This window comes from Callorhinus ursinus, unplaced genomic scaffold (assembly GCF_003265705.2).
Source record: "Callorhinus ursinus isolate GAN/ISIS: 27379988/994484 unplaced genomic scaffold, GSC_fseal_2.0 scaffold15, whole genome shotgun sequence".
In the NCBI taxonomy this organism is placed as follows: Eukaryota; Metazoa; Chordata; class Mammalia; order Carnivora; family Otariidae; genus Callorhinus; species Callorhinus ursinus.
This window is the reverse complement of record NW_027397077.1, coordinates 25,249,880-25,535,733: the sequence shown is the minus strand read 5'-3', so window position 1 is coordinate 25,535,733 and position 285,854 is coordinate 25,249,880. Positions and strand designations below refer to the sequence as shown.

The window sequence follows — 285,854 nt, the reverse complement described above, 5'->3', positions numbered from 1 at the left end:
GAGAATTACAGACCAATATCCTTGATGAACATGGATGCAAAAATTCTCACCAAAATACTAGCCAATAGGATCCAACAGTACATTAAAAGGATTATTCACCACGACCAAGTGGGATTTATCCCTGGGCTGCAAGGCTGGTTCAACATCCGCAAATCAATCAACGTGATACAATACATGAACAAAAGAAAGAACAAGAATCATATGATCCTCTCAATAGATGCAGAAAAAGCATTTGACACAGTACAGCATCCTTTCTTGAGGAAAACTCTTCAGAGTATAGGGATAGAGGGTACATACCTCAATATCATAAAAGCCATCTATAAAAACCTCCAGCGAATATCATTCTCAATGGGGAAAAGCTGAGAGCTTTCCCCCTAAGGTCAGGAACGCGGCAGGGATGTCCACGCTCACCACTGCTATTCAACATAGTATTAGAAGTCCTAGCCACAGCAATCAGACAACAAAAAGAAATCAAAGGCATCCAAATCGGCAAAGAGGAAGTCAAACTCTCACTCTTTGCAGATGATATGATATTGTATGTGGAAAACCCAAAAGACTCCACCCCAAAACTGCTAGAACTCATACAGGAATTCAGTCAAGTAGCAGGCTATAAAATCAATGCACAGAAATCAGTGGCATTCCTATACACCAACAACAAGACAGAAGAGAGACAAATCAAGGAGACGATCCCATTTACAATTGCACCCAAAACCATAAGATACCTAGGAATAAATTTAACCAAAGAGGCAAAGGATCTGTACTCAGAAAACTATAAAATACTCAGGAAAGAAATTGAAGAAGACACAAAGAAATGGAAAAACGTTCCATGCTCATGGATTGGAAGAACCAACATTGTGAAGATGTCAATGCTACCTAGAGCAATCTACACATTCAGTGCAATCCCCATCCAAATACCATCCACCTTTTTCAAAGAAATGGAACAAATAATCCTAAAATCTGTATGGAACCAGAAGAGACCCCGAATAGCCAGAGGAATATTGAAAAAGAAAAGCAAAGCTGGCGGCATCACAATTCTGGACTTCCAGCTCTATTACAAAGCTGTCATCATCAAGACAGTATGGTACTGGCACAAAAACAGACACACAGATCAATGGAACAGAATAGAGAGCCCAGAAATGGACCCTCAACTCTATGGTCAACTCATCTTTGACAAAGCAGGAAAGAATGTCCAGTGGACAAAAGACAGTCCTTTCAACAAATGGTGTTGGGAAAATTGGACAGCCACATGCAGAAGAATGAAACTGGACCATTTCCTTACACCACACACAAAAATAGTCTCCAAATGTTTGAAAGACCTAAACGTGAGACAGGAGTCCATCAAAATCCTAAAGGAGAACACAGGCAGCAACCTCTTCCACCTCAGCCACAGCAACTTCTTCCTAGAAACATTGCCAAAGGCAAGGGAAGCCAGGGCAAAAATGAACTATTGGGATTTCATCAAGATAAAAAGCTTTTGCACAGCAAAAGAAACAGTCAACAAAACCAAAAGACCACCGACAGATGGGAGAAAATATTTGCAAATGACATCAGATAAAGGGCTAGTATCCAAAATCTATAAAGAACTTATCCAACTCAACACCCAAAGAACAAATAATCCAATCAAGAAGACATGAACAGACATTTTTCCAAAGAAGACATCCAAATGGCCAACAGACACATGAAAAAGTGCTCAACATCGCTCGGCATCAGGGAAATCCAAATCAAAACTTCAATGAGATATCACCTCACACCCGTCAGAATGGCTAAAATTAACAAGTCAGGAAACGACAGATGTTGGTAGGGATGTGGAGAAAGGGGAACCCTCCTACACTGTTGGTGGGAATGCAAGCTGGTGCAACCCCTCTGGAAAACAATATGGAGGTTCCTCAAACAGTTGAAAATAGAGCTACCATACCATCCAGCAATTGCACTACTGGGTATTTACCACAAAGATACAAATGTAGGGATCCGAAGGCATATGTGCACCCCAATGTTTATAGCAGCAATGTCCACAATAGCCAAACTGTGGAAAGAGCCAAGATTTCCATCGACAGATGAATGGATAAAGAAGATGTGGTATATATATACAATGGAATATTATGCAGCTATCAAAAGGAATGAGATCTTGCCATTTGCAATGATGTGGATGGAACTGGAGGGTGTTAATCTGAGTGAAATAAGTCAATCAGAGAAAGACATGTATCATATGACCTCACTGATATGAGCAATTCTTAATCTCAGGAAACAAACTGAGGGTTGCTGGAGTGGTGGTGGGTGGGAGGGATCGGGTGGCTGGGTGATAGACATTGGGGAGGGTATGTGCTATGGTGAGCACTGTGAATTGTACAAGACTGATGAATCACAGATCTGTACTTCTGAAACAAATAATGCAATATATGTTAAGAAAAAAAAGAAGATAGCAGGAGGGGAAGAATGAAGGGGAGTAAGTCGGAGGGGGAGATGAACCATTAGAGACGATGGACTCTGAAAAACAAACTGTGGGTTCTAGAGGGGAGGGGGGTGGGGGGATGAGTTAGCCTGGTGATGGGTATTAAAGAGGGCACATTCTGCGTGGAGCACTGGGTGTTATGCACAAACAATGAATCATGGAACACTACATCAAAAACTAATGATGTAATGTATGGTGATTAACATAACAATAAAAAATTATTAAAAAAATTTAAAAAAAGAAAGGAAAAGAAAAGAAATGAAAAGCAGGAAGAAAGAAAGAGAGAGAGAGAAAGGAAGAAAGAAAGAAAAAAGAAACGAAAAATGCAATTACCATAAGGTGCAGCAATTGCACTACTGGGCATTTCTCCTGGAAAAGTGGATACAAAATGCTTTTAGTAGCTTTTTTTCTTTAGTTTTTTTTTTTTACTCTCAGTATAGTTGACACACAATGTTATGTTAGTTTCAGGTGTACAACACAGTGATTTAATTTCTCTATATGTTATGCTATGCTCACCACAAGTGTAGCCACCATCTGTCATCATACAACCCTATTACAATACCACTGACTATATTCCCTATGCTGTATCCTTTATTCCCATGATTTATTCATTCCCTAATTGGAAGCCTATACCTCCCACTCTCCTTCACCCATTTTGCCCATTCCTCTACTCCCCCTTTCCTCTGGCAACCATCAGTTTGTTCTCTGTATTTATAGGTTTGATTCTGCTTTTTGTTTGTTTATTCATTTGTTTTGTTTTTAGATTCCACATGTGAGTGAAATCATATGGTATTTATCTTTCTCTGTCTGACTTATTTCACTTAGTATAATGCCTTCTAGTTTCATCCATGTTGTCGTAAATAGCAAGATCTCATCCTTTTTGTGCCTGTGCGATATTCCATTGCATATGTACACCACATCTTCCTTATCCCTTTATCTATCAATGGACACTTGGGTGCCTCCACATCTCAGTTATTGTAAGTAATGCTTAGTGCCTTTATTTTTAATAGCCAAAAACTGGAAACACCTCAGATGTCCTTTAGCAGGCTGATGATTAAGTAAACTACAGTAAGTCTGTATCCTTGCATCTGGTTCAGCAATAAAGAGGAAGAAACTACTGATACATGCAACATTTTACAGGGATCTCCAGAGAATAAAGCTGAGTCAAAAAATCCAATCTTGAGGTGCGTGGGTGGTTCAGTCGGTTGAGCATCTGACTCTTGATTTCAGCTCAGGTCATGATCTCAGGGTCATGAGATGGAGCCCTGCATTGTGCTCTGCACACAGTGTGGAGCCTACTTAATGCTCTGCACTCAGTGTGGAGCCTGGTTAAGATTCTCTCCCTCCCTCTCCCTCTGGCCCTCCCCCTGTTCATATGCACGCACACACTCTCTCTTTCTCGCTCTGAGAAAAACCAATCATAATAGTTTACATACGGTATAATTTCATTTCTGTAATATTCTTGAAGTGACAAAATTATAGAGAACAATAGGAGATTAGTGATTGCCAGGGTTAAGGTTGGTAGGGGGATTAGAGGTCAAGAATGAAGTGAGTATGGCTATAAAAGTTCAATGTGAAGGATTTTTTGTGGTGATGGAAACTTCCCATATCTTTTTTTTAAGTTTATTCCTAGGTACTTTATTCTTTTAAAATATTTTTTATTATTAACCTATAATGTAGTCTTTGTTTCAGGGGTACAGGTCTGTGATTCATCGGTCTTACACAATACACAGTGCTCACCACAACACATACCCTCCCCAGTGTCCATCACCCAGCCACCCTATGCCCCTCCCCCCTCCACTCCAGCAACCCTCAGTTTGTTTCCTGAGATTAAGAGTCTCTTATAGTTTGTCTCTCTCTCTGGTTTCATCTTGTTTCTTTTTTTCCTCTTGAAACTTCCTATATCTTAATTGTATTCAAGTTAATATTCTAGGTGTGGTATTGTGTGGTATTATAGTATGGTATTGTATTGTATTATAGTCTGTATATGAATCTACAACTATTTCAAAATGAAAAGTTTAATACAAAATGAGTTTTAACACAAACATCCAAATTACAAGAGCAATGAGCAAAAAATTGCAAAGAACACAGGAGTACTCACCGTGGAAAACATGGCAGAAGATAGAGACACTAGAGAGGAAAACACAAACAAAATAAGAAAAAAGGAAGTTTACATTAGAAAAATAATAGCTACAGAATGTAGGAAAAAGAGATGTGACATCTGTATTATTAGAGTCCTCAAGAGAAGATCAGAGCAATGGAAAATTAATATATTTAAAGATTTGATACAAGAAAAAATGTCCCAGACAGAATAAGACTTGAGTCTCCTTAAAAGAAGATATACCATGAACCATAGATAAATGGCCAGAAACAGTCAACATCAAGACCCATCTTTGTAAATTTTTTGAATCTTAAAGATAGACTTTTGAAAAAGGAGTTTTGGTGGGGAGTAAGACAAAAAGGTCAAGCCACTTGTTAAAAGGGAAAGAAATGAAGTTGGCCTCCAAATGTCTTCACAATGATATTTTTAACATCAGAAGAGAGTCGAGCAACATCTACAAGATAAGAAAGTAAAGGATGATCCAAAGATTTTATACGCTTCCGTGCTATCTTTCAAGAATAATACTATTAAAATACACACGCAGGCACACACAGTTTTGAACACTGAAGAATTCGTATGATTTTTCCCATAAGCCCTTCTTGATAAAACTACCCGAGGACAAACTTCTTCTAACAAAGGGATAGTTGGGGAAACTATGATGAGAAGACACTAGTGGGCATTGAATAGGTTTAACTGTAAAAATAAAATGGAAATGAAGGGGCATCTGGGTGGCTCAGTCAGTTAAGCAGCTGACTCTTGGTTTCAGCTCAGGTCACGATCTCAGGGTTGTGAGATCGAGCCCCGCATTGGGCTCCGTGCTCAGCATGAATCTGCTTGAGATTCTCTTCCTCTCCCTCTGACCCCTCCCTGCCCCACTCTCTCCCTCTTGATAAATATAAATAAATAAATCTTTAAAAAATGGAAAAGAATACTGAAATGAATCATAAATGTTATATGCTCTGCAAGGTAGGAACGGTGTATGAGGGAGGGAACAAAAGGGAGGGTTGAGATACCAACAGACAGGATCTCAAGAAAATGAAAAGTATTTATACATTTTTTAAAAAACTCATAGCAAACAATAGAAAAAAATCCTAGAAATATATATGCAGCTCCTAGTATATTACATGGTCCATGTAAAACAATAAGAAAATATTAAAATTTCAAAAAATATATGGGAACAGGTCACAAATTCCTCTCTCTCTCGCTCTCTCTCTCTCTCTCTCTCACACACACACACACACACACACAAAATGCAATAATGCTATTTAAAAATATCAGCTTTTAAAAATGATAAAATTACACATGCTAATCAGGGTCAATGAAATGGACACTCACAAACAGTGCTGGCGGCACTGCAAATTAAACTGAATTTGAAAAGCAATGTATCAAATACACACACACACATCTTGTTCTAAGACCTTCAAATGTTTTTACAAAAAGAATGTTCATACACACTGACCCAGTAACTCCTCTTCTGGGCATCTATAAAAAGGTAATTCTGAGCTTAGAAAAGGGCATACGACAATGCTATAATTTAATGAATACTAACTGTGTGCCATTCATTCTATTGAGTTTTACATGCACTAAATATTTTAATCCTTGTACCTCTTTGGTACTATAGTAGGTACTATAAGAAGATACATCACAATAGGAATGCTTATGAAATAATGTAAGACACAAAGCAGGTATATATCAAACGTATACAGATATATACTATGATTGCTACAACATAAAAACATCTAACACAGGACCATGTGGTATTAAAACTCCAAAATGTGTTTACCGAAAATTTTGCAGGATTTTCCTTATAAAACTTGGTAATGTCTTTCAAAAGGTAGTTAAAGAAATAAGTAGGGGGTGGGGTGCCTGGGCGGCTTCAGTCAGTTAAACATTCAGACTCTTGGTTTTGGCTCAGGTCTTGATCTCACGGGTCATGAGATGGAGCCCCGAGTAGCGCTCCATGCTCAGTGGGGAGTCTGCTTGAGATTCTTTCCCTCTGCCCCTCCCCCACCCTCTCTTTCAAATAAATAAATCTTAAAAAAAAAGAAATAATTTGGTGGAGGAAATGAAGGAACAGAGAGGGAGGTTGAGGCAGGGAGAGGTGCATAGAGCCTGAGTAAATGCTACTAATTTGGAAAAACATACCTAAGGACATCTATAGGTTTCTTCTAATTATTGTTCTAAAGCAGAGGTAGCAAACCAGCATCAATATCACCACGTGGCCTGCTAGGTAATTTTTGTTGGCATTTTGCAACTAACATAGGCTCTCCTTTTCTTTCTTTTCTACTCTTCTTTTCCTTTCAATGTATTATTTCATTCTGTTGTGCCTTTGTCCCCACTGCAGTCTATACTTAAGCCCATACATCTGGTAGATCCCTGTGTCAGAATTACCTGGAGTGCAGTGACATCCACAGAGAGACCTAGACATCTACCCCAGACCTAGAGGTATCGGTATCATTGGAGATGGTCCAGGAATCTGCAGCTATCCTGTTTCCTGGGTGATTACTGCTCACACTACATTCTGAGAACCACGGTTGAAGTCAACACAGAGCACTTGCTACTTAAATACCCATTGGAAGAAAGACATTAAGGATAGAACAGATCTTTCCTGGGTCTCTGAAATTCCACAGAACAGGATTGCATATTGTGTTAGAGTCAGTTCTTTAGATGCAATCTGAGGGTAAGAAAGCAATTAAAGTGATTTAGGGACTTAAAGAAATCTCTCTCTCTCTCTCTCTCTCTCTCTCTCTCTCTCACACACACACACACACACACACACACACACACACACACACAGTTTTTACCAAGTTCAGGGGATTTTCAAATGGTAGCTTGTAGGTGGTCTTTTTCTCCCTGTCCCTCACTTCAACCAGACAAGCTCTCTGCTTTTAACTGCTTTACACTCTGTATTGCATGAAATATTTTGTTTAATGAAATGTTCTGCTTCTCAAGGAAAAGGCTTGAAAAATCATTGGTACGGTTCTATCAGAAACCTCCTACACTGATTTGCCATATCCACAGTGCACAGGAATAGAAGGTCAAAGAGAGACAGGTTAGGACTTCAGTAAAAGAAGGAAAGGTAAATCATCTGCCCGCTTCTTGTTTCCTGAAATTTAAGATCTATCCCTGCTAAGAAATCCAAGCATCTTAAACTTTATCTGTCTGATCAATTAATTTCTTATATTTGATCTTAGACTTGATCTTGTGGTCAACTGATCTCTAGCTCTTCTAATGTTTCATACAAAAGAAAATCCAAACCGTTCCTCCTTCTCCAAGAATCAGTTCAAATATTAGATCCCAAATGAAGATTCCCTGACTTCTTCAGTCATCTCTAGAGAGTGTTTCCCTTTTTGCTCCTATACCTTACAGGTATTTAGTACAAAATTGCAGATGATGGTTTACATAACTATACCCCCTCTAGACAATGGCCAAAGTGGAAACATTCATCTCCGGAAATCCTGGCATAATAAGGTACATTAAAATGACTGTATGAATTTAAGTATACGGTAAAAAATTCAGTCCTCTGCTCTAGATAATTCTACAGTATCTTCAGAACATATTAGGAAAGTGTTACCCATTTAAAATTTGTCTCCTATTTTGGGATTTGTTTTCTTGCTTTCTGACCTTCATTTGTGATGAAAATGTTCGAAGAATGATGTTGTCTGCTGCCGAGTTCATGTTGAAAGAGGCACTATATTGAGGTGCAGTTTGAAACATGACAGCATATGTAAATGTGTTGGTGACGCTAAAAATACACAGATAAATGATGCATGACATCCATAGAGTATGCACAACTTTGTATTTATATAGTACCTACATGTAGACATTAGGATTCTATTTATGCATTTGCCAAGAAAGGGAAAAGTGTCTACATATGTCTCGTAAATATGGATCCGGGCTCAAGCCCAATGCAGATGCTGCAGAGAGACGAGAGTGGAGAAAGGGCCGTGCTGCTCTGGGAGCAGGCTGTCTGTCAGATCACTTCCCCAGAATAGGTTTCTGGAACCACGAACAAAGATGATGGCCCGTAGACAACAGAAATTTATCCAAAGAGGATGAAAATTCTCTTCCATAGTGCTTTAGTATTGTGTAGAATTTCTTAAAATTCTTTGAGAATTGGTAATCTAGAAATGTCGTAGGTGGTTGCTTTTAGTTTTTAAAAGAACCGGAGCACCTTCAGTTCCCAAGTATGTTATTCCTTGTCTAGAACCAGGATAGTGACCCAGAAGGGCACTGCAGGCCTTTTCAAGAAGGAATGATCCTATCACTGATGCACTAGATGTTTAAGAACTTTGCCCTCAGAGTCAGAAATACCAGGATGAGAGTTCTGGGTTTAGTACATAGTGTCTCTGTGCCCTTGGGCCTCTGAGCCTGAGTTTTCTATCTGTAATATGGGTGTGATTAAGCACCTACTTCATAGTGGTGTTTTTAAAAAGTCAATGATACAATGTTAGTAAAATGATTAGCCCGGTGATGACAGAACATTTAAAACGGCAATATATTGTAGCTATTGATTATATTTATGCTCTACTAATACTTCTCCTTTGAATAAAATAAGGTTCACTTCTTCATTTAGAATAACATCAGATTATACAATATTTTAATATTTTAACCTCAGATATGACTGTATAATTCCAAAAAAAGCTGAGCACACACAAACTTTCCCAAAAAATCTGGATTTTTCCCCTATTTATGTTATGATTTTTTATTTTATTTAATTATGTTATGTTAATCACCGTATATTATGATGTTTTATATGATCTTTCTCTGACAAACGCCAGATTGTTTGGTCCCATTCAAAATCCGATGATTGAGTTCATCTTATGACACTCAGAAAGTTAAATCAAATTCACGTCTATCACCCCACCCTGCCTTCAGTTTTTCCCTGCAAATCAATATTGGAAACCTACTCTGTGTGTGATCAGTGGTAGGGGGGCGGTGGAACAGAGTGCATTCAGTCTGCTGAAGTGAACAAGTCCCCATAATCTCCTTCTTTCCCTCTGCTGACTAGTTTAAAGTACATAACTGTCATTTTCACAACAGGAAAAATGACTTACTTGTATCGTTGTCAGTTTTTATTGCAAAAGAATTAACATCCATAACCACTTGATTAGCATTGTTTCCAAGAAGGTCCTGGCCTTATTGTACATTAAACCATAATGTGCAGTGATGCAGAGTCCATGTTTTGAATTTGGAAAACTTGGCTTTTTACAAGCTTAACTTCACCGAGTCAAACCCATAGGAGGGACAAGAATCAAACAAAATGGTGTGCAGAGAGAAGGGCTCTTTTGTCTTCTTCCTGTTCGTTCCCGGACTTTTCTCATCCTCTCTTCTCCTCCCACTGCTCTCCAATCACCTTGTTCATTTCCTATATTGACAACATAAAAGGAAGAGGGTGAAGGAAATAAAGGCTCTCACTTTGAACAGCAAATGCCCTGATAGAAGTCTCTTCTGTTTGTGAGCTCAAATTCCTTAGGTGAAGGATTTGATCTTTATAGTAAAACTATTCCACGTTGATACTGTTCAAAGGTGAATTTCACAGCGTCAATTCTACCACCAACTTAACCTATTTGACAATCGGTCTGTATTCCTCTAACTTTGGAAAGCCCCAGAAATGCACAGATAAGTATATGCTAAACTAATACCTGATAAGGTCTGAGAGACCACAATCACTATTCTCTCTAAATTAAATTTTCTCTAAATATCACAAAAACATAGTCCTGTTAAGTACACAAAAGCAGTATCATATCGGAATTAATATTAAACGAGTAAACTAAATATTTTAAACAAGTAAACATATTCTTAAATGTCAGGGCTTAGCTTACAGAACAGAGAAAAGGCTCACTATAGGTTTAAATAATAGCAATACAATTTTAATAAGGTCGTATTTTTTTATTAGGTATATTTAAACACTCCTTCTGATCTCTCACATTATACTCAGCAGTTAAGCAGCTTTATTTGTGAAGCTTTTGTAGCCACCTCATTTAACATTAGGTATATCTTTTAGTTTAATTAAAGCATTCCTCTTTTTCAGTAATAGTCAATTGTTTTCAGCTCACCCATTATATATAATTGTTTTCTTTGATCCATTCAAAACCTGGCTATTTTTCATGGCTAATTAAATCAACACTTGACCACTGCATTTAATGCTGAACTCAGTTTTATTTCTAATCTTGCATACCTGGGCTTCTGCACATAATACGCCTTGAAGAGATTGCTCACGTTATTAAGTTTCATACCACTTACAACTTGTCCCTGTAAGTAGAGGCAAAGTGTATATTTCAAGAATTCCAGCAGAGGGCAGTCAAGCAAGAATAATCACTTTTGCAAGAGGAGAAATTGATGATGATGTTTCCTGATATTTTTTCAAATCAAATTAACATCAGAGTATGTGTGTGTGAGTATATATGTGTGTTGGGGGCTGACGGTGGGTGGGACAAATGTATCCTTGGCGAGCCAACTCATTTCTCACTTAACCTCTTCCTCAGCTGAATAAGAGCTACTGTGTGCACAAGATAAGAGACAAGATATTTTCAAAACACTCCTCGTATTAAAACCAAAGCCATAAATCCTGTTACTACAACTGACATTTTTATCACTCTACTTTGGCTTCTTTTACATTTTATGGATTTTTAAGAATAAGTTCACATCACTGAGGAAAGTAACCAAATTTTGAAGAATACTACTTACCAAGAAATTATTGAAACACATTTTAACTAAAATAATATAAACAAAAGTAGGACGGATTTAGTTTTCACAAGAAAAAATTTAGGAGATATATTCTCTATGCCTCTTTAGAAGACAGGAGGCAGAATTTCTCATTCACAAAATTTTCAGTTGAAACCTGACTAACAACTCCCTACCATCCCTGGCCAAGGTGTTCTCTATTACTTACGATCTATTCCTTTTCAAGGAAGGTTTCCTCTACCTATTAAAAGCATTGCACCAGGAATCATTGGCCAGGGAAACAGAAATTCATTTCCATTTACTCTTATATCCAGTGGTGTGCTGGTAAATGGTAAACAACCACCTCTCCAGTAGGAACTTTCTAATTTATAGCTTTTGCCAATTTCTGTACTATAAATACTCCCACCATGGTCCATTTTGAACTACCATCCTGAATTCACTGAACATGGACCTGGGAAAAAGTGCACCGTATGATACCATAGGATTATATTTCCAACCTACAGACACAGTAGCCATAAATAACTTAAAGTAAAGAAAGTAGTAAAATGTGGCAAGATAGGAAGTGATGAGTTTTGAGGATTTATTACCATTGTAAGTTTGTATAATTTAATGGTTATGCTTAACAATTAGCTCACAAAATTACTGAAAATTTAACCCTTGGGAACTGATATGAACCAGATTATCCTTTTGATGATATTTTTTTCTCCCACTAGACACATATTTTTGTATTTAATAATTTATATGACACACTCATAGTTTTTTTTCCTGTCATATCTGTGGACATCTGTTAGTATTTAACAGGGAAAAAATCAACTCAACTTTTAAAATTTAAATAATTTTATTTAAAAAGAAAAATCTCACATCCACAAAGGAGAAATCATTATCGTATTTTTATAAATTGGCATTAGCCCTATAAGTAACTGATGAAAGCAAATTGGTCATAAATTATAATTAGATACTACTATTTATCAAAAGCTTTATATCCAAGACCTGTTCCCTCTTCATCAAAAAATACTCTAGCAAGTTTTAATAAGGTGTTAAAAACATATTAGCACTCATTGAAACTTTCTCCTTGACATAATCAGAATAATTGGAGCTAAATTAAGCTCACTATGTAATTCAGGACTGTTAATTTTCTTGTCCACATCCTTATGCATAAAATCCTTTAGGGTGTACCCTAAAATCATCTCACCTTCCACTAGGGGTGCATATTCCTTGTTCTCAATATTAGTACAACCATTCCACCAGTCATGCTGGCTTAAAACGCCCATACAATTTGCCTTCTCCAGATGTCAGGCCTATCATTTCTACTCCAAGTCAGTGCTCTTGTGTGAATTTGAGCAAGTAACTTAATATTTGCCTAATCCAGAGTTTCACACTCAGTTATTATGAAGATTTAAAGCATTTACCACAGTAATTGCCTGGGGTGAAGTAAGTCCTCCAAAAAATGCTAGCTATCCTTGCTGCTTTGGGTGAAGTTATGATTATTAATAAACTTAGCTATGTGGTTTCCTAGTACACAGCAAATTAAAAGCACTAAATTAAGAAAAGACACTACATGGGATTAGTACTCTTAGGGCAGAAAGAAACATTTGTTAATGTTGATCATTCATGAGAAAACAAGCCATACAGAACAAAATCATGGTCAGGGGTTTTAAAAGGAAGAGTAGTGAGGAATTGTGGAATGCCAAGGCAAGGAACTGACATCTCTCAGTAGATCCTGAGAATGTCATTAAGCAACAATTGGGACTTGCAACCAGGACTCAGAATTACCAAGAGAAGTTTATAATATATTCAATTATGTTTACTTAGTAGGTTAGTGTATAGCACATCCTGAAAATCCTCTTACTGACATGTTTAAATTTATTAAAGCTGGCTAATATGTATATAATTTGATAATATTCCTTTATAGGCATAGAAAAAAATTTGGAAGAATAATATACCAAAATCTTCATAGTTGCTATTTCTGGATGGGGAATTATGAGTGATTTTTATGTTGTTTTGTGTGATAATTTCCAAGTTTTCTAAAAAGAGCATGTGCTGGGGGGCGCCTGGGTGGCTCAGTCATTAAGCGTCTGCCTTCGGCTCAGGTTGTGATCCCAGGATCCTGGGATTGAGTCCCGCATCAGGCTCCCTGCTCCATGGGAGGCCTGCTTCTCCCTCTCCCACTCCCCCTGCTTGTGTTCCCTCTGTCACTGTGTCTCTCTCTGTCAAATAAATAAATAAAATCTTTGGAAAAAAAAAAAAAAAGCATGTGCTGAGTTTTGTGATCCATAAAAGAAAATGATGTGTATTTAAAAAAAGTTTTTTTGGGGGGCACCTGGGTGGCTCAGTCATTAAGTGTCTGCCTTCGGCTCAGGTCATGATCCCAGGGCCCTGGGATCGAGCCCCGCATCGGGCTCCCTGCTCAGCGGGAAGCCTGCTTCTCCCTCTCCCACTCCCTCTGCTTGTGTTCCCTCTCTCGCTCTATCAATTAAATAAATAAAATCTTCAAAAAAATTTTTTTGGGGGGAAACAACTTCACTTATTCAGAAACTTTGGTTAAAAATAATATCTGCTTTCACCAATGTCACTGAGTCATTACTGTTAGATCTTCAATCAAGTGTTAGTAATTCAGATTCATATAAACATAAGGAACACATAATTTCATTACTCTTTCCATGATGACCATTGACCTAAACTTACTTTTAATGATTATGATAAATTTATGATAAATTTATTAATGATTAGGACACATTTTTTGTGGTCATTCTTTGCTGAGTACTTTTCTGTAGAGTTTTTTCTTGGAACCTGTGAATCAAATGTAGGGAGAAAACCTGGATTACATAACTCAAAAGATTGTTGCAGGTACACATAAAATCATAGCTCTGAATGTGATTTATAAACACGACCATAAAAACAATGCCAGTGATTATTAGTATTATCACATATTTAGTTCAGCTCTAAAACTCTCCAGCTGTCATTTTTGAATTTCTGTGAGTGTTGCCAATACAGAGATGTTGTCAGACTAAGCTCCTTATGTAAGTGAGGTCTTAATAACATTTTCTCTAGCTTTAGTAATGTCCAGGAAAATCCAAATGATATATTTGAGTTAAAAAGTAAAGAACAAATAATATAAATCTTAGATTTGTATAATTCGAAGGGTATTCGTATTTCATCTCTAACTGTGGTCCTTCACGCGTCTATCTGCCTTCTCGTCTGTCTGTCTGTCTGTCTATCCATCCATCCATGCATGCATCTAACCATGAATCCATTCATCCATCATGGGCTCATGAGGCAAACTTCTGAAAGCTTTGACTCTCCCTAACCAACACATATTTAAGCAAAAACTTAAAAACACATTAAATGGTTCATGAACCATCTATGCATTTAAAGAATCCCTTCTCTTTATCCCATAGCTTTCCATTTTTTAAACATTATCTCCTGTTGGGATATTTTATGCATTAATAAAATGATATGATTCTATGGTTCTGTATCTGTAAGATGTTAAGATATTCTCTTGCTGGTTTGAAAGGAATTTCACAATGATGTGCCATGGTGTAGTGTTTACCACTCCCCTCTCCCACCATTCCTCATGCTGGGCACCCAGTGAACAGTTTCAATTGGCAGTGTATCTATCAGGTCTGGAAAATCATGCTTATGTTATTTATTTAATCATCTCTTGCCGTCTACTTTTCTCTCGTCTCTCTTTTAAACTTACTCTAAAATTAATCCTAAGAATTTTTTCTCATTTTTTTCTCATTTTTCCATTTCCTTCCATTTTTTGTTCTAGTTTCTAGAAAATATCTCTGACTTCATCTTCTGATTTTAAAATTTATTTCCTTGTAAATATTTTTCTTTTATTTCCCAAGAGATTTCTTTTGATTTCTGGTTGTTTATTTTAATAAATTGTATCCTGTTTTTGTTTATTGAAGCAATATCATATATACCTTTAAGGATTCTTTTTTTTCTTTAAATTTTTATTTATTTATTCATTTGAGAGAGAGAGCGCGTGAGAGCATAAGCAGGGGGGAGGGGAGAGGGACAGGGAGAAGCAGACTTCCTGCTGAGCAGGGAGCTGGACACAGGGCTCAATCCCAGAACCCTGGGATCATGGCCTGAGCCGAAGGCACATGCTTACCCATAAAAGGTAAGGCACCCCAAAAAGATTATTAGCATTTCTCAGGGGCTAGCTTCTTCAGCTCCAAGTCTACGATATAGGAGATAAAAAGAAAACCCAGGAACTCATCCCCATGTTGTTCTCAGCTCCCATGACCTCCAGCCAGTCTTCCTTTTGTTTTTCCCCACTTTTCTTCTGGGCTTTTAAAAATACAAAATGTCTAGGAGGTTTAGTTGCACTCAGCAGGAGGAATAAGGCAAAGTGCATCTATTCCATCTTCCTGGAAATAGAGGTATTTCTGTTAATTTTAAAACATTTTGAAACGTATCTTTATTCTCTGCTTCAAATACCATGTTCTCCATGTTTTCTGCTACAGAACCTTGCAAAAAGCCCATACATTTTTTTCTTCTGATTATTTATCATTAAAGAAGACAAGCTATAGCTAGGTATTTTTTCGTAAAATTTGGGGTTTCTTTTTCATCTTCCACATGTCAACTTAGATACTTACTCTTAAAATCTTTCTCTTGATTTTTGAATTAAAAGAATGGTTGATATGAACTCCACCTGCCATTTTCCCATTTTTCCCACTTTTATAGTAGGAATATGTTTTTATCGCTGAAATTCACATCTGTCTCCAGGTATGATTTTACATGGTGGCCTAATTAAAGGGGTATCACAAATTATTCACAATACCTGAAATAGGATATATTTTAGGTATTACATTATGAGCACTATGACAACACTATTCAAGCCCTTTTTCTGACCCTTCAATACATTAAACTCATTTCAATTTTAGGGGCTGTCTTGACTATACCCTCTGTCTGAAGTGCTCTTCACTTACATCTTGGCAAGACTGGTTCTTTCTCATCATTCAGGTTTCAAATCAATGCTACCTCCTTAGAAATGCTGTTCCTGACAATCCTCCCAATCTAAATTAGTCCATCCATTGCACAGTATTCTTGATTTCATTATCTTCCATTATTTTCTTCATAGCATGTCTCAATGTTTGCATTTACTTTAATTTATTTCCATATTTTACATTTATTTTCTATCTTCTCTCTTGAACATAAGTTTAATGAGGAAGGATCTTTGAATTTGAATGAACAAATGAATGAATGAATAGCTAGTATGACACATTATAAAACAGTTTTATATTTATAATTAGTTTTGAAACTTTGAGTTTGAATGAAGAAATGGTGAAAAAATGTTGCATATGGGATTGTCTTTCACAAACAGTCCTTAGCTCACTGTATCATAATGGATTAATGACATTTCCCATATGATAATCTACTTAAATACACATTAAGAAATAAACTCAGATCTTAGAAACAACAGCATTTTGAAAGAAAGAAAGAAAGAAAGAAAGAAAGAAAGAAAGAAAGAAAGAAAGAAAGAAAGAAAGAAAGAAAGAAAAGAAAGAAAGGAATCCCTGTATAATTTTGGCAGCAAATCCTGAGGTTGAACATTTTACATATTTTGTTCAAAATAGAAGGGCTAAAAAGATAATTGTTCTTTAGGAGTTCAATATCTCTCCATGGAAGAAAATATTAATTATTTTTAGCCAAAAAAAAAAAAAGTACTACAGAGTCTTAGGGAGGTCAAAAAAAGTTAAAATAAATTAACAGAACGGTATTTTGGAATAAGCACTTTGGGGAACAAATTCAGCATCCCAGAGAATTTAATTACCCAGAGGATTCCTCTCTGGCTTAAAATAGATCATTTTGTTAAGGGCTTCTGGTATTTCTTATGGAATCTGGACCATAGTATTTCACCAGGACTAGTGTTCAAGTTTAAGTATCCAAAGGGAAGAAGTTTAGGGAAGAAAATTTCCTGCTACTTTAATCAATGTGTCTATAGACTTTCTAATAGAGGAGCACAGTGCAACAATCATATTCATAGAAATAATATGCTTTGCATTGACATTATTCTAATGCCTTTTCCCTTTATTATTTGTTGGGGTGCACAAGTGAAAGGAGGGTGTGTTTGCTAAGACAATTACCCATTATTGTTGAGCAGTTTAGCAGTCTCTTGAGTAAACTCATGTATAATTTGTGCATAAAATACTGTCTGCAGGACTTTACCTACCCCTGCCTGTGGGAACAAACATTCAGGCTTCTTGCCCATAATGTTTTTTCTATATTAAGTGACCTCTTCTTCCAGCCCTACCTCCAGCCCCATCTCCAGACGGCCAAATCCAAGCTTTCAAATTCAAGTGCTTTAGCGACCCACATAAAAGTGATTCTGCCTCCTCTCAACTTCCCTTCATACTTTACCAGTACCCCCCTTATTACAGCTAATACAGGGAGAAAGTCTTTATGAATGCATTTTATTCTGTTAGAGTGTAACTGACATAAGGTGAGCAACTAATAAGTTGCCAGCCTCTTCACACTCTTTCCCCTAACTCTTCTTCACTTTCGGAAAACTTCTCCCACCCCATGGCCCCATCTCTCAGGCACAGGCTCCTGAGGAAGCAAAAATGCCCCCAGGCAACCTGGCCTCACCTATTGAGCCACAGCTCCTTGGGAAGCAACCATTGGCCTGGGGTGGGTATGTGACCTCACAGAGACTGAAAAGGAGTAGGAGATTGCTTGATTTATTTATCCATCTCCACATAGCTCAGACAGTAAGATCCAACCCTGAAATTGAATCATGTTATTCATCTCCTCGAAGCCTCTCATGGCTCCATTTTCCTCAAGGAAAAAAGAACCAGTCCTTAAAATAGGCTGCAAAGTTCCACAGGACCCGGGGGCCCCTGTTGTCTCTCTGATGGCACCTCTCGATCCCTTAGTTTTCTGTTCCAGGCACACTGGCTTTCATGCTGTTCCATAAACCTGTAGCGCACTCCACCTTGAGACTTTTACCCAGATCATTCATTCTGCCCATGACATTCTTCCTCCAGATACCTGCGTGGCCAAATCTCACACTTCTTCCAGTCTTTCTGCAAGCGTTATCCTAGCCATGAGGCCTATTCTGATATCCTGTCTAAAGTTGCAACCTCCCTGCCCTATTTGCTGCCCACGTAGTCTCCCTTTGACACTTAACCCTTACTAGCATTTTTCTTATATCTTATTTTTGATGTTTATTGCTTATTGTCTGTGTCTATACACTAGGGTACAAGCTCAACGAGGGCAGGTGTTTTGTCCCTTCTTCATTGCTGTCTGTATTCAAAAACTTAAAACAAGTCTTGGAGGGGTGCTGGGGTGGCATAGTCACTTAAGCATCTGACACTCAGTGTGGGATCTGCTTGATATGCTCTCTCCCTTTCCCTCTGCCCCTCCCCCTGCTCACACACTCTCTCTTTCTCTCTCTCAAATAAACAAATAAATCTTAACAAAAAACAAGGACTGGGATGATGAACATTCCATAAATGTTTGTTGGATGTGTAAATGAGCAACTGTTTTTTATTATGTGAACAAGAGAGCAGAAAAAGCAGGTCTGAAGCTAAAGACAAGTATAAAATGTTTATACAAGAAAGTCAAAGATGGAGGCAGAGGAGGAGAACTTGCTGTGTTCTTTAGTGCCCTAGTTCATGCCTCCACAGGCTTCCTGAGGCCATTTTCTACCCTCACCCTTATGGCATAAGAGACTCCTATCAAATAAAGTTTTTCTTCTATTGAAGCCAGTCCCCCCCAAATTACTAAGGCTTGACCTAGGATTCTAATACAATTAAGAAGGCAAAAACCAAGTGCATTTATTTCTACCTTTTAACCATACTCTCTTGATTTGTCACAATGCCTTGCATACAATGTGCACTCTATGCTAAATGAATAAATGCAACTTTGCCTAAATGAATCCTAACTTGCTAAGATATTTGTTCCACAGTAAGGAATTCTTATATTGCTACTGCTTACGGTTAGAAATTCAGACTGATGATGCATTTACTTGCCCATGTTATCTTAGTCCGGTTTGCTATTAAATTAATTTCTGTACATTTCAGGTCAGTGTTTGTGGATCTTATTTTAGCTTGTTGCAATCCACCTAATGGCTCAATTCGTGTTTGGGGTGGTGATATCCATTCCTCTTCTCCTTAGATCTGTAATCAATATACTATCAGTGTGTAATCAGCATGTCTTTGTGTAATGGTTAAACATTAATTTCATTGCAAGATCTACTCATGCATTCCTGAAGGAGTCAACAACTTGAAGCTAAAGCATAACACATCAGAGGTTATTGCTTTGCCCTTGGAAAAGGGATGTTCTATGACTGGATTACAGGTATACAAATACTAACAGTACATTTATAATGTTCAATTTTGTTCTTAAAAACAGAAACTGTAATGCATCTTTTGTAAGAATTTTAGAGTTAAAATTATATTATAAAAAGATAGCTGTTAGTCCATCAAAGGGCAGGATTTGGAATATTGAACCAACTCTGGAAGACGGATGACATGTTTCTTTAATTTTCATTTCCTCCTTAGAAATTTCTGTTTAAGGGGCACATGGGTGGCTCAGTCAGTTAAGTGTCTGCCTTTGGCTCAGGTCATGATCCTGGAGTCCCAGGATAGAGCCCCATGTTGGGCTCAGCGGGGAGTCTGCTTCTCCCTCTTCCTCTGCTCCTCCCCTCACTCCAGCTCTCTCTCGCTCTCTCTCTTTCTCAAATAAATAAATAAAATCCTTTAAAAAAAAGAAATTTCTGTTTAATAAATGTTTCTTAAATAAATATAGGTAAATATAAGTAAATATATGACAAGTAAATATATAAAAACTTTTTATAAGTACATATATGACAACTTTTTCCTCTTCTTGCAATGTACCTAGTACAGAGGAAAGCTTAAATGTAGTTTTGCTGAGTTTTTAAGAAAAAGGACTCCAGAGAAATATAAGGAAGAATTTAAAAAGGATCTTTTGTATTTTTCTATTACATTCTCAGACTTCTTAATTTTCTGATGTTAAAAAGTCATGAAAGGAAGAAATAAAACTGTCTTTATTCACAGATGACCTAATTGTCTACCTAAAAAATCCCAAAGATTTTACCAGAAAACTTCTTGAATGGATGAGTATAGCAAAACATAGAATACAAAAATAAATTGCTTTCCCAGATAAAAGCAATGGCTTTCAAATAATTGGAATTACAAATTATAAAAATAATATAATTTATATTTATAATAGACATTTGTAATAGCACCCAAAATTAAAATGATGAGGTATAAATCTAACAATATACACAAGCCTTCTGTATGTGGAAAATTACAATGAGAGAAATCAAATATCTAAATAAATAAAAAGACGTTCCATGTTCATTGATTAGAAGACTCAATGTCAATTTTTCCAAATTTGATCGTCACATTCAGCATAATTCCAACTAAAATTATAGCAAGATATTTTGTATTTATTGATATGAATTCTAAAGTGTATATGGAAAGGCAAAAGACCTAGAATAACCAATACAATACTGAAGACGGAAAACAAAGTTGTAGGACTCACACAGTCCAATTTCAAGACTTAGTATAAAACTACAATATTCAAGAAATGGTGATTTGGGTGCAAGAACAGAGACATAGATTAATGGACTAGAAGAGAGAATCCAGAAATAGACTCACACAAATACAATCATTTGATATTTGACAAAGGAGCAAAGACAATGCAATGGAGCAAACAGTGTTGGAACATCCATATGCAAATAAATAAATCTAGATATAGACCTTAATCAAAATTAACTCAAATGTACCAAACACTTTAAAGTAAAATGCAAAACTATAAAACTTCCAGAAGAACACATAAGGGAAAATTTGTGTGGCCTTGAGTTTGATGATGAGTTTTTATATACCACCAACAGCAAAAAAAACCTATTTTAAAATAAACTAAAGAACTAAAATGATACCTCATCACAGAAGATATCCAGATGGAAAATAAGCATATGAAAATAGGCACAGAATCATTTTTAATTATGGAGATGCAAATTAAAACAACAATAAGAAACCTTCCCACTTACTAGAATGGCTAAAATAATTTAAAAAAAAAAAAACCCTAACAATTGTTGAGGAGTACCCAAAACAACAAGAAGTTTACTTCATTGCTGGTAAAAACGCAAAATGGTACAACCACTCTCAACAACAGTTTGGCATTTTTTTTAAAAAAAGCTAATGATAGTTTTATCATATGATCTAGTAATTTTGCTCCTTGATATTTATCCAGTTGATTGGAAATCCATATCCACATGAACTTGTACAACAACACCTTGCAGTATTTATGGAAGCTTCATTCATAATCACCAAAACCGAGATGCCCTGTGGTATATCCATATAGTAGAATACTATTCTGTGATAAGAAGGAATGAGCTATCAAGCCATGCAGAGGTATAGATCAATATTAAATGCTACTGCTAAGTGAAAGAAGTCAGTCTTACATACTTTATGATTCCAATTTTATGACATTAAGGAATAGACAAAATAATGTAGATGGTGAAGTCCAGGGGTTCTGGAGAGGATGAGAGGGAGGTTTCAACAGGCAAAGTACAGGGATTTTTTTAGGGCAGTGAAACTATTCTGTATGATACTGTAATGGTCGATACATGATACTACACATTTGTCGAAATCTATAGAAATTTACAGCACAAAGAGTAAACTTAAATGTATGCAAATTAAAAAATAATTTAGGAGATTGGAGAATTAAAGGATGAAATAAAAAAATGTGACAAAGCTATCTGACTATATTACAAACTTAAGAGACAACAGTACTGAAGGTTCAGGAAGAAAGGTGCCTACCTAAGCAACATCAGAAATTACTGTAGTCTGGGAGGGATGAGGTGGCTGAGTGATAGACACTGGAGAGGGCATGTGCTATGGTGAGCACTGTGAATTGTGTAAGACCGTTGAATCATAGACCTGTACCTCTGAAACAAATAACACATTATATGTTAAAAAAAAAAAGAAGAAGAAGAAGATAGTAGGAAGGGAGAAATGAAGGGGGGGAAATCAGAGGGGGAGACGAACCTAGAGAGACTATGGGCTCTGAGAGGCAAACTGAGGGTTCTAGAGGGGAGGGGGGTGGGGGGATGGGGTATTAAAGAGGGCACGTACGGAATGGAGCACTGGGTGTTATATGCAAACAATGAATCATGGAACACTACATCAAAAACTAATGATGTAATGTATGGTGATTAACATAATAAAATAATAAATAAATAAATAAATAAAAAGAAATTACTGTAGTCTGTAAGACTAAAGGTAAAAGGAACTGTTCATATGCACTGAACTACACTTGGTGATGTTGTTTCCTATGGGAGCATAGGTTATTGCTCCTGGGACCACCATGCATGTACACTGTAAATGAACAATTAAATGGATGACAAATGTTGGGAGGCATATTTCTTACTGTTGAAATAGGAGGTTACAGAAAAGAAAGAGGAGAAAGCATGAACGATGTGAAAATGGATTAGAATTGGAGATATCAGGATAAACTCGTTTAATATAAATATAGGTTGTTACATGTAGGAATATTTATAGATATAGGTACATAGAGGTGTTAGTATACATACATCTGTTTCCTTGCTCTGTCTGCAAGGAAGGCCTAGAAGCAAAGACATCCCAGCAACAAGCATACTTAGCACCTAGATCTTGGTGCCTGATACCATCCTCTATAAAAAGGAACCGGAGATTCTCGGAGAAATGCCCTACTCTAGGGCTGGGGTAGTAAACGTAGTAGGTAACCTTGGAACATCTTATAGTGCCAGAAACTAAGGAAGTGCTAAAAAATACCCACAATGATGGAAGTATGTCTAAGGAACACAGGGGCCAGTTGGAAAGGCTCCCGATGGCCAAAGATGGGACAATTTTAGCAACAAAATAAAGCAGCATTGGCTTATAACCTAAAGTACAAAATAAACGTCCATGGGTCCAAAGAAATAAATAGAGTAAAAGAGACAAATCCCAGGTATAGAAGAATTTCAAATAATTTTTGTAGGTACTCCACCCTCCAGGAGGTGGAGCAAAACTCCCCACTCCTTAAGTGGAAAGGTTGAGGGGACCCGACATATGAAATCAAGAGTGGAAACACGACAAACATTACCTCATTTGAGATTAATATCAATGGTGATAAGCCAAACTGGGAGTGTATACTCTTGATATGACATGATGAGAATTACACTTTACACTCTGTGGTCTTCCTCCCTAAACCCATAACCTCAGTGTATTCATGAGAAAGACATTAGAGAACTCCCACTTGAGAGACATTCTACAGTATACTTAAGCAATGCTCCTTAAACTTGTCAAAGTCATCAAAAGCAAAGACTTTGAGAAACAGTCACAGCCAAGAGGAGGCTTAGAAGACACGACTACTAAATGTAATGTGTTATCCTGGATGGAATTCTAAAGCATAAAAAGGACATGGGATACAAATTAAGAAATCTGAATAAAGCATGAACTTTAGTTAATAATAACACACCGATATTGGTTTGTGAATTATGACAAACAGACCATACTAATATAAGATGCAAATTAAAAATGAAACTCAGTGTTTCCCATTTTTTCTGTAAACCTAACATTATTCTAAAATAAAAGCTTATTTTTAAAAAGTAATGAGGAATTGGCTTCAAGGAAAAACTGGCTTCCTTAAAAGGGTAACATCCCCAGTTTCATCTTGTTTGGCCTGTGTAACTCTTCAGAGCATTTTATACCCTCTGCTAACTTTCAGTACTTACTACTTATATTTGCCAAATGCTGAATAATTTGAATTATAATGTATCAGGAATCAGCCACCTCTTTACTCCTAACTGCCACAATTCACAAACATTGGCCAAAGATGTAGGGAAGAGGAGAAAATGTGATGATGAAAGAGCCACACAGGCACATTTATGTTGGAAGTGCCAGGGTCACCAACAGCGACCTCATGCCATACTAACTGGCCCTTGGCCGCTGGTTGTCTATGTCTGCATAAAGATGATATTTCTGGAAATTAAGGGTGTACCTCTCACAAACTCTCTGCCATATTCTGCAGCAGAATTCATAAAAGACCACAGGACACTTGGGATTCCTTTGGAAAATGTAGCTTACAGTTATCCATTAATCAATCAATTTAGTGAAAGAAGTGGAATTTGGTTCTTCGGAAATTAATGAGACACTAAGATGAATACTTTGGAAAAAGGAGAGTGTAAAGCCAACTATGCCACCGTGCACCATCGATAAATTTCAACTCAAGATTGTCGTCAATTATTCACGAACTCTAAGCCAGCTAAGCAGTTATGCTAAGATATAGATACTTTAAAATTTTTCCAGTTATTAACAAGCGGTGTCAAATATGACAGCAGGTGTTTACTGCAGCTACTGAAGATAGGAGTTTGAAGTGAGTCACCTGAAGTTTCTTATTATAGACACCGTGTGATCTTCTCCCCAGTTCTTGCAGAGAAAAAAAAAGTGCTTTCTGTCATCACTATTTCTGCCTGAAAAAAACTGACCCCAAACACTCAATGGCAATAGTAGTTTATAAACAGAAATGATATAAACAGAATGAGAATTTCTATTAAAGGCTATATTCCAGAATACAGTTTGTTACTATTGTTCTAAAAGAGTTTGTTTTCCTTGTAATAATCCAAGAAGAAGTCTGTTTTGGGTCTCAGAACAAGGACAGTTGTACGGTAAGGCTCAGAAACGCACATTTGCAAATGTTTGCTTTGGATTTGACATGTTCATTGATTCCCACGGATATTTATTAACAGGCTTTATATAGTACTGGTATATTATAAATACTGTTGCATGTATCTAATATCAATAAAGCAATATTGTAAAAGTTTCTTCTTATCGGAGTGCCTGTCACACGTTGGACTCTGTGTCTCAGTGAGGAAACATCATAATGCTCCATGGCTCCAATAAAGGCAAAGGTCTTTCCGTCCTTCTGCTCTGACATCCTTACTTTCCTGATTTGTGTCTTCATGGACTCAAAATGGCCACTGTGCCTCCAGGCATCACATTCATGGTCTTGGCAGGAAAGAAGAGTCAAGGGAGAAAAGGCTTTTGCCTCATGAGGCTTTGTCTTCTTATGTAGGAAGGGAAATACTCCTTGTCAGTCTTACTCTTCCATCTCATGAATCACAACAGTCACCTATCAACTCTTAAACCCATCAGTAGTCAATGGGAATGAGATGATTTGATCATGACTTGTTAGGACCAACCAGGATCCATCCTCTGGGCTAAGGATGAAAGTAGAAATATACCTTCCCTGAGATTAAGAAATCTTATTCTCCTCATGAAAAATAATCAGGGTTCTGATCAGTGGAAATGATGCCCTGTTAAGCAGGCAAAACAAAACAAAACAAAACAACCAAACAGTTCTAGATGCCAGTGGGGGAGAAGTGGTTGCACTCAAGAGTAAGCCTTTTCAGCTTTATCATAGTCTCTTACAGACTAATTACGGAACCACAGCAGGGCCATGCTGAGAAAGGGGAGTGACTTGGATGCTTCTCTTCACCCCTCATACTGCATCAAGAAAGTATATGGGATCGAGCCCCGCATCAGTCTCCCTGCTCAGCGGGGAGTCTCCTTCTTCCTCTCCCACTCCCCCTGCTTATATTCCCTCTCTTGCTGTCTCTCTCTCTCTCTGTCAAATAAATAAATAAAATCTTAAAAAAAAAAGAAAGTATATCCCAAAACACCAGAAAGAGGTCTAACATAAAGGACGTGATGACAACAATGACAGTAATAATAAGAAGAAGAACAGCACCAACTCACATACATACAATACTTTGTAGATGTACACAATCACATTTTAACTTCACAGCCACCCAGAATGAGAGATCTGTCAGCATCATACAAATGTAACAGAAGAGGGGACGAACTCAGAGAGGCTTACTAACTTGCTCAAGATCACTGTATTAGGGGTTCCCAGACCACCCTTGGTTCAGTGATTTGCTAGGAGGACTCAGCACATCATCATAGTCATGGCTGATTTTTACAGTGACGGGATAGGAAGCAATATCAGCAAAGGAAAAGACACATGGGTGAAATGTGGAGGAAATCAGGTGCAAGCTTCCAAGCTTCCAAGAGTTCTCTCCCAGTGAAATCATACAGTACATGTTTAATTTTCCCAGCAACAAGTCATGAAAACACGTGTGAAATGTTGTCTTCTGGGAAAGGTCAGGAGAGATTCAGTGCCCAGGGTTTTCAGTGGGGACGGGTTATGTAGGCATCATCTGCCTGGCACAAACCAAGATTCCAGATTCCCTGAAGGAAAGCAGGTGTTCAACATAAACCACATTGTTTATACAAACAATCTCGGCACAGCCAGCCACTTTTATCATTTAGGGTGGTGGGATCCCTCCCGAAATCCAAGTTCCCAGAGGCCAGCCAAAGGCCAACATTTCAAGCAGGACTTTCTAATGACAGTGGTCTCAGGCTTGCATTAACTCTTTTATGCACAATCACATCCGTAGAATATACTAAAACTTGGACTCAAACCTGGACTTTCTGATTCCATATCCTATCACTGCCCCTTTTTTTCTTTTTGAATATAATAAAGGGAATTTATAACATTTAAAGAAAAGTAGGTATAGGGATATCTGAGTCTAAGTATAGCTATGAGAAAGTAGAGGGCCAGACACTTCATATATCTTGCCCAAGATTCAAAAAGTAGCCTTTGTGAGGGAGTTACAGAACCAGAATTCTAACACAGGTTTGTCCAAATGGGGAAGTTAAATTCTCTCCCCATTGAAACACACTTCTTTATAAAATTCATCATATAATAAATATATTTGAAATGTATTATACATTTCTATCTACTGAACCATATCCCACAGTAATAAAAATACATGACTATAACCTTTACATATTGGGAAGTATACAATCAAGAGTTTAATACCTTAACAATAAGTTTTGGTATCTACAAATTAATATATTTCAAAGGAACTAGAGAAATAAAATGGAACTTAATTTTAAATAAAGACAAAAACATTAATTTAAAGCTACAGTATGCCATGTGATCCATGGAGGAAAAAAACCGTAAAAGCCAAAGTAATTACTGATAAAAGATAACATGACAAATGTTACTGTTTTGAATTTTATTTTTGTAAATTTTCATTGAGTGCATGACTAGTGGAATTCCATTTAAAGAACCATATTTTAAGTCAGTTTATGAAATGCACAATCATTATTTAAGTTAGTATTCAAGCCATATCCCAGCAGGAATGGAGGCACCTTCAAATATCCGCTATAGCATATGGTTATGCCAAGGAATGACAAAATCTCCCTAAATAAAGCTTGCAAAATGTCTATCATCATTGCAAGAAATTATAATAAAGTTTGGACATGCAAGATGTTGAGCATTTATTTATTCATATTCTTTGCTTGCTGCCTTTTCCTTGGGGAAAACTAACAGCTGAAATGTAGCCATAATACAGGATATACAGTAGGGAAAACAAGCACTTAACGGGGTAACTGCACTCCAGCTTCACTGGCCCACTCCTAGAGCAGGAAGCTATAGTTCTAAGAGGAGCTGGTACTCTCCTTGTGCTTCTAAATCCTGGAACACCAGAGCAATTATTTTTAAATTAAATACTTAAAAGCATGATATATAAAATTCCCTATTAAGTTTAGATATTATTATTAAGTCATTCTAATTTTCTGTAACATAAGGAAGTATATTTGATTTACTGGTGGTGGGAATAATTAGCAATAGATAACTATTGCCTCTTGGTAGGGAGTCTATTCTTTGATAACTTTTTCTCTCATGCTCTCTCTCTCTCTCTCCCTCTGACCCCCTCCAGCCCCACAGAGAATAGCAAGAACAGCAAAACTCCATTATGTTTAACTCCTATAACAAAACATTCCAAAGAAAAGATGATGATTCTCTCTAAAGAAAGGATCTGTGAGGTATGGACATTGCTCAAAATAAAATGTTGCTAGTAAACTCAACTACTGGATTCTACCCAGTCCCAACTCAGGCATCATACTGCTATGGTTTATTTTTATTGTACAACACTGATAAAGAACAAAAGTTGTTCAAAAGTAGGAGATGTCCATACCAATCAAAAGAACCAGAAAATGTTAGTTTCCTGAAGCTTGACTTTATCTGACTCCCACAAGTTTCTCCCACAAACCTCCAGGATTGACAGATATGTCTTTGTGTGGGAAAAGGGAACTCTGTGTAACATGGAAAACTCTAGAAAGGAAGTAAGTGCTTGTATAACTTTAGAGGTACCCACTGATACACTGATTACCCTCGTCTTATAACTGCCAGTACAGAGTACCAGTGAAACAGTTTTCAAAGAAACTATAATGAAATTGTAGAAAGTCATCAAATTGGTCCTTGCCTTCAAAAACTCAGGCTCTACTTACTTTTTCCCTTTTATATAACTTACAGGCAGTTCTTAGATATGCAAAGAAGTTGATCACAATTTTCAAGTTAAAGCCACAATATATATTCCCGATTCAAATTGCAAGATTGGGAGATGTCCAAGCTCACATATTTTCTGGGTGCTGAGTGTTATTTTATACAGTGATTCTTTTTTTTTTTTAAGATTTACTTATTTATGAGAGATGGTGGGGGGAGAGGGAGAGAATCTCAAGCAGACTCCCCGCTGAGTGTGGAGTCTGATGTGGGGCTCAATCTCACGACCCTGAGATCATGACCTGAGCCAAAACCAAGAGTCAGATGCTCAACTAACTGAGCCACCAAGGCGCCCCTGTATAGTGATTCTTTTAAATATAAAAGATTTTGATTGGAGTTCCGTTTATTTATTTAAACTTGAGACTGCTTTCTGAGTAAGAACTTTCAGTCTTGCTGGTGATATCAATTCCTAACTTCAGCCTGAAATGGTTCCTATTCTAGAAGAATGCCTAGATTGGAGTTCTGTTCATTTATTTAAACTTGAGACTGCCTTCTGAGTAAGAACTTTCAGTCTTGCTGGTGATACCAATTCCTAACTTCAGCCCAAAACTGCTACTATCCCAAAAGGGTGCCCAGACCATGATACTGCTTAACCATTGAATTCTTTTTTTTTTTTTTTCCGCAAGAATGGAGCTGCCTGTTTTGGTACAACTATGATAACATAGTGGGATTTTGAGACTTACAGCATATTTCACATCTATTATTTGAGGCATCTGAAGAGTGAGATCCTTATTTTGAAAGAACCCAAATAACCGAAATAAGCCCCTTTACCTTTTGCTGACGACATAATAAAACTGTTTTCTTGTTGACAAAGTGAATTTAACTTCTGTACTTCACAAGCATGGTATTGACTGAAAACTACCCAGATAAGAGTGGGCACAAGTTCAAGTTACCTGCAGTACATCAATGTCACTCATGATGATAGCACTGGACAGTCCCACAGTGCCTGAGTAAATAGGCTGTCTCTTTCAAAACAGCTACATCAGTTATTCAACCCCAGAGTGGTCCATTCTAATTGAGCTCTTTCTCATGATGATGTGATATCAACAACAACAAAAATACCTAGATCATATTTTGATGAAATCCTTAACAAAGCTAATCATGTGCTGGTCAAAGGGACAGAAGCTGGGCATATACATTGTTCTGCTTCACAACCAATCCCCAGACAAACAAAACAATGTTTGGAGATTTGAGGAATCTAGGAGCTAGTGACAGCATTGCATCAGCATGCACTGGGCATACTTATGTTTATAATATTGTGAGAGAAACAAAATAGCAAAGCATCCACACTTCAACCTCAAGGAATTTGGAGTCTAGTTGCAGAAGAGATATACCTGCCAGGCGAGAAAATGACATTCCCATGAATACATATACATGCAAGTTCACCATGCTAGGGTTTCTTCATCTGAAGAATCTTTTTTATCCATTCTACATGTGAAGGAACCGTGGTTTCTTACCCAAAATGACTCATTTGTGGGTGAGACATGGAGATTAGATATCAAGTCAGCCTGGAAACAAATCCATTTTCCCCCATTACATCACACTGGCTTTGATGAGGAAAACCAGCTACTAAAACTATGTCACAAGAAAGGAGACAATCAAATGCCAAAAAACAGCAGTAGGCGTTGTTTGTGCATAAATTTCAGGAGGTAAGATTATAGCAGGATCTTCATTAGAAAAAGAAAAATAGGAGATAATGCCAGCTAGCTAACAGGATTTACGGAAAATATCTATTATAAAGTGTTTCAAATACCTAGCATGTTCTCTAGCACATAGTATATGCTTAGTTTTCTTTCCTTACTTTTTTTTTTTTTTTTTGGTTTGTTTGTTGCCACTCCTAGGGTACCATGAGAGTTGAGATAAAATGAAGAGTAGTTTAAAGCAGTAGGTGTGGCTTAACCGTAGACTGGATTCCAGTTCTCTAACGTATTAGGAGGGTACCTTTGGGAAAGTTTTTAACATCTCAGTTTCTTCATCTGTAAAAATGGGGGATAAAATTTAGTTTACAAAATTATTTACAAGAAATATTGAACAAAATAAATGCTATGAGGCATAGGGCTCAGCACAATGCCAGGCATACAATTAAGCATTTAATAAATGAGAGCACTTATTTATAATTATTTTACAATATTGAAGAAAAAGCAGGATTTAGCTCATTAGCAAAAGGAAGATATTGTCCTGTAGGTACGGGTGTCCAATTTATTCTCATTTAAATATGAACTAGAGAAACACAGTCTTGAGCTTGTGCCCCCAATATATGCATATTTATTTACATATTACATACAAACACTTCTATCACAGGCTAATATCTCAAAGTGTTCTCTTCTCAAGGGGTGGTATCATCATTAATAATAGTGAATATAAACCCATATTTTAAGTTGTCTTCTTGATAATTCTGAATTTTTTGGCCGATTCATGTTGAATGTGACATTATTGCTTGTGCCTCATAGTGAGACTGACAAAGAGCTTATACGTCGAATAGCGGACGCATGTCTGGGTAACTATACTGTCTTCAGGTAGTATAGCTTAACAGAAATCTCTCTAAGCCACTTTTTTAGAGTTAGTTTAGAAAAAAGCTAAATGATATAACCCACAAATCCACTTAACCAAGCTCAGGTTACATTCAATATCTCAAATTATGCTGAAAGCAGTTGAATAGGTGAGGGTGCTTATCAATAGATCCCCCATGTAGAATTCCTCCCTCGTGTCTGATATGTGACCATCAGATAAACGGACTAGTGAGAAAGTCATTGATAACCGATATAGAAAATATTAACAAAACTTAATTCCCTTCCTTTATATATAATTTTTAATGGTTTCTTCACATGCTCCCTCGGGTTATCCTGCCTACCCCACTCCAATTGAAGACCACTATTATGGAAACTGAAAACTGTTAAAGGTGTTTAATCAGGATTAAGACAGAAAAAATGGGAGGTTTGAAGAGTCCTATTTAGCAGCAGTGTGTAGGGTAGTTTGGACTGATGAAAGAAGAATCAAGTGAACCAGAGAGAGGACCAATTTAGACTCTAGGCTCCATATAAGCTTGAAAGAAATAAAATAAAATCAAGATCCAGATGACTTCCATCTATCCCCCCGCCCAAACCTGTCATCCTCTATAAAAGTGGTATTTTTTTTTTTTTTGCCTAGTATCAGGATTCCTGTAGCAGTTCCAGAATGATATGTAGGTGTGACAACTTCTAGTGAAGAAAACAATGAAAGTTTCCACTGAAGTCTTTTTTGTATAGTTTTTCATCATTTTGGTATTTTAAAATATTTTGTTTCTGATTATTTATTTTTAAATTTAATTTTTATACAGAAGAATACCCTTCCTAAAAGCTTCACATCTCATAGGTGGGAGTGGGTCATGTGACTCTGCTCTGGGTGCAGAGGAGGATGGGAATGTGAGTCTATGGCATTTCAGCCTCCAAAGTGGGAAAGAGGTTCTGTCAACGAGAGTAGGGACCAACAGTGGCTTATGTAATATTTGAAGCAAGAGGTTAAAGGATGACAGTGATAGGAGAAAAAGAAATTCCCAAAAGATACTGTATACAGGGGCACCTGGGTGGCTCAGATGGTTAAGCATCTGCCTTCGGCTCAGGTCATGATCCCAAGGTCCTGGGACCAAGCCCTGTATCAGGCTCCCTGCTCGGTGGGGAGCCTGCTTCTCCTTTTCTCTCTGCTGCTCCCCCTGCTTGTGCTCTCTCTCTCTGTCACATGAATAAATAAAATCTTAAAAAAAAAAAGCGCATACCGGAATTTGTGACCAAGTTGGACAGCCTATGTGAGGAAGACAAAGGAATGGAAATGACTTCCAGGTTTTGAGGCCAAGTGGTTAAGGAAAGATAACATGGATACAACAGGGAACACAGGAGGACCCACTAGATCTAAGAATATTTATTATTACTTGTAATAACATTGATTAATAGTTATTAGGAAGTTCCACAGTGCCAGACACTGAACTAACACCTCCTTGTCTCATTCATTTCAGATGCTAATCCTTCTGATGATTAGTAACTTCTTCCCAGAGATGGTAATGAGCTAGTTCGGGGACATTAGGTCTGAGATGACACCTGGACACCTACAAAGAAAATTAAGACAGGAACTGGGGCTTGCAGTCAGGATGCAGACTGGAGGAAGGGACCTAGGAGTCAATCAGAAGGAGCTTAGCCTACATGGCCTACTAGCCTGGAATGTCCAGGAGGGAAATAGAGTCATTCTAATATCATGAAGGAATTCTACAAGAGTCAGCCTATTTAAGGGGAAGTTTTAGTGAAGAAAAACAGACAAATCTGACATGAAATTCTGATAATACCATTTGTATCCACAAACCCATCTTTTCTTTTAGAACACTGTGTGTTTTGAATTAAAGAAAGCTATCCTAAAATATCTGCTTCGTTGACTTACATTGCTGTGTCCTTCACTTTGAATATTTGTATAGTGAAAGAGAAAGCAACACTCCAAAAAGATTCACAGTTATCTAAACAAAGGAGGTTTTCATTTCTAGATCATTCATAAGATCTATCAATATGGAATTCACAAATGCCCCACTTCCCTTTGTCTGCACATACAGTAGTGACATGGTAATTTAATTGTAAAGTTACTGTACCAAATCTCATGAGATTTTCCCAAAATCTCACACTAATACCATTTTGTTCCATTAACTTTTATAATCTCCTGGCACTTGATAAATTCTGAATTGTGCCATTATCTGAATATGACAGTCTTCTGTGAATAGAAGTAAATGGAACTTTATTCCTCCAATACTTTAATAACAGTAGAAATAAAGGGCAGAGATGCAAATTTTCTGACAATTTTTAGAAATAAAAACAAATGCACCTTACTCCAACATTTATATAAACAAGCCACTTTGAAAAGTTTAAGTAGATGAATTCTACATTTTAAAATGGTTAAATGCACTTCTCTGGCAAGATTTGTGTGTGCAGACTTTGTTGTTTTATTTTCATCAACAGTGCCTTGAATTTTCCACCTTATCTGTCATAAAGTACAGTGAGGTGTCAAGGGCTATGTGGAATGCTTGAGTCTAAAATAGATTGAATAAATTGGATTTGTAGGGGAGGTAAAATCTAAGGTCTGATATCAGGTGACCCCAAGTCTTGTTCTGATAAGAAGGAAACAGAAAACACACATTTCTCCCCTGCAGTCCCATGATGTGATAAGCTGCACATAAGCTCTAGCTGTCCACAATATTAGATCATCCACTAGTACCAATCACTTCACAGGACTAAGTTTTGATTGGGCCAAGTAGGAGGGTTGAGAGTAGCAGGAAATCATGCACTGCAGAGAAAAAAATACAGAAGAGTGATAGAAATAAACAAAATGCTACAGGAGCTATTCTTGACAAGTGGGATGAGAGTCACTGGGCACATTTAAACAGTGTTCAGAGGTTTGAAGTATTTGTGCTTTGTCTAAGAGGAATAAAACCTTCAACTTTTAAATCCTCATTTTCCCAAGTTTCGTATCACCATTGGCTAGTTGGGCATATTATCAACTGAAATAAAACTAAATTAATTAAGATATGTAAAATTTTACACTCTAATTTAAAATTACATTTTGTTTTCACTTACCAGTATGTAAAATCACATCTAATTCATTGTCTGTAATTCATCTGCAATCGTTCCAATCACACAGATTCTATACAATAAGTGTGTCTTTTTATAGTATTTTCTATACAAGTTGAAATGATTTGTTTAGATTCTATTTGGAATGCTTTATTGAAATGTAAGGAAATTACAGCATTAAATTAACCACTCACTATAATTTATTTTTTTCAAGATTTTTTATTTATTCATTTGAGACAGAGAGATAGAGAGAAAGAGAGCATGAGCAGGGGGAGAGGCAGAAGCAGGCTCCCTGCCGAGCCAGGAGCCGTTTGAGGGGCTCGATCCCAGCACCCTGGGATCAAGCCCCGCATCGGGCTCCCTGCTCAGCGGGAAGCCCGCTTCTCCCTCTCCCTCTGCCTGCCACTCTGCCTACTTTTGCTCTATCTCTCTGTCAAATAAATAAATAAAATATTTTAAAAAATCCACACCAAACATCCTCCCTCTTATAGTTGACCAACTTTTTAAGAAGTAGCCCTGACTCAAATAGCATAATTACCAAATACAGCATATAAACAACTATTTTTGAGTGGTATGAAAACCGTATAAATGAAAGTATGGTAGAATTAGTAAATAAGCAAGTGCTGTAATATTGATTTTTCCCCCTCTGATTATTTCCTGGTATTCTCTCTTACCTATAAAAGACCTCAGGAAATCAAAATGCTGCATCCAATGGTATTATATAAAGATAAATATAGATATACCACAAAGATAAAGATAACTTGTCTGATTATGCCATTTAATGTTAATTGTTCCTTTCACTTTTCATGTACATCAGATTACTGATATGTTCTCAAAGTTCTACAACTAATTATAGAAAAAGGTATGTGGGTTTTGAAAGATTTAGACCAACTATCACTTCATCATTAAGATTTTTAAATGATTTGACTTTTTAAAAAAGTAAAAACACACTTATACATATTACTAGTTATTCCTTTTATGACTTTTGAAGTTTCTCTCAAAGTTCATATTTTCTTTCGGAATTAGGTTTACCATCACTTAATATTAATGAGGGAATTTATGTCCTTCTTTATAGATTATTTATTTTCTTTTTCAAGACAGGGTAAGTCGTCCTTTTCCACATTGTATTACAGCTGTCCTTTTATTTAAACTTGATTGTTTTTTCCTGAATTAAAAAAAAATTAAGTATCTAGTAATTTGGGGGATTTTTTTTTCTTTAAAGAAAGGCAGGGCGCCTGGGTGGCTCAGTCATTAAGCATCTGCCTTCGGCTCAGGTCATGATCCCAGGGTCCTGGGATCGAGCCCCACATCGGGCTCCCTGCTCAGCGGGAAGCCTGCTTCTCCCTCTCCCACTTCCCCTGCTTGTGTTCCTGCTCTCGCTCTCTCTCTCTCTCTATCAAATAAATAAATAAAATCTTAATAAATAAATAAATAAATAAATAAATAAATAAATAAATAAAAGGTAGACTGCTGCATGCAGGCCCTCATTTGGAGGTGTCTGGATTATTGGCAATTTGACTACCAAATGGACCTTGAGAGCTTGTGCAGAGGTTCTAGCAGGAAAGCACAGCTACTCCAATACCCTTGACCAAAGAACTATCCAACTCTAGCAGGAGGTTAGTCCTCCTCCCCTTAACAGAGCCAGAGCTGCAGCGTCAGGAGGGACGCACCTGGAATGACGAGGGAGGAAGATGACCACTGCCTAGCCAGCCAGATCAGCCGAATCAACCCTGGCGGTCCGTGGAGTGACAGATGCCACAGCCAGACCCTGCTCACATCCTACCTTGTAACTTCCTATTTTTATTGCTCATAAAATTATTTCAGGATCTACCAATACTTGATAGATGTCTGCGGGACGTCTAGGCATTGTTTGATAATTTATAAGATATAAAAAGTGGAAGTCTTTACTTGAAATATTTATTGTTCAATTAAACCTGTTATTTCAATGAAGTTTTCAGGAACTTCAAGGAAGCCAATCATTAGACAAAACGCTCTTATTTGTTCTTTCCAAATTAAAATAAAGCAAAATCTTTAAAATTCTTTCAAACATCTGATTTTCCTTTAATTCCAGATAACATGTCTATAAATGAGTTTTATGACATATGCTAAAATTCATCTTATCGTTTTTCTTTCATAGGCAGTGTTTTCTAATTTCACCAGCATATTAGAATCAGTTGATTTTTTTTATTAAAACAGTAAACTTTTTTGTGTGGAAGATATATTTTCAGTGATATAAGCCTATGGATTTTTTCTATGATGCAATACTTTAACAATGATTTTGCACAAATTTTTACTGAGATTCAGTATGTAGGATGAAGTTACTACAGATTGATTAATACAACCGGACATAAATTGAGTTTCAAACCTCCCTTACAGTACTTCCAATTTAATAGTGTTTAAAAAAATTGAGTCAAATAACAGTAAAAAAGCTTAACCATTAACCTGCTCACAGATAGCCTTTTGAAAGAAATGGTTTTTGGTGGGTATAGAATTTGAGGTTGATTTTTTCCCCTTGATATTTAAAAAAGTTGCACCAGCTTGTATTATTTCTGATGTCTATTGCCTGCTGTCATTTACCAATTTTTAGTCTATTTTGTAATGTGTTCTTTTCTCCTAGATACTTTTAAGGTATTTTCTTAACACAAGTTTGAAGTAATTTGATGGGCTTTGGTGTAGTCTTCTCTATATTGCTTGTGGTTGAGATTCACTGAGCTTCTTCAATATTTGAGTTTATAATTTTCATCAAATTTGGAAATATGATTTCCCAAAACTTTGATTCCAGCCATATTTCCTCAAATATATGTATTTTTCTGTTTCCCCACTTCACCTTTTTCTAAGCTTCCTTTTCACTGAGTAAGGTATTGCACAGCTCAGTAATCCCCTGTTCTTTTTTTTTTTTTGCCCCAAACACTTTGATTTTTATTTTGAATAATTTCTATTGCTATGTCTTCAAGATCACTAATCTTTTCTTCTTCAGTATTTAGTATGCTTTTAATCCCATTCACTATAATTCTTTTCATCTCTAGAAGTTTAAATTGTTATTTAATTAATTAATTTATTTATTTATTTATTTATTTATAGATCTTCCATGTCTCTCCTATGTGCATGCTTTCTTCTACCTTTTGGAACATATGGAGTATATAGTTTTAATCACTGTCTTGAAGTTCTTGTCTACTAATTCTATTATGTCTGGCATTTCTGGGTCTATTTATAGTTGGTTCTTGTCCTGTGTATTACAGGTTGTGTTTTTTGCACCTTTGTGTGCATGGTAATTTTTTATCGGATCCCAGACATTGTCTTTTTACATCTTTGAGTGCTGGATGATTCTTCTTAAGTATTTTTCATCTTTGTTCTGGGACACAATTAGGTTATTTAGAAATAACTTGATCCTTTTGTGGCTTGCTTCTACAATTGGTTTGGCTGAAGACTTACTTGACGCCCAGTATGTTAGGTCTTTTCACTCTGTCTGATGGTAATATAAACTCTCCCTAGCCCTGTGTGAGCTCCAGGTATTGTTCTGCCTATTCCTTTCTAATAGCCTTTCCTGAACTCTAATAGTTTGCTCATGGAGGCACTGAGTGATATTTAGCTGAACACTTGAAAGGACTCATTTACTCTGTGTATAGCTCTCTTTAACTCAACACTCTACCTTATGAATTCTATCTGTTTGGGCTTCTCTGATCTCTGAATTCTGTCTCCTCAACACTGTGTCATGTCAGCCTCTGTTTTAGTTCCTCTACCATGCATTGAACCTGTAAAATCCTCCTGGGAAGCAGGCTGGGGCAATCATAGGGCTCATCTTCTTTGTTTTCCTTCTGTCAAGGATCACTGTCCTGAACTGCTTGCTGTCCAGAGTCTGATCATTGTGGTTGTCCAGGTTTACTTGTTTGCTTGTTTGTTTTAGTTGTTTCAACTGGGAGGGGGATATGGTACATCTGGTTCTTATTCAATTATGGCTGGAAGCTGAAATCCTTTATTATACACTTGATGAATGTTAACACTACTACTAGTAGTAGTCATCATCATCAACATCATCATCATTATCAAATATGTACAGTGAGGCCTAAAAATAGTAAAAGCAACTTTCATGCATGACTGTCTTGCCATCATGGAATAAATTATGTGTCCATGAAATCGACACTTATGGGAAAATTAAATAACAAGACTAAGGGAAATGTAATGATATGTAACAGGGAAAAGTGTTCAAAGTTTGATAAGACAAGGAGTAAGAAGACACAGAGGGATAAAGACTCTGGTATAAGTCTTTAGCTCTCCCATGTATCTCCACAGAACATAAGAGATGACCACTGCACTGAACTTCATGTTTTTCTGCACTGTCAAACCAAAAAGAAAGTTTGCTGTCCCACAGAGGGGAAGAGAAGATTATATAGCACCAAGAATATCCACAAACATTTATATTGCATTTACTATGTCCTAGCAACTGTTCTAAGCACTTAACATTTAATAATCATTTAATCCTACAATGTCACTGTGACATGGATACTATCATTAATCCCCATTTAATAGATGAGGAAAGCACAGGGTGATTGAATAACTTGCTCAAAGTCAGACAACTAATAAATGACATAGCTGGGACATCAAACTCATCATTTGAGGGGTATATTAAGAATCCCCACTAATTTGCAAATGTTACACTCTGTGAGTAAATAAGAAGGACAGAAAGAAGGAAGGAAGGAAGGAAGGAAGGAAAGAAGGAAGGAAGGAAGGAAGGAAGATGAAAAAGAAGGAAGAAGCAAGGGAAAAGGGAGGAAGGAGAGAGAAAACACATTAGAAATGAGATAGAAATTCACAGAATTTAGAAATGCTCTGCAATCATGCTGATCCCAAGAAGACCAGAGTATGGCTGAAATCAAATCAGTGTTGCTAGGATTTGGGGAATGGTCCTAGAAAAGGTGATGAACTAAAAATGTGTTGTATAATCAATTGGATTGTAAAGATATGAGGGAAAACAATTCAACAGAAGGAAAGATGTCTATCAATCTAGAAGAAGGTAAGCCAAAGGGATTTATCCAGCATTTTAGACCTACCCAGGTTATCCTAAGGTGGTAATGGTAGCCTATCTGTTTGTGGAGAGAGGAGCTGAAGGCTGGCATAGATGGCTACATGCCCTTAATGGACCTTCAGTTATTTTTTGCTAAAGTTATATGCTCACCATTTGTTACTTCATTTGCTCATCCCCTCCCTCCTCTAGAGTCTTGCTACTCAAAGTACGGTCAGTGGAGTAGCAGCCTGGCCATTACCTGCAAGCTTGTTTGAAATGCAGAATCTGAGACCCTATTCCAGACCTCCTGAATGTGAAATTACATTTTAACAGGACGCCCAGGTGACTCTATAGGCATATGAAATGCTGGGGCCTGGGGAGGAAGGGGCCACAGGACAGACAAAGTCCTTGTCCAACTCCTTCACCCTTGTATTCTCAGGCCCTAGTGCAGATCTACACATAAAAGCCTGCCACCCTTTTTAAAAATAAATTATGGCTGCTATAAGTCACATCAAGTCTGAAAACCAGCCCTGGCTTTTTCTCTGCCTCTGTCAACTCTGAGCTCTTCCCTACTAAAATCCTGCAAAGTTATTGAATGTGCCTCTCCACTGGCTCTGATGAGTGTTATGCCATGTTTTGCTGGCTACCTTTCCATGTGCATATGGCATTGTATATAGGACATCTCTCCAACTACATCAAAACATCCCTGATGGTATGGATTACTTATACTTCCCTTAGACTAGCCCATTAAATAGTGGGCTATATTCGGAGCTATCTAAAACATGTATACCCATGCAGGGCAGCCTAGAAAGCAAACTGAAAATACCTGTATACTGCAGGGTATGGTAATGAAGTAGGAGCTTAGATGCTAAACTGACCTGAGGTCAATTCTGACTTCTGCTATTTTTGCACTGAATGCATTAGATATTCAAGCCCTCTAAGCCTCAGGTTTCCATCTTTAGGATGGAGGTAATGGCACATTTCAGAGGGCAGATCTTCCATATATACATATGTAAAGCAGCTGGTGCTATAACTCATCAGTTACTCTTACTCTTCTACCTTTGGAGCTTTTAGCCCAACGTGTGAAAGAGTAATATAGAAAAGGATTATTATGCCACAAATCAGGCAAGAAAATTAAATATTTTTGTTTTGGTCATGTGTAGGCAAGAGGAAAGATACGAGGCTGCTATTGTATCCAATCACCTATTTTTCGTAGAGAGTTTAAGTTAATAGTTCAGATAAGGCTGCCTTTACATTGACAGAGACATGATTTACACTGTAATGTATCTACCAGCTCTCTTCATGGGCTGGCATTTTGTTTTTATGAATACGTATGTACAAAGTTTAAAGGTTGATGCCATGCAGATGTAACATTAGCCACACATATTTAATTCCTTGGAAAGTGTGTACTGTGAGTGGACAGATAGAAAAGGACAGAGTTTGAAATGAGCAAATTACAAAGGAAGGAAAAGATGGCAAAATTTCTCTCCATATAAGAGGACTACATTACTATTCTAATAAAATATTTTAACATATTTTTCCTCTCAAAGCATCAATTAGTTAGAGACTCTCTGGAGTTGATTATTTCCTTTTTTGAAATATAAATGAACACTTGAAAGTTGAGTTTTATTCAATCTTTCTGCAATAACTTTTATTAGCTAATCAGATCCACACCTAGTTGACAGATACCCACCTCTCATGGGGGACATGACTGAAAAAGAGGAGGAAATATATGGAACCAGAGGAAGGGCTTCCAGTGTTTCTCAATGGTGAGGCAACTCATTCTGGGTAGGTCATTTCTTTATTGTGCAGGATCTTCCTTGTGTGACACCATGTTTAGGACCCTAGGCTCCTCTCCTTCATATGCCAGTGATGTCACCCAGTCATTATGGCAACCCAAAGGACTCCCTTTGAGAACCACTTTTTGCTTTATCAAGAGAAAATAAGTACCTCAAAAATTAACCTTGTCTACTATATTTTGCAATTTTGCCTGGGCTGGCCCTAAAGCATCTCATGCACCACTGAAATAGCTCATCTACATGTAAACGCCAGAGTTAAGATACAAAAGATGTGTGGGGACTGCCCTGAGTCTGATTTTCCTCCATTCCACTCAAGCTAAACCGGTTCCAGCTTTCAATATCTAGTACTTTTTCTACCTGATCTCATTGTCTTTTTCGCCATTCACATATTTACCCTCTAACTCAACAGTAGGAGGGAAAAGGAATGGAGAGAAGAAACATTGCTTTTGTTACCTCTTTTCATCGTCATGGCACACTACACTTTGTCTTTCCTCTGCAGGATATGTTCTCTGCCACCAGCCTTTCTCTTGTGGTTCAATATCTTCTGAAAAGTGCTGGAATGAATTATACTGCATATCAGCACACACTGTTCTTCGCTATATTCTTATTATCACATCCCCTGTTTGCATTTAATTTTGACTGCCTAAATAGGATTTTAAGTTATATTAACTCTGTACTCAGATAGCACTTAGAGATGATGAGAGCCAAATATTAAATGACTGAGATTATCAGAATGTATTCCAGTGTTTCTCAAAGTGTGGTTTGTAGACCACTAGTTCCTGGGCTATGTTAACACACACTACCCAGAAAATGATTCTTTGTCAAAAATGTTTAAAGAAGGCTGGACTGAACAAATTATTTTAGTGCATGCATAGATGTATAGAGTCTTACTGCGTGAATGTGGTAGAATCTCAATGCAGAAATGCAGAGTGATTTCGGTGTTTCCCAAATGTAGTTGGCCATGGTGTCAATTTTCCCACCTATTACTAGAGCAATAAACAAGAAACAAATGATTCTGGTCTCTATGCCATTTAAGCTATGGGAATACAGACATTCAGTGTTGCTGATGTGGCCCCCAGGCAGTGCACTACATGACTATAGGAGGTGGTGCCATTTATATGATGCAATGTAAATGGTGCACTCGTTCAGCCAGAGATCAGCCAAGGAGCAGAACTACCAGAAGACTCATATAGTAAGGAATCTGTTACCAGGAGTTGACCTTACACAATTTGAGGAGCTGGTTAAACTCTAGAAAGCTGCTGTTTTTACTTCTGTTATAGCTTCAAGTTGGCAGAGAAAGTAGTCAGGAAGAGAAGGTCCATGTGAAGGAGAGGATGACAGGATAAGCTGGAGTAGCTGTACCCATTCTCACTGCCTCCCGGTGAAGGGGCTGTCCTACAGGAAAAGTTAGTGCCCCTCACCATGGAGAAAAACCACAACCACCCAGGAGATGGAGAAGCTGCAGGAAGATGCAGGCGAAAATGGTGGCTGTCCACACCATGAAGTGAGCCAGCAGGTACTGAGCAACAAATGGGCAGGAAATACACAAGTGGCTGCTCTAGCCTTCCCAGTGAAAGGTTGTCTTTCAAATCTTCCACAAAAATATCTTCTGTGGCCTATTCTAACTGAAAATATGCAAGGAAAGGAATTCTGGGGAACAACGTTCAGCCTAGCTAAGCTGACATATGACACAGTCACCTCGTATACCCTGGAGCTCTGAAGTGCCCAACCTGCAGAACTGCATGGGTCAGCCTGAAGCCATTAGCCACACAATGGTACCATTCCTACCGTGATAAGAGCTGCAAAGATGAAGTACACTGGGATGGAAGAGACCATCCTAATGATACCATGCTGTCATATCAGGGCAGTTAGCAACTGGGAGAAATGAGCTGGCAGTGATGAAAACTTTCCTTTCAGTGGTCATAGTTTAAGATCCATAAGGCCTGAATGCAAATCCCAACCCTGCCACTTATTAGTATGAAATGAACACATTCATAATGATTTTGTTTCCTTCCACCTTTCACAATAACAAAAAATCTTAGGGTTTACATTTTTCTTAACTATGTGACTTATAATTCAAGATAAAGAACCTGGTACTTTTTATTTCTCCAAAAAGCAAAGAAGATGACATTTTCAATCTGCACTGGGGAAGAAGAAATCTCCCCCTTTATCACCTTCACCTATTCTTTCCCATATGCAACCATTATTTTTGTAAATTTCTACCCACTGAAATTTTCTTATCTCTTGTCTGGAAAACCCATTTTCCCCCTTAGAATTTGTACATTAGCAATTATGTATTGTTAGATCACTGTGGCATTACCTATGTAGGTCCTGTGTGGTTTTAACTTTATTAATTTCCTAATTTATGGATATACTGATATTCTTTTCCAATTAGTCTCTATGGCTCTTCAAAGAATTATTTTATCTCAGATAACATCAAATAAAACAGCTTACAATTTTTTATTTGCTTTATAGTTCTTTAAAGGATACAAAGACATCATTTGTGAATAGCTGATCAAATGTTAGAATTTCTCTTTGGATCCGAAAGTCCTGTTAAACTGAAATTGTATTTGAAGTTCAGTTTATTTAAATGTCCTGCTTTAAGACTGACCCATGAGAGGTGGTCTAGAGAAAAGACTGATCAAGATAAGATTTTTTTTCTTTCTCTCTCCTAGGTTAAAAAAAAAAAAAAGTATTCCTCACTGATGTAGGTAGAAGACCAAGTGCAGTATGAAATAAATTATAGTTGTCTGCCCTACTTGGCAGCGAAGATCTTGGAACTACAAAAGCAGAGATGCAGCCAAAGATGACAAAGAACAGGACAAAATAGGAGGAAAACAACTGCAGGCAAAAGATGTTAAGATTTAGGGTAAATTTTACTGACATAATGTATTGATTACAGAGGACTTCACTTTAAGCATCATCATACTTCCATTAATAATATCTATTAGTTTACATAATCATTTTAAATAATTATTAAGAATTTAGCAAAAGGTACTGTACTGTAAGAATCAATAAATCAATACGTTCTTATTAATAAATAATTTTAAAGTCATTTCTAATACAAACTCAGTAAACAACATCCTATATTGCTGCAATCACTGTCATCCAAGTGTTTCCAAAATATCTAGGTTTTGAGTGAGAAAGCAATAACTGCCGTTTCTGTAATTGATTTTTAAAATAAAATAACCTGAGTTTGCAAATGCACTAAAAATTCAGTATCTTTTAAAAAAATAATAGTCTACATTTATAGGAAGACAGTATGCCTCTTCATCTCTAAAATATAATTTTGAAAGGTTAAGGGGGTAGTGTCTTATCTTACTGTCTTTTTCCCCTTTAGAGGGTTTTCCAGCAGGTTCTAGTTGATCAAAGACCTCATAGTAGTCAAATATAAAGATGAGACAGTTGTAAACTCCATCTGGATACCAACTAGTCCTTTAAAAGTAAAGTTGTATGTTATAGGATAAAATTGACTTTGCAAGCTAATGGGTGGTATTTTTTTAAATTGTTTTTTCCTTTTTTTTCTTAAAGATTTTATTTATTTATTTGAGAGAGAGAGCTCACAAGTGGGGAATGGGGTATCAGAGGGAGAGGGACAAGCAGACTCTGCACTAAGCTTGGAGTCCAACATGGGGCCCGATCCCAGGACCCTGAGATCATGACCTGAGCTGAAACCAAGAGTCTGATGCTTAACCAACTGAGCCACCCAGGTGCCCCAAAATTATATTTTCTTTTTTTTAAGATTTTATTAATTTATTTGGGGGGGGAGAGAGAAAGAGAACACAAGCAGGGGGAGTGGCAGAGGAAGAGGGAGAAGCAGGTTCCTCACTAAGCAGAGAGCCCGATGTAGGGCTCAATTCCAGGATCTAGAGATCATTACCCAAGCAGAAGGCAGATGCTTAACCAACTGAGGCACCCAGGCACCCCATATATTTTCTAATCACAGTTTTATTTATTTTAGGTTCTTTCTCATTTTTTTCTCTTAAACTGTTTAAATTTGATAAAGGCTAAACCCACAAAAAGTAAAATCACAAACTTGCATACAGGGTTAACAGCTGTATCTGTAATATCCATAATGGAAAACCACTCAAATATCCATCAACAGGTGAATGGATAAACACACTCTTCTATGCCCATACAATGGAATGCAATAAAAATAAGTACACTGTTGATACAACAACATGGATAAATCTCAAGATCATTGTGCTGAACAAAAAGGATTTAGCAAAAAGAATACATCCTGTATGCTTCTATTTAGGTTGAGTTCTAGAAAACGCAAATTCATCTTCAGAGAATGAAAAAAGAAGATCAGTGTTTATGTGGGGATGGTGGTGGAGGAAGGGTTGGATTACAAAAGAAAGAGTAAACTTTTGGGGTGATGCAGATGTTTGTTATTTTGATTCTAATGATAGTTTTATGGGTAAATACATAGTCAAAACTGATCAAACCACATGCTTTAAATATGTGCCATGTGTTGTACTTCAGCTATATCTCAATAAAGTTGAAGAACAAATCACTCAGAATAAACATAATTGCTAAGTCTTTATTCAGTATTTACTATAGGCCCAGGCTCCTTTCCAAGCTCTTGATACTCATTAACATTTAACTCCCCAACAACTCCGAGGTACATAGCATTATTATTATCTCTATGTTACAGAGGAGGAAAATGGGGCAGAGAAGTTGCCCACTTTGCTCTCCCTCAACTGCCCAATTTCTCTACTTTCCCACAAGCCAAACCGGCCTCCCTAAATGATTTAGACAACCCTCATTGACTTAAAGTGCTAAATCCTAATGACTGGATCCCAATTCAAATTTTGGGAGTGAGGATATTGGATTGACCAGATTGAATCACCTATTTCTGACATAATCCATTGTGGCCAAGGAACAGGGTCACCCAGCACAACCAGACCCACCTCCATGACTGATGGAGGTCATTATCTAAGACGAAAGCAATTCTAAACAGGGCTCCCAAAGTACAGACTACATTGGTAAACTAACTCATTTTATAGCTCTCAGGAGTAGAGGGACTGAAGGTATAGAGCAAGGTTATGTGTTCAGACCAACAAAATATATAACGTTTTTATTTTTCCATAACTGATATTAACTTGGCATTTGAGCCCACATTTCTGATGATGATGAAAAACAAACTTACAAATTCAAGTTAGCTGAGTCTCTTCCAGCTTCAAAGAGAGGCTTTCAGGCTATATACAACTCCCTTTGGCTTTCCCTCTGGGTGGCAAATATAGTACATGATAATCCTCTGTCATTGCTGCTCTTCACTTAGCTAGCACTTCCTGATTGCGTTTGGGGATCACCTCTTTTTTCACTATTTCTTCTCCCAAAGTTAGTAACCCCTCCATCACCACTAGCTTGTATTGTTTCTGCAGCATCCACTAATGGCACCACTTACTGTGACTAAGGGTTTTGTTTCTATTTGCTGGCCTTTAGGACCTCTCTAAGACTTTTAAGAAGTTTGGGATTCTCTCCAGGTTGTCCTCAGAATACATAATATGATGAAAAATACTCGAGTCTTTCCACCTAGTTCTCTATCTGCTATTGATACTTAGATGTCACACTGGATGCAAAGATTTTTCTAAGTCTTGAAAACCACTAAGATACTTCTAGGAAAGTGGGCAAAGATCTATTCTGATGCTCTTCTCCAGATTACCTGGAGATCCTACTGTCCCTATCTTTCTAGGATTATCCAAGACAATAACGCACCAAATTTCTTTTTAATGAACATTCAGCATCTAAACCATAGTCAGACATCCCCTTCAAACTTCCTTCCTACTCACTTGTCAAAATTTAATTTGGTGGGGTGATTAACTCAAGCACTACTTTTAAGCAATTTTGTATTCTTACCTAATATGTGATTTATGGCTTAATTGTGATCTTAATTCTTTGGTACTTATCATAAAAAGGACTTGCTTCCAAAACTACTGATTCTTCTATGAACTTAAAATAAAATGAAATTTGAATCACAAAGATAAGACGTCCTTTGTTTTAGGTTCATCTGCCCTGCCCCAGGGGATGAGAAAGAAAGCAATCTCTGATGTCTTCTTGATTGGAAGGACAGTGGTAAAGGAATTTTTCAAAATTCTTTCTACTTTTGGTCATGATGGAATAAATGGTACTGTACTTGCATTTCTTCATATATAGTTATAAAACCAGACAAAATAAATGAGGAAGCTATTTTTCAGTGTTGGACAACAGGCAGAATCATACTGTAATTCTTGAGAGTAGGAAAACACAAATGATAAGCTATACATTTGCTCTATCTCTTGTCTTGGCAGCCCTTTCCCTACCATAGTGCAAGTAGGTGGAACTCAAATAGAGTAGCAGATGTGCTCAACTGAAGAGGCAGAGACTGAAGTTTGGACTGTTGAAGTGGCTAGAATTTTCAGGCCAGGATTCTGGAGATGGGAGAGCAGCACAAAGTAGGGAAGGGGCAGAGTTCACCACAAGTAGTCTTAGCTAAGCTCTTGGCTGTGCATGCATAGGGTAAGACACTAAACATCTTACAAAAAGTGACTTCTGTAGGGCTGAACAATTAATGTGGCTACCATGGTTAATATAGCTAGAAGACACTCTGGCCTAACTAGAGTGGACATATCTCACTGGCCACTTTGGACATTTAGTTGAGACCTAGGAAAAGACATAACTTGGCCATAACAACCAGATCTTTTAGCATGAGCTACATCATAAAACTAAGAAAAGAACTGAAATTGACCCACCCTAACAAAACATAAAACCAAACCTGATAGGATACAAAATATGTGCCAGTAATTTAATTGTTTTCTAGAATAAAATTCATCACTCTCTAAAAGAATGCAGCATAGTGTAGGACTCCCTACAATGTATCATCCAGAATGTCAAGGGTATAATAAAAAAATTAGTACACACTTGAAGAATCAAGAAAATGTAAAGTATAACCAAGAAAACAAACAGTCGGTAGAAGTTACAGTTGTTGGACTTGCCAATAATGACTTTAAACTAGCTATAATAGATACAATCAAGAAATTGAAGGAAAAGATGATGATAATGAGAGATAGGTGTTATCAGCAAAGAGGTGGGAACTGTTAGAAATGACCAAATAGAATGTAAATTCCAGTATATCTAAAATGAAGATATATCTAAAATTAAAAATACATGGGATTGCCTTAATAGTAGATTGAGGACTATAGAAGAAAGTGTTATTGACCCTGAAGGCAAATCTACAGAAATTATTCAATTGGAAGGATAGGGAGCAAAAACATGTGCAGAGCCTCTGTAACCTGTGTGAAAATATTAAGGAATCTAATATATGTGTAATTGGAATGTTTGAGGGAGAGAAAAGAGGGAAGGGGGCAGAAAAATATCTGAAGAAATAATGGCCCCAAATATCCTGAATTTGGTGAAAAACATCAACCAACTTGCAGAAACTAGAATCTCAGAAAAACCTAATTAGAAAAAAAAAAATACTAAGAAAATTACACCTGAACACATTATAGTCAGGCTGCTGGAAACCAAAGAAAAAGAAAAGAAAATTAAAGTGACCAGAGAGGGGAAAAGGCATGTTAGATGTAGGAAGGAGGGAAGGAAGGAAGGAAAGGAGGTGGTGGGGGGAGGAAAAAACTGGCAATCAAGAATTCTATATCTAGGATAAATATCCTTCACAAATGGGAGTGAACTAAAGAGGTTTTTAGATAAACAAAGCTGAGTTTGTCACCAGCAGACCTTAACTTCAAGGAATGGTAAACAAAAACAAAAACAAACAAAACCCAAAAACTAACCCCCAACACAAAAAAAAACAAAACAAACAAACAAAGCAAACCAAAACAACAACAAAGTAGCTCTTTAGGATGAAGAAGAATGAAATCAAATGAAAACTGAGGTCTGCTGAAAGGAATTGAAGAAATGGCAACTGTGTGGGTAACATTAAAAGAATTATCATTTTTTATTCTTTCTCCTAATTTCTTTAAAAGACAAATGACTGTTTAAACACACACACACACAACACACGAACACTGCCTGTCAGATTGTAACATTTGTAGAGTACAATATATGAAAATAATAGTTTAAAGGAGTGTGTAAGCCAAATTATACAGTTATAAAGTTATTACATTTAACATGCAGAGGAACTAAGTGGACTGCACTAAGTTAAGGATGCATATCATAATTCTGAGGAACCAAAAATCTTCGTAATAAACCCACCAGTGAGTGTCATCGACATGTTTAAATCTTTTCTCAGTGCCAGCCAACATCTAAGTCAGTAAAAGGAGCTCTATAAGGTATAAAAATAATTTGGTAAAGGTAAACAACTCTTTTTAATGATCTGGCATGAAACAAGGATAAAACTTAATGCATTTTATATCCTTGAGTGTTATTTCTTGAACCTAAACTTTTGATGAGATCTAACGTCTAATAAATCCTTGAATTGGTATGCCTGTGGTGTTAGCTCTAACCTTGCCCTGAGAAAGCCTGTATTGCAAATATGGAATTTTCTCCTTGTTTTATTTACCTTTGCCTCTAATGTTTTGGACCAATGTTTATTTACTCCATGTGTATTTTTGTATTGAGGCCAAAAAATCCCAAAGAGAATGTTAAAAATGCAAAATACCTGATAGCATTTATCGGTCGTTAGAATGGTTATTGAAAACATTTTAAGTAACTGTACGAAATAATACAGAGATTCCATTCTATAGCAGAAAACATACTGCCAAAGAATAGCACAACTTCCTATAACATTTCCATTTGGATCCAATCCACTAATCCTTCAGAAAAACTGCTCTACAAATTACATACCTCAAATCCAAAAATCTGCATTGGTAACTTCTCTCCACATTGATAAATATCATAGTGTCTCATTACACATACAATTTCATTGTTTTAGAAAAAACAGCAAGTGACAATGTAATGATCTTGAAGACAACAAAAAAGGCTAATCTGAGAGCACATAATTACTTGGTAGTTTGTAAGTTTCTAGGAATTTGTCCATTTCTTCCAGGTTTGCCCAGTTTGTTGGCATACAATTTTTCATAATTGTTTGTATTTCTGTGGTGTTGGTTGTGATCTCTCCTCTTTCATTCAAGATTTTATCTATTTGGGTCCTTTCTCTTTTCTTTTTGGTAAGCCTGGCTAGGGGTTTATCAATTTTATTAATTCTTTCGAAGAACCAACTTTTAGTTTTGTTAATCCATTCTACTGGTTTTTGTTTGTTTGTTTTTATATTGTTTATTTCTGCTGGCTTTAGGCTTTATTTGCTGTTCCTTTAGGTGTAAGGTTAGGTTGTGTATTTGAGACTTTTCTTGCTTCTTGAGATGGGTCTGTATTATAATATACTTCCCTCTTAGGACTGCCTTTGCTGCTGATAGCACATAATTATTTGTCTGTTAGGGAATGCTCTAGCCTCATGCATTCAATTTTATTATTTTCTTTTTACAGAAACAAGAACATGAAACATACAGTCAGTATAGGTTTTTCTTTTGGCAAAGATTGCCTTCTGCTGGATAGTTTGTCCTTTAAGTTTCTATCTTTAATCAGATTTTGACTAGGAACTAGAAATACTGATGCACGAGTCAAAATAAAAGGAATGGAATTATAAAAAGAGCACATTCAAACTATCTCTATTTAGAAAAGAAAACCAAAACAGAATTTAACAAGAAAACTTGAGGCTTGAAATCATATCCTTAGGTTTGAATTGTTTAGCTCATTATTTTAAGTAGACACAATGAACACAATTTGGGAGGAGGTTCTTTTTTAAATATGTTCTCTTTGAATTCTAGTAAAACCAGACTGACTTCTGAGGCTGGTTTGTCACTTTTTACCTTCATTCTGGACCATCTATTGTTTCCATGCTAGGTCTGAGATTCACTAGACGCAGATTCTCTTCTCTTCCTACCATCAACTGTGATTTATCTCATTCATCCCAAGGCTTTTGTGGCCCAAGGACATCTCTAGGTGAATGAATAAATGGTCTAAAGGTTGGCACGAGTATGGACTACCTTTAATGCAATGTCTCGCTCACAAGGACACTAGTGATACACAGTGGTTCGGGAAAAAGTACTTGGTGCCTATTCTTACCATCTTTACTGATAAAGTAGATGAAGGAAATTGAATATGATACTTATCAACATCTACAGGTCTCATAATGATTGCTAAAACAAAGACAAGAATAGAATTCAAAATGAGTTGTCTGGTTTCAAAAAACGGTGCTCCTCAAAATAAAACAAAATTCCATACAGAAAATTCAACTAATGTCAAACACTCTTAAAGATCAAAGCCAATTGAAAAGGCAAAGGGAAAATCAGAGGGCAGTGAGAGGCTAAGCAAAGAAAATGGATAAAACAAAATAATAAATATTCCAAGTGTTAGAACATGTTGGAAATAATATTGGCCAAAATTAGGTATTTCCAAATTAGAAATGCATTTTATCTTCATAAAAATTCCCTCCTCAGGACAACTCTTGCAAAGGGATTTTAAAGCTTGCAATTTACTTAACACTGGTTCTCTAATAATTGTATCATAGTAACTGCAAAAGTGAAACAAGTAGAAAAGATGTAGATGTCAAGGATAATCAGAGAACAAACCAGAAGCAAGAGTAATCTGTAACCTCCAAAGTAAGAAATGTGGACAGGAGTTTGAGTTATGGACTAGTCTTGGGACAGATAATTGGAAAATAGTTTAGATGAAGTTAAGTAAAATACATAAAAAATGACCACAGGATCTGACCCTTGAAACGTCACAGGCTGACAGGTTAAAATGGGTTCCCTGCCTTAAAACCACATGGAAAAAGAGATTAGATGACTTGTAAAACCCTAGAAAGATCCAAACTCCATTTTGAATCTTAAAAAAAAAAAAGTTTTATTAACCATACAGTTTAATACAAAAATATAACTGAAAATCAACAAGGAGGAATAACACATTCAAACAGTGTTCCTGCTCACTCATTATTCCCTTCTGGTTGTTTGACTGTCCCTTCTCCGTTAGCTATTTGTGCCTTACATTTTCTTACCTTCCATGCTGTCATTGTTCACTGTTTTAAGATTGTCATAACTATTATTTACCAAATTTCTTCCAGGCCCCACTAATACATACATTTTTAGATAATATGCTTTTCCAAAGGACAATGTCTAAATTATTAAGGAAATCAGATTAGGTCACCAAATGAATAAGGGACATAAAATGCTACAATAGAACATACCCATTTACGAGTGAAACTGCACTTTCTTAATCCCTCCCCTAATCTAACATTTGCCCAAACACTTTAATAAGTCCACTTTCATCTTCTTTTACTGAGAAGCCCACTTTTCCAATGGTGTGCCCTCTTCATTGCCACAGTCCAACAAATCCAACTTCGTTGGACTGGAAAAAAATGCCCTAACTATAGAAAAGAGAACCTAAAGGAATTTTTTAATAGGTGTATCCTAACTAAGACTTTGGGACAAAGGAAAACACCACCAATTGTATATGCTGGTTTCATTTCATTACTAATGTGTAGAATATACATTTTCAACCCAGATACATGTTATCTGTGAGGTTCTTAATGCTGTAGAATGTTCTCCTTTATAGCCAAGAAAATGAAATAATTTGAGAAGTATTTTTTACATAATAATCATAGAAAGAAATGCATGCTGTAGGAAGTAATAGGAATGAATCACTATCCGCTGCAATTAGAGAAGCCACACACTGAGCAAGATACAGAAGATGCTGAGATCTAGGCTGAGCCCTCATGGGGTTTATAGTCTTGGGAGGAAGATAAGACTGGTTTACGTGAGACCAAAATAGAGATGATTACACCAGGAGTCCCAAGTGGGATCGGAGTAAGGAGCAATCATTTCCAGGTAAGAGGCATCAAGAAGGCTTCAAGGTGGGAGTAGAAATGGAATTTTGAGGAAACATTTCTGGAATGTTAATAACAGAAGCAGGCAAGTTCAAGGAATAGGAGCATTATAGTTAGGTTGGAATAAAAGTTTAGGCACCCGGAGAACTATTAAGACTTGAAGCCACAGTTTGAACCTGATGTTATATAGAACCTGACCATTCGAGGCCTTCCTTAGCTGCCTGAAGATTTTATCTTATTGACAATGAGAGGAAGTGAAAGTTGTCTTAGTATGAGAATTGGATTATCAAGGGAGTTTTTAGATGATGAAACTGGAAGCAAAGTACAAGAAATGAAGTTGGTAAAGGAGATGAAATGGGTGCAAGGTGATCAAATAGCAGATAGCTGTCCGGGGACACTGGAGGAGGAAAACCACTTCGGGCCAAAAAATAAAGATTATTTTCCATGATGAAAAAAAAAAAAAGACAACATTTAGGAATGATGGACTATTTATCATCATGCATAACTAAGGATCTACTTTGTGTTGTTAACTTTGGGTTGAAAATTGTATGATCTTTGACTAAGAATCTAATGACAAATCCTCTTTTAAAATGTTACTCCAACTCCTTTTTGGAATATGTGCAGACTCTCAAAAAAAAAAAACTTGACATGTTTTCTTCTTGCCTAAAAAATGTTAGAAAAACTTGCTTTTCAAAATGTCAGCTGCAGGATGGACTTCTAGAGAATACAACTTTGTAGAGATTTCCCTTCCTTTTCTTTTAACCCACATAGTCCATGTCTATTTTTCCATATGTTTTTTCCACGTCCTTCACATTTAACCCCCTAAGTGATGAATGGTGGGTGTGGAAGGAGAGGGACTGGAGAAATGGTCAATTTGAAAAGAGTTCATTATTTGTACCCTATTTTGCAGGGTGTCATTTTAAATAAGTGCTAGGCTGGAAAAGGTTTTTATTGTTTTGAACGACAGACTTTATATTACCTTAAAAAAAAAAAAAAAAAAAAACCTCTCAGCGGCAAGTTAGATGCTTCTGGCAGCAAGACAAATCTAGCACCATCCAGGGAGGGAGCGTATTTGCTTCTCTGCTCACTTCTGTCAGGGTGGAGGAATGCTGGACATCCAGAGACAACAAGGAAGGCTGCCCAGAGCATCGCCAGACTGCTCCCCTGTCCCGTGCCTTGGGCCTCCTCCTTTGGGAACACGCAGGTAAGTTACACTGAGGTGCTGATTCAAGCGGAGTGTCCTAGCTCACCGTGAGCAAGCCATTCAAGTCAAGTGCAAATGCACTGAAGGTGCATTATAGGTCTCAGCACCTTCAGGGAGCTCCACTTGGCTTGACTTAGTCGTAAGGTTCTCACTGGATCCAATAAATTGCTGAAAAGGTCCTTTTGAGTTTTATTATTGGTTATATCTTTGTATATCACTTCACAGCATGCTTTTTTATAGACTATAAAAAAGACATTAAAATAGCAACTGAATGTGGGGTTTTTTTTTTTTACAAATCTGTGACTAGTTGTTAATCTGTTATTCTTTTGTGTTTAGAAATGATTAGATCTTATAGCCATCTTTACTGCTGAAAAATGAACCATCATACAAAGTTTAGTTCTCACTGTCAATGTTTTAAAATACTACAAATGGATAAAATGTAAGACTTAACATTAGACAGCGAGCTGAAAAATTAGAGAGAGAAAATTTTCCTATAATATGGCAGTCGTCTCTAAATATAAAGCTCAATGTTATAAATTCAGGTTCTTAATGAATTTTTTATATCACAAATTCTGTTTCCACTTAGATGTCAGAAACTGAGCTGGAAAAGATAAAAGTAAGAACAGCTGAGCTTTTCGAAAATGATAAAAATAACATTTCTTGGTTAAAGGAAGGTAAGTCCTCTTGCTGTTCATTTTCTATCAATGCGAAAAATTGTGCTTTTGTTTATTAGCAAGTGGTAGTGTGGGAGAGGGAGGAAAATGTCCCAGAAGTTCAAATAATGTTAGTACTTCCGATTTTCCTTTTTCTTTTTCTTCTTCTTCTTCTTCTTCTTTTTTTTTTTTTTTTTTGGCCTAAGTGGTAGTGTGAATGTCTTTAGTATTGAAATGCTTTTTGTATTCCCTATGCTGCAGTAATCACTGATTATTTTGTTGATAAGAAAATACACATTTTCAACCCAGATGCGTATTATCTGTGAGGTTCTTATGCTGTAGAATGCTCTTGTTTATAGCCAAGAAGACTAAATAATTTGAGAAGAAGTATTTTTTAAATAATAATCACAGAAAGAAATGCATGCTGTAGGAAGTAATGTCTACAAATAGAATCACCATTCAATGCAATTAGAGAAGCCACCTTCCCAGGGGAGAATGCTGTCGGCCACGGGCCCAGTGTGGGTAAGATGGTTGCTTGAAATACGCACACAAATCGATATGTTCTCCTAAGATGAGTACAAATTTGTGCACTTTTGAAAATATGTAGAAACTCGTGATTATTTACTAGAAGGTTTGGTTTTATAATCTTTTCATTATATGACTATCTTTAATGCCTCCTAAAGAAAACTGAATTAACAATTTATGTCAATAGATATGTGCCTTGTAGACTATTGCATGAATCTATCCAATTGTAAAGAGATGCCTAAGTAGTTGTCGCTCCTCAAAATTGTTTTATAAGGTCATAGGGGACTTGAATGTTTATGCCAAGAAAGCTCTACAACACCAAAACAATAATAATGACATCAACCACACTGACAATGTGTATCGAGGATTATGCTGAGTCATCATACCCATCCGAGGAAGCAGTAACTATTCCTAATTTTCAGATGAAAAAAGAGAATTTCAGAGAGTTCAAGTAAAATTGCTTCAAATCACAAAATTAGCAAGTGACAGAGCTGGGATTTGATCCCAGACTGTGCAACTCTATAGTATGTGAATTTTACCATGGGCTTGCACGGTGTTTCAAAGGAAAGATACTTAACTTACTTGTCAGGGCATGGTAGTGCTCAGATGTTTTTCTACAATGTTTAAATCAACACCTCCGCCTTTGCACCCTCACATCCGCTCTTATCCTTAATCCCACCCTCATTCAAAATGTTGACTTTGTAAAAAAAGATCATTTCTTCGGCCAGATGACCCAGTAAGCAAAATTAATGGCTGGAGCTCTCATCTCTATTGCAGACTCTGTTTCTGGATAAAGGCTGGTATGGACTCAAAACTATTTCAAAAAGCCATGGGGCAAGAAAATTCTCTAACTTCACATTATTAAATATTTTTAAATAGGATGTTTTAAAATACAATGCGGAAGTAAAAAAAATTGAACTTGAGTCAGAGATCCCCCTTGGTTTTTCTTGTGAACCCCAAACCTATGAGGACACAGGTGTTCTTCAGTACTACTTAGAGTGAAGTTTATATTATTTATTTTTGCTTTAGTTGCTCCAGGCTGTAGATGTCTCATGTAGAAGTAATGGTAAAATTGATAGAACAGTCAATTGTCTCCTGAAGAATTTTTTTTAAAAAATTGCTTCCATTAAGTACGATTTAGGCATTGAATTCTTGTATTCTATAAAATCTAATTTCCCAGGTGACCTGTTTTATCCCATTTGGACACTTCATTTAAGCTATACTCAAATTATGTTTACTATATTTCATAAAAGGAAATTGAGCCAGATGCTAGATGACAACATCTTAATTGGGAATTATCAGGATGAGTTAGTTTTCAAACATAAATGTCTTTTTTTTTTTTAATGTTAAGAAAAAGTATATGTGCTGGCTTTTTTTTTTTTTTTTTTAAGGCAAACTGGTGCAGTAGGAAGAACAGAGCATCTAAAACAGGCAGGTGTGGTTTTTAAATCTCAGCTCAGCTATTCAACAGCTACGTGACTGTGGCATTTTACCTAACCTCCCTGAGCCTCAGATTTCTTACTTAGCCAGGGACCATGATACTTGCTTTGTGAGATTATGGGGATAAGATTTCATTATTACTGTGGGGTTTCTTTCCCTTTTTAAGGCATGATTCAAAATAATGTAACTATGTTTTTTGAGATCTTGATTCACACTTTGAACCATCTGTAATAGTAACAGCACTGCATATTTTTATAGTATTTTACATAAATTCCTTCATTTAGTTTCTACAAAAATTGGCTATGCAGCAGCATTGTCCCCATTTTACAGATTAAAGTACTGAAGTTCAGAGAGACTTTGGATCTGCTCAAACTGGCAGAATAGTTAAGTGGCAGCCTAAATCTTTTTTTTAAAGATTTTATTTACTTATTTGAGAGAGATTGAGAGAGAGAGAGAGAGAGTGCATGAGTAGGAAGAAGGAACAGAGAAAGAGGGAGAAGCAGAGTCCCTGCTGAGCAGGAAGCCAGATGCAGGACTCGATCCCAGGACCCAGTGGAAGACAGATGCTGAAATGACTGAGACACCCAGGCGCCCATGGCAACCTGAATCTTGAACCCAGTTCTAAATTCCATTCCTGGCCTTCATCCACTTTGTCACAGTGACTCCTCCAGGGGTTATCAATCCATATTTTAAATTTATCAACCCCTCACTTTCAAAGAAATGAAATCAGATGCTTTAAAGTTGTTCAATTTTTTTTTCACGAATGACAAAAGTAGTTGCTTCTCACATCAATGTGTCTCTTGCCTTCCCCTGCAAGTCCAGCTGAATGCTCCCTGTTGTTACAATGGAGGGAATCCCAGCAATGCCTAATTAGGGTTGGGGCAAGCCTCCCCTGGTTGCACCTACAGAAAGCAATGACCTGAGTGTCTGGCCTCAGAGTGAGCCTGTGACCCACAGGAGTTACCACTGTCACTGCCAACCTCAGAACTGATATTCCTTCTAACCTCTCAACTTTAAACATTAATACAGTTTATCCGATGTGATTCAACATTTCTTAATCATGGCATTACTGGAAACAAAGCATGAGCATGTAGAGAACCATTAAAAAAAAAATAGAAAAACAAACATGGTCCTGTACTCAAGGGGTTTATCTAATTGTCTTCCTTTTGCCTGAAAGGCAAAGAGCCTCTTATTTACCTGCCACTGGCTCTCGGATGCGGATGGATCTCATGTGCCTGAAGGCCTCAGTCATGGTATCAAAGAGCTGGCAAAAGCCACACCCAGAGCTACTAACAACAATTAGAGGAAAAAGTGTTTGAGAAACATGTTGGCAGGCCTAAAAATGCACTCACTATAAAATTAACTGAATCTTGTTTGATTTCCTATCAAACCATCAGGCAATCTTACACCACTATTAGTCATCTTGCCTTTAAATGCCAGACTTTCCAAATCTGAGATGTATCAGATTCCTGGGCCCCAACTTAAGGAATTCAAGAGTATATAGGAAGCCCAGGAATAAATGCTGAAGAGCAAGACAGGTGATTCTGAAGTAAGATGTGCACAGACCTTACGTGGAGAAACTCTGTTTTAAGACCATCAGTGAAACACAATATAATTTTGAAATACGTACGAGGCAAGATGAACCATGAGGTAGAAGGGTGGACCAAAATAGGTAAGACAGGAGGTTTTAAAGGAGCTCAGGATCTATTTGCACAGGTGGAGAGGAGGAGACAGACGACAAGGAGCAGAGGCATCGGGGCTGGAAGACCCCTGGTTTGGTGCAAGGGAAATGGGCCTTCTGGCTCGTCATCTGTGTATGGGGAACGAACAGACTGAGTTTGGACTACAGGTTAAGTTGCTGGACGCAGGCTCTGGGTTGTCACGACAGGTCTCAGGGCAGGCACGAATATACTGAAGGGGGATTTGGGGATATAACCTGTCACTGATGTGCAGAGTGGGAAGGGACAGGCAGAGGCAAGGTTAAAGCAGGAGGGATGGTGATGGCTAAGACAGCAACGCATTCATTCAGGAGTCCAGAAGTGAGGAAAACAACCTGGATAAAAGTCATAACAAGGAGAGGAAGAAAATAGGCCCAAGTGTGAAAAACTTTATGAAGGAAAAATTGATATAACATAGAAATTGGGGGGAAAATTACAGGTGGAATAAGATGGCATGTAATGCCCCATTAAGCCAGGGAGCATTCTGGGTAAGCATTTTAGTGCTTGTACTTTACACCATTTGATACGGAAGAGAAACATCAAAATGAAGGGATGGAAGCCTTTAAATTGTTGCCATTTGCAGTTTAAAATCACAGCATTACCAGTGTTTGAACGGCACACAATTTTTTACAGTGTCTCCGGATTTTTCAGGAGAAGACAGAAATCTGGATTTCTGTGTGAAATCTCCAGATTTCTAAAGATGAAGTAAAAACAACAGCAGCAGCAATAATAAAGCACCAGGCAGGACAAATGAAGGCAGGTTCTGTGAGTCTATTGTAGCCCAGAGGCTACCAGTTTGTAACTTCTATCCCAAGAGCTTCTATCTCTAAACAAAATCTATTACAATTTCCTAAAAGGCACTTTTCCATAAGTATTGCTGCATTGGCACAGATATATATAAATAAACACACACATTTATAGGTATGAGCAAAGACAAGTATTTGACCTAAAAAAGGTAAAATTAAGAACCTTGAAATAAAACTTTTTCCTTCTAAAGAATAGCTGCTTGTAATTGTTTTAGTGAAACATTCTTTTTATGGGTGTAATAAGCAGAGGGAAGAACAAAATCATCCCAAGTTCTAAGTGTGCTCTCAGTGTAACAAGGCACAGTTTTGTAATCTAACTGGGTGTTCACTCCACCCAACAGTTGTTAAATTGGGAGATGCTCCAATGAGAAAATACATACTTGGAAATCGGGTGTGGTCAAATAAAAGGAGGGAGGAAGGCAATGCATAAGTTTGCTCGCACCTTCTATAAATGCCTGGAAGAAAAGAGCATGAAAAATGAAGATTCTATAGTTATTTTGAATCAAGTATCGCTCCTTTCCTATAGACAGTTACGTGGTGACTACGCTCTTTGGTGATTTCAAAATCATTACTAAATACATTTTAAAGTAAACTTCCCTAAACTTATTTAGCATTGAAGTAGAAGCATTAGGTCACCGATGACTTGGCAACTTGACAGCGCTGATTATCATTTAATCAGAGTTCATGAATATTAGAGGCTAGTAATCCAAGATACCGAAAACAGCCCAGAGGTCCCAAAAGCCATGTTCCCCAAATTCCATTTTCAATAAAATGCCAAACTTCAAATCCATCATACAAGAATCCCATCTCATTCCTGATCGATGTTTGTTTGCAAAGGAGACAGCAAAAGTGAGAATCTTACATTTATTGACATTCACACATTCACTGGCCTTCCCTTAATTCTAAGTGAAGACAGTTAACTTCATTTGCTCCAAAAATAATTTCAGATCATAAGCATTAAAACAGTTCCAAAATGCATATTTTATTCAACTCAACAACCCATTTGATGAGGCTCTTCTTGAACTCACAATGTGTTAGGCAAAGAAATAAAGATGCCAAAGACTGGTGATGTCACAGTCCCTGCCTCTAGGAGCTCATGTATCTAGGTGCTTTATTATAACGACTAATATTAATCCATGCGAATTCTCTCCCTCGGATAATTCTCATTTTTAAAGGGGTTTTCTTGTGTCTACCTTAAAAATTAAGACATGCTAATATCCATTTTCAATTGTTAACTGCCACAAATAACATATCTTGGAATGTCTTCTACCACGTATACACATAAAATGGAATCATTAGCTCTTATTTCTGTACTCTTCATTAGCTTATAAAAATGTGTTCCCTAATAATCAAAATACAGGTGAGTAAAAAGTAACAGCCAAATAGAATGTTGTTTTGTTTTTAAACACATTCGTAAGTGAAAATTAGATGTGAAAATTTGCCCTTGCAAGTCATATAAATAAGAAAAAAAGTAAAAGAACACGATTAATTTTACGAGCGTAATTATTTTGAAACTTTGAAGCAAGGTGATGTGATAGAGATTGGCATGGGGAATTATTCTTTCGAATCAGAAGAAGTTCTGAGGGAGAATATTTGAGTCGAGACCTAAATGACCAGAAGGAGCCAGCCGTGCCGAATCTGGGAAAAGCACTCCAACAGGGAGAAGAGCCTGTGCAAATAATATGGCTCAGCATGGCTGGAGGGGAGGAAAGGATGGGGGAGGGAAGGACAGAGGGAGGGAAGGAGGCAAAGGAAGGTGCTTAAGTGGGAAATAATGTAGGACCCTGCTGGCCACAGTCAGGTATTTGGATATTTGTTTCCTCACTGGAATTAGAAGCCACTGATGACTCCAGGCAGGGGAACATAGAGTCACCTATATTGTATGAAGGAAGGAGTGTATGCAGAAATAAATTAGAAGACACTGCAGTTGACCAAGCAAAAGATGACAAGTGAGATAGGATAAAACTTTGAAGGTGAAAGTGGGCGAACGGATTGGGATCTATTTGGGAGGTAGGGCCAACTCAACTGGCTGGCGCACTGGTGTGGGGCAATACAAAGAAATGAGTTCAGGGTGACTTCTGGTTTGAGATACTGCAGGACAGAAATGCTGAATGGACAAAAATGAGAGAAAAACTGGCTGGTGGTGCGAGAATCAGAAGGTCGGGGTGGGTCAGGTTAAGTGTGAAATGTCCAGGAGGTATCCCCATGAAGATTATCGACTGAGCAATAGGATATAGAGGATCAGTTGTTCACTTGGACTAATGTCCATGGAGAAAGTCTGCTAGAGATTTTGCTTAGACCTGAGAATGAGAAGGCATTTGTTGGTGGGGAGAATGAAGGGAATGGAATACAATTTCAGGTCAAGGACTAAGGCGGGAGAGAACACGTTATGCTCTTTGTGAATGAAGTAGATGAAAACAAAAGTGTCTGGAGCATTTTGATCCAAAGGAAGGTTGACAAGCAATGAGTCTGGAGAGTTTGCTCAGGAACAGAGCTTTGAACCTTTCATAGACCTTGGTCAGCGTTTTGGATTCCCAATCATTACCCTGGAAATGCCTGCAAAAGATATATTTTATATTGTAGTAAAAATATCCCACTATATTTTATTCTCAAAAGAATGTAAGGTAAGAGACTAACAAAGGACAACACATTACTTTCAATATCTAATAATTACAACATAATTACCAAAAAGCTTTAGTAGTTTTTATTAGTCAGGGTTCTCCAGAGAAACAAAACAAATAGAATGGATGGATGGATAGATGATAGACAGATAGATAGATGATAGATAGATAGATGATAGATAGATAGATAGATAGATAGATAGATAGATAGATAGATAGATAGATAGATTTATTATGACGAGGGACTGGCTCACACAATTATGGAGGCTGAGAGGTCTCATGGTCCATTGTCTGCAAACTGGAGGCTCAGGAAAGCCAACAGTATAGTGCCCAACTAAGTCCCAATTTCTATGAGCCAATGATGTAAATCCTGGTCCAAGTAACAAGTTCTGAGAAACAGGAGTATGTCCAAGGGCATGAGAAGATGGATATTCTAGTTCAAATGAGGAGAGAAAATTTGCCTTTCTTCTGCCTTTTTGTTTCATCTAACAGATTGGATGATGCCTACCCACATTGGTGAAAGCTTATTTAAAAAAAAAAAATCAGACTACAAATTCAAATGTTAATCTATTCCTGAAACACCCTCATGGACACACCCAAAATAATATTTACCAGCTACCTAGGTATCCGTTAGCCTAGCCAACTGACACATAAAACTATTCCTCACATAGTTCTTGAGAAAAAAGAAAAGTAACAGACAGTGATTCTAGCTAAATTAATAAAAAGAGGAATTTATTGGCAGGCTTGGAGGTAGTTTACAGTCTAGAGGGAAAATCCAGGTCCAGAATGGGCAGGAACCAATCTAGCTCTGTTGTTCCAGATAGCAAGACTTAACAACATACTTGGGTCACCACTCCTAGAACAAATTGGCTCTACATACTTTCCTGTCCTCTTATACTCAAGACTCCAAATCCCAAGGAAGAAAGCTCAATAGCTTTGGCCATGAGTCCCCCTTGTGGTTAGGCAAGGCAGGAACCCTGACAGACAGTACCATAAGACTGCATGCTTCTTCCGAGGGAATTCAGGAAATTCAGCAACAGAATAGAGGGAGAACAGATGCTGTGTGGCCCCCAAATGATGTTGACTCCACAAGCCAGTACCCATGATCTGACTTCTAGTGCTTTTCTCCACAAGGGAGAATATGTTCTTAAGAATCTGACATGTGCTATTGATGGAGTGGCTGAACATTTCAGGAAGAAGAGTACTTACTTTAAATGTATTGGCCTTCTACTGAAGTTCAAGTGTCAGAATCATTTTGATTCTCTGATAACCTTATTTTATGTTTAGAAAGTTCAGTAAAAGATGAGATATTCTGTGTTCTCATAGGTCAACAAATTAAATTCCAGTGTCACATCCTACAGCTGACGTTTGAAATTTCTTTCCAACTAAGCCTATAAAGTAGTAAGCTCATTTCTTATAAAATGATGATGTTGATCCCAATGGAATGGAAGGCCTACAAGATGCCGTGTCAGCCTTGAGACTATGACCGGATGAATTAATCAGTGCAAAGTCCCTATAAGTTGTTAAACAGCAGATTTAAGGACTCTCTTTCAATGATGATAGGGCAGTACATCAAGTCCAGAATGATCTTAGCTCACCATTATTAATTGCAATTTTATGAACTAACAGTGAAACAATCTGTAGAGACTGGAAGCCATCTCTCCTGTCTTAACAGGAAGAAGAAAATTGTAGATAACTAGAAACTTCAATAGATTTACCCTTTCAGTTGAGATGTTCAAGAGACACATTCGTTTTCTATACGTCACAACAGCTGTTGACGTGGTCCACTTAATCAACATTAGTAGAAAGAGCAATCTTTGAGTGAGAGAAAAAAGTCCCTTATTTTCTATGCCTCAGGAATAAGGACATTCCATTTCTTGTAAATTCTACAAAGAAATACTTTATTTTTATATGATTATGGCCCATTTCTTTCAGCTTAGGAACAGCATTTAGAGGGAATATACTCTCTAATAAAACGCACCTACACTAGGTGTTCACCAGACCATTAGTAAAAAAAGAAATGTGAATAGAGCAAATGAAGACATCACTCTACAGGCATAAATCATTTCAACCATTTTAGCCATTATTTAAGCCTGTCGAAAAGTAAATGTGCAGCAAAGACGAAAAGCAAGGGCAATGACAGTAGTTTTGCCAGTGTCTAACTTCAAGAAAAAATAGAGAGGACAACTCAGTAGAGGCGTAGTGTTAAATAAGACATCAGGAAATTCTTCCTCTTGAGCCGAATTTCCACACCAATGTGGGTTTGAAAAGAAATAATTACATTGCAGCAGGTAAGAAAGGTGCTTTGTGATGTCTAATCTCAAACAACAAACAATAGGAAAGGAAAATCTGCATTTTAGCTCTTCTTTCACTCACCAATTTTTTTTCTTTTTAATATTTAGAAGAGTCAACATGACAGATAGAAAAATAAATTTCTTCAGGAGTTACCAAAAGATGGGTGCTAATACTAAAACATCTTACATATAAGTTGCAAAAACACATACAAAGTACATATAAATAAACTCTTCCAGAGAAAAAAACATTTCAAGAGTTATATTCAGGCCACGGTTAATAAAAAGGAAAAAACTCCACTCTATGCGTGTGTCTTAAAACTAATTTCTTACAACAATACATGAGAAATCAGATTGATAAGATAAACCATTCATTCCATAAAACAAGTACAAAATAATATGAAATTAAGTAAACCAAAACAACAAATGTTTTGATTCCCTACAAGACACAGACTTAAACAAATAATATACTCTGCCTCCCACGCCCAAGGACCTTATAATTCAGTTGGGGAAAACAAAATATCAACAGTACATTCTGTTTGCCACATGATTCAGACAGGAGCAAGCTCATAAGTAAGCTGTATTTGAATCATAGTAGATTGTACACGAACCATTTGGATGGAATCTTTCCGTATCAAATTTCTCACATACTAAACCATACGGGTACATCCAATTCCTTAGATAGATACAGATTTCTCTTAAGATTACAACAGTGCTTTTTGGTTTGTTTCATCTTTAATGGATTTAGCAGATTTGATTTAAAACATCTATACTAAGGAGTCATTTGAAAACAGCCGAATTCATTTAAAAATATTAACTTACTGGGTGATGGACATTGGGGAGGGTATGTGCTATGGTGAGCACTGTGAATTGTGTGAGACTGATGAATCACAGACCTGTACCCCTGAAAAAATAACACATTATATGTTAATAAAAAAATAAAAAATAAATAAAAATATTAACTTAGATTCCTTACAGTCTCTTAAAAGAAAAGACCTTTTGTGTAAACATCCTTTAATGTATTACCAGCCCTTTTCCTTAAAAAAAAAAAAAAAAGAGAGAGAGAGAGAGAAAGAGAAAACAACTGATATCCTCATCTTAAAATGAGGAAAAACTGTAACATAAAGAGATAGAGATATTTAATAGATAGTAAGGGAGTTCATGTTTCCAAGGGAAATTCTTAAGGGAATAATTTATTCCATGAAGAGGGAAAATTAAACTAAGGACTTTTATAAAAATTAAAACAACAACACAACCTAGAGGCATAGTGTTTTTATAGATCATAAATATATTGAGTGTCCAAATTCAGTACTCTGGTAAGCCTTTAAATTCTTGTAGGCAAACATCTACTAATTAAAAGACGGCCACTCTCGAGTCCCGGTCTTCCATGCTAAATGATCAAGTGTGAGATCTGTAACATAACTTGCTCTCTAATAGAGGAACGTGCTCTGCCTCAGTTTTACTTAAGGAAATCAGTCTCATCTTGGACTCCCCTGGAACCAACTAGCAGAAAGAACGTGTTCTTATCATTTAGAGATCAATAATGCTCCATAGGAACCAAATTTACATTTTGTTTACTTATTTATTTATTAATTTTAATTTTTTTCCAAATTTAAATTTAAAAGCACTGAACAGAAAAAAAAGTTACATAGTTTTAAAATTATATATGTACTATATAAAATTATATATAAGATGTAACTATGTACAATAGTTATATGTATATATATATACATATATACATATATAAACTATGTATAATAGCATATAGTACATAAGTATACATATTATATATATATAATATATATATAACTATGTTCCTCGAACAAAATATTTTATTCCATTCTTCTCTCTGCCCTTTCAACAATATATTTGTTGACTGTCTTCTATTTGTCAGATAACACAGTGTTTCTATGAGAGAAGTCAAGCATAAATAACACTCAAGGTGCCTACAGTAATCAGTGTATGTGTGATTGCAGGGGGAGGTGGTAGCTAAAGCAAGTTCACCATAAGTCAATAGATTTAAATACAGCAGATGCTTAAGTATTAGATTGTTAATAGATTGCTCAAGGGCAAGAGTATATCCAGCTTGCTTATCTCTATTTCTGAGCATCTAGATTGCCCCTAGAACACAGCAGCCGCTAAAAAAAAAAAAAAAAAAAAAAAATGATATGAATAAATGAATGAATATACAAATACATTTCAAAAATTCTATGAGATTCCGAGGTAGGAAAAAGTACACCTAGAATTCTGAAAAAGTGGAACTTGAGCTGGGCTATATAAATCATTTGTAGGGTTTTAAGAGGCAGTAGCATTACAGACTGATGAATACGATGATCTAAAGTGGAGACAAAAAAGTCCAGGGCATTCAGAGAACGGTAGTTATGTTTGGCTGGGTGAAGGGTATGTGTGGGAGAGCAGGAAATAAACCTTGGCTGTATTTTAAAAGGCTTTAAATACCAGACTGAAGAGAATAAACCGAATATCCTAAGATGAAGAAAAGCGATCAGATATATCTGGGGTTAAGGTCAGGAGAGCAGGCAGGACCTAGGGTAACAGAATCAACTCTGCACTCTAGAAAAATCTTCATGAAGATGGATTGGAAGAAACAGAGGTGAAAGGTGGAAACAGAGGGACCAGTTAGAAGCTTGTTGAGTCCACAGATGAGGAAGAATGACTTCTGAATTGGGACACTGGTTGCCAGGGCAATGGAAACAAAGGTACTAGCATCCAAGAGAGTGCTGTCCCCAGTGCCTTGGCCATAGACTGGATATTAAGGGGTATGAAGAAGAAGGAGTTATCAGATATTATAGAAAGCCTCTGGTTTGAAACTGGAATTTCTAATGTGTGTGTGTGTGTGTGTGTGTGTGTGTGTGTGTGTGTGTGTGTGTAGCCTTACATAAATATTCTATATTTATTTCAGAAAAATTAGAAGATGTGAATAGCCAAAATCACTCCAAATCCCAACACCAAGAGATAGCCACTTTACATGTTTCCTTCTATTTTACATTCATGGGTCAATGTTTGTATGTGTTTGTATGCATGCATACAAAACAAGCAATTAGTAATTAATAAATTAGTAATTTTAATAAAATCTGATTATGCAATATATTTAATACTGTGTTTTTCTTACTTGTAAATGAATATGGATTCCTTTCCAGATGACTATAGATGTACATCATTTCAATGATCATACACGTGGTATTCCACTAGCAAAGTAATAAAATACAACCAATTTCCATTTTTGGATATTCAGGTTGTTTCCAATTTTGTGCTTTTAAATCTCACACTACAACATCTACTAGAAGTTCCTTATAAGTGAACGAAGGACAAGCATCTTGCAGAGTCCTCACACATTACCACTGGCTTACAGGTGACCGCTTCCAATGTTTTGTATATCAGTGCTTCAATTTAGCTACATGACAGACATGTGCAGAAGGCCTTAGCATGCTTTTTTTCTATAAATGAAGAAAGTTAAGTCAGAGATATTTAGATAATGGGTCCTAAGTCTCATGGTTAATGAATACCAGGACTAGGTCTCATTCCAGGTATTCTGATTCCAAATCCAGTGCTTTCCCACTATGGACCCTGCTTTGAAATACACTTGAAGGTAGATAACCAATAACCCTTCACTGGCACTTATTTTAACAACTAAAATTAAAGGAGCTGGGAAAAGTTTGGAGAAGTCATGCAGATGATGCATATTTAAACCTATGATTCATTTAGCTGGATTCTCTCAACACCTATCTTCAGCCCAGTCATGGTGACTCGAATGGGAAGGAGGACTTAGTTATGACATCAGGCAAAAATTCAGAAGCCAACTTATCTGCAGATTGTAGTGATTAAATAGTTCAGGATGAATTACAACTCTGTAATATTACACTGTATTCATATTTAAGAGATAACAATTAGAGTCCAGCTCGCATAATTTCTAGTCACTTAAGACACAAGCGAGTTATAAGGATTAATCATCTCAATATCTTTCTGTTGAAGTTGGCTAACTAAGCAAAAAACATGGCCCATGGAGGAGGGAAGTGAGTATCTTATTTTGTTTGTTGATCTTTGTGAAACAAACACTTGAAAAATAAAACATATCATATCAAAGCATGGGGGGGAAATACCTCTAATGGCAGAATCAACTATAATCAGATTATGAAACAACAATATATTTCTGCATGGCCAACAAACAGATCAAAAACCTGCAAACTAAAGGGCATTTAGATGCCAAATCTAACTTTAATTTTCAAATATCCCTATCTGGTCATACCATCTCTCCAGCAAGAAAATTACATTACACACAGTCCTGCTTTCTCATATTCAGCAGGTAGCCCCACACCATCAACCCTAGACATGACTTTGATTTTCCTTGTTATATTTAGAATTTTAAAAAAAGTTTTCCCTTTAAATCTTTAAATAGTAGGATTTAGCAAAGAATAAAAGACACCACTCTGTAAAAGCTTTAAGCCAGAAACAAATATACTTCAGATAGCCATTACGGGCACTGCATCCATTGTATTTTTCAATTATGAATTAATCTCAGTTACACTTCAGTGATCAGAAGTCTGTGAGTTTACAATAATAACATGTTTTAGTTAAAATTATAAAGCTTGGAGTTCAAAAAAGCTAGGTAGTCAAATGATGCTTTACAAATTACCTGAATTTTTAACATCTACCTCACAGAAGGAAAACAACAGTAACAAAATGCTTAAGGAAGGATTTTAATTCCTCCTTTTACATAAGGAGAAAACAAAGTCAAGTACTTTTCCACTCTCCAAGAAGAAATGTAATGAAGCTCAAGGAATTGTGTTTACCCAAATAACGCTTATTATTCTGCAAGGTACCCAGACATATCCAATAATAAGCATTTGTATTTCTGTCCAGTTGAAACTATAGACATTATATTAATTTGGCATTAGCAAGCAGAGAAACTAGATGAATAACCTGGGGGTTAAACGAAGGTACAGTCTAATTACAGCCCTTTAGTGGCTCAAATATCTAAACTGTTAATTTCCACCAAGACATTCAGTCTTTCTGCGGTTTGTAGCATTTACCTTACAACCTCTATCTCAACTTTCCCTAGAGTATTTAAGTAAACAGGTAGGCTCGTTGGTTCTTTCACTTTGTTTTCATAAGGACTCATTTTACAGTAACTAACGATCCAGAACCAGGCAAAAGAATCTATACAATTATTAAAATTGTCCAATGTTAAATTCAACAAGAGAAGCATGCTTCAATATAAATTTGGTTTGTTCTCTCTTTTTTAAAAGATGTATTTATTTTAGAGAGAAAGAGAGAGAGGGAGAGAGAGAGGGTGAGCACCAGTAGGGGCAGGGGCAGAGGGAGAGACTCTTCAAGCAGACTCCGACTGAGCATGGAGCCTGACGTGGAGCTTGATCTCACCACCCTGAGATCATGACCTGAGCCGAAATCAAGAGTCAGACGCTCAACCTCAACCGACTAAGCCACCCAGGCACCCCTTGTTCTCTTTTTTAAAGTAGGCAGGGCTCAGAGAAAAATAGGTTTGCATCATTTCTGAAGAAATATCTGATAAGACATGATCAACAAACATTAGTAAAACCATGATACACTGGGGGACATCGACCAGAGCCTGGCAACACACTAAACCAGAGAGGCAGAACACAGTATTGAACAGCATGTGAAAGAAGCTATGCTAAGGGCAATAAGAAAATGCTAAATGCCAGTAAGCACAGAGGGGCCATGATTAGATTTGTCTTTTAAAAAGACCATTCTGGCAGCAACGTGGATTGGAAAGGAGGAAAAGCTGATTGGTGGATGGCAGGTAGGAGGAGGGCTTATGGCAGCCAAAGTAATAATTAAAAGAATGACAATGTAAATGGGGAGGGAAATTTGAGAATACATTGAAAATTAGAATTGTCAGGACTTCCTGGTAAATTGGTTCTGGGGATGAAGGAGACAGAGACATCAAGGACAGCACCCAGTTTGCTGGGGAAATAACCTCTTTGCTCAACTGGAAACACAGGAACAGTGTATAGTCTCCCGGGCATGAATTAAATAACAACTCATTTTAATTTTTAAAATTTACCTTTAAAAAAAATTTAAATGACCTTATCTGGAAAAGTATGTTAACTAGTGTCAAGGTGTTCTGACAGGTCTAGAAATTGGGGCTGAGTATTTTTCGGATTTTGATGAACTAAAATGAGACCCATCATATTCTCTGGTAGGTTCTGGAAGCAGTAGTTACTAGGGAGAAAGTATCATGTGTAGTTTGTTTACATCTCTTAGGGAGACAATCAGCTGATAATTTAGAGAGGGAAAAGCAGTATAGGGTTCAAACTAAATTTTATTAAACCTCATGTGTTAAACTACAATTTATTTAGGGGCTTATGGGAAAAGGAAATCTAAGGTTTGCAAGAGATGCCAACAACTCCTTCATTTTATCTTCGCTTTATTACAAAGTGAGGAAAATGTTTTGATAAACAAGGCTTTCCCCCTTTCCCCATCAGTAAACATGCTGCTGCTTTGAATGGGCTGTCAGATGTACAACAGTTTTAGAATTCTGCTGGTGTCCTCAACAAGCTGCCACCCAGCTTAGACACTCCCTTAAATGGTGTTCCACGAGGCTGTGAGGACGATGAGACACAGGGCGGGGGTCGTCTGCTGGGCACTTCTGGTGAAGATGTTTATTTTGTTTCATTTCCTTTGGGAGAAGATGGGTGGCTGGTTGCTTTATTTTGTTTTGTTTTTGTTTTTTTGTTCTTTGGCCACTAAATTCTCATTTAAATGCTGAAAAGTTTTCATGTGATGCCTGACAGTGGGGAAGCCATCTTGTCACCATAAAGTTTGTTATCAGACTGATAATAAAGCTATACACCCAACCCAGAATGACACAGGGAAAAAATCTGTTACAAGAGTTGTTGAGCCATGGATTTGATCATCCTTAAACCGCCCTACTTATGAATTGGCACACGAGAAATAAATTACCTTATTTTAAAGCCAGCGTGAGTTGGAATTTTCTGTTATTTCCAGATGAAGGCTACTTTCCTGAATCAGCAAAAATGAATGAGAAGTACCGAGCACCCAATAATAACTACTATTATTATTACTAATTTAGTTTTTTTCTAATGGCTTACATTTTAGGTTTCTTCCTCCCTTTACCTGACCCTTTTGAAACCACCAGGGAATGTGTGGTTTCTTATTCCTTTCTCTATTTCCCTACACATCCACACAGTGCCTGGCAAAAGTAAGTGCTCATAAATATTGTCAAATTGAAATGAAATGGAATTTAGGCATCCTCAGGTTGTATGATAAGGTCTCATTAGCAAAAAGAGAAAATGTCTTATAAAGGATAGTATGAGAAAAATCCATGTATTTTTCATTCTTAAGAATGAAATATTTTTCATTCTAAAGAGAAATATAAATTCCCATGAACTGAGTTTTAAATGGTGGGCCACTGTCATTTTGAACAACTGACATTTCTAAAGCACTGAGGAAAAGAAATGAAGATGAAAATACCCAAAACATGACAATATCTTTGTAAAACCAAGCTGCATCCTTAATAAAAATTGATAAATATTAAAAATTCATTCAACTCTTGCCCAAAGTACCCTCCTTGATCTCACATTCATATTGCTGAGTGATAGCTTGGGCTCTGTGTATGCTTCCTCTTTCATCAGATAACTTTGCTCTTTCTCCAGCTCCAAAAGTCTCTTTAGGCCTCAGTGTGTAATACAAAAATAAATAAAGTAATGAACTAGAATTTGGTACAGTTAATTTACAATTAGCAAACATGACCAGGCTCCTAAGAAAGTCTTTTTTCTGTTTTTCAGTAAGGTTCAGATCCTCGTTCATCTTTATTTTTTTTTTCCTTAAGACTATCTGGGTGAATATTAATGTCATAAAAAAACATATCCTGTTACTTCTAGTGAAGTGTTCTGTCGAACGAGCAAATGGGAAGGAAAGGAACAGACCTATTAAAAAGTCTTATGTGGGGACAAAAACCAAGCTAACACCATTTTATCTCCCTATAGCACCCAACTAAAGCAAAAGTGTTTTGTTTTCACTAATCTCTAACTAAAATTTAGAATTCCCTCCAATCATAAACATAGGCAATATCACAACAGTGGTATTGGCGACAACTGTGATTTTGTGAAGAACAGAAATCACAGATATTTTCATATCACACTATAATTGTCACTGATATCTCAAAATAGTTTCTTCTTTTCTGTTTTAATTTTAATTCCAGCATAGTAAACATACAATGTTATATTAGTGTCAATACTGTTTACTCTTGTCCCATCATTCATATTCAATTTCTAGGTCTTATTTAACTTCCCAATAAATATGCACATAGATTGCTCTATCAAAAAATTTCAAATATTTTGCTAACTGTATATAATTGGTTTTCTATGTATTTTATTTTATGTATTTAAAACATTATTCTGAGAAGGGGTCCATAGACTTCATTAGGCTTCCGTGGCACAAAAATATGTTAAAGACCCCTGCACTAAAGGAAAGCAAACAAGCAGAACACTTCCTGAAATCTGAAAAGCAGGGGTGGGGAGTTGGGTTGGGTAACAATGAACCTCTGCCCCTCCCATTGTATAATATGCTACTGATTTCCGGTCAAACAACACAAATCAGTGGCCCAAGATTGCATAACCAACAAAGTCTTCCCTTCTTTCAAGGAGATAAGCACTTCAATTTTTAATCATCGATTGTACATATGTTTCTCTTATTAAATAATTTTAAATCATAAATATACTAAGCTTATTTTGAAAAAGTTGCTTATGTAGGAAATATAACCATGAGGGTAATTCAGCCACTTAAAAAAAAAGTCTGAGGGACACCTGGGTGGCTCAGTGGGTTAAGCATCAGACTCTTGATTTTGGCTCAGGTCATGATCTCAGGGTCCTAAAATAGGGCTTTGTGCTGGGCGTGGAGCCTACTTAAGATTCTCTCTCTCTCCCTCTCCCCCTGCCACGCCCCCCCCAAAATATCTGAACAAAACTGCTATTTTTTTTTTACAATTTTTGTACAATTCCATTGTATAATCATAAAAAGGAAGGGAATTCTTCCCTTTACCCACAAGCAATAGATAGATATATGATAATTACATAAATAACACCTATATCTATATAGATACATATCATTAAATATATAGTTTTAAACATCTGTGTATCATTAAAGAGAATATTTCATAGGTGTCATGCTGGAAGTGAATTTTATTTTTTGTCAAATTATTAGGTGGCATAAAAGGGTTATTGCTCAAAAAAAAGAAAATTCATCCCAATACAAAATACTCCTACATAAAAAATACATTAAAATGTATAACAGATACAAAGTACTCCTACAATAAAAGAATTTAAAAAACAAGTTTATAAACTTTCTTTTCTCACTGTCTCTCAAACTAAAGGAGCCAGACACACACATAGCTTGAATCCCATTTTGCAATTACTTTCAGATTCACTTAATAGTGATTAATAATAATTGAGTTCACTATGTATCAGGCACAGTGGCTGAAAATAGCTATCAAGGGGAACAAGGCAGGCATAGTAACAACACTCAGAGGCCCCCAGTCAAGCTAGAAGATATTACATACTACAAATAATTGGCTAAACACAACTGATACCAATATTATAAAAGAAAATCACCGGGTGTATATTCTCACTTAATTCTTACAACAACTCTGTGAGATAGGTACTACTATCTTCATTTTGTAAAAAGAAGCTTGAATTCAGAGAGATGAGGTAATTTGTCCCATAAGGGGGCCACAGAGCTACCAGTATAACAGGGGAGATTAACACACACAAAATTAGTCATGAGTAATAGCTTTATAATTAATAAATTAATTATGATTATATTTATAATTCATAATATTAATGTTTACCTCCTTGAGGAAAGAGATCATTTATTCATCCTGAAACCATCATGTCTCATATATAATAGAACTCAACAAAGGAATGACTCTTAATTGAAAATAAACCATTGGACAAATTTAAGTAAGAGATGGAGAATGGGAAAACAAAGTATTATACTCCTACATTCTGCCAGGAAGTCAATGACAAGATCTGCAGATGCAGACTACATATCTTGGAACAAAGTGAGGTTCATCCTTAGTTTAAAAAAAAATAAAAGCACCATCTGGTTTACAATGGAAGTGATGTTTATAATCGAAGAGGCTATATATACGTGGGGGCTGGGGGTTTAGGAAATTTCTGAACCTCCCTCTCAATTGTTTTATAAATCTAAAACTACTCTCAAAATTGTTTTTAAATTAAAAAAAATAATAAACAGACAAAAGAAATTTATATCACTCATTTGATGAGCATGTATTATATGGGTAACAAATACTTTTGCATCTTGAACTCTTTGGTTCTAATCTACTGTCAGTGAGGCCTAGGCTGCTGTGTTGAAGACGACTCTGAGTGGGATAAGGGGAGCAACACTGTCTTGAGTACCAGAAGGAAAGAGTGTCAGCACATTTGCCCAAGATTTGGCCGTTTTGTCCACTGATGTTCCTGACCCTCTGTTAAAAGTATTGTCCCTTCTCAGGAGAATATCAGAGTATACTGGCAGATATGGGCAAAGAAACAGGAGAAGTATTATATACGGTGACAGGTGCCAGAACACAGCCAGTTCAGGATTGTGGGCCAGTCCAGAGAAGGGAGATAAGAGTTCTGCATGGAAAAATTAGTAACTCGATTTATTAGTTCTAATAATAACAGTGTACATATATCATATGCTTACAATTTGTCTGCTATTGTCTTAAGTACTTACATGTTTGAATTCATTGAATTCTCTCAAAAAACACATCAGATGGCTATCAGCATTACCAACTGAGCTCTAGAAAATAGAAGTAATTTGCCCAAGATCAATACATGGTAAGTGGGAAAGTCAGGTGCAAAATCCTTACGTCCAGAACCCTAGTTGTTAACCATTAAAATAGGTGAAAAATACTTTTTTTTTTAATTTTGCACAGGATATGTGTCGTACAGAGATAGGTAAAATCACTTCAAGAATATGATTTTCCTTGGTAAGAAACAAATAATTTAGAACTATAGCGATTAAAGTTTAACCCACGTAACATTGTCAGTAAAACATCAAAAACATAGATCAGCTACACCAATTCCATTTACTCTTGATGTTTGTCATTATTCAAAGACTGCTTTTCTTGCTTTTGTTTTTGTTTCCGGAAAGGTTAACACAAATACATAAAGAGTCAAATACAAATTTTGAGAGTTTACAATTTGGAATTGAGTTAACCTTGCTAGAAAATTTAGGGCAAGATTACAGAAAGAAAAAATCATAGGAATGAGCAAGTACAAATATCTAGGCCTTGTCACTTTTCCTGCTAGTTAACGTTCATTAAGTCTGTCTAATGAGATAAAAACTATGAATTAAACACAATATGACCCTTGCTTTCATGGAACTTTAACTAGAACAAGGTGACAGTTTTAAGAGTTGTACTCATGAAAACCAGTCTAATTGGGCTTTAAAATGAAGTTCTATTCAGGACGTTAAAAAGCCATTAGCCAGTATTTCTGCCACGCAAAGACTATGTAAAGGCTGTCTGTTTGGGGGGAGGAGGGAGAATAACATTCAGGGATCAGAAACAGAGTTAAGATTAATAATCTTGCAAGATTATTAACAGCACATATATTAACTATTTGATTTTTGACATTTTACACATTCTTTTAAAAATACATTATTTATTCACCATCGAGATTTAACAGAGGTTAACATTTGGCCATATTTTCCTCAGATCCTTTTTCTTTTTCTTTTTTTCCTTCTTCTTCTTTTCTCTTTCTTTTTAAGAAATAAGCATCTCATACTCTTTACTCTGTCTTACTCTGTATGAAATCAGAACTCTAAACGACAACCCCCTTAAAATTCAGACATCCAAACCCCAACTCTTATCATGATAATTGTTACAAAGAACCTGACCCAAACATCAATCCCTTTAATCTGTGCAAGGCCCACAGAGGGAAGTAGGTGACCCAATTACGTCCATTATACAGATTAGGTAACAGGAACAAAGAGACGCTGAGACTAGTCCTCAAAGTCCTTGTTCTTTGCATATGTCTATAGTACCCAGGAAGAATAATGATATCCATCAGTCTAAATAGTAACAACCCAGATTCAGCTACTGCCAAATCCAGGTCCTATTAATTCCACTATTATTGAGCATTTACCATCTGCCAGGTACAGTGCATTAAAAACACAGACCAACCAAAAAGCAATCACTCAGAGTACTGCATCATTTTGCAAGGCTTCTGCAAAACTATTCCAGTGTCTTCCCTTCTAATAAAGCTGGGATTTACAGGCCTCTCCTGCCACAGGACTGCTTATGCTCCCGACCACCTAGTGCTGGTATCAGTGCCGAGATAAGTAGATTCTATTATTTGATTATTAATCACCCCAAAGCCATTGCTGAAGAGAATCATACTGAGGTTTCTAAGGACTAGCCCCCAAACTCTTGATGACTGGGATATTCAACTGCTTCTTTAGTCTCCTGCTCCATTTGTCTTGTTACCAGAGTTAGTCTTGGTGACAGGCATACCTTGGACACCAAAAGTTGTAAGACTTATCTTTTATTTCCCCATTTCCTGTTTTGCATTGGTGAGAAAATGTTGGCAGATTTGTTCACTCTACAAATATTTACTTAACACCTCATTTTTCCAGCCACTGTTCTAGGCTCTGTGGAAGGAATTAAAAGAAAAAGTCATACGTGTTTACATTTTAGTGGAGAATAGTAGGCAATCAACAAACAAGTATATGGAATACCTGGTGTTGAGAAGTGTTAAGGAGTAGAAGCAGGTAGGGTATAAATTGGGTAGTCAAGGAAGGCTTCTCTGATTAGGTAACACACTAGCAGAGACCAGAATGAAATGAGGGCAAGAGCCACGTTTATACCCACAGGGAGAGAATTTCTAGCATGAGGAATAGCAAGTGCAATGTCCCTGAGTCAGGAGAATGCTTGCCATGTTCAAGGCCAAAGAGGCAGGATGAGCCAGCTTGAGTGGTAAGAGTGAAGGCCAGAGAGGCTCAGGGGCTGGAAGAGAGAAGATTTTAACTTTTTGTTAGGGAGGAATGAAAAAGCATTAACACATGTAAGTAACGTGATCTGATTTATGAAATTTAGGTGGTTGGAATAATACTGGTGGCCATTTGGGAATTTGGTGGGAGAACACATCAGATTCCAAGTGGACAGACACATCTTCTTGAGTCGTGTATCTGTCCAGAGGGCTTCAATTTCAAGCCAGGACTTGCCATGTTGAGTACACAGGGCGTTCAAGCAGGTCAAGGGGCCACCTACATTGGAATCACAGTTTTTTAGGCATGAAGATTTCATGAGACCCACCCAAGACATGATGAACCAGAATTTCTGTGGCTGGAGCTAAAGAATCTGCATTTCAAACAAGTGCCCTGGTGACTTACGAACGTAAAAATTTTGGACAACTATGAAGTCAGGAAAAGCTTAGCAGAGAAGAGAATTATTGAGCCGAGTTTCAAATAAAAGAAATAGTCCACCTGTGGGGAAGAAGCAGGAAGTAATGATGAGGAGGATCCCTCAAGGAAAGGAACCATCATGGATAAACACTTAAGAGACATAAAATATCATCTGATAATTCGATTCCTGCATTCGATTTGACACAACTGTGTGGCCTTTTTTTGAACTTTTACCCTGTGCCAGACAGGTATGTGGTCTCATTTTATCACCTCAATCACCATGAAAGGGGATTTAAGGGAAGTGAGGGTCAGAGAAACTAAGTGGCCTATCCAAGACTACTTGGCTACTAAGTGGTAAGGGCAGAGTTGAAGCAAATGTGGTTTAATTCTGAAGTATGGGATCTTAATTATTAGACGGAGGAGAGTCAAATAATGAAGTCTGAGAGATAAGAGAACAGATCAGGAGGTCCCGAATGCCTTCCTATAAGCCAAGACACTAACTTGCTACTTGTGTCATTTCATTTGTCTTTATGACAGCCCTTTGACTTGGGATGGTTTGCTATGCTTTACAGAAGAGGAATCTGAGGCATAAGGTAACATAAGTTACTATACCAAGACCAGTCATTTATCAATTTGTAGATAGAGATGTCAACCTAAATCCCTAAGATTCTAAAACTTGTGTTCTCACTACCTCTCTGTGGCCCATTATATTCTCCACACATGATCAATTGTACATAGAAAACATATGCCAAACCCAAGTGTATTTTTCTTGCATTTTCTGTACATGCAGCATATAAAAGCATTTAAATCTATTAAAACAATAGTGCTGACAACACCAAGCACTGGAATAGCACAGAGCAACTGGGATTCTCATATGCTACTGATGGATGTACATTTTGGAAAACTGCAAAGCAGTATCTACCCAAGGCTAAACAAAACAAAACAAAACAAAACAAAACAAAAAAGCAAAATCCCATTGTACAATCTAGCAATTCTACTTCCTAGGTTTGTACCCAACAGAAATGAGTGTTTTATACCCCTTGCACAAGAACATGTGCAAGAATGTTCAAAGCAGGTTTATTCAAAATGTCCACTCACTGGGAACAGCCTCAATGTCCCCTAACAATAAACAATAAAGTAGATAAATGAATTGTGGGATAGTCCTGAAAAGAAAATTCTACACAGCAATAAAAAGAATGAACTACTGGTACATGTAAAAACATGGGTCAATCTTACCTATAAGATACTCAGCAAATGAAGTTAAAGATAAAAGAATACACATTATATGGTCCCATTCATATGAAGAAGAGTCAAAAGTTATCTATAGTGATAGAAGTCAGAATAGTACCGTAGTTATTCTTGGGGCAAAGGGGCTGACTGGGAGTGGGGTGACAGGAGCTGTCTAAGGTGCTGAATGTGTTCTACATTTTGAAGGCTAGTGGTTACATGGGCATACGCAAAAAATTAAATCAATCTGTATGCTCAAGATTTGTGAACTTTATTATACATAAGTAATATCTCAATAAAATTTTAATTTATAGCGTTGAGGAGCCAATAAAATCTGGCCAGCAGGCTAGTCATCCTCTTACTAAAACTGAGTTCCATCCTAATCAGATCTGCTCTTCCCTTCATCCCCTGTAACTGGCACATAATGGGACCCAGCAAGAATTTATATAACAAATGAGCACATGCCTAATTACCCAAGTTCCCACCCATCTTCAAGTGCATCCGCCCTTGTTCCTCAGATGAACCATAGACCACGGTGGCAGCAGGCCCTTCAGCCCAGGAGGTGATAGAGCCATCCCCGTACCTGGCCATACTTTCATTAGAAGAAATAAACTTTAAAACCAAGCACCAGTTTTGCAGTATGACACAGCAGTATTACTTGCATTAGGCCAATTTTCCACTTATGACAGCAGTAATAGCACTAAAAGCCAATAAAAGCGTTCTGTTCATTCAGAGATCGGCTTTTATGGCTTATTCTAAATATTATCAAGTGAATCAAGAGCCGTCATTATAATGTCTAAAAAGCCTTCATACCTTGTAAGCAAACAGTGTGACTTTGACAAATAATCATTAGCGTGCCTGTGTGAGGCCAGTACGGGGGAAAAAATCAAATAACTGGTATTTCCGATTACATAAGTCATTAAGGTAATGTAGGTTAGTTTCAGAATAAACAAAATGGATTTCGTATGTAAAATGACATACTATTGCTTTCAACAATCCCAGAATTTTTTAAAGTCTTATTTCTAGGCAGCTGAAGATACAGATGGCTTTAGTTATAGTCTTCTCGGTCCTTATGAGCATATAAGGAAAGTCCAATAAAACTTCTGAGGGCTCAGTCAATCACAGAGGCTCAGCCAATATTTCTCATTTAAAGTAAATTTCAATAATTCTGATCACACTAATTTCAGATTTGGTGATTACTCATGCATGTCATTTACTAAAAATGACTTGTGTTGTAAGGAGTCCCTTAAGAAAAATAAATAAATCCAGTGAAAACGAAGACGTTTGTCTTGTTAATGTGAGGACTTTTCCCGGATTATAGTTGAGAACATAAACTTTCAGGAGGATAACATGCCAAAATTAAAATTGACTGGGTCAGTGGTTGGTAAACTTTTTCTGTAATTAGCCAGATATTTTCAGCTTTGCGGGCTCTACAGTCTCTGTCCCAACTATCCAAGTCCGCCATCGCAATGTGAGAGCGCAGACAGTATATAAACTTGTAAATGTGGCTGTGTTTCAATAAAACTTCATTTGTTAGGAGGGAAAAAAGCCATTAGGTTGTGTTCGACCCATGGTCCATAGTTTACCAAATTCTGCACTAGACTATACAATACAATAGGACTACACCTGCTTAATTCACCATGGTATTCCCAAGTAGGTATCTAGTACAGGGCACAGGTTAGATATTTGGTAAATATTTACTAAATAAATACCGAATAAATCATAAGCCTTAAAATTCCATCTAATTCATTGGTCAGCCACCTCTAAGTGTTACTCTAAGAAAATAACCATAAGTGAATGCAAATTTTGCTATGAGTCCTTGTCACGATATTTGTTTATAATAGCAAGACAGAAGTAATGATAATGTCCAACACTGGGGGAGTTGATGAAGAAATATTTATATTAATTAGATAGGATGTTAGTCACTCATTAAAAATGATATGCAATATCAGAAGAAGAATATTTAACAATATTAAAATATCTTCAAATACATGAAGTAAAATTTTTATTACAATAAAAAACTTTATTCCATTAAACAAATATTTATTGAACACTTACTCTATACCAAGCATTATTCTAGACACTGAACTACAGCAGTAATAAAACTGGCAAAAATCTTGCCCACATACAGTCTATGTCATACTATCCTAAATATGATTGTGTTTTTTGTTAAAAAGAGCATATACATATATATGTCTTTGTAAAGTTTGGAATGCTCTTCATCAGAATATTTTTAAAAATTAATTGTGGGCGAATGAAATCATGGGTAATTTTATCTACACACTTTGACTAAAAATATTAACCAAAACTGATTAGGTAATACGTATTGCATCAATAATAAATAATCTGATTTTAAGTAATTATTGCCTAATTAAACACTCACAGGATAAGATACAGATGTTAGAATTATTTTTGCAAAAAAGTCCTTATTTCAAATGTAATTTATTTTATTTATCAGGCCCTCATATAGCACTTATTACAAACACACACACACACAAACACACACACACAACAATGCTCTAAGTACTTCACAAATAGAAACTTCCTTAATCCTTGCACCAACCCTATGAGGTAAGTATTATTATTATTATCATCCTTAATTTACAGAAGAGGAAACTCAGGCCTGAGGGCTTGGGTAGTAACTTACCTAAAGTCACAAAACTAACCAATGGCAAGGCTAGGATTTAAACCCAAGCTAAAAGGCTCTAGGGCAATCATCATGAATACTACTTGGAAACACAAAATACAAAGCAGATAATAATTTGTTAATTCAACTTTTTTATAAGTTAAAATTTCTAACATTTTTAAAATTATAAGATCAGTGAGAATGATGAGGGGATACTTCTGACAACTATAGGAATTTTTGTTTGGAAGTTACAAATGACAGCTAAGACTTAAATCACCGAGAGGGCAGCTTATTTCTGCAGTGAACTTTGGAAGACAAAAATCTTTGTTATCACAGAAAAGTAGTTTCACATGGTAATAGATTTTCTTCTCCCTTTTTATATAACTCATTTTGCAAAACTGGTAAAAATCTCTAATGGAACCAGCCCAGAGTTTAGAGAAGTTGTAAGATATTTATATTTTAAAGTTAAATCGCTAGCAATATCCAATAATTTTTACAACATTCCTTAGTGCTTCCAAGTTAGTCAGTCAGTTTAACACTAATTATCTGCAGAAAATACTTTTCAAACATATCATATAACACCCAGTTGATGAGCAATGTTATTAAAAATTATATATCAGTGCTCATTTCTGTCAGATATTTATTCTATATTTTAAAAGTTAAGTTTATTTTGTTGAATATGATGACTCTGAACCTTGTTTTATTTTCATCAATCATAATTTATTTGCAATCAAAACACCAAAATGTTATAATCTGAATTGCCTCATCAAACTCCCTGAGATTCAAAAAAAACTCCACTGTCTTTCCAAGACATGCACGCGTGCACACACACACCCATAGAGGCAGCTATTCATTGTATTTATAATATTTATAGCAATCTCTTTTTTCTGAAAGTCCAATAAATTTTGGTATCAAAAGCAAATTCTGGACCACATTGTATATTTCACTACTAAACAACTCTGAAAAAAAAAAAAACAACACTGTCCTTTAAAAATTGTGATCAATTAGTAATGCCTGTCACTGGCATCATACATCAAAAATGGCAATGTCTATGTGCTGCAGAGATCTATGCCTTGCCTTTCTCCCCTCTGACACTATCAAAATGCCTTTATAAACCAAAAACAAGACCCTGCACTTCTTTTTTTAAAAGTATCTTTATAACTCAGACTTTACTCAAGTATTGATTTTTTCCCAATTAGATGACATTATTGTATTATCTGGAGTTTACCGTTTTAGGGAGGATTTTTCTGGAGCATCTCCCGGGTGATGGCAATCATCCTAAAATACTCCTGGAGAGAAACAATTCTGTGATCTCATCCTGAAGCTTTTAAGACTTCCCTTTGGATTAAAGGCTTTAGCATCTCATTTTTAAGAAGAAAAAAAGAGGTGATAAGTACTATATAAACACATATTTAGAGTAATCTTCAGAGAAATTGTTGAGTCAAGAAAGTTTTAATGAACTACCTGGGCTTAGCACACTTGTTATTCCACCTCTGGGACCAGCATTCACATCTGCATGAAAGCTCATGCATACCTTTCATGTCTCACTGATCACTGGGGTAAATCTCAGCTTTGGCAGCCCTCAGGATCTGATCCATCTTAAGACAGCCTTTCTCAGACAAAACTCAGGCATCTGGCTGGACTTGCTTTGGTAACAGGTAGGCAGGAGTGTGAGAAGATTATTTGGAGGTAAAACGAGGAGGGAGGATACTATTTTGACATGGATCTTAATGGCACCAGTCAGAAGGCACAAGCCTAGAAAGGGCTCTTCAGAGAGATTGTGCAGATGTTGCTTGCTAGCTCTCTCTTACTGGAATGATCTCAGATCTCTTTTCCATTTCTGTTCCTCCCCAAAATCTTGCTGAAAGAAAATTCTGACTCAGTGACACAGTAAATATTCATTTATACTTGTCAACGAGAACTTAGAGGAAAGTGTGGGAGAATTCAGAGGAAGGATCAGAGGGTTTCCGCATTCCAGCCATGCTACAGATTCTATCTAAACTCACAATTCGAAATGTGACATATATAAATATATATAAAAATATACATAATATAGATTTATATTTTATAAACTATATAAAAAACGTTTTTTATAAAGTTAAACATGCTCTTACCATAAACCCAACAATTTCACCCTTAGGTTATTTACCCAAGAGGAATGAAGACATATGTCCACAGAAAGACCTGCACAAGAATGTTCGTAGTAGCTTTCTTTCTATGAACTCAAAGCAGGGAACCTCCAAATTTTTATCACAGGAGATCAGACAGACAAATTGTGGCTTATTCATATAATGGACTATGCCTCAGCATTACAAAGGAATGAACTCAGTAACATGGATGAATCTCAGAAACATTAGGTTGAGTGAAATAAAACAGACACAAAAGATTACACACTGTATGGCTCTACTTCCATGAAATTTGAAGAAAGGCAAATTTAATCTGTAGTGACAGAAAGCAGATTGCCGGTTCCCAGGGGCTGCCTGGTGAGAGGCATGGTGACCGCAGTGGGGCAGGAGGAAGCTTTTTGGAGAGATGGAAATGTCCTGCACCTTGATCATGGTGGTGTTTTCATTTGCCAAAACTTCACCATACATTTAGAATAGGTACACTGTATTGTATATAAATTATACTTCAATAAACTTGACCAAAATAAATCACAACTCTTGGCTTGTGATGGGGATTATCATTACTGCTTAAAAAAAGTGTTTTACTCATCATAATTTTAAACTCTATGAATCAGGGTTAGCAGGTCACTCTGTTATGCTTTCTCATAGGTTTTTAGTGTAAACAGTCTTGGCAACTAGTATTCAAGGCTCAACCCTGCCCCTGTCTGTGAGGCCTCCTTAGATGGGTCAGTTAACTTACCAGGGTCTCAGTTTTAGTAGATGTAAGATGACCAGGCCAAATTTGCAAACTGGTGGCCTGTGATTCACATTTGGTTTACATTTGCAGGTCCAGTGTAGTGTGTCTTACAGTGTAATTCCTGTTAAATATTTGAATTATGAATTCTTAAAAATCAGAAAAATTTCAAAGAAATTCCATACTTATGGCTTCTGCTGAAAAGCAAATCTCTGAGGGTATTTAATCTGCATCCCAAACGGCACCAATTAGCTGGAACTGTTTACCCATGTGTAATATTCTCCAGTTTGCCTGTTCCTACCTGGCCCTTATCATCATATATACCTGTCTAGTCCCTGGTTATTTGGAAACCCTAAATTACAACAATGATAAATAACCAGATCCTCAAGATGTAAATACAACTTCCAAGCTCTGATAAATGACCTAGGATCCAATTTTAGAGATGAAATTTTAATGTATTAAAAATCAGTTCTGCAGTCACTCATTCATGTATATACACAGAGAAAGCACTCCAAGTTGTGAAATTCCAGCCAGCCTTTTGCAAACACTGGAATAGGACTAAGCACAGCCACATATGTACTACAGAAAGTTTCGATAATTAAAATAGCCCAGGAATTAGACTGTGATCATCAGCCACTGATCAGCTAGTGAATGAAACACATTTTCATTCACTGAAACAGATCCAGTCTTTGTATGTGATGGCTCTGTATTTTTCTTGTTTTAATTTATCATTTTGGGTTCAGGATTAAATATTCTTTATAAAATAATTTTGGAAAAACTGTTCCTTTTTATTTTCTCTACTTTGAAACATTTTATAAAGTGCTGGAATTAGCTGTACCTTGGAAATTTGAAAGGACTCATTTGTGAAATCAGCTGGTAATTGAGACTTCAACTGCTTTTCTCAAAGTTGTTAGTCTATCCTGCTTGTCTACATATTCTAAATTTAAAAATAATCTGGAATTTCTAATTTATTTTCATAACTCTGAGGTTTATATTATTATATTTCTCAGAATTTTGTATTCTCAGTGTCTTTCTTTCCCTGCAGGAAAAATAAATTCTTGAATTTTCTTTGTATTCTTATTCAATTCATATTTTGGCTTCCATCTGTCTTCCTCCCTTCTCTTTTCTTTAGGATCATTTTCTTTTTCAATTTTCTTGAGGTGAGTAGTTATCACTTGAGAATAGTAATTTTCCTAAATTTACAATTAAGTCATGCCTTAAGGTTGGATAATTAGTATCACTGCCTTTTTTCCCTAAATACAGTGTAATTTTGTTTTGATTTCTTCTCTGTCCTAATACCCATTTGGAGAACAGCATTTAAACTTTCAATTGGATGGGTATTTCTTTTTTAAATTGCCATTAATTTCTAATTTTATGTCACTGTAGTAAAATACAGCCTGTATGTTTTCTGCTTTGGGGAATTTATTGATACTTTCTTATGATGTAGTATGTGATAAGTAATTAAATTTTAATTTTTGTAAATAGTGAACGTGGATATTCCAAATAAATATTTCACAGATATTTAAAAAGAATATGTATTTTCTGATATAATTCCACCTTGTAAGTTCTATTCTCCCAATCTTTATTTTATTTATGTATAAATATTTGTGTTTTTCCAACTTTTGACAGATCAGTAAAGAGATATTAAAATTTCCTATGAAAACAGTATTTTTCTAAAGTCTCTTTATATTTGATCTTGGTAATATACAGGGAGCTGAAACTTTTTTTCTGGTTCAATGGAGAGCACTATGTTCTAATTGCTTCCATTGTTAATTAGTAATAGTGGGCATTTTCTGTGTGTGCTTCTGAAAAAATAATTCTCATAAATTGAGAGTTTATAAATCTATTGATACCAAATATTTTGTAATAATAGTTTAAGGGTTTTTTTTGTAAATGAAAGGGAAATATTTCTGAAGCAAATAATTGCAGATAAAGTGGACACTTCACTGAGGTACTTCTCTAAAGGAGTTGCCAGAATCAACAGCTCTTTTTCTAATCAGCTTTAAAAAAAGTGTGTGGGAGGGAATACTAAGAATTTAATGATTTGAAAGAGAATGCTCAGAAATTAGAACCAATGCTCAAATTCCCAAGTCCACTTTTCAGAAGGTGAACTAATCCCTTGAGTGGATTAGTACTCATATCAGATTCCTATTTTTACTTAACAGAATTTGTTTCCTAAAAAACAACTTAGTTCTCATCCGGTGAGGGTCTTTATCTTAAACTGTGTGCCATGAAGCTGCCATGAAAATGCTGTTAAAAAAAAAAAACTGTATTAGAGATTAGAGTCCACAATCCTACAAAGTTAGATTACATTATTTTAGAACATGATAGAAATAGAAATACTTCACAATACTAAAATGCATCCATCCTTTTGCCCTTGATAAAAATGAACCTTCCCTCACTATCTGAGAAATATGAGGTAATTAAGTATAAAATCATTGTACAATTGGTCAGAGAAAATTTATAAATTGATTTATAACTGACACTCCCTTCTCTACCCCTACCCCTCCAACCCCAAGCCAGCAATTTTGGGGAATGACCCAAATGAATTTGACACATCACTCAGAAAGGGGCTAGAACTGGTCATTCATGAGAGCTTGGATAAGAAAAACTATGAGCGGCAAATGTTGGCAGTGTTTCATCCAAGCATGTCCATATGCGAAGGCTTCTCAGCCAACAAAACTCCAATATCTTATCCCACTGCCAGACCATGCCTCTTATGAGGATGGATGTGTAAGATCAATGTTCCCAAACTTCTACTTGATTTTTTTGACATATTCATGTAACATCTGGACTGATATTTACTCATTTACTTTAAAACTGATTCATGTTCCAAAAATTAAATAAATGTATTTTAAAAGAAACTATATATCTCTGTGATAAGTAAAACAGCAAAGCACTTACAATTGCTGTAAAATGTCTACATAAAAGACAACTACAGTTGAAACAAAATGTCATTCAACTTTATAAATTAAAACTTTGACATTATGTATAAATAATTAAATATGATAAAGGATGTAATCAACTTATAAAAATGCATGGCTAAAAATAAGTTCTTCAATGAAAAGAACAGAAGTGTTTATATATACTTTGTAATAAAGGGACATTCTATTTAAGGCTACTTAATTGAAATCAAAGATATAAAAACCAAATAAATGTAAGAGCATTTTCTGTTCAGTAAACTTTTGGGTCAAAAGACAAACAGATCTCACATTCTCTTTTTCTCTTAAAAATGCCTACTCATCTTGAAAGGTCCAAAGGATACTGTGGAAATATCCCTTATCCACTTAATGTTGTTATTCCATATTAGGGAAGCACCTTGATGGTGTCTTTCCTGTGTCTCCACATAATGTGCCAGATATCTTTATGGAGCTCTTCAGATGTGTTTATGGTAAGGCTGTTCAGAGGAGGGAAAAAGCTTTTGTTATTTGTGTACTGATTAATGAATGGATAAGTTTAATGTGTTTTCCATCGGGTCTCTTGGGGTATTATCTCTGATGCAGGATAAAATAATAATGCTATCATTTATTAGATATTCATTAGAAATAAAGCACTGTGGGGGTACCTGGGTGGCTCAGTAGATTAAGTGACTGATTCTTTTTTTTTTTAAGATTTTATTTATTTATTTGACAGAGAGAGACACAGTGAGAGAGGGAACACAAGCAGGGGGAGAGGGAGAGGGAGAAGCAGGCTTCCCACTGAGCAGGGAGCCCGATGTGAGGCTTGATCCCAGGACCCTAAGATCATGACCTGAGCCGAAGGCAGACGCTTAACAGCTGAGCCACCCAGGCACCACTAAGTGACTGATTCTTGATTTTGGCTCAGGTCATGATCTTATAGTCATGGAATCAAGCCCCGCATCTGGATCCAGATCCCTCCTCAGTGGGGAGTCAGAAAGAGATTCTCTCTTTCTCCCTCTCTCTCTCTCTCTCAAATAAATAAATAAATCTTAAAAAAAGAAATAAGAAATAAGGCACTGTGTTTAAACACACCTCATTTCAATCTCATTTAGTCACCTCATTTAAATCTTCTAGTAACTACAAGAGATAGGTACTATTATTATCCCCACTATATACCCAAGTATGCTGGGCCCAAGATTTACCTAAGGCCATACAACACATAACGATTATTTCAACTCTTAACTATTGCCTTCAGCTGAATCACACTTCCAGGCTACCATTCCACCTGATTCTTCCCAAGCCATTTGAACAAATGGATATGGTTAGAGGCCCTTTAATGTACAAGGATACTGGAACTACTGTTTCTAACTATCCCTCCTCTTGATGGTTCAACCTCACCCCAAAAGTCACAAGATGGTTGGGAAGTTTCATTTATGAACAATGTATTAATGTGTGCATGCATGGTGTTGAGGTGAGATGGCATGAAGCCGGGCTGAGGGAAGGTGGGGTGGTGTTCATCAAAGTTCCATAGTCAAAAGAGATGATTAATTTCTCTGTTAGCTCTTTCCTCCTTCACATCTACTCCAAAACCTATACCCTACCCTGTTCTTGCCTACCATCAGTGAGAAAAATATCACACTTTGGAAATACTTAACTAGATCAGTTTTTCTGTTTTCTTTATCCACGTAATTCTTGTTAATCCTTTATATCTCAACTTAAATATGCTATTCTCAGAGAGCTTTACCTATCCTAGCTTAATTCAGTTTCTCCCTTGATACACAGTCCCCAAAAGTTCCCATAGATCCTTATATGGTACCTATCATAAGATTTATACACTGCTGTTACTCCTTGTCTAGTGTTTGCCCAAGAATTCTTACAGCATGATTCTGCATTTGCCCTGTTTATGGCATTTAACAAAGTAAATGGCATATTGTAGGTGTTCAGTGAGTATTTGTTATATAGATGAGTGACACAATGTATGGCCTGATGTCAGCAAAGATTTGATTCACCTTATTTACTTTGCTCAAATTCCATGCTCATAAATGAATCATCAGGTTGTATCTCCTACAGGAAGAGAATGCACTGCTCATGTAGACTAAGGCACTTTGATGCTTATGGTTCGTCTGTAAATTAACAAACTGAAATATAATTCTTAGACATTAGTCTGATGAGCCTATTGCTGTGAGTAGGTCCCTGAAAAATAAATCCAAACTTAGAACATTAAACAAAAGCACATTTCTAAGATATAAAGATGATAAAATACTGCAGTATGAAAAATTATAAAATAAACTCAACTAAGGAGACAACTAGTATCCCCCCTGATAAGACCAAGGCCTTTTAGAGGTTAAGGGAGGTCAGGAGAGCCTCAAGTCATTGCCATTTTTTCCCCTAAGGCAATCTATATTTTTTTAAACTATGAAGAAACACCAAGATCTTTTTGAAAAATCTATGTTATGTTTTAAATATTTATATTTTTAATCACTTTCAAAGTAATGCTTTATGTAAAGAGACAAAATGCAAAATTATTGTGCTATCTACAAGATAATTACAGAATTTTAAAAGTAATGATAATTCATTGTGAACTTCCTGCTTCTAGACATAAGGGCATAGGAGGATCTGAATTGTTCTTCCACCTAATATTAACAACTAGAAAACTCGACAAAGTATAGGAAATAGCTATTTTAGATATTTAATGACAAGAATTTCATGATTTTGATCCCTGGGAGAAAGGAAACAAAGTGTGTCCTACCATTATCCAGACCTTTAGGTTGAGGGTAATTTCTGGACTGCAGTTACAGAAAGGGAACACAAAGAGAGCCAGGTAATGTCAGTGAATTGAGGAACTAGAGACTGAAGATTGAAGAAGCCAAAAAGGATAGAATTTGCAGATCAGGGAGCCCAAAAGAAGAGACCTATGCAGAGAAATATTTGAGAAATTTGCATAGGAGTCCATTGAGGCATACCATATATATGTGTAGGATGGAAATCCCTTGAGGCTAGGCATGACAAATTTTCTGAGACAACAATTACTAGAGATCTGAAAGCCAAACATTTCTTAGAAATTACTTCCAGGCTGAGAATTATTTGAATTTCCACCAGCCAAAGGAGAAAAACCTCTATGAACACATGAACAATCAGGAGAGGCTCCAGGAGAGTCACATTTTAGAAGAAGGGCTAAATTACCCTAGAGTAAATATTACTATAGGCCCACCCTAAAATAACTTAAAAATAAAACTTAGAAGAATTATGCTGATCACAATGAATTTATTTGCCACTAGAACAAGTCTAACACACTTAGAGGAGTATAAAAATATCCAGCCCTTGATATATAAAATTTACAATGTCCAGCATAAAATAAAAATTACTAGGCAGATGAGGAAGCAGGAGATCCATAACCATAAGAAAAAATCAGTTGATTGAAAACAACCATAAATGACAAATACAATGGTTTTACAGTCAAGGGAGTTAAAACAATTATAATAAAGCAGCTTCACATGCTCAAAGATGTAAAGGAAAACATAAATGTAATTAGGAGAGAAATGAATTGCAGAGAAATAAACCAAATGAAATATCTAGAGGTAGAAAATACAACACTGACAATAAAAATTTCATTGATGTAATTAACAGTAGATTAGACACTGGAGATTAGAAAAAGTAATGAACTTGAAAATATAGCAATAAAAACTATCAAAAGCAAAGCACAGAGATAAATATTGAAAAATGAAACACAGCCTTATTGACCAATAGGACAATATCAAGCAGTCTAACATAAGTGCAATTGGAGTTACAAAGGCGAAGAGAGAGATGAGAGACAGAAAAAATACTTGAAAAAATAATATCTAAAGATTTTCCAATTTGATAAAAAATATAAAGCTACAAATCCAAGAATCTCAAATAACCCTGAAAAGGATAAACATAATGCATGCACCAATCTAAAGTCCAGTTATGCGGGACACCTGGGTGGCTCAGTCAGTTAAGCATCTGCCTTTGGCTCAGTTCATGATCCTAGGGTCCGGAGACCCAGTCCCATACTGGGCTCCTTGCTCAGCAGGGAGACTGCTTCACCCTCTGCTTGCGGCTCCCCCTGCTTGTGCTCTCTCTCTCTCTCTCTCTCTCTCTGACAAATAAATAAATATTTTAAAAAAATAAAGTCCAGTTATGTGACACAGCATAAACTACAGAGTGAATGACTATTTGTTTTGAATCTAGTGGTACATCTCTATATATGTGTCACATATAATCTTATGTAGAAATAACTTTTAAATTATTTTATTTAACAGTAAATAAGGCCCACACAAACTGACCTTCCAAATTCCCCTAAGCCATCATGATAAACTCCACTGCATTTCCTAAAAGTGCTCTTATTTCATTTTACAGACTTCCTAAGAATGTTTCTACATCTTTTAAAAAGCTTTTATTGAAGTCACTGTCCATTATGCTTTTCAACAACCTAAACATAAGTAGTTACTTAAATTCCACCTAGATTTTTTTTCCCTCATCACAGCTTATTTTATCAGATGATGAGTCTTAACAATGCATCATTTTCCATTTTGCTTTGGCCCCCAGGAATCTCAAAGTTACATTTTATTCTAAGTCCTAATACCTATTTTCATTCTGAAGTTCCTGGTACAACTATTATCCATTCCCACTCTTTCCTTATTTAGTCATTTCATCTTTATTTGAAGGGTCTATTGAAAGTAGAAATTGTTAAAAGTGGTGAAGAAATCTCATTCAATATGATCTTATGTAAACAGCTTTCATTCATTGAAATCCTCTATGCCCTAAAGACTGTGTTGAGGACTTTGCATGCAATCTCTCGTTAATCCTCATAGCAACAGTATCAGTGGTATTATTTCTCTGTCATCCAAATGAAGAAAAACAGGCCTTTGAGAGGTTAGAAACTTTTCAAGGTCACAGGGCTCAGATTTATTTTGTCTGACTCCAATGGTTATATTTTTAACCACCATCTTATCCAGTCTCTGTACATTCTGGGTGCTTGAATATAATAATCACAAAACATTAGGGATGATGATAGCATCACTACCAAGAGAAGAAAATTCAAAACTACATTAATGGGCAGGAGGCAGAGAGATAGTCAAGGGAAGTTGCATCTGAGATACTGAAAGGTCACAGGTGATAGAGCGAGTGAAATGGCTGAGGTTTCAGATTTAGCATATATGTATTCACATGCACTTTTTTGAAGCAGAGATATTAGAATATGACAAAGAAGGGAGAAGCCAGCAGAGCAGTCAGGAAAAAGCTACACTGCACTGACTACCTTAATTTAAAAGCAATAGTCATGCTTTTGATTTTAAGAATCTAGGGTTGACTCAAGTGAATCATTTAAAGCTTTGAGTTTTTGAGTAAATTTCAAACAATGCAAAAGGAGACTAAACTGAAATATAATATTTTCTGCTCATGGACATTTGATTTTTGTGCTTTTATCCAAAATTAATGGAATTAAACTTTAAAAACAACTCAAGTGCTTATATTCTTACTGTTTGAGTAAGATCCTTCTGCAGGTTTTGTTTGATGCTGAAGGGAATTATTCAAGAGATCTGGAGTCCACAAGTTCTGTAAATTTTATGACCTTGACCTTGTGTCCACCCAAAGAGATGTTGAGGTCTTAGTCCCCAGTACTTCAGAATGTGATGCTATTTGGAGATAAAAACAGGCAGGTGTAATTAGTTAAGATAAGGCCATGCTGGAGTAGCATGGATCCCTAATTCCAACATGAGTGGTGTCTGTAAGAAGATGGCCATGTGAAGATATAGAGACGCACAAGGAGAATGCCATGTGATGACAAAGACAGAGATTGGAACTATGTAGCTGTAATCCAAGGAATATGGAAGATTGCAAAGTACTAGAAGGTAAGAATAGGCAAGGAAGGATTCCTCCAACAGGTTTCAGAGGAAGCGGTGCTCTGCCAACACCATTATTTTGGACTTCCAGCCACCAGAACTGTGAGATAATCAATTTCTTTTATTTTATGCCACCTAGTTTGTGATATTTTTTAAGGGCAGCCACAGGAAACTGATATGGAAGCTCACTGATACAATCAACACACATGGGACTTTCAGGGTTCAGGATGGTTAGAAAAAACTAAAAAGTAAATCTGAGGAAAAAATAAAAATTATCCAGCAGAGGGATAATCTAGATAGCCTTATTCAGTTCTAACTTCTGAGACAGATGTGAATAGAGCAGATGGGTCACTGCTATTCAAGAGCTTCTCTACTACTTCCAACATAAACTGGACCTGAGTGCAAGACTTGATTCATTACTTTTGACTGATAAAGGTCAGTTTTCTTGAAAGATAATGCAAAATTCTAACCCTTACTCTTTCTCAAGGCTTCTAGCCTTGACTATGAATAGAGTGCATCCTGGCAAATGGCTAAATTTGGGGCTGTAAATCAAAGAGCCAGTTGATAAAAGACCTTGTCTGCCATCCTGAGGCAGTTGGGATATAAAGTGAGAGCTACTGGGAGCCACTGGATAATTTTAAGTATGGGTTGACCTGATACCTACATGATCTTGATCTAGTTTGTTAGCACTAACTTCAGGACTTTCTCTTTTATCTCTTCAACTTTTTATTTATACTTTGAATTGTTTCTCAATTTTGCATTTAAATTTTAATTATAAAAATAACAAGTTCACTGATAGAATATGTCTAAAACTTTTTTTAAGAAAAGAAAAATATCAACTACAGCTAGCCATGCTAGCATTTCTGTGTGCTTTCTTCTAATTTTATATTTTATTGGATAAATAACACTGTATTGTAAGGCTCTGTTTTCCTATTAATGGCTATTTATATAATTTAAGTTTTCATCATTTAAAAAACACTTCAATGGACACTCATACATAAAGCTCTGATTGCAAAGTTTCTTTTTACTTTCTATAAATTTCCAGTAATTGAGTTGGGTTAGAGCATATGAATATTTTAAAAGATTGTGCCAATCAATAATCTCCACCAGCAAATGACAGAAATTCAGAATTACTAACTTTTAAATGAGACTCTACTGGCTCTTATGACTGAACAGTCTAGGGATTGGTCTACAGTTATGGATGCATCCAGAGTTTATGAGTGTGTGTGTACATGTGTGTATGTCTATATGTGTGTGTTTGTGTTTGTTATACCAGAAATATTTTTTCTTTTAAAATATTTTAAAAATATTTTTCCATATATGACTTGCTTTTTTATTTTCTTAATGGTCTTCAAAGAGTAGATAATTTTAATTTTGATAAGCCCAACTTATTCGTTTTTTTTATGGTTCATGTTTTTGGTGTCCTAAGAAATCTTTGCCTACTCTAATGTTCAAGTTGCAAAGTCTTTCACCTATGATTTATCCTAGAAAACGATAGTTTTTACACTTATATTTATACCTATGACAAATTTGAGGTTAATTTTTTGTGTATGATGTGAGGTGAAAGTTGGGATTTATTTCATCTGTCCATATGACTATCCAGATATTCTAGTACCAATTGTTGAAAAGACTAACCATAACCCTCACTGAATTACCCTGGCATCTTTGTCAAAATTCAGCCATTTCATAGGCTTTAGTGTAAAGGTCTTACACATACATCCTTAAATTTATTTCTCAGTACTTCATGGTTTTTGATGCTGTTGTTAAATTGTATTTTCTTCAAATTTATTTTCTAATTCCCCTCCTTCCCTCTCCCTCTCTTAGTCCCCTTCTTCCCTCCATCTTTCATACCTGCTTGTCTATGATTTTTTTTCCCTTGGCCATATTGACTTTGACTTCTGCCACAAAGAGGTTGCTTCCAAAGGAAATATGGCCACTGACAGTCCTAAACCTAATCCTTAAAATCTCAAAATCCAAAAGGAAAAGGTTCTTCCCTGTTAGCTCTATCAAGAAATTCCCAAAGAAGTCTATCCTTGAAGTGCCCTGAGTGATTGAGGTAACAGGTGTTAAGAAGTTGGGAAGAGTTTGCCATAGAAATCCCTTCCCAATATTGATGGAGGGTGCTGAGAAGACAAAAAGCATAGTTAACCAGGTTCTCCACAATAATCATGACATATATTATCAAGTTACTTTCTAGAAAAGTTGTGCTGGTTTATGTTTCCATAAACACTGTACAAACATTCTCTTCCCTTTTTCATAATCTATGCTGATGTTTATTTTTACCATCAAGTTTTTTTTACCATCATTTTACCATCAAATCTCTAAATTTTATAATACTTACCAGCTATTTTCCCCACCATAGATGTTGTCCTCCTCTCATTTGCTTCACCCACAATTTCCTTGGGCTTCACAGTGGGGACAAATTTTAATCCATTTCCCATGGAACTGAAAGTATCTGCTAAAATCCCATCTATCCAACTAAATAAATTTATTTAAGCTTCTAGTTATTAACAAAGGGGAAGTACCTATCAACTTTGAATTGCAGTATTAGTAAGTTAAACATGTTAGCAGCTCTTAAACTTGAAAGTAAATGATTAATAGAGTCATGTCTCATTGTCAAAATAAATTAAGAGAACAATAATATCATTTGACCCTTTCCACTGCTTCTTCATACTTCTAGAGAAGAAGGGACATATCCCACAACTTTAGGCTTTCCTGTATAATGCATTATTTACTGCTGGAACAGGGAATGGCATAGGTTTTCTAATAGCATATCAATTTCTTTAAAATCACTTGAGTTCTGATATACAACACTTAAAAGAACTAACTGAACAATTGGGTCCTGAGATCCTCAAAGAGTTAATATACTTCCCTAAATTATGGCGGAATCATAAGCTTTGAATAGTTACAATTTACAGCCCACATTCCATCTTAAAGAAACCTTAGAAATTACTTTATGCGATGGATCATCACAGGAAGGGTTGATAAATAAGCCAAACCATGTCTTGCAAATAACCAGCGCATTTATATAATACCCAGAAACCTTGTACTATAGATACATAGACACATGCATCTCTGTGACTCAGAGACCCTGTAACATAGATACATGTTATCTTGATTAATATAAAGTGGCTTTATTTTTACTAGCAATAATTTATAATATTATTAAGGTTTTAACATTTCCATCTTAGTTACTAGGACCCACTTAAAGAGTTTTCCTTATCATGAAGAAATTAATAAATAACATTCTTTGACCTTGCTGCTTCCTTGCTCCATTACCCAGAACCCTGAATTCTCAATATATTACTACTGTTTGTACTAAAAAAATTGGAGGTGTATTATTACACCTGTAAATTAGTTCAGTTCTAATGGGGAGAGAAGAGGAAGTAGATCCTGATTTTAAATTATACATTTAAAAAATTTCACTAATTGTCCATGTAACGAAGCGGGTTTTTTTCCATAAAATTCCCGGGATCTACAATTTTACATATAACCGAGGAGTTAGAGCATTTTCCAAAGTGACAGAGGCTTCCATCAATTGGTGTGTATTGTTCCCTAATCCCCGATGTTTAGAGATTAAAGCATAGTTGAAGAATAGGCCACTTAAAAGCTCCTAAATCACAGAGCCAGCATGCTCATTCCATATCTGCTTATTATGAACCAAATATCAAGAACAGCCCAGACTCATCTTCAGCCCATTTGTGTATTTTTCATGCCTATAAAATTACAAAATACTTTTCATAGTTTTGTTTTACAAAAAAAAAATTACCAGTCATTAGTATAATCTACTTTTTATCCTATAGTTTACTAATACTTTAAATTCCTTTTACTCTTCTTGTAATCACCTATCTCAAAATAACTTACTTGCTCCCAAAGGACCAGAATAATTGAAGAATCTCCTTGTTTACTATTTTCATTAATTGAAATGTGCACCTTTAATTGGTCCCTAACTTTCACATGCATATCTCTCTTCTTCAAGCTGGCTCACCACTCCTAAAAATTATTACTTTAACATTATAGGAAACAATCTAAATGTTTTAAGCCTATTACTGGTTCAGGAATATTATGAAAACATTAAAGAGAAATGTTGAAGTGGGACAAAATAGAGACCATTGCATATAATAACCTCCCATGTTTTAAATAAAAATGGAGGACATTACATATGAATAAATCATGTATAGAAGAACAAATAAGAAACTGCTCACAATTTAACTACGATGGGGAGGTGCTTGGACATCTCCATGGAGGTGGAGTGGTTGAGAGATGACAGGACTTCTAATTTCATTTTAGAATCTCAAGATTCTTGATGCCTGATTTCACAGAAGAAAATTTCTTTTCACTTTTTGGTTTTTCAGTGCACTACCTCTGCCACCTCACCATTAGGAAAAATACACTTGTATTTATTGTTCCAAAGACTGCTAAGTGAAAATTAATTTTCCGCAATGTTTCCCCTAAAAATGTCTCTTTGTCCTTTTACATCTTTTGTATCTAAGATGGATTGTTATTTCCGTTCATACTCACATCTGTTTATAATGTAAAACTTGCATAAAACAATACAATAATTGAGAATAACTGCACCGATTGCATAAAAATAAGCAATTTTTGAATGTTTGGTATTGAGCTTTTTTTTAAGATTCTTTTAAGTACTTAAAATATGACTTTATCCATTAAATTCAATAGAATTCAAATAAAGAATTTATAGCTGTTAAAGTCATCCACTTGACACTAATGTTTTCTCATTACTATTTAATATACACTTTTTATAACCAAAACTAGGATTTGTTATGTACAATTGCCAAAAAAAATTTAATATTCTCAAAAGATTATTAAAAATATAAATATGCCTACCAAACACCCATTATTTGAATCAGACTATACAGATCAGACTTATCTCTGCATTTGTTAACCTCTATTTTATTCTGATGAAATAGTTCTATTTTACCAATGACCAGAATAGAAATTCTGGATTTTGTTTTGTTTTGTTTTTGGACATGATTGTGCATTTTTAATATATTTAAATATTGTTATATCCTGGAGAATTTTTTCCTTTAGGTTTATTTTTTTGCAAGAGTTTCAGACTTCTCTAAATGGGGTATGGCATAGTCTTGTTGGATGGTTTATGTTATCTTGCTCTTCTTGTGTTTTTTTTTCCTCCTTAGCACTTAGAACAATCTGAAATACTCTTCATTTTACTTAGTTTTTTTTAATGGTCTGTTTCATAAACTAGAATGTTAATTCCATGAAAGTTTCTGTTTATTTACTGTTGTATCCACAGAATCTGTAACAATTCTTGGAAGATAGCAGGTGTTTCAAAAAATTTTTTTGAATAAACAAAAGGCTATACAGGACCTGTATGACAAAACCACTCGAAGCCAAATAGCTACCTCTTATAATTGGGGCATATGTTCTTCAGTTTTTCATGGATGTCACATTCCTATTACCTGGCCCACTTTATTGATTTATGTTCTTTGCTTGGTTTTGTTTAACTTTTGAGATTGTAACTTTTGAATCATGCTTCTAACTTACTTACTCTCCAACCTATCATAAGTGAACTACTTAGCTTAATAATCCATTTGAAAGGTATCATTATAATAGCTTACATTATCAATTGAGACTCACCTCCTCCTTCCATCACCCATTAAGAAAAGGTCACGTATCAATCCATGTAAGGTTTATGGAACACTGGTATGCCCCACCATACCCCAGTGGTAAATTACAGCATATGATACACATACGTTAAGCCTAAGTGATATATTGCATATGAGTTCCACCCAGACTATGTGTATCTCTACTTCATAAATTATTTCAAGTTTGCAAAAACCTTCTATTTTGTTCAATTTAACCAAACAACAGGTCTGGGCATTGGTCAATTACACATGACTCATAACTTTATTCAAGCTTTTCAGGTCTATATGAGCTAAAATCAAACTGTATCTTCAAAGTTAGCATAGAGCCAAAAGACTTAACCAAGAATGGTGGAGATGTCTTCCTTTAGATCAGCACCTTCTCAGCTATGTGGAATGTTGTTGTTCAGAAGACACTGGTTGAGGAACCAGAACTGGGCACACTGTATCATTTGGGTAGATGCCATAATAATATTGCATAACAAATCACCCCAAATTTCAATGGCAAATGACAAAGAGCATTTATTTCTTGCTTGCATATCTTTGAGTCAGCTGCAGTTTGGCTAATCTAGGCTAGGGACAGTAGGGTGCAGGTCAAAGCTACAAAATGAGTCCAGGTCTACCCCACATGTCTCTCATCTTTCTTAGACCACAGCTATTTAGGCATGATATTCTCAGAGAAAAATGTAGGAGTTCCTATTTGCAAGTATACTGCTTTTATTATACTCTTTATCCTGGCCAAGTCATTAAACAACACTAAATTCTCCAAAAAGAAGCAGGGATATATACTCCACCTAACACAAGCCAGAGCAAGGGCTTGCAGATAAAATGCTATTTGAGTGAAAATTTCAGACCAATAAATCAATGAGATAGACCAACTATTATATAAAAGTAGACAGAGACCTGATGTATCTATATTCTTAGATCTCAGTATGCATAGTCTGATAAAATAAAATTCTGGTGGTGCCCTTAATATGGCAAATATGAGCTATCAATATTGGATATGAAGACTGAAGACTGTGTGGTAAATCACTTTACCTTCTGGACATTAAGTTCTAAGAACTCAGATGGTAGAACTGAAACTCTACAAAGCACAGGCATCTCAAAATCCTGAGACAACAATAACCACAGAACCTGAGGAGTCACTTTGTCTCCAAAGATGTGGGCAGAAACCACCTTTTTGCAATTTCTCTAATGGAATTACAATTAACCACAAGCTTGTTGTGGAATAAGGCTCCACTGGGTATTACAAGTTTGGCTTAATGAATATATGTCTCTCTGGCAAGGTATTTAAGTGGTGATTTCACAAAATATTACTTTTGATCAAATCACATTAGGACATGTCATTATCTTATAGTTTATCTTTTTCTAAATAGATTAAAATTTATTGAAGATCACTTTTTCAGCCAAATGTACTATATAGTTTTGATAAAGCCTTCTTATTATTTGACAATCTGCCCACTAAACCTATAAAGGTTCTCCTCTGCAAAGAACTGTGTGCTGAAGAAGAAATGCATATGTTTATGTCGATAAATCCAAAGGGAACACACTATGTTCTTGGTCCCAAATTGCAAGATGCCTCCAGGACAAACAAAAAATTGCCAGTGGAAACTCTGGATATTGGTATTTGAAGTGTTGTGAGAAAGATGGAAATTTTTGCGAAGTAAAAACATACAGTAATTTAAAATTACACACATTCACAGAACAAACCTTTGCCAAACTGGCTGCTCAGAGTCTTTTTTTCCACCCAAATAGTTTAATGGCTTTTAAGTATTAGTTGAAAATATTTACCACCAAGTTCAAGGAATGTCCCAGAATTGATTAAATTTGGTTGGAAAACATTCTGAGTTTTTTAAAAAATGATTCATTATGAAGAAAAAACAATGTTTTCTTGTCAATAACAATAAAATCTGAAACAGGCTGTAGCTTCTTTTCAATTACCCAAAAAATGTCATTGACCTCAATAAAATTATAATTTATAAATTATGGACTAAGAAGAATTAATAAATCAGAGAGATTTAGGGCTTTAGCTGTAGAAGATGAGAAGAATTAAGAGACCCAATTGAAGAAGTTGGGGAAAAGTGCTAAAACTTCAAATCCCTCAAAATATTTATTGAACAGAAGAGATTAACTAGCAACAAATTGAAAAAAAAAATCCCTTGGCTTAAACCACTAAATAGAAGAGGGGACATAAAATTTGCAGAACCTGACCATTCTCTTTGTTTAAAAACAATAATTTAATTTAAAAAAAGCAAAAAACAAACTCAAAGCCAGTTCTCACTTGATTTTCAACTGAAATAGCTCAACATCAGCTGGACTAGTAGACCTAATTATGTGCTATAACATAGGCCACTTGTTGTACACTTCACATTTTTTTTTGGCCAAAAAACTCTCCAGCCCCCTCAAGAATGTTTTTCATTAGAGTTAGCAAATAAAGAAATCTTAGTTCTTTATTTTATGACCACTGGCATTGGTGGTTACAATTTAAATAACTACCGTTTCTTAGCAACTCTAATCTTAACAAAATAAATACAGCAAGGAGCAAACAGGCTCCATGCCACACTAGTGTCTCATCAACATCCAAAAAAGGGAAAGGGGAAATAAACGGAGGATGACTCTCATTGCGCTGGTACTCCAGGCTTGGCAGCTTTCCCTATGGCCAAAAACATTACATTTCTTTCCATTTTCACAGCAGGGGCACCTGTAATGATATATTTTAGGAAAAAAACTTACTTCGACCTACAGGGGCAAACATGAAAGAGGTAGAGAAAAGGATGATTAATCAAAAAAGAAAGATGAGAGGGGAAAAATTGAAATTTAATTCATTTCTTCTCCCTTTTCTTCAGGGACAAGGTCATCACAACAATGATAGCATCTGGTAGTTGTCTCCTCCTGCATCTAAACCAATGCTCATAACTTGGACAGCATGATAAGTTCCATCCCTTAGACACTAAAGCCTGAAGTAGCAACAAATTATGACTAAAATCAGAAAGAAGGCATTCAGTACGTCGTGAGTGAATGAATGAACGAATCCAGTTCTGTCCTTTCGAACTGGTTAGGAAATATCAAAGAGGAGAAGCTCTTGAAACCACTTCCTACTCCTGGATAGATGACTTAAAGTGTGCCTGGTGTAAAATTAAATCCTTGTTAACTTGGTCCAAATATACACATCAGTCTGAAGTCAACCTTATGCTATGCATTTTAAAGGGAAGAACAGGAACTTTGTGTGTTGATCCACACCATGATTTCCTAGCTCTGTGAAGTTATAACAGCACATTTAGTATTTCAGAGATTCAATTTCTTCTTCAGCCAAATGGGATAAAACTCCATAGGAAAAAAAGATGGCTGTGAAGTTGTCCACTGAAACAATGTATGTAAAGCTACCTAGTCCATTTCCTTATAAGTTGATTTATCATCAAAGAAGCTAATTCACTTTCCTTCTCTTGATTTCCCTTCATCTGAGTCACACATGCCACCATCAGCAAACACATCGCATATGGCGGCCACTCAATACAATCCTGTTTTATATTAACCAGGTTTATCACCACTCTCCAGAATGTTCAGCTGTTGAATTCTTTGGTTCATTAACTTTTGGATTTGTTATATCCTGTCCATCTCTGATTACAAATTGACACTTTGTTTAAGCTCTCATTACCTCTTGCCTGGACTACTGATTTTAAGAATCCAAACATTGCTCTTCGAACCTATCTTGTCCCTTCCAGTCTGCTGCCAGCATTGTCTTTCTCAATTTGACCATATATTTTCCTACTTTAAATTCTCCTTCTTATTATGCATAAGGTCTCCAAGTTCTGAGTTATCCATATTTCTCAAGTCCTATTTCCTGGAATTCTTTCTACCCTGAACCTTACTCTCCAAACGACTTTGCTTCTAATGCAGCTTCATGACTCAACACTCGTAATTGTTGTGCCCTCTACATAAAATGTGGTTTGTTTTGTGTGTGTGTGTGTGTGTGTGTGTGTGTGTGTGTGTGTGTGTTTTAATTTTTTTGGCCAGTTGATAAATTCTTTCTGAACCAAACTCAAGCATTACCTCCCCAGTGAAGACACTCTTGCAATTGCATCATATGTTTGGTAACATTCTACTTGAGACCATGTCTTCACAATATCCTATGTCTTTATAGCACATTGTTACAATGCACTGCAATCATTTACTTCCTCATGTGTCTCTCCCATTAGACCATGAATCAAAAAGTCCTGAGATTATGGGGCATCTGGCTGGCTCAGTTGGTAAAGCATGTGACTCTTGATCTTGGAGTTGTGAGTTTGAGCCCCACATTGGGTGTAGAGATTACTTAAGAAATAAAAAAATAATTAAGAAAACAAACAAGCAACAACAAAGAATCCTGAAGTCAGAGTTATGGTTTAGTACTCCCATTGCCCAGCAAAGTGCCCAAATATAGGAGATACTTGATAACTGTTAGTCTAGCTCTCTTCTATCAGCCTCCTCCCTACCCTTTAAGTAATAAAAAGATGGATTAAATCAGTTTGTTTGGATTTTTATTCTGACCATTTTAACTGAAAATTCTACTTTATTAATGTAATGTCTAATCTAAAAAGAAAAGAATAAACTTCTTTTCACCACACACACACACACACACACACACACACAGATATTTACACTTACAAAAACACAAACTTGATGTTATTTTTATGCTTGATGGATACTTCTAGTTTCTGCTTTCTTGATAACCAAAATCCTATGTGTTTGTAACCTTGAGTCTTCTTTAAGGCTCTATCTCACTCTGCTTCTTGTTACACTCACTCCACACCTCTCTCACTTTATATTTCCTTGGGAAATGTCCATAGCATGTATACAATAAAAACAAAATTAATGACAATGAGGAGAAGGATGAAAAGACTTACTGTTTGCTATTAAAGCATCATAAAATTCCAAGTTTCAAAAGAGATGTAATTTTATATATCACAATTTTAACAAAATGGAGCTGCAGCTTGGGTCTGCACTTCAAAATTTGGCACAGTACCTAAGATAAAAATTCTTTATATTTAAAGTACTTTAAGAAAATTCTTAACTCCTTCATATAGTAGATCATATATATTATATAATAAAGAATATATATGAAGTGCTCAAGAGTATAGATCAATTTCTCAAGTTTAATGTTTCTATAATATACCTTTCCTGGTGGGGTTAAAAAAATACTTGACTAATTCTCCCCATCTCCAGGAGAATGACCCTGAACCATCCAGACTTAATCTAAGAAATACTTGTAAGAAACACTGCCAGAGAAATGCTGCCTATACATTAGCACTAAAATGGTATGACATTTCACCCTGTGTATGCTGAGGAATATCTCAAAATAGAAATTATAATGTAGAGAAAAAAATATCATTATGTGTGAAAAAGGAGGAAAAGGCAAAAAGGCTAGAAGAAAGGAGAAAAAATAAATTCAATGGTCAAAGAATAAACTCACTGAAGCAATGTGGATTGAGCTCCTACCATCTGCTTGGCACCATACCTCATTCTCAGGAAAATAAATTTTAAAAAATTCTTTATCCTTCATGGGTAGTCAGGGAGACAGGTATCCACCAATTATAATGATATAACTTGAGTCTTATATTGTTCAAGAATATTCTGCCCAGGCCCTCTAGTCACAAATTTTTTAGCAGTCATGTCTAAATCAAATATTATGAATTACTATTCTATAAGGAGGAAGAGTTTTATAAAATCTTAAGTTGGTAAGCTTGTTTTAAATGCAACAAAAGATAAAATGCTGTGTTTTTTTCCCCTCTAAAAACTTTCTTTACCCCAATCATAAACTACTTTCTAAACAGTACACAAAGCCTTGCTTTTATAGTTAGGATTGCCAGATTAAATAGAGAATGCCTCATTAAATTTAAATTTCAGATAAATAACACATAATTTTTTAATATTAAGTATGTTCTACATACTGCATGGGATATATTTCTATTAAAACTTATACATTGTTTATCTGAAATTCAAATTTAACTGAGCATCCTGTATTTTTATTTGCTAAATTTGGCAACCCTATTTTTAGGGGTGCCTGTCCAATCTTCAGATTCTTCACTCTAAGTTTACTGTGTAAGGTTTTAATGGATACAATGGATCCCACAGTGACTGCAATACAAAGCAGGCTACTAGACCTTGTGTTTACAACAGCACTGTTTTTCAAGTATGCAGACTCAGACAATTGTGTTCCCAGATTTCCTAAACTGTTTCTGGTTTATCACACGGTAACAAAGTGTGACCTTTATCCTTTTCTTCCTCCTGAAGAAAACAGAAATTTTCTAAAGGGGGAAAATTTTCAAAAATTAAAAATGACTATGAACTATTCTAGAATCCTAAGGCTGTCAATACTTTATGCTTTGAAATAGTTGCCATGGTTCACCCTAGAAGCATCTGCATATTTCTGTGGGTTTTTTTCATGGTGTGTAGTGAACTTTGATATCTTTGGGGAATAAAAGAACTCTCTGTCTATCTACACATATATATTTAACAATGCAAGTTATTGTTATATAAATGTAGGCTGTTGTCAATTTCAGTTCCCTGCCATATCAAAAGAACAAAGCAGGCAGGAAGAGTAAGAGGATGATCTAATATGCCTACGCTAATAACAAAGCCAGTGTCCTAAATTGGCAATGGCAGCCCTCTTCTGCGGAGATTGTTTTTAACACCAGCAGTAGACATTTAAAAAAATTGGATGGTGACAGGAAGAGTACATTTTAAATTGTCAACCTTCATGATGTCCTTTTGAAGAATAGCAATTACATAACTCAGGGAGCTTTATTTTGCATTTGAAAAATATATATATATATATAAAACAGTTTGCAGTGTTATGCAAGACTCCATATTCAGAATTCTTTGTAGAAATCAAAGTTACTTATTCTTTACTGTAATCATTTGTCCTTTTATTACCCAATTGTTAGTTAAGGTTAAAATCAATATTGAGTATTAGTACAGAATGAAAAGTGTTTTCTATTTCAGTTATTAACAAATCCACTTAAAGAGGCTGTCAACCATGTGGTATTTCTTAATCATAGTCGAGGTCCAGTTTGTAATTTCCTAAGGGTCACCCACCTTTCTTCTTCTCTATGCCATTAAAAGAGTCTGCTAATAATATTGTAATATTTTGCTGAAGTTTTAAGTTGCTTCCTCTTAAGCAATGAGAGGAAAATCTTATGCAAAAGTAATTTTATATCACCAAAATGTCATTTGGTCTTTTTTCTTCCTAATTCTCTTCTTCTTTTGAAATAATTTTAGTGAAAAAAATTCTTATAAAAATACAGACCTAATGCCAAGAGAAATGCATCACAAGTACCCTAAATAGTTAATGTATTTTCTAAATGAATGATTTAAAATAGCTATTAAAGGAGAGGAAATGAGCTTAGGTTTCTAGTAATGACTTCTCCTCTTCAAAATGAAATCTGTAAATCCCTGATTGCAATTCCAAATCCCCAAAGGACCAGCAGTTCTGGGACCAGGGCTCACTGGCTTTATGTCTAATAGCACCAGATAAGTAGCATGATTTTTATATATGTAATTTGGGAAAATATTCAGAATTTATAGACCTGGAGACAATTTATGAATGAATTTCCTTTTTAAAGTACATTATTCTAAAAATCAACTTTTCCACCCAAATTGCAAGCAGAGCACATAGGAATGTGAGAGGCATGGGTATATACGTACAGAGACATATGTATATGTATTTATATATGCATGCACACACATGCACAAAATACAAGTAGCATCTTATTCATAAGAGCATAATGATTTAGGCTGTGATTGTTAATAAAAATGCATTTCTAAGCATCAACTTTGAGTCTATTATTCTAAGTTAATTGCATTTGCCCTAAAGAGACTTACAGCTGGCTGCCAGCCTGTTTGTGTCAGTTTCATTTTATTCATCAGTCAATCCTGTCTTTTTATATCCCATATATTGATCAAATAGATTTGTGAGCATATCTCCCCAGCTTTCACAGCATTTAAAAAAATAAAGAATAATCTCGATATTGTTATCAGATGAGTTTGATTACTTCATTTGTTTGCATGTTATCTTAATTGCTATTTCAGTAGCACATAGATGCCCTTTTGACAGGCCCATAAGATTGCCATTAAATTTAACAGATGTAACACTCAAGGAGACACTGAGAAAAAGTTAAACGAAAGTTAAATGTATAAATCTACACTGCAGTGGCATCCCAGAACAGAGGGTGCTCATCATGGTGAACGTTATTTCTCTACTGGAGTGCATCACAGAGTAGAAAGCATCTTGTTAAAATTCGTCCTCCAAAGAGGTGTATTATTAGGTGGTGAAGTGGATTAAAGAAATAAATGGGCACCATGTTCCCATTTGAGCCAAAGAAAACCAGAGGGGGAAGGGAAGAGCAGGGAGGTTAGGGTAGAAAAGTAGTTAAGGTAGAAAATCTGAGAAGAATTAGAATCCTCCTTATGTGAGTCAAGTTGCATAGAGGAGAGATAAAAGGCATCACGGGGTGAGGAGATAATTAGCAGATCAGAAGCAAAGCAGTTAAAAGGTGACCCTTACCTCCTCTGTTACTCAGTCTAAGAAACTATAGACAATTATTACAGTATTTTCTCCAGGGATGTGTGATACAGTTCCTCCACATATCCTCCAAGATACAAAGCTCTCTCAGCACTGTCATTGCATTGCTTGAGTTCAGGGCTTTTTATGGAAATTCCTTTACATCACGCCAGCCTTGTCTTTCAGCCTTGCCTTAGATCAGTGATTCTCAAATGGGGTGATTTCACACACACCCCCAGGGGACATTAGGAACACCTGGAGACCTTGGGGGAAGGTGCTCCTGGCCTCTGGAAGGTAGCCAGGGATGCTGCTACACAGCTCACAGTGCACAGAGCAGTCCCCCACAACAAAGAATTATCCAGCATCAAGTGACAATAGCGCTGAAGTTAAGAAACACTGCTTTAGATGGATGACTGAAATGCACTTAAAGCTAGAAAACAAAACTACATCACAGTTTAGCAGCAGTGCAGTGAGTAGGATTTAAGCAACTCTGAGAGGCAGAGCACAGTACAGCTGCTGCACAAAGAATTTCACACTTGCCTATTAAATAATACAATTCATTACCTAGACCCCAGGAACAGTTGAGCAGAATACAACCCCAATTTTGAGGAGAACAAAGAAAAATGAAAATCATTGCTTGATAGGAGACATTTCAAAGACCTCCAAGACAAACCAACTGAAAAATCCCCAATAAAAAGACTCAGCAAGAAAATTGTGTCACAGCCCCTAATCCTCAACAGACCTTAACAAGATGCTCATGAGCCAAAGACTCATGTCTGCAGAAGACAAAAGACATAGGAAGCAATGTAGTCTAGAGAAGGATTATCATTGAGAGGCAGGAGAAAGATAAAACATATTCCTCAACCTTACAATTAGAATTCCTAAAAATAATAACCACAAATGTGGTAAAAACCATGTCATGATTACTGTTATATCTTTCTGCTCCTGGGCAAATTAATATTTAGGTTCGGCCTGGGACAATATTTTTAAACCTTTATTTTTGATGGATGCTTTTTACCCCACCTGACTAGACACCCCTGCCACCAAACCAGTCCCTGACACAGATGGCCAAGACATTTGCTTTTTCAAATACTCCATATTTCCACAGCCACCCACCAGACAAAAATTAGATTACCAATGCTTGTGTAAACTTTCCAAGCTCTGACACAATAAGATTCCAGGAAATGTACATGCACGGCTAAAAGCAGCATTATACATAATGCACTGTAATTCCAACAGACAAGTTGCTATCTTCGATAGATACACACATTTTCCATGCCAAACACATGAACGTCAATACATTTTTCTCAAGTTAAAATGGAAACCATTTAACAGATATAATGGGCACAATGAATTTCATTTTGCATTACTAATGCAGCAGCAGTGAAGGAGGGAAGCTCTGGCAAGGATTGCAATGAGACCAAGAAAAACAGGAAACAACTTAGAAGCTGTCATTGCTGTCCAAGTTATTGCCCCACAGCATGGTCATGGAACCTAAGGGATACTGAAATTTCATATCCTCAAAAATCTAATTCCACATAAACAAATTTTCTGTTTATAGGGAGAAAAAGTAAAATGTGGACATTTATGCAAAAAGAGCAAGAGAGTGTCTCCAGGTATTTTTCCCACCGTTCCTGGAGACATGTTACCCTCTATTCAGGAGTATAAAGGAGAAACATATCCCCCCAACACTCTTTTTCATCACTGTTAGAAAAATGGCAAAAACAGGAACATACATCATTGGCCCTTACCCTTATTTCAAGTCTTAGTGGCATCTTACTTTATTCAGTCATTGCACACTGAAGGATTTTTTTTTTTTTTGGTGCTATCTACTAGATTTAGGTAACAAACCTCTAAAGCCCTAAACAAATGTTATCATACAGTTTAGAAGGAAGGTTTTGAGCACCAGCTTATTGGAATCAGGAAAACCTCGGTTCTAAGTCCATTACCACTACTTACGAACTGAGCGAGCTGGGTCAAATGACTTTGGCAAAATTTCAGTTTTTCCGTCTGTAAAACAGGTACACATTCCCCATATTGATAGGTTTTAGGAAGGATTAAATGGGGTCATGTGTGTAAAGCAGTTGGTATCTTAATGTCCAGCAGCAGCAGGGACGTGATTAAATATTCTGGATTTCCTGGGTTCAAATCCCAGCCTCCACAGCTTCCTGGCTCTGGGAACTTTGGTATGTTAGTTAGCCACACTAAATCTCAATTTCACCTCTGAATTTTGGATGATAATAATGACAATTACTTAGAGGATTGTTGTACGGACTGAAATAATAAATATACAGGGCTTTGTAATCCCTAATACATTTTATTTGTATTTATTCCTTCCATCATATTTACAAAGGGGATATAAACATCTTTCGTATTAGGCTCCGCAATAATGGGGGAAAGTATCTCAAAATGCAAATGTACACACAGAGAAATACTTGGAAAGAAACCAATTGGATGAAGAGCATGAGCCTTTCTTATATTTATCATGTGTTCCAGCAGTGACTTTCCTTTCTTGGATTTTATTTTTGCCCTTAGAAAACAAAAACACATCTCTCCACAGTCAAGTTTTAAAAGTGGAATATGACAGTATTCAGGAAGATCAGACCGAGCAATATTTCCAAAATATCCCCACTCCCAGCAACTGATGACTTTTCCCGCTAATGCTCCATGTGATACCTCATCTAATTACAGCAGTCAATACCATGACAGTCAGTCCCGTGGCTAAAAACATTATGACAGCAAATTGGTTTCGAAGGGTAAAAAATGGTGGACACAAAAAATGAAGAACATCTTTGGCTGTGAAAGGTCAAGATGAGTTAGTAAGCTATTAACTTGGCTCATTTTTCAAACTTTTATGAGAAATATTCAGTGTTTCCAAACTGCTTATCAAGATCCTAATTCTGTCATCTTCCAAGCCTCTATTACTGAAATTTTTAGAATACCACTTAATATCATAATTGTTAAATTACAGTGAGGTGCCCTGAAGGATGAAAATAACTCAAACTTTTAGCTTGTTTCCATCTTCCCATGCAGTAAACTTTTCAAAATGAGGGGCTTCTGAGGTGCACCATGTTTAGCCAGATGAAAGATAAGCCAGATTGGTATGACAGTCAGCAATAGAAAGACAAACAAATTAAGTACTTATAATTAAAGCTTGAGGAATGAAAGAATTCACACTTTCTCAGAGCTATTATTTCAGACAGTCTGGTGTCAGAATTAAAAGCCAACCAGTGCATCTGTTTATATTGCCAAGGATTTTCACAGTAAGAAGGGCTAGGAAACACATATTTTTTAATTAGGGTCCAAATTCCAAAGAACACCGAAAAAAAATAGTATGTCAAAAATATATGTTCTTGTGATTTGTATTGTTCAATGTCTAAACAAAGACAAAAAATTATGTTTCTTCCTTCTCCTTCACAAACACAAGTGAAAGAATTAAAAAAAAAAAAAGTAATTCTGTTGCTTTGGCCACAGACTCCTTTTTCTGTTTTCCTGCTTGCTTCTGGCTTAGCTACTGCTTTTCTTTCGCAGGATGAAATAATATAGGAAAAGCCGATTAAGGAAGGCTTCATTCACACAGAAGGTTCACCAGGATGGCTTAGTTACCAAGCCTTAAAAGCTGAATTACAATGGCCACCTAAAATGACCATTTTACACTTTAAAGTATATCATTTATTTTAAAAATTCGAGTTAGCTCTTGGCTTATATTGAGCTTTGAATTAAAAGAAAGTCCTCTTTAAAATCTATGCTGATGTATAGCACACTGTAGTACTCAAATCTATCACTAACCTATTTTTACCTCTCACCTGCAAAATTGGAAGTATTTCAAATATCACTCTCTTGGTCAATTGGGGGAAAAATCAAAATAAAAAGTAGTATTCTGTACACAAAAGTGAATAGACTTCATTCCCTCATCTATTTATTCAACAAATACTTATTGATCATCTACTATTTGCCATACCCTGGGCTCACTGTTGGGAAATACTGAGTTGAAAAAGACATTACTGCATCTAGCCATCATTGGGTGATCCGATCTCTAACAGGACAAGTACAGGGTTCTAGGGAAGCAGGTGCTGACATAGACCTGAGAGATGATTGGCCCTTATCTTTTACTTGATGGAAGAGGAAACCAAGATTTAGAAAGCTTGAGCCACATAATCACAATGCTCTGTAGTGGAAAAATCACAGGACTGGAAGTCACGTCTCCAAATTCAAATCTTGTACTCTCTCTATAGCAATATACTTCACCCCCAAAATGACTACTATTTCCCCAAAACAATAATACCAAGCCATGAAGGTCAAGACAGTTGACTAAAAGTTGGAAATGTGCTTTAAGAACAGAGAAAAGAGTCAACATCTGTCCTAATTTTATGGCATTCCAGATAGTGGAGAAGGACAGGTTAGAAGTCAGACCCCACTAGATTCTAATCTTAAATCTATTAAACTTAACCAGATAGGGGACATCAGGCAAGACTGGAACTCTGAAAATCATTTGGATTTTTAAAAAATTTTTCAAATCAGGATAACAATGTTTACATGAAAGGGGTAAATTTCATGAAATAGTGGAATTGAGTAGGTAGTCAATATATATAAGTTCCTGTCCCCTCTTCTCACTGTTGTAAATTTAATAAAACTGATAAAAGACCAGGTCAGCAGAAACCACATTTGTTTCTTGATTTCTAACCAGTCATTTTAGCATAAGATCCAGCCTCCAATTTTAAGCCATTTTTGTAGATCATTTTTGGCATACCTTCACAAAATTAAACATTTCCATTCTGTGAACATTTTGGGAGTTAGAAAGCAGAGACTAAACAATTAAATTTAGAGAATTTCATCACCATACATCCTCTAAAAAGAGATGGGAAGAAAATAGAGTCTGAAGAAATATTTAAAATTAATTAAACCTTCTATATCATTTTCTGAGTCTCTCTCCATTATGAAGCATACAAATTCAACTAGCTTAGGTAAAAGGAATTTGGAGACTCACTTACTTATCTAGGATGTCCATGAGTAGACCAGCTTCAGGAGTAAGTAAATCAAGAGATCCAAATGACAAATTAAGTGCCCTGTCTATACCTTCTTTTCTCAGCTGTTTGGCCCTGATTTAGGCTTTACTCTCAGACTTCTTACCCATGGTGGGAAAGTGGGCTTCTGTCAGTCACAAGCCTACATTATCTTTCCACCTTGCAAAAGAGGAGAGAACCCTCTACGCCCAGCATGCTTATCTCAAGTCACAGGGGACATCCTCACTGGTACAACCTGACTCTCATAATCATCCCACAACAAACTGCTGTGGCTAACCAACGGAGAACGTAGGTTCCCATGTCACTCTGCATAGAGCAGGAAGGGCAAGGCCATTCCACTCAAGCTATATGCAATGGGTCCTTCACCGAAAAGTGGGGTTCTCTTCGCTGAAAAAAAAGGGGAAAGGATTTTGGACACACAAAAACAAAGCAAAACAACAAATACAAAAACAATGGATATCCATGTGAATAATCCTTTTTAATTTCTTTTCCTTTAGGATTATCCAGCTCAATTCAAAATCCTCTTGGAGATCCTGGTAGGTTCATCCCTATTTCTCTGTAACAGCTTTCTATACTGACTGGTAGGTACTGTTAATACAACAGGATACAGGAAGAACTCCATCTTTGTCCACATCCGCAGGACAGCTGATATAACACTGGCATGCAAATCATCAAATATCTGCATTAGTCAAGGCATGCTGAGATATGTTTTTACCTCGAAGGTGCTTATAGCCTATCGATGCATACATGTTAGATCACAAAAAGCTTTAAAAATCATGTATTTGTTTACACAATACATGTATTCAGAATCTACCATACATAGGATGCTATGGCTAGCCTCGTGGGAGTATAAAAACCTCAGTCCCTGTCCTCAAAATTGGGGAATCTCTTTGCATGGAGCACTGGGTGTTATACGCAAACAATGAATCATGGAACAGTACATCAAAAACTAATGTAATGTATGGTGATTAACATAATAAAAAAATAAAAAAATAAACCACAATATTTACAAATTTCTTAGCACATAGCAAACCATCAATAAATCATGGATACCTTAAAAACAAAAAGATATCACTCTAAGCCTGAGTTAGCAATAGAGGACTCCAAGTGTAAGTTCACATTTGAACTGGGTTTTGGAGGAAAATTAGAAGTTTCACTAGAAGGAATAGCAAGAATAGCATGCACACAGAGGCCAACAGAGAAAAGTGTGAAATGTATTTTCTCATTCAGTTAAAAGATTACGCATCTGAGAGGGATAGGAAATAAAAAGCAAGGTAGCTTTTAAGGATTCATCAATAAAATCTGTGTAAATATTGCTTCTGTATGAAGCAATACTATGCAGTAGATCTTCAGGAAGAGGCAGATCTAAATGGGCACTCCTCCAAGACATATTAATAAGGGGAAAATTCCAGCTTCACATTAATACAGTAATGTGCACTTATATAAAGGAAAAATCAAGCATGCATGTGTTCATTAGTGTAGGTAAAATGTCTATAAAAGAGTTATCGTGAACTGATAATAGAAATCATCTCTGTAAAGAATAGTAAGAATGAAGCAAACATCAGTGGTGGAGTGGGGATTTTGCTTTTAGTTTAAACTTCTGTGTTGCTTTTTTTTTAAACAATAAAAATGTATCTACATGTTGCTTGCATAATAAATTGATATTGTTTACATAAAATAAAATTTTCTATTAAAATAAGAGTCAAATTACTAACAGGCTAAGGAGTCTGGTCTTTTAAAAATTAACATTATTGTTTTTGGTTTCAGTGGGGCAGGTAGCTAATAACTCAAGGTACAAATTAGGATGAATAATATTTGCAGGGGGCATTATCTTAGAGCCTATAAACAAATAAGCAGGTAGAATTCTTTGGAGGGTATTACAAATATATAATAGATATATTTTATATGTGTATACATAAATTAAATATACAGGTTAAGCATATATTTTCATATAGGAGGCTATTTTAAATGTACATGTACAATAAGTAAATATACATACTTGTAAATATATAATGAAAATATATGAATGAATAATAAGAGAAGGAAAGAAGACTAGTTCTTTTTTAAACATAGGGATTTAAGGTATCAAAGAGATGTCTTGAGGATGTTATTTTGGGAGTTATCTTAAAGACAGGAAATCTGGATCTGGGGTCACAATAAGCTGAGTCTGATTTTAGTTGAGATTTGGTGGTGATCTACATGAAGATGGTTGGAAAAAATGTATGAGGTCAAAAGGTCCTCAGGGATTAAATGAGGTCATTAAGGGAAAGGGTAAAGGAAACTGAAATCAAGCCTTTGGAAAAGATCATCCATTAAGAGAAGGGGAACAATGCAAGGGTGCAGCAAGATGGCAGAGGAGTAGGAGACCTGGATTTCGTCTGGTCTCAGGAATTCAGCTGGATAGGGATCAAACCATTCTGAACACCTACGAACTCAACAGGAGATCGAAGAAAAGAATAGCAACAACTCTCTGAACAGAAAAGCGACCACTTTCTGGAAGGTAGGACGTGCGGAGAAGTGAATCCGAGGTGATATTCGGGAGGATAGACGACGGGGGAGGGGGCCTCCGTCGGCCGCTTCTGGCAAGTGATAGAGTCGCGGAGCACAAAATCGGAACTTTTAGAAGTCGGCTCTGCTGAGGGACGTTGCTCCAGTGGCTAAGCGGGGGGTGAAACCCTCATGGGACAGTGTGGTCTCAGGACCCTCGGGGTCACAGAAAGACCGGGGGTGCCTGAGTGCGGCAGAGCTCCCAGGTATCGGAGCGGGGAAGCCAGCTGCAGAGACGGAGCAGAGTCGCGGGCTCTCAGCTCGGGGTTGCCATAAACTGTGATCTGCGGCCCAGTCGGGACACTGCTCCTCCAGCAGGGACCCAACAAGCAGGAGATCTGGGGAGACTCCTCTTCCTCCCCCGGGAGGAGCGGCGCAGGAGTGCACCGCAGGGATCTGCTGGGTTTGGAGACTCCACACCGAGTCAAGTGTCAAAGATAGAAACGCTCGGTCACAGGCCAGGTGAGCACAGAGTATGGCTGGAGACCAGGGAGACGGGAGTGACTGACCGCTTTTCTCTGGGGGCGCACTGAGGAGTAGGGCCCCGAATTCTCGGCTCCTCCGGGGCGGAGATTGGGAGGCCACCATTTTCACTCTGGTCCTCCAAAGCTGTACCGAAAGCTTGCAGGAAATAAAAGCTCCCGAGAGCAAACCCGAGCAGATTACTTAGCCTGGACAGACAAGGGCGGGGCAATTCTGCCTCCGGCAAAGACATTTGGGAACCACAGCAACAGGCCCCTTCCCCAGATCAGCAAGAACAGCCAGCCAAGACCAAGTTTACCCATCAATGAGAAAGGCAGAACTCCAGCGCTAGGGGAATACAACACATAAAATTCATGGCTTTTTTCCCATGATTCTTTAGTCTTTCAAAGTTAATTTTTTTAACTGGCTTTTTTTTTTAAAGATTTTATTTATTTATTTGACAGAGAGAGACAGCGAGAGCAGGAACACAAGCACGGGGAGTGGGAGAGGGAGAAGCAGGCTTCCCGCTGAGCAGGGAGCCCGATGTGCGACTCGATCCCAGGACCCTGGGATCATGACCTGAGCTGAAGGCAGATGCTTAACGACTGAGCCACCCAGGCGCCCTAACTGTCTTTTTTATTTTTTCTTTTTCCCTTTTTCAACCAAAATCTTATCAATCCCTTTTTAAAAAAAAAAAAAAACATTTTTATTTTTCATTTTTAGTGTCATATTCTATTCCTTCATAGTAGTTACCTTTATTTTTGGCATATATATATAAGTTGTTCTCTCTTTAAAATTTTGAGATACAGTTTCTTCTAACAGATCAAAATATACCCTAAATCACTAGTGTATGGCTTTGTTCTAGTCTCCTCCCTGATCACATTCTCTCCCCCCCTTTTTTTTTCTTTCTCTCTTTTTTTTTAAATCCTCTTCTTTTTTCAACCAACTTCTTATCAATTCCTTTTATAAAATTTTTTATAATTTTAATCTTTACAGTCATATTCCATCCCTTCATCCTATCAACCCTTATTTTGTACATATGTAAGTCTGTCTTCTTTAAAATTTTGGGAGGCACTTTCTTCTAACAGACCAAAATACACCCAAAATCTAGTCTGTGGCACTATCTATGCACCAGCCTGATCATATTTGATCATATTCTGTTTTTTTTTGTCTTGTTCAGTTTTTGTTTATATTTATTTTTTTCCTTATCTTTTTTTTACTCTTTCTTTTTTCTTTCTTTCCCTTTCTTTTCCCCTGGTTTCAGGTCATTTCTGATTTGTTTAGAGTATATTTTCTGGGGACGTTGTTAACCTGTTAGCATTTTGATCTCTCATTCATCTGTTCTCCTCTGGGCAAAATGACAAGATGGAAAAAAATCACCTCAACAAAAGAACAAGAGGTAGTAACATCTGCCAGGAACCTACTCAATATGGACATTAGTACAATGTCGGACCTAGAGTTCAGAATCATGACTTTAAAGATACTAGCTGGGCTTGAAAAAAGCATGAAAGTTATTAGAGAAACCCTTTTTGGACAAATAAAAGAACTAAAATCTAACCAAGTCGAAATCAAAAAGGCTATTAATGAGGTGCAATAAAAAATGGGGGCACTAACTGCTAGGATAAATGAGGCAGAAGAGAGAATCAGCGATATAGAAGACTAAATGATGGAAAATAGAGAAGCTGAGAAAAAGAGAGATAAACAACTACTGGATCACAAGGGCAGAATTCGAGAGATAAGCGATACGATAAGATGAAACAACATTAAAATAATTGGGATCCCAGAAGAAGAAGAAAGAGAGAGAGGGGCAGAAGGTATATTGGAGCAAATTATAGCAGAGAACTTCCCTAACGTGGGGAAGTAGACAGGCATCAAAATCCAGGAAGCACAGAGAACCCCTCTCAAAATCAATAAAAATAGGTCAACATCCTGACATCTAATAGTAAAACTTACGAGTCTCAGAGACAAAGAGAAAATCCTGAAAGCAGCTTGGAAGAAGAGATATGTAACCTACAATGGTAGAAACATTAGATTGGCAACAGACCTATCCAGAGACCTGGCAGGCCAGAAAGGACTGGCATGATCTCTTCAGAGCACTAAACGAGAAAAATATGCAGCCAAGAACACTATATCCAGCTAGGCTGTCATTGAAAATAGAAGGAGAGATAAAAAGCTTCCAGGACAAACAAAAACTAAAGGAACCAGCCCTCCAAGAAATATTGAAAGGGGTCCTCTAAGCAAAGAGAGAGCCTAAAAGCAGCATAGATCAGAAAGGAACACAGACAATATACAGTCACAGTCACCTTACAGGCAATACAATGGCACTAAATTCATACCTTTCGATAGTTACCCTGAATGTAAATGGGCTAAATGCCCCAATCAAAAGACACAGGCTATCAGACTGGATAAAAAAACAAGACCCATTGATATGCTGTCTGCAAGAGACTCACTTTAGACCCAAAGACACCCCCAGATTGAAAGTGAGGGGGTGGAAAACAATTTACCATGCTAATGGACACCAAAAGAAAGCTGGGATGGCAATCCTTATATCAGACAAATAAGATTTTAAACCAAAGACTGTAATAAGAGATGAAGAAGGACACTATATCCTACTTAAAGGGTCTATCCAACAAGAAGATCTAACAATTGTAAATATCTATGCCCCTAACATGGAAGCAGCCAATTATATAAGGCAATTAATAACAAAAGCAAAGAAACACATTGACAACAATACAATAATAATGGGGGACTTTAACACCCTGAAATGGTGTTGGACTGAAATGGACAGATCATCTAAGCAAAAGATCAACAAGGAAATAAAGACTTTAAATGAAACACTAGACCAAATGGACTTCACAGACATATTCAGACATTCCATCCCAAAGCAACGGAATACAGGTTCTTCTCTACTGCCCATGGAACATTCTCCAGAACTGATCACGACCTAGATCACAAATCAGGTCCCAACCGGTACCAAAAGATTGGGATCATTCTCTGCATATTTTCAGACCACAGTGCTTTGAAAGTAGAACTCAATCACAAGAGGAAAGTCAGAAAGAACTCAAATACATGGAGACTAAAGAGCATCCTACTAAAGAATGAATGGGTCAACCAGGAAATTAAAGAAGAATTAAAAAAATTCATGGAAACCAATGAAAATGAAAACATAACTTCAAAATCTTTGGGATGCAGCAAAGGCAGTCCTAAGAGGAAAGTATATGGCAATACAAGCCTTTCTCAAGAAACAAGAAAGGTCTCAAATACACAACCTAACCCTACACCTAAAGGAGCTGGAGAAAGAATAGCAAATAAAGCCTAAAACCAGTAGGAGAAGAGAAATAATAAAGAGTAGAGCAGAAATCAATGAAATAGAAACCAAAAGAATAGTAGAACAGATCAACGAAACTAGGAGCTGGTTCTTTGAAAGAATTAACAAGATTGATAAACCCCTGGCCAGACTTATCAAAAAGAAAAGAGAAATGACCCAAATCAACAAAATCATGAATGAAAGAGGAGAGATCACAATCAACACCAAAGAAATACAAACAATTATAAGAACACATTATGAGCAACTCTATGCCAGCAAATTAGATAATCTGGAAGAAATGGATGCATTCCTAGAGATGTATCAACTACCAAAATTGAACCAGGAAGAAATGGAAAACCTGAACAGACCTATAACCACTAAGGAAATTGAAGCAGTCATCAAAAATCTCCCCAAAACAAAAGCCCAGGGCCAGATGGCGTCCCAGGGGAATTCTACCAAGCATTTAAAGAAGAATTAATACCTATTCTTCTGAAACTGTTCCAAAAAATAGAAATGGAAGGAAAACTTCCAAACTCCTTTACCTTGATCCCCAAACCAGAAAAGACCCCATTGAAAAGGTGAATTACAGATCTATATCCTTGATGAACATGGATGTAAAAATTCTCACCAAAATACTAGACAACAGGATCCAACAGTACATTAAAAGGATTATTCACCATGACCAAGTGGGAATTATCCTTGGGCTGCAAGGTTGGTTCAACATCCGCAAATCAATCAACGTGATACAATACATTAACAAGAGAAAGAACAAGAATCATATGATCCTCTCAATAGATGCAGAAAAAGCATTTGACAAAGTACAGCATCCTTTCTTGATCAAAACTCTTGAGAGTGTAGGGATAGAGGGTACATACCTCAATATCATAAAAGCCATCTATGAAAAACTTACAGTGAATATCATTCTCAATGGGGACAAACTGAGAGCTTTCCCCCTAAGGTCAGGAACGTGGCAGGGATGTCCACTATCACCACTGCTTTTCAACATAGTATTACAAGTCCTAGCCACAGCAATCAGACAAAAAGAAATCAAAGGCATCCAAATTGGCAAAGAGGAAGTCAAACTCTCACTGTTTGCGGATGATATGATAATTTATGTGGAAAACCCAAAAGACTCCACCCCAAAACTGCTAGAACTCATACAGGAATTTAGTAAAGTGGCAGGATATAAAATCAATGCACAGAAATCAGTGGCATTCCTATACACCAACAACAAGACAGAAAAGAGAGAAATTAAGGAGTCAATCCCATTTACAATTGCACCCAAAGCCATAAGATACCTAGGAATAAATCTAACCAAAGAGGCAAAAGATCTGTACTCAGAAAACTATAAAATACTCATGAAAGAAATTGAGGAAGACACAAAGAAATGGAAAAACGGTCCATGCTCATGGATTGGAAGAACGAATATTGTGAGGATGTCAATGCTACCTAGAGCAATCTACACATTCAATGCAATCCCCATCAAAATACCATCCACTTTTTCCAAAGAAATGGAACAAATAATCCTAAAATTTGTATGGAACCAGAAAAGACCCCGAATAGCCAGAGGAATGTTGAAAAAGAAAAGCAAAGCTGGCGGCATCACAATTCTGGACTTCCAGCTCTATTACAAAGCTGTCATCATCAAGACAGTATGGTAGTGGCACAAAAACAGACACATAGATCAATGGAACAGAATAGAGAGCCCAGAAATGGACCCCCAACTCTATGGTCAACTCATCTTTGACAAAGCAGGAAAGAATATCCAGTGGAAAAAAAGACAGTCTCTTCAACAAATGGTGTTGGGAAAACTGGACAGCCACATGCAGAAGAATGAAACTGGACCATTTCCTTACACCACACACAAAAATAGACTCCAAATGGTTGAAAGACCTCAACGTGAGACAGGAGTCCATCAAAATCCTAAAGGAGAACACAGGCAGTAACCTCTTTGACCTCAGCCACAGCAACTTCTTCCTAGAAACATCGCCAAAGGCAAGGGAAGCAAGGGCAAAAATGCACTATTGGGATTTCATCAAGATAAAAAGCTTTTACACAGCAAAAGAAACAGTCCACAAAACCAAAAGACAACCGACAGAATGGGAGAATATATTTGCAAATGACATATCAGATAAAGGGCTAGTATCCAAAATCTAGAAAGAACTTATCAAACTCAACACCCAAAGAACAAATGATCCAATCAAGAAATGGGCAGAAGACATGAACAGACATTTTTCCAAAGAAGACATCCAAATGGCCAACAGACACATGAAAAAGTGCTCAACATCGCTCGCCATCAGGGAAATCCAAATCAAAACTTCAATGAGATACCACCTCACACCTGTCAGAATGGCTAAAATTAACAAGTCAGGAAACGACAGATGTTGGCGGGGATGCGGAGAAAGGGGAACCCTCCTACACTGTTGGTGGGAATGCAAGCTGGTGCAACCACTCTGGAAAACAGTATGGAGGTTCCTCAAAAATTTGAAAATAGAGCTACCATACGATCCAGCAATTGCACTACTGGGTATTTACCCCAAAGATACAAATGTAGGGGTCCGAAGGGGTACATGCACCCCGATGTTTATAGCAGCAATGTCCACAATAGCCAAACTGTGGAAAGAGCCAAGATGTCCATCAACAGATGAATGGATAAAGAAGATGTGGGAATATTATGCAGCCATCAAAAGGAATGAGATCTTGCCATTTGCAATGATGTGGATGGAACTGGAGGGTGTCATGCTGAGTGAAATAAGTCAATCAGAGAAATAGATGTATCATATGACCTCACTGATATGAGGAATTCTTAATCTTAGGAAACAAACTGAGGGTTGCTGGAGTGGAGGTGGGGTGGGAGGGATGGGGTGGCTGGGTGATAGACATTGGGGAGGGTATGTGCTATGGTGAGCACTGTGAATTGTGCAAGCCTGTTGAATCAGAGATCTGTACCTCTGAAACAAATAATGCAATATATGTTAAGAAAAAAAAAGATAGGAGGGGAAGAACAAAGGGGGGGAAATCGGAGGGTGAGACAAACCATGAGAGATGATGGACTCTGAAAAACAAACTGAGGTTTCTAGAGGGGAGGGGAGATGGGTTAGCCCGGTGATGGGTATTAAAGAGGGCACGTTCTGCGTGGAGCACTGGGTGTTATGCACAAACAATGAATCATGGAATACTACATCAAAAACTAATGATGTAATGTATGGTGATTAATGTAACAATAAAAAATATTTAAAGAAAACAAAAGAGAAGGGGAACAATGCATTTGCTCACTCATTCACAGCTAATAGTTTTCAAGGACCCCAAACTCAACACTGCTGGTTTTGAGGACAGAAAGAATAGGAAGGGAAAAAATGGCATGGAGACTGCCCATAGGGAGCTTACAGCCACTGGAATGCAAATACTAACATTAAAGGAGCACTTATGATCTTTGCAAGGGCATTAAGCATCACATCAACCTTTAGAACAACACTATTATCGGGGGCGCCTGGGTGGCTCAGTCGTTGGGCGTCTGCCTTCGGCTCAGGTCATGATCCCAGGGTCTTGGGATCGAGCCCCGCATCGGGCTCCCTGCTCTGTGGGAAGCCTGCTTCGCTTCTCCCTCTCCCACTCCTCCTGCTTGTGTTCCCTCTCTCACTGTGTCTCTCTCTGTCAAATAAATAAATAAAATCTTAAAAAAAAAAAAAAAAGAACAACACTATTATCACCACCTTTCTATGGATGAAGAAAGGGGCACTTTATCTTAAGTTTTAACAGCTATGAAATATCAGGGACTTGACTTTAACCCTAAGTTTGTCCTCCACTACAACCCATAAACAAGTGGAACACTGCTTCCAAAAAGTGTCCAGTCAAGCGTTATACAAGAAACATCAGAATAAGAGAAGAACTAGAATTCTGTTAAAGACAACAGGGATGGAGTCATGGTACTGACTGACCATGTATCAAGGAGGAGGAAAACTGATTAAAGATCATTGATTTGGTGACGAGAAAGTCATGTATTCACTTGTTTATTCATTTAACAAAGTGTAATGAAGCACATAGCATGTGGTATCACATGAGCTTTGAAAGATGAGTTTCATTTAAATGGGGATGGAAGTCAATTTTGAGGGATTAAGGAATGAGTGAATAATGAAGTAGTAGGTGTTAAGGACTTCTTTGAGGAAATGGATGGAAAAATTAATGCAAGAAGCATTTGGGGCTATGGTACATGTAAGCATACATGCAAAGGGAGGAAGGAGACAGTAGAGTGAAACTCAAAATAAAGGGGAAGGGGACAATGGTGGACAAAGATATGTCTTGTATATGGTGAAGACATAGGGATGCAATTCCCTGATACATGTGTTCACCTTTAAAAGGAAGAGGGCCTTTTCTCCTCTGATAGGGTATAGAAAATGTAAAGGAAGAGACAGATATTGCAGTTAAATACAATCATAGCAAACTGTACCAATAAGATTTTATATGTATACTTTTGTGGGAGGGGTTGGTTTTAATTTTTTAATTTTTATTTTTTATTTAAGAATAAGTAACATACAACACTGTATCAGTTTTACGTGTGCAACACAGTGATTCTATATTTATACATATTACAAAAGGGTCACCAAGTAAGTCTAGTTACCATCTGTCAACATATAAAATTGTTACTATATTTTTTACTATATTCCCTATACTGTACATCTCATTCGCACGTCTTACTTATTTTATCACTGGAAGATTGTACCTCTGAATCCCTTTCATCTATTTTGTCCATCCTGATCCCCCCTCCTCTCTTGCATCAGTTTGTTCTCTGGATCCCTGAGCCTGTTTCTGTTTCTGTTTTGGAAATTCCACATATAAGTAAAATCATATGGTGTTTGTCTTTCTCTGTCTGACTTATTTCCTGTAGCATAATGTCCTCTGGGTCCATCCATGTTGTTGCAAATGGCAAGATTTCATCCTTTTATGACCAAGTAACATTCCAGTGTGTATGTATGTCTCCACACGTGTATACACACCACATCTTTATCCATTCATCTACTGATGGATATTTAGGTTGCTTCCACATCTTGGCTATTGTCAATAATGCTGTGATGAACATAGGGGTGCATATATCTTTTCAAATTAGTGTTTTCATTTTCTTTGGATAAATACATACAAAAGAATTGCTGGATTGTATAGTAATTCTACTTCTAATTTTTTGAAGAACTTCTGTACTGTTTTCCTTTGTGACTGTACCAATTTATATTCTTAGTAGCAGTACATAAGTGTTCCCTTTCTTCCACATCCTTGCCAATATTTATTTTGTGTCTTTTTGATAATAGGCATTCAGAGAGATGTGAAGTGGTATCTTGTTACAGTTTTGATTTGCATTTCCCTGATGGTTAGAGATGTTGAGCATCTTTTCATGTGCCTGTTGGTTATCTGTAAGTCTTCTTTGGAAAAATGTCTATTCATGTCCTCTGTTCATTTTTAAATTGGATTGTTTGTTCTTTTGATATTGAGTTATAGGAGTTCTTTATATATTTTGGACATTAACCCTTCATTGGATATATCATTTGCAAATGTCCTCTTCCATTCAGTAGGTTGCCTTTTCATTTTGTTAATGGCTTTCTCTGCTGTGCAAAAGCTTTTTAGTTTGACATAGACCCACTGCTTTACTTTTGCTTTTCTTGTCCTTGCATTGGAAGACAGATCCAAAAAATGTCATCCAGATTGATGTCAAAGAGCTTACTGCTTATGTTTTCTTCTAGGAAACTTCCTGGTTTCAGGACTTACATTTGAATCTTTAATCGATTGTTTAGTTTATTTTTTTATATACGGTAAAAAAGTGGTTCAGTTTCATTCATTTGCAGGTAGCTGTCCAGTTTTCCCAGTTCCGTGTACTGAAGAAACTATTTTTTCCCCATTGTGTATCTTCGCCTCCTTTGTTGTAAATTAAATGATTATACAAGTGTGAGTTCATTTCTGGGCTCTCTTCTGTTCCATTGATTGATGTGTCCATTTTCATGCCCATACCATACTGTTTCGATTATAACTGCTTTGTAGTATGGTTTGAAATAAAGGAGTATAATACCTCTAGCTTTGTTCTTTCTCAAGATTGCTTTGGCTATTTGGGGTCTCTTACGATTCCATACAAATTTTAGGATTACTAGTTCTAATTCTGGGAAAAAAAATTGATATTTTGATAAGGATTGCATTGAATGTGTAGACTGCTTTGGATAGTATGGACATTTTACAATATTAATTCTTCCAATCAATGAGCATGGAATATCTTTCCATTTATTTGTGTCATCTTTCATTTCTTTCATCAATGCCTTATAATTTTCATAGTACAGTTCTTTTACCTCCTTGGTTAAATTTATTCTTAGGTATTTAATTCTTTTTGATGCAATTATAAATGGGATTGTTTTCTTGATTTCTGATAGTTTGTTATTAGTGATAGAAACACAATAGATTTGTGTGTATTAATTTTATATTTGGCAACTTTACTGAATTTATTAGTTCTGATAGTTTTTTGGCGGAGTCTTTAGAGTTTTGATGACATGCAAATTATGACAGTTTTACTTCTTTTCCAATTTGGATGCCTTTCATTTGTTTTTCTTGCCTAGTTGCTGTGGTTAGGACTTCCAATACTATGCTGAATAGAAGTGGGAGAGTGAGCCTCTTTGTTCCTGAACTTAGGAAAAGCTTTCGGCTTTTCACCATTGTGTGTAATGTTGGCTATGGGTTTGTCTTATATGGTCTTTATTATGTTGAGGTACATTCTTCCTATACCCACTTTGCTGAGAATTTTTATCATAAATGTATGTTGAAATTTGTCAGATGCTTTTTTTGCATGTACTGAGATGATCATATCATTTTTACCCTTTGTTTTGTTATTGTGGTACATCAGGTTGGTTGACTTGCAGATATTCAACGATCTTTGCATCCCTCAAATAGATCCCACTTGATCATAGTGTATGATTTTTTTAATAAATTGCTCAATTTGGTATGCTATTATTTTATTGAGGATTTTTGCACCTGTGCTCACCAGGAATATAGGTCTATAGTTTTCTTTTCTTATAGTGCCTTGTCTGGTTTTGGTACCAGGGTAATGTTCACCTTGTAGAATGTTTGTTAAGTGTTCCTTCCTCTTCAATTTTTTGGAATAGTTTGAGAAGGATAGGTATTAATTCCGCTTCTTGAAATATTTGGTAGAATTCACCTGTGAAGACTTCTGGTTCTGAACTTTTGTTTATTGGGAGGGTTTTTTTTTTTTTACTATTATTATTACTGATGCAATTTGAGGTTGTCCAGTTTGTCATATGATTGTACTAGTCTCTTATCATTCTTTGTATTTCTGTTGTATCAGAAATCTGTTCAGTTGTACCTTTTTCTTTTTCATTTCCAATTTTATTTATTTAGGTCCTCTTTATTTCCTCATGAGTCTGGCTAACAGTTTAACAATTTTTTTATCTTTGCAAAGAATCAGACTTAGTTTCATTAATCTTTTCTATTGTTTTTTAGTTTCTATGTCATTTATTTCTGCTCTTATCTTTATTGTTTTCTTCCTTCTACTAACTTTGGTATTTCTTTTTTTTCTAGTTCCTTTAGGTGTAAGGTTAGATTGAGATTTTTCTTGTTTCTTAAGGTGGGCCTTTATTGCTATAAATATCCCTCTAAGAACTGCTTTTGCTACATCCCAGGGATTGTGGAACATTAAGTTGTCACTTTCATTTGTTTCAAGGTATTTTTTTTTTTATTTCCTCTGGTTTCTTTGTTGATCCACTGATTATTTGATCTAACACATGATCTATCCTGGAGAATGTTTCATATGCACTTGAAAAGAACATGCATTTCAATGGTTTTGGGTTAAACGAACATTCTCTATATATCTATTAAGTCCATCTGATCTAATGTGTCATTGAAGGCCAATATTTCCTTATTACTTTTCTGTCTGATCCACCCATCATGTAAGTGGGGTATTAAAGTCCCTAACTAGTATTTTGTTATTGTCAATTTCTCTCTTTGTGTCGGTTGATATTTGCTTTATATATTTAGGTGCTCCCATATTGGGTGTATAAATATTTATTAGTGCTATATCCTCTTGTTGGATTGACCCCTTTAGGGGTATTCATTATGTAATGCCCTTTTTTGTCTTTTGTTACAGTCTTTATTTTAAAGTCTATTTTGTCTGATGTAAGTATTGTTATCCCAGCTTTCTTTTCATTTCCATTTGCATGGAGTATTTTTTCATCCCTTCACTTTCAGTCTGTGTGTATCTTTCGATCTGAAGTGAGTTTCTTGTAGGCTGCATATAGATGGGTCTTGTTTTTTTGTTTTTTATCCATTCAGTCACTCTAGGTGTTTGATTGGAACATTTAGTCTATTTACATTTAAAATAAGTACTGATACGTATGTATTTATTGCCCTTTTTCTCAACTGTTTTCTGGTTACCCATGTAGTTCATTTGTTTCTTTGCTCTTCTCTTGTTCTTTTTCCTTGCGATTTGATAACTTCCTTTAGTGTTATGTTTGAATTCCCTTCTCTTTATTTTTTATGTATCTATTGTAGGTGTGTTTTTTTGTGTGTGGTTACCATGAGATTTCTATATAACAACCTATGTATATAACAGTCTATTTTAACTTAGTGTTCACTTAAGTTTGAATGCATTCTAAAAGGACATTTTTACTGCCTCCTCCCATATTTTATGTTTTTGATGTTATATGTTAAATCTTTTTATTCTGTGTATCCCTTAACTAGTTGTTGTAGATATAGTTGATTTAAACCACTTTTGTCTTTTAACTGTTATACTAGCTGTAATGTGGTTGATCCATTACCTTTACTCTATGTCTGTCTTTACCAGTGTGATTTTTTTTCTTCCATGAGTGTTCTTGTTACTAATCAGTGCTCTTTCTTTTCACTTAAAAAAGGCCTTTAATATTTCTTATAAAGCTAGTCCAGGGGTAAAGAACTCCTTTAGCTTTTGCTTGTCTGGGAAACTCTTGATCTACCCTTCAATTCTGAATTTTAAATTTACCAGATATGGTATTCTTGGTTGGAAGTATTTTCCTTTCAGCACTTTGAATATACATGCCACTCCCTTGTGGTCTACAAAGTTCTGTGGCAAAATCAGCTGACAGTCTTATAGGGGTTCCCTTAAATGTAACTAACTGCTTTTCTCTTACCACTTTTAAGATTCTCTCTTTATCTTTAACTTTTGACATTTTAATTATGACATGTCTTTATATGGATCTCTTTAGGTTCATCTTACTTGGGACTTTTATGTTCTTTCTGGACCGGGATGTCTGTTTCCTTCCTCAAGTTAGAGGAGTTTTCAGTTTTTATTTCTTCAAATAATTGTTCTGCCCTGTGTCTTTCTCTTCTCTGAGACCACTATAATGCAAACATTAGTATGCTTAATGTTGTCCCAGGTCCTTTAAACCATCCTCATTTAAAAAAAATTTTTTTTTCTATTTTCTGTTCAGTTTAGATGATTTCCACTACAGTTCCTCCCAGGTCACCAATCCATTCCTCTGAATTATCTAGTTTGGTGTTTATTACCTCTAGTGTACTTTCCATTTCTTTGTTATTGTATTCCACAGCTCTGGTTGACACTTTCTTACATTTTCTATTTTTTTGTTGAAGGTCTCACTGTGTTTATCCATTCTTCTGAGTTCAGTAAGCATTTTTAGGACCAATATTTTGAACTCTTCATTGGGTAGATTGCTTATCTTCATTTTGTTTAGCTATTTTTCTGAGGGTTTTGTCTTGTTTTTTCATTTGGGACATATCTCTATTCTCTCATTTTGCCTAACTCTGTGTTTGTTTTTATGTATTAGGTAGTTTGGCTATGTCTCCCAGTCTTAAAGGAGTGACCTTATGTAGGAGATGTCCTGTTTAGCCCAGAAGCACCATTCCTGTGCCATCAGAGCCAGGTGCTCCAGGAAGGTCCCCTGTGTGGGCAGCATATGCCCTTCTGTTGTGGCAAGACTGTGACTGTTGCAGGTACACTGGCAGGCAGTGTTGGCCCCTGGCCCTGCTGTCTGCAAAGCCTGGCCACAACTGCTGGGGGCACAGTGGTGGGCAGCAATATCATCCTATTAGCTGTGAGGCCAGCCTAAGTGCAGTTTGTGCAGGGCTCTCAGAGGGATATGCCCCTGGCATTCACAGTTTAAAGAGGGGATTCCAAAATGGCACCCACTAGTGCCAGGATCTGCACAGAACAAAATAGCAAGAATGTCTGCCTCTAGCATCTCAGTCACTGAGGAGAGGCCCAGCTACCTCCTGCCTCTTCAGTAGGTGCTCCAGGATTAGCAAGTGGGTCTCCTTCATCGATGGTCTATGCACTTTTCAATCTGGTGTTTTGTGCTGGTTTCCAGGGCGAGTGAGTCTTCACAAACCCTTTAAAAGCAATTTTCCTTTCCCTACAGTTCTAGAGTTTTCCTGGATGTACTCCTTGTTGGTTTTCAAAGCCAGATGTTTTGGGGGCTCATCTCTCTTGTGTAGGATCTAACAGTTAGGGTCCCTGATGTGGAGCTCAAGTTTCTTCCTCTTCAGGAAATCTTTGAAACCCCCTTTCACCCTTAGAACACAGTTCTTGGGGTGTGGCTTTTTTTTTTCTTGAGACCATGTCTCTACCTCTCTACCCATCTCAGTTCTGTCCCTTGTTGTGCAGGCTCTGTTTATCCAGCTCCTATATCCCCTTCAGAGGGAATTATTCCGCATGAGGCTATAAATCTGTTGTGTCCACAAGAAGAGCTGAGCTCAGGATCTTCCTAGACTGCCCTCTTGAACTCTCTCGATATGTCCACTTTTGGAGAGTGGTTCTCAACCCTGACTATACATTAGAATCATCTTGGCAGCTGTCACAAATTATGATGTCCACAGTGTACTCCAGACCAATTAAATCAGAAAAATCTTGATGTTTCTTTGGGCTGAGGATGTCCAAGGCAGGTTTTAAAGAGAAGCTGGCAGGATTTAACTAGGTGAGAAGAAGAGAGGCATTACATATGACAGTGACTTGAGCAAAATTTTAAAAACTGGGAACCAATGAAGAAATTAATTCACTGAAAACAAAGGTAGCAAGGAAGAAGTAGGGAAGACAGTAGGAGTGGTAGTATGTGGGCATATCACATAAAATCATTATAAATTTTTAAATTGCTGCAAGGTAGATATAGGTGTATTCCATTGCTTATGATGATAAGCTGTATTAAGCACAGAAATCTTATCAGTACTTGTCACTTTTGTATTCCCAAACCACTACCAGCATCCCTGACACATAGTAGATTTTCAATAACCATTAGTTGAATAAAGACATTTAATAAGTAAGCAAATGTATAAATCAGACATCAGCCCAGGAATCTCTTCAAGTGTCTAGAATCCTTGAGAAAAGCAGAATTGTCTCCTACCCAATCCCAAATTGCTCATTGCAAACTTTTCCACACCTCACTCACCTTTCTGGGTCCTCAGCTGGCTTCACTGGAGTTTGACAAAAGTGAAAAAATAATGGGAATGAGCGCTTTGCAATCAAAGTACTATCTAGCAAGCAGTTTAAGATGATCTCAGACAGCCATGTTGCTAACTATGTCACTTGACCATTCTCATTGTCCATTATGCCACTCTGCGATCTTGCCTCCTGCCATATTACTGTGCTCCTATTTCTCTCAGACTTCACCAGTACCACCCAAACCACAAATTTCAGCATTTTCTTACATAAGGCAATTTAACTAGGACTATCTCCTCTATCATGGTTTGGGGGAAACCCACTTTTAGTATCCAACTTTCTCAGAAATTATTCTGCCAAACCAGAGTTCAGCTATTAACCCCATCTCTCTTAGGGCCTCAAACTTTTATAGCCAACTATGATTTTATATGGCAATTTTTGTCCTTCCTTTTATAGAAAAGAATGAATCACCTAGGGAAGACAAGTAGAAAATCTCCAACCCATTAACAAGTGAGGACCCATGAGGGAATAAACATTCATTATCAGTAGTTCACAAAACAATATGTATTCACATTATTGTGGAGAATAACCCTTCCTTTCCTTGCTATGGAGTCACAAAATGAATGTCTTTGTCTTAGAATGTCATCACTATATCCAGTCACATGAGTGGTGGTGTGAATACAGTGGACACTCAGCACATGTGCACTAATCATGAGGATAAAGGGTAAAGATGAGATACTCTGAGATTTTATACCTTATAATAATAGTGGTAATAATAGCTACTTTGTATGTCCAAAGTCGTTTAAAAGCATTAACATTTCACATGGTGCACATCCTCAGAAAGCAGATCAATATTTATTCTTCCAAGTGTGTCGAGTATACAGTTGGGGCACCTCGAGGTGAAATCATCACCCTGCCAGTGTCAGCCTAAGAACTTGGAAATCACATCCCCCAGTTCATTATGTCAGAATAATAAAGTGACCCTGGCCAGTTGAACATATTCATTAACAGTTAAGGGGAAGCAGGGCGGAAGGAGCAGACAATAGGCTTTGGGAGCATCCAGCGCTAACTAGCCTTCAAGAAAACAGGACTATTATTTGGCATAGCATCAGTTTGGGAAGGGAAAAAGCCATGAACACACACACACACACACACACACACACACACACACACACCACAGCAGGCCTGTTTAGTCCTTCCAGATGAGAATTTATTTTTGTGACTCTTAGTCCAAGTAATTTCATTGCCACTAATTGGGAAGGGTAAGAGAGAGGAGAAGGGTCTACCTTTTGCCCCATCTCCTTTCTCTCTGTCACTCTTTCTTTCATTAGTGTGTGTTTAGCTGATTAAGCAAATCAACCTTAATTAGTAACTAACTAGGAAAGAACTCTGCAAGGTTTAGTTAAGCAGCCTCAAAACCCACAGCCTGTTCTCAGAGCCCATTAAGAAGTAATCATCCAGTGCAACTAACAAGTCACTCAGACCATACTTTTGTAATTTGGCTCTTTTGTTCTGTCAGTTTGAAGAGCGAGGCGCATGTGAGGCAATTTAGAAGGGAGCTCTTTTAGAGCTTTCACTCAGGAAGGCGTTGGGAGCTCTGGGGGTAGAGCTTAGCTCAGAAAAAGGGAAAGAATTCAAGTTTGCATTGACAGCTTGATCCCAGAGAGAGATGACTGGCTGCTTGTCTAGCAGGTCCTTTGGGTGCGGATGAGGCAGGGGCAGGAGTCTTCGTCTTAAGTGAACGTGTGCCGCCAATGTTAAAGGCACAATTACCTTCCTGTGCACTGCTCACCATTTGCTACTACTGTTTTCCTTCAATAAAACCTCTTTTCCATTGCCAAGCAGAGCCTGTCAGGCAATAATATTTTTCATGCACGATACACATACTAAAATACCCTTGCATGTTTTTAATAGATTTACAGCTGATAACAATAGGGCTGTTTTGTCACGAAAGGTAAAAACGTATTTGTTACAAATGCAGAGCCATGGCCAGTGTGGATGTACCTCACAGTTGCTAGTCCTCCATAAGGGTCAATCCAGCTCCTGTGAGCAGGGAACAGTAGCACAAGTAATCAAGTTGAAGGTCTTTTTATTCTAACGGAAGTTCACCATTTTAATAAAGAGCTTTGTTGCTGGAGACCCTCTTCTCCCACCTGGGAGGAGAATAACACAAGCACAGTGTGGCGGGCATGCAGAATCCTCGTATTTGAATGCATACTTGGCCCTTGCATTCATCATGGAACATTGTCTTCCCAAAATTCAAGGAGGATGAAGGGGTGGGATAAATTGTTCCATAGCGTAAACCATAGAGGAGGTATCCATCAAAAAATGAGAATCCTTGACTAATAATTCACAGCTTATTACTTTACAGTTCAGTTTTGTTTTTGTTAAATGAAACCACATATTAAACAGTAAATAATAAATAAATGACTTCTATCAGCCAATTCCAAGAGGGATTTCCATTGTTCTTCAAATATCCATTTGGCTAGACTTAGAAAGTGTGTGTATATATATGATTCATCTATTATTTGCCTAATTATAAAATGGGTTGGTAGAGGTTTTGAGAACCAAATAAAATTCTAGTGGTCAAAAATAAAGGTCTGACACAAGTCTATATCTAAATACATATTTTAATGAAAGGACACACTGGTGAAAAGAATTTCTGTTGTTATACTCAGGATGAAATGGATCTTCCACATTATTTTACAGAATAAAGGGAACTATGCTGGTTGTTACTCAACTATGTTTACCTTCTTGTAAGAAATAATATAAGACATCAGTTGTTCAACATACATTATCATATCTACCAGTGGGACACAATATACTGTTAAGTGGGCAGCTCTCATGTCTAAGAACATGGATTCAAATCCTGGCCACATTCTATGATCTTAAGTAAATATCTCCAACTGTGGGGCCCCAATTTCTCAATCATTATAGTGGGGATGGCAGTAATAATACCTACTTCATAGCATTTCTTATAGGATAAAATTACATAATAAATATGCTCTATTCAAGTCCTGGAATTCAATACTAAATACTTCTAAATTATTGTATAGTAAATACTGAAAAATATTCATTAATTAATTCACATATGAGTTGTACTGCATAACATTAGCCAGATTTATTAAGAGCAGTGGCTGTAAAAAACAAACCCTACTTTTTAGTGGACTAACTTAATAAAAGTTCATCCCAAGCCAAAGTTCAATGCAGGTAGATATTTTTGAGTTGCTGTCCACCATGTGGTGACTCAAGGATCCAGGCTTTTTTATCTTTTGGCTCTGCTACCCCCAGGGGGCTCCTCAGTTTTCTACTGCATTATTTTTTTCTTTTTCTTTTTTCCTTAAATTTAATTAGCCAACATATAGTACATCATTAGTTTCAGATTTAATGTTTAATAATTTATCAGTTGCTTAGAACACCCAGTGCTCATCACGTCAGGTGCCCTCCTTAATGCCAATCACCCAATTACCCCACCCCCCAACCCACTACTGCATTTTTTGCTTAAAGCTGTCCATTAAATAAAGAATAAAATGTGGAGAATCACGTGACATAGTTTAGAGGACAAACTTGCAAGTGTGGCACATCATTTTCGCCCACATCCCTTCCGCCAGAACAATTTGCATGACACCACCCAGATGCAAAAAACCACTGGAAAATATTGTTTAACTTTGTGTCCAGAAAGAAGTACATTCAACTCAGTATGCATCCAAGTCACCAATCTTCATGAGCTAAAGATGGTATAATTGAGAATATTTTCCTTAGTCACATTTGAAGCATTGGATCCACCAATATATGTAAAGAAGGAACTTTCTGAATACATAAGGTTCATTATATATATATATATATATATACACATATATATATATATATATATATACACCACCACTGCTGACCACTAAATAGTCTTACACACTCACCTTACTTGGCAGTCTCTGGTTTTCCTTCCCCTTCGCTGGTTCCTCTTCTACAATGTGTACCAGGATGTGGTAACAGAAAAAAAATTTTTTACCAAAAGTTTTATGCTTTTTGCAAAAGAAAATGCACATCCTTCCTATCCTTCCTCTAGATTCATATCTTGATTTATCTTCTCTGGGAAGACCTTTTAACATGGAGGCTGTGAACATCCCTCACTGGTAAGCCCATAACCTCTGTCATAGCATTTGGTACATGGAGTTCTCAGTGTCACTTTACCGGACTTGGCTACTGGAAGCTATCTGAAGACTGACTTAGGTTGTTATCTGAGTTTTTCCTCACCTACTACAATGTCTGCCACATAGTAGACACTCAATACCACTTACCAAATGAATGAAGGAATTTCGGGGTATAACCCAGCTGTACATTTTCATCAGTAAAGAAAACCATAATACAAATAAAACCTGAATACTCTCTATCAAAGAATAAATGATTCATGAAAAAACATCAGTGGGAGGAATATACATTTTTCTTTATTAAGTACAAAACTCTTTGTATTTTTGTTTTCAATTTTCAACACTTAGCACCATACTTTTAAAAAGTAGAAAATCTTGACTATTTCATCAGGATCCAGTACATTGACTTGGGAAATATTTTCCTACATATTTTAGCTAGAAGATAAGGACAAACAACTGAGAGCCAAGAGTCCCAGGGATTCTTCTCCCAGAACTTTTGTGCTATCGTTGAAAAACCGAGACCATCTCTGACTCTCTATTAGTGAGACATTATGTTTTTGGCAACTTAACATTAGTCAAAAGACAAATGGCTCCTTTTGAGGGATAAGAATGAATACTTAAGCTGCAGATAGTTAACTTTTCAAATTAAACTCTTGTTAAAATGTCTATGCTACCCAGAGCAATCTATACCTTCAATGCATTCCCGATCAAAATTCCAATGATATTTTTCAAAGTGCTGGAACAAACAATCCTAAAGTTTGTATGGAATCAGAAAAGACCCCGAATCACCAAGGAAATGTTGAAAAAGAAAAACAAAGCTGGGGGCATCACGTTGCCTGATTTCAAGCGATATTGCAAAGCTGTGATCACCAAGACAGCATGGTACTGGCACAAAAACAGACATATAGACCAATGGAACAGAATAGAGAACCCAGATATGGACCCTCAACTCTATGGTCAAATAATCTTTGACAAAGCAGGAGAAAACATACAATGGAAAAAAGACAGTCTCTTCAATAAATGGTGTTGGGAAAATTGGACAGCCGCATGCAGAAGAATGAAACTTGACCATTCTCTAACACCATACACAAAGATAAACTCAAAATGGATGAAAGACCTCAGTGTGAAACAGGAATCCATCAAAATCCTAGAGGAGAACATAGGCAGTAACCTCTTTGACATCAGCTACAGCAACTTCTTTCAAGATACATCTCCAAAAGCTAGTGAAACAAAAGCAAAAATGAACTTTTGGGACTTCATCAAGATAAAAAGCCTCTGCACAGCAAAGGAAATAGTCAACAAAACAAAGAGGCAACCCACAGAATGGGAGAAGATATTTGCAAATAACACTACAGATAAAGGGCTGGTATCCAAGATCTATAAAGAACTTCTCAAATTCAACACCCAAAAAACAAATAATCAAGTCAAAAAAATGGGCAGAAGATAAGAAAAGACACTTCTCTGAAGAAGACATGCAAATGCCTAGGAGACACATGAAAAAAATGTTCATCATCATTAGCCATCAGGGAAATTCAAGTCAAAACCACACTGAGATACCACCTTACACCAGTTAGAATGGCAAAAATGGATAGGGAAAGAAACAACAAATGTTGGAGAGGTTGTGGAGAAAGGGGAACCCTCTTACACTGTTGGTGGGAATGCAAGTTGGTACAGCCACTTTGGAAAACAGTGTGGAGGTACCTCAAAAATTTAAAAATAGAGCTACCCTATGACCCAGCAATTGCACTCCTGGATATTTATCCCAAAGACACAGAGGTAGTGAAAAGAAGGGCCATATGCGCCCCAATGTTCATAGCAGCAATGTCCACAATAGCCAAACTGTGGAAAGAGCCGAGATGCCCTTCAACAGATGAATGGATAAAGAAGATGTAGTCCGTATATACAATGGAATATTACTCAGCCATCAGAAAGGATGAATACCCAACTTTTACATCAACACGGATGGGACTGGAGGAGATTATGCTAAGTGAAATAAGTCAAGCAGAGAAAGTCAATTATCATAGGGTTTCACTATTTGTGGAACATAAGGAACAGCATGGAGGACATTAGGAGAAGGAAGGGAAAAATGCGGGGGGGGCGGGAAATCGGAGGGAGAGACGAACCATGAGAGACTATGGACTCTGAGAAACAAACAGGGTTTTAGAGGGGAGGGGGGTGGGGGGATGGGTTAGCCTGGTGATGGGTATTAAGGAGGGCACGTACTACATGGAGCACTGGGTGTTATACGAAAACAATGGATTGTGGATCACAACATCAAAACTAATGATGTATTATATGGTGACTAACATAACATAATAAAATTTAAAAGAGTTCAAAAAAAAAACTTTCATCAGAGACAAAAGATTTTGTCAAGGTTTTTTCCATATACAGTGAAACACAACATGATAGAGCATTAGGTCTCTTCAGTATTTTTACATTACTATAATATTTTAGATCTTGCTATCGATATTCACCTTTGAAGAATGTTTCTTCATATCAAAACTTCTAAAACTTAGGGGCACTAAAGACTACTGCTAGTACCTTATCCAGTCCCAAATAGTGAAATATTTAGCACACGTTATTCTAGTAATAGTGACAACCTATTCAAATTGAGATTAAAGTTTCTCCTTTGCATATCTATTGCTCACTAATTACTATCACAATACTACTATATTATCAATATTACCCATTATAGTACATGTACTATAAATATTACTATTTACCTATGACATCTACTTTATCAAAGGCAGTGCATTGTAGTAGAAAAAAGCTCACCTTCTTTTCTGAAACCAGACTTTCTGGTTTAAGTCCCAACTGCACCTCTCACTAGCTGTAATTTTAATTCACAACTTATATTATCTTTCTGTGCCTCAGCCTCCTCATATGTAAAATGTGGATAGTAATAATGTTTAGCCCCTAGGGTTAAGGCAAGGATTTAGATCTGCTTATACATCGAAAGCCTTATGGAATATTGGTACATCAAAAGCCTCTAGAAATATTTAGCGATTATTACCTACTGAGAGAGTAATACATGTTCAACTTTTCTATATTCTTATTTCTGTTTTCCCCCCATCCTAAATTAATCTGTCTTCTATCCTTCCTCATGTATTGAAATTATTCTAACAAACATCACCAAATTGCCAAACTCATTGGTTTGGTTTCCACCTGGAAATATTACTGCTTTCTTTGTAGCATGTGGTCCTTTTAACCAGACTCTTTTTCTTAAAATGTTCTCATCTCTTGGGCAAGGAGAAGAGGTATGGAAAGACTCAGAGAGACTGAGATCACAGTGGCTTAGAGAAAAACAGTGTAAGGAGAAGGCAGTGACTGGTTTACATGTTAATTTGAAAGAGAGCAGACAAATAACAATAACTAGAATCCTGGACTCCAGTCTACTTTCCCTACAATCCATCCTTCATATTGGCCTTTCTGGGACAAAGATAGGATCTTGTTTTATTCCTACTTAAAACCTTTATTTCAGGCTCTGCAATAGGAGTTAAAGGAATTTGGATATAGTTTGTATGTTTGGGGGGTAGGGGTGGATCACCTGTATCATATGTCTGAATATAGTGCATTTTTCCAAGAGAAGATCCACATATTCCCTTGGGATCCATCTCTCCTAGATCGCAAGAACCACCGCCCCAGTGGCTAAAGTCTAAAATCCATAAGAAAAGATAAAAATCTTCATCTTAACGCTCACCAGTCCCTTTCTCTCCTCCCCCTATCCCCACCATGATCTTACCATGCTCTACTAAACACTGTTTTTCACACTTCCAAGGTGTACAAACGTTGTCTACTTCATGGAATGTTCCTGCTTTTAACTGCCAACTGGCAATTGAATACTAATTTTTTAAGACTCAATGAAAATTTCATCTCCTCTTAGATATTTTTCTGCATGACATCCAACATAATTGCAAATTCCTGAATTTTGTACCCACAGAACTGTGTACATACCTCTATTATCTGCTTATCATATGCTCCTGAAGTTGTCTGAATGCCTGTCGCCCCACTGAATAGTGAACTCTGAAGGCAGGGCCAGGTCTTTTCCATCTCTGTGTATCTACCAGCACTTAGCCTATTGCTGGGTACTTTATAAAGAGCCTATAAATGTTTCCTAAATGAGTGAGTGAATTCCTGGTTGCTGTCTTGCTTCCAATTCATCTGTTAGGTGAGGTACTGTATGGTTTTTACTTAAATAAATGCTGGTTAACCCACATAGCTATCATACCCTTCCATATAGAGATGAATTCAGGAATAAAGTGCTATGCTTCATACCACTTCGAAATTGTTTTAAATCATGTCAACATCCTATCAGTAACCAACTTAGTAGTTGCTGAAGGAACAATGATTTGATGCCATGCTTTTTTAAGTCCAAGGAGGCCAGTACTCCCTCCAGTGGCATCATCTGTCAAAAACGGGGCTCGCGGTGATGTTATTTCAACAATAGCCCCACCATATATCCTGAATTGTTAGAGGGCAAAAGTGTGGTACAAGTCACATGCATAGCTAGAGGGGGAGAAACTGAGTCAGAAGTGATAATATTTTAAAAGACATAACTCTAAAGTACTTTTGTTCTTAGCACTAAAATATACTTTCACTCCATTGTTTCATCTTTGTGGATTTAAAAAAACATCAAACCTCTTTTGATCCAGAGGAGATACAAAATTTTCTTATGAGGGTATTTAAAGAAGTTAGAATTAGGAATGCTTCTGGCATCTCCACTTCATACAGAGGAAAAGATTTTGAAGCAGGGAGAACATAAACAGTATACACTAACTCTTGACACACCGTTGCTTTCTTAAACTAGAATAATAAAAATTTGCAAATGAACAAAAGAGTGGGAGGTAGATATCTGATTTACAATGTTTTTGAGATAAAGAACACTATAAAAAAGATCAATGTGAATAATAAAGCATTGTTAACTGAGTCATGACATTTCTATTCTAGTGACAATTGAACAGCAGAACTGCAAATGAGCACCTTGTGCCACTTTCAAAGTGGGAAGAAGACATATAATTATAATTCTTACACTGACGAGAATTCGAGAAAATCTGGGGAAAAGTTTATTGAAAAACATATTGACATATCGGTATTATAAATTACTTTCTCTTATTAAATAAAAAAAAATTCTTTTGTTGGCTAGCTCATCATGGCACAAAAGGTGTTTCATGAAAAGACATCCCTGCCTTAAAAATCCTTTCCTTACACTGAAAAATATCTACCATATATTTATTCCGTAACTTTTGCAACATGCAAGCTATATCAGAGAAATATATTTTCAAACAGTTTTAACCTCCATTGTCTTGAGCGCATGTATCAACACTGTCATGTCACTTACCGAAAATCCTCACAGAAACCTTGTATTTAGTCAAAACTAATGAATCTGTTTTAACACTCTTTACGAAAGTAAAAGAAGATATGATATTATGTTTTCACTTAACATACATTTTCATCCATCTCCTTTCTTTGTTGGCTGGTTCACGGGGGGGGAAAAAGCTGCAAAAATTACAGGGATGTTATCAACTGCAGTGTTTTAATAGAGAACCGAATGGAAAATGGCATTTTGCTGAGTGAACTTCTAAATGAATTTAAAAAAAAAAAAGAAGAAGAAGAAGAAGGGTGAATTTTCTCCTGATGTTTAACTCCACTGAAGTCTCGGAGGGTAGACTCCCAAGCGTTGTAGGAAGCTCTCTAACTGACCCCATTATTACGTCTGGCACTTGGGAAGGTGAAGGGGCAGTTGTAAAGTCGGACACAGAGTGAGCACTGCGGAAATTATAGTGTGGCGCTAAATGTATCCTCTGCAGGGTGCTTTCCTATCTTCAGAGAACACACTCATTAAGTGCTGCCAACAAGAAAACTAAGCATTTTTCTTTATAAAGAAGTGCCACCTTTTATGGAACATCTGGAGCTCATCCAAAGGGCTTCCAGAATAGGTGGAAGAACATAATGAAGCCGAACGGCTCAGCCACTGAGGTTTTCACATCAACTGCAGCATGGAGTCATGGCTACACAGGAACCAGGGTTATTCACCTATCATTATAATGTGCTTGGAAGACCCAGGAAGAAATGCGATGTGTCTGGTCCATGTAACATCCTTAGCTGGCCCTTGGAATCAGTCTACAAAAGGCCTACTTACACACTTAGAGGAAAATATGTTTTGGCTCCTTATTATGGTTGACTAAGCCAGTTTTGTCCACACACTATTATTTCCCCTCTGCCTATTAGTGATAAAGATAGACCCGGGGATTTGGTTTTTACATTAACCTGGTGTTTTCCACAATGTCTGCTGTGATAAAGAATAAAGATTAAGACACGCAGGAAATATATAGACTATAGACATGGCATTCTTGTATATATCCAATGCAGATAGCATAACAGTTTATACTCGATAAGACAAGAAAACCACAAGAATAGGCAGGGAAAGGGGGGCACAAAAGTCAGATTGACTAAGCGTATCAAAGAAAGAGCACAAGGAAAGAGGAACAAAGATTAGGTCTCAAAGAGGGATCGTAACAACAAATTCATCCATGAGGAAAACAAAACAAAACAAAACACTGAAAGTACCCCAAAGCATCCCAACCTTCATTTGTATGTGATTTAAGCTGAATGCATGCAAGCTTGTGGTTGATGTGGTTCTGCTCCGTGGTGCTCTCAAACTTGGCTAGTACACATTGGAAAAAGAAATTTCCTAGACTTAAGTTTTGGAGATGAACCTGGGGCAGGGCACCAACCTTTACGACTCATTATGACAAGTCCAGAGTACAAGGACTTGTCAACAGAGTCCTCATGTTTCTAGGGGAAGAGAACTTTGATCCTTCCAATTCGAGATGCCACAATTAATTTCCTTGAAATCTCGACCAAAAAAAGCTTGCTTAGAATGGGAAAGGGGCTCATTTCGATTCTAACTATAACTTCTTAATCATATGTGGGGTCAAATTACTGGACTCAAGTGTTTATATCCACGCTTTGCACTTATCTCAGTGGATTTTAAGGAATCTGTGCAGAGATAGATGGTAGCAAGAGTTTGAGCGAACTGGGTTTGAGTTCTGGTCGAGTGACCTGGGTACAAAGCCAGTTTCAGTTGCTTCGTGGCTCATAATAGGTGCACAATAAATGAAAACTTGAGCCAAAAGTCTTGCTTTCACATACTAACATCCTGCTGCAAATAGACTAATACAGAATAATGAGAATCACCTGAAGCAGGTGGCAGACAGGTAGCCATAAGACATGCCAAGTTTCCCATCACTCTCTGTTGAATGGAATTTACTTGAAATTAAAGTCTGTACTTACAGAATCAGAAATCCTGAGAGTATAACACAGCAATCAGTGTTTTAACACGTACTCCAGGTGATTGTGATGAATGCTAAAGTTTAAGAATCACTGCCTAGGTATTATAAAACAAGGTCTTGGTGGGCTTATGCCAATATACTGTATAAACTGTTTACATACTCCAGTTGGACTCAACAAGCTGACCACCGGTAAAGGTGTTCCTCTCAAAGCAACCTTGACAATAGTAAATGTATTTTCTTTAAAATATCAGCAGTATCTTCTGACTTATGGAGCTCTCTTACAGAAAAAAAAAAACCAACTCTTTCAGTCTGGCACAATTACTGAATTGGACTCACCTGGTATATTTATACTTGTTTGTATCACCAAGGGACAACTTCAAACAAAGTATGGCTGGCTCATTTCAGGTTTAAAAATTCCATTAGCTAAGTAGTAAGTTAAGTTCATGTAACCCAGGAGGCCCTATGGTTCCATTTTAAGTATTATTCCTTTAGAATTTCTGTTACTGTTTTCAACCTTTTGAGCTTCTGCAAATGTATTTGGCATTCAATTAAAGTGAGATTAATCCAAAGCAGATGTAGCAGTAGTAGAGCTGTGTTCGTTGAAAGCCTAGCCATCCAAAGTACTAAATTATAAGCACATAGACACAAACAAATCCATAAATATCAATTATTTAAAATTATTTAAAATGCATAGTTTTATATAACTCATTTGACAAAAATACAAATGCCAATGAGCTCTTAACAATAAACTATAATGACTAGCTTTACCTTTATGGCAACATAAATGTATTTCAGAAGATGAAGACCTGGAATTTCAAAGAGTACCCATCTCCGGTTGCCAAGAATTCCAATTTTACCCAAACCTCCAAGCTTCTCTTGCTGTGATTGTACTCCTACCTTAGATCTTAGATTTCCAGAGGAAAAAAACCAGCAGAACTTCGTTGTCCTGTCCGCTTGAGGGGGAGCATGGGAACATAAAATTACCTAGAGAAACCTAAAGCATAAAGGGTGGGTGTGGTTAATACTGTTATTTACTAAACTGGATAGAGCCAGAGCACTCACCTACTAGACCTACAGGGTGTCAGCCAGGCTCAAGAGTGGTGGTGGTGGTGGTGGTGGTGGTGTTACTATGACAACCTAATTGCTAGAGCCTCTTAAAGGGGCAATCAGGTAGTTAATCCACCCAACTGATAGGATGAGGACCAGCCCTCATCCTCTAACTGAGCGATGCCCTGTAAATATGGAAGATGGCCTTAACAATGATAGCTTGGCATAATCATATGCATCAGAGTCCCAGAAAGTGGGACAACAGCCAAATTCCCAGCATACACAATCTCACTGTCCTTCTTCCCCCTTCATTTGAACCTTGGCCTACCTGGGGAATTCTGACCAGCTATTAATCATTAAGCAGAATTACACTGGCAAAAAAATTAGGTTAAAGATGGCATAGAAGAGTTGCCTGTGGGCAATCTACCCATTGACCCGTCTGGCTCCTTTAAATACACCATAAAGTCCCCAAAGGCACAATTATGTCTTACTCACCTTTGTATCCCCCCACATATACCACAGTGGTTAAGAGGAAAAACTGTAGCTGCCAAATACCTAAATTCAAATTCTTACCCCGATCTTTACTAGCTTAGGAATACAACAGTGAATAAGGCGCAGCCCCCTTCCTCGCTAGGAAAACTGAACTTGTAATAACTTCCTCATTGGGTTATTGTGAGGATTAAATGAGAATCCATTCAAAGCTTCTCATAGTGTGAAGCAAATGCTAACTATCATTACTTTTATTATTATAGCAAGAGCTGAATGAATGAATGAATGGATGGATGGATGAATTGGTGTGTGGGAAATGAAACTGACTGACATCTACAGTTCATTCCACATCTAAAATTCTATAATTCTATTTCGTTTCCAAAGAGCTCCATCTCTGAAAACTTCTTATCTGAAAATATTGCACCAGTGCTGGTTATTATCGTGCCTGATTCAGATGCAATGTAATATACAAAAGTGCACAGGACTAGAAGCCAGAGAACCACATTTAAGCATTCGATTACCTGCCATTTAGTAAGCAGACACACACCTACATTCATTCGACTTCTATGCCAAGCCCTGTGCTAAGCTCAGGGACACCAAGGCATAGGCCCCTTCCCTCAATAGTGGGAAAGATGCACTTATCACAGAATGTTATGGAAGCACAGAAATGACCTTCTTTTTCAAGGGTTAGGGAAGGCTGAGGTGTCCACGAGGGCAGAAATGGATTTCATTCATCCTCGTCTTCCCAGCACCTGGAAGGATTTCCAAGTACAGTAGCAGTTGACAAATAGTTGTTAAATAAAGTACCATTTCCTCTGAGTCTTGAATGACGAGCAGGAGTTCAGCAAGGTGAGGCAAGAAGGGAACTCTAAGTAGAAAGAATGACCTTGTAAAGGGCACTCACAAAATTGGGAGGTACAAATGTACGTGTGTGGGGAGGGTCGGAACGGAAGAAATCACAGAGAAATGAGACAGTGGCTATGAAAGTGATGTGAATTGAAAGCGTACAGCCGTTTTGTTCCTGTGCCGATCTCTGCCCTCATTCTGACCTCTTTGGCATCCATGTAGTTCTAAGATGTGTTCCTCATTCACCGGCTCCAGTGTCCTGTCCACACTACCTTCATTCTCCTTTCTCCTTTCTTTATGAAAATATTTTAGAAATTCGCTTAAGAATAAAAATATACAATACTTGCCTTCATCATTCCATTTGTTAAAAAAAGGAAGTACGTCTAGCACTTTCCAAAAAAGAAAATTATCGATGTCTACACACTGACCACTCTAGCCACTGTTTCCATTCGACTGTCTTCTTTCCTAACCCACATCATCACGGTAGCACATTTTAGCACTCATTTTAAAGATCCTCATTTTTAATTTGTCATTTATAAAAGGACTATTTCTTCAGTGAAGCAATATATCCTTCTGAGCTTTTTGGACAGCCCTTTGCACTGAAATACTCATTGAAGAAAACTTACTTGAAAGACTCAGAAAACTGGAAAATTCATGCTTATTTGGAAAATTCAAAAAACACTTCTGTGAGTGGAGGTTTTATCGGAGCATCATCGGAGTAATTTCCAGGTTACTGCCACAATCAAGAATAAAAATCATGCAAAGGTTTTCTTCGTCTACACCCAGATATCATCTTAAAAGGAGACCAAACACTTCCACGCACTTCCTGGTTTCTGGCTTTGTAGCCTCCGGTTCAAGTTGGTTTTGAACACTGAAATTCACCCCAACAATGTCAATGTAATTCCTGGGGACGATCTGTCATCTTTCCTTACCTGAGCTTCTCAAAACTTGAGTTCCTGATTTTGTTTTTGCTGCCTCACAAAGTGCAAATATGACTCTGAATAGTTTTTCCAAGAAAGTTTTCATTGCTTTTCTCTGGGGTAGGACATTTTCTTCTGACAGTGCATGATGAGAATGCCTTATTGGACTTTTGCACAGAAAAGTTGAGGGGATTGAGGATAAAATTATCAAGGCATAATTTTATTCCCTCAAAATTGAGAAAATGTTGTACGGCTGTTTTCTGGTACTGAGTTTTATGCAAGAAGGATTGGGGGAAAACCTCAGGACAGGTCTTTCTATAGTTTTGCTTGTCTATGTGTTTGAAAAAAATCTTTACTTTTGTAACTCAAAATACTTTCTAGGATTGTAGGTCTCTTTTTCCTAAATTTTAGACAGTGAGGTACACAATCAAAAATTGTTTCTACTAAAAAAAAATGTTTCTACTTAGAACATAAACTTCAGGATTATCTCTGAACAAAGCTTATATTTAAATTGCTTTGGTTTCTTCTTTGGAAAATTTTTTATTAGATGACAGCTGTGTGTTCTGACCTGTGTATTAGTGTCATTTTTGCTATCACAGCTTGAATCATGTGTTTTTTACTTTTGAACCATGGGAAAGTTTTTCATATTTGCTCTCCACATTACTTCTGATATTTTCTGCAGTGTCAATTCTGTGTTTTGCTGCTGCTAAGGCAGATTTTAATTCTCTATGTACAATTTTGACTTTTTCAGAATCTTTAATTTCACCATGTCCTTTTGGATCTATCTTGCAGGCTTTTCATCCCAATTTGCCTTTTGAGATTATCTTTTCTTTTCTTCAGAGAGCTCTTCATGCAACCTAATGAGAACCTTGAACAGTTTTTGAAAGTTTCCTTCTGTTTCTTGTAACAAACCCTATCTGGATTGGTTAGAGTGGCAGAGAATTCTAGCTCTCTGGTCAGGTCACCAAGCACACCTCTTCAAAAGCCATGGCAGCCCAGTTTTCGGGTTCCTGAGCCAGGAACAGAGAAATAAAGGCTGTTCATTTCCCTCTCAGTGTAAGCACCAGACTGATTGAATTCTTCAGGTCAATTCTAATGGGTTGATATTTGGTGTAAATATTCCCCAGGTCAAAATAATATGTATTTTGTAGACGTGAGCATTTTTCTTTCTTTTTTTATTTTTTGTCACAAGTATTTTAGAAGGAAACTAGCAGAAGGTGTATCAAGGCTTACTAAACTGGAAGCCTTGATTACAATGACTATTTGACCTCTGGAAATTATTTTTAAACCTGTCATCATTAATAAATGGAATAATTAGACAATTTTTCTAAAGGAGACTTTTTTCCCCTTCAAATGGCCCAAACACTTCATAGAATTGTCCTGTTATTTTTAAGACCTGAAATTTTAACCTAACTTTGTGCTAGCTTGTTTTAACACTCTCAAATATATTCAGAATAGTCTACCTTAACATGCTTGAATGTTGAATATTTTATGCTTGGACAAAGAGCAAACTGTAGGTCTTTCGCCAAGCACAGTCAATGTACTTGAGTATGGGTTACCAAAAACGCTGGAGATTTTTTTTTCTATTTATTGTTATAGCTCAAATCCTTGTGTCTCTGGTAGGCTTTAAGTGACATAAATATGCATTTCCATCTGCACATCCTTGTCAGGAATAGTTCTGCTGGGAGGTGTTATGCCACCCAAGTACTTCCAGAATAGAGCCTGTTAATCCTGTTACCACTATAGAAACTCAGAGGAAAAGTCTACTCAGGCCACTACTGCAGCTGCTGTGGCTGTAAATGTTCCAGCAACCACACCCTGGGTACCAAAAGGAAGCTTAAGAAAATTGATTTTCCTTCAGGTGGAGGGGGATAGAGAGAGAGCTGACCTTAGTCTATTACTTAAACCAGTGGTCTCCAAAGTTTTTATTGTAAACTTTTATCAGTAAAAAAAAGAGGGGATAGCAAGCCCACCATACACACACACACACAACCATACACACACACACACACACAACAATGGACACATATGCTGCCATATTAACTGCTATATACATCATAAAATATGCAAAAATGGCTACTATACTGGGATTTTTTAAAAGTCGACATAAAATAGATGCTCCAACCCCACTGGATAGTTTTGCAATTCCGCTAGGTCTATATATGCCACTTTGGAGACCACAGGGTTAACTTCTAGCAGGTGATTCCACCAGGAAAATAAATCTCAACCCCTCAGTTAGATTCGCAGATTCCATAATACATTGGGCATATGCTGTGGGCAAAAAGGAGTTGTGAATAAACAGGTCGTTTGTTTCTCCTGCTTACTTCTTGCCCTCCCTTCCAGTGTGGCTTGACTTCTGGCCTCCCCAGGGTCTCTGTGGAGAATATAGCTCTATTCTCCATTTATCCAGGTGTATCATGGATGGATACTAACTGGTCAAAGCCTCCAAGTAAACAGGGAGCCTCCAAAGTCTGTCAACTGATATGTCACAGAGCCCTTGTGACACAAAGGCAATAACCAGCTAAATAAACTAAATTCAATTGTCAGTCATCCAATAAACATTGTTCAACAAGAATCTCTTGATCTACAAACACAAAATGAGTCTTTACCTACCTAATCTGTATAATGCAGGGGATCTCAGAATTACCCATGAATTGAGTTGTGGAACAAAGATTCCTCAGAAAGGGCAGTGAATATGAAAAAAAACCTTCTACTTCTCATGATAGTGAAAGACTATCTTTATGGATGTAGAAAATTTGGAAACTTGACTCAAGTTCTTTTCAAACTGATAAAAGTAAATTATTTTATTGGTAAAATCTAGAATTGGCCTGAGAACAGCAAACTTCTTCCAATCCCTGTTGGTGTAAGTATAAATTGACACGATCTTTCTGGAAGGCAATAACTTGTACATTATATTCAGGGCTTTAGAAATCTGGCCATTAATGCAATAAGTCATTCCCTATGAATTTAACCTATATAAACAAATAGACATATGAAAATATTCATGAAGATAATGTTTAAGGGTATTTAAAGTAGCAAAAATAGGAAACAATCTATTTTTTTATTGAATGGGGAAATTTTTAAATAATTTATGATACACCATGCAAGGAATGCTATGCATTCTTTGACTCCTTATTTATTAAGTACCAACTATGTCCCAAGACCTCTTCTAGGATATAGCAATTAATTAATACAGACAAAGCTCTCACAAAGGTGATATTTTAGTATAGGGTAGAAGAGACTTGAACTCCATAAGTGAATCAACAAACACATAAACTAAACATTTTCAGAATACTGGAAAGCACTATGAGGGCAATGAGACATAGAATTCGCTGGTGGTGAGAGCCTGGGACTACTTTATATATGGATTTCTCGGCCTCAGTACTAGGGACATTTGAAACCATAGTCTTTATGTTTTATTTGGGCAGGGTGGGGGAGAAGGAGTTCTTGTGCCTTGAAGGATGTTTAGCAGCATCCCCTGGGCTACTCACCCTACTAAATGCACTCACCCCAATCATGACAATAAAATATGTCTCCAGCCATTGCCAGAATCTGTCCCTATTGAGAAATATTGCTTTAGATTTAGTGTAAGAGAAGGCCTCTCCCAGGAGGTGACATGTGAGTTGAGACCTGAGGATGTTTTTAAATAATCTTTAGGATATAGAGAAATGCTTCTGATATAATGGTAACATATATAATATATTCAATAAAATCCCAATACTGTTTTTTCTTTTTAAATCTCTATCTAGAAGACAATATAGCATCGTGGTAGAAGCTTGGACTTGGAGCCAGATGGCTAAGTTAAAATCACAGCTTCATCGCTTACTACTTGTGTGACCTTGAGTAAATTACTTCACATCCCTGTACTTAAGTGTCCCCATCCAAAAAATGGGGATGGCACCAGCAGTACCTACCACAGAGTTGCTGGGAGTATTAAATGAGTTCATTTATGCAAAGGTCCTAAAAGAGTGAGTGGCACATCTTGGAAGTACTGTGTATAATATATATAATATATTAAAGTGGGTGACACATCTTGCAAGTAGTAGACATATGATATATCTATTAGAATATATTAAAATTAGAATATATATAAATATATTTTTCTGTATGATTTTAATGTATATAATATACACATATTCCAGATCTGACATATATATAGATATATATTCACCAAATATTTCCATTGTCTTTTTGTGAAACAAATATAATAATGTGCTAATAATGGTAGAATTACAGGGGATTTTATTTTCTTTGTGCCTTTTTATATTCTTCACAGTTTTACAGATATAAATGCAAATGTTGCCTTCAAATCAAAATAAAAATTAATATGTATTTTAGCACAAAAGAGAATTTTTAGACTTTCATCAGTATTAACTGGCATATCGAGAGTGGGGGAGGAAGACCGATGGAAGATGTGCTTAGAAAACCTGTCCCAGGGAAAATGAGTCAATTGTCAACTGAAAGCTGAGACACCCCACATTCAATCTGTCAGTCAGTTCATCCGTCGTCTGAAATTTATTTAACACTTGCTTTCTGCCAGACACTGTGCTAGGTGCCGGGAAATCAAAGATGAATGGACATGCATTTCCTCAAGGAGCTCACAACAGGAAGGGGAAGAGAAATACATCTACAATTAACCACAGTACCAAAAAAAAAAAAAAAAAAAAAATAGGATATCAACCCAGACCTCTGGGGACTCCCAGTTGGAGCGGGGGGCATTGCAGAAAGCCTCACATAGACGGTAACACTTGCATTGGGCTCTGAGGGATATGGAAAATGCAGTCATTTGTTGGAGTTCTGGTTTTGAGCACACACACGCAGTGCCTCCCTTAATCAATGACTAGCGAGGTCAATTACCCTCAAGAGAGAAACGTCAGAAGGGACACAGGAGTTATACTTCAGAAAAGTATTTTGAGCTCCTATCAGAGTGCCTGGTTTCATAAAGCGATTTACGGATGTAAAGTTTGACAGTCACAGGAATTAGAAGACCTAAGTGCAAGTCCTAGCTCTGCCCCTTACCAGCAGGGTAATCTTGGGCAAACCACTAAAATCTCTGACCTTCCATCCATTTCCTCATTCATATAATAGTGATAATAATACTTTGCAAAACTGTTGTGAGCCTCAAATGAGATAATGCTAGAAAGAGACTTTAAGTGGCATTCGCTTCGTTGGGATGAATAAATTGTGATGGTTTTAACATAATAGAGAATATTTTGAATAATTATAGCTTAATTTTTAACATTTATATTTAAATACTGACAATAAAAAAGCAACCGTATATGTAATACCAATTAGGCATGAGTTTATAGCCTGATTGGCTTCACTGAGTTTTTTTAAAGCCCTAAACCTATCACTAATCCAAGTGCATCAAGCTGTAAAAACTGCTAACCAATTTGTTTTTTCCTGAGATAACATCATCTTTATTTCTTGAGACATTTTACACAAACATTAAACTGAAGGTAACTGCATACAAATGAATTGGAGACTCATAATTGTATGCTGTTCTCATGTCTGAAGAAGATCCAACCACCTCCTAGGATGGAATTTTTCCTTGATACAAGCTTAGGATCTAGCTATAAAAGTATATCACTTAACCTGCATCTGTCTATGGGTGCCAAGTGTACCACAGGGGAACAGAAAACAGATAATGATCTAGAAGCGTTAGGCCAAAAACCCCACTTCGGTCCCAAAGGGTTGAAGATGCTTGGCAGGTACGGAGGAAGCTTGGTGAGGGGGCTGTGTTCAACCTTATTCTCTCAGTTCTTTTCCCCTCTTGAATCCTTTTCACCTTGAACACTCGCTGCTATTGTATCAGGACAAATAATATCCTTTGGTTTTTCTCTCTTTAAAAAAAAAAAAAGATTTACTAATGCTGATTGAAAAGGCTTAAAATGTCCCCTTGTCACGGCCCTTGATAAACATTTCATCTAACGTTTTTTGAAGCAGGGTTTTAGTTGAAGCACCACAGAAGACAAAACAATGGTATATAAAACTACTGCTTTAACTTGAAAGTCTTTAAAGGACATCTTCTCACCAGAGCCAGCATTTGAAAATTCCAGAAAAAAAAATGTCCAATATCTTTACCTCACTGATTCCACTCCCCTCCAAAAAAGAGGTTTAATAAACCCAAGATTTTATTTTGCCCAATCTCATAGGACATAGCAATGGAACATGCCATGAAAAACTTATTTCCATTCATTCCAAAAAGATGAGACTAGCTTCATCCCTTAGTTGGAAAAAATTATCCCCCATTCAGTTTCCAAAAAAGAAAATGTGTTGTTGTTTTTTTTAAATACAGCTTCTTTAAGTACCAATCACCTTTCAATATGCATTTGTCAGGACTGAGAAATCCTCGTCTTCCTAATTGTATTCTGTCTTTAGCCATAAGGATCAGTTTCCCAAAATTGTACTCAACATAAGCACAATAGTGCTCTACACCTCTAGAAACTGTGATTCTAGCTCTTTCTCATAATTTTCAGCAAGTTCCATCATGTCGAATGCTCTTCAATTTTGTATTCTTATCTACCAAGCTATGGAGAATGGAGCCCATACATTCTAGTATTAACAACAAAAATAATTTCTGACATTTGTATGAACTTTATAAACTCTACATACAAAGGAGAAAAAACCTTTTTTCTTCTTCTTCGGCTTTACTTCAATTAACTACATTTACTAACCATAATTATTTGTTGATGGTTTGGTAGCTTATACCTTGAAATGTCACCTGTCTGCTTCAATCTGATTTCAACCCCAGATAATTACAGTATGAAGTTCTAAGCTAGAAGATAGTTTAAATCCAAGGGAAAATATAATTTGTCATGATAGCTTTAGAAATGGCCCATACTTTTGAAATAAATACACACTGACTTTAAACATTTTGGTCCAGAATTAAAATCACCCTGTTTTTTTTTTGAAGATTTTCTTTTTTTTGAGAGAAAGAGAGAGAACACAGAGGGAGAGGAAGTGGGAGAAGCAGACTCCCCACTGAGCAAGGAGCCCGATGCGGAACTCAATCCCAGGACCCTGAGATCATGACCTGAGCTGAAGGCAGATGCTTAAGTGACTGAGCCACCCAGGCGCCCCCCCCCCCAAATCACCCTGTTTTAAACACCTATCTGACAACATTTGCATAGGCTTCTGGAGTTTACTACTTACAAGAAAAACTTAACATCTTTTTTTCTATTTTGCAATAGAATGCATAGATTAATTCAGAACAAGAGAATGGGAAAACAGTCTGGTAATAATGAGCGATTAACATTTGGTGTGTGCGTATGTGTGTGTGTATGTTTTGTTTTGATTTTTTAGTGAGTATTACGATCAGAAGAATATTACTCAAAACATTTCAATTATAGTGTACAAGATGTCTTGGGGAGGGTTGTCACCATAGTTGAGACCACTGGTGACAGAAATAGTACAGATTTAAGAACAGAGAGGATTCATCTTGAGCAGTAGTGATGGGAATGAAAAGTCTGAGATGCACTTGTAAGATATTTAAGAGCAAAAATAAGTAAGAACTGGTAAATATTTGGATGGAAAGATGGGGCAATTCAAAGAATATTTTGAAGCATGGGGAATTTGTTAAAAATGACAATACAATGAAAAGAAATTGAACTATGGGTTCTCCGGAGATATCTAGAGTTACCCAGTTTGGGGAGAAGAATAGGGCCTTCATAGAAAGAGATATACTAATTGTAAATATTAGCTGATAACTCAAGTAAAATGTCCAATCGTCAGTTACAAGTGTGTGACTACAATTTGTGCTAACCGTGGGCCTCTTGAGGACCAAAATTATTTGCTGTTCTTCTTTGAATCTCTCAGCACCTAGGACGGGGCCAGACACATAGTTTAATGCTCAGTAAATGTGGCCCAGCTGGCTGATGAACTGCACAGAGTCTCAGGGGCCAACTTCACAAAGAAAATAACTAAATTCTGAGTGTGGACAAATAGGACCTTCAAAGGTAGGGTACAAAAATAGGAATAAAGGAATAAATATGTTGAAGGAACTGGAAGGGAAAAAAGAAACCAATAACAGAGACAGGGCAGGTCAGGGAATTAAACTGAGAGAGAGAAAGGGAAGAAGGGAAGGGAAGTGTAGGGGACAGGGTGGGGAGGGGAGAGGTAAGGGGGTTGGAGAGGAAAACAAGAATAGAATCAGAGGAGCCAGGGAAGAAGAGATGCTACTTACTGACAATTGGAAAGCATATATATAAATATATGCACTCAAACAGAGAATGCATGGATGCAAACATTACAAAGTCACATTTAGTGAGCAAAAATGAAAATCATTAAAATGTTTCCTTAATAACTTAAAGTAAATAAACTAATAGCTCCTGTCATATTGATTCATCTATTGCATGTGAGCACTCAATAAATGTTAATTGAATTAAATTAATAACATTTGCTCAATGGCAATAAAAAATTAATTAACTGTCTGTCTTTTCTGTTACTTAAGTTTATGCCCATTGGTTCTGTAATTACTTCTAGCCCAAACATGAATTTTCTATTTCACTGACTTAAGATACACTTTAATTTTTTTTCCCTAAGAAATACAGTTGAGCTTCTAATTTTTGTCCTAATTTTGGTGTTTTTTTTCCGTTAAAAAATTATTTTCTCTAAGTTAATGTCAAGAACTATGTATAACATCCCAAATATAGTTTCACGAGTTCCTTATTTAATTCCAAAATCGTTTTCTCTGCAGGAGATGTGATACCACTTTTTATATGTTTCTCCTTTTAGCCTATGCTACTTTATAATACTTGGGATACAATGTCAAATAACACCGCAAAAGAGGAATCCGGGGAAATTTATTGTTAGCTTTCCATCTATAAAAGATGGAAGATGTCAGTAACATTCACCCAAAAATTGTGACTCACTTCAGATGTCAGAATTCTGGGTTGAACAGACTGGGGTCTGAAATGTGTGTATGTCAGATGATTTTTCTAATGAGCAACAGATAGTTCCCACTGGGAAATGAAAAAAAATAAAAATATAAACAGAGATAGAGAATTAAAATAACTTTATGAATGGCAGTTTAACTTCTCCACAAAATTCTCTCAGTACAATCCCAGTGACTCCAAATGGTTGCTTAATGTAGCACACCACTTAGATTCAAAATGCTATACTTAAAATTGTCGCAAAATTAAAAAGAGAATCATATACCACTTGGCTGTATACAGTATTCTCCGCATGTTCTTACATTCCAGTAACCTCTATCCAACATTTTTTTTTGTTACTGAATTACTTTGTGCAAAAGCAATTTAAATTACATGCAGCCTGACTACGTGTGATAATTTGAACTGATTGTTAATTAATTCCGTAAGTAAATAGCTGCCGCAATCTCTATACTCATCAAGGTTTCGTTATCTACCAGCTCTTTCTGAGCTGCTCTTTAATGTACAGTATAAAGCAGCTGTAACTGAAGATGCAGGATTCCCTGAGTGTGCAAGAAGGTAGTCCTGCTTTGCAGAGGCTGCTCAGGGAGAGAGGCATCTGGAAAGCTAAGTAATCTGCTAGACTAGATTTTGGGTAGGTGACACATCATGCGTGGGATTCAGGGTTCAGAGGGGTTTGCTGATGTGCAGCCTCAGCAGCTTGGAAGCAGAGATAAAAGCTAAGAACAAATCAGAGATGATGTTGTCTACTACAGAGACAAGGATGAGAGCTGAGCTTTGGGAATACACCAGGCCTGGATTCAAATCCTAGTTCTATCATTTGCTAATGAGGACCACTGGGGCAATTATATAAATAAACTATCTAAGTTTTGGTTACACTCCCTCATCTGTTAATGGGGGATACTAGTTACTCTCCTCTGTTCAGGGAGGCTGACAATATCTACGTCCTAGAGTCTTTGTGATGCTTCAGGTAAATAAGGTATGTAAGTGCTAACATGGAACCTGACATAAAAGGCATGCGACATGCTACGATGTATGTGGGTGTGTGTATAAAGCAGTGGTTTGGATTTCTACCCTAGGTGACTTTGCCCCGGAGGGGAAATTAGGCACTATCTGCAGACAGTTTTGTTTGCCACAACCGAGGACAATGGGTGCTACTGGCATCTAGTAGGTAGAAGACAGGGATGCTGTTAAACATCCTATGATCTCCCCATGACAAAGAATTATCTGTCTCCAAATATCAATACTGCCCCAAGTGTTCTAAGACATAATTTGAATGGCTATCTGTTTGTAATATTAGCTGGCTGTCAGACACTTTGATACTCCAGAAAAATAAGCTACTTTTTTATATCATCATTACAACATTAATTTGGTGAATCTCTCTGGAATTAGAGGAAGCCTAGGGTTTCCTAATCGGTTGAGCTAATTCCATCTATTCACTATTACATTAGTTGCTATTAATGATCGATGTTTTCATGAACCCTAATTTCCACCAGTCCAGTTTAGAGTGAATCAAAACACAACCAAGAGACTTGAAGCCAGCAACATAGGGAGTAGGGAATAAAAAGCAAACCTTGTTGAAAGCCAAGGCTGTTTGGAGGCTGAGAAAGAAACAAGACAAGGGCATGTTCCGGACTGACAGTTCCCACTCCAGTCAGGAGCCTTTAGAGCTTCATGTAGGGAGCTTCACAAATCCCCCAGGGGCTGTGAGTTAATCTGCTGAGGGGTGGGAGGGGTTCCCTGAGCTTGAAAAAATCCCAAAGTTTTAAAAGATTTCCCAGGTTATTTTACTCTTTAGACAAGTCTGGGAACCACTGACCCAGGAGATAGGACCCAGTAGAGATTTCCATCTGCCTGAAAGAAAGAAGCAACTTTGGAAAAGGTGATGAAAATGGATGTTGGCCACTGGGCTGTTATAAGCATGGTAAAAACCAGGTTGCGAGCTGTATAATTTATTCTAGACACTCAATGAGCATTATTGGATAAACCAGGCATTGGGTTAGCCACAAGAATGCAAGTCTCCAGAATGCATCTTCACCATCTCCCAGGAGGGCTGCCAAATGACCCGGACTGCTGTTTGTGTAGGGCTTAAGGTGTTCCTAGGAACCAGCTGGTCTGCATGTTTGAGAATACCTTCTATTCACTCTTTGCTCGATCTTAGGATTCTGTGTAATGGGTATAGGTAAGTTATGACCCAGACTGGTTATGTCCCAGACTCTAACATGATTTCACGGTATGTTGCTCTGTCATACACTCCTCAATATTGTGACTTAGTTATTTCTTTGCTAACTCCTTTGATGCTTGTGGAAACTGGGGTCCACGCTGATCTTAGGCGCTACTGTATCCCCCGTGCCCAGCCCAGTGCTTCTTACATAACAGACCCATATATGATTATGTGAGAATGAATGAATGAATGAATGAATGAATGAATATGGGAGCTCTAAAATACATGAGGCACCTCGGCCTTCTTGGTCTTTTCTGTGCCTCTCCAAACCAGAATTTCAAGGGTCAAGGATTTTGCCAGAAGTTCTCTTTCAGGTGGTTATATGGAAATATATTCCAAAAAGCACACCCCCAAAAGCCGTATCGACACTCACCTGAATAGGATCCTAGGAGATGCTAAGGCAGGGGAAGGGGTGGCAACGGAGAGCCTCTGAGAGTAGAAACAGATATGAGCTGATAGAGGTTCATTTATAACCACTCCTCTTATGCAGAGGAGGAAACTGAGGTTTGTAGAACCAAAGAAATAAAAACAATTTGATTGAGATCACATACATTATTGAGCAGCACTGTCCAGCATTTAAGACCCTTTTACTGCTTCTGGGAGCCAGACCCTAAGCTGACAACAAACTATGAGATCTCATTGATCCAAGTGAATGAATTCTTTGTTTCTCTCCACCTATCACTTAAAAAAAAAAAAAAAACACAGTAGAAATAAGTGTTACAAATTACTGTGATAGGGAAACTTGTACTATGTGTAAAATTTTACAATTATTGCACTTTTTTATTCTTACTTATATTTTTATTCAAAATGATTCCATTCAATGATGCTTCATTCTCTTAAATAAGACCTTATTCTCACAAAAGTCTTGAGTGAGAAACTTTCTGCAAATGTCCATTCTGAGATCACTAGGTCATGTCAATTTAGTGGGTTTATGTATGTGTGTTTTCTTTTTTCATCTAGATACACAACTCACAAATGAAAAGCATGCAGACGAGAAACCCATTAATGCTATCATTATAAATTCAGTATCTGAATTCAATATCACAGATGGACCAGCCAAGGAAACCCCCAGTGAGAAAAAACTGTCAGAATCCAGCACATCACTGTCCTCCCTTGAAGAATGCCAAACGAAATTTTCCTACCTCCAAACTGATACTTCAGTTCATCAGAGAGACACTGATGGTATGTTTCTCAGAATCAACCCATCTCTAAATAAAGCTCCCCAACCCCCAGCCCCTGTAAAATCATCACATATGCTGTTAGAAAAAAAGAGCCTTTATGAATATTAAACAGTAAGACTTTGATTTGAAAACCCTGGTGAATGACACATGTCAAGGTCACTCTGCAATTACGAGGTGCTTGGCAGATTGTTTGCTCTCAAAGCTGGAAATCAGAGGTAAAGTGTTTTAAATAGCTGGAATGAGGTATAATCATTCTTGCTACAGAGCTATGAAGGGGATAAAGAAAAACGGCAAACTTTTCTCAACTCTGAGACTATTTCAGCCCGTGACGCTAGGCTGAGAGAAGAAGGCAGAGTAGAATGGTATTAAAATGCTGGAAATGTATAAATGTGGATTGTAAAAAATATCAAGATGCTTACATCAGCAACCAGGGTTGGTTCCTCTAGGTGATATCACCTCCTGGGCATTCTGATCAGTGCCAACCTACACCCAACCACCCCTGTATATGACTATAAAAGGCACATTCCTTCTGCGAAGCCAATTTCAAGTTTATTTGGTGCTAAATGGTCATCACAGTCAAGTTCAAAGTCAAGCACTTCACAACAAGACATACGTAATTTTACTCAGTTTGCCTTTGCAGTGCCCTTTACAGGACACCCAAAACCATTCAAGAATTTTGTAGTGTTCCATATCTGCATTTGCATTTAAAGAAAGCTTGCAGTGTCTCAAAGGAAAATATAAGAGGGTATAGTTTCTAGTCTATATTTAAATTAATATTTACTTTTTGAAAATAAGGAAAAAATAAATAAATGGACTTTTGTATAACAGGAGTTCTGGAATCACATCAGTTTAATTCCTGGCTCTGAAATTTATTAACCGTATAAACCTGGATAAGTTTTTACCATCTCTGAATCTTAGTCCTTCAGTTATATAACGGAGCTAGGGTGTTTTGAAGACCAAATGAAACAACGTGTACAAAGGATCCAATACAGGACCTGGCACATCATAGATATTTGATTTTTGCTTTCATTATGGTTATGGTTTTAGAAAGCAAGGGGAGAAATTTCTAACATGCGTTCCTTATGATCTTGTGTAAACATGTCATGGCTGCTTTAGACCAGAAGCTACAGACACAGTTGCTTGCAGGTGCCAGGGGATGATGTGAATAATGAGTTAGAATGGCAGTGAGCAACAGGGACTGGTGAGGACTGGGGCGCAGTGAAGCACGCTGCCCCACTCAGCTCCAGCTAATTGTTTCCAGAAGGAAATAAAAGCTCAGAGTTGCCAGCTCCAGAGTGTTATGTGAAATTGCCAAATTTTTTAGGTGTTGACAATACTTCTATTTCTTCTATGAAGCCCCAGACACACCCAACAATACACAGCTCGGGGCCAACTTTGGCCAGTGGACTGCTAGGTTACAACCTCAAATTCAAGATGACGCCCACGTTTCTGGCTTTGCTGGAGTCTGATGCCAATCAAGAAAACAGGCAATACAGGAGAGTGCTTTGAGACACTAGAAAGCACTATGACACTAGAGCATTTCATCAGATTGTCTCAGGAATGCATGTAAGAGATCTTGGTTGTCATGACCCACAAATTAGGAATTGCCCTTGTACAAATCCATGTAGTACAACACAGTACCCTCCAGAACAACTCTGATTTGTCCTAGCAGGGATTCTGGGAGAAGGAGAAGGGCTGGTGCAGCTAACATGATACCTGAACCCTTGTATTCTCAGGGAAGGGCCAAAGGACCAGTCCATTAAAATGGCAACTGATACTCAGGAGCCTCGTGCAGGAAATGCACCACTTACTGTTTTTTTCAAAAGAGCAAGGGAGATTCACAAGGACAGTTGACTTAGACTGTTTTTCTTAAGCCCTGGCTGAGAGGCCGGGACAGCCCGAGAAATCATGATTTTAGGCTGACAGCACAGGTAAAAGCCCACCGCTCCCTTCCCAAATGGTGAAAAAATCCCCCCATTGAGGTGAGAGTTTTTGGTACCTGGATAAAAGAGAGAGCAAAACATCCAAACGAAGGCCCACAAGTGTGGATAAGACGCTCTCATTATCTTAAACAGCAAACATCAAGGATATCAAGAGTTAAGTCAGAGAATTTTTATAGTAATTAATTTAAGGATGCAGAAATTGAGAGCTGGGGTCATTGTTCGTACTGAGATAAATACAGAAATATCTTTCAGGAACAGCAGGGGAAACAGAAGGGAAAAGAGAAGATTGCATCCACTTTCATGTAGTTTGTGGTTAATTTATTTTCAAATGTATAAATGAGTGCATAGGAATGGATGCTTAATTGCTAATATCTATTATTTATATACATTGCCCCACTTAAAACAGAATGGAAAAGCCTCACACATGCAGATTTTGTAAAATGTGTTACATCCATTAGCACAGTTCATGGTGTGTGCTCTGATGGGAATTTAAAAGGATCTTTACTGCACATCACACACTATGTGCTGCAACATTACTTTATTATTAAATTGTGGCTCATCCTGTGTGGTCCCTTTCCCGAATAAAATGTAAAAAGTGCAGAGCACTACCTGTGTCTCTGCTTCTGTTGCTACATTCTGATTGCAAAGGCATCCCTGTGAGTAATAAAATCAAGGATACACACAATGCTCAAAAACAGGCACCTTAAAAAGAAGCCTGAGAATATACCTAATTGATGTATAATTTTGAATTTGAGACGTCTCATCCAGGTGGAAGAGGAAAATCATAAATATAAGATACCTCAAAAGAATAGTCTTAATTACACCATGGACTACTGAATAAAATGATTACATTTTCTACACTGTAAATTTCATACAATTAAATGCAGTAGTGTCACCTTATAAAATGTTTCAATTTTATAATTATTTCAGTTCATTTGCTCAGAAAAAAACATAAGCACAAATTTACTAAGTATCACCCAAATCTAGTCATCCTCGTTCTAAAGAACTGACTTGAACGTTAGTTGTGCTTGTCTGAATTTAAATAGATCTTGACATATTTAAGTAGCTATTAAAATTGATAACATCAGGGATGATACCCCCAGCTAGAGAAAGACATTCAGTCACACTTTATTTATTCCTATTCTACATTACAGACTTAAAAAAAAAAAAAAAGAAAAAGAACTCAATGTTGGAGGAGTGGGAGCCAATTTTTATACTTTTTGACCAGAAACTTGGAGTAATTAGCTGGAGTCACTGTGTCACAAATCTCATGATTCTGCTGAATCTGCTGGGAGAGCACGTTAACCATTAACATATTAAGATACTGGGTTTGGGCCATGTTTATTTGCCTTTTTTTTAATTACTTTGTTTGGAGGGGAGGGGGATTGTTGCTTATCTGGGGCCAATTCTGGAGGAACTACATTCTTGCTATTTTGAATAGTGATTCCCAAACGAGGAGGTGGTATGTGTCCAGAGCTGAGGAAAGCTATAAGAACTCCAGTGGACAGCTAAATCTGCCTCTGCCCCTCCCTCCTCTTAATCCCAGGCATCGTGGTGACAGGATCCAAAGCTGGGAGGGCGAACCCAGGGAGTACAGAACCGTGACAGTGAGGCTGACCTCAGGTACACTGGTGGGAGCCCCTTGCATTGTTACCTTTTCCACTATAATTAAACATGATCCCTTCTAATGAGACAGATTCTCCCTCTTAATTAGCCAATCCCCAGCTGTACATTTAGCACCTCTGGAGGCTGCATTAATCCTTCAGTATCATTAGGGTATCACTTAGCACATTATAGCCTCGATGTCCTAAAGGTACCCTAGAGCTGTAAAAAGAAAATGAAACCACCTAAGGGGGTTTTCGTCATGGCTTCTTGCTCACAGTCAAATACCTCTTTTGGCTGCTTGGCCTGCAAGTCTTGGCTCCCTCTTGAACCTTCTCTGATCCAGGTTTAACAAGGCAAGAGGAGGGAAAGAGAGATGGGACACTCCAAGAGGCCAGGATGCCAGGGTCAATAAAGGGATTTCAACATGCAGAGACCTCCTTACAAAAATGTTAGGAGAGGTGAAAAGCCAAGTAAGGGAACAGTGAAGCCACCCAGACCTTAGCAACAAAGCTCTGCCACGTCTTCCCTTGGCCCCTCCAGGCCACTAGTAGAGGACTCGTCCTGGCCTTTGCTCATAGGCTGCTAGGAACTTACATTACTAGACAGACAACTAGCAAGTGGCATTAACAAGAGCTGCAGAAAGAAGGATGTTCAGAAAGAGGTAAAACCAAGGGGAAGATCCAGGTACTGCCTGAGATACCACTCAATTCTTCTTCCCACCCTCCCATTTCCTGCCACTGCTTTGACAGAACCTGGAGGATAGAGGTTAGCAGTCTGGGGGATACAGAGCGGAGCAGGGAGTGAGCCGGCCACGTCCCGCGCCATACTGGATCATGACAGAGGAAGTGTGAGCCTTCTGAAGGACAGGCCAGCTGCAGGATTCAGAGCTCTGGAAGGGACAGTTTGAGTCAAATCATGGCTGCTCCATTTCCTGTGCTTCTTAAATTCCCTGAGCCACAGTTTCCTCATCTATAAAAGGACAGGGATAGTACTCATCTCAGGCTTATTTCAGGAACTATGGGAGGTGCCTACGAAGTGCATCCTTGCCATAGCCTGTGTGATAGGTTCCTGCCTGTTTTTCTGGTTTCCCATCCTCTGCCCTCCTTGCTCACTGGAGCAGGACTGCACATTTGCTCCCAGTGTAACACCAGCTAAGAGACAACAGACTTTGGATCCAGAAAGATTGAGATCTGAACCTCCCCCCCCACCCCCAAGCACCTTACAGTTGAAAGATTCAGGACAATCAGGGACAATCCCTGAGCCTTAGTCCTTTCATCTACAAAATGAGGACCACTTTATTTGTCCCCCATCATTCATTTATTCATTCATTCATTCAACAACAGATACAGCTTTCTTGGAGCTCAGGTTCTAGTAGGGGGAGAAACTCACTAATAAACTAATTAGTTTCATATCATCCTATAGTCAGTACCATGAAGAAAAAATAGAATGCTATGAGAGTTTCATGGCATGTAGAAGAATGATGTTTCAAGCTAAAGGCTCAGCGGTTGTGCAGGAATCAGATCAAGCTGTGAGGGGAAAGTATGGAACACAGGCCAAAGAAAGAGCATGGGCAAAGACTCTCAGGTGGGGCATCTCAGGATCTGAAGCTGAACCAGTGTGGCTGGAGCGCAGTGAGCAAGGAGGACAGAGGATGGGAAGCCAGAAAAACAGGCAAGAACCTATCACACAGGCTATGGCAAGGATGTGGGACTTTAAGGGGAGAGTGAGGTCTTCCCATCTACAATGAAAAACATCACAGGAGCTGATGAATTTGAGCTGGGCTCGTGTAAAAGCCATGTGTTAGATAGGAGCCTACTGCTGTGGACCTGACGATGGCTGATAGTAGCTGGAACTGAGGGGGTGGCCCTAGAGGTGGGTAGAGGCTTCTGGTTTTCACATACTGACTTGAGACAGAATGAGCAGAACCTCAGCAAGGAACTGGAGGGAGGACGGTGGTATGATGGGGAAGAGAAAAATGACAAGAATGAGTCCCAGCTTTCTGCTGATTTCATCTTAGTATGCAGGAGCCATTCGCGAGAGAAAGCCAGAGGAAGGACAGGTGTGCGGAATGGGGAAAGAGGGAGATCTGGGTATAATTTGGCCTCGGTAAGTGGGAGATGTCTTGAAGACATTGCTGAAGAGAAGAGACACGAAAGGGGCAGACGGAAGCATAGCGTACTCTTTCGGATGGCTGAGAGTAGGGTGCTGTTCATGGGCTGTGACTTCAGAAATCATGTTTATTAAACATGAAAGCCCCAAGAAATTGTGCAGGCAAAGGAAAACACGCCCATTCAGGAATTGGGGAAACCCAACTCTCTTTTCAAACAGTTGCAAATTTCTCCCCCGGAACTGCTGATGTTACTTTTGTGCAAACAAAAATTGCCCATATGCAAAATAGTTTTGGCTGTCCGCGTAGAATTATGTAATATGCCTTTTAGGAAAAGTTTTCAATGCTCTTGAAAGTTCGGAAAAATCTGTTTTCAATTCACCAATGTTGCCATGTTTTTTTGGGCAAGAGGCGCTGCCTTTTATAACCAAATAAAAAGGACTGACTTATACACAGAAAGAAAAAAATTCTCAAATGCAAAATAGAGAGGTAGAAGAAAACAAATGCCAGTTTGGCCGAAGGATTAGGCCAAACACTTTTGTGTGTGTGTGTAAATAAAATCTACGGTGTACATCAGAAGCAGAGACCTCCAGAATCTGCCAGCTTGAGAAAACAATGGCAAGAGGAATTAAACCAAAAGACTATACCCCTCAGGAAAGAGTAAGTCCATTTCACAAATAGGTATTTCACACTTTGATAGGAGACACCAGCTCCCACCCTAACCTGCCTGCAAAACAAACTTTCAGCCTCACATCTCCATCTACAAAGGATGCGATCCCACTGGATCATTTTCATATGATCATAGTCTGAGTCAGTCTCTTGAGCCTCCAGCCTGAGGGCTATGGAGCATTTGCTTGGAATATTTTCTACTGAGAACTTCTTCTTTGCCGGGGGCTGCTAGAGTAGCCTTCTTGGCATTAGTAAAAGTTGATGAGGTTTTATGCTACGTATCTTTGACCACCAACACACCCTCTTCAGAAATGCAAACATGAAATAGAGTCTAGGTACTGCGCTAACTAACTCCTGAATTTTTGTGGGTGGTTTGTGGTGACTTATATGGGTGAGTTAGCCACATGCTAGAAGCTGGCTCTGAGTGAATAAAAAAATATACCCCATCTGGCAAAGAGATGAGTGCATACGCCCTAGAGGTATTATGGGATATGCTGCCTACACTGCTAAGAAATACTTAGTAATGGCCACAGCACCTGCAACAATATATGTCAATTAAAGTCATCATAAAAGTCACGGTGAGGTTCTTTACCACCGTCTTATTGGGAAGAAAAAAAAAGGAGGGTCTGAGGCAGGGATGGAGGGTGGGATGGAGGCAGGAAGGAAGATTTTTGTTTACTTATATACCAGGTCACTTTAGACATTTATATGAGGATTTTAAAAGAAATCTTCAAAATATTTGTTCCCTTTTAGAGCAAGTTTCCATGTTCTCCCTCCTCTTACAGATTAACAAATAGATGAATAACAAAAGTAAAAAAGTTTTCTGGAAAACATTGTTGGAAGTAAATGAACAGGGCCCTAAGAATACTCAGAACCATTTAGCAGATGACTCCAGGAGCAAAATCTCTCCTGCAGGCTTGTATAGTTTCAGCCAACTAAAGTCTGAAAACCAAAAGTTATTAACATTAACATTCTTGGTGAAAAAAATAATAAATCCCTATGAAAATCTAACTTTGATTGATAAACCCATCAGGAGGAGGAATTTTTCTCCAATTTATGCCAGATTGTTACTTTCAATCATCGACAATCTTCAGGATACTCTCTTTAATTAATTAGATGATGTCTCATGTAAACACTTACCTACCCATTTATAAAGTGCTCACGTTTTGAGAACTTTTTAACTAAAAAAAAAGTTATAATTTTAACAAGAGAGCTGCTACATCTTCTAACTAATTCCCTTTATGGAAACAAAAAAAAAATAATCTATAACCCATCACAGCTGTTTGGCTAAAATTACCAATTACCTTCAATACCTTAGAGATACTTTTCAGATTTTCACAAGTCTGCGTAGTAAACTTTTAAAGCAATTTTCTTAAAGAGGATTGAGAAGATTTCTACTCTTTTAGGCATATGATGACGTATTCCATTTAACATGAATATAAAATCAAGGCTTCACAGTAACTGGAGGACAAAGGATACAGGGATTCAGAATAAAATACAACTAACATCAAAACTACGATTATTTAAAAATCATTTATATTAGGTCTTGAAAAATGTGCTTTTTGCTTGCATGTGAATATGGGTGTGGTGGATTTCTGGGAATCCACACCATACAAATGACAAAGCCTTGGGACAAGAAACTGGAAGTTTGTACAGTCTCTCCTTGTCCCCAACCCTAATTGCTCCCAAAAGCTCTCTGCACTTGGGGAGGACCTGCTATTCTTCAGACAGTTGCAAGGTTTCCAAAAAGATAGCTAATTCTGTGGCTTCCCAGCACCTCTGCAGGCAAAGCAAAGAAAGGAGTTTAGAAAAGTGACAGCACTTTAAATAACCAGATCATGTGGAATCAATAGAAATGCTCAGGAAGTTAATAAAGCAATTGCTTAAGCAGAGTGAGTCCTGCATGGGGGGTGGGGAAGCTTGAGAGAATCATGGTGTACATTACCCCTAATATGGACAGTTAAGAGTTGGCCTATAAAGTTATCAAGCACACCACCCTACATGCCTGTCCTTCAGAGATGCCCCTAATCATTAGGTGCCACTAATCATTTTTTGTCATCTTCTTCTTCTTTAAACAGAGGAGTGTGCCTCCCTTATCCTCACCTGTCTGTTTTGCCAGTTTTGGGACTGTCTCCTGATGCTCCCAGATACTTGTGAAACGGTGTGTACCAACCTGTGCTGCCCCTCTCACAGGTATCACCACACCTCGGATGAAAGTCAGGCTCGGAATGATTGCAACTGCAACTGTGACATGGACTGCAGCCTGTTTGAATCTTGCCACGAGACCACCGAGTGTCTGGAGCTGGCCATGGAGATTTCGGAAATCTGTTACCGCTAGCACAGTGAAGTTAACCACATCCCAGCAGACCCTTTGGCCCCACAGGGAAATCCCATGACAATAAGACTGTGATTTCTATGTGCCGAAATGTAAGGACTGTACACATTTCTTGGACGCTATGGACCGTTTTACTCTGCACCTGTCTGGTAAAGCCAGTACTGTCAACTCTATAGTCTTATTCCAAATTTCATAACAGCATGGCTCGCTGAAAAATAAGATCTTGATCACATGTGATGAACAAATCCTAAATACCTCTTAAATGCCATAGGTACAAGGTGTTTCTTGACTCTAAAATAAAAGCATGCTGAACTACTCTGTGTTATTGCATTCATTGGCTTGCATCATGGATTCAACTTCATTCACAAATTCAGGACAAATTAGTGCATTCTTTTAGAATTGACATACATTAGTTCATCTTTGTAATGGACTCATGCATAAACATTATGCATTGTTGGTTATTATTAATAATGTATTGTATAACATCATTTTGTAATTAAAAATTTATTTATACAGTCTCTTAAAATTCACTTATATGTACAGTTTAGGTAGGAAAGGGAATTAAATGAATTAGAAACCATGTTCCTGTAATTACAACAGATGTCTCTAAGACATCTCCAGTGAATTTTGAATATGATGTACTTCAAGAGAGTACTGTAATTCTAGACCATATTATTATACGTCTATGACTATGTCACAACAGGTTATGCATGTTCTTAATTTGTTACAGAAATGCTCTTCTTTATTCCAATGAGCATAAATGGGAATTATATGCAAGTTTCAAGAAAATGACCCCCGATAATCAATTCTTCATTCTCTTCACTTCTGTTTGTCAGGTACAATAAGCAACAGGATATTAAAACAGAATCACATCATTTCACTAAACTATCACTTATGTAGGAACCAAAAAGAAATACACGTTTAGGTACTTATTCAGCTCCTAGTTTCCTAATAAAGCATGTGCTTCAGAAATCATATTTTTTCTCTTTTCTGATAATTACAGTAATTCATAATTATGCTGAGTACCTCCTCATACTTAAAAAAATTTTTAAAGATGTGGTATCAACTTGGAAAGTGATTTTCAACTCAAACAAATTAAAACAAACCATTTTCGGGGAAAACACATCTAGGTTGGTGTTATTTTAGAATCTTTACTTTCAGTAGGCATGGCATTGCTCATTAATGTGTGCTTATATATTCCCATGGAGATATCTCAAAATATTCACTGAATATACATATATGTGTGTGTGTATGTATATATATATACATACATATATATATATATATATATATATATATATATATATTCAAACAAAGAACACAAAAGTGAAGTAAAGAGTGGAGGGAACTTTCCCCAATCTAGTCAAACAAAAAATTCCAAAATATCCGTTTTTGCCCAACTTAGGCAATTTCAGGCAAAAGCAACATTCGTTTTGTTTCTGTAGTAAACTAGCACATTTTTCTCTCTGCAAAAAAATTCCTCCAAACTTTGGAAACAATTAATCTTTAAAAAATGTCTTTTTTAAAAATTTTTTATTGTTATGTTAATCATCATACATCATTAGTTTTTGACGTAGTGTTCCATGATTCATTGTTTATGCATAACACCCAGTGCTCCACGCAGAACGTGCCCTCTTTAATACCCATCACCAGGCTAACCCATCCCCCCACCCCCCTCCAGAACCCTCAGTTTGTTTTTCAGAGTCCATCATCTCTCATGGTTCATCTCCCCCTCCGATTTCCCCCCTTCGTTCTTCCCCTCCTGCTATCTTCTTTTTTTTTTTTAACATATATTGCATTATTTATTTCAGAGTCTTTAAGCTGCCTGTAGAAAGGTATTTAACTGCTCCTGTCTTGTCCTGACAACACAGTGCATGCAGTTAATGCAGCTTCGTTCCTCTTTGACAATCGCCTTATCCACAAACCACAGAGCATGACAGTGCCCTACACTGCTTAGGAAACACTTCAGTCTCTGTTTTTCAGAAGTTCAAGGACAACTCTATACTCTGTGCATAGAACCTGCAGCTCATTCATGGGGGAAAAGAAATCGATTCTTAGAATAGGAAGGGAACCTAGGACAATTCCAATCCAATATTCTATTCTCCATAAGAGAAAATGGAGGCCCCAAGAACTATATCCAAGACCACAGAGTGAGTTAATGGAACTGTTAAGAACTCTAACTGGTGGTCTAATTTTCTAACTACACTGCACCGCTTGATAGTTCTGCACTTCTGAGTCCAGCTGGTACACGGTGATACAGCTGTTTCAATGGTTCAAATATTAAAATACTACCAGACTGGCTCATAAACAGTTGTTACCTTGTACTTCCTTAGTGTTTTCTCTATGCCCCCAGGCACCCTGGCCCCTCTCCAAGCACCCGTCCCACCTCCCCATGGTCCAGCCACTAAAAGAACACGTGGAACTGCAGGGTCTCTGGGATCCTGTCCCAATAAGATGGTACCTGGTGTCACTGATTAGGCCATGTCATATTCGTGTTCAATATTTTGACCACCATTACTTATTCTTTCCAGTCTACGTACCCTTAAATTGTGCAGAGATTGCATTTCAAATGCAAATCGAATGCTTGTCAATTAGAGACACAAAAATTGCCAGTTCTGATTTTATAATGTGGTCAGAATACTACAAGATTTTTCTGTGGTCTCTCCACGGTTAGTTAACTTGTTCCTCACTTTCAGAATTCACCGTGCTATAACAGAAAGTATGAAATTTCTTTTCTTTATAACCAATAATAAAACATCATCCTTTTTGCAAACATGAATGGCTCCTTCAATTGAATTCTGACAATAAAACATACGCAGGTGGGAAAATGCACTTGCAGAGGTAACACAGATGAAAAAGGAATGTGGTTATTGATTAAATACAGGTATCAGAGTCTGAGAGGGCTCGGGGTTTTTTCTATAATGATGAAGGCCTGTGATTACAAATAAAGACAATGGGCTTCTTAGGGAACAGAGTATTCCTATGTAAGGCAGAACATTAGATAAAAAAGATTTGAAAACATACCACATTTACAGGGAATCGAGAACAGAGACTTCTTTTCCCCCCAGCACTATAACACAATAGTTACATTGTCCTTGCTATGCTCAATGGATTTTTATAAAACCATTGCTTCTCTAAAAGCCTACAAAATACGGAAAGCAAGGAAGAAATAAAGTTACATTTAACTTGCTAATGAAATCTTCTCACTACATAAGCTGATGGGCCTACAAAATTAATTATCGATACTGGACAAAGTTAATAAAGCAAAAGTCACTTCATTTTTTTCCAAGGAAGTAAGGAAACATTCAGGCAGAGGAAGGTGACAAACAGGAAACATCACTTGAAGGCATATCAGCATGTTTTTCAAAAATAAATGTGTAGGTGGAAATGTCTGAAGGACAGAATTCATTATCCAATGTCTCCAAATTCTTCCCTCTACAAAATGGAGCTAAGGAATAATATGTACACTTAAGTAAGGTAGTTTGACTATAAGAGTTTTGCCCATCACACGGGGAGTTCACTGAGCCACACAAACTGATGACCTGTGATAAAATTTAAGTACTTGGTTTAATCATTTGCTGGGCGTTCTCTGAAGAAGAGATCTGAGCTAAAACCTAAAGAGTTGCTATACAGGGCCTCATGTGATCTGTGTGGACAGGCAAAGTCAATACACCAGGATTGTCTAGTGATTATAATCAACATGGGACTAAAATTTGTTGTTAGGTTCCTCTGCATAGGTCTAGATAGCCCCTAACATTACTGGGAAAGAGCCCAAACTGTGGGGGTAGGGGGAGGAATGAAGACAGAGGAAGGACCTGCATCATTTTTTGGATATACAGTTGACTCTTGAACGCTGCAAGGGTTAGGGGCCTTAACCCCTGCCCAGTGGAAAATCCTCATATAACTTCTGATTTCCCCCAAGCTTTAACTACTAATAACTTACTGTTGACCTTACCGATCACATCAACAGTTGATTAATACATACTTTGTATATGGATGATGTACTGTATTCTTATAATAAAGTAAGCTAGAGAAGAGAAAATGTTACTAAGACAATCATAAGGAAAAGAAAAATACATTTACAGTAGGGTGCTGTATTTTTACAGTACAGCACTGTATTTGTTGGAAAAAAAATCCACGGAGGAGTGGACCCTCACAGTTCAAACCTGTGTTGTTCAAGGAGCAACCTTAAGTGCCACCCTCTGGTCTACCATCTTGACATGCTTCACAGACCTGCTTGTGCCACTATCTCTAAAGTAGTGGTTCTCCATTAGGGGTGGTTTTTACCCCACCCCCCCACCCCCGACCCACCAAGAGACATTTGGCAATGTCTGGAGACATATTCAGTTGTCACAATGGAAGCAGGAGCAATTCTACTAGCATTTAGTGGGTAGAAGCTAGAAATGCTACTAAACATTCCACAACACACAGGACACCTCCCACAACAAAGAAAGAGCTCTGAAAGCCTTCCTTTCAGTCTCAGTGAACCATCACCAAACTGACTGCAAAACATGGCTAGAAATAGAATTGCCAGCTAACCTGGAGGATGCCCAGTTCCTTTCAAATTTCAGATAAACAACAAATAATGCTTTAGTACAAGCATGTACCAAATATGGCATGTGACACACTTATACTACACAAATGATTCCTCTCTTATCTGAAATTCAAATTTAACTGGTTGTCCTATATTTCTATTTGCTAAGTCTAGCAGCCCTAGTTCAAAAGACTCCACATTTTTTGAAAGGGCTCTCTAGAAGAAATGATCTTCCAGCTCCCTCCCTGTCTCCGAGAGAAGAGTTGTTTATCTCTTTGGTCAGAGGCCAGGACATTCATTGGACCCTATCTTACAATGTGGTACAATTTAGGTCAGGGAGCTTGGCTTAAAGATCAGCTCCAAAGAAGGACACTCATTTACCCTTCTGTCCCAGGCTTACACTATGACCTTCGACTAAGCTGACCTCATCTTATTCTTTCTGCTTCACATTTCTGAGAAGGGACCTCAGCCGAGGTGTATCTGGATTCAAGGGGTAGAAAGCAGTAGTCTACTTACACCTTGATAACTAAACCACATTTTCTGGTTCAGTCTTGGCCAGAAAGGCCCTTCTTGACTGGTGTCTGCACACCTATAAGGGAGTATTTTTTCCCTATCTAGTTATTTTCCTTTCTGTATTGCTTGCTCTGTCAGAACTCTGTGGGGAAAAGGGGTGAGTGAGCATTTCTTGGGCCTGGATTGCAACACCATCTACTAACACATGAACTTCACCATGCACTCTTAGTGTATATTTGGGGGTTGATCAGAGAACCTGAACATGTTCCCTTTACGACATTTTTCTTATTTATTTTACAGATGAGAAAAATATCCGATAGAAAATATTTGATTAAGTGCTTTATATACATTACCACAGTTCTCTAAACAGCTCTTAAAATAGATTCTATTATTAATCCCATTCTTCTAGGGGAAATAGAGATTTAAGGAAATTAAGTAACATGTCTGAGGTCACACACCAAAGAAGCAATAGTCATGAGGTTTAAACTCAGGTCTTTTCATTCCAAAGCCCTGTTTTCTATCACTATGCCTAAAAGTTGTACATATGAAGAATGATCAAACCAAGATAAAGTTCAAGTATTCACTTCTAAAGCAAAATCAATCAGAAAAATATAATGACTAGATTCAAAGAAAACCATTCGCTGATGTAAATGTTTTAAAAGTTGTTATCCTGTGCAATGATTAGAATTTGGAACATCTTCAAAATGCTTTTAAGATATGTCCCCAATAAGTAATAAATGCAAAGTCAATGTATTGCAATTTAATGTTTATGTCAGTAGCTTTGCGCCATTCATCTACAGTTATGAAGGCTTACCTTTTAGTGTTCCATTTTAGCCAAGCAACTTTGATCTCTGCCTCAAAAATCCATCCTGCACACAGCACCCAGGCCAGCCCTCATCAGCATTCCACAAGGGGTGCCAGGAGCACAAACGTTTTTAATCAGTCAACAACACTACAGTCAACCAAATGCATTCTGATACTTAGACCTTTTATCTCAAAAGCAATGCAGAAACCAAGGTCATGGTAACCTCTTTTATGGTTTATTGTTCCTCAAATGTACTTAGAGTGAATTTATGAAGCCGCAACTTATTGTGTGGATGCAGAGCTTTCACTAGGTTCAGCCCTCTCCAACATCCACTTTGTTTCCTCTTTCAGCACTTTCTGCCTGTGGTTCCTTATTTAAAATCCAGTTCCCGTAAATTTTTAAAAAAAATAAAATAAGAATATTGAATAAGATTTTCCCAGTAGCTAAGCTACTCATTTGTAATTGAGGCTCTTCAGAAAGCTGCATTAACATCTCAAATCACTGCTGAATAGCTTTGCAATACCAGGGCAGGTCCCCCCAACAGGGGAGGAAGACAAGAAGGTCGGATGGTGCCTGTGTCATAACTCTGCCATTGTGACAATCAGGTCATTGCCAATGTGGGCATGGCAGGAAACCACCTTGCTCAGGAGGTGAGTTTGTGGAACTACTCCTGGGAGGTGAGGTGGGAAGGGAGTTCTAAATGTTGTAGAAGATCCTCAACAGATCCACAGATCCCATGAAGTTTGCTTGCTTTTTTGATGACTCTCTAAGCAATAATATGCGTAAATTTATAGTTTTGATCTGCAGGTAACATTTTTACACTAATGTATCAGCAATGTGTTACAAATAATTTTGAGAACAGAAGTATCTGTGTAGCACCCAAATCATCCTGCCTGCTACCCATGGTACTTGTAGAATATGCTGGAACACTAAGTTTAACAAAAGCCAAGAGTGAAACCCATTCAGTGACTGCCGACTTCAGGTGAAGAGCTAGTGCAGGCCTGGACTAAGGGGGTGGGTATGAACTGAATCACTGGGAAGGAAAAGAAAAGGCAAGAGCCATATCCAGAAGGGGCCTCGAAGGCCAGTTTGTGTTTTACTTAGGAGCAGATGGAGAGCCACTGATGAACGGCAGGGGATCCCATGATTAAAGTGGTGTGCGAGGAAGCCCAGCCATGCCGCTGGGGACGGATTATGGCCAGGAGAGACTGAAGACTGACAAAGGAGCACTTGCAGGAAGACATGGGGTGATGAAGGCCTGAAATAGGATGGTGACAGGGAAAACAGGAGGGAAGAGATGGATGGGAAAGAAATTAGAAAAGGACCATTAGTCCTTTCTCAAACTCTTCTTATTTTAAGACTCAAATATTCCCTACTGTCTATCACATATATGAGTCATGAAGCCATTATTTTCATTAGGGAAGAAACGGGTTGGGGAGGGGGAGATCTATTCCAAGTGGAAAGTCAAGGTATATTTTTAGCTACATTAAGCCAGCCTTCTGCTGTTCTGCACACTGATGTAATTCCAACATAAAACATAATCTATAATATTCCTGAGGAACAAATCCAATTCCGGGTCATATAAATTTTCATATAAGTCCATCACAATTCATTCCCAAAACATCTCATTCTCTTTGAAAGCTGGAATTGCAGCAAGTGATCAAAAAGAGTAGTTTAAAATTGCTCTGGAATTTCCAGCGATGCTAAATCTAACCTGCCTACGGTGCAGGACCAATCCCCCAAACTTTAAATCAAAGGTAAAGCATTTTATGTTTTAAAAGATATATTCCTCAAAGTTTATCACAGTGTATTAAAGTCAAATGTGAGTTATTGCTTACCAAATCTGGAGCTGATGTCTCCTCTTGATTACCCTAGGTAGGCGAGAGTAAGTATCTTCCAACCAACATATTTTTTACCTTTTCATCTGCCTCTTGCTATTTGCAATAGCGTGAAAAATAATAGCCAAGGAGTGACTTTGCAGGGTTGGATTAAGTGCAAATCCCATCTGAGTCGAGCCTAAATTGTATTCCAGGCCCCTGGCAAGTTCTGCTGCTTGGAGAATTATGAAAACTGACTTCTCAATAGCTGGATTGGTCCTGGAGGAATAATCAGCGAAAAGTCATCTGATGAACTTTCAGCACATTTGCATTGGCTTAGAACCCAGTGTATCTATTGTTGGTCATGCCCGAAACGTACTTCTCCCTGCCCTTGCTGGGGCTTTCTGCATGAGGGAGGTAGCTGAGCAATGAGCAGGATGCCCTGTGAAACCCTAGAGTGAGCAGAAATTTCATAACTAATGCCATTTATACAGGGAAAATTTCCCACCAATTCTTCTGATTTTATCTGTTGTAAACATAGCAACTGTCCGTAATTCAAGATTCCTCCTAGGGGTTGAGAGAACTGGGAGAATGGAGGACATCCTTTGGTTTAAAGCTATCTTAGAAGGGTCAGACTTCTCTGTGAGTGTGGCAAAGTATCACCTCAGCAGTCCAAGTCAGAAGAGCATCCCAAGGCTCACAGTTTCAAGCGCCCTCCCTTCTGGTCTTTGGGGTGTTTGGGCTATTAGGAGGTTCCTGCTCCAGAACATGCCATTAGAATGCAAGGGTATTCCACAAAAAGACTTCATGTTAGCCTGTCATGACAGGGAAGAAGACTGAGGTCTACCAACAGACTTGAGGTCAAATCCTGCCTCCCCCCATTTACTAGCTAAATACATTGAATTAGTAACTAAACCTCTTTGTGCTTCAGGTTCCTCATCAGTAAAATGTGGTTAATAACACCCATCCCATGGGTCATTGTGAGGAATCAAACAGATAATTCAGCAAAGCTTTTAGCACTGGTTTAGTACATCCAGTACACTTACTAAATTTCAGCTACAATTATTGTTAGCATCATTACCCAGTTCATTTGTTTTCCTAACACAGGAGAGATGTCTATATCTTTATTTCTGCAATACCCCACATCATACCAAGTTTTTGAGACTTACCCCTTTTTTAGGACAAACTTTTCATTATTCTCTGGTTCCTCTCCCAGGAAATGAGCACCTCTACTACCCATCTCTCTTTATTTTTTTCTCTTATGATACCGTATCCTCTTCTCCAAAATTAGGATAGTACTTATTACAGCAGGTAACCTTAATAACCATGTATAGGTGCCACACACCGTAGGAATGACCTCTTATGCATTATATCACTAAATCTTCCCAACAACCCCCAAGGAAGGTGTTATGATCCCCAGAGGACTGATGAGGAAAGTCAGACTTGCAGCATTTCAATACTTTTCAAATCCCAAGGAAACATGATGGCAGAGGAGAGATTTGAATGTAGGAGTTTATTTGATTCCAAAGCCCACCTTCCTAACCACTTAAGCTGGGAGGCAACCATGGCCAAAGGCCAGGCTGGCCAATTCGACAATTGGAGGATTTAAAAAGGTAGGGCAGTGAGAGTACCTGCCCTCTCCTTACTCGGCTGAAAGGGACTTCAGTGTGACCACACAGAGAACTTGACACGTGCCCTTGTTCTGTGGAGAAGAGGTGGACTGCATTGTTTCCCACCCAGGAAATCAGAGGGGTGAGCTGCTTTGCAGCTGAGTGCGGAGAGGGGCCTCACCCAGAGAGAGCACCACTTTCCAGAGAGCCCAGGCAAGGAGTGCTATAGGTTAGGCCAGAAGCTGTGTCCACAAAAACCAGGGCATATTTAGAAGACTCCCTCAGCCAGAGGGGGCCAACCAATATAATCAACTTGCCAATCCCTTACCAGTTGGGAATGCCCGTGAATGGCCCCAGGAATTGCGTGGGGCACTGTTGAGGATATGCAGATACCTCGTGAGCCAGGATGTAGAAGGCTATAAGGATTGCCTCAGGCTCTTGCAGGTGAACCCAAATGTCCTGACACACATCCTGACCCCACAAGGACCACCCATGATCATCCGCCCCTCAGCTTCCCACTGTCTAAGCCAGAGGGTAAACCCTTTTAGAACAGACCAACTGTGCAAAAGGGGACTGGTCAGGGCTAACGAGTGATCACCAGCCAAACCACTCCGAGTTCAGCCCACTGCTGCTGTGGTTTATTTCTTCCCGAAAGACTCTGCCTGGAGGAGCACCATGCACGCCCCAGGAGCTAGTGTTCTTGAGGGACGTAGGTGGTTTCTGTCTCTTCCAGAGCTGGGACCAAAAATCCTACAGGTCCTCTTTTTTTCCTGTCGTCTCTGACACAGTGTTTGACCTGTATTTTTCAGAGTCATAGACGGGTGTATCTAACTCAGACAGTAGCCCTGCTTGGGAGAGGCTCAGAGCTCTCATCTGTTTCATTAGTATTCCGGCCTTCTCAAACGTAGTTTGCTGATCTGATCCCCAGTCCCACATGTGCCCTTTCTTTACCGGGGGATGGGGTAGGGGGGTTGGGAAGCCATATAGGATGGAGGCACTGTGCCAGGTGGGGAATAAATATTCTACAATTCCAAATCCCCACAAAGACTTGGATTTCTTTCACATCCTTAAGGGTTGGACAGGCTTGGACTGTATCAATCACAGCTGACACAATGCATGTCTTACCTGACCCAAGACTCCCAAAAACTTTACAAGGCTGCCTGGGCCTGGAATATTCTGTGGGTTTACTGCTCATCCTCTCCTTCAAAGACATTCCAGACAAGACTGCAGAGCGTCCTGCAACAGACGCAAGTCTTCCCATGTGAACACTACGGCACCATTGTAATGGACCCACTTCACTGATGTGAGGAAAGAGAGCGGGCACCAGGGCTTGGGCTACCATCTTGTGTCATCCATTCCTCTTCAGTGCCGTGGTATGAGCGTAGCTAGCAGAAAACTCTATTTCTCAGAGTCTTCTCCATGAATCTCCTTGAAGAGGAAGCACATTCTCAGAAGCCCTTTTGCAAAAGCATCAGAATGAAACGAGCTGTCTGACGAGAGTTTCTAATAACGCAATTGACCGAGGAATTTGGTTATTTCTTGGACGTATATTTAAAAAGAAATTCATTAATAAATCCATTATGGCTGATAACATACAAGGACATGTCAGATTTTTAGGAATTTCATGTAACTTCTAGAACACATATTAACCATTTCCATACAAATATTTCCTAAGGAAAGTTTAGCATCGCTTGCTTGACAATGCTTCCCATTTTAATGTAACATATCAAATAAGCCCCGACGAGTTAAGTATCTTTGTTTTATAAGGGAAAAAAAATAAATCTTTTGAGATGTTCTGGGAGACCTCTAGAAATCCCAGCATTAATTCAAAGTCAACGAGACTTCATTTAGAATTTGATGTGGGGGAGGTTTGTCAAAAATATCAAAATGTTTGGGTGCCTGGGTGGCTCAGCCAGTTAAGTGTCTGCCTTTGGCTCAGGTCATGATCCCAGGGTCCTCCAGGGTCCTGGGATGGAGTCCCACATGGACCCCTGCTCAGTGGGGAGCCTGCTTCTCCCTCTGCCCCCCAACCCCCACCCCTGCTCATGTGTGCTCGCTCTCTCTTGCAAAAATAAATAAATACAATCTTTAAAATAGATATCAAAAGGTTTTTAAAACATTTGATTAAATAGGATTATAGGTTATAGGTCACTGTGAAAAATTAGTTATCCATTTAACCAAAATGACGAAGATTTTAAAGGCAAATACAGAAAGTTACATGGTTGTAAAAAATAACTTAGCTCTTTTAATACAGAAGACTCTGTTTTCTTTAGTGATCAAAGGCATGATCAAGACAACATGAAGCATAGGAATTTATTTTGATAAAACACAGAATCTTTGTTTGCTAGACAGATGATTTAAAAGGTAAAGAAAAACCTTTTACTATCCCATTAAGAACAGACCAGTAGTACAAGAAAACTTTGTCCTCCTAGTAGATGAAGAAAATTGTTTTACTTTTACATAAGTATACTATTGATGTTAAAACTTATTTTTTTCTTTAAGTCAGTTAAATAGAGCTATTTTACGAATTTATTTTGGCAATCTCTTCTGGAGGTAGAAAAACATCAAATACACACAGCACATCACCATAGACAGATAGACAGAGACCCTGTAACTTTCATTCTAAACTGCAGCCCTAATCTTACAGAGGCTGTGAGGAGGCTTTGGGCAAGAGAGCTTCCCTAGCAATCTAGTATTGAAAAAGCCTCTTTTCAGGAAAAAAAAGAAGGAAAGAAAGAGAGAGGGAGAGGAAGGGACGGAGGGCGGGAGGAAGGAAGGAAGGAAAGAAGGAAAGAAGGAAGGAAGGAAGGAAGGAAGGAAGGAAGGAAGGAAGGAAGGAAAGAAGGAAGGAAGGAAGGAAGGAAGGAAGGAAGGAAGGAAGGAAGAAGAAAAGCCTCTTTCCCTTCTCCCCCGCCCTTTTTTTTTTTTTTCATCTTTGTGGGCAGCCTTTTGGATACCTCCAGAGGTGTTTACATTTCAAAAACATGATAAGATTTACAAACTCAAGAGACAAAGAAAGAATGAGAGGCTTCTCCTAGGGGTTTTTGAGGGGGTAGCATCTCCTATTACTAGAAGTCTAGGGTAATTGGTATTTAAATTTTTCCTTTGCACCAGGGGTCGGTCCATCTGTTTCCTCCTCCATCACCACAACATCCTCCTGTTCCTTTTCATCACTTTCCCATGGATTCCACTTCTTAGCATCTTACTCGGGCTTTGTCACAAGCGCTCAGACCTTCAGCCCAGGCAGCGTGAACCCTCCGAGCTTTGCAGAACCACATACTAAGGTCTCCGACTCCCCATCTTACTCTCCCATTGCTATCTGCTGCTCCCAAAGCCAGCAGAGTAGGGGACACTCACACATCCTTCGACCTCAGCTCTTCTTCCAACTTTCTCCCCGGAGGCTCAGCCTCTCTACTCGGGCATCAGCAGCCAGCCCACCATGACAGCCATGTTTCCCTTGTCTTGGACCAGCACAGACCAGCAGTATCCCTCACCCACCCAGCAGATCTTAAAAGTTTCTATAGAAATTAACTGGGTTCAGTCACATATTCCAGATAGCTCAACATCACATTACTATCTCAAAGCTGTATTTTGGGGCAGCTTCTGGGAGCAAGGAAGGCAAGTGGAATGCACCGTCCAAGGACAGGGGACAGAGTGAGGAGCATCTGACTGGCCAGGTCCAGCTAACACATCGACAGGCAGTCAAATCCTCTTGATGACCTCCCCCAACAGAAGCTTATATAGTATCTAGATAAGCTCTAGAGGGAAACTTCAATCACTGAAAATTTCTAGGCCTCTTAATTATAGGGGAGAAAAGACAGACGAGACACTGATAGCTACAGCTTAGCACCTACATGAAACCTTCAGGTGAATATTCCAGCATGTGAAAGGGGTGTTCTGAACCTCTTTATTATACTGTCTGAAGTTGGTGAGACATAAACTGTGGATGAAATTTTAATATGGCCCCTTTTCGTGGTAAAATCCAATTAAGGCTTTCTTAGGATTGGGGCAGACTCACATTTTCTGGGGCTCGATGCTTAAAACTTGGGAGAATCTTTTTAAGAATGAAAAATACAAAAATATCTTAATTTTGCAATTTTGTAGAAAAAAAAAACATTTTAACAGGTTGAAAGGGGCTCAGCACAAGAGAGGACCCCCGGAAGCCTAAGTTTCATCAGCTTTAAGGTAAATCTCATCTGTTTGGGATACAATAGAACAAGTTTTTCCTGCACTCTTTTGATAGAGATCTAGACAACAAAGGGACAATGAATTTTACAGCTAATCAGAAGGGGTCTCAGCAGGGCATTTGCCCATGCTAGCATTCTCCTTTGGTGTAAACAGTCCTGTTTTACAGGAAAAGGGCACTGCAAACTTGGCCGTCATGCTTTAGGACAGTACACAGCACACAGTCTCATCTGACAACTTGAGAAGTAAAATATGCTATGCCAAGAGGTATCTCAGACTTCATTTCAGGACTCTTCCCAAGGATTCCCCATAAAGGTGACATAATTGCACATAGTTGTTCCAGCAAGTGCTTACAACTAAATTATTCAGTGGGAGATGAGACTCTAAATTTCAGTTCTGACTTACCCTACTGTTTTCATTTCTTCTTCAACATCTTTAATTTATGGTTGTCTGAAAATCTAATTAGTTATTAATCCTTAGGAATTATGTGCCACAAGCATGATAAGAAACCAAAGAAGACTAAAGGAAGGTGAAAGAAGAAGATTTAACTGAGAAATTTATTCATAATGAACTTCTATGTAGGTGGGGGCTTAGCCACAATTACCATTACTACAATTAAAAAATAAGGCCCTTCTTTCGCTAAGTGATGGTATCTCAGCACATCCCTAAGGCTGTTTGGCAGCATAGTAGTTTCAAGCACATATTTTGTGGAGAAAGCATTCTAAGATCCAGTGGTATAGTACTACTCCTTCTTGGGGCATATTAAAGGCTCTGAGAAGTTCTGCAGTAAAAATAACCTGCACATATATGTTTAGCTCAGCATTTTCCAAACATACTAACTAAAGAAACCTGTCTATTAATAAGGGCAAATATATCTTAAACACTGATTCAAATATTTATTTAACATTTTGAAAGCATCATAGATGATGCACTTCCTTGGGTGTTATAATTCTTTTAGATAGTTGCACAAGACAGTTTTTCAGAGAAAATCAAATGACCCACCCCATCTTTGCAACCACACTGCTTCAAATAGGAATCTGCACCAACATGGAGCATCCATCTGCTTTAGCTCACAGAACTAAGATTTGGAAATCTTTTCAACATGACATCCAACAGAAGATTTTGATTCTGCCACAGGGAAGTAGTGACACCCTCTCTCTTCTTGTTTTTCTCTTTGTTTCATGGCATGCGACTTACTCTTTCCTCCCATGTATCCCATCCCTCTAAATATGTATCTATGATCTTGATTATCTTTTTTCTTTTAACTGCTCTCAATCTGAGAACTGTAAAAGTGCTCATTTATTGATTAATGTGGCTCCTAAGAATCAAAGAGAGGCACAACTTTGGGGGTGCTGCATTCACATTATGCCACTTCAGCTTCTTCCAGACAATTCTGGCAGGCCAGGGGACGTGGGATAGCTGCTGGCTTCCACAGAAAGCTGCTCCCAAAATAATAAAGAAACCGTCACTTCCGTATTAATTAGTGACATCCGAGTTTCGGTTGCATATTCATTAATTCCTCCGAAAAAGGACTGCCTTGACCTCCGAGAGGCAGAAATCCCCGCTTCTGGGGTAACAGGATTATCTTTAACTTCATTCCAGGATAAGTCATGTTACATGAGCCACTGAGAATAGAGAAGTGAGTGCAACATTTTTTCTGGGAATTATGGAATATTTTGTTCTTCATGATTCCTGCAAACTTTTCGAAAAGGACCACACCAGTCCATCCATAATGCACATTCATAATCATCTTTTCCACTTAAAGAGTCACGTAAATTCTCTAACCTTCACTTCCTCGGCCTGGCACATAGAGATCACACTCAGATCTAATAGTTAAAATAACGATGAAATGAAAAAGTGCATGGGAATCACTTAGGAGAGTGGCTGACACATAGCAAGTATACAATAAAGAATAGTTATTATTTTAATCCAAATGCATGAGGAAGACTCCAATGCCTACTTTTCCCCACACTGTCAGAGTAAGAGGGACTTTTTATGCGCAAGTTTCAGTTTCGATGAACTTGGTGGAGTCTTTCTTTTGTAACATTTACATATAGTTACCCCCCAAAATCTAATTAGACATGAGTCCTTTGAAATTATGAGCCATAGCACGATAAGGAACCAAAGAAGCCTACAGAGAGGGAGAAAGACAAATAGTTGGCTATTAAATGTTCATTCATAATGAACTTGCATGTAGATAGGATCTAAGCCACAGTTGCCCTAAATTAGCAAGAAATTTGCATCACTAAGAACAGTCCTGCCATTTCCATTACACGGAACCTGTTAGATTTATGTTTGAGTAAAATGGAGCTAAATTGGGCTAAATCACATTTGGGGGCCTCGCTATAAATTAGCCTGTGAAATCATTGAGATTGAGGTGAAATTTCCAAAAGCTTCGTCTTCATTGGGAAAATGAACAGACCAACAATTCCTGAGTGTTAGCTCCACCCCACTCCAATCTGTTACTTTTACGTCCAACGTCAAAGGCAAGCTCTCCTCATTCCAATTGTACCCTGAACACTCTCCCCCATAAAATACGGTTTAAAGGCCAGCTGCAGTGTGGAGCCTTTTCTCGAAGCCTACAGTTTCAAACAAACGACTGGGCAGAAGCCAGGATCTATATGGGCTCACGAAGACTGTAAAACATTTGGTGCCTAGTGGAAAAAGACGCCTGTGAGCTCTGCCAGACGTTTTCAGTTTTCTTGCACCTGTGCCAAGTGTTTTTCAGTTCCCCTACCCCTTTCTTTTGAAGGGGGGGGAGCAAGGAGTGGGGAGATAAGCAAGCTTTCCGAGGGCATATGCCATAGGAATTAAAAAACTTGTTACCACCATTAGACACTCATTTCCTGCCCGGTCCCCTTTCTGAAGGCAAAATGAGGACTTCCAGCCAATCTTGGTACTGACATTCCGAGCGTTTGTGCCTACTTGCCATTCATTCACCCTATCCTACATCCCCCTGGATTCTGAAGACCACCCCCCCTACCCCGGCCCCCTCCCTGCAGTCTGTCTGAAACCTCTTTCTTGAACTCTCAGTTGAATCACCCCTGCCCATCACAGACACTAAATTGCCAATTATTTCAAGGAAATAATTTGCACGTTGAGACAGTTTGTAACATGCAAAAATATGTGTGGAAGAAAGTATATGTTTCTTAAAGCAAGAACACCCAAAATGTTTTCGGATGAAAGTGTGAAAATGTCTAAACATAGATGACATGATACAGATCATGAGAAAGTCAATTTGAAATTACCCTGGAACCTTGTGATAATGTTTTCAAAAGAAGGAGAATTCAGGGGAAGGGAGGTCCTTTCCGGACCCTGCACAGTAGCACTGAATATAAAGAGTTCCACAATGGTGTATTTATTCCTATGCATCATTTCAGTGAATTCAGCAACCCTGAGTTCCCCCTCCCCCATTTACAGATAAGGAAACTGAGGGTTAAGAAGATTAAGCATATCAAGTCATACACCTAGGGCGCAGGGCTTGGACTTGATCCCGGGTCTTGTCTCTGAGCACTCACACACTGATAGGCTGGCCATGTTCCTCTCCATGAGAAGCCCCTGCAGCTCTTAGAGTTGTTGATGGAAGAAAAATCACACTTAGAGATTCATTCCTTTGGCTTAAACTTGGATCTCTGTTAAGATATAAATGTTCCCTCAAGACAAAATATACAGCTTCATAAGCCAATTTTCTTATCAGGAGTGAGAAAATTAAATTCTTTTCTCTGGGCATGTTTCACTAGATAGAGAGGGCAGATGCATCCCTGGGCTGCTGCGGATGGGAACAGAGTAAGAGGACAGCAGCTGCAGGTGGGACAATGGTGCCAAAGAAAGTTCTTAAAAATGTAAACTAAAACTTGTCATGTCCTTGCTTAATACCTTCAAAGTTCACACTGTTCCCTGATAAATTCCAAGTTCCTCACCCTGACTTACACCATGATCCTTGCACAAAGCTTCTAGCCTTAGCAGAACCCAGTCAGTTCCCCCAACACAAGGAGCTGTTTTCTACCACAAGCCATTTGCTTTGGTTGTTCGTTCAACTGATTCACACTTCAGATTACAGACTTTGGTCTCTTTCCCCTGAAGCCTCAATTTAAATTAGGAGGTCCCTGTTTCTGTTTCTTAGCACCTTTCTTTTCCTTCATGCCACTTAATTCAATGTGTAACTCCATGGGGCAGGAACAATATGTCTTATAGTCCCTGGTACGTAGACCCTGGTAAATAGTTCCTAATCCAGAGTCAGAATAGATTTCATATTGTGTGAAAGAATGAATGGATACAGGGCAGCACAATCTACTCTGGTATTCCCTAATTGTTCAGTGAGGAAAAGCATATCTCAAAGTTCAGCTAAGATCTTAGATGTTTGCTTGACTAGACACTCATACAGTGAAAGGAGATTCTTGCTTACTCTGGCTTGTAAAAAGTTCTCAGGTCTTAGATATCAATTTTCTTTTTTTTTTAAGATTTATTTATTTATTTGAGAGAGAGAGAGAGAGACAAGGGCAGACAGGGAGGGAGAGAGAATTATAAGCAGGCTCCGTGCTGAGTGCAGAGCCTGACCCAGGGCTGAATCCCACAACTCTGAGATCATGACCTGAGCCAAAACCTAGAGTCGGATGCTAATGGACTGAGCTACCCAGGCGCCCCTTAGATATCTATTTTCTAAGGCCTAGGTGTCCTACACCTGTATATTATACCTACATGCATATGTATTAGTACTTACATTTGTGTTATATATACTGCCTATATATGGTATGTATGTTATATAATAGATATAGGTAACCATCAACATGATTATTATTTTGTTATTATTGTTATTATTAGAGTAGTCCCCACTGGCCTGAGAACTTGCTATGTACTAGACACTGGCCTAGGTAATTTATATATATTAATCAGTTCAAGTTTCATAAAAATAAAACATAAAAAGCTATTACTACCTTCATTTTACATATGAAGAATTAGGACTTAGCATGAAGATATCTGACTGAGATTTCTTAGAGCCAGGATTATATTCAAAGTCATTTATCTTCAAGGACAATGGACTTCCAGTTCATTATTCCAAAGCAAAACAAAAACACAAAATTAAATAACAACAAAAAAATCCTCCTCTTTATCCATCTTTTCTCTTCTTACACACACACGCGCGCGCGCACACACACACACACACACACATCAAGCTTAAGTTAAACAACAAAAATCTATTCTCTGATGAGAGAAAAAGAAAACCATCAGGAAAATGAAGGCCACAGGACCAGTAAACTGTCTATGGGCATCTCGTTGCCACATACATCCCTCGGCTCACAAAGTCCATCTTCCTTAGGAATTGAGCTTTTCCCTAAAGACTAGTAAGCCTGTCACTATGGTGCAGGACTTCTCATAGAAGCTCACTGGCCCCACTCACAGAACAGAGGGTATTCCAACAGCCAGTGGGCGAAGTGAGCTCAGCAAACTCTCGAAGAAAGCTATTCTCATAAACAAGTAGAGCCCCGCCTGGAAGCAGAGCCCTGGTCTGGGAGATAAAGATCCTAATGCTCCTACCCTTCCGCAGACAAGAAGGCCTCAGTAAAATGAGGTATTGGGTGTCACTCAATGTGGTGTCTGAGTGGTCAGTGGAAACAGGATGGCGGTCAAGGGCAGCTGAATGGACAAGAGGCTGTTCTGCTCTTTCCCTGCAGCCACTGCGGCTCCGTCTCCATCTTAGGCACTGTGGTCCCATGAATGGTTCCATTTATGCCCATCTAACATTCATTCACTCAACACACACCAGAAGCCGTGAGGCCTGAACTCCAGGAGATGTTGAAGTGCCTCAAAATTCCACTTCTTAAAAAGAGGAGGAGCAGAGGTTTCAGAAGGCAGAGGGAGAGGGAGGGAAAAGAGGAAACAGAACTCCATGGGTCTAGAATTCTGACAACCCTTCCAGCTTTGACATTCTCAACTGTGGACTCATTCAACCCCGGACACCTGGATCTGCCCATCTTTAAAAGGGGGATCACTCCCCGGCTGCGATCTTCATGAGACTGTTGTGATGTGTGATTCCAGAAGAAAAAAACTTAAGTGGAAACCGCTCTATTAAATGTAAAGTTCTTACTGTTGCTCCGCGAGCAACTAAAAGATCATTTTTCCTAGTGAGGAATCTAATCGTTCCTCATGACCCATTAGGGGAAAATTCTAAAGGCCGACCCAATGGTATGTGCAGAGTTAGAAACTCCCAGCGAAGGCATCCTTCACAGTGCCATGCCCCAGTTGTGAAACATTAGTCCCTCCTCAATTTAACGTATTTTCTTGGGTTGCAGAGACTCTTCCACTAACAGGCAGAGGTGCATTAGTGGGAGATTTATGCTAATATCTCAGCAGTGGAAATCATGAGGCTCGCTATATTCTCATTCGGTCTGAGACAAGTAGCCCGGGTACATCCTTTAACAGGATTTCCAGGAAGGATACTGCAGCTTAAGAAATGCTGATTTGCTGGCATTTATGGATTCCAGGAAGAGGGCTGTCTTAAGTGTATCAGAGCCTAGAGCAGAAAATTATTTTAATGCCCCCTCCTCCCTCCACACATCCCTAGCATAAGAGAAGAGCAGAAAATATCTGTTGGCTACTGAAAGGCTGGCACTGGCGAAGGGCCTGGAACCATTTTTGAAGAGCCCTCATAAGACAATAGGACAACCCTTCTGGAGAATGGGGGTGCTATACATCCCCAGCAACTGCTCCTAGGATGGCCCTGCCAGCATGTGTAACGGCCAACTGGTTCATCTTGCTAACTATAACGCTCAGCATATGGGGAGGGAGTGTTTATAGATATATACATACACCATACATTTTTCACAGCAAGTACATATAGAGACCATCCAACTGTATATTTTGCAGACATACAAACACGCACATATATTGTCCATATGTTCAAACAATTTTTAAGCTATATCATGAACAAATAAGGATCTCTTTTACAATAAAAGTTCCTAAAGGTAACATAATGGGCACTTTAGAGCAAGTATTTTAAAAATGAACAGAAGGGCGCTTGAATTCCAGCCTTACCTTTTCCAGCTATGGGACCTCTTCTATAAAATGGGAATAATATTGGGATCTTCCTCACAGGATACCTGTGAGGACTACATGGGATTATATATGTGAAGCATGAGGCACATTGTCCGGTGCAAGGTAAATTCTTAACAAAAGTTAGCATTATTAATACTAGACGCCAAACCAGGTTGTGACCAGCAAAATCTTTCCAAACCAAGAGAAGTCAAAAAATAATGGCAAGCTACTGTAGAGTGCTTGACAGCCTTGCACTTACTGCCCCTCCTCTCCTTCTCACACCCTGGATGCACACCTATCATAGTACTTACCCTATTGTAACACTCTCCCTTCATTAGACCATGACCTTCTTGAAGTCAGGAACAGTGTCTTTTTCATCTTCATTTTCCCGGCTTCTGGATCAGAGATCCGTTCATGGTAGGTACTCAATAAATACCAATTGAACAAACCATTATTATTAGCAGATAACACACCCTATGCAGACAGATCTGCAAATGGAAGTGTCAAATTCGGTCAGTCAGGGAGATGGAAGAATGTGAATTATCACAGTAAAAGCTCATCTCCTAAACAAAGAAGTCTGCATAAGGAAAAAGAGTACAAAAGAAGACACATACTTTCTTCAGACATTTTCTTTCACTGAGAATATATACATAGATGTACATATTTTCTAATCTTTTAGGATAATGCCAAAGGACAAGTGGATATGTGATAAAGTCCTGCATCCTTTTTCTTGCATATACCACCTCGTTAACACATAATTGGAATGTTCAGCCTTAGCTCTTAGAGTGAAGAGCTTACGGACCCTTTAAAAAAAAAAACAACAAAAAAAAAACAAAAAACAAAAACAAAACCTGAGTGAGGAATTCCTCTAGATATTCTATTTTTTGTTGCGGTGAATTTGGTGAATTCAAATTCTTACCTGAAATGTGAATCTTTAATGCACAGAGCTATTATGGCTATGCTGAATTTGAGTCTTGGAACAGTGACAGAAAGATCTCTAAATGAAATGTGCTCTTGAATGGCAAACTAAAAATTCAACCTAATTACCATGTGCAAAGGTGTTTTGGTGGCCCAACGTAAAGAGCAACTAGGAATGGTCAGGGCACCCCATTTTAAAAACTAGCTTTCTCCCAGGAGGACCCTGGCCCCAACTTTGTACCACCATCAAAAAGGATTTTTATGCTAAGATTTCCTTGTTATTATGCAATAGTTCTGAGAAGCTTACCATATGAAGTCATTCTAAGCCATTAACACCTCATCAGGAATTCATTATGCAGTCATTTGGCAGAATTTCTGGAGGAGACTGCAGAGGGAGCCGGGTAAGGGAAAGAATAAATCCAAATCCTTGGATAAGATCTATGAAGTCACAGCCCACGTTATTATTTTTTAGCGCCATAGATTTGTGGACCTGGGTCAGCTTACAAATATCCACTTCCTTAAGGTGGACCCTAGGAATTGTCTACCCAGATGGATACCTTCTGCCTCTCACATACAGCTCACGTGATTCATGGGATTGGGGCGAAGCTTTAGGGGTAGTGTCTGAGGAGAATAAACCAATCAAGGTGAGGCATCACCCTGGTAACTCTGATTGGTCCATGGGTGGCCAGGTGACCGAAACTGAACCAATTAGACTGTAAGGAAGAGGTATTCGTTCTCACTTTCATTTGGCATGAGTAAGGAAGTGAGGTGTCTTGGTTGCTATTGACAGCCATCTGATCGCCATGATTAAATCAATACCATACTCATGTTCATATCATTGGCAGAGAAGAGGGAAAAAGAACCAGGATCTCTAATATTGTTAAACTACCATGTCAATTAAAAAGCAAACCTATTCAGCTCTAGACGTACTGTTAAGTGAGAGATAATTTTTAAATGATTTTTTATACTTAAGTCAATTAAATGCCAGCTTTTGTGTTATAAAAGAAAAACTACTGCATTAAGGGTCCATATTGATTTTAAGATGTAGTTCAATTTGAAAACATTAAAATGGATATGGGAAGGTGGGGAGGGTGGTACTTACTAGAATTTGGGAAATAAGCTATAATACAAAAATAAGTTAGAACTGGCTTGGTTCATGATTTTGAAATTAGAATGTCCACTTAGGATTTATGATCTATAATTAGAAGTGGTTCCAGTTCAGTGGTTATTCTTTCATAGATAGCCACCTAAAAAATCTTAGGCCTCATTGGTATTAATTGAGTAGATAATTGAAAGGATGGAAGATTAACCTTTTCTCGATTTTTCATTTGTAAGTATATGAATACAATAAAACTAGATCCTCTAAGAAAAATAGACTGTTGAGAAGACTTGGAAAAAATTCTTTTTAGGTATCATGAAGTACCTCTAACTCACATAATTGTTTTTCTTATAACTGATGTCTATTTACCTAAATCCAGAGTTATTAAACAGCTGTCCCCACTTCCAGGATTCTTGATCTCCACACCACATCTCACTTAGTTCCTTTCTTTCCCATGCCTTCATGTGCATTCTATTTCGGCTTGACTCTGAGCTTAAGTTTCAAGTGCTCCGTAAAGCAAAGAACACTCTTTTTTCCCCCCCTCTATTCAGCCATTTAAGCTCTTTTAAAGATACCAAAAAATGACTTGATTTACCATTGAGACTCAGCTCAAAAGGTGAAAAAATGGTTTCCTGGAGTAAACAGTTTCTCTTGTCACCATGCTCCATGCTGTCTTACTAAATACTCTGGTGTAAGAGTGCTTGGTTGAAGGCCAAGAATAAATAACAAATCCATATAATCATCCGAAGATATGCCATTCAGTCAAAAAACAGAAGCTCACTCATCACTTTGGAAAAATATGAGAAATTACACCAAATAGGATGCTTAATGAAAAGAATTCAACTAATTCAAAGGAGTATGTCATCTAGGGGTTTTCACTCCGAGCACCTCTCCTGGGGCGCTCATTTTTTGTTTTGTCATTTTTATCTTTTTTTTTTTAAATCAGCCCTTCTGATTCCCCAGATACGGAAATTAGGGCCCTGATAACATGGTGTGATACAGCTAGATCATGTCCCCATCACTTTAAATGCATAAATTGTTTCTCATGCTGAAAAGTTAATAAATAGCACCTTTAGGAGAAGATGTTATGAATATTTAAGGAAAAGCAACCCTATTTTTCTAAATCATCTTCAGAGAACAAAATTGAATAGGGACACAGTTTTTACCTAGCTAATGTAATTAACAAGATAGTGGAAACAAATGGTGCAGAATTTCAAGAAGTATTAAGTTTTATCACTTGGGTACACGATCACTGTAACCCATCCACAACTCAAAGAAAAGTGTTTAAAAAAGATTTTGCAAGAACCATCCAGTTTGAGCATATATGAATGCAACTATTTATTAAAAGCACATGTAACAGTAGTAGTCGGAGGAGGGGTGTCAAGGATAATATGATGCCCGTACAGGTGACTTACCAGTTACAATATACACTTGCTTTTTTAGTGAAAGTGGATTTTGTGTTTTATTACTGTGAAAAACCTGGGCAAATTTTACCCCATTTCTTGAAATATTCAAAATATTAAAAATGGATTTTGAAAAGGCAGGACAAATAGGAGGCATTCGATACGTTTTTTAAGAATTAAGCTGAATTAATCAATGCAGCTCCACATCGGCCATGTGACAAAGAGAACAGAGACTATTTTAAAGGGAATTCATGCTGAAAAATAAATGGTTGAAGAAACAGTAGCTTGTATTACAATCTATTAAACTCTCAATGCATTAATACAATAGGGTAATAATATCTCCATCAGTCTAAATTTAGGCCGCTTATATTTATCCAAGAAGAAAAATGCAATAGGCTGTTAGTGGTTAAGTATGCGAGCAATAACTTATATATCCTCCTAATCCCTGCGTAGTGCTGGATCATCTTATAGTAGATGGTCTCAACATCTCCAGTAGGAGAGAACCAATATGAGATTAATTCACGAGGATGCTATGAGGCACACTTAACTAAGAGAAGAAAATTCTTGGAAAATCAAAGTTTAAAGAACCAAGTAACTGAGGTGTAAAACTAATTTTTGCCCTAAACTGATACCAATGTCTTTTCAAGACAAATAGATAAATAACCCCTATGGAAAATGTATCTCCTTAATATCATTCCCTTCCTGAAATTAAATACAAAAAAGGAAGGAAGGAAGGAAAGAAGGAAGGAAGGAAGGAAGGAAGGAAGGAAGGAAGGAAGGAAAGAAGGAAGGAAGGAAGGAAGGAAGGAAGGAAGGAAGGAAGGAAGGAAGGAAGGAAGGAAGGAAGGAAGGAAAGGCTCAGATTTTGGAAATATGCCCAGCTGAAAATTTTGAAATGCCCAGGTTCCCTTTCGGCTGTGATCAGCTAGGAGAAATAGTTCTGTTGGATTAGCTTTCAGGGAAAATATTGTCACCTTTGTAAAGGACAGGTGGTCCTGCAGGCATTGCGCTTCCCACTGCCCTTAGCTCCTCCCACTTAGTGTTTAAGCTCCCCTTATTTGAGCTTCCAAATAGCCAAAGCCACCCCAACCCAAACATGGGTCTGACATCTCCCAAGCAACATGCTCTTATTAAATAGAATCTCCTCAAACCACCCGAATATAAACCAGCACGCCTAAGCAAACTAGTGTAATGAACTTTTTACCCCTTTAACTAACGTGAGAAAGCCGGCTGGAGCAGTTTCTTAATGGCACTGAATTTCCAAGGATTTGAAAATGAAGCTTTGTTTTCTCTTTCTCATGGATGCAGGTGGGACCATAAACTTTCTAGCATGACCCAGGGAACTCCCCATGGCTAACATGAGACTGTCACCTAAAAAGAAAAAGACCACTCGTGAGACAAAGTAACAACTTGGGGAGGAAAATCTGTTTGGGTTCCGACAACTAACGAGCCTATAAGGAATTTAAAAATATTGTACCTGGCCTGTGGTTACCCACTGAATAAAGGCAAATGATGTAAAATATGAAACTTAATTGAACAAAGCTTCATAGAAAGTTCTCTGTAATGGGAAGCATATTTCTAAAGGATCAGATCAGCTGTCCAGATGAAATCACTGCCGTTTTTGGTAGTATCTCCTTGTTAGCTTACTTTCCAGAGAAAAATGATCACATCACTGCTGACTCTTCAAATCACTTATCTGCACAAACCAAATCACTTCCAATTTAACCTTAAAATATGGAGACTTGCAACCTGAAGCTTCTTCAACTTAATGCTCTCATCTCCTTCTCTGACAGCAGGTGTTTTCCTGAAACCCATGCCAGGGGATTCGGGAGGACAGTTCCTTCCTTTTTGAATATCCAGTGATTCTTACTTAGATGTTCTGTTTCTTGAAAAGAGTTACAAGTTTAAAGGCCAATAGAACAAATCCCCAAATACACCATGTGAAAGTTAAAGTAGAAGAATATAAACAACTCTCATTTTTTTAACTGAAAATTAGTCATATTGGGGTAAAAAAACTGGGAATAAAACTCCCTCAAAAGACTATGCCTTTTAAGTTACACCAATGTCTGGTTATTTGATGCCTTTTCAAGATTATTTCAGCCAAAACTAATACTCAGATTTTCCATTTTCTGCAGTACACATTTTGAAAATGTATTTTTATTTATAGCACTATACATAAAACCTGTAAATGCTTTGAACAGTATGGGTTTGCTATGTCTGAAGACTTTTTTTAAAACTTATATTCACAATATCTTCCAGGAGAAATATATGGCAATGAAGTTAAGCTTTAGCTAACCTAGATATAACTCTTAGGTACTCCAAGATTTACTAGTGATCAATTCTCCACACTTGTCTATCTCTGACACTTTGATATACAAATTTCACTTTTAAAATTATGATGTTCATAGAGTCTCCTGAGAGAATAGTCTTCTTAATTTGTGAGAAAAGGAATATAGAGAAAAAATAATATGGGAAAAATTTTTTAATGTGTATTTTCCGGACAGCAAGAAAGTAGGCAGTTATTTCTGGAACTTTTGCATTGCATTAAAATATCACAGAGCCCAATTCTGCCCTCCAATGATTTTTCTTAAAGTTACTTGCGTCCATATGTTTCTAGAAGCTGAATTTGCTTCATTGCATTACAAGGTCTATCTTGCAGTTATTTCACAGGCAGAATGTCTATGAAATTGAATTTTTGTTTGTGTAGGGACAGTGTATTTGAATATTTCCTGAAGCAAAATGTGGTCAAAGACTGTGGAGAATTAGGGTTAGTGGAAAATAAATTGTAGATCACCAAAACATCTCTTTACTTTGCTAATTTTTCCTACAAGATTTCTCTATCCACTTGGGAAACTCCAAGAAGACTTGTAAGAACACAGAAAGTAATGTCTAGGGAATTTTTATGTGGTGCTATCTCTGAAAAAATTGACAATGGCCTTTACAATTTCCTTTTAAAAATACTGTTGTCTCTGTTTAACTGGTGAATAAAATACAAATGTCTATGTAAAGTACCATGAATGTAAAATAAGGAAAAGGAAAATCTACACTGCAAGTGATTCTGCTTAAAATTATTATTCTTGAAAGTCTGGTTGCCAGTTTAATACCATATGGCGATTAATTGTGCAGTATAACATAAAATATTATGTGCTTTTCTGTATAATTAATGAATCTTAAGTTGAAGAATTTAAAAGAGACAAAAAATTATTCCTCCAGATTCCAGACATTCAGGAACCTCCATATAAAATCACAAATCTTCTTTTAAGGTTTCTAAACATTTGTCATTTTTCCTATAAAGCTATATTCATCTTCATACCAAAAGTACCTGTTTCACTTTTCAGATAATAAGTGGGAAAAAACTCTCCTACATCTGCACAAAATATGTCTATCCTCATTAGATCCATTTTCTCAATTAAATTCAAGTTTCTCTGTCCAAAAGGCATAAATCTGGGTATTGATTTAACTATAAAATCATGAAACTCCCAGTAGTCTTCTAAAACCATTTTACTTGGATGAGCATATAAGCTTTTAAAATATCAAGTTATTCCAGTATTTAATACACATAACTGCTTCCAGAGGGCTAAAGGCAATAAGGCACAGCTGCCCATTCCATTTGAAGAACTGCAACTAGACTACTAGCCAGTGTCTTGCTACTTTCTGGGGATTTTTTTTTTAAGCATTTGCTTCTATTTTATTCAGCATGAGTTTGATACCTTCTGAACATGAACCATATCACCAGCAGCCAAAATCAATAACCTATCTAATCAAGGCCCTATAAACTAACAACAGACCCTCGGTGCTCTGTTCCTATAAAATGTAGTTCACTCTAAGTCTTTCCTTCCAAACCAGTCTAACTTTAAATTTATTATCCTCTTCTGACAAGGTTAGAGCATTGTCTACTCAGAGTCCTAGAAAGACCCTTTTGGGGAGGAAATCAATTACCTCTTGGAAGAAAAAAAAGAAAAGACCTCTCTAAACTCTCCTTGAAATCTTTTTATTTAGCTTCAATTTTCTTTTGAGAGCAAGGGATCTTCACCAGGAAGACTTTGTGCAGCAACCAGCTACTCCTTTTCAAATAAAAGTCATGTGTAAATATTTCATAGACATGTCTCTCATGTGAATTGCACAATATGAAAAGGAGATGTTAAAGAAATATTTCCCTAAATCATACCAAACAAGAAATACAAACATTTTCCTAAATCCATGAAGTTTTGAAGTATAAGCCACAAATTCTCCTTGTATAAAAACTCATATGATTTTTTTGATTTCCTATAAGCTGTGGTTGAATAGTCTTCAGTCAATGACTTCATAGTGTATTTGATACTTAATGTTTATTTTAAGCTTCTTCAACTGATGTTTTCCATCTTAAAAACTGAGGAGTTTTGCCTTGAAAGATTATTCATAGGTAGCAATATAAGCAAAACCAAAAGTTTATCCAAAATTTTTTTCTCCCCCAGATCTGTGACATTAAACACATGTGTGCAAAACCACTTTTCATGATAGCAATTTTCCTTTTATATTTTAGTTGTTTAATGAGCCTTTCTCCCCAGCTAGATTCTGAGCTCTTTCTGGACAGGGACCTTGACACCTTCACCTTGTTGTTATAAGATTTCTTGGAGTAGAGCGATTCCAGCACAGCCAGGGATAAATACACAGCTATTGAACTGGATGGAAACCAGCAAACATAGAAAACATCTAGAGAATTTGAACCAAGTATCGGCAAGGACATTGGCGTGAGTTCCACGTGCAACCTATTGCTTCTTGGTAAAATATAATCAACAACCCCCTTTAGAATAGTACCAGAAATTAAAACTCAGTGTAAGCGTAATAAACAAGAAATGTGCTAATAAATTGATGGACAAGCAGAAACGATACTATCTATTGAAAACATGCCTAACTAAACCTAATGTCATAAAGAGGGGCCATAAATAAGTATTGATATGGAAACATTTGTGCTGATGTTGGCTGCCAATGCTAAGTCTTAACAGCATTCTTATCTGCACTCATTGATCTCACCAGCTTGCGTTCTTTCAGGATCTACTGATAGCCCCATATTTCAAAGAGCTACTCTCTTTTGAAGCTTTGTTTACTGGCTTTGCATCCATTCTCAGCTTTAACACCAAGGCAGGCTTTCACTGAAATTCACTGTGATCCAATTTATAAGCATATGACTCTTCCTGATGGTGCAAGCTCTGTGTGCTGGTTTCCTTTAAAAGGTGCCACTTCTGACCCATGCTCCATAGGTTACGACTTGTTTTGCCAATAGAGGTTATGGATGGTCCTTATCGGCCACCCCTCTTTCCCATAATTCCCTTGGGATCAACCACACACTCATTGAAGATCGCATCTGGAGGAAGGAGGGGATCTGTGACCGAGAAATATTGAAGTTCACTAGTCTGTTGATCATTGAACCTATGCCCTTGAACTCTTCAAGCCTGCCAACTAATGCTCTAATCAAGATACTCAGAGAGGACTAGGAAAGCATGAGGAAACCACTCTTTGCCCTTGGATTCCGAATATATGAGTCTTTTGCTGAGTGTGTTTTGAGCACCGAAACAATGTTTTATTTTTCATTCCTTAAAACTATTTCTGGGAGAGTGGTTCCCTGTGAGGGTGGCTCTCTGTGATTCAAAACCATCCTCTTTCTCACATTCGGATGTAATCCCAAATCAGTAGCTTTAGCTACTCTCCTTACAAGCTGTTCAAACGATCCTTCAGATGCAGTGATGAGATGACATTAGCACCACCTGCAGTGACCACAGGCTTCTTCCAGCATGAAGTCTATCACTGGAGCCATCTCCAGTGCGGCCCATTACCATGAAAGATTTAACAGCTAGAGTGTCATAATGCAGTCGGTGCTGATGTTCATCTGGTTCTGTGATGCCCATTTGCTCCCCTAACACTCTTTATGCTGGCAAGAAAGCTGATGCATTCCATTGACCAAATATCCAAGAGATAGAGATCTCCCAGTAGGAGAAATTCCGGAGTTTCCTAAGAGGAAGCTGAAAGGAGCATGCTGGCCATGTTTTTCTCAGTTCAGTCTCTCAGTCACCATGTTCTTCTCATAGGCATCTTGCTAGATTTGTATTGTTCGAAATATATTGTTCACCATGTCCAAAGGCCGTGAAAATATAGACTCAATTGCAATTTGAAACATACGGCATTAAAGCATGGTCTTCATTTTCACTTAGAACGTTCCACCAAAAGATCATCTATTAGAAGATGCATGAATTCTGCTCGTGTTATTTAAATGCAAAAATCACTGACTATATATTCTGTATTTATTGCCACAACGCAAATAACAAACAACAAATAACACACTGGATTTCAAAAACTAAAAACAAACAAATTTAAAAAAAGAAGAATTTTATATTGATTACATGTTGAAATGATATTTTACATATATATATAAATATACTTTAAATAAAATATATTAAAAATAATTTTACCTTTCTTACCTCTTTAATGTAACTACTAAAAAATTTTAGATTATACATATAGTTCACATTTGAAGCTTGCCTTATGTTTGTGTTGAAGAACACTGATAGAGAAGAGAAAGCTAGTTTCAGAGGTCAACTGAGGCAAATAATATCAATGAAATGCAATCATTTCTAGGCCTACCCATTTCCAACGTTCTCTTTCTCTGGAGGTGAAGGAAGAGGAAATCTAAGACGCTTATTGTACAAACTATGGACCTCAGTGATTTAGATTTTGCTTAACTTTTGTTCAAGGCAAGTATTCAATGTTGAAGATTCTAAAAGAAAATAGCCACTTCTTAAACTGTCCCGGCTGATTTGGACAAGTTTAGAATAGAAGGGAGCTTCCTTATCATGATAAAAGGCATCTATGAAAAACCTACAATGAATACCCTACTTGACTGAAGGAGGTGCCCTAAGATTAGGAACAAGGTGCAAATGCCTTCTCACCACTCCTTTTCAATGTTGTTCTGCAAGTGCTTGCCAGTACAATCAGTCAAGAAAAAGAAATAAAAGGCATCCAGATCAGGAAGAAGTAAAACTCTGTATTTGCAGATGCCATGTCCTATATGTAAAGAATCTTAAGTAATACACACACACACACACACACACACACACACACACATTAAAACTAACAAGTAATAGCAAGGTCACAGGATTTAAGGTTAATATACAAAAGTCAACTATATTTTTATATACAACCAACAATCCAAAATAAAAGTATACTTTCACAATAACATCAAACATAAATAAATAAAATCCTTAGGAAAACATTTTATCAAAAAAATGTCCAGAGTCATATGTGGAAAATTGCAAAACATTGCTGAAGAAGATCTAAATAAATGGAAAGATGTTGCATGTTCATGGACTGGAATACTCAATATTGTTAAGATAGCAACTATCCCCAAATTGACCTATGGATTCAATGTGATCTCTTTCAAATTTCCATCAGACTCTTTTTGGTTTTGTTTTTCAAAAATCAACAAGCTGATTCTAAAATCTATTGGAAATGAAAAAGATCTAGAATAGCCAAAGCCATTTTGAAAAAGAACAAAGCTGGAGAACTTTCACTTCCCAATTTCAAAATAACTAGAAAGCCACAGGTATTAAAACAGTGTGGTATTGGCATAAATATAGACATAGAGGTCAGTGGAGCAGAGTTGGGATCAGAAATAAATCCCTATATTTATGGTCAATTGATATTCAAATCCCACACTAAGGAAATACACCGGAGGAATAATAGCCTTTTAAACTAATGGTGCCAGTAAAATAAGCTATCTACATGAAAAAAAAAAAAAAGGAAAGAAAATAGACCCTTACTTCACAGCATACACAAAAATTAACTGAAAATATATCATAGACTTAAAAGGAAGAGCTAAACAACACAACTTTTAGAAGAAAACAGAAAAATCTTCAAGACCTTCAAAGATGTATTACATATGACATCAAAAGATTGATTCATTAAAAAAGTTGACAAACTGGACTTCATCAAAATTCAATATGTTTATACTTCAAGAGACATCATTAAGAACATCAAAAGACGAGCAACAGACTGGGATAAAATATTTGCAAAACACATATCTGACAGAGTACTTATATTCAGAATATGCAAAGAACTCCTACACCTCAGTAATAAAACAATCCAATCAAAAGTGAGCAAAAGATTTAAAGAGACATCCCACTGAAGAAGATATACAAGATGGTCTAATAAAGCACATGAAATGATGCTCAGCATCATGAGTCATTAGAACAATACAAATAGAAACCAAAAGTAGATGTGATTTTACACTCACTGGAAAGGCTATAATAAAAAAGACGGTCAATAATAAACACTGCAAAGATGTGGATAAACTGGAACCCTCAGACATTGCTAGTAGCAATGTAAAATGATATAGTCACTTTGGAAAATTGTTTATAAGTTCTTCAAAATGCTAACATAACCCTATAACCTAGCAATTCCACTACTAGGTATATATCCAAGAGAAATGAAAATATATGTCCACACAAAGACTTAGACAGGAATTTTCTTAACAGCATTATTCATAATAGCCAAAAACTGGAAAGAATCTAAGTGTCCATTGGCTGGTGAGTGATATGCAAAATGTGGTGTATCCTTATAGTAAAATACTATTCAGCAATTAAAAAAAAAGGCATGAACTATGAATACATGTCACAACACTGAGGAATCTCAAAAACATGCTCCATGAAAGAAGTCTGACACAAACACTACATATTATTATATTATATAATTCCATTTATAGGAAATGCCCAGGAAAGTCATGAAAACAGAAAGTAGATTAGTAGTTGCTAGGAAAGGGAGCAGGGACAGGGGAGGGCTTAACAATGAATTCACATGAAGGATCATATTGCAGTGATAAAGATATTCTAAAACTGCTTTAGAGTGGTGGTTGCCCAAGTTGGTAAATTTACTAAAAAAATTGGGAATTGTACACTTGAAATGTGCGAATTTGAATATGCCAAATAAAGGTGTTTTTTTTCCCCCCTAAAAAAACAAACAAAAACTTACAATCTGGCATTTAAGACCTTACAAAGTCTGGTGTCATCACACCGAGAACAAAACAAAAACAAACACAAACCGATAAACTATGAGCATAGAAGAGTGTGAACTCTAAAGGCCAACAGATCAGGCTTCAAATCTGATTGTGTCATTTACCAGCTGTGTGTCTTGGGCGAGTGATTTTACCTCTCTCAGATTTACGATCCTTGTCTGTCGATAGGGTTAATGATGGTGTCTCTTCGCAAGATCATCCTGAGAAGTGGAAGCTGGACACACATAGCACTGAGCCAAGCTAAGCAGAGTAAATGCTCACTGATTGGTAGTTAGAATTATTAGCTACGTTTCCAAATTACTTCCAGGCTTTTCCAAAATGCTCTGGCTATTTTGGGTAAGCTGTTGCTCCTAGGCATTTCTGATTTGGCATGTTGTACTATCATTCTCTTCACCTAAAGATTTCTACCCATTTTGCCTACCAAAACTACTCATTCTTCAAGATCCACTCATCCTTTCAGAGCATGCCATTTGACCAGGGATGCTTCTCTTCTAAACTATTCTGTGAATTACCATATACATGTCACTCATGTGATTTATAAGCGCACAATCACATTATTGCCATCTACCTTTCCTTGAGTGTATAATTCGACTGGTGTGTTTTCACAGTCTCCACTGCCTGAGGCCATGGAAGATAACAAATCCCAGAACTCTTGACTAGGGAGCTCAAATGTAACTTCTAAGTTCTTCTTTAGCACCCTTCTGGTAGCCAGAGTGGTCTGACAGCTATTTACTATCCCTGCATCCAAATTAAATCTTTACAGAAATATATTTACATCGAGAAATACTCTGTGATTTTGGAATAGATAAATAAAAATGTTTAGGAAAAGGTAAAAGTCCTATAAAATGCATATTAAAAATTTACCCAAGTGACTGATATCTTCTTTGGCTGCAAGACAAAGAAACCAAGCCCATTTCTCCTTATCCTGCTTTCTAAAGGGTTAAGCACCCAAGACTAGTAGAAATGAACTCGGTAGGAATAGGCAAGAAAATAAATTTCAGTGTGTTAAATTCCAAATTTGTAAAGAAATTCTGAGCCCTCTCTTCTTGAACCTTCTCAATATACTGCAAACATGCAGCAATGCTTTTGTGAATGAAGCAATCAGGGCATTACTGTAGTCACAATTAATCTTCTGTATTAACGACTTAGCAACACTCCGTTTCTTAAAATAGAAACATACATTGTAAGAAATGTTTCCTTATTTTACCTCCTATAGTTCTTTCAAATGAAAAAAATCAGACATTTTCCAGGAGTTTAGACATCAAAATTTCAACCAAAAGACCTGTCTTTATCAAAGGAAATAACTGCTCTCTCTTGCTAAGATTTTTATTCTTCAGACGATTTCTAAATTGCCCCCTTCCTTTTTTAAAATACCTTACAACAGATAACGACCTACATCATTCCCTTTTTTTGTCACTTTTGATGGGAACTTCACTTTTCCGCTTCATTCATTAGTCTTGTCTCTATCAAAGTATTAGTTGTTGAAAAATTGTATAAAACTTCACGGTTGCTCTTGCTGGAGTTTGAGAGCAGCATTTTCCTGGCCTCTCGTCAACATGATGAGTGTGACCTTAGATGAGAGCCTCAAAATATAGGGAGATCAAAACACCCACCCTATGTATCACAAAGGTATTTTGGGAGAATAACTGAGACCACAATTATGAACATACTTAGTGATTTAGGATAAAACTCAGGATCATCATCATGCTCATTACATTTCTTCCTTGGCTCTGAATGGCCAGACCAACCAGAGACAAATCTTCATCTCCCATTTGTCCCTTAAAGTTCAAAGATATGTTGGTTAGTAAATTTCATCTTTTTTTTACTCATTAAGTAGAGGAATGGCCTGCACAAATTAAACTTGGATCTTTCTGTTTGAAAGGAGGTATATAGTTGGGGCAGAGGTTTATTTTGAGTCTTGGCTTCCATACTTAGAGCTCTGAGCAAACCACTCCAACTCAGGTCAGGGTCCCCATCTGCAAAATGGGAGTGAATAGCAAAGGTTATAAAACCCTTTAGTGCGCTCAGATGCAAATGCTCATTAAATATTTAGTAAGGCTGTTTCAAAAAGATGCATGTTCAATATTTGAGGAGCTCTAATACCTATCAGCTCTATTCCTTATTCCACTGTGTACTTCTCAAAGAGCTCTCCTCTGCCCTCTATCCTTACCAAGAAATGAATTTTCAAAACAGAGTGGTTTTGTAGGAACAGAGGAAGGGGCAGGGAGAGAGAGGCCGATTTACAAATACACCAAAGTTGAAAGCAGATTTCTCAAGTATCTTGCCTGTTATTATAGCAAAAAATGGGAGAAATGGGTAAAAAGAAAGCTTCATTACTGCCCAAGCCAATTTGACTTGTGCAGAGCTAATTAACATGTCTTGAGTATATAAAATATATCATCCCCAGATAACAGCATACTGTTAAGTTCTTCATCTTATTAAGAGCTTGCTTTAATGCTTCTCCAACATAAATTTTATACCCAGACAGGTACAATTTGAGACACCTCACAATAGGAATGACCTAAATTAGGGTGACAGAGGCAAAAGATGGATCACCAGTGCCTGTCTCAATGAGAAGAGGAACGGGAATTCCATCTTCCATTATTGTCCAATTCTAATGCACTAACATTATTTTCTGAAAAAGCTTACTTCCTCCGGCCTTGGGGCCCCCGGGAGCTCTGCAGAGAGGGAAGGGATTTCACAATCCAGAGGGATAAACCCCTAGCCCCAAAGTCATAAAATCAATGCTGAAGGGCCCACTGAAACTTCACACTTGACAAATGAGGAATACAAAACCGAGACAGGTGGCACGTCTATGGGTATGGACACTGAGAGCTAGTATTGCATTCTGGGAGAAAAGAAAGTGAATAGAATATAAGGAAGATAGCCACCAGGACCTACTTGAACACTACAAATAAAAACAAGTAAAATTTTAAGAATTAATCAAAGAATTCCAACAGTTGATCTGATTGGTCCATGCCTTTCATATCTTGTACTACCTACTTGACTGTCTTAAAACACTCTTCTGGCTCATGACCCCTACCCATTGGACCTAGTCTCTCCAGTGCATCATTCCCCTAGCCTACATTCAAATACCCCTTTTTGATGCAAACTTTCCCCTTTTGGGGTGCCCCCTCTCCGCAGGATCAAAGGGGAAGCCAAAGCCAACAAGCACCATGACTCACCATAAGATTCTATAAAATATCTGGCAACTAAGAACTTCATCACCTTAACTTGCTTAAAACAAGCTCTGCTTATATAACTCCCTGGAACTTGCATGATTCCCCCACTGCTAAAAAAAAATCAAGGCCAAACTTCTTCAAGGAGACAGATACTCAAGGCCATTCACTCAGGTGCCAAGACTCATTTTCTCTTAATTTCCTATATTCTATTCCACAAGTTCTCAACTTGACTGTACACTGGCCTCACTTAAGGAGCTTTAACACACTGTGAGTCCTCAGGATCTCCACCCCCCAGACCAATATAAGTGTTGTCTCTTGTTGATGAGACAGGAATGTGAGAGAAAAAAATATAGGGAATGAGAGCATAGCCTCTGGAACCAGACAACCTGGGCTTACCACTTGGCTACACGACTTATTTGTTGTATGATCAGGGCAAGTTACTTAAGCTTCTTATGCCTCAGATCACTCTCTATGAAATGAGGACAACCATAGGCCACTTTTGTCGGGATATTATAAGAATCAAAACAATGAATACACGCAGAGCACACAGAATTATGCCTTGCACATAGAAAGCCTTAAGTAGTGTTGTTATTATTACTATAGTTGAAGATGTAAGACAGGGATATGTCTACAAGGACTAATACGTTTTCCCTGATTTAAATTTAATTCGATGTCGCTTCAAACAGCCCCTGAAACTGCCTTTAAAAAGTCCGTTTCAAGGAGTGTTTTGGTATCACAAAAGTGTCACCATTTTCAGTTTTCCCTGAAAACAAACATCTTGAAAAAAATCACAGGATGCGTAAAACTTCAAGATTATAATGCTAAGTGAAACAAGCCAGACACAAAAGGACAAATACTGTATGATTCCACTCATATGACACAACTAGAGTGGTCAAATGTGGAGAGACAGAAAGTCAAAATGCGGTTGTGAGAGCCTCGCGGGGGGAGGGGAGTAGTGCGGAGTTGCTGTTTAATGGATGCCGAGTTTCAATTTGGGAAGATAAAAAAGGTCTGTAATTGGATGGTGCTGATGGTTGCATAACAGTATGGATGTACTTAATGCCACTGAAGCATACGCTTAAAATAGTTCAAATGGTAAATTTCATGTTATGATATTTAACCACAATAAAAACATGTTAAGAGGGAAAAAAAGTCGCAGGGATATAGAATGTACATTGTTTTCCTTGATTATAAGATTACTTTCAGTCTATTAAAAACCCATTTGTATTCTTTTTTCTCTTTCGTGTTCCCTGGGCCATTATTTCAATAACTTTTTTTTTTAATTTATGACCTCGCTTTTAATAGGTACAGTGGGAAATTGACCCAACCACAAAAATATTTCTCAATGATATCCTTTGCCGTGAATCAGAGCTTATAGAGAATGCCCTGTGACTTCCAGGGTTTCCCCAAACAGAAAATCCTGAGCATTAATGGGTAAATTTTCACTGACATTGTACAGTTTCTATAGAGTTGACATTTGATTGATGCTGTGACAGCTTTTTCAAACCTTATATACTGTTAGTGCAACCATATTAGAGACTGCTCTTGACTTTGTAAAGTCATTTAAAAAAAAAAACAGGGGTAGGGTGAGGATTAAAAAATACTTCATTGACATCCCAAGGGCACTTACATTGACAGAATAATGGCCCTCATTTTGGGATCATTTCCTTGGAAGGAAATGTGTGTGTGTGTGTGTGTGTGTGTACACACACATACATATATACCCTTTCTAGGGACAATGTGTTGCCCCTGCAATTCCTTCAGATTCATTAAAGGGCCAGTGGAATGATGACTTTGCATACATTTACGCACCGTGTGAGACACTTCTACTGAAATTCAATTGTGACTGTGAATGCTTCAGACCAGATATAATTTTAACATTTTCTGCTACTGGAGTGGGAAGACCAAATAGCTATTTCAAATTCACATTTCCCTTTTCCAATTGATCGTGGCACTCCCCCTGGAACGCCCCCATGTTACAACAGCTCTAACTTTCCAATTCATTTTCACTGGAAAAGTCTAAACATGAAGCAATCCCTTCTACTCTACCAGTCACTGTGGTTCCCCTAAGGGTATTTTTGTGTTGAAGTAAGTCACTGAGTGGCAGACTGATAGCTTTTTGTCTTCCGAAGCTCATTGACTAAGAAAATAATACACATAACGGCAGCCTATTCCAACAATATCCCAAGGGGAAACGAGTCTATTGCCACCCACTTTTAGTGATGGGGATAGAGAGGGTTAGGGAATAAAACACCTTGGGGGGGGGGGGGGGGTGCTACAGGAGAGAACATACCAGGACTCTATGTTTTGATGGAAAAAGCAAAAAAAAAAAAATCGTAAAAACTGTGCCTCTTTAGAAAATATAGGGTAAGGTGCCTACTGATAAGGTGCCTACTGCCTACCTTAAGGTGCCCTCTTCTGATTAGAAGAGAGTCAGGAAAAAAGATTCATTGGTAATAGATATTTCACTGAATTTGTACATTGCTTTGCTAAATGAAAATCCAAAAATGAAAGAGACATCAAAATGACTCTTTGTTATTCAGAGGACACACCTGTCCATACTTTCAGGGACTATCAATGCTCAAAACCATATAGTTGAAATGGTGACTCTACATCTTCCTTCCAAGTGTTTGATACTATTTTTTTTCCTTAATGGTATTGCAAACTAAGTGTTCAGTTTCAATGCAGAAATATAACATTTGAAGGACAAACATATGTGTCAGGTGTCATAACTGGATCTTATATTTTATAAATATTTTCACTTTCACCTGTATAAAAGCAGCATAATTAGGAAGAAGGTTCAAGGAGCATGGGATTATATTTCTGTTTATGATTTTATAAACACAGCTCTGCTTTACTCTCAGCCCTATAAACTGCAGCTGTAAAACATGCTTAACACTATTTGTTAATAATCTGATTTCATTTAAAATTGCTTCCTTCCTTCTGTACATATTTCTTTCTCTTTTTTAAGAACATATTTATTTATTTTTTAGAGAGAGAGAGAGAGAGCAGGGGGAGGGACAGAGGGAGAGGGAGAGAACAGACTCCCAGCTGAGCGCAGAGCCCACCCAACCAGGGCTCCATCTCACGACCCCAAGATCACAACCTGAGCTGAAATCGAGAGTTGGAGGCTCAACCAACTGAGCTACCAGGCACCCCTGCATATATTTCTTTAAAAAAAAACCAACCTCATTTATATCTATTTTAGAGAACTAGCAGACTGAAAAATAGTTCATTTATGTCCTCAAACACAAAACTTCTAGGGCTTTGAGTTTAAAATAACAATAACATCATAAAGTAAATAAAACAGTAAGTATGTGCAGAAGAAGAAGAAGAAGAAGAGGAAACCATTTACTTGATTAGGCAATGGGATTATAAGCAATTATGTCATAAGTTTCTCTTCTTGCAATATTACATTTTGAAGTATAGCCTAAAAAAATAACAATACCCAGAACTTATTTGGTATTTTATCATTTCTCAAGAGTTTTAATATTTCTTTATTTTCCTTTTTAATTATTTTTAAAGATTTTATTTATTTATTTATTTGTTTAGAGTGTGTGAGTGGGGGGAGGGGCAAAGGGAGAGGGAAAGAATCTCAAGAAGACTCCTAGCTGAACATGGAGCCTGATGTGGGGCTCGATCCCACTACCCTGAGATCATGACCTGAGCTGAAATCAAGAGTCAGATGTTTAAATGAGCCACCCAGGTGGCCCAATTTCTTTATTTTCCAAAGACACCATCAAGATGAGCAGAGGTCAAGGCTATTAGTCCCATTTTATGGATGAAGACAATGAAGTTCTTAGAGACTAAGACAAAGGAAGAAGGTAAACATGCCCGTCCAGCATTTCAACTACAGGGACAGATATCTATAAATGATCTTAATGGGAATCTGGAGCGGGCCATAATTCAGAATAATAGGGCATGTCACCCTAGCAGCAGCAATCACCCCCAGCATCCAGCTCCTTTCTGCACTTCCAGAACATGGAGCAGCAAGCAGAGGGATGAGCATCCCAAACAGCCCCAGCCCTTCTCAGAGGTCTGATCTCCAACTCCATGGGGGCCCTCCTCCAAGCTTCTGGGGTTGAGAAACTCAATTTATTCCCTTTGTTTCTCCAGCCTCAGGCACAGTAACTGCTTCCTGTAGGTGGCTCTGCGCTACCTCAGTTTCCCCATTTTGATTTTTGAGTCTTCTCAGACCTAGTTAACCAGAGCCCTTTATGAAATTCTCTCCATTGAAATACTGAATGTGTGTCTGTTTTCCCAACTGGACCCTGGCTAATACAGACATGTTGACCATAAATAAGTTGCACTCCTTTGTACATTGTTACTCCAGTAACACAAAAGTTTACATTTTTAAGTGTCACCTGATTTAAGAAGCTAAATATTCATTCATGTTATTCTGGGTTCTCAGGGATTTGCCATGTGCCACCTTCAATCAGAAAGCTGCTGGCCACCTGCTTTCCTTTCATGTTCCCCACGTTCCAGTGCTAACTTCTCTTCGCATGGACATTTTAGAGAAAGAGGCCTATCCATCACTGAAATGAAAACATCCGGAGTATACAGGTAGTTTATTTTCACTCGTGTTCTTTATAATTACCTCCAACCTTGCACGTGTGACTGCCTCCAGAGGTACAAGTCCGACAGTTACATTTCTCTGGAATAGTGAAAAGAATCCTGCTGATCTATTATAACTTTAAACATAAGGCATTTGAGGCCAATTCAGAAACAAAGCCAAATATGGTTCAACCTCTCTAAGCCTCAGCTTGGTTTATATTTTGCAGTGCTTTAACTAACATCCTATTTCTAAAGATTTCAAGAGGTATGTGATATTTAGACAAAAACTAGTTCTAACAAAATAATATTCTGATGAGTTAAGTGTAAATGAATCAGAAACATAAGAACTATATTTTCCTTGAAACACACAGGGTTTTAAAAGTTAGTGGAAAAAGTGCTGGCAACTCACATCTAGAATTTTTATTGAAACCAGGATGTTTGAATAAACATTAGACATTCAACTAACTCAAACTGAAATGGAGTTCACCAATCCTTAATTATAACAGTGCTCAAAATGATGAGGAAACATGTCACATTCAAGTTTCAGACAGAAAGCTTTCCTTGGCAGACATATTTCTGGTTCAAGAAACCTCTACAGTCATATTATGGCAACCAATTGAGATATTAAAACAGACAGTGAGGTTTTAAACTCAATCTGGCAAGCACCATAAGAAAATAACTACCAATTGGAAATTTTTTTAAAAAATGAGAGAGTCAAGAGTATAATGACTAAGTTTTAGAAGCAAGTTAGAACAGGACACATAATTTAGAAAGACTACGTCTTATTAAATGGGCTAATAATGAGCTAATCACATAAGAATCTGAAGAGTGGTATGTGTTCAGGTTCTTCCTGCTCATTCTGGGGATTGTAAATTGAAGAGGCATCTAAGTAGGAAACGGACAGACTGGTGATGGATTTTTAATGTCTCTGATGCCTAATGCCTGAATTAAACTAGTAGTAGGCCAACTGGAACTTCTGTGGCCAGGTGGTCAGCTTGGGGACAGCAGACTGTGAATTCCCAATGGCTTAAAACTCACCTCTGGGGTTGTCCGGAGTGCTGCTTGAAATAAGTCAAATGCAAAGCTAACTGTACCATGCTTGCAAAACCTTAATATACATCAGCCAAACAGCTTCCATCAGAATCACCTGGAAGCCTTAAGCTACACATTACTGGACACCACCTCCCCCCCCACCCTGCCCCGGTTTCTGATTCAGAAGCACTAGTTTGAAGCCCTAGAATCTGTGTTTCTAATGATCTCCCAGGTGAAGCTGATGCTGCTGGTTTGGGCCATCCTTAGAGACCACTGAATCATGCATGATGGCTACGGACCATTCTAAGCCACTACTAACTGGAGAAGCCAGTTGGCAAGTGCAAACATCCTAGAAAAGGGCTCCAGGATTTTTGCTCTAATTTGTTTCCTAATTGACCAAAGCTGTTACAGGAATTTGCCAAAATAGAAATAGATGAACAATTTCACCACAAAATCAGCATAAATGCTTTTTAAATTAAATATGGCACACCTACAAAAAGGATTTTTAAAATAAACTGAGCATAATCCCACTTGACCTTCTGTTGAGGGATAATTTTCAGAAATTCAGATTAGTCTGGTAGTCCAGGTTCCAAAATGGATCAATCTCTAAAATAACTGTGATTGCACCTGTTCCTGTAAGAGACAAATTGATGTACAGTTTAGCCAACCTGTATTGTTTCTCACCTTGCAACAACAGATTTTTCATCACCCCTCTTGCTCCTGGTGATTTTACAGAATCTCAAATGGATTGACCTCAGAAATCTAACTGAAGACATCCTTTCTGCAGGAATCACTTCTACAAGCTCTCGGGCAAGAGTTTCCATCCTTTTTTTTTTTTAATATTTTATTTATTTATTTGACAGACAGAGAAAGACATCGAGAGAGGGAACACAAGCAGGGGCAGAGAGAGAGGGAGAAGCAGGCTTCCTGCCGAGCAGGGAGCCCGATGCGGGGCTCGATCCCAGGACCCTGGGATCATGCCCTGAGCCGAAGGCAGACGCTTAACGACTGAGCCACCCAGGCGCCCCGAGTTTCCATCCTTTTATTGAAGATCTTCAAGAATAGAAAACCAATTACCTTTCATGGCAAAACACTCTTCCTTTTTCAGGGAATGAACATGGTGGATGCCCAACACCAGGTTTCTGAATCAATACGAAACATATAACATTTACTCCTAGCAAGCACACCTGGGTGGCTCAGTCTCTTAAGCAGCCAGCTCTTTATTTAGCCTCAAGTCATGATCTCAACCTTCTAGTATCTAGCCCCCTGAAGGGCTCTGTGCTCAGCGGGGAGTCTACTTGAGAATTCTCTCTCTCTCTCCTTCTCCCTCTGCCCCTCCCCCCTTGCGCACACTCTTTCTCAAGTAAATAAATAAGCCTTAAAAATTTTTACTCCTTCTTACCCCTTGCATTGGATGGATATCCAGGTCCTTCTGTTGTTTCTACTGCTTTAATATGCACTACCTTTATATATGACTAGGATGTTGTCCTATCTCCATTTGGATTTCTTTTATTTAAATTGTAATAAAATTGACTTCTTTGGTGTACATGTCTATGAATTTTAACACAAGTACACATTTGTGTAACCACCACCAGAGGATAGTACCCAAACTACAGAAACTCCCGCATGCCATCCCTTAGTTATCACATCCTTCCCACACCCCTAAACCTTGGCAACCACTGATCTATTCTTCATCACCAGAGTTTTGTCTGGTCAAGAATATTAAAAATTCCCATCAGCAGTGTCTGAGACTTTCAGTTACTCCACATTCTCATCAAGCCTTGATAGACTCAGTATGTTTAATTTTAGTCTTTCTAATAGCTGTATGGGGGTATCTCATCTTGGATTTAATTTGCATTTCCTTTTTTTTTAAAGATTTTATTTATTTATTAGAGAGAGAGAGAGAGAATGAGAGATAGAGAGCATGAGAGGGAAGAGGGTCAGAGGGAGAAGCAGGCTCCCTGCTGAGCAGGGAGCCCGATGCGGGACTCGATCCCGGGACTCCGGGATCATGATCTGAGCCGAAGGCAGTCGCTTAACCGACTGAGCCACCCAGGTGCCCCTAATTTGCATTTCCTTAATAGCTAGTGATACTAAACATTTTTTTTCATGTGCTTATTTGCCTACTACATAACCTCTTTGGTGAACTGTCTAAGATTTTGCTTTGAGCATTTTAAAATTTCTCACTGTTGATTTTTGAGAGTGCTACATATCAATCTATATATTCCTGGTTTTTCTCTTATTGAGACTACTAATATGGTGGATTACATTTGTTGATTTTTAAAGACTGAAGTCCCAGAATAAACCTCACTAGGTCATTCCATATTAATTTTTAAGCACTACTAAATTTTATTAGCTAATATTTTCTGAGGACTTTTCACCTATGTTCATGAAAGATATTTGTCTATGGGTTGTTTGTTTTGTTTTTTTTGTTTTTTGTACTGTTTTGTTTGGTTTTAGTATTAGGGTAATTCTGGTGTCACAAAAGGTGTTGGGAGGTGTTCCCTCCTCTTTTTTCAGGGAGATTGAACATAACTGTCATTATTTCTTCTTTAAATGTTTGGTGAAATTAGCCAGTGAAATCATTTGGACTTACAGATTTCTTTCTCAAAATATTTTAAACTCTGAGTTCAATTTTCTTAATATTATTAGACAGTTCAGGTTACCTACTTCATATTGGGTAAAATTGGTAATTTGTAGTTTTTAGTTTGGGGGGGTTGTTAGAGAGAGAGAGAGAGCACTTGAGAGTGGGGGCAGGAGAGGGGCAGAGGGAGAGAGAGAATCTTAAGCAGGATCCATGCCCAGCACGGAGCCAGATACAGAGTTCGATCTCATGACCCTGAGATCATGACCTGAGCCAAAATCAAGAGTTGGTTGCCCAACCGACTGAACCACTCAGATGCCCTGGTAATTTGTAGTTTTTTTTAAAAATGGTTTATTAAGTTGTATTTTTGTACATACAGTCCCGAATTGTATGTACTATTCCCTTACTATTTTTTTAATGTCTGTAGTGATTATTTTTATTCCTGATATTCAGAATTTGTGTCTTTTCTCTTTTTTCTTTGTCAGTCTTGTTAAAGAATTATCAGTTTTATTGATCTTTGAAAAACAGCTTTAATTGAGTTACTCTATTGTTTTTTATTTTAAATTTCATTCATTTCCTCACTCTTTATTCCTTCTTCCTGCTTGTTTTAGGTATTTTTTTCTTCTTTTTCTAGTTTCTTATGGCAAAACTTAGGTATTTAAGATCTTTCTTCTTTTGAGGGCGCCTGGGTGGCTCAGTTGGTTAAGCGTCTGCCTTTGGCTCAGGTCATGATACCAGGGTCCTGGGATCGAGCCCCACTTTGGGCTCCCTGCTCAGCAGGGAGTCTGCTTCTCCCTCTCCCTCTTCTCCTCCCCCTCTTTGTGCTCTCTCTCTCTCAAATAAATAAATAAGTCTTTTAAAAAAAGATCTTTCATCTTTTTAACATAAGCACTCAATGCTACAAATTTTCACTTAAGTACTGCTTTAGCTACAACCCTCAAATTCTGTTGTGTTATGTTTTTTACTTTTTTTAGTTCAAAATATATTCTAATTTTCCCTTGAGATTGCCTCTTTGACCCATGGATTAATGAGAAGTATGTTGCTTAATTTCCAAGGGTGTAGAGCTTTTCCTCTTATCTTCCTCTTATTATAGTATAAAACATTATGGTCATAGGATGGCACATATTCTATTAACACAAAATCATTTTGTATGATTTCAATTATTTTACATGTGTTAAGGTTTGTTTTATGACCTAGGATATGATCTCTCTTGGGTAAGTTCAACGTACTCTTAAAAAGAGTTTTATTGTTTTGGGGGGGGTTTTTTGATGGAGGGTTGTATAAAAGCCAACTGGATTTCAGTTGGTTAATGGTATTATTCAGTACTTGTACATCCTTGCTGATTTTATGTCTACTAGTTTTTTCAATTACTAAAAGAAGAGTGTTGGAATCTCCAACCATAATTGTGGATTTCTTAATTACTCTTTCTATTTCTGTTAGTTTTTACTTCACATATTTTGCAGCTCCGTGGTTAGGTGGACCCAGTATGTGAAAGCATTTGGTGGGGGCTATTGCACAGAGTTTATAGTGACCTGACCAGATTTATATGGCCAGGGTAGCATTGCATAAGAAGGAAGAAGAAGGGAGAAAAGCAAAAGGTAATGGGAGAAAAGTGGAGAACAGATTAAAAATACACTTATATACCAGTTACAGTTAGTTGGTGGGCAATGGGGACTAACTGGAGACTTTTAAGCAGAAAATAGCATAATCAGATGGTTCTTTCATAAGTATAACTTGAAGAATATTGTGGATAAAGTGCATGATCCCTTAGAGTGAAATATGAACTTAAATATAGAAATAGTTAAATTCTAACTAATAGACTTGAAAATCCAAAGATAGAATTAGAAGGGATATGATTTCTTAATTTTGGTCAGAAAGCCTTAAAAAAGCTGGAGTGGTGGGGGTTGGGAGGGATGGGGTGGCCGGGTGATAGACATTGGGGAGGGTATGTGCTATGGTGAGCACTGTGAATTGTGTAAGACTGTTGAATCACAGACCTGTACCTCTGAAACAAATCATACATTATATGTTAAAAAAGAAGAAGATAGTAGGAAGGGAAAAATGAAGGGGGGACATTGGAGGGGGAGACGAACCATAAGAGATTATGGACTCTGAGAAACAAACTGAGGGTTCTAGAGGGGAGGGGGGTGGGGGAATGTGTTAGCCTGGTGATGGGTATTAAAGAGGGCACATATTGAATGGAGCACTGGGTGTTATATGCAAACAATGAATCATGGAACACTACATCAAAAAAAAATAATAAAATTTAAAAAATTTTAAAAAAAAAGAAATGGACCTTGTATACACATAGCAGTCCTGAGGCCTACTAAAGTTTTCTCACTTATGAATAGAAAGAGGAGAGAGAATTATTTTATATATAGTAGTTTGGCATATTCATTACAGATTTAGCATTAAAAGTTTAATATAAAGGCCAATTTGCCAATTTGCTGCTTGTCCCTGTGAATGGACTTATTAATAAATAATGCATACTGTTTAATGAGAAAAATGATGGTCAAGGTAAAAATATAAAACATTTTAATGGTATGCCTTTACAAAAGGTCATTGCCCTTTCTAAATATTTTTTGATGACTTCTTCCCAGGAAAGCTGTTTTTAAATGCACACACTTAAGCATACAATTAGTCCAGCAGCCTAAAAATATCTAAGTGTACTTTGATAGGAATCCAAAATTGTCTCCAAAAATGCTTAGCAAGAGTCATAATGATGGTCCAATACTTATGTACTTATAAAGGTCTACAAATAAGAATAAAAATAAGTACTTCTCATAAAAAAAAAAAAAAGGCACATTAGGCAGTAACCTGGCAGGACAACAGAAAACAGTCGCCACATCAAAGGAACACTGAAAAGAATTTGAAAAGGAATTATTTACAAAGATGTGGACAAGGCTCTGGGAACTCAACAAGGAATGGTAAAGCACGTCAAGGCTAGCAACAGTGGGACATTCACTCTTTTGACCTGAATGGTTAAGGAGAAAGAGGTGCTTTCCAAAAAATGCCCAGGGGTTAGCTGTAGTTGAAGAAAAGAATCCCTTTTACACTCTACTCCCCAGCTGGGTATTAACTCATTCTCCTACTGCTTAGCCCCTGCCATTGGCCAAACCCAACAGAATGTGATTTGATCCATAAAGGTAACCTTCCCAAGGGTGCAGAACAATGTAGAAAAGTGTAGAGACCAGTTTGGTACTAGGGTAGACAGGCAACTGAAAGCATTAATAGGTACATGAAATAAAAATATTGAAATAATTCCCTCCCCACTCCCAATTACACACACACACACACACACACACATATTCACACATATACTCACTTACTGGTTCTACTCATTCAGAATTTATTTCTAGGTCTCATGTGTGCAATTTCTTTCACAAAAATTCAAGCCCTTGATTCTCCTGCTGCCATTGAAAGATTAATGTTGCATATTAGAATCCCAAGCCCAGATGTTTCATCACATGGAGAAATTTTGTTACCTTCTTATTTAGTATAAGAACTGTACTTGCGCCCTTTGTCCATCATTCTAACTGATTGGGCTTGGCATTGGGACAGCAAATGGACAAGCAACAGGTCTAAAACTCTGAAGTTCTATAAGTGCATCGGATCATGCAACTCTAAAAGTAGCTAAATGTCTCAATGATGTAAAGTGCTTGAGGCTTTAAGTGGTTCATTCAAAAGGCACACTGAGATAATTCTGAGTCCTTATCTTTTGTTTTGTTTTGTTTTTTCATCACTTGATCACAATCCCTCTAATGAGATGAAGGGCTTCTTCTCAGTGAAATAGGGACTCAAGCATGCTTAAAGCAATTGAATTATGTGTCTTTTGTACAGGTGCGTCACAGATTTGCTACTTTTTATCTCCCTTGGGCTGGGGCAGAAATCCATTGGTCTTGTGCCCTGCTGACATGCTGGGACCTCACGCAGGGCTTGGCATAGAGATGGTGCCCAGTGGATTTTTTTGAATAAATTAACAAATGAACGAGACAGGCAACATGGCACTAGGAAGAACATTACACTTTGATGCAGGACTTACTCTGCGTCTTGGCTCTAGGTTTTTAGCTGTGTGGTGTCTTCATTCAGGCAGATCATTTAACTTTTCGGAGGCTCAGCCTCAGTAGCCATAAAATGATAAAAACCCATCCTATGTGGAATTGCCAAAGCATCATAGAAAATGACATGTTTGAACCTGCTTAGAAACTGCAAGGCATTCTAACATAAATACTATTTTTACTACAAAACTTGGTGGCCAAACTCCAAAAATTAATTCTTGTATCCATTAAAATTAATGGTGTACATGTCTTTGACTCAGCAACTCCACTTCTGGAACTTGATACTATATAGAAATAAATATGTGTAAGGACAGCAATGTTTGTAATGACAAAAACAACTGGAAACAACTTGAATGTCCATTGGCAAACTCTTTCTCTCTAGATAGATAGATAGATATAAATTATGGTATATCTTCACTATACAATTATATTGTCCAAACAGCAGTCACTACCCACATGTGGCTACAGAGCACTTGGAATATGGCTAATCCAAGTCCAGGTACACTGTGAGCACAAAGTACACACAGCACATCAAAGATTTAGCATGAGAAATGAACATGTAAAATGTCTCATTTATAATTTTTATATTGATTAAATGCTGAAATGATATCTTAGATGTGTTCATTAAAACATAATATTATTAAAATTATTTTTTCCTCTTCCTTTTTGTGTTTTTTTTAATGTGGCTGATAGAAAATTTACAATTACATTTGTGATTTGCACTGTATTTTTCTTAGACAGCATGCTATAGATCAGGAATCGACAAACTCCGTAAAGGGCCCAATAGTAAATATTTTAGGTTTTGACAGCCATAAAGTTTTTGTTACAATGACTCAGCTGAGTTGAGAATATGTAAAAGAATGAGCATGACTATGTCCCAATAAGACTTTAATTATGGACACTAAAATCTAAGTTTCATAAAATTTTTACATATCAGGAAATATTTTTCTATTTTAATTTCCCCCAACCATTTAAAAATATAAAAATGACTCTTGGTTCAAGGAGCATGCAAAAACAAGTGGCAGGACATTTTAGCCCACAAAGCCATTGCTCGCCTTAAACCATTAAACAGTATTGAAAAGAATGGAGTAGGTCTATATGTACTAGACATACTCTCTCTAAACTAAAACAGCCTATTGCAGAACAACATGTAGGCCAATATTTCATGTTTATAAAAAAATTGATTATGCTTATATGTTCACCTAGTGTTCTATGACCAGACCGCTATGGGAGGATACGCACCAAACAGTTTGTCCAAACTGTTACCACTGCATGTAAGATTGGGACAAAGAAGGAGACATCTACCTATACTAAGTGTTGCTAATGACTATAATCATGTATGACTCATAACTAAATTTCTGATAAAATAATATGTACGTAAATGTCAGAAAACCATAAACGTTCCATCATCTATATAAAAGGCTTCATCATTGAAATGTTGATATACATGCTTATATCCTTTGAACAAGTTCTCTGTTTATCAGCACGACAAAAACTGGGGAGAACAATTTAGACGAGAACAAAAAATAATGGTATAAAACATTTTTAAGTACAAGGTATTATTGACCTTCTTTGCATTGCCTTTTTATTTGTACATATCATTTGGCTCAAATTCTACCCTTTTGAATGGGTAATGTGTAGTATGATTAGTTATAAACACTTAAACATCATCTGGGTTCTTGTTAAAGGTATAATGTTCTCCTAAGCTCTTATTTGTTCAGAAAGTAATTAATAGTGTTGATTTAGCAGGCATCTTCATTTTCAGTTTGTACTAGTTATCTATTGCTGAATAGCAAATTACTCCCCGAATCTTAGAGGCCTAAAGCAAAAATAAAATATATTCTCTCACGGGTTTTGTGCATCAAGAATTCAGGAGCAGTTTGGCTGTTGGGTCTGGCTCATAGTCTCTCCAAAGGCTGCAGAAAAGCTATGAGCCAGGGCTGCAATCATTTGAAGGCTTGACTGGGGCCAGAGGATTCATTTCCATGATGGTTCACACAGATGACTATTGGCAGAAGGCCTCACGTCCTTGACACATAGACCCCTCCATAGGTCTGTGTAATGATCTCGTGGCATGGCAGCTGGTTTCCCCCAGAGGGGAGTGATACAAAAGAGAAGAAGATGGAACTTCAATGCCTCTTATGGCCCAGTCTTCAAAGTCATGCATCCACAATATCCTATTGGCTTACAGATCAGCTCTCTTCAGTGTGGGAAGGGACTACATAAGTGTGTGGATATCAGGAAGCAAGAATCATGGGACACCATCCTGGAAACTGGCTACCAGCCAGTAGTCAAAAATATTTAGAGATAGCCAGAGGCATGGCCTAAATCTAGCTACTAGCCATGTTTTACAAATGGAAATCTGATTACATTATTCTAATTTTGTTTGTAGCTGTATTGCAGGAAAAAAAATCTTTATGTTATATTGAAAGCATACTTAACTATAACTTGTCAAATATATGACAACCAACAAATCAGTGCTGTTAAAACACTTAGAGAATTCAGGGTATTTTATACAAGCCAAATATCTATCTGCATAATTCACATGCAGAAGTGAAAAAATAAAATAGTAAAGCGTTAAGTGGAGAAAAAGTCTATTGTAAAAATTACCTGCTTTAGCTAAAGGGAATAATAATCACATTATTTCCCTGACAAAGTGGTATAGCATAAAAAGTACAAGAATTCATCTGGTAAAGAGTTAAGTTACTAACCAGTGTATACAATGTATTTTTGGAAAAGAGATACATATGTATAGAAAAAAGACTGGAAGGATATACACTGACATTAACAGTGGTATTTGCATTGGGTATGATTGTTTTCCTTCTTGCTTATGTGTTTTTATCTAAGATGTTCACAGAGAACAGGCATTAATTAATTTTATAATAAGCAAAGACTCATGTAAAAATGCTCACAGTCTGTTTTTCTGGCATGCATTAAGTCATTTCTGTTCCCTAAATTGCCTTTTGAATAATTTTATTTGATATCCATGAATCACTCTTACAAACCAAGTAAGGATAAATTACCTATTCTAACATTTATCCCTGAGGCCACTAGAAGCTAATTGTGAACCTGTGAAACAAGAAGCAAATTTCATGTACATTACCTTACTGTTATGCTCAATAAGGTCAAAGGTAAAGGTTTTGTCTCTTTCTGGTCCATAAAATATGGATTGCTATTTTCGAAGTACATCAACACTGGTAATAGCTATTCCCATTAGTCAGTCATATAATCTTATGAAATATTGACATGATAAAATAATGCAACTGAGAAAAAACCAATAGAGCACACGTTTTATTGACAAATAAATGCACAGGCTTAAATTGTCTCTCACCACCTTTATACCTGATTGACATGTTATCAGAAAAATAAAGATTTAAGCTGGCCAGGATCAATGATTTCAAAATGATTCTTTAGTGCTTCATCAGATAAAAATACAAATTCAATCCAATCATAATTCACATTTGGGTTCATGCCACTTTGACAGTTACATTTTATGGCAAAATGTACTTTAATTTTATATTCAAACCTTTTCCCAGCTTTTCTTAGAGAATTCACTTTTTAATTTATGATACTTCCTTGCTCAATTCAAGCTTCATTCACTTTTAGATACTTTGGAAAGATAAATAACTGACAAACTCTGCCATTCATGAGTAATGTACTGCCCGTAACTTAAGAAAATAAAATAGGTGGCCAAAGAGATATATTTGTGTTACAAATAAATATGTATCATATGTATAAGTAATAACAATAAATTAGAAATATGTCATCAAAATGCTTTCCTATTTTACTGAGCTTAAATTATATATTGTAATATATTGTTAGGTCATATACATTTTAAGAATGAAATACTTCAGCTGTGGCTTATGTTTGAATATAACTATGTTTGAATGTAAAGTGTGCAAGTTAAGCCACATATTGACATCTTATTACAGACTGCAACTTTCCATGTGTATCCATTGAGAAATATTTTCTTTTCTTTTTTTTTTTTTGCTACTATATTATGTCATCACAACACTAATCAACGAAAAACTTGAAAGTGAGGACATTTCTGGGTAGCACTTAAAACTTTTCTCCAATTTATAAGCCATGGCACAGTGAGCGTTCTTTTTAAGAACAATAACAATAACCATTTATTGAGTACTTTCTACATACCAGGAACACTGCCATATAGATTCTTCCATGCGCATTATTATTTCATTTAATCTTGTAACCTCCTGTCAAGGTGGGAAATATTACTTCTGCTTCATAGATAAGGAAACTCACATCAGTCTGAACCCAAAGCCTGAATTCTTAACTGATATACCACAAAAAAAATAATTAATGTGTGTATATTGGTGCCCTATTTACTTGATTTTCTCAGTTATTCACAGGTCGGATCATTAACAGGCACTTCTTTCACCTGGTGACAAGGACTCATACCGAAATCAGAGACTAGAAGCTTAAAGTAACCATTAGACAACCTAATGGTTGCAGAGCCAAACTTTAAAGAAATTTCAAATACTGCACATCATCTCCTATTTATTCTCTAGATCTGACTATAAGCAGAACACTTCAGGCATGGTCAAAAATTGCAAATTCTACTACCTTGAGCTCACCAAACCCTCCTCCTTTTAGTGATTGGAATGAAATAAACAATAGAAGGGAAGAGTGAACACGAAGTTGACTTCCCCATAGCCATGCTGCCTCAGACAAGGGACTAAGCCTGTCATGATCATTCCCCCTCCCCCCACCCCTCCACGCCAGTCAGTAAGAGTTTTCGACTGGCAATGAGATGTACAGAGAAATCTCACTGGGGAAAGAGTGGAGCGTCTAGGCAATGTTCCTGCCCCTAAGAGAGAACCAAAGGGAGAGATAAACTCTTTCCTTCTTCTAGATTACCTTGTGACTGGATAGAAAACAAACTTCCAAAACATTTTGTTGCCAGACTGAAGTAAAGCTATCCTTAAGAATGGCTCCATGAAGAGATGAAGAGCCTGAGCTCTTTGATGACATCACTAAACCATTGAGAATACCAGACTTAGAACTTCTCTAACCTCTAGGTTCCCCTTTAAGTGAGAAAATATATCTTCTATATTTTTAAAACTAGTTTGAATCCAGTTCCTGTTACTTAACACCCACAAGCACCATACTTTGTACCAGTGGTGACCAAATAATGGTCATATACCTGGGCATTCAAGATCCTTCTTAAATGACTCGTGTTCCGATGACTACACCTGAGTAAAAAATTATTCCAAAGCTTAGTGGCATAAAACAACAAGTTATTGTGCTCACCGATTCTGTGGGTCAGAAATCTGTAGGACAGGGCAGAGGGAAGAGTGTTTCTGTGCTCCATTGTGTCTGAGGCCTCTGAGAGAGGCTTTAAAGGCCTTGGCGTCCTCAGAGTCCTTGAAGACTGAGGGCTGGAGTCATCTAATGGCTCATTCAGCCAAATGCCTTATGGTTTTGCTGGTTACTGGCTGCCGGGTTAGTTGAAGCTACTGTCTGGGACATCTATACATGGCCTTGCCACGTGGTCTGAGTTCCTCAAACCATGATGACTGAGTTCCACAGGTGAGCATCCCAAAAGAGAATGAGGACCAGGCAGAAGCCACATCACCTTTGATAGACTTACTTCAGGAGTTATCCAGTGTCACTTCCACTGAATTCTACTGCTCATGGCAGTTACCAACTTCCACCCAATGTCAAGCAGAAGGAACAAGGAAATGCCAGCATCACATTGGACGAATGGCATGTGGGATGGGATTGGAAAGGCAATCTGCCACAGTTTGCCTTCTGGCCACGATAATTCACATCCCTAGCATGCGCAAAATATACACATTTCTCTCTTGAGACCCTCAAGTCTTATGACAAAATCAGGTCAAAGTCAAGGATCTTGTCACGTGAATCAGGTTCAGGTACAGATGAGGCTCCTCAAACGCACTTTCCTAAATATAGCCCCTTACGTACATTCCTCTCCATCTTAAGACCTGGGAATTAGAGGCAAGTAATCTACCCTTGACGCATCCAACATTCAGTAGTGGGACTGACACAAAATAACTGCTAAAGTTGGTCCCTATTCATTAAGGTGGGACAGGGGAGACATGTTTAAGATCCTTGAAAGCCCTGTTGTTTGTTTGAAGCACCACCTTAAACCTTTCTTCAGTCTTAATAAAGAGTTTTACAGTCACACTCCTGCATTTATCTTTATAAAATATTTTCTTGACATTATCCTGGATTTGATCCCCAACTGGAAAACATTTCCTAATTTGAGAATCTTAGAGAGTCTGGAATGAGAAACAGTTTTACTTTTAAAATTGGCAAAGCCTGGCTCTTTTATGTTTACTATAAATTTTACTCAAAAACTGAACAAGTTCATGAGGTACATTTTCTATTTTCCACATTCCTACAGGTAACTGTGTTGATACAACTTTCTTCCCCCTACACCAGTAACAGAAGTCCTTGACTTTCAGCTTCCAGTATCATTTTCCTCATGTTCTCTTAAGACCTCACCAATAGCCTCTTGGAGGGCATGACTTCTGCTACTCATGTACCCTTCTCAAGATCCTCCAAGAGATCTGCCAGGGCTCCACTAAGAGTATCTTCGTGGCCCTTCCAATTTCATCTACCTCTTAATCCCAAAGCCACTTGCACACACTTGAGATTTTTGTTATGGTACTTCTTCACTTTGGTACAAAATGTATTCCTGGGCAGAGCAAGATGGTGGAGGAGTAGGAGACCTGGATGTCGTCTGGTCTCAGGAATTCAGCTGAATAGGGATCAAACCATTCTGAACACCTATGAACTCAACAGGAGATCGAAGAAGAGAGTAGCAACAACTCTCTGAACAGAGAAGTGACCACTTATTGGAAGGTAGGACGTGCAGAGAAGTGAATCCGAGGCGATAGTCCGGAGGATAGACGGCAGGGGAGGGGGCCTCCATCGGCAGCTTCTGGCAAGTGATAGAGCCGCGGAGCACAAAATTGGACCTTTTAGAGGTCGGTTCCGCTGAGGGACGTCGCTTCAGTGGCTAAGCAGGAGGTGAAAACCTCGCGGGACAGTGTGGTCTCAGGACCCTCGGGGTCACAGAAAGACCGGGGGTGCCTGAGTGCGGCAGAGCTCCCAGGTATCGGAGCGGGGAAGCCGGCTGCAGAGACGGAGCCGAGGCGCGGGCTCTCAGCTCGGGGTTGCCATAAACTGTGATCCGCGGCCCAGTCGGGACACTGCTCCTCCAGCAGGGACCCAACAAGCGGCAGAGCCGGGGAGACTCCCCTTCCACCCCCGGGAGGAGCGGCGCGGGAGCGCACCACAGGGATCGGCTGGGTTTGGAGACTCCACACGGGGTCGGGTGCCAGAGATACAAACGCTCAGTCACAGGCCGGTGAGCAAGGAGTGTGGCCGGAGACCAGGGAGACGGGAGTGACTGCTTTTCTCTGGGGGCGCACTGAGGAGTGGGGCCCCGAGTTCTCAGCTCCTCCGGGTGGAGATTGGGAGGCCACCATTTTCACACTGGTCCTCCAAAGCTGTACCGAGAGCTTACAGGGAACAAAAGCTCCCAAGAGCAAAGCCTAGCAGCTTGCTTAGCCCGGACCGAAAAGGGCGGGGCAATTCCGCCTCCGGCAAAGACATTTGGGAACCACGGCAACAGGCCCCTCCCCCAGAAGATCAGCACGAACAGCCAGCAAGTCAAGACCAAGTTTACTGATTAAGGAGAATGGGAGAACTCCAGCACTAGGGGAATACTGCACATAGAATTCATGGCTTTTTTTTTTAACCATGATTCATTAGTTTTTCAAAGTTACTTTTTTTAACTGTTTTTTTTTTCATTTTTCTTTTTCCCTTTTTTAACCAACATCTTATCAATCCCTTTTTTAAAAAAACATTTTTTATTTTTCACTTTTAGAGTCATATTTTATCCCTTCAGAGGAGTTACCCTTATTTTTGGCATATATATATATATATATAAGTTGTTCTCTCTTTAAAATTTTGAGATACAGTTTCTTCTAACAGATCAAAATATACCCTAAATCACTAGTGTATGGCTTTGTTCTAGTCTCCTGCCTGATCACATTCCCTTCCTTTTTTTTTCTTTTTTTTTTAATCTTCTTTCTTTTTTCAAACAACTTCTTATCTTATCAATTCCTTTTATAAAATCTTTTATAATTTTCATCTTTACAGTCACCTTCCATCCCTTCATTGTATCAACCCTTATTTTGTACATATATAAGTCTTTCTTCCTTTAAAATTTTAGGAGGCACTTTTTTCTAACAGACCAAAATACGCCCATAATCTAGTGTGTGGCACTGATCTATACACTAGCCTGATCATATATGATCATATTCTGGGGTTTTTTTGTATTGTTCTGTTTTTGTTTTTATCTTTTTCTTTTGTTTTTCTTTTTTTTCTTTCATTTTTCTTTCTTTCCCTTTCTTTTCCCCTGGTTTCAGGTCTTTTCTGATTTGTATAGAGTATATTTGCTGGGGACGTTGTTACACTGTTAGCATTTTGTTCTCTCATTCATCTATTCTCCTCTGGACAAAATGACAAGACGGAAAAAATCACCTCAACAAAAAGAACAAGAGGTAGTACCATCAGCCAGGGACCTACTCAATACTGACATTAGTACGATGTCAGACCTAGAGTTCAGAATCATGACTTTAAAGATATTAGCTGGGCTTGAAAAAAGCGTGGAAGCTATTAGAGAAACCCTTTCTGGAGAAATAAAAGAACTAAAATCTAACCAAGTCGAAATCAAAAAGGCTATTAATGAGGTGCAATCAAAAATGGGGGCACTAACTGCTAGGATAAATGAGGCAGAAGAGAGAATCAGCGATATAGAAGACCAAATGATGGAAAATAAAGAGGCTGAGAAACAGAGAGATAAACAACTACTGGATCACGAGGGCAGAATTCGAGAGATAAGCGATACGATAAGACGAAACAACATGAGAATAATTGGGATCCCAGAAGAAGAAGAAAGAGAGAGAGGGGCAGAAGGTATATTGGAGCAAATAATAGCAGAGAACTTCCCTAATGTGGGGAAGGAAACAGGCATCAAAATCCAGGAGGCACAGAGAACCCCTCTCAAAATCAATAATAATAGGTCAACACCCCGACATCTAATAGTAAAACTTATGAGTCTCAGAGACAAAGAGAAAATCCTGAAAGCAGCTCGGGAGAAGAGATATGTAACCTACAATGGTAGACACATTAGATTGGCAACAGACCTATCCACAGAGACCTGGCAGGCCAGAAAGGACTGGCATGATCTCTTCAGAGCACTAAATGAGAAAAATATGCAGCCAAGAATACTATATCCAGCTAGGCTGTCATTGAAAATTGAAGGAGAGATAAAAAGCTTCCAGGACAAACAAAAACTAAAGGAATTTGCAAACACGAAACCAGCCCTCCAAGAAATATTGAGGGGGTCCTCTAAGCAAAGAGAGAGCCTAAAAGCAGCATAGATCAGAAAGGAACACAGACAATATACAGTCACAGTCACCTTACAGGCAATACAATGGCACTAAATTCATACCTTTCAATAGTTACCCTGAATGTAAATGGGCTCAATGCCCCAATCAAAAGACACAGGCTATCAGATTGGATTAAAAAACAAGACCCATCAATATGCTGTCTGCAAGAGATTGATTTTAGACCCAAAGACCCCCAGATTGAAAGTGAGGGGGTGGAAAACAATTTACCATGCTAATGGACACCAAAAGAAAGCTGGGGTGGCAATCCTTATATCAGACAAATTAGATTTTAAAACAAAGACTGTAATAAGAAATGAAGAAGGACATTATATCCTACTTAAAGGGTCTATCCAACAAGAAGATCTAACAATTGTAAATATCTATGCCCCTAACATGGAAGCAGCCAATTATATAAGGCAATTAATAACAAAAGCAAAGAAACACATTGACAACAATACAATAATAGTGGGGGACTTTAACACCCCCCTCAATGAAATGGACAGATCATCTAAGCAAAGGATCAACAAGGAAATAAAGACTTTAAATGACACACTGGACCAAATGGACTTCACAGACATATTCAGAACGTTCCATCCCAAAGCAACGGAATACACGTTCTTCTCTAGTGCCCATGGAACATTCTCCAGAACTGATCACATCCTAGGTCACAAATCAGGTCTCAACCGGTACCAAAAGATTGGGATCATTCCCTGCATATTTTCAGACCACAATGCTTTGAAGCTAGAACTCAATCACAAGAGGAAAGTCGGAAAGAACTCAAATACATGGAGGCTAAAGAGCATCCTACTAAAGAATGAATGGGTCAACCAGGAAATTAAAGAAGAATTAAAAATATTCATGGAAACCAATGAAAATGAAAACACAACTGTTCAAAATCTTTGGGATACAGCAAAGGCAGTCCTGAGAGGAAAGTATATAGCAATACAAGCCTTTCTCAAGAAACAAGAAAGGTCTCAAATACACAAGCTAACCCTACACCTAAAGGAGCTGGAGAAAGAACAGCAAATAAAGCCTAAACCCAGCAGGAGAAGAGAAATAATAAAGATCAGAGCAGAAATCAATGAAATAGCAACCAAAAGAGCGGTAGAACAGATCAACGAAACTAGGAGCTGGTTCTTTGAAAGAATTAACAAGATTGATAAACCCCTGGCCAGACTTATCAAAAAGAACAGAGACAGGACCCAAATCAACAAAATCATGAATGAAAGAGGAGAGATCACAACCAACACCAAAGAAATACAAACAATTATAAGAACATATTATGAGCAACCTATATGCCAGCAAATTAGATAACCTGGAAGAAATGGGTGCATTCCTAGAGATGTATCAACTACCAAAATTGAACCAGGAAGAAATAGAAAACCTGAACAGACCTATAACCACTAAGGAAATTGAAGCAGTCATCAAAAATCTCCCAACAAAGAAAAGCCCAGGGCCAGATGGCTTCCCAGGGGAATGCCATCAGACATTTAAAGAAGAATTAATATCTATTCTCCTGAAACTGTTCCAAAAAATAGAAATGGAAGGAAAACTTCCAAACTCATTTTATGAGGCCACCATTACCTTGATCCCCAAACCAGACAAAGACCCCATCCAAAAGGAGAATTACAGACTAATATCCTTGATGAACATGGATGCAAAAATTCTCACCAAAATACTAGCCAATAGGATCCAACAGTACATTAAAAGGATTATTCACCACGACCAAGTGGGATTTATCCCTGGGCTGCAAGCATGGTTCAACATCTGCAAATCAATCAACGTGATACAATACATGAACAAAAGAAAGAACAAGAATCATATGATCCTCTCAATAGATGCAGAAAAAGCATTTGACAAAGTACAGCATCCTTTCTTGATCAAAACTCTTCAGAGTAGAGGGAGAGAGGGTACATACCTCAATACCATAAAAGCCATCTATGAAAAACCTACAGCGAATATCATTCTCAATGGGGAAAGGCTGAGAGCTTTTCCCCTAAGGTCAGGAACGTGGCAGCGATGTCCACTCTCACCACTGCTATTCAACATAGTATTAGAAGTCCTAGCCACAGCAATCAGACAACAAAAAGAAATCAAAGGCATCCAAATCGGCAAAGAGGAAGTCAAACTCTCACTCTTTGCAGATGATATGATACTGTATGTGGAAAACCCAAAAGACTCCACCCCAAAACTGCTAGAACTCATACAGGAATTCAGTCAAGTAGCAGGCTATAAAATCAATGCACAGAAATCAGTGGCATTCCTATACACCAACAACAAGACAGAAGAGAGACAAATCAAGGAGTTGATCCCATTCACAATTGCACCCAAAACCATAAGATACCTAGGAATAAATTTAACCAAAGAGGCAAAGGATCCGTACTCAGAAAACTATAAAATACTCAGGAAAGAAATTGAAGAAGACACAAAGAAATGGAAAAACGTTCCATGCTCATGGATTGGAGGAACCAACATTGTGAAGATGTCAATGCTACCTAGAGCAATCTACACATTCAATGCAATCCCCATCAAAATACCATCCACTTTTTTCAAAGAAATGGAACAAAGAATCCTAAAATTTGTATGGAACCAGAAGAGACCCCGAATAGCCAGAGGAATATTGAAAAAGAAAAGCAAAGCTGGCGGCATCACAATTCCGGACTTCCAGCTCTATTACAAAGCTGTCATCATCAAGACAGTATGGTATTGGCACAAAAACAGACACATAGATCAATGGAACAGAATAGAGAGCCCAGAAATGGACCCTCAACTCTATGGTCAACTCATCTTTGACAAAGCAGGAAAGAATGTCCAGTGGACAAAAGACAGTCTCTTCAACAAATGGTGTTGGGAAAATTGGACAGCCACATGCAGAAGAATGAAACTGGACCATTTCCTTACACCACACACAAAAATAGACTCCAAATGGTTGAAAGACCTAAATGTGAGACAGAAGTCCATGAAAATCCTAAAGGAGAACACAGGCAGCAACCTCTTCGACCTCAGCCACAGCAACTTCTTCCTAGAAACATCGCCAAAGGCAAGGGAAGCAAGGGCAAAAATGCACTATTGGGATTTCATCAAGATAAAAAGCTTTTGCACAGCAAAAGAAACAGTCCACAAAACCAAAAGACAACCAATAGAATGGGAGAAAATATTTGCAAAGGACATATCAGATAAAGGGCTAGTATCCAAAATCTATAAAGAACTTATCCAACTCAACACCCAAAGAACAAATAATCCAATCAAGAAATGGGCAGAAGACATGAACAGACATTTTTCCAAAGAAGACATCCAAATGGCCAACAGACACATGAAAAAGTGCTCAACATTGCTCGGCCTCAGGGAAATCCAAATCAAAACCTCAATGAGCTACCACCTCACACCCGTCAGAATGGCTAAAATTAACAAGTCAGGAAACGACAGATGTTGGTGGGGATGCGGAGAAAGGGGAACCCTCTTACACTGATGGTGGGAATGCAAGCTGGTGCAACCCCTCTGGAAAACAGTATGGAGGTTCCTCAAACAGTTGAAAATAGAGCTACCATCTGATCCAGCAATTGCACTACTGGGTATTTACCACAAAGATATAAATGTAGGGATCCGAAGGGGTACATGCACCCCAATGTTTATAGCAGCAATATCCACAATAGCCAAACTGTGGAAAGAGCCAAGATGTCCATCGACAGATGAATGGATAAAGAAGATGTGGTATATAAACACAATGGAATATTATGCAGCCATAAAAAGGAATGAGATCTTGCCATTTGCAATGACGTGGATAGAACTGGAGGGTGTTATGCTGAGTGAAATAAGTCAATCAGAGAGAGACATGTATCATATGACCTCACTGATATGAGGAATTCTTAATCTCAGTAAACAAACTGAGTGTTGCTGGAGTCTGGGCGGGGGGAGCGATGGGGTGGCTGTGTGATAGACATTGGGGAGGGTATGTGCTATGGTGAGCGCTGTGAATTGTGCAAGACTGTTGAATCACAGATCTGTACTTCTGAAACAAATAATGCAACATATGTCAAGAAAAAAGAAAAAGAAGAAGATAGCAGGAGGGGAAGAATGAAGGGGAGTAAGTCACAGGGGGAGACGAACCATGAGAGACGATGGACTCTGAAAAACAAACTGAGGGTTCTAGAGGGGAGGGGGGTGGGGGGATGGGTTAGCCTGGTGATGGGTATTAAAGAGGGCACATTCTGCGTGGAGCACTGGGTGTTATGCAGAAACAATGAATCATGGAACACTACATCAAAAACTAATGATGTAATGTATGGTGATTAACATAACAATAAAAAATTTAAAAAATAATGTATTCCTGTTATGATGGTTACATACCAAATTACCCCCAAACGTACTGGCAAAAAACAATCAGGTATTGTGCTCACACAATTATGACAGGGCACAGCAGAGATGGCTTGTCTCTGCTCCATGATTTCCTGGACATCAAAAAGTAGACTCAAAAGCTAGAAAGCAAATCATCTGAAGCCTCACAGGTCTTACCCCTTGAGTGAGAGTTCATCTTGGGCTGTTAGCTGGGACACCAACACATGGCTCTTCTATGCACCTTGGCCATCCTCAAAGCATGTCTCTTGTGTTCCAAAGCAAGAGTCTTGAGAAAGAGTAAGGTTTAGCAGAAGCCACATCACCTTTTATGAATTAGCCTTGGAAATCACTCAATGTCATCTCTGCCATATTTTATTGGTTGAATTACAAAAGTCCACCCAGTTTCAAGGTGAGAGAAAAAGACTTCACCTGTTGATGGAACAGTATGTGCATCATATTGTAAAAATAGTATGTATGATAGAATATATAGATATGGCCATGATGGAAACTACAATCTGCTGCAGCAAGCTTGGAGATCTGTTTGATTAGGGATAATTTTACATCTCTAGAGTACAGTTTATAAGCAGTACCCAAATCACTGAATCACTGGCTGGATAAAAGACCTCAGTCTGACCTCTGTCTGGGTCATCCAGAACAAGATTCTATTCCTTTGTATGCCTCAGTATTGTTATTTATAAAAGAAATTATTATTATTTATGAAAGAGATTTCTCAGATAGATGATCTCTAAATTCTTTCCATGTCAACTATTCTATAACTCATCTATTTTAAAAGATGCACAAATATTTTCCACCAGCTGATATCTGTGTCATCTTTGTTACATACTTTTGCTTAAACATCAGTGTTTTCATCTGTGAAATGAGTATAACAGTGTTTACCTCTTAAGGTCATTATAAGAATGAAAAGGTGTATATAGAAACACTTGAAACAAAACCTGAAATGAGGTAAATATTCAATATTGCTATTTTTTTACTATTCAGTCATATTTTGAGAACCATGCTAGTCTGACCATCAGGGAAGCATGTAATCTCCAAAAAAGGCTACTTTTATTAAAATATTAACTGAGATATGTATAACCTCAGCCTCAAATAAGTGTGAATAGAAATTATTCTTTTCTGTTATTTTTAATAGAAAATATTTATTGGTACCAGGCCTGGTGTTAAAGATTTACATGCATTTGATGCTTACATAAACCTTATAAGGTAGTTTTTAGAATTGAAAATTACTATCTTTACCTACCCCATGAAATGTTACTTTTTCGACTGCTGTAAATTCTCTATGTTTTTAATAATTTTTCACTTTCCTGAACTACCAGATATACCAGGCAAAATGTTTAAGAGATACTGAGGGTTATTAATAGACATCATCAGTAATAAACCATAATGCTAATTTCATGCCCCAAATGCCTCTTATCTTGCTCCTGATTGAAAAGAATTCCTTCATCTGTCCCTCTCCGCCTCATGTCATCCCCAGAGCATAGCCAAGAACTGGTTCCCATTCTTAAAGAGGTGGATAATTTAAAGAGCAATATGAAAGCAAGTGAGAGTCTCTACAATAAAAAGAGAGGTACACAGAAAGTCTCTGAATCATATGATATCCTTATTCCAATCCTTGTCTTTTGAATAACCAAGCTACTTCTTAAAACAGAAAATGGTTTTAAAAATTAAACTGGTTTCTTACCCCAGGACTTTTCAGAGCTAATATTTGAGAAACCCCAAGAAGAGTCTGTGAGGCATGTTCCATACAGATTTAACCTTGACATGCTTTTTTTGTTCCTGTTGGACTAGTATTCATTGGAATACAATTCAGGGACTGGTGAGATGGACTTATCAGTAATTTACATAAAGATGTCTGCTAATCAGATGCAGAAAGGGTAGTCTTGACTTGAGAAGAGGTAAGAAGAATGAAAGCATGTCTTGGTAGACCGTCCCAGATGAGTGGTACACAGAAGCACTTGAGATGTCAGTATTAGAAGGAAGACAAGAAAGCCCACAAACCAGGAACTGGCAGAAGGAAAACCCCTCCAAGTAAGTTTATCTAACCATTTTCTTTGAGCCTCCAAACTTCTATAGGCCATTTGATTCATTAAAGATATGAACTCTAATAGCCTGATCCAGGGACTTCTTCCAGGTCAGTCCTTACTAACCTTTGTACTCCAGAGTACGAACAATCATTGATAAAATGTGGAGCAGAGACTAATTCAGGGATGGCAAATAGGTTTCACCCGAGTTTGTCAGGGCTGATCAATCATAGTACCTTCCATCCTTTTTGTTAATAATATATAGTTTTTTAAATTGTAAAACCTTGGGGCACCTGGTGGCTCAGTCGGTTAAGCATCTGCCTTTGACTCAGGTCAAAACCCTGCTCGTTTTCTCTCTCTCTCTCTCTGTCAAATAAATAAATAAAATATTTTTAAAAATAAAAAATAAAAATTGTGAAACCTTGTATCTCCTTTGTGATATGAAGGAAAATGGAGCCACTGTAAACCATTTAGGTCTGCCTTGGGTTCAGGTGCAGAAAGTGGCAACGTATGGCCTTTTTAACTGCCATCCTACAGTAGGGGCTCATTAAGTTCTCACAGCTTATGATACCATGCCAATCCTAAAAAACACCATGGACCATTCCTCTCTGCATGCTGTCCTACTGTCAGCCCTAGAAAAAGGAACATAGCAAGAGGAGTCTGAAAATTAAAAATAATAATAGTGACCATAAAGCTTTGGCTACACACATTGTATTCTTCCTTTTCTAATAAAAATAACATATTTTATTTGTGAAGTTTTGAATTAGATACTACCTTCTCATTGACATAGAAGCCTATACTCTTCAATAGAATAGCCTTCGTCATTATTTAAAGCACTTATTCACATAAGTATAATATATGCTTTTCTTTGACAATTCAAAATGTTCCACTTAATTTTACTTGATTAAAATTGTAATTTTTTTAGCCTTGCTCAGCTTTTCACAATTGATTTTGTCATATAAGGCAGTGAGTCCAAATAACAGAAAGAGAGAGAAATTTTTCAAGTGTTTTTAACTTCAAAAAATTATATGAAACTTCCTTTTGATAGATCATTTTTTATAGTAAAATGCACTTGATGATATGTCTACTATACTTGCTTTTAGGCAAATTTCGTAGAGAATTGGACCTTCAAATTTGGCAGGTACAATGTTTTAACAATCTAATCATGAAGGATGCTTACATGTCAGATAAAAATGTTCTCCGCTAACATTAAGTTTGGACATTTTTTTGTATGTGGTATTCCCCAACACCTACTGGATGAGTTTTTTAAAAATACATGTTGCTTCCCCAAATGGTGAAAATCTGTGATTAGTCACACCACTAACTTATAGTTTTATTCGTTAGTTCATTCAGCACATACTTCTAGAATACCTACTCTGAGCCAAAAACTTGGACGGAGAATTGAAGAGAAATACATTCATTAATTTCATTCATTCATTCATTCATTCATTCAACAAATCTTTATGAGCTAGGTTTTGTGCTAGATATATAACGGTGAATAAGACAAGATACTGTCTGGGGAGACAGGCAATCAAATAATCACAATGATGAATCCCAAAGATGAGAGAAAGTTCAAGAAACCAAAACCAAGGGGCACCTGGGTGGCTCAGTTGGTTGAGCGTCTGCCTTCGGCTCAGGTCATGATCCCGGGTTCCTGGGATAGAGCCCCGCATCGGGCTCCGTGCTCAGTAGGAAGCCTGCTTCTCCCTCTCCCTCTGCCTGCGACTCCCCCTGCTTGTTTTTCTTTTTCACTCTCTATCAAATAAATAAATTAAATATTTAAAAAAAAGAAATCAAAGCCAAGAGTTTGTGACTTGAGCAGGGCATTCAGTTAGTGGGTGAATCAGCCTCTGGGGCATGGGGCACCCCAGCCACCCATCCTGCTCAGAGGTAACAATATTGAAAATGGCTCCGGTTCCTGTCCTCTCATTGAGTGCCAGGTGCTGGGCTGTGCGTTCATTTCATCTTCACAGGTGATGATTCCATTTCATTCTGATTGTGTCTCAAAATTATTTTGGAAAGAGAATATTCAGAGGCCTTCCAAAACCTCCTGGTTTTAACCTTTTTGTTCCTCCCCTCCTCCCACCAACCCCTGTCCAGCACGCATTCAGATCTCTGAGAACAGATCTGTTATTCCCCACAACCTTGGAGGTAGGTGACTTGGAGGTTTTCAACCCCCTGGTTCAGGTCCGTACCCAAGTGACATAGGAAGAGTTAATATACTCTGCAACTATCACCAGAACGCTGGTTTCCAAGCCTGGCTAAATACCAGAACCACCTAGGGGTGCCTTAAAAACAAACATTTCCCAGAAAAGCATGATCTAGGATAGCAGTTCCCAAAGTACAGTCCCCAGTCCAGGAGCATTAGCATCAACTAAGAACTCGTGAGAAATGCAGGAACTTGGGCCCCATCCCAGACCCACTGAATCAGAATGTCTGGGGGTGCAGCCCAGCAATCTATGCACTAACAAGCCCTCTGAGTGAGTCTAAGGCACTAAGCACTGATCTTGAAGTTATGGGGTGGGTGCCAGGAATTATTTTAAGTACCTCAGGTAATTTTGAAGACTAAAAAGTTTGGGAACCAAAAGGAAGAGCGTTCATCACAGCTCAAAACACCATTGCGAATGCCCCAGGGAGGTAAGGTAAATACTGGAAAAAAACAAAATATTGGGGAATAAAACCCTTGGGAATTAATAAACATAGAGAAATTTGGTAGAGGATTCACAGACTGAGGAGTTCATGCAAAAGTTATACTAAAAGATCACTTAAAAAAACATTTATTTGGCAAAATAATTTCATTCTGAGACCTAGAGACGTAATCTTTTTAAGTTATGGATTCTAAAGTCATGATTTTTAAAGGAAAACAATTTAAAGAATACATGCCTGAACTAGGTAAATAGCCCTCTTGCCAGATTTCTTGACCTTGAATAAAATGTGTGGTATTTTTTTCTCCTGTTACCTTTTCTACTTACATTTCATGTTACTTTAAATTATTACTCTGAGGGCACCTGGTGGCACAGTTGGTTAAGCGGCCAACGCTTGATTTTGGCTCCGGTTGTGAGATTGAGATCGCCCAGCGAGGAACCCGCTTAAAAGTCTCTCTCTCCCTCTCCCTCTGCCCCCACCCTCCCCCACCCCCAGCCCCGCTCTCTCTCTCTCTCAAAAAAGAAAAAAAAAAGAAATTATTACTGTGCCTATTTAAGTATTTGTAATATATCTTTGTTGATTAAGCATACCTGTGTCCTTTATGTTCTTTAATAATTGAAAATTAATAGGAAAGAGGTACAATCTAGGAAGAACATCACATTCTTGATTGTAGGCTGCATATAGTACAAGTGAAAAATAAAATCCTTGATAGGTAAGACTTTTTACTTCTTAGTGAATGCAGAGTAAAGGGCCCGCAGAGGCACTGTAATAGAATATACTTTTGGAACGCAACAGACAATCATTAAATCCCAGGTCTTTGGAGACCTTGGTAAATGATATGGTCACTCTGAGTCTTTAATGAGATCCATGTCATGTGTCTGGACTGTGCCAAGTACTTCACGTGCATAACTGTCCTTCCAATAGAAAAAAAAAAAAAAAACCACTGTGAGTGTGGGACCATTAGAATCCCTACTTCAGATAAGAGAACAAGCTTAGAGAGGGTAAGCCACATGGCTGACTCAGTGGACCCCAAGCAGCCTGTCTCCAGTCCATGTCCCCTCCCTGTCACTATCCTGGCTCCTGCTTGCTTGGCTACCATGCTACCATGTACCAGGAATGCTCAGGAAATGTGGGGCTGTTTTGTTTGTTTGCTGTGCACACGGCTTTTGCCTGGGCTGGCTTAAGCCTTCCAGAGCCCCTTACAACTTTGAAATATATCAAATTTTGAAAAGCTGACATATATCAAATTTTAAAACCACGCTCAACACTAAAGTAAGCCTGAGAAAGTTGAACAAAGTTATTTTTTCTCACGATGACTGCACAGATGCTTTGTTAAAAGATCAAATGTAAAAATTCCTTAAAATAAATGTTTATTGCTCTTGCTCCACTTGGTACACTAAAAGCATACATATGGCACAACCCGGGGCTGGCCTATTTCAACCTGATTCACCGAAGGTGGGGGCGGGGGGGTGGAGGAGAGGGAGTAGTTCTTTCTAGACATTTTCCCTACCCAGGGCTTCAGGGAGGTATGGCTGGGAGGAGGAGAAAGGAAGCTGCCTTTTACCTGACCTCTGCCTACACTCAACACTAGAGAGCCGCAAGGTGGAGGCCGTGTAAGAGGCTCCTCTCCTGGGGTTTGACTATGCTGACACCATTCCAGGTTTAGCCACCCTAGTCAAAAAAGATCCTGGAGTCCCACCCCCAGAACATTTATTTAAGCATGGAAGCCCAGGTAACTTTTGTTCTCATGTGTGTGCAGGAACCCCGGCTGGCAGGGGCCCGAGCAATGGTTCCAGAGTTGTGTCTATCAAGCACATGGCTACTGTCACAAATATAGGCCAAGAAGAAGAAATCGGGCTTTTGCAATAAACTCAATAGAAAAAGCTGTGTCCAGCTTTTTGGGCTTGGTTGTCTCTGGAAAATGCAAACTCCTCAGCCCAGATTTGTTCTCACTGATTTGGAGACTCTCAGTACATTGCCTGACCAACTCGCCTTCTAGAACATGAGTTCTGAAATGCCACAGAGGCCTGGGCTCCATCATGAACTCCTCACCTTGTTCGGAAGCTTCCATATGAGACATCTTTTGTGACAAGTGTGGGGAAAATGTAGCAAGAGTTAAAAGTGAATCTCTTACCTCTTTGAACTGTTTTCTTCGTACTTCGTGTACACAGATACACTTTTGATGTGTTAACTAGAAAATCTGACTAGAAAAGAACAAAGCGGCTGTCACTGGAAGGAAGACACTGACAAAAAAACCACACAGTCCTTTATTGAAGAACTGTCAAGCCCATCCCACAGTGCTGGGGTTGTCTGTTGTACTTATCAGAGACCTAGATCTGATGCAGGAAATTAAAAATAACAATAATAATAATAAATTTGTCCACTGGACATTTATGAAAAGGATCTAAAATTATATTACATTTAAAATACCAAAATGTGTATTTTAACAATTCAGATACATGTTCGTTTTTATTAGTTATATATGTATTTGTATATGCATGTGCATGCTTTCCTAATCACAAAAATATCCATGTATATAAAGAGAAGAAAGGGATACATGTAGATAAAATGTCTATGTAAAAATTAAAAACACATAGATTTTTTCTCACTGACAGGAATCTTTTAATGCATTTAAATGTTTTTGTCTCAATGTAACTTTCATTTTACTATTACGTATAAAATTGAATCCTTTAAATATTTCTGAAATTAGCTTAAACAAGGTCCTTCCAGGCAAATGGATTTCTTTATATCATGTTTCTCTACAAACTCACTCAATATTTTCCTGAATATCATTCCCAGCTTTAAGGTAATATTCCTGCTGTTCTTGACTCCATATTTGTTACATAGTGGTTATAAAATGATGTGTTCTATGTGCTATTTGGGCCCATTCCTAACTATTGGACTGCACAGTATTTAATAACCTTTTTCTAAGCAAATATACTGTATGTAACTGCGTGGTGGGGGTGGGGGTGTTCGTTTATTTGTTAACATAATCCCAGTAGCATGGCCATGAGGAAAAAAGAAATCTCTTAAAGACTGCACAGAACAAAAATGCTAACCATAACTGGAAATAGTCCATATATTCAAATGAATGTATTTCCTTGTATTTTAGGTCATGGTGCTGATAAGATAGAAGGCTTGGAGGCTTCAAATCTTAGCTGTATCATTCAGGAGCTGAACTACCATAGGCAGGTTAGTTAACTTCCCTGAGCCTGTTTCTTCACCTGTAAAACAGGAAGGTATCTACCTCACGAGGATTGTCTAGATGGGAATAAAAGAGGGGTCCATAACTAAGTTTGGAAAGTGCTGCACTGAGCAATTCATTCTACACTAGACAATGTAGAACAGATTGCTGAACAGAATGCAGAGCTTCTCAGAGCCTTTCATATACACTGAGGTATCTTTTACATCACAAATATAACTCAATCTTGAGAATTCCACAGAATTATTTGACCTGGAACCCTTTATGATGAGTGTTTCTGAAGATCGCTTGTTTCCCAGAAGAGAGTTTGAAAGGGGGGTGGGGAGGATTTTAAGTGGCATCTTAAGTCAACAGAAACCCCTCTATGGTACTCTCCAGAGGACAAATTATTAAGTAATTTGGGATTTTTTTTTTAAATTAAGAATTTGAAATTCCCCTTCTAAGTGGTTTATATGTATTTATGTACCTAAACATTGATCACATTGCAGAGTGGACCAAGCAAGTACCTAAATTTAGGTAAGACAAGTACTGGGCGGGAGTCTGATGGCCGGTGAGATGAGTTTTACAGGTTTTCCATCCAAAATGAACCAAAAGGAAGATTTGCAGGCAGGGGAGGGCTGTGCCTTGAGTCCATGATGTCTCGTTTATTTTCAAAAATACTGCACCGAACAAGGGCTTTATCCGTCTCTCTAATTTAACTTTTCAACCAACTGAAGGCAGGAAGAATTGATGATTAATTTCTCTCCCTTTTGAAAATTCTGTCCTCTGAAAATTCCAACATTTTCAAAGGATCTGATAAATAATACCAAGTTCATTGGCATTTCAAACAGACAAGACACTTATCTATTTTAAACTATTATGAATGTCATATTTCCATTCAAACTTGGGAAGATCACATTTTCAGCTACCAACCAACTATGGAAAAATCTTTCAGGCAACAATAACCTCTTAATTGAAGATTTCTCTTAAAATTATTTTTATAGAATAATGTGGGTGTTATCCTCCTGAAAAACAAAATTACTTTTAATGAAGCAGTTCAAAATCAGGGCAGGAAAAGAGCAAAGAGTTTCCTTGAGGTTCTGGTGACAGTTTACATAAAAAGATGTTTTATTTTCTCTTTGCAGGGTGTACACCATCATTTTGTCTTATTATTCCTGACATTCAGTTCATCAGATTAGCATCTTTGTGGGAAACAAGAAAGCAATTAAGGTTTTTGCTCTTTATTCTTCAGGAGACAGAGATTTTGCTTTTCCCTCAAAACTGCTAATGATGAGGCAGACCTGGTCAAACACCAAATGCGCAGATTTTAAAATGCAATAAAGATAGAGCTTTAATAATTTTCAATTACAGTTATTCTGCAATAATGTTAGTGAATCTCATCTAAAAAGTAAATTATTTATTGAATAGGAAATGGGAAAGCTTTGGGATTGTGTGACTCTCTCATTTAAAGTTTCACTAAGATTCTCCTTGATAAGGTTCTTTTAAAAGATTACATATTTTATACTTTGTTTCTATCCCTTTTCTTCATTCAGGTTGCTGTTTCTACTTTTTAATATACTTTTCTAACAAAACACGGTAGTCATAGAGTGGCCATTCAGAGGGATCTATTCAGAAAAAGTATTCATTCACTTGCTGCCAGAAATACTGATAATATGATATTTTTTTTATTTTGGTTTAAGAATACATTTTTCATTTTAAGCAAATGAAACTTATGACAAAATAAAAAAAACTGTCATTGGTTTTCATTAGAAAATTGGCAGGAAAAAGTCTTGCATGTTGTCTTTGCATTAGCAAAACTTGCCTCTCATGTAAATAAATAGATCATTTATTGGAAAGTGCAGACAGAGAAGACAGCAAAACTATAGAATCCCAGAAAATATTTTAAATCAAAATAAAACATGACACAATGAAAAAAGGGCAATGCAGACAATTTCCTTTTAAAAAAGAGAAGCATCGTCCTGCTCATAGAACTTGAAACCAAGTCATTCACTTAAGCCATTTTGTTCTACTCCCTATGTAGTGATCTCCAATATTTGTGCTCAGATAAACATTAGAGCTCTTATCATCTATCTCCTCGCTCTTCTTTCTCTTGCCATGAATTTGGTTACGCTTATTAATCTTTCTGCCTTCAAATTGAAGAGGGTGTCACAAATTTAACTTCATTATGAGGTGTGGGCAAAACTCTTACACTGGGGGCGCATGGGTGGTTCAGTTGGTTAAGCGTCTGCCTTCGGCTCAAGTCAGGACCCCAGGGTCCTGAGATGGAGCCCCACATCGGGCTCCCTGCTCAGCGGGAAGCCTGCTTCTCCCTCTCCCTCTTCCTCTGCTCATGCTCTCTCTCTCTCTCTCTCTCTCTCTGTATCTCTGTGTCTCAAATGAATAAATAAAAAAATAAAATAAAATAAAAATAAACTCTCACCGTGAAACTCGTAAGCGGGAGACTCTGCATTCAGAATTCTAGAATACGGTCGAAACTTTCATGGGACTTATGGGCAGCGTTCTTGAGTTCAATAACACAAGAATCTGAACTTTTTGTACACTGAACATCACCAGTTTATCTCACAAACCCGAGCCAACATGTTTGAGATGACAACGCTGTGGGAAATTTGAAGGCACGTGTGAGATTGAGTGGTTTCAGCTGAATATTATTGTAAGTGGGTGGGTCTTTTTTGTTTGTTTCAAATCTTGTTTAAGGAAAGCATTTGTTTATCCACTTCAGTGGGAAACTACATTAGGGTGAGATTAAGTGAATTATTTCCAGCGTCTCTAGACATTGTTCCAGGCTGGAATGAGAAATCCCTTATAACTGCCTCCATCTATTAATTTCACTCATTCCATTTTATAAAGTGCTTTGGGTTCATTACAATGGCAAATACTTTAATGACAAAACGCAAGAAATGGAATCCACATTTTGCCTTAATCAGCATCCCTCAGCACTACCTCTCTAGACCAGATATGGATGCTTGAAGTTCACTAGCTTAATTTAATTTACATACTTAATATATATTTAAGTATGTATTAATACATGACTATCGGAGAAAGGATCTTTTTCATGAAATTATTCATTAAGAATCTTTGTAACATTAACGTTTATTTTACAACTCTTTTTGAAATGCTTTTTACTGAGGGTATCTGGGTAGACCTAACAGCGATTATACACATGGTCCTTAGGGTCCAAGAGACATGGGTTCAGATTCTGTCTTGACTAAATATCAGCAAGATTTAACTTCCCATCTCTAAACTTCGGTTTCCTTTCTTTTAGAAGTGGAGAAATAGTAACAGTAGCTATCTAAGGGGTTATTGAGATGATTAAAGGAGACAAACACATCTGAAATGCTCACACCAGTACCCAGCATAGAGCAAGCACTTAATGAACATGAGCTAATGAATAGTGAATTATTATAATGAATGACCAGAAGTAATAGGCATCTTTTGCAATCTTGTCAAAGTCTACCTGGGCCAACGGAAATAAAGACCTGATGTAAATTTAGTATCTTTCAAATCCAGGGCTATATATTTGATTCCATCATATTCTGTATGATTTGCAATGGTCTTGTTCTTTACTGCTTTCTCTCTCCCTATCTCTAGGGAAGTATTGGCACAAATTTCTCTGATACGACAAGATTATTGTGAGTAACTATAAAAAATGCTCATCAAACATGTGAATATAAGGCACCACCTATAAGACTGGCCAATGCTAACCCTAAAGGAAGCTATAGCTTAAACAGAGCTTACATTGTGATTTTTTTAATTTTATTTTATGTTATGTTAATCACCATACATTACATCATTATTTTTTGATGTAGTGTTCCATGACTCATTGTTTGTTTATAACACCCAGTGCTCCATGCAGAACGTGCCCTCTTTAATACCCATCACCAGGCTAACACATCCCCCCACCCCCCTCCCCTCTAGAACCCTCAGTTTGTTTTTCAGAGTCCATAGTCTCTCATGGTTCGTCTCTCCCTCCGATTCCCCCCCCTTCATTTTTCCCTTCCTACTATCTTCTTTTTTTTTTAACATATAATTTATGATTTATTTCAGAGGTACAGGTCTGTGATTCATCAGTCCTACACAATTCACAGCGCTCACATTGTGATTTAAAACCTCCACTAAAAAATTGACATAATACTTACATAGATATTAGACTTTAAATTATTTGTTAAGATGTGTAATTTAATTGCACTTTTCTGAGTGTACATTATTTTAAAACACTGAAAATATTAAAATTAGAAAAAAATATTTTTCAACAAAAAAAGAAAACCTCCACTAAAATAATTAATATCTTTAGATGTAGCAAATACTCTGAACTTCATATTATGCTTGAATCACTATGGAACATGTTTTATCACAGAAATTCAGTGTTCTTCATCTTTACTTGGCCTCTGTCAAAGATGTTTCCTTACAACTCTCTTCCCAATGTCCTGATTTGTCAAAAATTCTGCTTTTCCCCGAATTCGCTGTTGGGTCCAGAGATATGAATGAACATGGACTAAACAGAGTCAGCAAGAAGCACAAAAATATAAGCACTGTGTGTGAAACTCTAGGACCTCTACCCACTTTAGCTCAAATGAGTCTCTTCACAAATACAGTAAATAGAAAAGTTACTCAGAATGGCTTTGATTCATGTGTTTTGATGCCCATTTGCATAAACAACTTATGTGTGACTTCTTCCCTTTTAATTTTTATTTATATTTTACTCTATTTACAAAGAGGTTTTGTTGGAGAAAAAAAAAATTGCCTGGTATTTTCTACATGAGGCCAAAAGGAACATTAGCTAAGAGTACAGCAACTGGATGTCTCATCAGTTCCTCCTGAGAGCCCATTAAGGCAAGAAACATGGGGTAACGCATTCATTGTAATGTTCAACAAAATGTAAAGTAAGGTTGGTTTTAAATATTCTTATTATGAACACATACAAGTAGACTAGCACACCTCAGAGATTTAGGCTCACATGGTCTACAGGCTACTCAAGGTTCAATCTCCCTTCCCACATGCCCCTCGGGTGGGCATAACAACAGAGGTGAATGAACTGGCACCTCCAGTTTGATCTACTTGTTAATTCCAACCTCATCAGGGAGCCCTGTTGTCAGCTCAGGCTGCTGTAACAAAATGCCATATACCGAGTGGCTTAAACAACACACATTTATTTCTTACAGTTCTGGAATCTGTAAGTCCAAGATCAAGGTACTAGCAGATTCAGATCCTGGTGAGGATCTTCTATCCCAGCTTGCAAATGACTGCCTTCCCACTACACACTCACAAGGCAAAGAAAGAGAAAGCTCTGGACCCCAAGGACACTAATCCCATCATAGGGACTCCAAGTTCACTACCTCACCTAAACATAATTCCCCTCCAAAGGCCTCATCTCCAAATGCCATCACACTGGGGGTTAGAACTTCAATATATGAATTTGAGGGAATAGAAACATTCAACCCTTAACACCTGGTTCAGTGTATCAGCGTGCCATATCTGACTTTCAAAATCCTAGCAGGGGATCAACTTGTACGCGTCACTTTTTATTTATGAATGTGCCAGATCAGATCCCTTAAGGCCAGCTCTCCCTTCATTATTTGAATCAGTGGTGGAGTGGAATGTAAATATAGATGTGTTCAGGTAAATATGTAGTGAGATTTGATTATCTACATTTTCAAAAGCCACCCAAATTTGTCTCTGTCTATATGCGGATTTTATATAATTATAAATTTGGTTTGTGTGCAGTTACATGAATATAACCTGGCCTATTATCTACTCTGGCTTTTAAGAACTATGTGCATGATCAAAATATCAACAGCCTAATAACATGGAAAAATGGATTTCGGAAAAACCAGAAAACAAGAGCTTTATGTCATAGCATTACCACGGCTAATTAATGTTTCCATGCCTTTTGAATTTCTATTGTATCATTAATTATGGTATGGCAAAACTTCATAATTAAAATAACTATACCATATGCTGCTAGATGTGTCCATTTTGTTCTAAAAGAAGACATATATGTTCTTTCATATGCTTTATTCTCAGCCATCTGTGAAAACTAATCCTGTGGCAAACACGGATCAGCAGTTCCTCAATTTGATGTTATAAAGCATTAAAATACTTGGAATCCTACATCCGGCTATGTTTGATTACTGTTACTTCTTATTCATGGAAGGCACTCAACACTCCAGAATAGGTACATGTGAGTTTTCTCATCTATCACGAGAAAGGAGTTTTAGTGACTTCATTAGGGTTGTCAAGAGATTAAAAAGAACCCAAGTCCACTATCATAGTAGGTGCCTTTATATTTAAGGTCTGTCTTTTGAAAGAGTATATAACTGGATTTATTTATTTATTTGTTTATTTATTAACTGGAATTTGTTTAAACTGATGTAACTATCAGACTGTCAAATGGCAAATTTATTCATTTATATTAACTGTAGATATTAAAATATTTGGATTTATTTCTGCCTCTTCATTTTACAAAGAGTAACCTATTTGCCATGCTTTCCCTTTGCCTTTCTCATGCTCCTTCCCAACCAAAACAAAACAAAACAACTTCTTAAACTTAAATTTTTACTGCATTTTCTTAACAATATACAGAAGCATTTTAGGTGTACCCAAGAGCACTTGAATTCTGGTCAGTCACGTTCCCTGGTAGAATATTGCAACTCTGCTTGGTTTTTCACCCTCTACCATATTAGTCTTTTCCCTCCTATCAATATCCTTTCAGGCTGACACATAATTTCTAATATCTAGGACCACCAGTGTTTCTTCCAACCCACTCTTTTCATCCTGGGCTTCTGTTCCCCTCTTCCTAAAGCCCATCCGCCTGTGACCATTTTAGCAAGCTTCCATGAGAGAAGATGCTCCTGAATAGTAGATGAGCTGGGTGCCTAACTTGGACTGATAGTTATTTCTCTCCCCATGTTGCAGATTTTTATTGTCTTCTCACACCTGCTACTACTTATGAGATTTCTACTCTTAGTGGAATTCCTGCTCCTTTGGAGGAAATCTATCTTTTCTCTCTAGTTGTGTTTAAAGTTTTCACTTTATCTTTGGTGTTCTACAATTTATTTACAGCGTTTCTAGATGGTCATTTTGTTTGTTTGTTTACCCTGCTTAGGATTCAATATACCTCTTCAATCTGAAGATTTATATCTTCTATCAGCACTTAAAATTAGCAACCATAATATAGTTTTTCTCCTATTCATTAAATTCTTTCCTTCCAGAAAATCCAGTAAATTTCTTGAATCCTCTTATTCTATCTTGAATATCTTTTAATGTGACTTCTTTATTTTCCAATTCTTTATCCTTCTGGACAGTGATTGGAATTATTTCTTTAGATCTCTCTCTCTCTCTCTCTCTAACTCCCCTTCCCCCATATATCTAATCTGCTATTTGACTTATTCACTGAGGTTTAATTTATGACCATATTTCTTATTTCTGTAACTCCTATTACAGAGAAATTTTTTGAAATCAAAATTGTCTGTTCTTTCATTGATTCTCTTCCTCCTCATGCATGAAGACTTTAATCAATTTAAACCAACTTAAATAATACTGTTTTATAACCTCAAGGTCATTTTAGCATCAATCACTATGTTTGTAGAGTCAGCTGATTCTCTCTAATAATGGGTCATTTCCCTGTGTGATTTTTAATTTTTTTTGTGAATACATCTTTAGCTGAGATATTTTTCTGTAGAAGTTCTGTCTATGTACCACAAGTTATGGAAACAACTCCACGATACTCCTTATTTGGCCTGAAAAGTGGTCTAAGCTGTGTATTAAGCTCCCACATCAGTGTTAAGAGTTCAGTCTCATGTCTTAAACCACTCTGGACATGATTTCTTCTGTTTATAAGTCCTTGATTCCTGGATATTTCCCTTTCTTTTTAACTCAGCTATTAATTGTTTTTAAAAATTGTTTTTATCATTTATTCTACCTAGCCTATCCATGTGTTCTCATGAGGGGTCAGAAAGTACCTCCATTAGCTCTGTTCCATGTATTAGAAAAGCTAGAAGTCCCCCTCCACCCCGCCACACACACACATACACCATATCATTATGCAAAGGTCCAAGATCAATAGAGCACACTATTCTTGTGAAAATCATCACTTATCAAAGGGGTTAAACCAAGGGACATTACTTTGATCAAATGAGGAGCAGAGTCCTTCAGGAAAACCAGGATCATTGTGAGAAAATGGCTTCAGAAGGGTCTTACATTTCATCAAAGAATGGTTTCTTCTTAGAAGTTTACTAATTTCCTGTGTCCGAGGAGAGGCTCCTGCTTTTCACCACCTCTTTCCCAACTCCTCCCAACCCCACAAGAAGGGGTCCTCAACAGCCACATCTTACTGACCCAAGATGGGCCAATATGATTCTCTCTTCAGGGAACTTAGAATTGAGACTGAGAGAGCTGAGTTAGTCTTCTCATGTGACTGAACCTAAAGTAACTAAACCTGGGAGGTGTCAGGCAGCCATATTTTATGCCACGGAGAGAGAGTAGAATATAGTCATTCTGCAAGAGAAAAAAGAATGAAAATTTCAACAGAGAATTCTGACATTTTTTCTATTTCTGATTGTAGTTTTCTTCTACAGCTCAGCTGTATTCTACACTTGATTTCCATGATACACCCCTGTATTCTTATAATAAATCACCCATTTTCACTTAAGTTATATCAAATTGGCTACTGCGTCTTCAAACCAGAAGAGTCCAAAGACATTATTCCTGGGGACACAAGAGCTTATGGCAAATAGCAAGGGAAACACACTGGGCCCTGGGACAGCAAACATTGGTCCAGCATTGACAAAGTACCGAACTATAGCTGGTGTTGGAAAATCGAATATGGAAGAGACGGTTCTAGCCCTTGAGTATCTTACAGAGTAGAGGAGTAGAAAGAAAGACAAAGAAACATATAATGGCATGATTATATGTTATAAAACAGTATTATTTAAGTAGGTTTAAATTGATTAAAGTCTTCATGCATGAGGAGGAAGAGAATCAATGAATGGGATGATTCTCCAACACAAAGTTTTCTGAATGTTTCACCATTTCCACACCACAAGCCAGACTCGGTTTGGTGCTTCTCCTACAGCACCATGTAGCTCTCACTATCATTATTGTGCCAGACACAGTTACAGATACCTATTCACTGGTCCATCTCCTTCATAAACTGTGAGCCCCTTGAAAACAGAAATGGTGCTTTTCATTATAGTATCTCTAATAATTTGCAAAGTTCCTATCAGATAGTGGTTGTTCAATACATAGCTGCGGAGTGAATGACTACATGAAAAAATAAATATAGGGATCTGTCTAGAAATAGGAGAGAGGAAAGAATAAGCTATTACTTCCATTTAGAAAGGCTTTGGCAGACCTCTCAAAGACAGTATAAGATAAGAGCACTGGTTTTAGAGCCAGAGATCCCTGAGTTCAAGAGCTGGATCCAACATTTATTAGCTGTGTGACCTTTTCATCGGTAATTTGGGGATGTTCTTGATAAATGCCTTACAGAACTATTGTGAACATTAAGTGTGGGAAAGAACCCAAGAGGACACACACAGTCCTGCTAGTTAGAGTCTGGATTTCAGGGAAAGAGAAGAGGAACGGAAGCTGTAGGGCATAGAAGATCAAGCTCTCCTCCTGTATGTCATCCCATTACCATTTATAAATGGGATGGGGGGGGATGGGAATGCAGCTTTAAGCACCTCTGGATCTGCTGTTGGCCCACTTTAGCAGGGAGAATTCAAGGACATGCTGTAACTAGACAAAAGCAGGTTCCATGCAGTTGGGCCCTCAGGGCAATGACTATAAAAAGAAAAGGGGAACCCTGAGAATGGTGATTAGTCTAGTCTAGGTGAATGACTAAAATGTCAATCAATCGACAGGACTAATTTGGTGATACAGGAGGACTTGCGTTAATATAAGCATTTAGTAAAGGAACCTCTTCTGGGTTTCAATAGCAGGCATCACAATAAGTGCCTCTCTGACAAGTCTCTGTTTGATAGGATGGTGGCTCCAGGTGTTCCAGTTTAGAGTAGCCACAAGAGTGTGAGGACAAGATCTTACCCCAGAGAGAGTCTGGAAAACTCTAGATCATGTGTCATCAATGGGAAATAATGTTCCAAGGGGGCAAAAATTGGTTCTAATGGGCTTAAAAATCTTAGATATCCTAATGGTTATCCTAATGCCTCCAAAGGGCCACAGAATATAAGCAGATGTACAATAGATCTGGGGTGTGAAAATATGATAGCAGGGGAGAAGAAACAATCAGGAAAAACATAGGCAAACTATGCCAGGCTTGATACTGGCTGAGCCTGTCTGTAGTATTTGTGTTGCCTCCATAAACTTAGCTTTTCCCATGCACTACTCAGAAGGTTACTTCCATCTTGTCCCTATGCCTGCAATTTACTAGGCTGCCACTAGGGTGCCTTTGTCCTATTAAAGCCACGTAGCTTGAACAGTCAGGCATCCCGTGTGTATGATTAACAGTGAGGGATTAGCATGCTTTCTTTAAAAAAAATTCTTTATGTATATCTATACTTTTTTAAATGAAAAGGAGCTCTTAATTAAAACAGTCTAACATAACCAGCGTTAGTAAACATTAAAGTTTAAAAAACAAGAGGAAAACACATTTAAATCTAAAATGGTACCTCTGACTGATTTTAGACTAGTGTTAATTACTGTATAAATTAAATTTAAGGATAAATATAATTGTTTCTAATATATTTTTAAAGGCTTTAAATTATATAGTGTGGAGTGAAACTATGACTGAATGAAACTGATGATCTAGGAAGATGTAGCAGGTTTATCCCTCCCGTGTCACCTAACACATTGCTGGATGCCTTCCATGTAAGAGGCATATATTCGAATGCTTCCTAGTTAAAAATTTCCACTACTCTGGATTATACCTTCTTTGCAATTTATAAGACAGAGTCACCTCTCAGACAGCACTACATGGAATCCTCCTTCTCCCCAACCTTATTTCCTATTAGTTCCTACGACAAACTTACCTTCTTTTTATAATCTCTTTCCACTGGCTCTTAAGGTAATTTCCAACTTTCTTTCCAAGGTTATTGTCAACCAAATCCCAGCATGAAATCTGCGCTTCAGCCAAACTGAAACTATTCCCAATTTATGACACATAACCTCCTTTTCCTATCATGTCTTTTTTCTGAGTTTCCCTCCCTTTAATACGTTTGCACCTCAGTCCATACCTCACAGCCCCATTTCTACACGCCTAATCCCAGGGGTTCAAGCCTAGTTCAGTCCTGCTCCGTGAAGGCTTTCTTAGGCTCTGCCATCAGATGAGCTCTCCCTCTCTCTCTCGCCTTTGAATCTAATTAATCTTTATTTGGGGTCTTTCTTAGATCTGATATCACTTGAAAGAGCCTCCATTTTATGGGGGTTTTCATGTATCTATGCTCCATCTCTCCCATTCCACCCCACCCATGATGGAGTTTAAGTTTCTTGGTAGCAGATCTGTGCCTTATTCAACATCCTTCCACACAGCCCTCAAGACAATGCATTGCACATAATGGCTGTCCAACACTTGCAGGAGCGGCTCTGTCTCCGGCTGGGGCTATGTAAGTGAGTTGTGGATGTCATTCAGATTAGAAGTAGTATTTGCAATTCAATGTGAGCTCTTCAGAAAATAGCTCTTATTAGGCAAGGATTTTTTTGTGAATCATTAACAGGCAACAGCAGTCCTAGGGATTAATTTTAATAATATTTCTGTTATAAAATTCAAAGGCGATCTTAACCAAAACATGTATATCCCAGACAAGTGCACCTGTTGATAATCACAGTGACCACAGCTGAATTTTAAGACTCCTCCCTGAGTTGGAAAGATATGTAAAGCTTTGCCCCTCCAGGTGTGACTCAGAAACCATCAGCATGGTTCCACCTGGGAGCACGTTAGAAATGCAGAATCTCAGGGTTCTCTCTAGACTTACTGAATCAGAGCCACATTTTAACACATATACACAATGGAAATTTAGAAGGGCTGGTTTCAATGGACACTCTTTAAATTTTTAATGTCCATTTATTTCCATTTATTTGGACATATATTTATGTTCAACTCTATTATATCTATATATGTATTAAATGAGCATATCGTAAAATCTTGTTTCATGTGCTTCCTCGAATGCAAAGTCAGAAAGTTAATTGCATATAATAGAAACACAAAATGAAAAGGAATTAAAATATCACATCAAATCACTGTTTCTTATATTTTGCCTTCAGATTTCCAAAAAGCAGCACAGGGAAACTAAGGAATACGGAGCATCAACTACACAGTCCTTTCCCAAATAGCTCTTCTCACAAGAGAGAGGAAAAAACACTAAATATCAACATGACAGGGTTGGAAGTGAAGAGGCAGTTTCCCAGGTGGGGCTCATGAAATCCAAATTGTTTGATTCAAGTCTTCAAGGGGAAGAGGAGCTTCATCGAACCTCCAAGGAGAGACCCACAAGACCCCTGAGAAGAGTAGAAATATGGTCTCCCTGCCATGCTGACACCCTTAATTATGGCTTTTGAGCTTTTGATGTTCTGACACATAAATAGCTAAAAATTTGCTTTTTCATTTTGTGCACTTGCAAGTTGGAAATGTCATCAAGTTTCATCAAGATTGAAATGGGGTCCAATTTGCTAAAAATGCCTCATGCATAAGGAAGTTTTGTGCTCTCTTCCACATGGGAGTCAGCCTGCACAATACATTATGCACCTCGTGCTGGAAGGATCTCGACATGCCACTCAAATCCTGAAATGGAGGGAGCAGTCACGCTTCAGGGTCTTTGCACTTTCAGGGGGAGGGGTCCCTCTAGCCCTCAAATATTCAATTCCCAAATAAAATGGTGCTGTGTACTCACTACAAAAGGACTGATGTATCAACTATGCCTATAGCTTCTCCTCGCTCATTATTTCTGAAGCGCAGCCCTTTATTCTGCCATAGCGCACCCCCAAACAAAGAAAGGCAGGCTAAATGCAAAAAATAATTGCTGTTTTATGTCCCTTTTGCGTTTAACAAAGTATAAAATCAACAACTTTACTCTTTAACAATGAGAAAGCAAAGTGAATTAGTCAAGGAAAAGACTACCTTCTTATGATTTCACCTTATCTTTCTAATTGGGATTATATTTCCCTCGATTCTGTCCAGAATCTCTCCCTGTGTAAGATTCTGTACCTAATAACAAACTTTTAAAAGGGCCTGAGTTGCTCTCTGGGTGGACATGCTTTTATCTCTTTGTCCAATGTTGATTTTCTCCCCCTACTCCTTTTCCTCTGCATCCATACACCATCACTATTTTAAATAAACATAGTGTGGTTCAAGGCTACCAAGAACCTACATCAGGGGTCTTTGCCACCGAGCAATTCCCATCGAAGAGAACAGCATCATGAAGTCGTCAGATGATGTCCACTGGGGCCCCACATCTGAAAAATCAGAGCCTGGAAAGTAATGAGCCTCAGGCTTTTCAACCCATCCACAGACAAAGATACGCACCCAAGGCCTTGGCATACAGCTTGAATGCACTATCACAAGGCAAAATTTCTGTGAGATCTCTTGTTGTAGCCAAATCTCATACCAACTCTACATTTTGTTCCTTAATCTGTTTATTTGAGAGATCTAAAACATATTTTTAAGCTCCTTGCGCTACAGTCTAACTGGCACTTTTTGAAGTTTTCCCTTGCTTCTAAGCACACCTTGACAAAGCTCTTCTTACCTTGAGGTTGCCCAAGACCTCTTCTCTGCGTTGAAAATGAAGTGTCCAGGTGATTGTAAGAGTTTCAAGCTTCTGATTTTACTCAGTGCTTTTATTTCTATCAGCATCAGCAAAATATTAATAGCCAACATTAATTGAATATCTACTGTATGTGAGGCACTCTCTAAGCCTTCGTGCATCATCTCACTTAATAGTTAAAACACCCCTGTAAGCAGGAATAGTTAGCCCCACTGTACAGATGTGGAAACAGGCCTGGAAAAGTTAAATTACTCAGTATCACAAACAAAAAAAACAGATTTGGGCTGATTCCTACAGTGTACTGCCCGTTCCTATTGGCTTGTCACACAACCCATAAGCACTTTATCAGACTCCACATTCAAATGAGGAAAATGAGCCTCCCAGCTTAACATGACATAGTTAATAATGAGCAGAACAATCAATCCAACATCTTCTGACTCTAAGACCGTTGGGTTTTCTGTTCTACCTCAGACACTCAGATCATTTGCAGTTCTACATTTCTAGAAATCTATGATACGAAAGAAGCTTAAATGAGTCAATAGAACACGATGAAACTTGGAGTCTTTATTTTCATGCAAATAGTCTCAGAATGAAGGTCAAGACATAAAGATTCAATGACCTTAATTGTAAAAGAATTAGAAATTCCATTAGTGACTATCACAATTTAATAATGCTCATTTTTTTTCCAAGAATGGATAATAGTCACAGGAAATTATAGCAACCTCTTAATTTCTAAGACTATTTTTTTTCAAGTGCATCTTCCTAAAGATTAGATGCCTTTTCAGCTCCCAATAACAAAGAGGTTGAGTAAGAATTTTTGCCATTGAGGACTTTTCTACCTTCAGAACTGTCTAAAACAGGAATGGGCTATCTTGTGCAGTAGTAAGTACCCTGTCCCTAGGGGAATTCAAGTAGAAACTAGATGACAACTTGTCAAGGATGTAACAAAAGAGATTCACGACCTCTTAGGGTGGCAGACTTTTGAGAATGGCATAAAGGCAATGGACAATTTCTCCCTAAAAATGAATACATGTGCAAAATTTTGCATACACCGAGGTAAAAAGCTTTGCTCTGCCATGTCTCTATGACAGGAAATCATTTGTCTTGGTATGCATCCCATGCATCTAGGTGTGGATAACAGCATGTAAATGGGGAAGTTTCTCCATGAGCTTTATCTCAGCTCCCTTCTTCAGCCTGGTCTCCTAATACACGTGGAAATAAGCAGCTGCAAGCTGGCATATTTTGCGTAGCCTACGTGGTAATTTACTTAGCTTTTTTTTTTTTTTCAATTTGCTAAATGAAGAGATCTCACGTAAAAATTCGGATTTCTGACTTGCGATGGAAAAACATGAGAGGCTTGGGTAGCTGTGGGCCTGCATTCCAGCAGGATACCAATTTGCAGAAGTTGTGTGGAGACCACAGAGCGGGGCGATGCTACTTGGCCACAGCCACTCATGATTGCAACCCTCAGCCTGTTCTAACACACTGATGCTTCCGATTCCACTATGCACTTGAGTGTGCAATCCTTGAAATAGAAGAATGATTTTTGGTCAAAAAATCTCCAAACTGACTCTCCGAAGGGCTGGTATGCTTCTCTTTAATGACAGTCCCTCTCGATAGAGAGACATACTGTACATAAGGAAGCAGGAAAGATGAGCTTACGGCCAAATCGGACATAAGAGCAGAGAATCCTGTGCCATTAGCAATCAGAGCCTAAGAAACAACCAAGTACATTCATCAATTTTCACTCCCTATGCCCATTTTCTCCTGTTGAATACAAAGACTCAGTGAGCATGCATTCAGAAGACCAGGGACAAATGCAGTCCTCTGAACCAGGAACTGACCTTTCAAGCGCACTGACTATGAACTTGAACCTGGCACTATTCATACCGAAATAGAGAAGGATCTTCCCTCCTTTGTCCAATTCATTGTGCAGAGTAAAACTCCCAGCCTAAGGTCAAGGAGGGAAGAAGGATCTGGGAAAGAGGCAAGGAACTAATGGAGATTTTCCTCCTGTGGTCTTGCCACTCAACCACAAACTGGGATTCCCAGAAAAAGTCCAAGACTGCCTAAAAAAACAACAACAGGTGGCCTTCAAGTTTCATAGAGCTCACCCTCCAGTACTTAGGCATTATAATTAAAGCATAGTGTTCAAGTGTTCTTACAGCAACTGATGAACAGACATTTCCAGCTGTGTCACGAAGACTTTGTTACAATTTTCCTGGGTGGTAATGTAGGGCTATTGATTTGAAAGTTGTATTCGTTCTGGGCGCCTGGGTGGCTCAGTCGTTGGGCGTCTGCCTTTGGCTCAGGTCATGATCCTGCGGTACTGGGATCGAGCCCCGCATCGGGCTCCCTGCTTGGCGGGAAGCCTGCTTCTCCCTCTCCCGCTCCCCCTGCTTGTGTTCCCTCTCTCGCTGTGTCTCTCTCGGTCAAATAAATAAATAAAATCTTTGAAAAGAAAAGAAAAAAGTTGTATTGGTTCTTACCTCATTGTTACTAAGAACAGAAAAGAGGATAAAAGGATGAGACACTGATTCTAATAATAAAAATTGTAGATCTCATAGACTTACTTCAAAGAAGACAAAGACGGGATCCCTGAACAATCTAAAAATGGCAAGCATTTCCCCTCAGTTGAACGGTGACTGGACTTGAGCTATATGTGAACTATGAAGGAAAAGACCTCATTATAGAACATAGAGGAGATGCTGAAAATATTTCGAAGAGAGAAACCAGTGGATGCAGTTGAGGAATTGATCATTTATTTTTAATATTCTACTACTGGAACACTGCCACGTCTTCTTGTATTTTAAACCCTCACCACCTGTAAGTAGTATTCAACTTTCCCACATTTTACATTTCAGGTGTGGTTACAAGAAGGCATTATGGATGACGTCAGGGAACTATAATTTTAGTTTTGTTATTAATTGATTTTTCAGCTTTATTCAAGCCACGCAACCTGTTCTGGTCTGTTTCCTCATCTGTCAAATTAGGAATTCTACCGCCCCAGGGATGGCAGAAGGACAAAATGTAACTGGATATAAAAATGCTTGGAGAAGGTAAAATACTCTTCAGATGTAAGGAATTACTAAACATAGGAGCATGTTGCTGTAGAGATCATGTGATCGTCTCACATAAAAACAGAACCCATAGACAAGGAAGTTACATTTCTCTCTTAATGGTGTTTTAAAAGGACATGTTTATTTTATCTTACTTTATAATCGTCTTTTATGATTTTTCATTAAAAAACACCCATAGTATCTTCTCAGGTAAAATAATCAATATGCCATTTAGAAAATAAGTGATCAGAATCCTGGAATATTCGTTTTCGGCTTCTATCCTGTCATTTGTTATTCTAACATTTATAGCTTTAAATATTAGCCCCATTCTTATTTATAACAACATTGGATAGCACTACTCATTTATCTATTTAAGAAAGGCAATTTGGAGGAGGGGTAGCTCTGGTGATGGCAATTTGTCATTAACAGCAGTTCTAATTAAATAGCCTCATCTACACATGACTGCACCATCTTGTGCATTTTCCCCAAGACTAAATATCTTCTAAACCATAATAATCCACCAGATCAAAAATTCAGCTGGTTATGAAAGTGAGAAAATAGTGATTTACATGTTACACTTTAAAAGCTTCATCAAAGCTGTAATAATTTTGTTGGATAAACAATATGATTCTTGAGATTAATAAGAATTTCTAAATATGAACAATATGTACCCTGAGGAGAATATTATCTAACAAGGAACTGATAAATTATGTTGGGCAAATAATCTGCATACTAAAATGTGTTTAATGGAGACAGGAAATTAAATACTGAAATGTGTAAATAATACACAGTTTGGTGTGTTGTTTTGTCCCCCCCCCCCCCCCCCCCCCCCGCCGCCCCATCGCTGGGTTAAAGCCCAACTTCAAAATTATAGATGTCCCAATGCATGTTCTGGTCATTCACACAGGAAAAAGAATTGAATAAACAGAGGTGTGTCTCAGATCCAGGTTCACACTGGGCAGGAAATCGTTAAGTTCTTTGATGAGCTCCATTTCGAATAGATACTTGGGACAGATTAGGGGGAAATATCCGTGGAATTTTTTTCTAGCCTTCCAAAAATTACATTTAGGGTTTTTTTTTTTTCAAGTGATAACCATCTTTGAAAACTAGATAAAAAGACTATGCTGGTTCAAAAAGACTATGCTGCTGGTTCAAAAGACTATGATGATATGGAACCCAATGGAAATGCTGCCGAGATTAAATTAATCAGAATGTTTATATAGGACCTGGATTCTCTAGCTGACCCCTGGCTGAAAATTTCTTCAAAAGGCCATCTTACCACCCATTCCTGGTAGACCTTTCAGGAAGACTTCACCAGAGTCAAATGTGTGAGTGGCAAAACCCATCAGGCACTATTTCTAGGAAGAGAGAAGCTGAAAGTCTTCCCAGGTCTGCACAGGGGGCTATGCAAGTACAGAGGTGTGGCAGGAGGCGGGGCAGCAAAATCTTCCTAAAAGATAGGTTTGTGAAAGAGCAATAAATGTTAGCCAGGCAAAGATCACGTAAGTGCACTCCAAACAGAGGGAACAAATAAGTAAGAACTTATAAGGATGAGACATTTGCCAAAACATGAGTAGGAGATGGAAGATTTTTAGAAACAAGACTACAGGAGAAATCAAGGCCAAATTATCCACATTTGCCATGCTAAGAATTTTAGATTTTTAACCCAAAGGCCATAGAGAACAAGTTTGACAAAGATATGAGTAATACTGTCCACACACATAATTAACAAATGATTGGTATCCTGAATTTATAAAGAACATTATAAATCAATAAAAAGACAATCCAGGGACACCTGGGTAGCTCAGTCAGTTAAACATCTGCCTTCAGCTCAGGTCATGATCCCAGGGGTCCTGGGATCAAGTCCCGCATCAGGCTCCCTTCTCAGGGGGGAGTCTGCTTCTCCCTCTGCCCCTCCCCCACTTGTGCTCTCCCTCTCTCTCTCTCTCTCTCTCAAATAAATAAATAAAAATCTTTTTAAAAGATAAAATAAAAAATAAAAAGACCATCCAGTTGAAAACTGGGCAAATATTATGGACAGGCAATTTCCAGAACACAAAGCCTAAATGACCATAAAATCATTTATAAAGATTATCAGTTGTGGTAGAAATTAGAAAAGTGGAGATTAAAACCCAACGAGGTACCATTTTTAACAAATCAGATATAAAAATCTGCTCATACCAAGTATAATGAACATATGGAGCAACCAGAACTGTCATACACTGTTAAGAGTAAAATGGTTCAATTAGAAGAAATTTGGCAATCATCAGTAAAAGTGGAGGATACCAACACCCTTTGATTCAACAATTCCTCTCTTTATAATATCCCTTAGAAATAAGTCCCACATGTATCTATAAACATATGTGTGTAAGAAACTTTATAGGAGTGTTATTTATATTTTTTCAAATATTTGAAATATATTTCAAAAATATCTATTTCAAATATAAATAACTTCAATGTCTATCAACAGGAAACAACTCCAAGTATGGCATATTCAGAATGAAATATTAAATTGCATGGAAAATGAACTAGGGCCACACATATCAAGGATGAACCTCCTACATAAAATATTGAGCAAAGAAAAGAAAAAGCAAGCTGCAGAAATACATAAATCTTATCATGTGAGTCGTATGCCAGTTTAAAACAAGGCACATAATAGGGGCACCTGGGTGGCTCAGTTGTTAAGCGTCTGCCTTCGACTCAGGTCATGATCCCAGGGTCCTGGGATCAAGCCCCACATCGGGCTCCCTGCTCGGTGGGAAGCCTGCTTCTCCCTCTCCCACTCCCCCTGCTTGTGTTCCCTCTTTCGTTGTCTCTCTCTCTGTCAAATAAATAAATAAAATCTTTAAAAAAAAAAAAAAGAAACAAGACACATAAAAATCTATATTGCTTGGAGACACATAAATATGTAGTAAAATATAAAGAAAGCCATGGGAATTGGGAAGGATAATTGTCACACCGAAGAGAAGAGTACCGTAGTGGGTATGTGGCAAAGACCCTGGGACTTTCTGCTTATACTGGAAACATTTTCTTTCAAAGCAGGATAGGAGCGTTCATTACAATGTTCTTTGTACATTTTTATATGTTCAGAACACCTCAAAGGAAAATTTTAAAGATAAAAAGAGAGAGAGAGCTCACTTAGATAGCAGGAAGGAAAATGGAGTGAGGTGGAGGCCAGTAGGAAGGAGAGGCAAGAAGCGGTAGGACTAGCCTCTACTTGCAGAGATCCGTGCCTTCAAAGAAATGACACAAACTGCATTCTCCCAGGAGGACCGGGCAAGACTCCGACTTCACCTGGACTTGAGTCTCAGAACTGACTCGGCGAGAATCTTATATCCCAAAATGTCCACAAATAGGCAAATTTGGCAAATGGGACACACACTGAAGGCTGGAGAGCACAAGACAACTCCATTCTAATTCAAAAGTCATACCAACTTCCCTGCAGGGGGAAAATAAAGCGAATTTAACCTTTCAACCCCTAGCTCCATATTTATTATGTGTTGATAATAACATGGGGGATGTTGTGAGGATTAATAAATTCATTTCTCAGGCTTGGTAGATAAAAATGTGCTCCATAAGTATTTTAAGAACTATGAAATGGCTTGTTTATTCCAACGTCCCATTCAGCCAACCCTTAAACCTTATCTCCCACTTCTGCATTTTGAGATGAATATGGGGGTCTTTGAAATGACTGCTCGTAACCCTTGGGGATTATGCGTTTTAAGCACTGGTTCACAATGAGTATGTGACCAGATCTATGTCACATAGGAGAAAGTCAAAAATATAATCCCTAAGAGGTTAATGACATAAATTGTATTTGTAGTTTCAATTTGTTGCAATAATTCTGAAGACTTTAGAATAAGTAACTTTGGCCTTAGCCCCCAATGTCTGCCAATTCAAAGACATCCTGATGGGGGGGTCTGTCAGGAATAAGCTAGGGTTTGGGCTGGAAAGCAACAAATCAAGTCATCAAATTCAATGGAAATAGAGACGATTCTCTTTATAAAGATAATTAAAGAAGTTTCTTTGAGTAGTTCTCCTAGAAGCAGGTAATGGCTTATATCAATTCACCCACATGCCCTTGCGTGGCCTCCTTTTGGAAAAAGCACACACTTGCATAAGGCTGGCTCTCTTTCAAGGGGCAGTGGCACTCATGGGCCTAGAAACAAAGTTTCGAGGGCCATCTGAGGCTTACACCTCTCTTGATCATAGCCTTCTTATTTCCCTACTTGAACAAATAATTCTGGCCATTTTGTGATAATTCCACATTTATTCATTTATTCCACAACTATGTACCAAAGGTATGTCTTTCACAGCTTTCCTTGACCAGATGCATTAAAGCCAGTGGTTGGGTGGCATCCCACATTCAAATTGTGGGTCGGCATCTCCCAAATTGTGTTCTACGATGTTAACAGGTAATCGTTTGCCTATCACCGTATCCTCTTCTAGGAAAATCACGGGTCATACTGGTATTTTCAATTCAGAAAAAGTCACAAACTAGATTTACTCTGGTAATCTAATGTCTCTCAAAATCATCAGACCATGGACATCTGTCACTAACTCATAATACACTGGAATTACTCAGAACAGGGTTCAGTAAACACTGTTCTATATATGCATCCTATGACCTCATTACTAGCATGAGGAGCCGCATAGACAGTGACACCTTAATTCATCAAATGATGTGGCAGGCAGCTTCTAAGATGGCCTCCCCTGATCCACATCTCCTGGTACTCGTGCCCTTGTGTGATCCCCTCCTTTTGAGTATGGATGGGACTTGCAACTTACTTCTAAACAAAAGATGATAGGATGTCACCTCCGTTATTAGTCACAGATGTGACCTGTCTTCTTAGCAGACTGTCACTCTTGCTGGTTTTGATAAAGCAAGCTGCCACATGGGAGGGGCCCACAAGGCAAGAAATGGAGAGTGGCTTCCCTCCCCTAACCAGCAAGAAACAAAGCCCTGCCAATAATCATGTGTGCTTAGAAGTCAACCCTTCCCTAGTACAACCTTCAGACGAGACCTTAGCCTTGGCCAACACCTTAACTTCAGCCTGGTGAGGGACCCTGAAGCAAAGGGTCCCACTAAGCCATGCCTGGATTCCTTACCCATAGAAACTGTGAGATAATAAATGTGTGTTATATTAAGCCTCTAAGTTTTAGGTAATTTGTTATGCAGCAATACACAGCTAATTAAATGAATTAATTATCTTTTATGCATCAGTGCTATGCATGGAGATCTGTAATATCACATACTAATGTTACAGCTAACACTTATATGGCCCTTACCATGTGGAGACACTGACCATTCTAAGCACTTCAGTATATAGTTTCTCATTTAATCTTTGCAAGGACCCCTAGGACCTATCACTGTCCACATTTTATAAGGTGAGCAAACTGAGGCCAGGAGAAACTGAGTGACTGCCTAGCATCTCATTTCTAGTCATTGGTAAGGCTGGTTGATGAACCTACTTCTTAACCGTGATGCTATAATCACACTAACAAATGCAAAATGTATACTGTCATGAGTTCTACAAGGAAAAGTTATGTGGTCTTGAAAGAGGCTATAATGGGGGACTTAACCCACCCAGGCCATAAGAGACACCTGAGCTGAAATCTGAACGATGACTAGTAAGAGTTTACTAGAGAGAGGCAGGCATTCCAGGGAGCAAGAAGAGCAAAGGCCATGGCCCTGTGGCAGGCAGAAACCGCCTGAGGCAGAGAGAACGAAGTAAGGCAGACATTGGGAGTGGGGCTGAGGCACAGGGAGAGATTAGATCCAAGGCACCAGACAACGTACGGTGTTGTGGACCATGTTAAGGAGCTGTGTCTTCATCTTAAGAGCAATGGATGGAATGCCACTGGGGGTATTCAATGGGGATGAGAGGGGGCAGAACGCTCACATGAGCATGTCTGCATTTGAAACCACCACCGCAGATTCGAAAGGAGAACAGATTGAAAGATGCACGAGTAGATGTCTGAGGCTATGAGATTAGTTCAGGCAGGAGACAATGGCAGTGGCCTCAACCAAGGAGGAGGTGGTGGGGAAGAGAAGCGGGCGCAACCAGGAGATGTTTAGGAGGTGAAAATCAACAGAGCTTGGATAAGGGGAAGTGAGGGAGAGTTCAAAGACAGATGACTCATAGGTTTCAGCCGTGCACAACTTGAATTTTATATAACACACACCAATTGCAGGCTGATGGTTATATGATTTCCAAAGTCAAAGTCAGCGCCTCAGGAAAGTTGGCCCCTGGAGTCAGGTTTGTGGTTTCCCCATATATCACAACATGAAACATAGAAAACGTGCTACAGAAGGTTAGGGGTTGCAAAACATCCCTCAGAGGCACCTAGGGGCTTTGACTGAGGACTTCAATCACTCATTTAAAAATCAAACAGCTTCGGTTTTAGAAAACAGATTTTTTTTTTTTAATGAATGGGCTAATATAGTTTGGCTCCAGGCATCATTTCAAAAACTCTGCAGAAATATTTCCCAGTCTCAGTTTGCCTCGCCAAACTAGAGTACCAAAGGGATCTGCCCAGTCAGCCCCACCACACGAGCTGCACAGAATTCCGCAAACCTCCCTCCTTCCTTCCACAGCTGCCCAGGACTCCTGTGTGCACCAGACCCCAAGCCCCACCCTGGCATCCAGTTGACAGGACAGTCCTGAATGTCACTCGGAGAGGAGCCCCGAGTCCACCCTGTAAATATGAAACTAAGTTTCTTTCATTTTGAAGATGGTGATGGCAGAGATCTAGCACAAAGCATGCTATCTTGTTGTAGAGTTGTCCCCAAATAACTAAGCCATCTTCCAAGCCAGACAAAAAGATCCACAACCCAAGCCAATGGCAGCCCAAGGTAACATGATCCTCTAAAGGCTTATGGCCAGTCCAGAGCTTTTCTCCAGCTCCCATTTAGTTTTTGTCGGCCTCAATTTCCTTATCTACACAATGGGTATAATCATAGCTACCCATAAAGTTGTTGGAAGGGTTGAGGGAAGCGATACCCAAATGTTTCACACACTGCCTGAATAGAATATGTTCTTTATAAATGTTCGTGATTATGATTATGCCCTGTCTGGTGATATTCAGGAAAAGAATGAGAACACGGAAGGTAGAGAAAAGACAGCCCTTGGCTCAAAGAGCTTCACACTCCAGGGGAAGAGACTTAGTAAAAATGAAGGCTTGTAATAGGAGCATCAGCAAGATATCCTGCCATGCCCCTGACCACTCACATCCCTTGACTTTCTCAATGTTCTTGCTGTTCTGATCCCCGAGAGAGGCCCCCTGGGGAGCTCTGGCACAAATCGGCAGAAATAAATTTGAGGAACACAGATCTGGTGGAAAAAAACCCCAGATAACACACCCAGAGACCTTTGCCTAAGAACTTAATAAAGCAAATCACTACACTTGTCTCTCAGGTCCCCTTCCACAGATGAAAGGAGCCACAGTCTGATCTATACACAAAGGTCCATCTGCATTTAGGAGAGAATCAGAGGAGAAGCTAAGTGAACAGGCCCCTGCAAAGCAAAAGCAAGGAAGCCGGTGTGTATGAGGCACCTACTTTGTGCTCAGCAGTGCAATCGATGCTGAACAGAATGCAAAATGAATCTCTGCAAGATCTGAGCTTGGGGACAAGAAAAAAAAAGGGCTTCCTCCTTGGGTGGGACAATGACTAGCAGTTTTAAAAGCTCGGTTTTTAAAAGCTCAATAGTGCAAAGCAGAATACAGTAAAATGAGAACGGATGTAGTAGAGATGATCATATTGCAGGATTCTGAGACAATGAGAGAACTGTGAGAGGAAAGCAAGCCCTGGATGGAGAAAGAGGATCAAATGGAAAGTAGAAGTTGTTGCAGGAGAAAAACAAACCAAGCGATGATCCAGAGGAGGGAATAAAGAGGGCACATTTGGAGGAAAGTGAAATACGTGGAAAATGAACATACGCTTTGAAGAAGCATCATCTTTGAAAACATCATCTAATCTCTTTTCACTTCATTGCTTAATTTCAAAACAGGTATTGCCTGGCACGTGGGGAAACTGAGATCAAGAAAGCTTCATCTCCCAAACAAAGCCAACCGGCCGAGTAGAGACACAGGTCCCGAAGCTAGATCTTCAGTTTATTTTTACACTCATCCTAGACATTATGGTCTCCTGCTCAATGAGGAAAAAGTGGAAAAAGTCTAGTCTCTCTCACTTCTTCCATGAAATGAAAGAAGGCATCCCAAAATGCAGGCAACTGGAGTTCAACTGAAGATTGAATCCAACATTATTGAGAGAATATTATTCTCCTGATGATCCTGCATGTGCATGGACGTAGCTATCTTTTTTTTTTAAAATATTTTATTTATTTATTTGACAGAGAGAATGAGATAGAGAGAGAGAGCATGAGACAGGGGAGGGTCAGAGGGAGAAGCAGACTCCCTGCTGAGCGGGGAGCCCGATGCGGGACTCCATCCCAGGACTCCAGGATCATGACCTGAGCCGAAGGCAGTCGCTTAACCAACTGAGCCACCCAGGCGCCCCGATGTAAGCTATCTTTGAAGGCACATCTTCTGACTTTAGAAGAATACAGTTTTCAGTGTTGAAGGCTGCTCCTTCCAGCATGTATCATGTGCTCGTCATCTGAGTCTCTGGTTTCTGGTAACATTACCAAATATTTGCATGTTGCTCCCCACTGTGGACCTTGCCAGACCTTTCAATTGCATGACACTCCTATGGAAGGCAACGTGCTTCTCAGGCTGAACATACATGCCAGCATTCTTCAATATCGTAAGTGCTTACTTTCAAGATGCTTTATCCATAAATTTGGAAGGTAGTTGTTCAAGGTGAGGATCAGGATTTTTGTGATATCGGTGAACAACAGGAAGTCAATCCCTATCAATGAATTTCTACCTCAAATCAGCAAAGTATCATAAATGTTGACAAAAACTGTCCTGGCTTTTGCTGGCGGGTGTGCCCCGGTGGTACCCAATCTCTGGACAAACTTTGCAAAATCAAGTACGTCCCACGACTGTAAAATCACTGGCGGCTGGTTTTAATTGAAAGCTCTACGGCTGAGCGCAGAGAGATCCGGGAAATACAAGCGCATTAGTGGGAAAGGCGGCTGCGACCTCCGCCTGAGGGCTTCACACACACCATCATTTAGGATCCTCATCTCCCAAGTGCCTTAGAAATGGGTGGAAATTATGCAGGCTGGGCCATGTTGCAGCCTCATCAAAAATAGACTTGTACATTTTCCCCCCTGAGGTCACGTGTTAGGTCACCCAACACAAGGAACAATACGCGAAGCCATCCAAAGTGTCGATTCGCCCCATTTGTATGTGGTCCGTGATGGATGGATGAGCAGAGATTAAATGAGACCCCTTTCTCTGAGGCTAACGTAAGTTACAGTTCCACTTACATGGCAAGCCTAAGCATAATATTAACATATACATTGATCTGGCGTTTTTAGAAGGGTAAAAAAGGATTTCTAATAATATGGCCCTGCATACAAAATTTATCTAAGTAAATAATTATTTTTAAACCTAAGATTTAGGCAGCTTTAGCATTCCACATTATGCTAATGCTTGACAATTACTAAGTGTGGGTATCAGCCAGTGTTTTTTTTTTTTTTAAGTTTAATTTAAAGCAATTTGACACGGAAAGGTTATTACTTTAGTTGCCAATAAAAGCTGTACTTTTAACATAAGTGTACAGTAGGCCCTAGGGTATGTGACTATTATCTTTCCTGCAATTATGTGGTGTTCTACATAAATGTTAAAAAAAAACTTAGAAATATCAAAAGTACTAACTTAGATACAATATGAAAGTTGAATAGAGAGAGAACACGGAAAACCCGATTATTTTAGGCACAACATGGGTTGAGGTTTCCTCCTAGAGGTTATATTGGGAACAGCACCAGCTGGCTTTGAATAAATTAATTCAAACTATATCTTAAAAACACACACTTAGCAACCAGAATATCGATTTTATGAACATTCTGTCTTGAGATGCAGTTGTTCAATTTCACAAGCTAAATGCCATTAACAGTAAGAGCAAGTCTCTGAACCAATTAACCTATTTTCTGGAGTTGCTGTGCCACCAAAATAAAAAGAACATTTCTCAGATGGTATTTGCCATAATAAGCTTTCATATGTCCCCGAGAAAAGAAAATAATTTATTGCCAGTAATCGGGTAAACTTTTCTCCCTTCCCTTGATCTTTTAGGAAGATAGGACTTCAACAAAACAAAACAAAAAAATAATATTTTGTTCTTAAAAAGACAGAAGGCAGCCCTACGCCAGCTCACCTCCCTTCACCTCTTTACATTTATCTCTGAGGTGTTCATATTTAACTAATGGGGGGAAGTCAAAGAAAAGAGGCTAGAAAAGAATTTAATCAATAGCTCCTGTCAATTTTTCATTATTATGGCATACTCCCTTCCTACCATAGGAAATCACTCAAGAAAAGTAAGGCCAGCAAAGACAGGGACATCCACCCAGCCATCTGCTTAATAGGAACATTTAATCCATCAAAGGAGGCCCAAGTGGGGCCTCAAGGGAGATACACGGCTAAGGAAAATGGAGACCCACACTCTGCCCATGAAGACTGACCCATGGGAGTAAAAGGTGCACCTGACCATCACCTTATCATCCCTCAAAATAATCCAAAGGGATAGGTGGTGTTCTTTTTTATTTTTTTTTTAAGTAGGCTTCACAAACCTGAGCTCAAGACCCCGAGATCATAGACCTGAGCAGAGATCAAGAGTCGGGCACTTAACAGACTGAGCCACCCAGGCACCCCGGGAGTAGGTGGTGTTCTTACCGGCATTTCCCATATAAGCGAGCCACGGTCCCAACGTTACTGGTGGTTCCTCGTACTAGGAGCTGCACCCCAGCCTGTCTGCCCGACCTTAGGACAGTGAAGCAGTTGGAAGCCCAGGCTTTCTGCGTTTGAATCCAAATTTCATCATTCCCCAGCTGAAAAACCTCAGCAAAATTACTGTGCCTCTGTTTCCCTCAGTCTCCCTATCCATAAATTGGGGATGATAACTGTACCTACCTCAGAGAGTTATGACAGTACAGTGTTGCGTATTAAGCCCTTAGAACCTGACGCAGAGTGTACTCGGATTAATAAATGCCAATTCGCTTCTTCTTACTGCTTTTCACCACATACCTATCAGCTCTCTTTAATAAAGGTCTTCATTTCTGGTCTCTTTGAGAGACTCCCAAATAAAGGAGCCTTCCAGGAACAAGGCTGGAATAGAACTCAGATGCAAAAAGCATACGTTCTCAAAGAAGCCTCGATAGCAAGCAGTTTGTTTTTTCAAGCATCCTCTTTTATTGCCCCACTTCAGTGCAGAGGAGACCTATTTTTAAATTTAGCAACTTCTATTTTGACTCTTTCTCAGCGGCCCCAAGGGTCTGCTTGTATTTTTTACTGAGGCACAAACTTGGATCTCCTCAGGAGGTTTGTGAGTGAAAACAAGCGTCTAGCCAGGGAAGGTTCCTACTTGCCCCACCCAGCACCGACCTCCCGGTCTCTATCAGCAGTAACTCTCATCTGAAATCTGAAGGGATCGCTTTATTTCCCTAGCATCTCTACTCCATTGGACAGCAAGAATCATATGTCATGAAGATGTTCTCAGGTTTGTGAATACAAAACTACTATGGCAACCTGGAATCGTTTGACATCTAATCTGTGAATATGACCTTTTGATATTCACAATGAAACTACTGTAGAGATATTGTCACCCACAGTTTCAAAAAAGAGGAAACAGAGGCTCATCAATTGAACCACAATGGCCCACCCAGACCAAGTACACATCACATCTGCGGTCTTCTTCTCCACAGAGGCTCCCGAATTTAACAGAGAAGAGCCAATCTATACATGAGACTTTCTCTCATTTTGATCTGCACGGTAAGCCTTGCCTTCCACCCTAGTTACTGTCTTACTTCCATGACGGATGCACCGTGGCAAACATCTGTTATATTTGCCTTCCTCCCCTTGATTGTAATATTATCACAGTGTTCCTTCAAAACCATCTCTTATCAGTGCTCTGTGGCTTACTTGGTAGGACTAACTTGCTCCCAAGATTGGGTGTGGGCACCAGGTTTGATCAATCAGAGCACTTATTAACCTGACCAAAGAGACAGGTTCAGGAACTGGCATGCAACCCAAGCCGGACTCGTTTGATGTCCACCGGAAGCATTGGGAAGGAGAAGCTGTCTTTATCGTAGGGTTGCTCCCATTCTAGACTACAAGCCTAGAACATTTGGAGACTTTAAGGGAGGAGAACCTACCTGCAAATTAAGCCATCACAGGGAGGAAAGCAGACGGAAAATAGAGAAGAAAGCAAATTTTTCTATCAACATTCAAGTGCCTGGATTCAGCCATGCCTGAAGCAATGCTGTCTCCTAGATTTCTCAGTTATATAAGCCAATTTACATTTTAATTTACATCAAAGTGGGTTGTGTTTCTTGGCCTTCTCTGTAAGACACTCATCATGCCTACATCTGTGAACATGCTGCCCTCTTTCTGAGTTATGACCTGCCTTCTTAATGTGCCTGCTATAGACAGTGAGGGTCTGGAGAACTGAAGTGCCTGTGATTTTTTTTTTTTTAAATCACTCCTGGCACATTTCTCCAAGCCTTAGGAAGTTTGGATGATAAATAACGAAGATGATGCCTTCCCAGCCCACTCCATTTCTTAAATAGGAAAGCCACCTTTCTCTTCTCTCCTATGCATAACTCAGGTGTCATCTCTGCTAATGAGAACATCGGTAGGCTCTGCGTGGAGGAGATCCACGAGACTACTGAGTCAATCGGGCTACTTCTTCTCAAATTTGGGGTCTATTTTATGCCTATGTGTACACTCAGAGGAAAAGGTCTACAGGATGGCGGGAGTATAGTTCCAAGTTGCACAGTACTGGCTCGTTCTCCTATAAAATACACTTATATCTATTGGGAAATTTTCTAAGATCATTTCCCATCAAATTAAATAAACCAATGTTCATCTGCAGATATGATTGTCAGCTGGGAATTGGTCACCCTGGACAACAACTTAGGGTCTGAAGCTAGCAAGCCAAGGTCAGAGGCTGGGAAATAGCGCTTGACCAACTTGGCCAAAGTAAGGGACTATCCTTCTACCAGCAGCCACTGGGAACATTTCTAAGAAACAGAACATGGGGTGCCTGGGTGGCTCAGTTGGTTAAGCGACTGCCTTCAGCTCAGGTCATGATCCTGGAGTCCCGGGATCGAGTCCCGCACCTGGCTCCCTGCTCAGCAGGGAGTCTGCCTCTCCCTCTGACCTCCTTCCCTTTCATGCTCTCTCTCTACCATTTTCTCTCTCTCTCAATAAAGAATAAAAATCTTTATTAAAAAAAAGAAAGAAACAGAACATGGCAGAGATCTAGGCAAGAAAATTTCAGTGTAGTAAACTCTCTGTTTTCCACAAGAAAGGCTTAAGGCCAATTAAGGATGGCCTAAGGCTCAGAAATGGAATCTCTTGGGCTCAGAGAGAGTGGAAGTATGGTACATGGACTTCTCACATAGCTATGGCCTTGAATCAAAGCTCAACCATGAGCTCTGTAACCTTGGGCGAGTTACTTGACCTTTTCTAAGCCTCAATTTTCCTCCTCAGATAAATGGGACTAAAAAAGGCCTATGGGATTGTCATGGTGATGAAATGAATGAGCCCCCAAATGTGTAAAACACTAAGGACATTGCTTGGCATGCAGGAGGTGCTCAACCAACGTGAACTCTGCCGTCAGAACTAATTATAATCATCACAAGAACCAATTACATGGGAAGGCTTCTCAAACAAGGATGTTTGAAAGAACTCAAGAACAACATAGTCCAGGACTTTGGGAGCCTACATTTATAGAATTATAAGAAGCTGTTTCTAGAAAGGACAGAAAAATCTCATCAGGCCTGAGAAAACTTCCAACCAAAACCTACTTCAGGCTGGAAGTCTGAGCTTCTTTTTCTAGCATCCAACCCATACAGGGCTGAATGTGGCAAAAGAAATCAGGGCAGGGTACCCAGTAAGCTTCATCAGCCAAGTCAATAGGTAGCAAGACCTCAACTATGCTAGGATAATATTCTGGGCAGGACAAGCTCTGTTCCCTGACTTAGTATGATTTTTCTTCCACTTCAGTTTCTGAGTAACAGATCCTTTTGAAAACACTCAAATTTGTCTTGGTTTAAATAAGGGGAAAGAATTTTCACACTGGAAGCATAACATAAAGGGATTGGTGCACCCACAGAGGAGAGCCATGAGTCCACAGAATAGAACCGTCAAATATAACCATAACATATGCAGATGTGAGATGAGGATGGAAAGCCATGGTCCCAGAGATAAATTCAAGGGGAGATTTTCTTTGTCAGTATCAAAGTTTGCTTCCCTCAGTGTTTTTCTTTGTGATAACAGGTTGACCTCTTGTTGAACTGACCTACTACATCCCATAACAATCTCTTGGAAGGTTTTTTGGAAATAATACAACTGCCACGATAAATGCTTACTTGAAAAGAGATGCTTTTAAGAAAACTTGAGTCAATTCTTAGACATTCATAAGCAACCTAGAGCTCGGAATATTGTTTTATCCCTTAAACAGAAGGCCTGGAGCCATAGACCAGGTCTGTGGTTTCACAAAGTGACCAGTTTATGACTTCTTTAAAAGACTATCTCTGTTCAGTGTAAGAGAAGTTGTCCCATTGCTATGCCAGTCATATTAGTCCTTCCCTTATTTGGGGGAACTAGATTGAGGGATTAATAGTAACTGTTATGACTTTAAAGGAGCTGAGACAACATCATTCCTTGGGCTTAAATTGGGTCTGTTAACAATGATCATATTATGCTTGTTAAAATTTTAACAATGAGCACTTTACTCTTCAAAATTAGGAAGCAATGTAGAATTTACCTTTAAAATTTGGAAAGGAGGGGCGCCTGGGTGGCTCAGTTGGTTAAGCGACTGCCTTCGGCTCAGGTCATGGTCCTGGAGTCCCGGGATCGAGTCCCGCATCGGGCTCCCTGCTCAGCGGGGAGTCTGCTTCTCCCTCTGACCCTCCCCCCGTCATGTACTCTCTCTCTCTCTCTCATTCTCGTTCTCTCAAATAAATAAATAAATAAATCTTTAAAAAAATAAAATAAATAAAATTTGGAAAGGGAAGGACCCCTGAGTAGCTCAGTCAGTTAAGCGTCTGACTCTTGATCTCATAGTTGGAAAGGGTACCTACTCCGTGGTTTGATTTGAGAGGCATCTGAAGCCATGCCACCTCTGGATGTGAACTCTTGATCTCCTTTATTAGACATGGTAACTAACCTTCTTCCCTACTCCCTCACTGACTCCTTCCCAGATATCACTCCCCCCACTCCCAACCCATTCTTAAGGTAAGACATTCTATTCTCAAACACATGCTATAATAATGCACACATTTTGACCAGAAGGGATTAATTTGTAACCCATTGCTACAGATTCATTAATTTATCAATTTAATAACTTGGTTAACTCTGCTATGGTTCAATTTCCATCTGTGAATTGGAGATAATAGTTGTACTTACCTCATAGAGTTGTTTGTAGATTTAATAAAACAATTCCTGTCATGTGCTTAGAATTCACATTTGTAGTTGTTGCTATTGTTTGTAGTTGTTGCTATTGTTTTGTAAGTGATAAGCTGAAAGTCTTGCGGTTGGGGATATGGAATTGAAAAATACAGAAGTAACAAGGAAAGTTCTGTCATGCATGCAGGGAGCTGCCTAGTTAAGCAGCACAGCACAGGGGACAGGGACCGGGGGACGTGGGGACAGACATGAAGGCAGTGAGCCTTGTACCCCTCTTGTGTTACCCTACTTCTGAACAAATATAACTTCTCTGATCCCAATATATTATCTGAGAAAAAAAGGAAAGAAAATAATCTCTTCAAATTTCATTAAATGGTTCACAGGCCACTTTTTGTTTTCCATTCTAAGTAGAACCAGGCTACATGATTTAAGCTCTCCTAATGAAAGATTTTCTCAGCTCTGTTAATTAGTGTCAATTGCAATGGTGGTTTCTGTTTCAAATCCATTCTTGTTCTCCACTTTACCCTTGCATGATTCTAGAAAAGGCTGCAGCAGGCAAGAGGTAACCCCTAATAAATAATCTTTAGGCAAAACGGTTTGGGTGAATTCCTGAGGGCCCCACTGAGGTTTATTTATTGATCCCATACTGAGGAGCCCCACAAAAAGTGAGAAAGAGGCATATAACAAACAAGCTGATGGAGAAGTATCAAGGTGGAAGGGTGTGACAGGGAACAGAAATACACTTGAAGGGCATGTGCTGGTGTATCTCCTAGCAAATATGAAGCTCTGTGGTTAGGATTCTAGTTATGCATGAATTAATGAAATGGCCGAACAGTAGAAACGATACCTACATAAGTGTGTTTCATCTCCACTCATTCATTCATGCATTCATTCATTCATTCAACCAATAGAGCTCCTACTTGGGATGTAGCTTGCAATTTCACTGGAAAGACATCAAAATTAATCGTACAAAAGGATGGATGGATAGATGGATAGGTAAGTAGTAGATACTGGGTAATAAATACAAGAAGTTTAAGTAAAGATGAGATGACAGTTTATAATAGGACTGATTTATTCAGGGAAGAGAGGTTATATATTATATTTCAAACAAGATGCAGAACCAACATCTGAGGGGTTTGTAGCACTTAGCTGGATTAGATTTGGGTGAAGGAGAGCAAGAACAATCCTAGTCTGCACCGCATTGAAGCACATCTCTTTCTTGATGCCCACAGCACCAAAAAGCAGCCATGGAAACCCCAGCAATTGTGGAAGGACAGCTCATCATTCATCATTGTAGGTCCTCCTGCTGTCTTTGGAGGTGGGGATTGCTAGATTTGGCGGGATGAGGTGGGGCTGGAGAACTCCAGCTCTTCCCTGAGTGGAGAGAAGTCATGGCTGTAGGCAACATAAAATCTGTGGATGAAAATGACTTTCTAGAGTTCTCATCTTAAACAAGAAGAGAAATGACCCACAGCACTTGCTTTAAAGACAGGGGGCTGACATGGAGACTTGAAGCTTTGGAGTAATAATATCCCTCCACAAGTATGTAAGTTACGGTCACATGTGGTTTCAGAATGAAAACCGAATGGCAAACAATAAAAGCCTTTCAAGACAACCAATTCTGGCAAATACTTGGAATCCTGAGCTCTTTAGTAAAAGTGAATGCTTCTTCTTCCAATAAGTCATGTGCCCCTGAGTAATTCCATAGATCAATAAAGGCCTTCGGGGTCCTAGACTTGCCTAGAATCAAGGGGAGAGAGATGATTATTTCAGCTCCTTGGGGCACCAGGGTGGCTCATTTGATTTGGCAGCCAACTCTTGGTTTTGGCTCAGGTCATGTCAGGGTCCTGGGGTCGAGCCCCACGCCAGTCTCCATGCTCTGCAGGGAGTCTGCTTGAGGATTCTCTCTCTCTCTCTCTCTCTCTCTCTCTCTCTCTCTCTCTCTCTCCCTCTGCCCCTCCTCCCGCTCACTTTCTGTCTCTCTAAAATCAATAAATAAACCTTTTTAAAAAAAAAAAAGATTATCTCAGCTCCCTTTGGGCACTCACTTGGCCAGCTGCTTTACACATCAAGGGTTAGTACCCAAGTACACAGACCCAGGCACTGTCTAGATTTGAATCTTAGCTCCAACACTTGACAGTCAATGTGATCTTGAGCAAGAGAGCTAACCTGTTTGCCTCAGTTTTCACATCTGAGAAATGGAGATAGGAACAGCACCTACCTCATAGGTTATTAGGAACTGGAAATGATATACAGCAAAGTCAGTACAAAGAGATACTAGAGCAGAGTTTGCCCGTAGGAGGGGGATTGCTGATCCTCCATGGAGGGTTGTGTTTAACAAATAAGGTTCAGAGAAAATAAGAAAACTGCCCAAGAACGCACAGCTCAGGAAGCAGCAGGGCTGGGATTCAAACACAGGTTTGCATTGCTCCACATTTTTCCCCGCTGACTATGCTGCTTCCTGTAAGCACGTGTGAGTGTGTGTGAAGGCAAGAAAAGGACCAGAAAACAAGGTGGTTCAAGGGCATGTTTTCCTAAGAAGACAGGCAGAGAAGTAACTAGCCATGATTCCTCCCCAAACCACCTTACCCAGCAACTTGTAGCCCAAGACCTGTTTATCCTTCACTTTTATTTAAATACCACTAAGTATCATTTTTGCAGAGTAGCTCCCTCCCCACTGCCTTGCACCCCTGGCCGAGGTTAGCCCCTTCTGATAAATGGTCTTAAAGACACTGGACCTTGGGGCGCCTGGGTAGCTCAGTCGGTTAAGCATCAGCCTTTGCCTCAGGTCATGATCCCAGGGTCCTGGGATCGAGCCCCGCATCGGGCTCCTTGCTCAGTGGGAAGCCTGCTTCTCCCTCTCCCACTCCCCCTGCTTGTGTTCCCTCTCTCACTGTCTCTCTCTGGCAAATAAATAAATAAAATCTTTAAAAAAAAAAAAAAGAAGACACTGCACTTTTTTTTTAACTATTACTAATCACAACCCTATTGAAACGTTTGTTATATAATTATTTGTTTGGACTCCATTTCCTCCAGGAGAATGTAAGCTTCACGAGAGCAGGAAGCAGGTACATCTTTAGTAATCGGTCTAGCCTTAGATCCCATGTCTGGCATATAATAGAAGTGCAATAAATGTTTGATGGATGAATGGACTTTTGGGTCAGGAACAGGGTCGTTAGGGGCCATGGATACAAAGGTGAGTGGATGGGGCACAACATACTGGCCATAACACGATCTTGTTAGCCATGGAAGCAAAAGGATCGTGAAGTCAAAAGTTAAGTCACTTATTTTTTCTACTATCAAAAGAAGTTCACATGAAGTATTTACTAAATACCATTTCTCTGTTAAGCATAAGGGAATTTGAATGTTTCTGTGTATTTTAGTGAGGGATATTTATTTTGATACTGTTTTGTGAATACCAAACCCATAACCTAATAGACCGAGGTTGTCTGCCCAGAAAGTTAAACTACCTCAATCCTCTGGAAAGAGTACAAGTGTCAACATGTTCTGATTTGGGGATTCTAATTTAATTCTCAGTACATTTTTAAATTAAATTTTAAGCATTTTTGTGTGTTTTAAGCAATTTTAAATTAAATTTTAAGCAAGTACCCATTACATTCTTAACAGATGGAAGCAGCCTTGTTCTCATATGAGCCAGGGTGGGTCTCCTGCCTCCCACCTGCCTTGTCCACTCTGGCCTCCACCACCACACCACAACGCAGCCTCTCAGGGAGGCTCTTAGGGCCCAGCTAGGGTTGTAAGGACCCCAAATTGAAAACATGGCCAACATTAGCATAGGTGATACTGGCTACCTGCTCCTGTGCTGAGATTACAGGCAAACCAGACTCTGACAGCATTATACCCTCACAGCAAAACAGTGAGGTGGACTCATCTCTCTTTGTGTCAACCCATAAAGCCATCTGAGTGTCCCCCTCATCATTTCAGCTATAATCCTTACCTGAAATTCATTCTTCTCACAACTTGAATGTACCTGGAGTAAATAATTTGTGATGCACATTTGCAATTTTAGACGTCATATCGTTTCTATATTTTTTCACATAAGTTCTAATTTCAGAGAAAAGACACGTGAATATACATTTGCACTTTGTAGAAAAGTACAGGATTTATCCAGCTTAAATGAGAGAAGCTCCTGGCCTCATGGGGCCAATGCTGGTGAATTTCTTTAAGTGACTTCCTTCATTTACTCACCTTAAAAATCTTTCTTAAGCCTACAATATAGTACTATAGCTCCAGAGTTAACACATTTCATTCATTGTGTCAGTCATGGTAAACATATGTTCTCTGTGTGCTGGTCTGGTGCCACGCTGGCAAGAGACAATGGGCAGGAAGAGCCAAGAGCCTGCCTTCATGGAACTTAGAACCTCGTTAGGGACAAAGATGGTTTCCACTAAATAAACCAACTAGAAAAGCATAAGCAGTGATGAGAACCATGACTAAAGTAAACAGAATGCTGGGATAGACTACAATAGTACTTACAAACTAGCTAAAATAGTGTGGGGGGGGAGAGCGAATCTACCAATATATAGCCATTAAAATCTGTTGAAAGTCTAAGAAACAAATATTGCAGGCAATACAAGTCGACTCTATTCAAACATCCGCTTCATGAGCTGTGTGCTCCGGGTGATCCTTATACTTGGTAGGAAACACAAGAACCACACTTCCAAAGCCATCAGTTCGGTTTTTAAAAAAACTGCTCTTCAGGATAATTGTTGCCCTATCATTAAATTGGTTTTACCATGTGTGTCAATAGATTTGAGTAAGTTACCATATAGATGACAAGTTATAGGGCATGGACAAAATAGAAGGGAGAAAAACAATTCATCTGGCAAAACACCACAGTGGAGTTGGAAGTGCAGAGCTATGGAATTTAGAGTGAAGGTACATGATTCAGAATGCTGCCCCTAGTAAGCATTTTATAGACAAAATTGGTCTTGAGGGGAAGTGCCATTTAGATAAGCAAATAGAAGCAGAGACTGCATTTCAGGTGGAAAGAATGGTGTGCACAGAAGTACAAAAGCTATATGTCCAATCTCTCTTTCCATCCATGTGTCTGTCCATCTGCCCATTATTATTTCTGTTCTAAATGCTTTCCATACCTTACCTCACTCAGTTATTAAAATAATCAATAGGTAACAAAAGATTCATTATTACCCCCATTTGTTTTAGGTTGGGTTTCTGACAAGTTGAGCCTAAAGCAGGAATCCAGGCGTATGTGGCATACCACAGCCAGCAGAACCCAGAGAGGGGAAAGAGAGTGGGGCATCTAAGCCACAAAATTTTAGGGGGTACTCATTCTTGGGGTTGTGCAACTTGCTTAACCTTGATGGGGAATGTGTCCTTAAATTTTGTGCTCTAGATACTTTTCTCTGCTCATCCAGATCCTGGGTCAAGCTGTTTAAAATCACCCTTCAGTGGAAGGAGCAAAGCAGGCCAATGAAGCTAAAAGAGCTGGTGGAGAATGTGGTCCCAGGCGGAGTCTGGCAGTGATCTGAGTCATGTTCTGGAACACAGGAGCTGGGCCTGTCCACTCCCTGTGGACACTGACTGCCCCTGTGGAGGACACAGGTATAAGCTGTCCGTAGCAGCACCTTGGGGCCGGGTGCAATGCTGGCTATAGGGATCCAGATGGCCCACTAAGTGCATCTATCACATCATTTTGAAGAAGAATCTGACACTTCCAGAGGCAGCACATCTTTAATTGCCAGGTCTCTGAGAAAGCTCTGATATGTAGCATTTGCCCATTTTCCTGGTGTAAATACTCCTAACCAAGGCTGATTTCGAGCTACCAACATGATCCAGGAATGTGGAGTTGGCCAGAGACTCCCTAATCAGCACCAGTGGACTCTAGCACATCACTACGTGAAGCTTGGGCAACGTCCCGAGACTCAGCGGGGAAGCAGAAATTGATCTCAAGCAGTCTGACTCAACAAGTCAAGGTATAGCCACAGGGCCATGGAGCACAAATCAGCAAAAGTTTCCTGTAAAGGGCCAGATAGTAAACATGTTTTGCTTTGCAGCCTATTGCCACTACGTAGTTCTGCTCCTGTTGTGTGAAAGTAGCCACAGACATTACATAAAAGAAGGATCTGGCTCTGTTCCAATAAAACTTTATTGACAAAAAAACAGGTGGTGGGTCAGATTGAGCCCATGGGTTATATTTTTCTAACACCTGCTATAGATGTTAGTTATTTTTATAATAAGTAACATCTGCTATTTAATTATGGTGCATGGCTGGCACTAGGGTGAGGCAGGACAGATACCAAGGACACAAAATTTAAGGAGACATTTCTGTGGCCCTGAAAGCAAGCACCTCCTTACATTTTGTGCCCCAGTTACGTTTACTGCCTTGCCCTAAACCTGGCCCTGTTATTGAGGCACCTGAACCAGACTTATAGATGTACTGATCTAGATTCAACTGGTCAAAACTGAACCCTTGAGCCTCAAGAAACCTAACACATGGAATTAAGAGCTTGCAAAAATGTTGGAAGGGCTAAAGAATCTGGCAAGACAACCAGCCTGTCAAGGGAGCTTCTACATCCGTCTCATTGAAGAATCTAAAGAATCACTCTGGAGGCAGCCACAGAACTGCTGAGTTCAAGGATACAGAGGCATAGGCATGATCCAGGATCCGGGCCACTAGCACTACCACTAGACCTTCAGAAAGTCAGTGAATGGCACAAAAACCCTGCTGCAAACAGACCCAACACCTCCAGGCTCATCCTACCAGCAGCAGCAGCTGAAGCTGCTGGAAAACACCCTTGCCTTGCTTCAACCTTCCAAACAGCGCCTCCATGCCCCTGTGTGAACCTAATTTTCCTCCAGAACCCTACCTGCTAGGGAGTCTGGGAATTGTGGGTTTTAGCTGCCCAACCCATGACACAAAAGAATAAAACGCATCATATGGTGAGAATTGACCAAATCCTCCATAATAGGCATCCTAAGAAACGTCTAATTTGACAAGAGCTTAGGAGTACCTGTCCAACAGGCATGAGACTTCCCTATGCTAAATCCAATTCCAAGCAGAAGTTCCTGCTCGTAAAGGAAACACCGACCCTGTCCCACCACCACCGCAAGCACTTATAATGGGATTGATGATAGGGATCGGAAGTTTATGGGATGACAGTGTAAGATGCATGGGAAGAATTGCAGGAGGGATAAAAACCTGGGTCAGGGGATACGAGGAGCGGTGGCAGCAAGTAGGAGAAGGAGTAAAATTAGGAGCCCTGTAGGACGGTAGAAGGCTGACAATTGCAAAAGGGTGAATGCAAAGGGACAGCTGGGAAAATGCCTCACATGGGTCATTCACCCATAGAGAACCATAGGCTTTGTGACCACCATATCTATTACTCATGGAGGAAAACTACTGGCATCATTCCCTGAGGTTGGAGATGTGTACAATTAAGTAATACTAAGCCTGTTACAAATACAAAGCACACCATTGGGGTGCAACTCATAATCATTTCCCCTGAAGAATAAAATTTACGAGTCAATAGAAATGAAGGTATTTTCTTTCAAAAAAATGTTTTTTCTTTGATATATGATACATACAAGTGTATGTTATACATATGTAAGGAAGACTTACAATAATGAAATACCCTTGAACCCACCCACATAACTTAGGAAATACACTAATGAGCTGCCTGTGTGTTTCCCCTGGTATTTCTGACTCTTCCTCTTTTATTATCCCAAGTTTGTTATTTTCATACCCCTGCCTTAAAAAAATATCTAGTTTTATCACACACTTATGCAACCTGAAGTAATTTCAGGTTTGCACACTTCAGTTTATTTCTAATGGATAGAAATTAAGGTTATTGCTCACATACATTTGTCAAAATCAGAAATAGAAAATGAATAGAAGTCTTGGATCTTCCAAACAGGATGGAGAAAAGAAAAGCAGATATCCTCCAGAAATGCTTCAACCTTATCATTTAAGTAAATTTTCATTTTAAAAAAAATATTTTAAACGTAAAATCCTTTTGGATAGCTAACCTACTAAAACAGTGGCTAATTTTAACTGTTTTTCATAACGGTGAGCCCGTCACAGAGTTAATAAAATTAAGCTTCTTTCATTTCTCTCGAACTCCCCCCACAAAGAAGAGCTATAATGTACAAAACACAGCATAAATACGTGGTTGGTTTTCAGACTTCAGCCATCACTGATTTGTCACACTGCCTCTTAACAACATATTTATATTTTGTAAAATGTATAATTTTTTTAGCCCCTGAACAAATATATTTACATAACTGTGTCTAACGAGAAATTACATTTAACTTCTCAGAAATGACAATAACCAAAACCTGAACTGCCAATTCCACTTCATTAGTGTGGTAGAAATGCATTCCAAATGTTAATAAAAATTCCAACATGCTGATAAATTAGAGCTTCTAAGGAGCATGTGACACCTTGGTTAATATATTCAACCTCAATTATATTTCTCTTCAGCACCCTGTTATCTGGAACCTTTGCTGGCAATCAGAGGTGCTGTTTTTCAGCGGCCAATTTTCTAGATAATGTAGCTTATCAACACTGTGGGTAAACTTGCCAATGGAATCAGGCTGCACTGAACCACACACACGCTAATTGCATCCCTTTTTTATGCATATTTACAGACTGTCACTTCAAAGAAATCAGTGGCCCATTGAGGCACCCAGTTAGCTGGAAGAATTGCCTCTTGCAAATGAAAATTAGCAAACAAGCTAGTGATAAATATGAAATGAACAAAGTATAAAAATACCGTTTTGTTCCGCAACTTCCTTGTCATCCCAATTTATACTCCCAAATAGAAGGAGTTTTTGAACATAGGATTTGCCTTTTGTTTCAAATGAAGACAGAAAGGATTCTTCCTTAAACCCACTAACTAGGTAAAAGCCCTATTAGCTTTCCCCTCTTCTCCCACGCCACCCCCACCCCAAATTTCTATTCACATAAACAGATTATTAAATCCCGTATTAGATTTGCTTTGGAGTTTAAATAGACAAATGACATGTTAACACTTCAGAAACAATTAACCCTGGGAACTTAATTAAGTTCTTTCTGACTTTAAGGAAGCACATTTCAAAATAATGCTTCTAAACTCTCTGAGTTTGCTCAAAAATAGCAATGCTTTCCCTCTCTAAAACATTTCTAAGTTCTACTTAACAGCAGAAAGTTTTGCCTGGCTATATATGGATAAAGGTTATGGTGTTATAAGCCTGCTGTAATTTGACTCAGAGTGAGTATTTAAAAAAAAAGCAGGTACCAAAAAAATAACAGTAATTTAAAAAAAATTTTTTTTCCCAAAGCCCCAAACACTGACCATGTATAAAATAGAAAACGATTTTATAACTATGTCCTCGGAGCTCTGCACAAACAAAAATACTGAGATACGGACTGTGTGTTAGTCTGAAATCCTTTCCCTTGCTCCTTAGAATAACATTTGAAATCTTTCCCTGCTACAACAGTGTTTTTAAGGCAATATGAGGTTTTGGAAAGCATGTCATTTTAATATAAGCAGGTCATTTTAATATAATTAAAAATAAACCACATGCCGATTAAACTATAAATACTTTTAAAGTTCTTGTGCCAAACTGAGCAATTTAGAGGGGCAAAACTCAACAAATAAATGGCACTTAAAGTCTTAGCTTACAGCAAAGTTTCAGTGAGACTTTATTTGGTCTGGAGAAGCGTATATCGCTCCTGCTGTACATCACAGTTTCAACAGACTACTCAGTTCTTCTCACTAACATTGGGTACACAATGTCATTTGAGAGTTTTTGTTTTTTTTACAGAGCACAAGCAACAATATAAATATTGATACGAACACTGGGAAAAAACACTGCTATTTTAAGAAACACACTACACCTACATGCCGACTGTTTGTTTCTTACACGAGAAGAGCAGAGTTCTTTGGTAAATTAGTGCTCATCTGTGTGCACTAATTTAGACAATTGTTTTACATCACTCTCCAAATTGCAATATAATTGCATGTTTATGTATCTGTCTCCCTGCCCGGACTGGGAACTCCTTGAAGACAGGAATCAGGTTTTCTGGAAAGGTGAATAAGACATAGACCCCCACCATCTAGGAGTTCGTGGTGTTTGAGGGGCGGGGAAATACACTCACTTCTGCAACTCTCCTGTACCAGGGTGAAGAACAAAGAGCCATGGGTTCCAAAGAAGAGATCAGTTTATTCTGCCCAGGGGGATTGGGAAAGACATCACACCAGTGATGACATTGGCATCAGATCCTACACGATAAGTAATGTTTCAATCTAGCAGGGAAAGGTATTTCAGGCACATTGACCCATGCAAGCAAAATAGAAAACAGGAGATTAAATGGACCATTCGTGGAAGAGAGATTTGGGGGGATGCTTAAAGCTTAGCCTGGGGGCAGGGGGAAGCGACAGGAGCATCCACACAATTATAAACAGAGAGAAAGAGATCTAAATTCTATGAATGACTATATCACCTTTACCTTGTGTACACTTATGCTCTGCGGAAGACAAAATGTAGGGAAGGCTGTATGGGCCTTTCTGAAATAGAAAAGTGCTTATGAAGACTGGCCAGAAGATACCTTGAATAAGGAAAAAAAATTATAACAATTTTAATGTTTAAACTTTACCTGTATTGCTATCAAATTCCATAAATATATATTCACACAGCAACTCTATAGGGGTTGTCTATAACACAGTAAGGCTGATTTCACAAGACAAAAGAAAATCAGGGCGCCTGGGTGGCTCAGTTGTTGGGCATCTGCCTTCAGCTCAGGTCATGATCCCAGGGTCCTGGGATCGAGCCCCGCATCGGGCTCCCTGCTCGGCGGGAGGCCTGCTTCTCCCTCTCCCACTCCCCCTGCTTGTGTTCCCTCTCTCGCTGTGTTTCTCTCTGTCAAATAAATAAATAAAATCTTGAAAAAAAAAGACACAAGAAAATCTTATCATCTTACTCTGTATGGACACACTGAGGAGTGTGTTGTGTCTCAATCACACTTGAATCAGAGTAAATACTAACAAATTTCTCTGTCAAATGGGCTAATTGAAATTTGGTTCAATCTTACTCCTCAAAATGTTTGGAGGAAAAGACAGCAATCGTATTTAATGTGGCAGAGATTTTAAAGGTTTATCTAAAAACCTAGTTTATTGAAAATGGTTTTTAATTTTAACATTCCAAAACCCTGCTTTTGTGAATAGGCAAAAAAAAATAATAATAATTACAAGAGATAAGGAGATTATATAATATCAAAGCTGGTCAGTTATTTTTCAGAGAAAATTTTTCAATTGATTAATATATCATTTGCTATTTCTTAGCTATTTTATTTTATTTTATTTTTAAAGATTTTGTTTATTTATTTGACAGAGAGAGACAGAGCGAGAGAGGGAACACATGCAGGGGGAGTGGGGGAGGGAGAAGCAGGCTTCCCGCGGAGCAGGGAGCCCGATGCAGGGCTCGATCCCAGGACCCTGGGATCACGACCTGAGCTGAAGGCAGACGCTTAACCGACTGAGCCACCCAGGCGCCCCTCTTAGTTATTTTATAATACAGACATTGCTTCTAGAACTTAAATGGCAAAATAATAAGAGTAATAATTAATAATCATAATATGCTAGTTGCTAATAATTTTAGCTCACTCACTCTGTGTCAGCAACTGAGCCAGGGACTTCACTTACAGTATGCCGTCTAACCATCGCAGCATCCCTGTGAACTAATTTTTAAATTAGTTTTTAATTTAAAATAAAAAATTATTTTTAAACCTTTTGTTTTTTTTAAATAAAATAAGAAACTGAGGTAATTTCTCGTGGCCAAGATTGTTCAGTGGTTAACGGCACGGTCAGGATTCCAATCTGGGTCACCCTCCCAAGCCTATGGCTCCAACCACTGCAATCTCCCACTTCTTTCTTTTTAAAATGAGCTTGGCTGAATTCTGTTTGGAAAAGAAATCTCGAGAGGGAAAGGAGGGAAAGAACAAAGAGGGGAGAAAAGGAAGAGAGGAACCGGAGGAGAGCCGGGAGGGAAGGAGGCGAAAGCGAGCGAAAGCAAGAACCCCATGCTTCTGGGAACTCCCCATTCTTCACGCTCTCTTATTACGGGTTCCCTGGTTTATCTCTCTGACAGATTATAAGCTCCATGAGGGCAGGAGCTCTATTTGTCTTGACCACCACTGTATCCCTCCAGCTAGACAGACCTGGGCAATAATGGGCACTCCATAAGCGAATGAAATACAGCAACCTATTTCCTTCCTCTTCGTGGCTTGAACATTTCACATATCTTTTTTTAATTTTTTTTAAAGATTTTATTTATTTATTTGAGAGAGAGGGAGAGTGAGCATGTGAGAGAGAGAACCAGTGGGAGCAGAGGGAGAGGGAGAAGCAGGCTCCCCGCCGAGCAGGGAGCCCGATGCAGGGCTCGATCCCAGGACTCTAGGATCATGACCTGAGCCGAAGGCAGATGCTTAACCATCTGAGCCACCCAGGTGCCCCAACATTTCACTTTTCAACTAGCTGTTCCCTTGTTCTACACGGCCTCAAAAAGAAATGTGCCGATGCCAAAGGCCACAAGGGTAGGACAGTTTCATTACACTGTACCTGCACATTTGTGGTCAGAAACCATTTAGGTCTCTATAATGGCATAATGAATGCAGTTGCCCTCAGTGTGTGCCTCCCAAGTCTGGCCACTAGAGTCCCAGGCTCTGGTGCTCTTCCCATTTTTTTTTTTTTTCCATCTCCGACTAGGCACTGGGCACATTTAAAACAAAGAGTAGAGATCCTCTGCCTTCTTTTAACTTTTGAAAATGAAATTCCCCGTGAAGCAGTTTGAGGACAATACCAAAACCAGAAATTCTACCACTTCCAACATTCCACAGAGGTGAAAGATCATTTTAACCATTTTTGGAAACCAAAGAAATTTATATGTAACCCACCTAAGTATATTTTAAATGGGCCACCGCCCCATTTCATAGTATCAATCAAGATATCATAGGTTTTACTATGTAAACATTTGCTCTAAATTCTCATTTGTAGAAATAATGTCTTTATTTCATAAATGAAACCACCCCGGCAGTTAAAAATCTGTGTCAAGTATGTGACCCATATACGTTGAGCGTGTTCTGGTTTATTTTGCCCATGTTTCATCAGACACCTGTTTTGTACTGAAATCTTCACTAAAAGGTTTTATTTTTTACTTTGCTGATCTATTGGTTTTCCTTTTCTCTCTTTTCCCAAGCCCTTTGCTTTTTGGATTAAACTTGCAATTTTTACCTCTATTCTCGGATCCCTCCCCCTTCTCTCACTGGTCAGAAGGAGAGTTTTTCTTTGTGTTAGAATTATTCATGCGACCCACGCAACGGAGACTGGGCACAAAATAAACTCCAGCTCAGGAAAAAAAAAAAAAAAGTGTTGTTTGAAGAGGATGGCTTTGGAAAGTTCACCAAGCTCAGGGCTGAATAAACAGAACTGGAACTAACTTGGGAGCAAGAATATTCTCAGAGCAAGCAGCCAAGCTGGTAGCCAGAGCGAAACAGAACCTCTGAGCATCTATTTTGTTTTCATTTCAGGAAGTAAGAACACCTTGGTCTTTGCTGATTGTTTTGATCTGGGTAGCACATCTGGAGTTTTGCTAAACCCCCCAAAAATCTGGGACAACTTGAATAAAATGGGAAAATGCAAAGAGTTTGCTTAATATTTAAAAGAAACAACAGGAGGGAGGGGGAGAGGGAAAGAGAGAGAGAGAGAGGAAGAAGGGGGGTGATATCTTTGAAAGTTTTAAAAAATTAGGTAAAATGTAATTTGTTCTGAATATTTTTGACACAAGTCACCCTATAATTGCCATTTCTGCAAGGTGTCTCAATTACAGTAGTACAATGTAGCAGTTTAAATGCCTATACATTTGTCTGAAGAAGGGGAAAAAAGCCACAACATTGTCTATTAAGTGTCAAAAAGACTTTTCTTTAACCATAGAGAGCTTGGACAGAACTCAGGAAATACTTCAGCTGGAAAAGAAACGTTAAAAGCTACCCTTCAAGCTATTGGAAAACCTATTATCAAATGTTAAAACCTTAAAAAAAAAAAAAAAAAAAACCATGAGTGTCCCTAGCACGATTACATATCTTTGTTTAGCAAAGGTTGATCATCATTGATGACCAAAGACAAAGTAACAATAAATGCAATAGAACTGCTAATTAGGAATCACGATGCTTAAATTAAGAAACTCCAGGAGAACAGGTATCTGATTACGTGTGTTCTCTCAATGCTGGAACCACATTTACTTACAGACAACGCAGTTCATATTTCTCTTTATCACATCTCTAAGTCATAATGTCAACACTTTGGACGCTGCTAGCTGTCACTGTGTGTGAGAACCTAAGGAGGAAAAAAACAGCATAACTTTCCTACAGAAGAAAAACAGTGTGGAAAAATATACATAGTATATATGCGTATGCAGACAACCTTTCACTTATTTCTCTTGGTTCACAGGACATAATGAGAATTAATTAGCACATTCCTAAACCATTAGCCCCAATTTCCTAATGTGTGCATCGATGCAGAACTGAAGATTTTGTAAAGAAAAGGACGGAAACCAGAAAGCTGGGGTCAGAAGCAGATGCACAGATGTATGTATAAATGGATGTTCTGTGATTGTGTCTCTTTGTGATGCATAATTACAAATGATTTTAATTCAACCCCTTCACGATGAGCTATCCTTTTTTTCTTCTGTTCTAAATACGGTAACTACAAGCCCCCCAAATTCATCTCTTACAGACTTTGAAGATTTAAAAATTTCTCCAAAATGCCACATGTCAGTCAAAAAAGAAAATGATTGGCTTTTAAAATTATAATTTAAAGCACATTGACTAGAAGGTATGTTTTCGTTAAAATTTAACCCTTCTTTAAGCTCAAGCATCTAGGGCTTTGGGGAACATACTGTAAGCTTGGGTTCTTACCTCCATATCCTTCTGAGAAATAAGAGCTACAAAATAAAAAGCACAGAATTGCAATGAACAGTAGCCTATGTTAATATAATGTACGTCCTTCAAAATTCACCTCAGTTCGGTATTAACCGCTCATTCATTTGAAATACACAGAAAAACCAAGAGCTTGTCACTTCCTTCTGCAAATGTTTCGACATTAAATCTAACAGGTAAGTTTTAAGTCATACAAGTATGGGAACCTAATTTTTTTTTGATGAAATCATTTTATAGCCTCTGAGGGGAGTTGTTTTCTATGAAGTGTAACCTTTTTGTACTATAAATAATAATTTTGCACCATCGAAATTAAAACATGAATTATTTTGAAAGAGTAGGGTATTTGGCAAAGTAAATCCCTAGCATAACAATGCCATCCAAAAAATGACTGTTCAAAATACTTTACTTTCCTTTTTCTTCAGGCCAGCATTAAAAAGAACTACCTCTTGGTACTTACACAAATCTACACATGTGGTAAAATTTCATTAAACTGTACAAAACAATAGTGTGCATCTAAAAACTGATGAAATCCACATAAGGTCTGTAGTCTGGTTAATAGTATTTTGGGAAAGTCGATTTCCTGCTTATGACACATATAATGACTATATAAAATGTTACCACTGGGGGAAGCTGGGTTAAGAGTATAGGGTACCTCTCTTCAGTTTTTACAACTTCTTAGACATCTACAGTTACTTCAAAATAAAAAGTAGAAAAAAGTACCTCTGTATGAGTTTTATAAGTCTGAATTCCCAGACATTGTGTTGCATTTTCACAATGCAAGAAATTGAATAGATTCTCACTAAAATTCAGATTTACAAATTTTAAGAGAAATTTCTGGAAGTTTCAGAAATAGATCCCTCAATCTACTTAGATCAGAGGGAAGTGTGATGCAAGTATTATCATCCTCAAAGTCCTGATCAAGACTGTCTCTAACTTTCTCTGATTGCCTTATACTTTGTTTACCCCAATCTCTATACCTACCCACTGCCCCAGGCAGAAATAACATCTCTCTCATAGTGCACAGCAGTAAAGTTTAGTGGTTGAGAGCCTACGTTCAAATCGCTGCTTGGACGCTACCTGCACAACCTCCGTTAAATCACTTACTCTCTGAGAGCCTCAGTTTGCTAATCTGTAAAACGGAGCTAACAGTATCTACTGCATAGGGATGTTGTGATGATTAAGTGAAGCAAGGGCTACAGAGCCCTTAACACAGGGCCTGGCTTGTGGGGAGCACGCCATTGATGTCAGCTGTGTGCTTCCTACACAGCAGGTGAGTGAAGTGGAAGGTAGATGGGAGCCCGAACCACACAGAGCTTCCTTTAAACGGCAGCCCCTCCTCTTGTTAACTACATGATCTAACCTCTGTCCGAGCTAGAGCTCCCTTGTCCATGAAAGGGACACTGCCTGGCATGGAGTAAGTGTCCAGAGCCAGACCATTTCATTAAGATTACACTTACCACATTCTAATTATTGCTTATAACTCTGCTGTTTTGCTGCACTCTAAGATCCTGAAAGGCAGAGGGCAGGTATTACTCCATCTTTCTGTCTTCTGACCAGTATTGCAACAAGGTAGATGCTCCTTATATGTCGGTTAAATTGTAATTTTTAAAAAGCTAATGACTGAAAAATAAAACATTAAGACTCACAATGTGAACCACATCCCAAAGGACCAGGGGACCGAAAAGACATCCCAGAACTACTGGGGTTGCTGGAAATGTCCCCTTTATGGTGATGCTAACCTCCTTGAAGTTTTCAGGCACTGAATTTGTACAAGTAGTCCTCCAGGAGAGTTGTAAGCTCTGGGTTCCTAAAGACAGTGGGCACTCTCTAGCAACAATTGCTGTGCACACCCGAGTCCTGGAGTGACCGAGCAGGTACAAATTATGCCTCCAAAGGACACTGCAAATAAACAGCAATGCTTTCCCTATCTTTATGAACATATTCCCACATGCTTTGGGTGAATAACACCCTTGAACATGTACTAAATGCCCACAGCAATAGCCGTGGATGCCACAGTTTTCCATAACAGCATTTCTTCCTTTGCTCTTGCTTCCGCACTGTTAGAGGGGTCTTGCCATAATCCCGAAGTCCTTTAGAGGACGGGAGAGGGTACTCAGAATAGTTGTTTTTCTGTCACAAGTACTTATTGACTGTGACTCGAGAAACCCTCATACAGATAAATCTAACCCCACAATAATTCAATATTTTTTTCTCAAAACAAAACCATTAGCATTTTATTAGAAGAAATATTTCATCATTCTGTCCCTCTCTCTCCCGCTCTCTTGAAACACACCACAGATGTAGCCCTCTGTGTGGGTTGTTAGAAAGTCAAAGAATATAATTTCTTGATTAATCGCCATACACAGGACCCAAGTTATGCACAATTTTGGTAGTTAACCCCACCACCTCCCATAAGCAGTTACTGCAAAATGTTCCAAATAAGCACATTTCTGATAAATCACTTGGAGCTGTTTAAGTGGATCGGGCCTTAAGTTATTCCTTGGGATAGATCATGTCATTTTCAATGTGGACGAGCTGCAGGAGAGAAATTCCACTGTAAACCTCTGCCACAGTATTTTCTTTTCCCTTGAAGGCATCAGGGAGTCTCAGTCAATATTTCTTATCTTATTTTTAAATATCTTGTGGTCTCAAAAATGGTTGGTGATTCAGAAATTACATCAAGAGTCTAAAGATAGACTACGGGCTTATGACTTCAATAAAGGCAGCAGTTCTCTAACAGGAAAAGAAAATGCCTGTTGGTTTTAAGACTACTGGGAATCAAAGAGAGACTCTTATTTGGGCCAGTTAGAGTCAATCTCTCCAAAAGCAAGTTACCTCCTCTCCTCAACCATCCATCTACTTAAGTGGGTGCATGAATATAAATCTCAAGGATCCCTAGATGGTGATAGAGTGCTGATGGCTGAGCTATGGACACAT

At 38.0% G+C, this 285,854-nt stretch overlaps 1 protein-coding gene across 1 annotated transcript; it reads left to right on the top strand.

Moving 5' to 3' along the window:
• The first annotated feature begins 53,927 nt into the window (after positions 1-53,927).
• Positions 53,928-165,616, top strand: MDFIC2 (MyoD family inhibitor domain containing 2). Its single transcript, XM_073901772.1, has 5 exons — positions 53,928-54,054; positions 54,641-54,728; positions 112,694-112,732; positions 156,734-156,955; positions 165,357-165,616. Exons 2-5 carry the CDS (start codon positions 54,641-54,643, stop codon positions 165,614-165,616), a joined length of 609 nt encoding a protein of 202 aa, XP_073757873.1. The 5' UTR covers positions 53,928-54,054.
• Positions 165,617-285,854: the final 120,238 nt, after the last annotated feature.

What these genes read in the sequence shown, in the direction of transcription:
- MDFIC2 (XM_073901772.1), top strand. Translation starts at nt 54,641, where the DNA reads ATGTCAGAAACTGAGCTGGAAAAGATAAAAGTAAGAACAGCTGAGCTT. An exon ending in AAATCCTCTTGGAGATCCTG is followed by an intron (nt 112,733 to 156,733) that starts GTAGGTTCATCC and finishes TTTTTCATCTAG; the next exon opens with ATACACAACTCACAAATGAA. An exon ending in TCATCAGAGAGACACTGATG is followed by an intron (nt 156,956 to 165,356) that starts GTATGTTTCTCA and finishes TTCTTTAAACAG; the next exon opens with AGGAGTGTGCCTCCCTTATC.